The sequence below is a fragment of the Phascolarctos cinereus genome, unplaced genomic scaffold, assembly GCF_003287225.1.
Source record: "Phascolarctos cinereus isolate Bilbo 61053 unplaced genomic scaffold, phaCin_HiC Scaffold_5;HRSCAF=322, whole genome shotgun sequence".
NCBI classification, from domain to species: Eukaryota; Metazoa; Chordata; class Mammalia; order Diprotodontia; family Phascolarctidae; genus Phascolarctos; species Phascolarctos cinereus.
Genome location: NW_027555958.1, coordinates 325,925,889 through 326,214,246, shown reverse-complemented (window position 1 = coordinate 326,214,246; position 288,358 = coordinate 325,925,889). Strand labels below are relative to the sequence as shown.

The 288,358-nt window shown below is 39.2% G+C and overlaps 7 protein-coding genes, 1 long non-coding RNA gene and 1 other non-coding gene across 19 annotated transcripts; 4 read left to right on the top strand and 5 right to left on the bottom strand.

The window, feature by feature from the left end:
- Positions 1-8,922: 8,922 nt before the first annotated feature.
- Positions 8,923-28,452, bottom strand: LOC110211825 (uncharacterized). Its single transcript, XR_002325508.2, has 3 exons — positions 28,261-28,452; positions 12,806-13,170; positions 8,923-9,787 (listed from the first exon to the last, which is right to left on the bottom strand). It is a non-coding gene; the product is annotated as an uncharacterized LOC110211825 (long non-coding RNA).
- Positions 18,709-27,708, bottom strand: LOC110211849 (olfactory receptor 10R2-like). Its single transcript, XM_078156812.1, has 2 exons — positions 27,697-27,708; positions 18,709-19,674 (listed from the first exon to the last, which is right to left on the bottom strand). The coding sequence occupies exons 1-2, from the start codon at positions 27,706-27,708 to the stop codon at positions 18,709-18,711; spliced, it is 978 nt and encodes a 325-aa protein (XP_078012938.1).
- Positions 28,453-59,233: 30,781 nt separating the features above from the next.
- Positions 59,234-78,919, bottom strand: CD5L (CD5 molecule like). Its single transcript, XM_020991474.2, is given in 7 exon segments — positions 59,234-59,659; positions 61,277-61,597; positions 66,033-66,359; positions 70,546-70,872; positions 73,199-73,516; positions 77,572-77,598; positions 78,685-78,919. Coding segments are annotated over 7 exon segments (1,548 nt in total). The 5' UTR covers positions 78,905-78,919; the 3' UTR covers positions 59,234-59,651.
- A 13,024-nt stretch (positions 78,920-91,943) lies between these two features.
- Positions 91,944-149,382, top strand: LOC110211889 (Fc receptor-like protein 2). Of its 4 annotated transcripts, XR_013487275.1 has the most exons (16): positions 91,944-92,140; positions 92,277-92,401; positions 95,007-95,023; positions 106,474-106,713; positions 107,649-107,900; positions 108,078-108,362; positions 109,375-109,662; positions 111,224-111,502; positions 111,696-111,806; positions 118,727-118,754; positions 119,506-119,588; positions 120,402-120,470; positions 138,586-138,710; positions 145,101-145,213; positions 148,162-148,182; positions 149,321-149,382. XR_013487275.1 is itself a non-coding variant. In XM_078156186.1 (14 exons), the coding sequence occupies exons 2-14, from the start codon at positions 92,364-92,366 to the stop codon at positions 126,301-126,303; spliced, it is 1,848 nt and encodes a 615-aa protein (XP_078012312.1). In that variant the 5' UTR covers positions 91,947-92,140; positions 92,277-92,363; the 3' UTR covers positions 126,304-128,712. The 4 variants fall into 4 exon arrangements, 1 of the variants encoding a protein (XP_078012312.1); XM_078156186.1 differs by lacking the exons at positions 138,586-138,710; positions 145,101-145,213; positions 148,162-148,182; positions 149,321-149,382 and adding exons at positions 126,061-126,092; positions 126,178-128,712 and having other exon boundaries at positions 91,947-92,140; XR_013487277.1 differs by lacking the exons at positions 119,506-119,588; positions 145,101-145,213; positions 148,162-148,182; positions 149,321-149,382 and having other exon boundaries at positions 91,945-92,140; positions 138,586-138,690.
- On the top strand, positions 148,317-170,037 carry LOC110211892 (Fc receptor-like protein 2). Of its 2 annotated transcripts, XM_078156184.1 has the most exons (11): positions 148,317-149,566; positions 150,054-150,317; positions 150,563-150,847; positions 153,170-153,457; positions 158,271-158,549; positions 158,929-159,045; positions 164,345-164,372; positions 165,229-165,311; positions 166,281-166,349; positions 169,542-169,573; positions 169,656-170,037. In XM_078156184.1, exons 1-11 carry the CDS (start codon positions 149,221-149,223, stop codon positions 169,773-169,775), a joined length of 1,911 nt encoding a protein of 636 aa, XP_078012310.1. In that variant the 5' UTR covers positions 148,317-149,220; the 3' UTR covers positions 169,776-170,037. The 2 variants fall into 2 exon arrangements, with proteins under 2 accessions (XP_078012310.1, XP_078012311.1); XM_078156185.1 differs by lacking the exons at positions 148,317-149,566; positions 150,054-150,317 and adding an exon at positions 150,325-150,442.
- Positions 170,038-190,058: 20,021 nt separating this feature from the next.
- On the bottom strand, positions 190,059-213,904 carry FCRL4 (Fc receptor like 4). 3 transcript variants are annotated; one of them, XM_020991468.2, is made up of 12 exons: positions 213,710-213,904; positions 210,763-210,783; positions 206,327-206,578; positions 204,175-204,429; positions 203,591-203,875; positions 202,059-202,346; positions 200,666-200,773; positions 194,558-194,585; positions 193,697-193,779; positions 192,890-192,958; positions 191,394-191,425; positions 190,059-191,311 (listed from the first exon to the last, which is right to left on the bottom strand). In XM_020991468.2, exons 1-12 carry the CDS (start codon positions 213,735-213,737, stop codon positions 191,246-191,248), a joined length of 1,515 nt encoding a protein of 504 aa, XP_020847127.1. In that variant the 5' UTR covers positions 213,738-213,904; the 3' UTR covers positions 190,059-191,245. The 3 variants fall into 3 exon arrangements, with proteins under 3 accessions (XP_020847127.1, XP_020847128.1, XP_020847130.1); XM_020991469.2 differs by having other exon boundaries at positions 191,394-191,422; XM_020991471.2 differs by lacking the exons at positions 193,697-193,779; positions 194,558-194,585.
- A 3,672-nt stretch (positions 213,905-217,576) lies between these two features.
- LOC110211888 (Fc receptor-like protein 2) lies at positions 217,577-249,968 on the top strand. Of its 5 annotated transcripts, XM_020991464.2 has the most exons (15): positions 217,577-217,684; positions 218,812-218,910; positions 226,231-226,251; positions 227,635-227,874; positions 229,192-229,461; positions 229,794-230,078; positions 231,677-231,964; positions 232,718-232,996; positions 236,546-236,812; positions 237,423-237,539; positions 243,415-243,442; positions 244,593-244,657; positions 245,935-246,061; positions 249,238-249,269; positions 249,614-249,968. In XM_020991464.2, exons 2-15 carry the CDS (start codon positions 218,898-218,900, stop codon positions 249,634-249,636), a joined length of 2,055 nt encoding a protein of 684 aa, XP_020847123.1. In that variant the 5' UTR covers positions 217,577-217,684; positions 218,812-218,897; the 3' UTR covers positions 249,637-249,968. The 5 variants fall into 5 exon arrangements, with proteins under 5 accessions (XP_020847123.1, XP_020847117.1, XP_020847119.1 ...); XM_020991456.2 differs by lacking the exon at positions 217,577-217,684 and having other exon boundaries at positions 218,718-218,910; XM_020991463.2 differs by lacking the exons at positions 217,577-217,684; positions 236,546-236,812 and having other exon boundaries at positions 218,719-218,910.
- A 5,073-nt stretch (positions 249,969-255,041) lies between these two features.
- On the top strand, positions 255,042-272,890 carry LOC110212155 (SLAM family member 9-like). Its single transcript, XM_020992046.2, has 4 exons — positions 255,042-255,819; positions 267,392-267,730; positions 269,475-269,804; positions 270,879-272,890. Exons 1-4 carry the CDS (start codon positions 255,771-255,773, stop codon positions 271,082-271,084), a joined length of 924 nt encoding a protein of 307 aa, XP_020847705.1. The 5' UTR covers positions 255,042-255,770; the 3' UTR covers positions 271,085-272,890.
- Positions 272,891-277,650: 4,760 nt separating this feature from the next.
- Positions 277,651-277,758, bottom strand: LOC144458029 (U6 spliceosomal RNA). Its single transcript, XR_013487590.1, has one exon. It is a non-coding gene; the product is annotated as a U6 spliceosomal RNA (small nuclear RNA).
- Positions 277,759-288,358: the final 10,600 nt, after the last annotated feature.

The window sequence follows — 288,358 nt, the reverse complement described above, 5'->3', positions numbered from 1 at the left end:
TATCTGTTATGGTGATCTGTAATGAGTAATATTTGATGTTACTATTGTAATTGTTTTGGGATACCACAAACCATGCCATATAAGACAGTGAACTAAATTGATTAATGTTTTTCCGACTGCTCCACCAACTAGCCATTCCCTTGTCTCTCTCCTTCTCCTAAGGCCTCCCTATTCCCTGAGACACAACATTATTGAAATTAGGCCAATTAATAACCCTACAATGGGCTCTGAATGTTCAAGTGAAAGGAAGAGTTGAATGTCTCTCAATTTAAATCAAAGGCTAGAAATAATTAAGCTTAATGAGAAAGGCATGTCAAAAGCTGAGATAGGCTGAAGGCTAGGTCACTACCCTGATCAGTCAGCAGCCATCAGCATCAAGGCAAGACCCTTCACCAGAAAAAGATTACAGCTCACTGAAGACTTAGATGATGGTTCACATCTTTTAACAATAAATTATTTTATAATTAAGGGATGTACATTTTTTAGATATAATACTATACTATACTTAATAGACTATAGTATAGTATAAACATAACTTTTATATGCACTGAGAAACTGAAAAATGTGTGTGTCTTGCTTTATTGTGATAGTCACTTTATTGTGGTGGTCTGGACCAATATCTCCTAGGTGTGCTTGTATACACATGGAAGTACACACAAAACATACACAAAGTAAATACAAGGAAATTCAAAGTAGGGGAAAGCAATAGTAAATGGAATTGGAGGATGGGGACTGCAAAAAGCTTCATGGAGGAGGTGGCATGTGAGCTGAGCTTTGAATGAAGACAGGCGTGCTAGAAGATGGAGGTGAAATGAGTAATCAGGGACAGACAGATTGCTCCAAGGCAAGGAGACTGAACATAGCATGTGATGTCGAAAGAACAGCAAGAAGACTGAATGTAGAGTGTGTGAGATGGAAGAACATGTCAGAAGACAGAAAAGCCAGACTGGACTGAGTTGAAAAGGGCTTTCACTATTGCACACAGAAGTTTGCCTTTGATCCTGCCTCAGGAAGCTGATTGAGTAGGAGAGTGGCTTATTTAGACCTGTGCTGGAGGGACATCATTTTGGCAGCAGTAGGGAGGATAGGTTAGAAAAAGGAGGTACTCTAGGCAGAGCAACCAATCAAAAGGCTATTTTTATGGTCCAGGGAAGAGGTGATGAGGGCCTGAACAAGAGTGGAGGCTAAGAGAAAACAGAGAAGGGGATGAACAGGAGATATGTGTGAAGGTAGAACTGGCAATACTTACCAAGTGATCGGATTGAGTAGGTAAGGAAAAGCAAGGGGACAGTGTCTTGGAGACTGTAAACTTGATTGACTGGAAGGATAATCCTGATAAGCAGAGACTTATAACCCACTGAAATCCAAAGAGAACATGGTGGTTATCCAGAGTGTTTCCTGGTGCTGGGTACTGCATATGACAGGCATGTATAACTACATTGACAGCGGCTGGTCTTTACTGGTCCTTCCTAAGGAGAAGAGTTCACTGGGCATGGCTCCCCCCCTTTCCCCAGCTTCTACAGATAACTCAGGCAAGGTTAAAAAAAATAAACAATCACTGCCTGGGGGATTAAACAGGGATATGCTGGAGCCAGCTTGTCCTAGCTCAGAAGAGACAATTGTTAAATTTTCAGCATGACCATTTAAACCTTAAAATCTGCAAATACTACAGGTTCGATTTATTGTTTTGTTGATCATCTAGACTTAAGAAATTGATGGAGAAATGCTTAATAAGGCAGACTAAAATTGCAAGTGTGTCTTGCATACATTCCCCCACCCCAGACCTGGTTGTTATACATTTACAAGCAGGCCCCATAACTAAGAGATGTAGATTCTAGTCCTGGTTCTGTTGTGAGCCAGTTGTGTAACTTTCAAGTGTCTTTATCTCTTTAGCATTGTTTCCTCATCTGTTAATTGGGAGCATTGTTTTTGTTCTTGTTTTTACCTTTCTTTATCTCCCCAGCACTTAGCATAGTGCCTGACATATAGTAGGCAGTTAATAAATGCTAGTTGACTGGCTGACTTCCAGCTCTAGCACTGTATGACTTTATGATTCTAGGTACTGGGGGGGCTAGGTAGTTCTGTGCACTTTTGCTGGGTTATATGGATTCTTTGACTCCCAGTAGCAGCAGCCAGGGTTCAGGATTGAACTCAGTGCCTCCATTTTATTTTTCCCTTCCCTATGTTCAGTTTCTGACTGGTTCACAGAATCATAGACCACATTACCTCACAATTAGTAGGGGCCTCAGAGATTACCTAGTCACACCCATCTTTCACCAAGAATTCCTCCCGTCATTGACAGCCTCTTTCCTTGGAGATATCTAGAGTAGGGGAACCTACCACATCCTGAGCCAGCACATTCGGCCTTGGCAAGGCTCTAATCATTTTTTTTAATGGTGTTTTCTTTTTCCCAATTACAAGTCAAAACAATTTTTAGCATTCATTTTTACAAGATTTTGAGCTCCAAATTTTTCTCCCTTCCTTCCTCCCCTGTCCTCTTCTTAAAAAGGTAGGCAATTTTAAATAGGTTATACATGTGCTATCATGTAAAACATTTCCATACTAGTCACAATGGTGAAAGAAGAAACAGATCAAAAGGGGAAAAAAACACATAAAAGAATAAAGTAAAGGAATATACTTCAATCTGCATTCAGAGTCAATCAGTTCTTTGTCTGGATATGGATGGCATTTTTCTTTTTCTTTTGTTTTTTTTTAACATTTTTTTTGAGGGTTGGGCAATGGGGTTAAGTGACTTGCCCAGGGTCACATAGCTAGTAAGTGTTATGTGTCTGAGACTGGCTTTGAACTCAGGTCCTCCTGAATCCAGGGCCAGTGCTCTATCCACTGCACCACCTAGCTGCCCCAAAATGGCAGTTTTCTTTGTGAGTCCTTTGTATTTGTCTTGGATCATTGTGTTGCTGAGAGGTTGCCTGTTTCACTGGGGCTATGCTGAAGTATGTGGTGCTTCTCCGAACTGGAGTCTGATGTTTCCCCACCTATGCTGAGGCACTGGGGGGTCCTGGTGTTGGTACTTGCCTGCTCCACTACACTGGGGCTCCAGATCTACTGCTGATTTGCTGAGGTGGGGCTTGCAGGGATGCTTCCTGTGCTGGACTTCACTCCTCTTTTACCTGAGTGAGACAGACCTTCCCTTTCAATCTTCCAAGTTTCTTGAGTTCAATGATTATTTTACACTGTCTTTTTGCTGATTCTGGTGTTCCAGGATTTGTCTTGAGGCATTACTTTGTGGTTGTTTAGAGGTGACTATGGGAGAATTATGGAGATTTACTGCTTACTTCACCATTTTGGCTCTTACAAGTCCTGCAAGGCACTAACTGTTAAGAAGTTTTACCTCATATTGATCTGAAATCTGCTTCTCTCTGCAACTTTAGTTAATGACTGAAGGTTCTTTGGTCTACAATGAATAAAAAAATGATTTCCAGATGTCAGCACCCTGAATACCTTTTAGTGTGTTGAAACCTCTCATGGTATCTATTTCTTGGAAACAGATGTTGACACAGATGACACTATCCCAAACATTTCCTCTTTATGATTCTATTTGTTATGGTACTCTTATTACAACAGAGGGGAAAGGAAGTGACAGCAAATGATGGAGAAATTTGGGCAGAGTTCTTTAGCCTTGACTGGTTAGCAGGTTCCCTATTGTCATTTATGGATAGAGTCTGGGCCTCCTGGGGTGTCTGCCCCTTGGAAAGGTCACTATGGTCCCAGGGTTTGGTTCTCAGGTTTATAGCATTTTACGCATTCCCTCAGGGAAAAATTAGGTCTTAAGAGTTACAGTACTATTCACAAACTCATAGAAGGCTCATCTATAAACCAGAATAACAACATTTAAAATTACCATAGTTTTGTAAAGAAATACTCTAGGCTGAAGATGGGATAGTTCTCAAAGTTGTATCCTGGAGCTACCTGATGTTTCCCCATATTCACTAACAGACTTCCACCCTAGAATTTTCGGAGAGGCAGGCCCTTTGTCTCTATCACTGGAACCAGTCCCACCATTGCCTCTATAATAACCCGGTTTCCCCAGTTCTCCAGGTCTAGATGTGAATGTGTTAAGACCAGCTAACACATGCTATCTTTGTAGATAAAATAGAGATATGTTGGCTAGCCCAAATAGATAGGTGGATTTATAACAGACTGAGTAAGCCTAAGAGCAGTGATTAATGTATCAGTGCCAGTTTGGAGGGAGGTCTCTAGTATTATGTCCTTGGGATCTTTTTTTGGCTCTTGGTTGATCAGCATTTTTATCATTGAATTATAAGATGACCTCAAGGTTGTACTTACCACATGTGCAGATGACATGAAGCTGGGAATGATAGCTAATGCTTAAAATAAGTCTAGAAGAATCTAACGCAATGAGTAGATTCTAATGAAATGAAATTGAATAAGAATAAATGTAAAATCTGACACAGGCTGAAAAAGTCAGATCTACAAGTATAGCATAGGGCAGCTAGGTGGCACAGTGGATAGAGCACTGGGCCTAGAGTCAAGAGAACCTGAGTTCAAATTCAGCCTCAGACTCTTACTAGTGTCAAGTCACTTGACTCTGTTTGCCTCAGTTTCTTCATCTGTAAAATGAGCTGGAGAAGGAAATGACAAAACCACTCTAGTATCTTTGCCAAGAAAACCCTAGAGTGGGTCATGAAGAGTTGGATGTGCTAAAGCAAAAACAAGGGGAAAGAAGGAAGCACATAGAAGAGGAATTGTAAAGGTAGAAATTATAAGACTTAGAAAAAGATGATGTATGTGTTGAGAGTGAGAATGAGGAGTCAATGATTGCTGACACAAAGTTGTGAACTTATGGGATGGGAGGATGGTGGGATAGGTTTGGGGGGGAAATAATGAGTTCGGTTTTGACTGTGTTAAGTTTGAGATGTCAGCAGAACATCTAGTTGCACATGTTCAATAGGTAGTTGTGATGCTAGACTGGAAATCAAGAGAGAGGAGATTTTTAATAAGACACACACTATACTAAAAAACAATAATATATACAATAATTTAATACAGTATATGTTATATTAAAAACAACATGAGATAAAAATTAAAAATAGATCAGTGGAAGGGGTTAGACAATAAATAGAACCACAGTGGTGTGAAGTTCAACAAAAATGGGATCAGAAAATACTAGGGAATGCTAGGAAAATTATTTATTATTTGATAACTATTGCTGTTTTAAAAATGGATTACAGTCTGGTAAAATGGCAAATAAAAACCAACATTTCACTCTATACATAATAATAAATTTCAAATGTGTCCACATGCTAATTCTAAAAACAAACTAACTAAATGACATATGTTTTCTGTGTTTTTCACAACTTTCAAGCAGGGATAAATTTTTAAGTTGTAATTGGGAAATTTCTAAGAGGAAAAATAGATGGATTTGTTTGTTTTAAATTAAGGATCATTTTTCCAAAAAGACAAATGTGTCATAAAAAATCAATGCATCATAAAAATTAGTTTGGAATAAAAAGGATAGGGGCTTTTTTTGCATTAAACACTTCCAGCAAACATTGGATATCCAAAATGTATTAACATAAAAGTGTATGAGTTAAAGCCAGCTCCATAATAAATAAATGGTCAAAAGATATGAGCAATCACTTCTCCAAAGAAGAAATAGAAATTTTTCAATTTACTTTAATGCTTTGACAAGATCTATAATCTGAGGTTTCATAAAAGTGTCTACTACCCTCTGTCGATATAGATAAGACCCATTCAGGCTGGAGTGTTGGTAAATGTTTAACAACCTGCTCTCAGAAAAAAAAAGGTCTTACAAAATCCATTTAAATTTAATTTGCCTTATTAACATATTTTCCATCACTTTATTAAGTCCATTCAATCAGCAAAATAATAGATCAAGTCCTGATTGGTACTGTTTGCTGATTTCCAAGGTACAAATGTTCACACAAAACTTCACAATTGACTCTTACCAATCAGTGTGAGTTGGCTCCAGTACCCCCCTGCTTCATATTCTCTTATTATGTCAGACTTGTTCATATCCTCTCACATATTTATCACGGTGGATCCACTCACTATATTGGGACCTTCTTCTAGCTCTCTTGATATGATGTGTATATCACTGGTGCCCATGGGTTTATTCTTCCTCAGAATGCATTGCCACCCTACATTCTTTTTCCAGACATGCATTTTGGTGACAACTTTTACATCTCTTCCCTTGCACAATCCTTGTGTAAGGCATCTATAGTACCATTGCCCTTCCAGAGGCTAAGAAGGATCAGATCTAGCTTGACAGCTAGACAGAGACTAGAGGCTTTCAAATGGAGTATTTTCTGGTTCTCATTGGTTTGGGGAGTGATGGTGTCTTCTACTCCTCTAAGCACTGGTGTCGAGAATTTGATGTTGAAAACTAAGAAGAGGAGAGATTTGGAACTTTCTGGGGAACCCTAACTAGGATGCTTATGCTTAATAGCATTGGATTGAGTGACAGATAAATTATCTTTTATCAAATGAGATAATAATAGTAAAGTGCTTAGCTGGGTGCCTGGCATATAACGCTATATGCAAGTTAACAGTGGTAATCATTAGTATTACAATAATAATTATTGCCCTTCCCCAACTTTTGGATAAGCAAACACTAAAACAAAACAAAATAAAAATAAACCAGATACATGGAACGTAGAGAGACACTTCAGAGAATGCTATAGCCAACGTGTTATGAAATCATTATGTTATGAAATCTCATGGGTCTATCAGTAAGATTAGCTTTGGTGAAGGTTGGGGAGTGAATCTCTCTCTAGGAGTGGAAACCCACTCCTCCCCTTTATCTCGCATAATTCATGTTTTTTTTTAAAATCTGTATCAACTTAGAATAGAAAGAAGGGAGAGAAAGACCTTCCTAGCTGCATAATGAGCAGTTCACACTATACTTTTTTTAGACAATTTAAAAATATCAATACTACATTTTCATACACTCAATTACATACAGTTAGTTTTTTAGCATATTAGTTCTTAAAGGAAAATCTAATTGAACTACAGGAAGAAATAGGTAACAAGACAATAATTATCAAAGACTTCAATATATGCCTTTCAGAGCTAGATAAATTTGACAGAAGGATAACTAGAGAATAAGTTAAAGACTCAAATAGAATTATTAGAAAGTTGAATAGTTTAACATTCTGGTGATTATTGAATGGGAGTCATATAAAATATACATGTTTCTGTGCTTTGAATGACACTTTTACAAAAATCAACCTTATATGGTGTGCAAATCCCATAAATAACTGCAAAAAAGCAATTTGAAAAAAGAATTTAAAAACTATTGTTTTTCATACACATTCAATTGGGTATGGAAATCTGTCTTACCCTACAGGAAAATAGGGGGAGAAGGGGGCAAGACAGCAGGGGGATGATAGAGAGGAGGGCAGATTGGGAAAGGGGGTAATCAGAAGCAAATACTTCTGAGAACAGACAGGGTCAAAAGAAAGAATAGAATAAATGGGAGGGCAGGATAAGATTAAGGGAAATAGAGTTAGTTTTTCACAACATATCTAATATGGAAGTGTTTTGCATAACTGCACATATATAACCTATAATGAGTTGCTTGCCTTTTCAATGAAGGTGGGTGGGGAGGGAGGAAGGGAGAAAATTTGAAACCTAAACTTTTAAAAACATATGCTTAAAAAAATGTTTTCATGTGCTACTGGGGAATAAGAAATACAGGAAATGGGGTACAGAAGTCTATCCTGCCCTACAGGAAAATAGAAGGGGAAGGGAATAAGAGAAGCGGGGGGAGAGAGATAGAAGAGAGGGCAGACTAGGGGAAGGGATATTCAGGATGCATGCCATCTGGGGTGGGGGGAAGGGTGAGATGGGGTGAAAAATTGGAACTCAAAATCTTGTGGAAGTAAATGTTGAAAACTAAAAATAAATAAATTTATATTTCAAAAAAAAAAAGAAAGAAAATTCCAGAAGGGGAAAAAAAAATAAATCTATTGTTTTTAAATCACCTACATTTCCTGACATGTCCCTCCCTTACCAAGAGAGCCGTATCTTATAGTTTTGATTATTTGTTGTTATTCTGATTTATGCTCTTGTAGTAATTTGTTATTGTCTTTCTAATTCTCATTACTCAATTTTTTAAATCATCTGTATGTCTTCCCATGCTTCTCCACATTCATTATATTCATCATTTATTACAGCACAGTGATATTCCATTACATTCTGTGACCATTCCCTAATTACTGGGGAGCTAGGTAGAGCAGTAGATAGAGTGCCAGATTTGTGGTCAAGAAGAACCATCTTCCTAAGTTCAAATCTAGCTTCAAACACTTACTAGTTGTGTGACCATGGGCAAGTCACTTAACTCTGTTTGCCTCAATTTCCTCCCCTGTAAAGTGAGCTAGAAAAGGAAATGACAAACTACTCCAGCATCTTTGCCAAAAAATCCTAAATGGGTTCACAAAGCATCAGCCACAACTGAAACAACTGAACAACAACAAAAGTCACTGGGCATCCATTTCGTTTCCAGTTCTTTGTTACTAAAAATAAAAAAGTACCACTACAAATATTCTAGCATGTATGAGGTTCTTTCTCATTGAACATTGACTTCCTTTGACCTTATATTGCTGTTCCTAGGTCTATATTCCCAAAAGGTCAAAGATGAGGGAAAAGACTCATACATATAAATATACTTACAACAGAACATTTTGTTGTTGTAACAAAAAGAATACTTATCAGTTTGGTAGTGGCTGAACAAATTGTGGCATATGAATGTAATAGAATATTATTGTCCCATAAGAAGTGAGACATGAAAATTTCAGAGAAACCTGGGAGCACTTTTGTGATGAGGCAGAGTGAAATGAACACAAGCAGGAAAATAATCTATTCAATAGCTACCATTATATAAGGGAAATTAACTTTGATAGGCTAAAGAATTCTGATACGCTGTTACCAACCATGATTTCAGAGCACTGAGGATGAGGCACGCCACTCAACTCTTAGCAGAGAGGTGATGGACCAGACTTTTCCAATTGGACACACATTTTAAAATGTGGCCATTATCTAGAATTGTTTTGTTTAACTATACTTACATTTTACAATGGAAGGATTCTGGAGGTAGGGAAGCTCAAGAGATAGTGAGAGAAAGTCAGAAGAAAGGAACATCACTAAAACTTTTAAAATAAGTACAATATGGGGAAGGGGAGTTCATAAGGAGCACGGACAGGGAAGTTTTGTTCCAACTGTATTAAATGCAATATACTTTAAAAATGTACCTAACAGAAGCTCCCAGTTTCATTTTCAATCCCTTTTGTTCTTTGCATAATGGACTGTTCATGTTTGTTGATGATTACATGCATAATTTCGAGAAAATTAGAAGGGGAGAAGTAGTTGCAAGAAGACCTACTACCTCATCATGAAAGGTGATCCAGGCTCTGAAGACTCCTTCTGGCTTCCCCCAGCAACTTTGGGAGCATCCTTATTTCAGCCAATAATATAGACAATCTGTCTTCCTCATCCCACCACCCCCACTAATAGTTAAAGAGACACTTCAGCAAAGGAGAAGGTGGAGTGACATAACCAGCTGGTTGAAAGGCTGTCAAAAAAGAGAATATAGAACGGGTTCCACAGGGTGAGTTGAGGAGCCCCAGGAGTTGGGGCATGAAATTGAGGGGCTTCAGGAGGCTCACATTTGAGGTTCCTAGCTCCCACAGTCTGGCTACCATACAAACCTGAGGAGACTCCTCTTCTGGTTGATGATGCAACTGCACCAATAGTGCTTTCTTTCAGCCAGCTTTTACAAAATCACCTGGGAGAAGTGAAAACAAAAAATAATGATGTCAAGCTTGTTCTCCAAAGCAGTGACTCCAACCTGGAGGCCCAAGGTTTCTCAGAGGGGTAGTTCTTCACCATTTATACCAGACCTACATCACCTTCATCTTCCTTCCCTTGAGGCCCTGAATCAGGGCAAAGGCAAAGAAAAGGAAAACGATGATAAGAGCTCCAGGTCAATGCATATATCAGATGGGAAAGGAAGAGAATGAGAGAAGAGACAAAAACAAGTGAGATGGAGGAGAAGGGAAGATATTACTTCCTGTACACATAGTAAGCATTGAGTTGAATAAAATACAACTGAATGCTTTACAGAAAGAACCAGATGGAAGAGAAAACATTAATTTGTCCATTTCCTTTTTGAAAAAAATACATCCAGTTGGATGCCAAATAAGAAGGTTCATTGTTGGGACTTAAAGAGGGCTTCGCAGAAGAATTAAATGGAGAAGTGCTAAAAAAGGAGTAAGCTTTTTATTTACTATGTTTTGGAGAAGAATATGGTGACTTAACTGAAGATATCCAAGGTCATAGGGACAAGAATGCAACCTGGGTGCAGGGAGGTCAAGAAATCAATCAATCCAAAAGTAATATTAATTTTACACTGTGTGTTAGGTACTTGCTACTGTGGCAGAAACTGAGGGTACAAAAATGAAAATGATGCAAATAACAATTCCTGCTCTCCAGAAGCTTACAATCAACTGGGGAAATACATACACAAATAAGTGAAAAATAAAGTGATGGGGTTGGGAGGAGGAGGCTAAGAGCACCTGTGGTGGATCAGGAAAGGTCTGGTGTTAGAGGTGACATTTGATTTGAGCTCTGAAGGAAGTTAGGGATTCCAAAATGTGGAAGAATTCATTTTGGGTGTGGAGGTTACCTCCCAATAAAGGTGGGATGATAGAATTTTTTTTTTGTGGGAAATAGCAAGAAAGTCAATTTGTCTAGAGTCTGTGAATGAAAGTAATGGGAGTGATATTAATAAGTTCTGTATAGGATATATTGACTTTGAGATACCTACAGGAATGGAGCTTGAGAGAAATGAAAGCTTGATATGCAGATTAGGGAGTAATCTGTATAGACATGCTGTCTGAACCTTGGGGGTTGATGAGGTCACTGAACAGAGAGAGAATGTAGAGAAGAAGGCCCAGACAGAGCCATAACATATGCTCAGATACATCTGGATATGAAAAATGAGTCAGCAAAGGAAAAGAAGAAGCGGTAGCTTGACAGGTAGAAGGAAAACCAAGAGACATCAATGTAATCGCAGAAACTCTGTGAGGAGAGATTATTCAGAAGGAAAGGCTGCTCAGCAATGTAATGCTGCAGGAGGTTCAAGAATGACGTCCTTGGATTTGACAATTAGATGAAGTCTTTCTTAACTTTTAGAAAAGTTTTAGTTGAATCATCACTCAGAAGCTAAACTACAAGAAGGTGAGAAGAGAAGCAATGCGCACAGCTTCCCCTCCCCCAAAGGAGTTTTGGCTTATAAAATGGGTTAGTACATGACAAAACAGGAAAATGATCAATGTTGGAGAAAATGTGGGAAAATTGGAACACAAATGCATTGTTGGTGGAATTGTGAACTGATCCAATCATTTTGAAGAGCAATTTGGGGAATTTAAAGCCCAAAGGGCTATAAAAATATGCATACCCTTTGACTTAGCAATAGTACTTCTAGGACTATATCTCAAAGAGATCATACAAATGAGAAAAGTACCAACATATACAAAGATATTTATAGCAGCTCTTTCTGTGGTGGCAAAGAATTGGAAATTGATGCGTATCAATTGAGGAATGGCTGCACAAGTTGTGGCATATGAATGTAATGGAATACTATTGTGCTATAAGAAATGATGAGCAGGCTGATTTCAGAAAAACCTGGAAAGACTCATATGAACTCATGCTGAGTGAAGTGAGTAGAACCGGGAGAACATTGTACACAGTAACAGCCACACTGTGTGATGACTAAGTTTGATAGACTTAGCCCTTCTCAGCAATGCAAGGATCTCAGACATCTCCCAGGGTCTCATGGTGAAAAGTGCTATCCACATCCAGAGAGGGAACTGTGGAATCTAGGTGCAGATTGAAGTATACTATTTGCTCTTTTTTTTCCTTCTGTTTTGTTTTGTTTCTTCTTTCCTGTGGTTCCTCCTATTGGTTCTAATTCTTCTTTATAGCACAACTAATGTGAAAATATCTTTAATAGGAATGTATATGTAGAGCCTATATCAGATTGCATGCCGTCTTGGAGGGGGGAAAAAATTTGGAACTCGAAAGCTTATGGAGGTTAATATTGAAAACTAAAAATTAATTAATTAATTAAAAAAGGTTAGTAGATATAAAAAAAGCTATTCTACTGAAAGGGCATGAGGAGATGATGGTTTGGAAGAGGAACAACAGAGTTGTAAGTTAACATCTATTCCTGCTCTCTGTGCAGCATCGGGTCTCTAAGTTCTGGATAGAAGAACTTTTTTTGCCCTAGTTCACAAAAGCATGTCCCAGTTCAGGCCCTATGTTGGAAGACTGTGTGCAACATCCTCCCGCCTAAACCTTGCCCTCGGGTTTCACAAACATCTGTCTGTTTATCTATGCAGAGCCAGACTGTGGGAAAAATTATTCATTGTGATTTTCCCTTGGATTTCCCAATCAGAACTCATTCTGGTGCCTTTTTTAGGCCTAACCGCTTCTTCCTACTTCTGAGTTCAATTATTTAACATTATCTCGCATTGATCTATTTTCCAGATCAGTTGTTTTTTTGATATCAGATATCCAATCCATTAATCCAATCCAATACACATTTATTAAGTACTTACTATGTGCCAGGCACTATGCTAAGCACTGAGGATACAATTAATAAAAAGAAAGACTGTCCCTGCCCTCACGGAGCTTACAATCTAAAGGGGGAGACAACACACACACACCACACACACACACACACACACACACACAAAAGACAGGAAAGCAAGAGTAAGGGGAATGTGACACCAGGTGGTACCTGTTGCAGCAGCATCTTGTTCTGTGGAGCTGAAACCAGACTGAGCAGGAGATGCAAAGTGGAATGAGCTGAGAGTCCAGTTTGGGTCCTCTATAAAGGAAGGCATTGGGAAGAATTTAGTACTCTGACCTCCAGCCCTCCAATCAGAAGGGAGAGGAGGCTGGTATCAATCAAGGTCTACTTAGCAGCTTGGTAGTGAGTTTAGAAGTGATGAGGTTATCCTGAGATGGACATCTTGTTCCATGGAGTTGAAACCAGGTGGGGCAGCAGATGCAAAGTGCTAATCTCTTAAATTTTCCTCTCTTTTTTTTTTTCAGTCTTTTGAATCTTGCCAGCTGGATGGCTCAGTTGATAGAACACTGGATCTGGAATCAGAACAGAAAGAATTCCCTGGTCACCTCCAGAAAGAAATGCACAAAATAAGAACTCCCAGGACTCCCATATCCAAAATCAAGAGCTTTCAGGTCAATGAAAAAAATAAAACAAGCACCTAAGAAGGAATTTAAGTATCAAGGAGCTGTAATAAGAATCACATAAAATTTAGCAGTTGCCGTTAAAAAAAAGATAATTTAAGAATGCAATATTCTAGAAGACAAGATATGATGTTTTAGAAGCAAGGATAAGCTCTCTGGCAAAACATTTATATTTCTGGGGGCAGCTAGCTGGTGCAGTGGATAGAGTACCGGCCCTGGATTCAGGAGGACCTGAGTTCAAATCCAGCTTCAGACACATAACACTTACTAGCTGTGTGACCCTGGGCAAGTCACTTAACCCCATTGCCTAAAATAAGAACAAAAAAACCACATTTATATTTCTAAATACTTTTACTGACAAAGAGAGAAAAGAAGAATAAATGAATTAGGAATTAAATTTACAACAAAAACCTAAACAAAATCAAATTAAAAGTCTCCAACTAAATAATAAAGGAAACCTAATGAAAATTAAAGGAGAGATTGCAATTTTGAAAGTAAAAAGACTACCAAATTGATAAAGAAAACTAGGAGCTCAAAAAAATTATCAAATAAATGGGTAATCTGATATTTAAAAAAAGAGAAGAAAGCCAAAATTTAACAAAAAAGAAAAGGAAAACAAGAACTCACTACAATTGAAAAGGAAATAAATTATCACAAAACATTTTGCCCAAATAATACACTAACAAAACTAAAATTTTAGAAAAAAAATGAATACATACAAAAAATAAAATACGCAGATTAGCAAAAGAAGAAATAGATTATTTAAGTAGCCATATATCAGAAAAGTAAATTGAACAAGTCACAAATTGACTCCTAAAGAATAAAAACTTTAGTATCAGACAGATCAACAAGTGAATTACAGAAAACATACAAATAACAATTCATTTCAGTACTATATAAACTATTTTTAATAATAAGAAAAAAAGGTATTCTTCCAGCTTCTTTCTATGATACAAGCATGGTCTTCATAACTAAACCAAATAGAGACAAAGCCAAGAAGGAAAATTACAGACCAATATTCCTAGTGAACATTGATACAAAAAAATTTAATAAAATTTTAGCTAGTAAGTTACAATAATATACTAGACAGTTTACATGCCATGATCGTATTGGGTTTATACAAGGAATACAAATTTGGTTCAATATAAGGAAGACTACTAATGTAGTCTTCTAACTAATGTATTATTAACATAATACATTGTAATAATGTGATTATAAACAATAAAAGCCTATAATTGTATCAATAAATGCTGAAAATACTGTTGAGAAACCCAACACCTATTTCTATTAAAAACTCTAGAGATCATAAGAATAAATGGAATTTTCATTAATATAGCAAATAATATCTATCTAAATCTAAGAGAGAAAACATTTTATATAAAGGAAAAAAGCTTGAAATTTTTCCAATAAGATCATAAGTATGTTCTTTATTGCCATTGTTATTTAATGTATTATTAGAAATGCTAGCTATGGCAATAAAGCAAATAAAGAAATTAAGGAAATATACATAGACAAGAAAAAATTATTGCTTTTAGCAAATAGTATAATGGTATATTTAGAAAACCATAGATAGTCAATCAAAAATTAACTGAAACAGTAACTTCAATGCAGGATATAAAACAGATCCATATACATCATCAGCATGCCTGTATGTTAACAATAAAACCCAACAAAAAGAGTTAGAAAGAGAAATTTCAATCAAAATAACCACAGAAGTTGTTAAATATTTGGGGAGTGTATCTATGATGATTCATGCAGGAAATACATAAATCCAAATATTAAACATTCTTTGCAGAAATAAATATAGGCAAATAAAGAATAATTATTTGCTCATGGGTAGGCCAAGCCAATGTCATGAAAATTACATAACCACCTAAAATAATATACTTTATTTAGTACTGTACCAATCAAACTGCCAAAGTAACATTTTATGGAATTAGAAAAAAATAATAAAATTCACCTGGAGGAATCAGAGGTCAAAAATCTCAGGGATAATAATAAAGTAGAAAGGAAGGGAATCTGTCAGTACTAGATTTCAAACAGAGAAGTAATCATTAAAATTATTTGGTACTGGTTAAAAAAAAAAAGTAAAGATCATTAAGCAGAACAGATTACATACTCAATGTATAAAAGCAAAAAAACATAATATCCAATAAATCCAAAGACCGCAAATTACTTGGGCACAAGGATTCACTAACATAAACTTTTTGGAAAACCTTTCAAAAGTCTGGCATGAACGTGTTTTAAACCAACATGTTATATACAATGTGTCCATTTGGATATATGACCTACATATAAAAAGTTGCATTATAAAGAAATTAGAGAAATAAGGAAAAAAATACCTTTTGAATCTATGGATAGCGGAACTGTTTATGACTAAACATGCTTTAGAAAAGATCAGACATTAAAATTGACATTTTGGAATATACAATTTTTAAAGCTTTTGCACAAATTGAATGTAATTAAAACTGAAATGAAAACAGGTAACTGGGGAAAAATCTTCCTAGCAAGTTTCTCTGATAAAGTTCTCAGATATATAAGAAACCAATTCAAATTTCTAAAAACAAGAGCCATTCCCCAACAGAAAAAAAATGGTCAAAGGATATGACTAGGCAGTTTTCAAAGGAAGAAATGCAAACTAACAGCAGTGATACATAAAAAATTCTCCCAATCATTTATAATTAGAGAAATATAAATTAAAGCATACCTCACACTATCAGACAGGCAAAGATGACAAGAGAGAATAATGGTAAATATTGGAGGGGCTGTGGGAAACATGCCTACTGATGGTGGAGCTATGCATTATTTTAACATTCTCAAAAGCAATTTGGAACAATGCCTCAAAAGTTACTAAACTGTGTATACGCTTTGACCAGCTATTCCACTGCTAGGGCTATCCCTACAAGCAATGAAAGAAAGAGGGGAAGGACGTATATACACAAAAATACTTAAAGCAGCTTTTTTTATGGTAACCCAAAAGTGGAAACTAAGGAGGTATCTTCCTAATGGGGAATGGCTAAACAAATTGTGGTATATGAATGTAATGGAATATTATTGAATCACAGGAAACAATTTCAAATGGAACTAGGATAAATTGATGCAAAGGGATGTGAGCAGAAATAAGAGAGCAATTTATTTATCAGAAGGAAAAGGAGAACAATTTATACAATGAAAACCACATTATAGCAAAAAACTTTAGAACTGTAATCAACTCAATAAGAAATCATGAGTTTAAAAGGATGAAGATGAAACATACTACTCACCTATTGTCAGAGAGGCAATGAACTTAAAATGCAGAAGTAGCAATGTGGGAACTTATTTTGCTGGACTAGTACGTGTATACACACACACACACACACACACACACACACACACATATATATATATACACATATATAAATTTTTTGCTATTGAAAACCCTAATACATAAGGATAAATGAAACTTTCTGTAATATAGTAAGTACTATCTGTCTAAGTAGAAGCATGGTGGATAGAGCACTGAGCTTGAAGTCAAGAAGATCCCTTCCTGAGTTCAAATCTGGCCTCAGACACTTAGTAGATATGTGACCCTGGGCAATTCACTTAACCTCCTTTGCCACAGTTCCTCATCTGTAAAATGAGCTAGAGAAGGAAATGGCAAACCACTCCAGTATCTCTGCCAAGAAAACCCCAAATGGAGTCACAAAGAGTTGACAAGACTGAATAACAAAAACGACATCTGTCTAAACCAGCCAAAATTTCATTGTCATCAACACTAACTGACATAATGTTAGAAATTCTAGCTATAGCAATAAGAAAAGAAAAAAGAAAATGGAGAAATAAGCACAGGCAAAGAAAAACCATAATTATCACTTTTTGCAGAAGATGTGATGGTTTGCTTATAGAATCCTAGAGTCACCTAGAATTAGTTGAAATAATGAATAACTTTGGCAAAGTGTCAGGACATAAAATACATCCACATAGGTCATCAGCATTTCTGCATATTACTAACAAAATCCAGCAGGAAAAGAAAGAGAAATTCCATTTAAATTCACTATAGAATATATATAGTATTTGGTATTCTCCCTACCAAATTATACATAGGAACTATATGGATACAATGACGGAATATTAATTATCCATGGGTTGTTTGAGGCAACATCATAAAAATTGTAGTACCACCTAAATTAACTCACTTCACATACTACTGAAGAATTACTTTTAAAGCCATAAATAACTGTATGATCTGATAGCCATTCCCTTGAACTTTCTAGGATCCAGACCCAGATTTGGGTCTAGGTGAAACAACTGAACATTTGTCCTCTGAGTGGAGATACAGCACACAGTTGTTAATCCTGGTTCTTGTCAAGGAGTTAGAAGACTCTGTAAATTCAAAGTGACATCAGTTCTGGTCTGAGCCTGGAGACTAAATCTGAGAACTCAAGAAGCCACTCTGGGATTAGTTATAAAACAGTTGGCTTGGCCTTGGTCTGATGCCAAGATTTTAATCCTCACTTTCACTGTATCGTTAGAAGTACTGGCCCACTTTTGTTCCACAGTTCCATTGAACAAATAGCTTCTTTGTTTCCAGTTCTTTGCCTTACGTAAAGGTAGATATCGTTCTTATCAATCTTTAACCATGACTTATATGCCTGGGAGTGGTATCTCTGGGTCAAAATGTGTGGATATTTCAGTAACTTTTTTTTCACTATGATTCTAAATTGCCTTCCTGAATGGTTGGATCAATTCTTAAGCAATACTTTGGTTCACCTACCCTGTCACAGCTCTTCTAGCACTGACCATTTGTATGTTTTGTCACCTTTGCCAATTTATTGGGTATGAGGTCAACCTTCAAAATTATTTTGATGTTCATTTCTCTTATTATTAGTGATCTGGAGTATTCTTTAATATGATTATTAAAAGTTTATAGTTCTTTTAGAAACTGATTGTTCATATTTGATTATTCAGGATATTAGCTCTTGGTCTTTTACGTTTGAGTTAGTTCTCAATATACATTCAATATCAAACTTCCATTAGTGATATTTAATATGAAGATTTTTCCTCAACCAATAGTTTTGATTTTGTTTATTCAAAAATATTAAAATTTTAGCCAATCAAGATTACCTATTTTATCTTTTATGATTACTTCTATCCCTAATTAAGCTCAGAATTTTCTTCTAGATATAAATGTGAAAGGCTTCTGATCTGGTTCTCTTCGAGATCTTTTTTTTCATTGGCATGAGGATTAGATGGTTGGACACAATTCTTCCATAGTAGCTCTGAAAATACATAGTGAACTTTTCCATAGTATGTGATTCTCACTGCACTAGGAGGTCAGGAAAAAAAAAATCCTACACAGGTTTGATAGCACAAGATAATAGCACATGAACCATTGCTATATGTATTACCAGTAGCTTTTGGATATTTGTATGCAGTTCTTTAATATCTAAATTATATGTTTTTAGGAGGAAATCCTCCCCAGCTTATCACCTTCCTAATGGCCATCTGGACATCCTTGTTCCTGAGACTGTAAACCAAAGGATTTAATAGGGGAGTGATAATGGTATACGTCACTGTCACCAGCCGATCCTTGCCAGATGTGTACCTGGATGAAGGCCTCAAGTAGACAAAAGATGCACATCCATAGTGGACCACAACCACTGTGAGGTGGGAAGCACAGGTAGAAAAAGCTTTCTTTTTCCCTTCAGTTGATGGTATCCTTAAGATAGTTCTAACAATGAAGCCATAGGTGATACAGATGAAACTCAAGGGGACCATGAGTATCACAACCCCACCAATGAATATGATCACCTCATTGTTGTAGGGGTCCCCACAGGCAAGATGAATAACAGGCGCAATGTCACAGAAGTAGTGATTGACCCTGTTGGAGTTGCAAAAGGGTAGGCTGAAGACTAAAAAAGTACCCACCATTGAAATCAGAAAGCCACTCACACCACAAGTGGCTGCCATCAACTTGCATAACCACCAGCTCATGAGAACTGGGTAGCGCAGAGGGTGACAGATGGCAGTGAAGCAGTCATACCCCATCACACCCAACAACAGGCAGTTGGTGATTGCAAAACCAAGAAAGAAGAACATTTGGCTGGCACAACTGATGAATGATATTGTCCTGAGCACAGATAGGAGGTTGAGGAGCATCTTGGGTAAGATGACCAAGGTGTAGCAGGTCTCAGAGACAGAAAGGACACCCAAGAAGAAGTACATGGGGGTGTGGAGGCTGTGTTCTAGGCAGACTGTGTTGATAATGGTGATGTTTCCTCCCAGTATGACCATGTAGAGGCAGAGAATGACAGCAAAGAGAACAAACTGCATTTCCTGAAGGTCAGAAAAGCCCAGCAACAAGAACTCAGTGACCATAGTGAGGTTCTCTAAAGGAAGCTGCCTCCAGGGAATGACCTAGAGTGAGGAAGGGGAAAAAGAATCTCGATTCTATGCACTGAGGAAATTGGGGGTCATTCATTCATTCTGAATAGTCTAGGCAATTGTTTCTATCCCAGATTTCTTCAATGAATATTTTGTTAGAAGGTGAAGAAGGAGGAATGGTTAAGGGAGAGTGGCTCAGAGGTCAGGGTAACATAAACTGTATTTATGGCAGAAATTATTAGGGCTATCAGTCAGAAGGATTCTAGTAAACTTGTGGAGCATATTCACAAGAAATGGGCCAAGATTCTGAGAAAGCTTAAGCCATGCCATCAGAACATCAATTGAAGCAACCAAGGATGTTTTATCTTGAAAGGAGAAGGAGGCTTGTTTGTTATATAGCCTTTGAGGAGCTAATATGCATCTGGAACCATAGAGGGCATCTAATCTATGCTCTTACAACCCACAGGGATACTTCCTCTAGTATTTCTAACTGGCAGCTGTCCAATCTTTTCACAGTTCCAAAGATCAATATTTCAATACCTCCCTCAACCCCCAAGGTAGCCCATTCAATTTTTACACAGGTCTAAGTTTTAGGAAATTCAATCTTAACTATTCTAAAAAAAATTCTTCCCATAACCTCCAACTACTGGTAATAGTTCTCTCTATGTACTCTCTGGGCTGTGTTTTTTTCCTACCTTTCCTACCTTTGTCAAATGTTTTAGCATCTGACTTGTAAATCGAGTCCTTAAATCTCCTGCTTCATATGAAACACATCTGCCATTTTCCTTAGCACACCACAGATATATGAAGTTATTCTAGGAAAACACAGCCTACCTCAACTTGGAGATTTCAGTATATTTTCCTTCCAATCACTGATGAAAATATTCATTTACAACCATCTCTGTATGAATCCCTGTGGAGCCTCACTCTTCCTACCAGATAAGAGTCTGTTAAATCCTAACTACTGTTTCTTATTTTCAGTTAAGATATCTCCCCATCCTCAACAAAACATCCCTCTCATTTCCTTTGGAGTTTTTTCTTTTAATTATCTTTGACATAGAATCGTGTCAAATCATTTTCAAAAGTTCAAACAAATAATATTCATGAGCTCTCCCTAGAAATACGCTTACAAATTCCTAAGAACAATCATAGATTTTTTTTTCAGCTAGATGGTGCAATGCATAGAGTACTAGACCTGGAGTCGGGAAGGCCTAAATTCAAATCCAGCCTCAGATTCATAATAGCTGTGTGACCCTGAGTATGTCACTTAAATTCTGTTTGCCTCAGTTTCCTCAACAATAAAATAGAAATCATAACAGTATCTATCTCACAAGGTCTGTAAAACATTTAGCACAGTGCTTGACATATAGTAGGTGCTAAATGCTTGTTCTTTTCTCTTCCCCACGCATTAACCATGTTGACTTTTCCCCAACACATTATACTTCAGTATACAATGATCATATATGTTTATCAATTCCTGACTTGTATCATAGTTTACTACAGCCTATAATTCCCAAGGTCTCCACTGAATCTTTATCTTGGATGAGGGCAAGGAGAAGTCCTAGATGTTGTCTGAATGTCCTGCAATAAAATGGAGACTGGTAACAGCGGGTTACTCATTTTAGGCAGTGGTTTCACAGTTTTACCCTGACTTCATATTGATACCATCTTGTCCAGGGTAGTTTTCCACATCTGCCCTATGGTTGAAGTTTGGGATATTCTTTTGACTGTTGTGATTTCAAAAGGAATTTAGGACTCCTAAGAAGACAACAAAATTAAAGAAAAGGAATTAGGCTCCCATAACCAGTGCTAAAAAAATTAAAACAAAACCAAGAAAAATTACAAAAAGAAAGAAAATTGTGCCCAACATCACACAGGCAATAAGTGGCAGAGATGAAATTGAAACCTAAGACCTCTGACTCCAAATCCAGCAATCTTTCCTCTATACCAAGGCTTCTTAAACTTTTTCCATCATAACCTTTTTTGCATTTTCTCAGTGTTTCATTGGCATTGTGTGGCCTGAGGGCACACACAGTGCAAAGTGTGTATGTTGTGTATTCAGAACCAAGACTGCAGTAAAGTTGCAATATGCAACACAGATAAGTGCTCCCAGAAACACTTTGGATTCATTGTGCGTTTGATTTTGAATTAATTTTTGGTTGTTGCATATCCAGAAACCTTTCACGGTTGCCAAAATTTTTGCGACCCCATATGGGGTCATGGTCCACTGTTTAAGAAGCGCTGCTCCATACCATGCCAGCACCAAATTATTGAGGTTTAGAAAAATGTAAAATAGAAAAGAATTGAATGATCATATTTCAATTATTCAAGAAAACTTCCCAGGATATTATAAAAGTTAAACAACAAATATGCATCTTTCACTTAACTGCCAAAATTATTTTTCATAAAGTATAGGTATGTCCATGACCATTTACTTAGAATAAAATCTATGCTCCTCTATTGTGGGTGTGGTTTGTCCTTCATTCTAGAAGAAGACCATGACATCAGGGAGATCATGACACGACTTGCAATTTATTGCCTCTATTGCCTCCAAGATTAAACACAATGTCCTCTATTTGGCATTTAAAGCCCTTCATAACCTAGCCCCTTCCTACTTTTCAAGTCTCCTTATACATTCCTCTTCTTCATACATCTATAACCGGCTACAGTGGCCTCTTTGCTGTTCTTCAGACAAAACACTGCCTTAGCCCTGCTTTTCCTCATGGCTAGGATGTACTCCTTCTTCATCTCCACCTCACTTTTCTAACTTTCTTCAAGAGTCAACTCAAATCCTCTCTTTTGCAGGAGGCCTTTCCAGTGCTCCTCCCTGCTAGTGCCTTCCCCTCTGAGAATCTTTTTCATGTAACCTGTATACATCTTGTTATCCACCCAGTTATTTGCATGTTGCTTTCCCCATTAGAATATGAACTCTTTGAAGGCAAAGACTATTTTATTTTGTTTTCCTTTTACTTTCTTTGTATCTCCAGCATTTGGCACAGTGCCTAACATATAATAAACACTTAATGGATACTTGTTCACTGAAAAACAAATGCAATCCACAAAACTCTAACCACTGAACTTCACAGAAACTTAAAATTCAATTCACTGCAGTAAATCATCAGATTTCAGAACTATATGAACTACAACGAGAAAGAAAATTCTTAAAGCCACTATAAATAAGAGATTTTTATATATATATATATGTGTGTGTGTGTGTGTGTACACATAGATGCACATATATAATCTACATATCTTATATATCATTTATGTTATATATCTAATCTATGTTATATTGAGCAATTTTATTTGTATAGTACACATAGACACATATATAAGCTGTCTATATACTTAGATATAATCGATATATATTATATATCCAATCTATATATGTATATAGATCATATATAGTATATAGGTATTCTTGTTATATACTACCTATATACACACATAGGCATGTAAGCCATGTATATTATATATTTTCTATATCATCTATCTATATTACATATCTAATCTATCTATATAGATTGTATGTAATATATGTCTATAGATTATATATTAATATATGTATATAGAACATATATAATATATAGGTATTCTTATTTATATGCTATATATACACATAGGCATGTAAGCTATCTATATATTTTATATATCCTCTATCTATATTACATATCTAATCTATCTATATATAGATTATATGCAATATATGTGCATATATACATAGATTATATGTGATATATAGATTTTATTTACATACTACATATACACACATAGTCATGTACATATAAACTATCTATATATCTTACATATCATCTATCTATATTACATATCCAATCTATCTAAATTATATATATATACTATATGTAATATACAGAGAGATTATTATCTGTATACTATATATATACACATAGACACATTTATAATATATAAACTGTCTATGTGTCTTATATATCATCTGTGTTACATATCTAATCTATCTATAAATGCATATAGACTATATATAATATAAAAAGAAATTTTACTTATATACAATAAAAAATCAAATTTCAACAGACTTTTTTCTGAAAAAATAGAAATACCTGCTGATAACATAATATAAAATATATAAACATTTTAAATGTGGGTCCACTAAACCCACCCCTCTCTTAACCTTCCCTTTTCTGTCATGACCAGGTTTGTAACCATGGAACTGCTGCTCTCCTACACTCTTCATTCTCCTTCACTCCACATAACCAATCATTTGCCAAGTTCTGTCGATTGTAATCCACAGCCCCTCTCCCTGTCTTCCCTTTCTCTCTACTCACAGTCGTCACTGTAGTTTAGACCCTTATCACCTTTCATCTGGACTATTACAATAACCTCTTAATTGGTCTTCCTTCCTCAAGTATTTTCATGTTCAATCCATTCTCTCCATGGTTTTCCAATTGCTAATCCTAAAGCACGGCCCTGACTACATTGTTACCCTGCTCACAAAACCTCAGTGGTTTTGTATTGCCTTAACAATAAAATACATGCTTCTCTTTGGCAGTTAAAGCCCTTCACAATCTGATTCCAACTATCTTCTTACGTTGATGTCACATGTACTCTATACACCAAATATATATAGGAAATCAGTGTTTCATCAGCTAAAGATTATAAGGCTTTCAAAACAAAGGAATAAAAACTCTTGTAAAAGTTATATAGGCATTTGACAAAAAAAAATGGATTTAGAGCCACAACTCATAATATATGCTTCTGATAACATTAATAATATAAGCATAACACAAATTATTAAAATGGAAGAAAAATAATAGCTTTATTTCAATTGTGGAGAGTTAGAAAGCATTTTATCTTTCAACTGTATAAAAAATTGCTGGCAAAATATATGGATTTAATATATGTAAGAAAAAAAGATGTCATGCAGCAAAATAAATATAACAAATTTTTAAAAAAGAAACATGTTGGAAATTATTATAATAAAGTTATCTGATAAAAATCTGACAGCTTGGTTCTACAAAGATGATAAAAATTAAAAGAGTAATTTCACATTGGACACATGATCACGCAATATGAACATGTAATTTTTAAAAGTGGGAATATAAATTACAGTCATTTAAAATTATTTAAATTGTCTTAAAATCATAAATGTGAATTAAATCAACTCTGAAGCACTACCTTAAACACATCAAATTGTCCAAGCAAAAATTTAAAATGGCAATTATGAAAATTGGTGGGCAGTGGAGAAACAGGTGCTCTATCACATCACATATCATAGTAGAGAGGGGAGTAGGAATCAATGATTCTATTGGTATAGGGAACAGCCCAGTAAAGAAAGCTCCCTCTAGTGACACAGACTGGTATTTCCTCTGCAATTCATAATCTTGGAGAGTACTGAGAGATTAAGTTATTTGTCTAGGGTCATACAATCAGTTATGTGTCAAAGACAGGGCATGAACTTAGGTCTTTGTGGCTTCAAAGCAGCTCAATACCTGTAGCATAATAGGATTATAATCTTTTTGGGGGGCAATACAACTGTACAATAACATAAAATTGATTATACCTCTGCATGCAATGATCCTATTACTAGGACTACATTCTAAAGAAGTCAGTAAAACTCCAACATAGGATCTGGGTTTGCTACCGCTGTTGTTTTTGGTGGTAGTGGTGGTGCTGCTGTTGCTGCTGGGGTTATTAAAGGTGGTGGTATGGACATTCCCTTTCTTATTTCAAACCAAAATTCTTCTCTAGTTTAGAAGGTAATTTCAAAAGTTGCTGTACAGAAGGATCTGAGTTCAAATCCAGCCTCAGATACTTGACACTTACTAGCTGTGTGACCCTGGGCAAGTCACTTAATCCTGACTGCCTCACCCCCCAAAGAAAGTTGCTTTAGTCAAAATTTCTTTGTCCTATGGGCAGCCTTTTGATTAGAAAGGTTAGTCCTAAGATAACAAACATGCAGTCCTTCATTTAATTTGTACTTGAAGCAATTCTAACATCATACATTCTATCAGAGATTGTGAAACTTCTGAGAACAAAGGTCATTTCCAGGCTACAATGAGGTAAATGACAGGTATTTCATTGGAGGTGAAGTTAGGAAAGGAAGTTATTAAAAGGGGTGGAAAACTCTTATCTGTCCAAAAATGTACATGGCTGCTTTTTTTTAATAATAAAAAAAATTATCACTAGTTGACATGTTAAAAGACTGAACAATAGTGTTGCATCAAAATAATAGACCATGATCTACTATTAAAGTGACAAATATAGAGAATATAGATAAATATGTTAAGATTTATGCATCTGGACTATTGCAATAGCCTGCTGGTGGGTCTGCTTGGCTCAAGTCTTTCCACACTCTAATCCATCTTTCATTCAACCAAAAAGTGATTTTCCTAAAGCACAAATCCAACCATCTCAATCCCCCTATTCAATAAATTCCAGCAGCCCCTATTGCCTCCAAGAGCAAATACAAAACATTCTGTTTGGCATTCAAAATTCTTCCTATCTTGGCCCCCTCCTACCTTCCCAATCTACTAATACTCCTCTCCCCCAAATAATCTTTGATCAATGACTAGTCTCCTGGCTATTTTACAAATAAGACCCTTTATCTTTCTGCTCTGGGCACTTTCTCCGGCTGTCTTCCATGCCTTGAATGCTCTTTCTCCTCAACTCCTCCTACCAAGTGCCCTGGCTTCTTTTAAGTCTCAACTAAAATCTTATCTTTTACAGTAAATCCTTCCAACTCCTCTTAATTCTAGTGTTTTCCTTCTATTGATTGTTTCCTATTTATCCCATATATAGCTTGCTTTGTATATATTTGTTTGCACGTTGTCTCCACCATTAGTAGTAAGCTTCTTGAAGGCAGGGGCACTCTTTTTGCCTCTTTTTATATTCCAGCACTTAGCATAGTGCCTGACACATAATAAACGTATACTGATCAATTGATTCTCTACTAATTTATTTAAAGGGCTTCATGTTGTTGGCTTTGAGCTCCCTTAAAAGTTGTTTTTTGTTTTTTACTTTGGAGTCAGTGGGGGTTAAATGACTGGCCCAGGGTCACACAACTAGCTAATAAGTGTCTGAGGCCAGATTTGAACTCAGGTCCTCCTGACTCCAGGGCCAGTGCTCTATCCACTGTGCCACGTAACTACCCTTAAAAGTTGTTTTAAAATCAAAAGTTCTTTCTGCTTTCTAAGTTTCCCCCTGCTGTTTTGAGGCAACTTTCAGCAAAGTTTTAGAGTGGTGATCTTTATTTTTGGTCCCCACTTCATCTTTTTATGCCCTTATCCCTTTTTAATTTACAACATCAACGTACCATTTTGCAGTAGTGGATTTCCAGGTGTTTCTAGAATTTCAGAATGTTAGAATTGAATGAGATCTTAGAGATTTTCTAGGCCAATCTTTCCCTAAACTTTAAATTTCTTCTATTGCATCCCCAGGATGCAGACTCCATATGCACACTTTCAGTGACAAGAAGCTCTCAGTACCTCATGAAGCAGAACAATCCATGTTTACATAGTTTTCATAGTTAGGAACTTCTTCCTTATATTGAATTAAATTATGTCTACACCTTCTACCCCTTAGTTTAAATTGTACCTTCTAGGGTCAAGTTGTGAGAGTATAAACTCTCTTCCCTATAATAGCTCTTCGAATACTAGACTACAGTTATCACCACCCAGCCCTACCCCTAACACTGTTCTCTTCTCTAGGATAAACATCCCCAGTTCCTTCCATTTAATGCATAGAATAAAAAAAATATCTCATAACTGTATTGGACCAGAAACTGACCGAGAATCCTCACAATAACATCCTGTAAATGTAAGTTACCAACCTGTACTTAATGTCTTCCCGTGAGGGGGAGGTCATTACTTCCTGAGGAAGTCCATTGCACTATGATACAATCCTAATTGTTGGGAAAGTGTTTTTTAAATTACAGCAAGACTAAATCCGCCTCCTTGTAATTTTTATCCATTATGCATAGTTTTATCCTCTAGAATCAGTCAAGACAGGTCGAACCTGTCTTCCACCTTATAGCTCTGCTAATTATTGAAGAATATGATTCTAGCATGTTGGACTTACTTCATTATACATCTTAATCTGTTGTCTCCATAATGCTACCCTTTGACATCTGACAATTTTTCTCCTCATGGAAGATGTTCCTTCTCTATATCTCTCCTTGTGAAAATGCCACTGTTTTTCAAGACTCAGTTGTAATGCTGCCTCTTCCACAAGGCCATTACTCAACCCTCTAACAGAGAGTTCCTCCTCCAAACTCCTAAAATACTTTGTTAGCACATCTTTCATAGCATTTACTGCTAACTATTTCATATTGCATATAATCTCTCCTACTGAATTTTAAGCAGTGATTATGTTTTCTCTATCTTTGTATTCCCAATGGATAACACTCAGAAATATTGTTGAATGAATGAATGGATGTTCATATTTTGTAAAAAAGTATAAATACTACGACCCTGACCCCTGGATAGGTCAATACCTTGTCCAAAGCATAGAACAAAATGTTAGAGTTTTAGACCACATGGCATCTGACCACATGGTGAGGAGTCAGGTATTTTGGGGGAGTAGGGACCTTTCTAGGACTACTCAAAACCCACCACAAAAGACAGTTCCTATTTACATACTTACTGGAATTTCTGTTCTCACTTGAGCTGTCTTCTTTTTCCATCTTTCCTCAGCAATAACTTTTTCATACTTTGCCAATTGGACATGCAAGGCCTTTTCTCCTAATTTGGCCTTCTGATGCTTATAGACTCTCGTAGAGTATACTGTTTGCCCAGAATTGTGGTTTTATTGGCATAAGGAACTCCCAGTGAGGAAACTTCCTCTACCAAAGCAGATCAACAACTGTTCTGCTATTTCTTGTGTGTTGAGGAGTTGCCTAGAGGCACTGAGAAGGTAAGTGATTCGTCCCTACTCAAACATCCAGTATGTGTCAGTGGTAGGACTTGAATCCATCTCTTTTTGACTCAGAGGTTGGTCCTCTATTCATTGTGCAATGCCTTCTCAGTTGATTTGAATAAATAATGCTGCTCTCTTTTCATTGGCATCCATATTTTTCCTGTTACCTCTCTTGGATTTATTGAGAGAAAATCTGTTATAGTGGAATAGGTATTGGAATCATGAGATTTGGGGTTGAGTACCCACCCTGCCATTTATTAACTAGGTGACCAGTTTACTCATCTGTAAGATATGAGTGATGATGCTTACACTACATGCCTCACCAAAGTTTATATTTTTGGTAAGGAAAGGGAGAGAGACTGGAGCTATGATTTCATTGAAACATAGATGTACCAAAAGAAAAGTTATTATCTCTACCAATATGGATCAGCATCTTTTCTGTAATATATGTTTTTGGAAAGTTGCCAAGAGTGTTGAGAGATTAAGTGACTTGCCCAAGGGTGCCCCGCCAGTTAATGTGAGAGGCAGGACTTCATCCCAAGCATTCCAGAGTCAGAGCTCAGCTCTTCATCCACTATGCTATGAATGACTTTCAGGAAAACACTCTATAAATACTATGAATTGAACCTATTACTATTATTCTAGATTTTCCCTTTCTCACCAACATACAAAACTTAGTCCCATTGGGATGATTATTATAAAGTGGCTCACAATAATGAATTCCTTTACTAGATTCTATTCATTAATCAGGATGAAGAGTAGTGTGTATTTTTTCCTTGTGGGATCCATTCGTGATTATTCTAAGTAGCAGTCAGGCACTACATGAAGACTTGCTAAAAGGCAAGGAATGTAGTGAAAAGAATGCTGAATCTGGAGCAAACAGACGAATCTGAATCCCAGTTCTGCTTCGCACTAGCCATGTGACCTTGATCTGATCTCTTAGGCACTCTCTACCTCAGCTTCCCCGTTTACAAAATGAACTGGTTGCACTAGATGATCTTTATAGTATCTTCTATCTCTCTGGCTTATCTACTCTTTCCTTGTTTGGTATGCAAGGTGATGATGCCAATCTAGGTGGAGAGAACCAAAGACTCTCTTTCCTTGCCTTCTGAGATAACTTTATATGCTGCATGGCACATAGTAGATACTTAATAATTGCTTGTTTCTTTGCTTCCTCCCTTCTTTCATTTTTTCCTTCTTTCCTTCCTTCATTTTTCCTTCCTTCCTTTGATAACCAATTCCATATGTAGGAGATATATTTGTTCAAGTACATTATAAACGCTGTAGGCCTTCTATTTCCTTTGTTTCTCCCACCATTAACCCCAATACTGGGTAATAGGAATGCCTTCCATTTACAGATATAGTACTTGACAGATTTTTCAAAGCATTTTCAAATCCATTAACTGATTGGATTCTTGTAACAATCCTACTGGGTTTGCAGTACAAGTGTTATCTCCCCCAATGTACAGATAGGGAAATTGAAGCCCTAAGAGGCTCTTGCCTAAGTTACTTGCCTAAGCTTAGGTATCTGGGCAGTAGGTGATAGGCAGAAACAGTCTCTGGACTCCCAGTTCTATGCTCTTGCCACTTCTATCTCAAGCTGGGACCAGAGTTGTTTACTGAATCAGCATGACCCCACTGTGTTCTGTGCCCAAAGAGGATAAAATCCATGCTGCTGTTAGCTGAAGGACCAAATGACTGACTGAGACAGTTTGATGCATCAGGTACTGCCATGATTTTCCTCATCCCACTGGGCTCCCTTACCTCATCAGTGATCTGATTCTTCATTTCTGACATTGAGTCTGTGTAAATTCATTCCCAGATTTAGACAGGAAGGTAGAATCCAAGGACAACAAGGCTTTCTAGATCAAAACAGTCATGTTACAAACTTTCTTCACCATTATTTTCTTGGACCTTGTGCTTTTTTCAATTACACATTAGATTAAGGCCACTTCCCTTTGACACGAAAGAGCGGCAATGGTAGAAAATTACTGGGGAAAATGCATTTCACAGAAGACGCTTGAATAAGTTGTTGCTACTCACAGCATCCTAGGTAGCCTTACTAGAAGAGGCATGCTTTGGAAAGATGTTTAAAAGATTAGAGAGGAAGCATGGCATAGGAGGTAGAGGGCATGCCATGGAGTTACTAATGCCAAGTACCAACTAGCAACTATGAATGGCAACTAGCCATGCTCCAAGGACAAATTACTTAACCTCTCAGTGACCCAAGGGAATTGTCTGAGACTTTAATTTACAGACCTATTGCCAATTTGCTTCAATGGAGAGAGTTTCCACACCGGGGTTTCCCCAAACTCATGTCAGCAATACACACACACACACACACACACACACACACACACACACACACACACAAATTTAAGATTTAAAGAACAAGGAGATACAATCTTTGACTTAAAAGAGCAATGCAGATGTATGGAGGGATTGGGGAAAAGTTTTTTTGAAGAGAAGAGATTGAATATCTAGAAAAGAGGTTAATGAGGAATTTTGTAAGAGGTAGAGGGGGCAGGTAAGGTAGAGAGACTTAAAGTTCTCTTCAATACAAAGTTTTTGAGGGACTTACAAAGCCAGGAGTAATTAAAGATGGGTTGGAGCTAGTCCTCTTGGCCATAAAGACCTCAGTGTGCCCAGTTCAGCATCATCAGTTCTGCCCTCCTTCTAAGCTGCTTCCCTCCTGTCTCTCTCACTAAGACTCACCCCCATTATTTCTTTATCTCAGCCTCCTGCTTTCCATTAGCAGTTTGCTTCTCTCTCAGTAACTCACCTCCCACCATCTACTTAACTTATTGCCATCCCTCACTCACAACCCAACCAATGACTGAAGATACACAGGCACTGCCTCAGGGAAGAGCTGGGCCACCCATGAAATGAATAAAACACCTTTAAGTCAAGAAACTGATTTTTCTGTTAATGGTTGGCAAGTCCCAATGTGAGTTAAGGTCCTTAGAAACCTTAACAAACCAACACCTGCAACTTCATTCCCAGAGAAAGAACCCCAAGACTTCTAGGTAAGCGTGTCTCAAATGCCCACAAATATGAATACTTGGTTGCAATGGCTCCTCAAACCATCCCCACTCTCCAGCTCTTCTGCCATATTCAGAAAACCTATAGCTGAATGAAAGAGACCTAGCTTCTTCTAGCTGTTTCCCTGTTCTACGTTCTCACCTCACTCCCTTCCATAGTGTCCCTCCCCAATCAGCCTCCTCTCCAAGGGCATTTCTCTAAGCAGTGTCCCAATGAGTATCATCAATGTTGTCTTCTTTCGTCTTTTTTGTCAACAGTGATCCCCACACCACATTCAGTAATTGTCTTGCCATAACCCTTGGGAGCCATTACTACCCAGGTCCTCCCTTTCCCTAATTAATGACTAGGATTCAGTGGGGACAACCAAGACTAGAACAAAGATTTGTGGTCAAATTGGGAAAAGAAGACACTTAGATGGAGAATTTCTTGGCTTCCTCTCATAGATTTCTTTGGTTCTCATTGGGGAACTGTCTCTTTCTATGTGTAAAGACAACTAGTCTGTGCCAGTTCTCTCCATGAGATTTTCCTATCTCCTGGTTCCTACCTTCTAAGATTATGAGATCCCAGGTCGACCTGGGTAATCCTCATCTCCATTTCTGTGTTTCCCCTTAGAGTGGAAGCTGAGCATAGTGAGTAGGGCACTGAAGTTAGAATCAGGATGACCTAGGATTTAATCCCACTTCCAGCACTAACTAGCTGGATGACCCTCAGCAAGTCTCTTAACTCCTCTGTGTCTCAGTTTCCTTATCTGTAAAATTAGGAGGTTGGCTTCTATAGCATCAAAAGTCCTTTCCCACTCCAAATAAATGATACTATTGTTTTCAGAACTGTCTAAAACTAGCAGAATAGAGCCTGCAGAGATAACAGCTGCAGAGAGAAGTGGGATACATCTAAGATCAGTGTAAGAAGTGATATCAAAAGCTGTTCATTTTTTTTCCCCCAGATGTTGAAGGTGGGGAGGGGAAGGGGAAATCTTCTGTAGGAAATTAGGTAGATAGGTGGCAGCAGGCAGATTTCCAAAGGGGTCTCATACAGCCCTCCCAGCTAATTGGCCTCCACAGCCTCAGCCTCAGCCTCAGCTCATTTCAGAAGAGCTGCAGTGATGGGCAGGAGAGGCAGGGGCACTACATCTAGGGAGGCCAATCGAGGCCCACAGGTACACTCATGAAAGAAAGCTAAAGCCTGGCATTCAAGGGAAGGCTGTCTTCAGGAAGGGAGAGGTTTAGTATTGTGGGCCCTAATGATTTGGGCCAGAAAGGAACCTACCTTTCTACATCTGTAGAAAGTTCACTAACTCTGTACAACCAGAACCAGATGGTCTGTGCAGTTAGTTAGGGCACCATAGTGTGAGGGAAACACTACTAGCTTTGGAGTCAGAAAGCCTCAGGTAGAGTCCAAATTTTGACACTAACTAGCTTGCTTGACCCTAAGTTAGCCATCTAAACCTCTCTGGGCTTTAGATTTCTCATCCACAGAATGGGGATAATAATATGCTACTTGTCTCATAAGGTTGTTGTGATGAAAGCAATGTAGATATATTTTGTTTATCATTACATAAATGTGACTTATTATGAGCATTATCCTTATCATCAAGGATGTTTTATTTTTCTGTGTTGGTGTCCTCGGTATTCATCTGGACATGTATCCCTGATAGAGATGTGCATGCCCTCTGGTGTGGTATATTCATGGTTTACTTTTATTGTCAGATGCCAGGACAATAACCAGGTGCCTTGTGGCAGCCCAGATGCCATAGTCAGGCTTTCCTATCCAAATGACCATTGATTCACCTTCTGCACCTAGAATCTCAGAGTTAGAAGGTGCTTTAGAAGCCAGATAATCCAACCCATACCTTAACATGAATCTTCTCTACAATACCCCTGAAATACAGTCATCTAGCATGGACTCACAAAGACATATGAGGGTGGGGGGGGAGAAGAGGGAGAAGGTAAATCATTCTCTGTTAGGAAGACTTCCCCCTCCTCCTCCCCCACCCTCTTAAGGCAACTGTTGCTACCTTTGTAGCATGCTACCTCAAATTTGGGCAGCTAGGCAGTGCAGTGGATAGAGCACGGGGCCTAGAGTCAGGAGGATTCATCTTCATCTTAAGTTCGAATCTGGCCTCAGACACTTACTAGCTGTAAGTGGGCAAGTCACTTAACTCTGTTTGTCTTAGTTTCCTCATCTGTAAAATGAACTGGAGAAGGAAATAGCAAACCTCTCCAGCAACGTTGCTGAGAAAACCCCAAATGGTGTCTTGAAGGGTCAGACACAGCTGAACAAACAATCACCTCAAATTTATTTTTTGGCAAGGCAATTGGGATTAAGTGACTTGCCCAGCGTCACACAGCTAGTAAGTGTAACCATCTCAAATTTAATTCCCCTTTTTCATGAGGTCTGGGAACCAGAAAAGGGTAAGACCCTCTGCTATAGGATAAACATCCTCAGTTTCTTCAACTGGTCTTCATATGGAATGGTTCTGAGGCCTTCTATCAATCAGGTTGTTCTTTCAATGTCCTTCCTAAAACATGGTGTCCAGAGCTGAGCACATATAGTGTAGCCTGACTGGGTAATAACAAATGGGACAACCTCTCCCTAGTAATGTACAATATGTCTTTCTTAATATGCCCTAAGATCACATAAGATATTTTTGGGCTGCTGCATCATACTACTGATTCATGTAAAACTTGTAGGAGAGTAAAATGCATACATGTAGGTGTACATATAAACACATATGTATATGCACACACATGTGCAATAGATATATGTGTACATGTATACATGTAAACACATGTGTGTATTGTATCTGCATATGCCTATTTATGATATGGCTATATAAATATATACATCTGTAATACATGCATGCATACACAAGCACATATATATTTTACATGCTTATGAATAAGTGAATTTTGTGACATATATGGACTTAGCACACATATGTTATATGTATATGTGTGTTTAACAATTTTTTCTAAACAAACCACTATCTAGCTACTTTCCTCACATCTGAGATTTCTGAAGGGTTTTTTTAAGTAGAAGATTGTACATTTATATTAAATTTCAGAATCTTTAACTCAGTTCATCAATGCATCCTGTCAATATTTTTCTGGCTCATTGTGTTTATACTTTCTCTTGGCTTTGTGTGAGCTCTAAATTTGACGAATGTGCTATATATCTCTATCATAGTCACTGATAAAAATGTTAAAAGCACCAAGGAAAAAATCCTAGGGGCATTTTTTGGAGTCCTTTCAAGTTATCATCAATGCATTAATAAGTACTCTTCAGGTACAATCATTTGATAAATTTCTAGTTCATCTAACTGTACTATTATCCAGCCCACATGTTTTCATCTTTTTCACAAAAATAACATGATACTTTGTCAAATGCTTTCTTGAAAAATGTGTTAATTTAGCTCTAACGTACAGCAGTGTACCAGTCCAGTAACTCTGAAAAATAAAGTTAATTCTGGCCTAAATTGTTTTATATGTATATGCAATTATGTATGCATGTCATGCATATGTAATATACATGTATGTGTCATTTTGTATAAGCAAAATTGACACCCCAAACATCTTGAATTTTTGTTATAAATATACAATGTGGTCTTAAGGAAAAATCAATATATTTTTGTAGCTTCTTTGATAATATTTTTCTTAATATTTTGCATATGTTCATTACCTATTAGAAAGAGAACTTTAAGGCAAGGGTTCTCAGCCTTTTTATGTCATGTCTTCTCAGAATAAAGTTTTTAAATATATAATATAAAATGTATGTGATTCAAAGGGAAACTAATTATATTTAAATATAGTTATCAACATACATATTTAAAAATACAAGCCCCTCCCATGTTAAGAACCCCTGCTTTTAAAGCTATATTTTTCTCTGTCAAATCACATAATTTTTCATAATCAATAATTGAGAACATTCTCTATATCTTTCAGTCAGTTTAGTGATGTGGTCCATGGTAGAACATCACTTGTGAAAACCTGCCAGTTCCCTGACAATTCCCTCATTAAGGTCACCCTGATGCATGTGTAGATGGTTCAGATTATATACATATATATACATATATATGAAAATATAAATATAATGGATAGTGCTTGAGGTTTTGTAGGTTCACTTTAGAATTTTTTCTACGCCTTTGATATCTTTCCCTCCAACAGATGCTTTTTAAAAATTAATCTCTCAATACCTTCAAAACTATGTCACATCCAATATAGATTTCCTATATGATATATATGTGTATGTATATATATATATATACATATATACATATACGTATAAAATACAAAGTGCTTTTCTTATCTTTATCCTCTTTAATGTTATTTATGCCTTTTTTTAAAGACAATTTGGAACTATTGTGCTAGAGCTCAAGTGTAGCAGCTCTAATGGGGAAAAGAGCTAATATAAATCTCTTGCAGATCCTTCCCATCTTTCCTTTGCTTGTCCCCTATTCATTTTCATCCTTAAAGGTCCTTGAGATAACTTTGCTTGAAGGTTTTCTTCCAACAATATTTCCTTCATTCATATGACAAAATCATTCAAGATTACTTGAAAGATATAATGGAGAAGCCTCATTCAGCAAATCTTCTGATCATAATCACCAAGCAAAGCATAAAACTTGGGGGCTTACCCTTGTCATGGGGGAGACTTAGCACAGAGTTCAAGAAGGATTCCTTGTGGATATTGAATTCCCCAGATCCTCCTTTTTTTATTTTACCATCATGTTGGTAAATCAAGCCTTAGAAGACTTCCTGGAAGAGATAGATAATCATTCCAAAGACTTTGGTCTGATCACCCACAAAAGTAAGACCAAATGGATGAAGAAAATCTATTGCCTAGATTATGATACACATTTAGAAGGACAACTTAAAAGGCTTGTGCATCAGGTAAATTATATTCTTACATCATAAAATAACTGGCAGATATGATTGATGAGCCATTGCCAGTGATATTTGAAAGGTAAGTTTGGAAAAGGACAAATTGTCTAATTTTCCAAAAAGAGAAAAAAACAGATTCTAAAAACTGTACACCTGTTAGCTACACTTGGATTCCTTGGAAAATTCTAGAACATATTATTAGAGGTCACTGGCAAAGTGTTACAGAAAACTGGTTCAGAACAAAATAAGGAGACAGCTCTCCTATCAGAAACTGACTCCCCAGAGTCAGAGTCCAAGGTTCCGGTGGGTGGAAAGTGAGGATGATTGCCTGAGTTTAAGCAGCATGGTATGGAAATGACTCGGAGGTGGTGTGTAGACTTGGTTTGGGACAAGATTTAGCAAAAGTTCATTTTTGGAGCATGGCTTTTCAGGGTCAGAGTACAAGGTTCCAGAAGAAGGGGCATGAGTATAACGACCAAAACACAAGCAGTATGGCATGTAGATATGTGTATAATGTATACATATGTGTTTCTATATTAGAAAAATATACACAGATTTGTATGTGTGTATATATATATATGTATATATATGTATATATGCATCAGATGTATACATATGTATTTGTGTTCTAATATTCCAATGGATTTGTGAAGTTGTCACAGTTGATAATACTGCGGATACTCTTTACTCTAATACTATAGATCACTACCAATCCATGATTACTCATCCTATAAATCTGTCTTCTTAGAAGTCCCCCACAGGGAGTATACCCAATATATTGGGGCCTTTCCTTACTTCGTTTTGACATTGTATAGGATATTAATAGAGCACACAGGCTATCTTTCAATCTCATGATGAGACTGGTTCCTCTTTTTCAAAATGATCATATGTTCCTCCTATCACATCATTTATGCCATTTTGGATAATTTTTTGTTTGTGGTGCATTGTAGCCTTCTCACATTCACCGTATACCATAACGTTGTTCTTTGCATGATCCTTAACTTCATTTCTTTGGAGACTGTAATGTTCCATGACTTGAAATTGTTTGAGCTAGTAAACATTTAATAACTGGCTCTCCAAAAAAAGAAAAATATGAAAAACACTGTTTAGGGATGATCTACGTTATTAATATTTTTTCCAACAGTTTCTTATGTTCCAATACTCAACAAAACAATAAATAAAGCCCTGATTTGTAGTTTTTGCTAATTTGTGAAGTGTAAATGTTCACACTGAATATTTAACAATTTGTACTCAGGAGCCAAATGAAGCTGATTCCAGCATGATCTTGCTTATAGTTATACACTATCACCCAATGATTATTGGTGTTGAATAAATGATCCTCTATTTCAAGGAGAAGCTTGGTCATCCTTAAAAGAATTTTGTAATTTTCCAATGGCAATACAACCTGCTGTCTAGTCCTAGACAATTTGGGCTCCAGCTAATTGAATATCTACAGCAAATATGTTTATGGATAAGTTCTATGGGGTGTTCATCCAACTACATTCCATAATTGGGAAAACAGACACTCTTCATCCACTTGTTTTATCTTGTGTAGATAATTATTACAAAATTCTTTTTGAATGGCTATATATCTCATTTAGGAGGCTCTTCAAGGTTCCAAGGTTCATGTGTTGTGAGCCACAAATGGGAACACTTGGAGTATCTCATCAGTTATAGGGAAACCTTCAACTTGGTCTCAGCTGTTTCCTCTCAAAGACAGTGGTCAACATATTTAAGTCAGCACACATAGTCTTTTTATGTTTTATGCCCCACTTGATGTTAATAATCAAGGAGTCACTGAATAAGTCAATCTTTGTCATAGCTTTTAAAAGAATAATATCATTTTGATATGTATAACAGAAACCTTCTTGGTAGGGAGGCTTTCTTTCTGATGGTATTTTACTTTATTGAATCAAAAGTCTTCTAATAACCTGAAACAGTAAGTACAACGGAATGTTGCACTCAATGTTTTTCAGTTAATTGTGTGATGGTAAAAATATAGTCCACTATAAAATATTGCTTATAAAAATTGTCTTTTCCTTTTTAATATCCTTATGAAGTATGATTATATCTTTTTATATATAAATGAAAAAGTAGGCACATTGGTAAGTGGTTATTGATATTCTTTCATATGTCTTTTTTTCTAACTAAACATACATAAGTGTATTTATGCATCTGTACCATATATGAGAGTATGTAGCCTACATTTGAAGTGACAGAGAATGATTTTATTTTGGGTAGATACTGTTTAAATTAAAAATTAAAATATTATGTCAAAATTTTTAAAAAATAAATTAATAAACATATATTAAGAGCTACTTTATGCCAGCTATTGTGCTAAAACTTTATAAATATTATCTCATTTTATTATCAAAACACCCCTGGGAACTAGGTGCCACTATTGTCACCATCTTGTGGATAAGGAAATGGAGGCAGACAAAGGTTAACTGACTTTCCAAGAGTCACACAGCTAGTAAGAGCCTAAGGTCAGATTTGAATTCAGGTCTTCCTGACTCCAGGCCCAGTGGACACACTGTGCCATCTAGCTATTTCTAGCTATCTTAGGTAACCAAAATTCAGTATCCTTAATTTGGTATTAATATAACATATTTCTTGCTTTCCTCTATTTTTTCTGATCCACTTATGACTGATAAAATGAGTATCCCAATAAATAACTTGACTATTCTTACTTATGTTCTGATTTTAGACTGATTTTTTCATACTTTTTTTTTCTTTTATGTTATCTAACTCTCTATCAACATCATCTATATATGAATCTGCCATTTCTTCTAAGTCTCTTTCATTTTCCATCAGGTTGGAGATTCTCTGTGTAAAGACACTTCTAACACTTCTTTTCACAATCCAGATTAGCTATAGTTAAAGGAATACCATTACACACATGAAATATTGGTTTGGTTTATTCATTTAAAAAATAATTGTGATCATTTTCAAATGTTGTTTCTCTATAGGTTGAAGTTACATATAATCTACCCCAGTTACTTGATTGAAGTTCTAATAGTTTCAAAAGTATGTTTTTCAACTGCAGTTTGAATCTGGCATAACTATTAATTCTTGAATTGGTTCTTCAGCATTGGGATGAGTAAAAACAGACACAATGAGGAATGTTTGAAGGACTGCCCCTCCTCCTCCACAGCTCTAATTGCCCATTTCCCACTTGATGTTGAGTGTCCCTAAACCTCTGATGCTCACCGTTCTCCTATCCTTTTCTATTTCCCAAGATAACCACCAGCCCTATTCTGCTAAGACCCCTGGGACCACTAATGCATTTGCAATAGTCATCAGTCAAGGCAAAACCACTATCTCTGCTTGGATGAGCAGGAAACTACCAGCTACAATCCTTCCAAAAAGCTAAGAGACTGCCGAGCCTTGCCATCTACCCTGCTGATTTGCCCTCCTGATCCACTTCCAGGTTTTTCCATTTGTCCTTCATCTAAAACCTCCTATATTTGAGCTTCTTGAAGCTGAATCCATAATTAGAAAGTGACATCCTTAAGAACAGGGACTGTCTTGCTCTTCTATTTGTAACCCCTCCCATGAGTTCAGTGTTAGACACACAACAAGTGCTAAATGAACGTCTTTCCATTCCACAGCTGTCTTTTCTTTTTCTTTCTGAGCATTTTCCAGAACTGAACCTGGCTGCTTCAATGATCTTCCCACCTCGTTCCTTGACAGTATCTTAAGAGATTTTGTTGCACAGATCAAATTGTTTTCCATGTAATTATGAGGAAATCATGCATGTGAGAGGTGGAGAGTGGTGGAATTCAATTATTTCTCAGAAACTAAAGAATCTCTCCTCTTGCTTGACATGTGAAGAGAAAGGTAAAGAAAGGGGAAAGGATGATAAATTGAGATAATAGTGATTGATAAAGGGTCAGATGGTTATAGTAAGGGCTCAGTTTGAGTGAAATAGTGAGAGAGAATAAAAGATAGGAGACAGTGGTTAGAACAAGTAATTACAAAGTTTTGTGTCTGAAAGTTGGTATAATTCTGAGAGATGGTAATGTCTAAAATATTACCATGCTGGTACAAAGTAGACATGGGGCAGAGAAGGAAGTCACCAATATTAAGGAAGTTTAGGAATTTTATAGACTAGATGTAAGAGAGGTTGTTACCTAAACATTGAAGTCCATAATGATAGTGTCAAGGGGTGAGGTAGAGAAGAAAATCATGAGATAGGTACTAAAGTCAGTGGAAAAAGTTGGGAGAATTTCTTGTAAACTGGTAGATGATAGTAAAACAATAGCTACCTTGTGATACAAGCGGATTGCAAAGAAGAAAGGTTTTGAGTGATAGTGGTAGAGGAACAATTAGTGAGTGATACTTGTGAACAAGGAGCCAGTTCACCCCTCATCCTGGCCCAATGAGCTGGCTGTAATGGGAGGAGTAGCAACACTAATGATGGTTGTAAGGTGTGTTGTGTCCTTGGAGAAGAGCCAGGTGTCTGCTAAAGGAAAAAGGTGCAAAATTTGAAGTTCTTTTGAAAAGACCGAGGATGTAGGTGAATTTGTTGATAATAGATTAGGAGTTCCAAAGGGAATCATGTTATTGATTAGGTAATGGGTGAACCTTATTGGAGTCAGACTGGAGAAATGTACACATCATTCAAATATGAGTCAGTGTTTGGAATTAGGGAATATGCGAATATAACCTCCTGCTAAGAACATGTAACACAAACTCAGAAAGCATCTGATCTGGTATGATATGTGGTGATATTGGCTGTCCTCGAGATAAAACCAGATTTGCTGGTGAGATTATTAATTGTACAAACTCAGTTGCTAAAACATCTGAAGGAGACTATCTTTTTTTTTTTTGATTAGGCAATGGGGTTAAGTGACTTGCCCAGGGTCACACAGCTAGTAAGTGTTATGTATCTGAGGCCAGATTTGAACTGAGGTCTTTCTGAATCTTAAGGAAACTATCTTAACATTACAAAACAAATAACAAATAAGAAATAAAAAAGCAATTCAGTAGCCAAGTACAGGATTTGAAATCCTCAGATGTTAGTTGAACCCATGTCTGGTTGCTTATTGTTGTTGTTTAGCTGTTTCCAGTTGTGTCCAACCTTTCATGAGCCCTTCTAGGGTTTTCTTGGCAGAGATGCTGGAGTAGTTTGCCATTTCCTTCTCAAGCTCATTTTATAGATGAGGAAACTGAGGCAAAAAGGATTAAGTGACTTGCCCAGGGTCACACATCAAGTTAAGTGTCTGAGGCTAGATTTGAACTCAGGTCTTCTTAACTCCAGGTCTGGCACTGTGACATCCAGTTTTCTGCCTGGTGTGTTAAAGAAGAATATTCCATTTTTATACTTTTTCTTCACAGTGTGGGAGTGGGAGAGTTAATTGTAGCCTGAACTTTCTGGAGATGGATCCAGCTTGTCTCAAACAATTTTCCACACTGCTTTAGTTCTTTAGAGGCCTTTCCAACCCTGGCAGAGAGTTCCAGAGATTGTGTTCCAACCAATTGAAGAATTTTAATTCTATCCAGGTGCCCTAAATGGGTTCTACCAAAATTTCAGTTGGTTAATGTGCTAATGGAAGGAGTTAGATTGTCCCAGGTCTTCAAACTTCTATGGAGTAGGAATCAAAGAAGAATAGAATACAGATCTGAAAGGGATGCCATAACACTTAATAAAAGAGAGATGAGAGGAGCTTAGAAATAATTTATTTCAACCCTTTTATTTTACAAACAAAATAACTATGGTCCAGAAAGATATTGTTGTTTGGCCTTCGTCCTTAAAGAAGACCAATGACATCAAGAGGGTGATGTCTTGACTTGCAAGAGAATTAGATTTAAGTGAGGCAGAGGTGTATAAAGTCCTCAGCTTCACTCTCTTCTCCAGAGTCATCAGGGTCCAGGGGGCAAGACAGGTCAGGATGGCTGGTGATGGCCCCAGTTGCAGTGTAAGACATTGGCCTTTTTAAGCTAAGGTCTTTCCCAGGTCCCAGTTTGTCTGAGGCAACACCCACTCAGTGGTTAAAGGCTAGGTAAGGACTGAGACAAAAGATGGCCTATTTGCCTTCACAAAAGAATCCGTCTAAGAGAGGAAGACCTTCAGAATGGTGAATGACTTACATAGGGTCATATAGCTAGGAAGTGATAGGGTGCTCTCCCCATTGCACCATAATGCCTTTCAGTGAGTCAAGTAAAATATACAAATTAGCAAATGCTTATTGAGTACCTAATATATATCTGGCATATGGCCCCTAGAATAAGTGGGCTCAGGCCCTGAGAATACATTTCACTTAGTCGAAATTTCCCCCAGGGCCTTCAGAATTGAGTAGCTGAGGAAAACTGAATTGTCCCAGCCCTTAGGTTGATTCTGATTCTGAGTCTGTGATTTTGGAAACTAGGAGCCAGGAAGACCAGTGTGACGGCATTAATATCACCCAATACGGCAGCACTTACAAAGCGTTTTGGGTTAGTCTTGATCCAGGCACAGGAAGGGTTCATAACCCTAACATTCTTCAAAATCCCTTGTTTTGGAAAAACAATGATAAGAACAAGATCAGTCACTGGTGAAGACTGGAGTTAGGCACTGGAAATCAAAGTGTACAATCAGAGATTGGTTGACTGTTGGCCTTCATTCTTGAACCAGGACCAAAATGGCATTGTTATGTTAGAGTCGAGTTACAGTGTGTTCGACTATGGCTGGTCAGACCAACATGAGCTCAGAATGCTGTACCCCAGATTGGGCATAAATAGTCCATGTGAATATTTGGGATTGCATTCTTTAAATTTGTATATCTCACGTTTCCTTGGAGCTACTTCAATTCTGCTTTGCTCATAAAGCACAGCACCTTCTCTGATGAGGACATGCTATACTGGGTGGTCCTGTGCCCAGCATCTCCTATGTCATGCAATCAGTTCCAAAGTTCTTAAGAGAGACCTTGAGAGTGTCCTTGTATCACTTTTTCTAAGCACATGTGAGTGTTTGCCCTGTGTGAGTTCTCCATAAAATGGTCATTTCAGCAGTCTTTTTTTGGCATTTGAACAATGTGGCCAGCCCATTGGCATTGAGTTCTCTGCAGTAGAGTTTGAATGCTTGGCAGGTGAGTTCAATAAAGGACATCAGTGTCTGGTATCTTATCCTGCCAGGTGATCTTCAGAATCTTCCTAAGACAATTCAAATGGAAACCATTCAGTTTCCTGGCATAGTGCTGGTATACTGTCCAGGCTTCACAGGCATACAGCAATGAGGTCAGAACAACGGCTCTGAAGACCTTCAGTCTGGTCCTAGGTAAAACACCAGGCATCAGACAGGTCCAGACATTCCATCTCTCAGATGCCTGGTCTGGTTTGTTTGTTTGTTTGATTTTTTGCCAGCTATCCAGCCAACCCTCTTGGACTACAGAGATTTTTTTAAAATTAGTATTGAAGGAGACTCTGGACATCGTTTAGTACAACCCATTACATTTTTCTGATGATAAAAGTTAGACTGAAATAGGTTCAGTACCTCGTCTAATTCAGTAAGCAGCAGTGCTGGGCTTTAGAGTCAGATTCTCTAATTCCAAATCCAATTCCAGACTATGTAGTATCTTGTCAAACTTGAGAGAACTGTAACATGAGAATGTAAAAAAAAAAAGTTGGGAAATAGGAACAGGTAGGACAGAGGAAGTTGTGGTGAAGCAGAAACAGTGATTGCTAAAGCCATCTGCATTGGACTCCAGATTGTAATGTGGTACTGTCAGGTCTTTGGGCTTCAGCCATTAATAGTCAAAAAAGAAGAAACTGTCTGGACAATAGAGAAAAGCAGAGACAAAGGAAGAGAGGCTTTGTTTCATTGAAAAGAAGTGCTGGTCAAAATGGCAGAGAAAGCACTCAGTTGAGCTCCCCCAATATTCCTCTCCAAATGCCTCTAAAATAATGCCTCAAATCTAACTCTGGAGTGGCAGAGCCAACAAAATGTCAGAGTGAGACATTCTTCCAGCCTCAGACAACATAAGAGGTTAGAAAAAAAGAGATCTGTGACACAGGAGAGGAGGGTGTCCTAGAGCCTACATGGATGAAATGCCAGTGATAGGACTAGACAGAAGCAGCAGCAGCTTCAGGAACTCTAAAGCCAGAAACGGAAGGGGACCTGGCAACTGGTCAAAAAGAAATTACACAGTACCTTCGTGCTAGTGTTGGACACAGGACTAGATGCCGTTTGGCAATTCCATTCCCTATGCCAGGGGTGGGGAACCTGTGGCCTCAAGGCTACAGGTTCCCCACCCCTGGCCTATACCTAATTGGTGGTCTTAGTTCAAGGGTGGGGAGGAGCACTTTCAGGAACAAGGGAGTAGAAGCTCTGAGGGTCAGCATCACTTTCAGTCCCAAGGGATCAAGGACTCTGAGGAACAATATTGTTTCTAGTCCCAGTGGAGAAGAGGCCATAAGGAGCAGTATCAATTGCAATCTCAAGGAATCAGGGGCTCTTATTGAGTAAGGACCAGAGTACAAATCAAGAAAGCAGTGATCACCCTGATTACACCACCCTGGAAGCACTGAAAACTTCTAACCCCTCAGAACCAGCTCTGAAAACAGCAGCAAGAAAAAGCCTGAACCTTGCAACAATGCTCCTCCCCACCATGCCAGGAACAGAGCCCAACATCAACATAAAATTCCAAATCAAGAAGTAGCATGGGAAAAATGAGTAAACAACAAAGAAAAAACCTGACCATAAAAATCCAATGTGATGAGAATGAAGATCAAAGCACAAACTCAGAGGAAAACAATGAAGTCCAAACATCTACAAGCAAAGCCTCAAAGAAAAGATGGGAATTGGACACAAGTCCAACAAGAATTCCTGAAAGAACTACAAAGTTATTTTAAAAATCAAATAAAAGCAGTGGAGGAAAAATTGGGTAAAGAAATTGAAGCAAGGGCAGCTAGGTGGTGCAGTGGATAAAGCTCCATCCTTGGAGTCAAGAGGACCTGAGTTCAAATCTGGCCTCAGACACTTGACACTTACTAGCTGTGTTACCCTGGGCAAGTCACTTAACCCCAATTGCCTCACCAAAAAGCAAAAAACAAAAAATTAAAGAAAAGGAAGAAACTTATGAAAAGACAATTAACAGCCTGGTAAAGAGATGCATGAAAAAAAAATACTGAAGAAAAAACATTTTACAAAACAGAATTGGCCAAATAGAAAAGGAGGTACAAAAATTCACTGATAAAAATAACTTCTTAAAAAACAGTATTTGCCAAATGGAAAAGGAGGTACAAAAACTCAATGAAGAATTGGGCAAGTGGAAGTTAATGACTCCATGAGGTATCAAGAATCAGTAATACAGGGGCAGCTATGTAGCATAGTAGGTAGAGTCAAGGCCTTGGAGTCAGGAGAACCTAAGTTCAAATCTGACCTCAAATACTTAACACTCACTAGCTGTGTGACTCTGGGCAAGTCACTTAATCCCAATTGCCTCACCAAAAAGAGAGAGAGAGAGAGAGAGAGAGAGAGAGAGAGAGAGAGAGAGAGAGAGAGAGAGAGAATCAATAACGCAAAGTTAAAAGGATGAAAAAAAAACAGAATAAAATGTGAAATGTCTGATAGGAAAAACAACTCACCTGGAAAAATACATCAAGAAAAAATAATCTAAGAAATTTTGGATGACCTGAAAGCCATGAACAAAGAAAGAGCCTAGACATTATGTTTCAAGAAATTATCAAAGAAAACTGACCTGATATGCTAGAACCAGAGGGTAAAATAGAAATGGAAAGAATTCACCAATCACAACCTGGAAGAGATCCCAAAATGAAAACTCCCAGAAATATTATAGCCAAATTCCAGAGCTCCCAGGTCAAAGATAAAATGCTTCTAGCAGCCATAAAAAAACCATCCAATACCACAGAACCACGGTCAGGATTACACAATAGCTAGCAGATACCACATTAAAGGACTGGGCTTGGAGTAGGATATTCTGGAAGGCAAAAGAGCTGGGATTACAACCAACAGTAAGTACCCAGCAAAACTTAGTGTTAGCTTCAAGAGGAAAAAATGAATATTTAATGAAATAGAAAACTTTCAAGCATTCATGATGAAAATACTAAATAGAAAATTTGATGTTCAAATATGAGACTCAAGAAAAGGATAAAGAGGTAAACATGAAAGAGAAATCATAAGGGACTCAATAAGATTGAAATGTTTATCTTACTATATGGGAAGATGATACATGTATCTTCAAAGAACTTTATCATTTGGGGGGCATTTAGAAAGATTCTACATAAAAAGAAGGTGTAGGAGTAAGTTGATTACATTGTGATGATGTAAAAAAAAATGGATAGGTGAAAAAGAGGAATGCCCTTAAAGAAGGAGGAAGGGAGAGGAAGAATAAAGAAAATTATCTTACATAAAAGAAGTATGTATGAAAGAGCCTTTATAGTGGGAGGGAAAATGATAATGGGGTAATAGCACTTGAACATTTACACATACATATGCGTGTATATATACATACATACATGTACATGTGCATACTCAATTGACAGTAGAACTGTAACTTTCCAGAGAAGTAGGAGGGGAAAGAGATAAGAGAAAAGGGGATTATAAAAGGGAAGGCAAATAAAACAAGACAGTGGACAGAAGCAAAATAAATTTTAAAGGAGGGACAGGATAAAAAGAGAAAAAGAAAGAGAGAAGGACAAACAGAAGAAAATAGGATGGAGAGAAATGCAGAGTAATCATAACTGAGAATGTGAATGGGATGAACTCACTCATAAAATGGAAGTGCATGACAGAATAGATCAGAAGCAGAATCCAATGATGCATTTTTTTTGTAAGAAACACAGTTGAAAAAGGGAAACACACATAGAGTTAAAACAAAGATTAGATTAGAATCTAAAGCAGATGCCAAAAAAGGTGGAAGTAGCGATTATTATCTCAGACAAAGCAAAAGTACAAATAAATCGAATTAAAAAGGATAGCAGAGAAACTACATCTTGCCAAAAACCATAGGCAATAAAGTAATATCAGTACTAAATAAAATATATTATGTATTACACACACACACACACACACACACACACACACACACACACACACACACACACCCCAAATGGCATAGCATCCAAATTCTTATCAGAAAAGTTAACTGACTTACAGGAGGAAATGGATAGTAAAACCAGTGGAGGGCCTCAACTTCACCCTCTCAGAACTAGTAAAGCTATCCATAAAATAAATAAGAAAGAAATCAAGGAGGTAAAAAGAATCTCAGAAAAATTAGATAGATAAGGTTTAAAAAGATAGATTCTGGAGAAAATTAAATGGGAATAAAAGAGAGTATAACTTTTTTCCAGCTGTACAAGACACTGTCACAAGAATTGACCATGTATTAGGACATAAAAACCTCACAACCAAATGCAGAAAAGCAGAAATATTAAATGCACCTTTTTAGATCATAATGCAATAAAAGCTACAAGTTAATTGGAAATTTAAATAATCTTATCATGAGGAAGGAGTGGTTCAAAGAACAAATAGAATCAACAGTTGCATTAAAGAGAATGACAATAGTGAGACAACATTCCAAAATTTGTGGAACACAACCAAAGCAGTAGTTTATGTTTCTAAACACATGCATCAATAAAAGAGAGAAAGAACAGATCAATGAATTAGGTATGCAACTAAAAAAGAAACTAGAAAAAAAATTTTAAATCCTCAATTAAACACCAAAGTGGAAATTTGGAAAATCAAAAGAGAAATTAATGAAAGTGAAGGTAAAAATTGAACTAATAAATGAAACTAGCAGCTAGTTTTGTGGGGAAAAGCAATAAAATAGGTAAACCATTGGTTAATTTTATTTTTTAAAATTAGTTAATTTATTTTTAGTTTTCAACATTCACTTCCACAAGATTTTGAGTTCCAAATTCTCTCCCCATCTTGTCCCTGCCCCCACCCCGGGATGGCATGCATTCTGAATACCCCTTCCCCTAATCTGCCCTCCCTTCTATCTCTTCCCCTCTTCTTTTATCCCCCTCCCTTTCAATTTTCTTGTAGGGCAAGATAGATTTCTAAACCCCAATTTTGTATATCTTATCTCCCAGTTGCATATGAAAGCAATTTTTTAGCATTTGTTTTTAAAACTTTGGATTCCAAATTTTCTCCCTTCCTCCCTCCCCACCCACCCTCATTGAGAAGACAAGCAACTTGATACAGGTTATACATGTGTAGCCATGCAAAACACTCCCATAGTAGTCATGTTGTGAAAAACTAACTATGTTTCCCTTAATCCTATCCTGTCCTCCATTTATTCTCTTCTCTCTTGTGACCCTATCCCTCCTTAGAAGTATTTGCTTCTGATTGCCCCCTCCCCCAATCTGTCCTCCCCTCTATCATCTCCTTGCTCTCTTCTCCCCTTCCCCCCCCCCATTTTCCTGTAGGGTAGATTTCCATACCAAATTGAATGTGAATGTTATTCCCTCCTTAAGCCAAATCCAATGAGAATAAGATTCACTCATTCCTCTCACCTTCCCACTTCCTCTCCACTGTAAAAGCCTTTTCTTGTCTGTTTTTGTGGATAATTTACCCATTCTACTCTCCCTTTCTCCTTCTCCCAGTATAATCCTCTCTCACCCTTAATTTTATTCTCCAGATATCACCCTTCATCTTCAACTCACCCTGTGCCCTCTATCTATATCTATCTATCTATCTATCTATCTATCTATCTATCTATCTATCTATCTATCTACATACATACATACATACATACATTTTTCCTCTCCAACTACCTAATACTGACAAAGGTCTCATGAGTTACAAATATCATCTTTCCATGCAGGAATGTAAACAGTTCAACCTTAATAAGTTCTTATGATTTCTCTTTCCTGTTTACCTCTTCATGTTCTCTTGAGTCTTGTATTTGAAAGTCAAATTTTCTATTCAGCTCTGGTCTTTTCATCAAGAATGCTTGAAAGTCCTCTATTTCACTGAATGACCATTTTTTCCCCTGAAGGATTATACTCAGTTTTGCTGGGTAGGTGATTCTTGGTTGTAATCCTATCTCCTTTGCCCTCCAGAATATTATATTCCATGCCCTGCAGTCCTTAATGTAGAAGCTGCTAAATCTTGTGTTATCCTGATTGTGTTTCCACAATACTTGAATTGTTTCTTTCTGGCTGCTTGCAATATTTTCTCCTTGACCTGGGAACTCTGGAATTTGGCTACAATATTCCTAGGAGTTTTCCTTTGGGGATCTCTTTCAGGAGGTGATCAGTGGATTCTTTCAATTTCTATTTTGCCCTCTGGTTCTAAAATATCAGGGCAGTTTTCCTTGATAATTTCTTGAAAGATGATGTCTAGGTTTTTTTTGATCATGGCTTTCAGATAGTCCAATAATTTTTAAATTCTCTTCCTGGATTATTTCCAGGTCAGTTGTTTTTCCAATGAGATATTTCACATTGTTTCTATTTTTTCATTCTTTTGGATTTGTTTTACAATGTCTTGATTTCTCATAAAGTCACTAGCTTCCAATTGCTCCATTCTAATTTTTAAGGAAGTATTTTCTTCAGTAAGCTTTTGGACTTCCTTTTCCATTTGGCCAATTCTGCTTTTTAAGGCATTCTTCTCCTCATTGGCTTTTGGGACCTCTTTTGCCATTTGGGTTAGGCTATTTCTTAAGGTGTTAATTTCTTCAGTATTTTTTTGGGTCTTCTTTAGCAAGCTGTTGACCTGTTTTTCATGATTTTCTTGCATCACTTTCATTCTCTTCCCAGTTTTTCCTCTACTTCTCTTACTTGCTTCTCAAAATCCTTTTTGAGCTCTTCCATGCCCTGGGACTGATTCATATTTTTCTTGGAGGCTTTGGATGAAGGAGTTTTGACTTTGTTGTCTTCTGGTTGTATGTTTTGATCTTCTTTGTCACCAAAGTAAGATTCTATGGTCTGACTTTTTTGTGCTGTTTTCTCATTTTCCCAGGTAGGGGTCTGCTTCCAGTGTGGAGGGCTAACTGTCTCAAGCTTCAGGATTTTTGTGCAGCTGTTTTCAGAGATACTTCTAGGGAGCATTTTGCTTCTGTTTTCTTTTACAACATAGCTAGTATAAAAATATGTTTTGCATGGTTTCTTGTGTATAACTGCCATCAAATTGCTTTCTCAAGGAGGAGGAGGCACAGGAGGGAGGGTGAAAATTTGGAACTCGAAATTTAAAAAAAATATATTGTTAAAACATTTACATGTGATTGGGAAATATTTAATAAAGTAAAATAAAAATAATTCTTGAAATGTTTTCATAGAATAAGAAAAGGAGGATCCCCAAAGTCCTACTTCAGCTGTGAAAAGCCCACCTCCCCTGCAGATGCTGAGAAAACATGAGTTGTTCTTTGTAGAACTGATCAAGCATATCTCCTGTACAACTTCACATATTAGAAGGCATAGAGCACGTCTGGGTGTGTCAGCACACTTTAACCATGCTCTGTGCCCATCTGTAACTCCATGTATAACTTGCCTATTCAAATACATTCACTCATTTATGTAAAAAAAAACAGTGGAACTTGCACTCCATAATCAAGTGAAATGTTTCACTTCTATTTTCTGAGTGAGGCTTGTATAGAGAAAGGAACAGAAAGATGAGTCCTAGAAAAAGAAGAGAAGCAAAAAGAATTATGAAGGTGATTTGGAATCACGAGGGCTTCATAACTGCAAAAAGGGCCAAATAAGAACTTGGGTAGGAATTCAAGGTGGAGGAGGAAAAATAGAAGGACTTCAGTGGAAGGAGGAAGTTTCAGTTACTATGGAGAGCAGAGCAACTGTTGCAATGACTCAATGAGTGAGTGACATTTGTTTTTCTGACACACCCAACAACAGCTATCTATGTTCCAAGTGTAAACTGGTCTCTTTCTGAGAAGAGGGTTAGGTAAAACACCTCTCCATATGCTAGATTACCAAGGACAATGAAGTGTGTTCCTTACCCCCCAAAATGGAAGGAGTTCAATAGAAAACCAAAAATAGATGTAAAGTGACTCTTGTTAGGAGATCTGAGAATAGAAGAAGGTCAAACAGGTAAGGCTGGGCAGAAAAAGGACAAGTATAGTCTTGGAGATAAAAAATGAATTGAAGGTGTTTTCTAAAGAGGAGAAATGTGGGTACTCTGGGAAGCAGGCAGTGGAGTTACAGAAGCTATTTGGTGGGACATCATTCAGTAAGGGTCAGAAGGAAGAACCATAGGGTGAGGAGGAGTTGGTGATCTCACTCACTACTTAGGGGGACCAAGGTAGCTATTTGTCTATCTGAAGTACCATGGGTAATCCTCAGGTTGATTTGCTGAATTAAAGTACCTCCCATGTAGCTGAGCATTAACTAGATCCCTTGTTGAAGGACACAAGCTTGCTGGTAGGCAACAGGGAACTCCTAATTAGTCCCCACTGATTGGGAGTTGCTCAAAGATGATTAGTGACAGAATCAGGGAGACTAACTCTTGTTGACCCACTCTGTGGTCTATAAGAATGAGGAAGAATGAATCTACCTTACTCTTTTGGTGAGGAGATGGAGGCTCTTCACTCTTCCCTCATTCTCTCTTGGACTTCTGGGTGGGGTAGAGAATTTTATCCACAGATTACAAAGTTTTGAGTATGAAACAGAAGACTGTGGAACAACAGATTACATTTCCTTACGCTACTCATTGAAAATAAGGGAGAAAAATAGATGTGGAAAACTGAATAGCTAACTAAAAAGCTGGAGTCTGATCATGGGATTTGGAAATCAGGACCTAGTCTTAAAATACAAGCAAGCCAATTGGCTGACCAGACATGAAGTGCAGCCATGAAAGGATGGTGAGGACATATTTTCTGAGTGTTTTGCAAATCTTATCAAAAGCATTTTAAGCAAAAAAAGGAGGAGGAGGAGGAGAATGAAGAGGAGGAGGAGAGAAAAGACCCACCTATGTACACCCAACAACACTAAATATCATTGAGAATAGCTACAATGAAGGAAGAACATGCCATATGAGGAAATTGGTGGAATTGTTGTTGGAATTCTCAGTCCTGAATCTTCAATCCTGGCTTACTATAATATGTATAGGCCAAATATGTGCACTTCTTTCAATGAATATCAATGTGTCCTGTATGGTGTCATCTGATTTCATCTAACAATCAAAACATCTCATTCTTCAAAATTGATTAAGGAATTGTTCATACCTAGTTTATGCTTTTGATTGGTTTGCTTATTAGAGAAGTCTGGGCCTTTTGTGTTTAATTGGGGTAGAGTGGAGCAATCTGTTCATCTTTTGTTATTTTTCGTCAATGAAGTGAAACCTCAGAAGTTTTTTTCACATGTGTTTCTCTTAATAGTGCTTTGAAGCAATCATTCATATAACTTTATAGTTTGAAATTCTTTTTTGGATTGTTTGGTCATATCATTTGATGATTTAACCATTAAGGAATGACTCTGGGTCTTACTTATTTTGTGAGCTTTTTTTTTTCCCTGTATCTTGAGTACGAAATCCTTGAGAGAGATATTTGGTGCAAAGATTTTTTTTCCCCTCAAGTTATTTTCTCATTATCCTATTTGCATCAATTTGGTTTGTGCAAAAGCTTTTTAATTCCATGTAATCATAATTATCTATATTATCTATGCTTTGTTTTTTTGACTTCTCCCTTAGCCATAGCTGTGAAAGGCATATGATCTGATTCTCTTCTATTCTTTTCTATACCATTTTAAAGATGCAACCCTTAATGTTAAGTTGCCATACCCATTTTGAGATTATTGTGTTACATGGTATAATATGTTGGTCTAAACTTAATTCTTGCCATACTACATGCCAATTTTCCTGGTAATTCTTGTCAAATAGAAAGTTCTTTCCCAAGTAATGCATGTTATTTTATTTACTGAATTTTTCAGTTTTATCAGTTCTATGTCTTTTGTTTTTTAATTTCTCCTCTATTTTTAAAAATTTATTCTTTTTGTGGATTTTCTAATGTTTTACTTGCATATTCTTTTCACTAATTTTCCTTTTTCTATTTTATTGATGTATGTTGTAAGTGATATTGTTTACTTTTTAGTTAAATCTAAAATGTCAGAGAAACAAGCCTAAAAGTTTGTCTTCCTATAAACTGTTGAAGTTTTAAAAAGTAGGTTTCCTAGAGAGTCTTGTGCCAATAGACTTTTACATTTTTCCTATGAAATGTTTCAAAGCTAGAAAATGTTTTGTATTATATAAAGTACTGCCCCTTTAGGATTTGAAGAATGTTATTCATGGATAGGGGAACAAACACACAAAATCTTTGAGAGAGAAGTCCTCGGAGATAAATGCTTGGGAGAAACAGATAGCTCTGAGGACCTCAGAAGAAACAGGCCCTTAGACAAAAGTACTAAGAGGACCCAAGAGAAAACAGTTCCCCAGAGGCAAAAGTACTTACTGAACCAAAGATCGTTGAAAAGTCTTGTTCTCCAGCAGTTAATTTACATATGACTATTACTAGCCCTTGGAAGTTGAAAACTGGGAAACCCTGAAAATTAGAACTTTCCAATCACATAAAAATATGTATATATGTATACACATATATAATATTAAGGTGGAGTGTAAAATGTTTAGGGAAGACTAGTACCTCTGGCATGAGGACTGCCAAGCCCTTTTCACGCCTGCTTTCCAACTTTGATGTCCACCTGATTCACACAACTCTGACCTGTGGCTCCAAGAAGCTCTAGCATGCTCTGAGGCCCCACCCAGGTAAATCATTTTGGCAGAGGGGCTAAACCTGGTTGAGGGTAAATGAGGGGTCTCAAACCTGTCAGTGAATTGGGGGGGGTGTCTACCCCGAGTACGTGAAGACTCCCCTTGATGGAATGAGAGGATGACAACAATTTGTTCCAATGGTCATCAAGGTGGCAGAAGCAGTGCTATGGAGTGCTTAGAGCTAGGTCAGACATCAAAGATGCCAAGGTCATCTACTGCATCTTAAGCCATCACCAATCATCTTGACCTTTGTCTTGCCACTGGACTTCAATGACTCTGGGAGAATGAGGCCTACAACTTTGAGCAACTCTGCCTCACTTAAATACATTTAATGTCCAAGTCAAAAAACATTACCAATGCCATTTTAGCATCAAGACTAAAGTGGAGAGAGAGTTGGTGCATGACATTTTATTTGCAGACAATTGTACACTCAGTGCAGCCTCTGAGGCTGACATGCAACAAAGTATGGATCGACTGCCACTTGTGCTAATTTTGGCCCGATAATTAACACCAAGAAAACAGAAGTCCTCCACCAGCTAGCACCACACCATCCATATGTGGAAACCATCTGTTATAGCAAATGGAGAAATTTTTAATGCTGTGGATAATTTCACTTATGTTGGCAGTATGCTTTCCCAGGATATACACATAAATGATGAGGTTGATGCATACATTGCAGAGCTAGATCAATATTTGGGAGTCTCTGAAGGAAAGTGTGGAAGAGAAGTGGTATTAGGTTGCCAACCATACTGAGAGTCTTCAGAGCTGTTGTGCTGACCTCATTGTTGTATGCCTCTGAAACATGGACAATATACCAGTACCATGCCTGGAAACAGAATCCCTTCCATATGAATTGTCTTAGGAAGATTCTGAAGATCATCTAGCAAGATAAGGTACTGGATACTGAGGTCCTTTCTCAAGTTGAACTGCCAAGCATTCCAACTCTGCTTCAGAGAGTGCAATTCCAATGGGCTGGCCTTGTTCTTCAAATGCCAAAAGTGTATTTGTCTAAAAGACTGTTTTACAAAGAGCTCACACAAGGCAAGTGCTCACACAGAGGTCAGAAGAAGTGATACAAGGACACTCTCAAGATCTCTCTGAAGAACTTTGGAATGGATTGCTAGACATGGGAGACACCATCCAGCATGATATGCCCACACCAAAGAAGGTGCTGTACTCTATGAGCAAAGCAGAATTACAGCAGCTCAAAAGAAATGTGAGGTGCAAAACATCTCCACTGCAAATGTTCATGTGGGCTATTTGTGAATGACCTGTGGTAGAGCCTTTCAAGCTCAAATTGATCTGATCAGCTGTAGTCAACACACTACACCTTGACCCCAACATAGTGATGTCATTTTGGTCCTTTCTGAGCACAAAGAACAGCAACTAACCATAGATGTGGTAAGATATATGTATTTCCTTATGCCCTATTTCTATTAAAATGGTTCAGTAACTTTAGGGTTCATCATTTTTTTGGCCTTGCATTACTAAAATCCAAGGAATCCCTCCCTGTCCACTAGTTATAAGTCCATAGATAGAGAAGACATCTAAAAGGTTTTCCCTACTGCCTTGGGACGATGCATAGATAAAGGTATCACTACTCAAAGATCCCCAAACATAGACATGGAAACAGAGGCAACAGATGAAACCCTCTCTCTCCACTTTTGAAAGGGCTATGAAGTTCAAAGTGAGGTTGAGAAATAAGGAAAACCGTTAGTAATATCACAGCCCACGAGATAAGATAAGACTACCCTAAAATATACAGGAGTTCTAGAAGATCTTTGGGCTCCTACTTTATCTGTGGATTTCTATGCTAGTTGTTGGTGGATGGGACACACCCCTATTTGAAAACACTCTGGAGCCCCATAAGCAGCTATGTTTAAGTACTTTAACAGACTCAAAGACCAGCTGACTGCATCCCAAGATATTATTCCAATATGTTTGGCTTAAGATATATTAGTTTGGTTGGGGCTTTCTGATGTGGCTTTTGACTTGACACAAAATCACCTATTTGGGAAGTTTGCTACTAAATGATGAGAAGAACAAAAAGGAAAGCATAATCACCTCCTCTACCTCCAATAACTCTGCTTTTCCCAAAACCTAAAATATAAAAGGATTTCCCTTACATTGGTGGAGGAGCTTGCAAGCAGATATATATGGAGGACAGGATGGAAGGATGTCAAGAAGCAAAGTTAGATGTGACAATACCTGGGCTCCAGTGCTGTGCTGGAGCTGGTTCATACCAGTTTACAAAAGTGTATTGTTAAATTTTCAGAAATTTTGGGAGTCGGTTATTAAACAAGGCCATTATTAAAAATTAAACTATGCAAACTTATAATTAAATAAATTATATTAAAAACAAAAGTAACAAGTACTTTAAAATCATTACTTCTCAATTATTTTTGCTGCATTTTACTATTATCTATGTTCTTGAGGTTATTTACATGTATTGTATCCATATATTGGCAATACCATATAATGATATGGATCTCCTCTCAATTGTTGGTAGCTTGAAATTGGTCAAAGTGAAAGTATGTACTCTGTGGATATCAACAAATGCTACAAATTAGGGCTTGATTTGTTGTTTCATTGATTGTATAGACTTAAGAAAGTGAGAGAGAAAATATGAATAATGCAGATTAAACTTAAAAGTGTCGTGTATGTACCCATTGCATTGTGAATAGCACAAAAAATTGTGGAAATGTCCTTCCAATATTCAAAAACTATTTTGTAATTCATCAGAGAAGTCATATAATGGACATTCTTTATATCAGTAAAATTTGTAATACGTATACTTATGTATGTATACACATGTCAGGATATATAAACATATATATACCTTTTACGGGCCCACTGTGTGTATATGCATGTGTGTACATTCATACGTACATGCACATATGTACACAATATGCACATATATTTTATATGCAAGTACATATGTGTGTATACAAATACATGCACACAGATACAATATACTTATATACCTATATACATGAACCTACATGTGTATGTAGGTACATGAGTGTGTATACATATTTAGATATGTGTATTGAGAATGACTATTTTTTATTATATTAATAACCAATTTGAAATACAGGACCCAAAGATCCTCATTTTGATTATTAATAATCAATTATTGGTAGGCTCAGTTATTAGTAGGGTTTTTTTTTCTTGTTTTACTTCCTCATTTAAAGACTGGTCCAGTCAGCCTCTATAGGACAAGGCTGATGATGAGATTGAGTTAACATTCTTGTCAATCTCCAACAAGAACCCAGCCAGCTGTTAGAGTTTAGTTCTAATTAAAGGGTAAAGAGAATCTAATGTAGGTGAATTCCAGTCCATTGTTCTACTCAGGTAGGACTGGGTGGAGGCTAGATCCTTTTGGATAGATTCCTGGAGGCAAATGATCTGGGTGTGGAGATGAGTCTCTTTGTCTAAGAGTGATGACATGATCAATGTCAGGTCCCCTAGCCCTTCATTAGGATAAGCCTACCCCTCACAATAATATTCATTATATCATTAATTGTTAACCAATCAGAGTTGATTTCCACCTGTCAGAGACAACCCCTTTTCCAAAGGCATTTAACCATTTGAGCGGCTTTGTGATTCAGATTCTTTGGTTGCAGAGAGAAACCACTGACCTCAATTTATTATTCGCTATTTTTTATTATTTGCTATTATTTACTAACCATAATTAATAAGTTGATTATAAGTAAATTACCCAGAAATAATAAATAGTAAATAAATTACCCAAAAACTCCCTCTCAAAATTTTCATTCATTATAGTATATGCATAATATGCATAGTATAAATTTTCCTAACGTAAAGGATGTCAATGGTGTGAATTTACTTAATTAGATAATAGTATGTATGTTACATATACATATATGTATATGCAATATACATATACACACAGACTTTTTTCCCCCAAAGAGCCAACTGTTAAACATTTACTAGCTCTGCCTATGGTCATCAGAGAACAGAAGGTACGTGAATTCCTAGGTATCCTCTGGAATTTAGGGCGAATTATGGACATATTCCTTGCCCCCTGTCACAAAGTCTTGTCATGTGGGACAATAAAGTTTCTTAGATGCTTCTCTGAAAGCCTCAGTCTCCACATTCAAATGAGATGATGTTCATAAAGAGCTTTATAGACCTTAAGTTATTATCATTATATTACCTTATGGTACCAACCCTCTAAGCCTTAGTATGTGGTCAATAAAGGCTATTCGTGGAACTCAGGTGTGATTGTTAATACTGCCCACGGCTAACATCACTCTAATTCAGGTATCCCCAAAGATATTCTCTACTGACCCACCCCATATTGGGCCCTATTTTTCAGCTTCTTTCTCAGACAATAGCATCTACCTCCCAGGGTTTTTTGTGAGGATAAAATGAGATAATATTTGTAAAGTGGTTTTTAAACATTAAAGAGCTATATAAATACTAGCAATGTTAGTTATTCTTTAAAGAGGAAGAGCTGTCCTTGGGTCAAGTCTTCACATCCCCTGGATTCTCTCTGATTATTCCTCTTCTTACTCATCTCCCAGGGGTGATCAGTTATCCAGCGTTCCAATGTATATTTGTAGGGCAGCTATATTTACTTAAGATGCATTTCATCTACCTCTACATCAGGGGTTACTAACTTTTTTGTGTGTCATGGAATCCTTTGGCAATCTGGGGAAATCTATGGATTCCTTGAGATGTCTTTAAACACATAAAATATATAGGGTTCCAAAGAAAACCAATTATGTTGAAACACAGTTGTCAAACTATTTTTTAAAAGTTTGCAGAAACCTGCATTATTAAAAGTGGTTCAAAAGATACATACAAATTGGGGTAAGGATCATTCATTATAGCTGCAACAGCAATGCTTTTGAGAGTAAATAAGCCAGTCCTGGATCTCAGAAGATGATCTGTACCCACAGTAAATGTTTCACTCCAAGCCAGGGACTTTCCCTCTGACCAAGGATCTAAAACCTTAAGAACCCAGGGGAGGCAAGAGGCCCTGCTGTGATGAGATCGGAAGCACTGAGTAGAGCCAAACACTCTAAAACTGCTTCTAAGGAAATATTGTCAATGGCTTCTTATAGTTCATATGAAAGAGACTAATACCCAGTTTCCTTTGATGCTTTTATTAATTCACATACGCAAGTCTTGTTCTTACAACTCAGCAGGGAAAAGTACCAGGAAGTCAGAACTGGAGGATCCCAAGTGGGTTGAAAAGAGAGAAGGAAAGTTAGAGAGCCCATGCCAAGGGGTCTGCAGTCAGAGGGGGAGCCTAGAAAAGTCAGAAACTCGGCTCCCCAGAAGGTTTGTCCTTCCTCTGTCCTCACACATTATGACTTCAGGAAGAAATGAAAGGGTTAATCTCACAGTAGCAGATTATGTGGCTGAAAGACTCCTTGGTAGAAGTGAGGGAGAAGCAGATAAAGCCTTCTGGTCCATCAGAAGCCATGGGAGAGATTGGAATCCATGAGCCTGGCAGGAGACGTTCCTGGGATTGGGCCGGCTCTGGGTTCCAAAGAAGGGTCCTGTTATTTTTCTGTAAAGAAGATAAGCCAATAAGAGAGGGAGCTATGAGGAGAGGGAGTAGGGGGAAAGTCAGTCTAATGTAGTGAAAAGAGCACTCTATTTGGAGGCAGAGGGCATGGGTTCGAGTCTCCGGTAACCTAAACTCTTTGGGACTTTCTCATCTGTAACATATATCTCATCTATAACATGGAGGGAGGTGTGTTTTGGGGAAGAGGGAGACTAGTTTAATTCCAAATTCCTTTTAGCTTAAAATCCAATGAGTCCTTATGGATTGTTCTCTGGTAATCTATATTTTCTTTTTCTTTCTTTTTTTTTGTTTTTAGGCAATTGGGGTTAAGTGACTTGCCCAGGGTCACACAGCTAGTAAGTGTCAAGTGTTTGGTCTGAGGCCAGATTTGAACTCAGGTCCTCCTGACTCCAGGGCCAGTGCTGTATCCACTGCCCCACCTAGCTCCCACCTAGCTGCCCCCTTTCTCTGGTAATCTAAAGAGGACTAGATTATAGTACAGGAAAGAAGTGGCCATCCCTGAATTCACCACTCACTGTTCTCATTATGTTCATGCCATATCAAAAACAGATGGTACAGAGCCTATAGGATCCACTTGCCTGTCTCTTGAAATGATAATAAATTACGACCTGTACAACTGGGACAATTCACTTATTCTTTCTGAGCCTCAATTTTCTCATTTGTATTACACTGTCACTACTCACCCCACATAGTTTTTGTGAGGAAAAAGCTCTGTAGAGCTTTGAAGGACTATAGATACAGAAATGATGATTATTGGTATCACAGCATTGTCATTTCTAGCTCCCAGAATGTGATTCAGAGGCCCTAAGCACCTGCCAGTCCCCTGACCTGATCCTGAGAATAAGGAATATCATGGGGCAGGGAGTGTTTCTGATTGTCTCTTCCCCACCATTACACCTTCTGATCCCTATGCTTGCAATTCTATTCCTGTTGGAAAGCAGAGACTCAGAGAGACAGGGGATTGGGAGTACAGGACATTCTCACACAGGGCCTTTTCTTCAAATCGGCCAGTAGCCTTTGGAGGCTTTGGGGAATTGTGGTTAGGGCTTCCTACTTCATTGCTCTGGGAATTTCCATTCTACAGGAATGGGAACTAGGTTTTTCTAATACGATCCAAGGATCGTCCCCAGATATAGCCCATGGAAGTCCAGGGAGTGGGGGTAGGGTTGTAGCCCTTTCTCATGATCTTGATTGGAATTAATTAGGAAGAGAGAGAGCAAAGGGCAGTGGAAAAACAGTACTAGACAAGGAGGGAGGTAGACTTGGGTTCTAGTCTTAGCTCTGTAACTGTGTGATTTCAAGTTAGTCATTTCCTCTCTCTGTGCCTCAGTTTCTCCATTTGTAAAAAGAAGAGGATGCACTAGACTGCCTGTGTTGATTATGTGACCGTCATTTCCTCCCCGCCTCCAGTCTCCAACCACAACCATTAGTGGCGTTCAATTACAATGACTAGTCTGATGACAACAGGATAATGTGTTCATGGGGCTGAGCATTCTGGAGGTGAGGGAGTGGGTCAAGCTGAGCTTAAGAAGGTGATATCACCTCCTACTGTTAGAATCACCTCCCCCAACCTAGGCTCCCCTTGGGCCTCCGGCATACCAGAACATATTACAGACACATCCTCCCGGTGGGTGCAGTCATGGTAGCCCCAGAAACGGTGTTTACATTGTTCCAAGGACGTCTCCTTCCCCTTGCAGCGGACGTCATCCAACCAGATGTAGCCTTTCCCATGGCCAAAACGCACCCTGTCTCGGGGCTTCTGGAAGACAGCCTTGCCACAGTTCACCTCCTGGCAAACCACCTGATCCTCCTTTTCTCCCCAGCCATCATTGCAAACAGAGCCCCAAATGCCTTTGTGGAGCACCTCCAGGCGACCTGAACACTTGTGTCTTCCATCCACCAGCCTCAAGGCAAAGCGTTCTGGGGAGAAAAGAGAGATGAACAAGTCATGGACTGATGGTGTAAACCAGAAGGGCTGGACACTTATTGTGCCCATTTTTCTTTCCTCTACTAAATTCTCCTTTTCCTTAATAACATTAGGTTTCAATAACAACAGGTTTCGAGGATTTACAACTAAAAGAGATGTCAGAGATCACCCAGGCCATGAGGGTAGCTGATGTTTGTAGGCAAATTCATATTCATTACCCCATTTGATTCCGACACTTCGGTGGAGTAGCCACAAGTCAGAGACAGGATGGATAGCTGGAAGGAATGTTACAAATCATCTCTCCCCCCTACCCCATTTTATGGATGAGGAAACTGAGGCCCAAGAACTTTAAGGTGCATGTCCCAAATGACACAGGTAGTAACAGAACCAAGATTCCAAATCTGGTCTTGTGTTGCCAGACACAGAGCTGTTTCCCCTTTCAGACCCACAAGTCTTTCAAGCAATAAGCAGGGAAGATCTTCTTATCACCATTTTACAGAAGCTCAGAAAGAAAAATAGTAGTAGACTGTTGTGGGCAAACAATTGACTTTCTAGTTGAATCTAAAGCTCTACTCCTTGCTATGATCCTGGGCAAGTAACAATGCGTCTGAGGGCAACTAGGTAACAAGATCTCTTAGGGAAGCTAGGTAACATAGTGGATAGAGCGCTGAGTCTGGAATCAAGAAGACCTGAGTTCAGATGTGACCTTAGATACTTACTAGCTGCGTGCAAATCATTAAACCTTGTCAGCCTCAGTTTTCTCATCTGTGAAATAGGGATAATAATAGAACCTACCTCCCAGGGTTGTGGTGAGGATCAAATGAGATACTTGTAAAGCACTTAACACACTGCCTGACACATAGTAGGCGCTTAATAAATGCCTCTTCCCTTCTTCCTTCCCTGCCAGTGTCCATGGCTAGTGAGCATTTGAAACTCTGCTCAATCTACCATAGCATAGCTAGCTGGTTGTTGTGGGGATCAGATTTATAAAACATTTGGCTCTGAGTAGGTGCTTAATACATGTTCCTTCCCTCCCTCTAGGCCTCAGTTTCCTAATTAATAAAATGAAAAGAATGATTAGAATCAGAGTTTCTCAAAGTGTGTTCTGGAGAACCCACAACCCCATTCAAAGGGCCCATAAGGTCAAAACTATTCTCATAATAATACTAGGGTGGTTTTATTTCTATCGTGATAAGTATCACCCTTTAAGCTATTCTCATAATAATACTAAGATGCTTTAATTTCTGCTGTGATAAATATCAATGGATAAAATCTATATAAATAAAAATATATATTAAAATATTAAAACATATAACAATTTTATGTTTAAAAAACATAAAAAACATAAAACATATATTTTTAAAGCTCTTAAAGAAGAAGAATGTCCTTAATAATTTTTAAGAGTGTAAAGGCGTGGGGAAGGTAGGAGGCACAGGGGATAGAGCATCAGCCCTGAAGTCAGGAAGACCTGAGTTCAAATCCAGCCTCAGACCAAACATTTAACAATTACTATCTGTGTGACCCTGGGCAAGTCACTTAACCTCAATTATCAAAAAAAAAAGTGTGTAAAGGCATTCTGAGACCAGAAAGACTGAGAACTGCTGGCCTAGATTACCTCTTCCAGTCTAAATTTAATGAAACCCCTATGAAGTCGTTAACCAGAGAATGTTGACATCTCACACTAGGACAGGGGTGGGGAACCTGTGGCGTTGAGGTCAATATGACCTCATATGGACCTCAAGGCCGCAGTTTCCCCATCCCTTGACTGGAGGAAACTTAAAGCCAGGGAAATGTAGTGATTGGCCCAAGATCATGAGTAATAAGTGCAGGAGAGCCAGCAGTTCAACCAAGTTGCTCTGATACCTGCTGAAATGTTCTTTCTTCAGCACTAGTCTTTCTCTCCTCATAGTTCCATCAGCAGATTATTCACCCGTTCCTACAGTACTCAATTCAATTTAATCAAGGCACTGGAAAGCTATTCAAATAAGAGTCACTGAGCATTCAACTGGCGTGGGAAATTTCTTTTCTATGTAACCCATATAATACTCCCAGAGCTCAGAAAAAAAGGGGCCAGGTAGGGAATAGAGATTTCACACTTCTACCCTGACTGAGTTCTAGGTATTATTTTTTATTGCCTCTCCATTGCGTTTCTTTCAAGGTCCCATCTTCTCTCCAGACTCCCTTCCTGCCACCGCTACCTCCCATCCCCTCCATCTTTACTTCCCACCCCTCCATTCCAATTTGGTGTAATAAAAGATTTCTAAGACAGAAAGTTTCCCATGATGAGTCATTTAGTGGAAAAGCTCAATTAGTATGAAAACAATCAAGTTTTTTTTTTTGTTCAGTTGTGTCTGATTCTTCATATTTGGGGTTTTCTTGGTAAAAATACTTGAGTGGTTTGCCATTTCCTTCTCTAGCTTCTTTTACAGATGAGGAAACTGAGGCAAACAGGATTAAGTGACTTGCCCAGGGTCACACAGCTAGTAAGTATCTGAGGCCAGATCTGAGCTCATGAAGATGACTCTTCCTGATTCCAAGCCCAATGCTCTATCCATTGCACCACCTAGCTGCCCCTTCACTTCTGTTTTACCAAGGTTTATATGAAAAAGTCTCATTGTACAGGCCCTGGCTAGAGCAGCGATACACCACATCTAGGGGTTAAATTGTGCCACAAGATGATATATGGTAAAGTGTAATGGGCCACCTGGCTGTCTTGTTCTAGAGATGTTTAACATGAAGAAGAGAGGACTCAGTGGGGAAAGGATAACAGTCTTCAAGCATTTTAAAGGCTGTTATGTGAAAGAAGAATCCGACCTCTTTCACTTGGTCCCCATGGACAGAACTAGCAATGGGTAGAAGTTGCAAATAGGCAAATTTAGGTTTAATGTAACCAAATATTTCCTGATAATTAAAACTGTCTCAGAACATAATGGGCTGCCTGGAGAAGAAATGGGTTCCCACTCACAGGAGGTCTTCAAGCTAAGTGGACATTCACTTGCTGGTTTGTTGGGCATCTTGTATGTTGTTGAAGTATGAAGTCAACAAGATGGATGCCAAGAACTCTTTAAACAATATATTTTAGTGGTTCTGTGACCTAATTTCTGTCCTTTGTACATACCACATGTCAACACTTGCTGGAATCCCATCCTCCAACTCACGTGCTCTAGAAAGTCATCTCTAATTCACCTATAGCTTGGTCTTGATTATTGCAAATAATGAATTCCCTGAAGTCTTCACATGTATTTGGATTCATGCTATTTGAAGTTATAATTATGTAAAATATGGTGGTTGGTTCTAGCCCAGTGGAAATGTGCAGTGGGTATTTTTATAATGCACTACTTCAGAGCATTCGTTATTTTTACTAATTCGAGCCAGATTATAGCTAGTAATGATGTTCAGACTTCACATAGCATTTTCTATCTCTCTTAGGGCATTATTATTCCGTATCTTTTATTTAAGTTAGTGGTGTATGTGTCATATTTCTCCAATTTGATTATGATTTCATAAACCCCATGTCTGATTCCCCCTATAGCCAAGCATAGTGCTTTGAAGACAGTAAGCTTAGTAACAGTTCATCACGTTGAGCTTACTCTTATTCTCTTTCCTGACACAAGCCTTATCATGGCTTTCTATGATTTAAAAAAGCGTACCTTCCTAATAATAACAATCAGCTAGCATTTATATAGTGCTTTAACTTTTGTGACCATTATAACAACCTTGTGAAGTAATAATAAAAACGTAATAGCTAGCATTTATAGCACTTTAAGGCATGCTCTAGGGGTATGGGGACCATTAAAAAGAAAGTAATGAAGACGTCAGAGACAAATGACTCTATTCAGGCGTCAGCTAAGACAGGCTCTTCAACCTTTTTGTGTCACAGACCCCTTTGATATTCTGGTGAAATCTAGGGACCCCTTCTCAGAATGATGTTTTTAAATGCACAAAATAAAATACATAGGATGTAAAAAAATTTATCTTGAAATACAATCATCAAAACATTGAACAAACAAACACAAGACAAGTTCACAGATCCCATATTAAAAACCCCTGAGCTGGGAGAAAAGGCTCCCTGACTCCTTGCAAATGTTTCTGTAAAGAGACTGAAGAAACTTTTTGGCTGGCTGAGAGAAACTGGTCTTTCATGAACAATTTTGTACAAGAATACTTAAAATAGATAAGGCCCAAGCAGAGAATTCTGAGTTGACTATGGGTAAATATGTAACAAGTTTGGACTTCCATGCCATTTAGAAGCTACCATCAACTGATCACCACCACCACCGCTGCCGCCCCTGCCCCCTTCCTTCTAAAGGCAAAGTGTTCCATTCCTGATAAAAGGAATCAAGTCTCCATTCTTTTAAGGATCCTGATATATACTGGATTAATTGGACTGATTTAAACAGAGTTAGATCCTAGAATCCCAAGCATTACCTTCACAGTGGACCCAGGTATCATCCTGATGAGAACAGTTGTTCTTCTCCATTAGTACAACTGCACAGTGACTCAGGGATGGTTCTGACCCTTGGCATTCCACTTGACCTGGCCAGATGTCCCCTGTGCCCTGTTGATCCTTGGCACAAGAACCTTTCGTCAGAATGGATCTTCCACAGCCTAGCTCCTGACACAGCACCTTGGCATTCTGGAAGGTCCAGCCTGCATTGCACACGCTATCCCACTTCCCAGCATGCTTCACCTCCACTCGGCCAATGCAGTGACTAGGGCCATCAACCAGCCGGAAGTCATCCAAATTTAGAATTTCTTTAAAAATAAGACAGTGAAAAGAACTTAAGACGTGAGGTTTACAATCTTGGGTCATCTCTCCCCCCTCCCATTTTATTGATAAGGAAACTGAGGCCCAAGAACTTTAAGATGCGTGCCCCAAATGACACAGGTAGTAACAGAACCAAGATTCCAAATCTGGTCTTGTGTTGCCAGACACAGAGCTGTTTCCCCTTTCAGACCCACAAGTCTTTCAAGCAATAAGCAGGGAAGATCTTCTTATCACCATTTTACAGAAGCTCAGAAAGAAAAATAGTAGTAGACTGTTATGGGCAAACAATTGACTTTCTAGTTGAATCTAAAGCTCTACTCCTTGCTATGATCCTGGGCAAGTAACAATGCGTCTGAGGGCAACTAGGTAACAAGATCTCTTAGGGAAGCTAGGTAACATAGTGGATAGAGCACTGAGTCTGGAATCAAGAAGACCTGAGTTCAGATGTGACCTTAGATACTTACTAGCTGCGTGCAAATCATTAAACCTTTGTCAGCCTCAGTTTTCTCATCTGTGAAATAGGGATAATAATAGAACCTACCTCCCAGGGTTGTGGTGAGGATCAAATGAGATACTTGTAAAGCACTTAACACACTGCCTGACACATAGTAGGCGCTTAATAAATGCCTCTTCCCTTCTTCCTTCCCTGCCAGTGTCCATGGCTAGTGAGCATTTGAAACTCTGCTCAATCTACCATAGCATAGCTAGCTGGTTGTTGTGGGGATCAGATTTATAAAACATTTGGCTCTGAGTAGGTGCTTAATACATGTTCCTTCCCTCCCTCTAGGCCTCAGTTTCCTAATTAATAAAATGAAAAGAATGATTAGAATCAGAGTTTCTCAAAGTGTGTTCTGGAGAACCCACAACCCCATTCAAAGGGCCCATAAGGTCAAAACTATTCTCATAATAATACTAGGGTGGTTTTATTTCTATCGTGATAAGTATCACCCTTTAAGCTATTCTCATAATAATACTAAGATGCTTTAATTTCTGCTGTGATAAATATCAATGGATAAAATCTATATAAATAAAAATATATATTAAAATATTAAAACATATAACAATTTTATGTTTAAAAAACATAAAAAAACATAAAACATATATTTTTAAAGCTCTTAAAGAAGAAGAATGTCCTTAATAATTTTTAAGAGTGTAAAGGCGTGGGGAAGGTAGGAGGCACAGGGGATAGAGCATCAGCCCTGAAGTCAGGAAGACCTGAGTTCAAATCCAGCCTCAGACCAAACATTTAACAATTACTATCTGTGTGACCCTGGGCAAGTCACTTAACCTCAATTATCAAAAAAAAAAAGTGTGTAAAGGCATTCTGAGACCAGAAAGACTGAGAACTGCTGGCCTAGATTACCTCTTCCAGTCTAAATTTAATGAAACCCCTATGAAGTCGTTAACCAGAGAATGTTGACATCTCACACTAGGACAGGGGTGGGGAACCTGTGGCGTTGAGGTCAATATGACCTCATATGGACCTCAAGGCCGCAGTTTCCCCATCCCTTGACTGGAGGAAACTTAAAGCCAGGGAAATGTAGTGATTGGCCCAAGGTCATAAGTAATAAGTGCAGGAGAGCCAGCAGTTCAACCAAGTTGCTCTGATACCTGCTGAAATGTTCTTTCTTCAGCACTAGTCTTTCTCTCCTCATAGTTCCATCAGCAGATTATTCACCCATTCCTGCAGTACTCAATTCAATTTAATCAAGGCACTGGAAAGCTATTCAAATAAGAGTCACTGAGCATTCTACTGATGTGAGAAACTTCTTTTCTGTATAACCCATATAATACTCCCAGAGCTCAGAAAAAAAGGGGCCAGGTAGGGAATAGAGATTTCACACTTCTACCCTGACTGAGTTCTAGGTATTATTTTTTATTGCCTCTCCATTGCGTTTCTTTCAAGGTCCCATCTTCTCTCCAGACTCCCTTCCTGCCACCGCTACCTCCCATCCCCTCCATCTTTACTTCCCACCCCTCCATTCCAATTTGGTGTAATAAAAGATTTCTAAGACAGAAAGTTTCCCATGATGAGTCATTTAGTGGAAAAGCTCAATTAGTATGAAAACAATCAAGTTTTTTTTTTGTTCAGTTGTGTCTGATTCTTCATATTTGGGGTTTTCTTGGTAAAAATACTTGAGTGGTTTGCCATTTCCTTCTCTAGCTTCTTTTACAGATGAGGAAACTGAGGCAAACAGGATTAAGTGACTTGCCCAGGGTCACACAGCTAGTAAGTATCTGAGGCCAGATCTGAGCTCATGAAGATGACTCTTCCTGATTCCAAGCCCAATGCTCTATCCATTGCACCACCTAGCTGCCCCTTCACTTCTGTTTTACCAAGGTTTATATGAAAAAGTCTCATTGTACAGGCCCTGGCTAGAGCAGCGATACACCACATCTAGGGGTTAAATTGTGCCACAAGATGATATATGGTAAAGTGTAATGGGCCACCTGGCTGTCTTGTTCTAGAGATGTTTAACATGAAGAAGAGAGGACTCAGTGGGGAAAGGATAACAGTCTTCAAGCATTTTAAAGGCTGTTATGTGAAAGAAGAATCAGACCTCTTTCACTTGGTCCCCATGGACAGAACTAGCAATGGGTAGAAGTTGCAAATAGGCAAATTTAGGTTTAATGTAACCAAATATTTCCTGATAATTAAAACTGTCTCAGAACATAATGGGCTGCCTGGAGAAGAAATGGGTTCCCACTCACAGGAGGTCTTCAAGCTAAGTGGACATTCACTTGCTGGTTTGTTGGGCATCTTGTATGTTGTTGAAGTATGAAGTCAACAAGATGGATGCCAAGAACTCTTTAAACAATATATTTTAGTGGTTCTGTGACCTAATTTCTGTCCTTTGTACATACCACATGTCAACACTTGCTGGAATCCCATCCTCCAACTCACGTGCTCTAGAAAGTCATCTCTAATTCACCTATAGCTTGGTCTTGATTATTGCAAATAATGAATTCCCTGAAGTCTTCACATGTATTTGGATTCATGCTATTTGAAGTTATAATTATGTAAAATATGGTGGTTGGTTCTAGCCAGTGGAAATGTGCAGTGGGTATTTTTATAATGCACTACTTCAGAGCATTCGTTATTTTTACTAATTCGAGCCAGATTATAGCTAGTAATGATGTTCAGACTTCACATAGCATTTTCTATCTCTCTTAGGGCATTATTATTCGTATCTTTTATTTAAGTTAGTGGTGTATGTGTCATATTTCTCCAATTTGATTATGATTTCATAAACCCCATGTCTGATTCCCCCTATAGCCAAGCATAGTGCTTTGAAGACAGTAAGCTTAGTAACAGTTCATCACGTTGAGCTTACTCTTATTCTCTTTCCTGACACAAGCCTTATCATGGCTTTCTATGATTTAAAAAAGCGTACCTTCCTAATAATAACAATCAGCTAGCATTTATATAGTGCTTTAACTTTTGTGACCATTATAACAACCTTGTGAAGTAATAATAAAAACGTAATAGCTAGCATTTATAGCACTTTAAGGCATGCTCTAGGGGTATGGGGACCATTAAAAAGAAAGTAATGAAGACGTCAGAGACAAATGACTCTATTCAGGCGTCAGCTAAGACAGGCTCTTCAACCTTTTTGTGTCACAGACCCTTTGATATTCTGGTGAAATCTAGGGACCCCTTCTCAGAATGATGTTTTTAAATGCACAAAATAAAATACATAGGAATGTAAAAAAATTTATCTTGAAATACAATCATCAAAACATTGAACAAACAAACACAAGACAAGTTCACAGATCCCATATTAAAAACCCCTGAGCTGGGAGAAAAGGCTCCCTGACTCCTTGCAAATGTTTCTGTAAAGAGACTGAAGAAACTTTTTGGCTGGCTGAGAGAAACTGGTCTTTCATGAACAATTTTGTACAAGAATACTTAAAATAGATAAGGCCCAAGCAGAGAATTCTGAGTTGACTATGGGTAAATATGTAACAAGTTTGGACTTCCATGCCATTTAGAAGCTACCATCAACTGATCACCACCACCACCGCTGCCGCCCCTGCCCCCTTCCTTCTAAAGGCAAAGTGTTCCATTCCTGATAAAAGGAATCAAGTCTCCATTCTTTTAAGGATCCTGATATATACTGGATTAATTGGACTGATTTAAACAGAGTTAGATCCTAGAATCCCAAGCATTACCTTCACAGTGGACCCAGGTATCATCCTGATGAGAACAGTTGTTCTTCTCCATTAGTACAACTGCACAGTGACTCAGGGATGGTTCTGACCCTTGGCATTCCACTTGACCTGGCCAGATGTCACCTGTTCCTTGTTCATCCTTACTATAAGAACCTTTTGTCAGAATGGATCTTCCACAGCCTAGCTCCTGACACAGCACCTCGGCATCCTGGAAAGTCCAGCCTGCATTGCACACGGTATCCCACTTCCCAACATGCTTCACCTCCACTCGGCCAATGCAGTGACTAGGACCATCAACCAGCCGGAAGTCATCTAAATTTAGAATTTCTTTAAAAATAAGACAGTGAAAAGAACTTAAGATGTTAGATTTACAATCTTGGTTCTACTTTTTGGCAACAATTTATATATTTGCTTTGACTTTTCACAGCATTTTTACATCTATTATATCACTGGATTCCCCCAACAGTCCTATAATGTAGGTGTAGGTAATATTATCCTCATTTTGCAGATTGGAAAAATAGTCAGGACCTGGACACTGGTGACCCTCTAAGGATTTAAAATCAGTAGGTTTAAATCATAAAAATAGAAGTGGTAGAGTCACCTAGCTACATCATTGGATGAAGAACTGGAAGTAATCATAAAGTTAATTTAGTCTAGTCCCTTCATTTTACAGAAGGGTAAATTAAGGACTAGAGACTTTAATTAAATAGTCAATGGTCACAACAATCATAGGATTATAATCTTAAAGCTGGATGGTACCTTAGAGAGCTGATCCATCACTTATGAGAATTCCTCACTACAGAATTTAAGCAATTGGCCAAAGTAACACAGAGTAAATAGTAGACCTAGAATTTAAACTCAAGATCTCTAGTTCCAAAAGGTATCCTTCCTACTGCACTATGGCACCAAGTCTTTTTTTTTTTTCCATTCCACTAGAGTAACCTCTCAACCTTCCACAAGATGCTCACTTTATAGAGGCTTCATCTATATGGGAGCCACCCCTGTCTGGCCAGGTGGTACTAGCCTGCATTTCCTTCTCCTTATTTCCAGTCTCTGTTGACTTTGTACTCAGCCCACATGCCTATTTCTTCATTTCTTGACTTCTTTCCCCCTCTTCAGCTGAACTCCTTATGACTTGGTTTTGAGAGTCTGCTATTCTCATGCTCTGCAGGGATTTTGTTAGCTTGATGCTGCTTTATGTCAGAAAGAGGGTTCATGGACAGCTCTAAGGCAAGCCACAGTCATATTTGGGCACCCTCTGAAACTCAGAGATAATCTAGTCCATTCCTCTCACTTACAGAATGAGACCCAGAGAGAGGAAATGACTTGTCCAAAATCTGAGAGCTAGTAAGTGGCAGCCTTGGAATTGGTGGGACTTAAAAATGCCTACTGTGGAAATATGTTTTACATGATTGCATATGGATAGCCTAGATCAGATTGCTTACTGTCTCAGGGAAGGGAGAGGTAAGGGAGGGAGAAAGGAACTCAAAATTAAAAAAAATTAATAAAAACCTTAATGCTAAAAATTGTTTTTACATGTAATTAGAGGGAAAATAATTTTTTTTTAAAAAAAAGGAATTGGTGGGACTTGAATACAGGTCTTGTGGCCGGGACTCTACCCTTGACTTGCTTAAAACTATGTAGCATGGTTCTTGGAGAACAAAGACCAGACATAAAGACAGAAAGTCTTGATACTTATGAAACATACATTTACCCATGGGGAAATATATACAGTATATATTATGAATATGTGTTAAGTAGAAGTGAATTATTTTTTGACGTGTGTGTGTGTGTGTGTGTCTGTGTGTGTGTGTGTGCTGTTCTTCCTATCTAGACTGTGAGCACCTTGAGGACGGAAATGTCTTTCCCTTCCTTTTACTATCATTCACTGATTGATTGACACATGTGAAGTATCAAGCAGATAGGCACTCGTGTGTGTGTGTGTGTGTGTGTGTGTGTGTGTGTGTGTCTGTGTGTATACTGACTAAGGTTAGATTGGGTGGTTTAACTGATGAAAGCTCCCTTCAGGATGTGGGTATTGAATAGGGTTATTATGGGTGTGGGGACAGGTAGGTGGTGCAATGGATAGAGTACCTGGCCTGGAATGGGAAGAGTCGGGAGAATGAACTGGGTTAAAGTTCTAGTTGCTTCATGGAGCATTTTATAGGATACTAGAATAAAGATCTGGAAGGGAGCTCAGGTGTTATCACAACCCAGTCATTTTTCCAACAGGGAAAAAGCTTCAAAGACTCTAAAAGATTTGCCCAATGTCACACAGTGGATCTTGCCAAGAGTAGAAAATGGATAATAAAAATATAAGTAAACACAGAAGGGGATGAAACCTAGACAGTCAGCATGTTTTGGACAGAGTAAAAGACTTGCAGTCAGAAGACTTGTTTTCATGTTGCAACTCTGGTAACTCATCAGCTGTGTGCCCCTAGGCAAGTCTCTTACTCTCTCTGATCCTTTGTTTCCTCAACCATAAACTGAAGATAATAATTACTTGTACTAACTTATAAGATTGATCTGAGGAAAGCACTTTGTAAACCTTAAAAGCACCATTATAATTATTATAATAACTATTATTATTATGATTATATCCTTATTAAGTTCAGGGTCATCCCAAGCCCTCAGGTGACCACTAATAACTCACCTTCACAGATTACACCTACATCTTCATCATGATCATTGCATTCTACATATATATCTTCTTCACATTCTGCCAGTTTCGCTTCTGTCCCTTGGCAGTTCAGGTTCCAAATGGGCTGGTCTTCCTGGGCTTTTGGTGAATAGACTCTGCCAGCTGGTGATGCCACACCTGGTCCACATTGCAGCTCCTGGCACACTATAGCCATTGTTTTTTTCGTCCAATAGTCATCACATACAGTGCCCCATTGTCCATTCTTCCACAACTCCACCCGACCTTCACAAGGGTTAGGGCCTCCCACTAGGCGCATGCCATGAGGGAGGTCTGCAAATGACCAGATCATTGGGGAGAATGAAAGATCTCAAAAATGATCACACAAGGCAGATCTGGGGAGGTACTCAGTCAGAAGCATAGCTATGAAGTTTTACACCCCGGTCAAATGGCACAATTGGCAAAAAGCCCCCCTTAATTTCAGGGAGAAAAAGAAAACCACTCTGCAGGAGTTGGGGGGGGGGAACCTCAGGGTACATCAAGGCCATTGCTTGGAAGACTTCCCACCCCTGAGGAAACAGATCCTTGGGTAGTTACTTTTTTAAACTAATCATTCTTGACAGCTAGGTGCTAGGGTCAGTTAAGTTTTCATACTTGTCATCCAAGTCGACTGGTTACTTCTGGGATGGAGTTTTAAGCCTCATAGCAAATAGATACATGCCAACCTCACCTCCCCACAATCATCATATTAGTGATAAAAGGAACCTTATGGATCACTTAGAGTCATTCTTTCAAAGTTAACAGAGCAGGAAACTGAAATCCTTGAGCAAGAAGTCACAGAGGAAGGCTCATCTAACTCTTACTGAAGTTGAGGCTGACCTGAGGTGTAGTCAATGGAGCACCAAAACCAGGTAGATTTATAAACTTTTAGAGCTAGGGAGGACTTTGGAAACCACCTCGTCCTATGCCTTCATTGTAGAGGAGAGGGAACAGAGGAATGGAATTAGTGGTAGAGCTAGGTGCCCTGATTCCTACTTTTGAAATTTGATCTCCCTTGGAGAACCTGTCTTTTCCCTTCTCTGGCTCTCGTTTCCCGAGTTCCAGTTCTTCCAGGGCAGCGGCACCAGCTCTCACGATTCAGAAAAAGCAGCTGAGCAGGAAAGGTCTCCCTTTCCTTGATTTTGAGGTTCCTGAGATAGGAGGCTTCAAAAAAGCACACCCAGGAAGGCACAGCTCTCCAGCAGGGATGAAGGACTGGTGCCCTCTTCTGCCTTGCCCTTTGTGATCATCCTTCTTCCAGGACAGGGTCTCAGCCCAGAACTCTTTGACCTGGGGAAACATCTCCCTTTCCCTGAAGCAGCCCAGTCCCTATCTCCCACACTCCTAAACTACCTCCTCACTCCACAGGAAGATCCACCCTATTTTCAACTCAGGTTTCTTGTTCAATCCCTGCAGGAAAGTCTGAGAATATGGTGAAGGAAAAACTTAGAGGAAAAGAAAAGTTTGTAAACTCAGGGAGACAGAGTGAAATGACCTTCTAGCAAGGACTGAAATGCTGTCTCTCTATCCATCTTTCTCCACCTGATGTTCCAGCCAATCATAAGTGAGGATGGGAAGTTTCCTAGTCTGTCTCCAGCATTATGCCATAAGCCAGCACCTGAATGGCCATCCCCCATCATTATGGAGTAGGGTAGCCTTGCTCCTGCAGTCAGAGCTTGGATCCTGCTTTTTTCTCTCCCTTCTTATCCAACACACCCCACAAGACTGTGTTAAGCTGCTCTACTAGAGGCAGGCTGCTCCTGCTCCCGTTTTCACCATCGTCTAGCCCCCTCACTGCCCCAGGATACATTTGCATCCCAGCCCAAACACCAGGTTCAGCTGCTGGTCTTTTTCCTTAAAGGATCATAACCTCAGAGTTGAAGTGGACCTTAGAGTCCATTCTTTTCATTTCACAGATGAGGAACCTGAAACCCAGAGAACTGAATGGTTTGCCCAAGATTCTATAGTGACAAATGTCAAAGCCAGGATCCTACCCCAGGGGTTGCGGTGCCGTATTCAGGGCTCTCTCCTTCTACCTCATAACTTCTTTCAGACACCAAAAAAAGTCCTTTTGCCCCAGGGCTAATTTTCCATTCTTGAGGGGAATTCTCCATCCTGAGAAAAAACCCTGGTGGCCCCTATTTAAATCTACTAAACTTGATGGAGTCAGGAAGACCCAGGCTCAAGTCCTGTCTCAGATATATACCAACAGTATGACCCTGGGTGGATCACTTAACCTTTCAGTATCCCAGGCAACTCTCTGAGACTAGAAGTTGCTGAAAAATGCTGACCTACGTTGATGGAGAGAGTGTCCTCACCAGGAGTTTCCCATATCATTGAAATAGCAGGGACTTCTAAGCACATTATAACAGCTCCTGTTGTTGTTCAGTTATTTCAGTCATCTCCAACTCTTTGTGACCCTCTGTCCTATTTCTAATCCCACCCCACTCTTTCAACATCCCTTACTGCCCAATGCCCTCCAAAGCTCTACTAGTTTCAATTTGGGGGGGGAAGGGAAGCTCATATTTGATTCACACTGAAGCCAGGTTTGGTTCTGATGAACCCACAGGTTTCAGGCTTCTTGGCTGTAAGAAGAAATGGCCAGAGCCCCAGAATGCCAGTCTTTAGGGAAATTCACCAAGGGCAGATGGAAGCCATGGGCCTTTGTAACACTTTAGCTTCTCCCTGGACAGATAGAAAATGGTGGTATGGATGCTTTGAACCTAGGATTGTTATCAGGTTCCCACAGAGGTAACCTGGAAAGTGGAAGGAGTTTTGGAACTGGAGTCAGAAGAATTAGTTTTAAATTACGACTGGGTTTGAATCCTTTACTAGATTTTTGACGTTGGGCAAGTCACTTAAATGCTTTGACTCTTAGTGTGCTCATTGCAAAATGGAGATAAAAATTCTCATTATCCTACTACCTACCTCGCAGGGATGTCTGTAAGAAAGATCTTTGTAAACTGTAAAGTATTTTTAAAATGATCTGTTGTTATTCATTATGATTAAGAGTACACATGTTCAGGAGCTATGAAGAATTTGAGAAACAGATTGAGGATTAGGAGTAGGCTTGACATCAAGCTGATCATTAAATCTCTCCCTTGAATAAGGATGAAATAATAATAATTATATTAATAGCTTACATAATAATAATAAAAAGTACAAATGTATGACACTTCACAATTTAAAAAGAAAATTTTACCCTTTACTTCATCCAAACAATTCTTCAAAGTGAAGGAAGAGGACCATTCTGACACCCTAGCCTTCTAGCTCCTTGACCTTGTCAGCCTTTATCTTCACTCTACTTCTGTAACCCTAAAGCACAGGTGAATGTCATTGGGACAAGACCTTAAACACTTTCTGACTACTACCTGCATGTACCACGCTGTTCTTCCTGCTAGACCTGCTTTTACCCCTTCGGTCCCACAATGCTCCATATTCTTCCAGTCCGTCCACTTCCTTCTGTATTTGCTTGCCTCTGTAGCCAGCTTGGATAACACCTCAGATTCCCTTGTCCCCCCCTACTTTTGAGAAGGAGAAGTAGAGTGACTACTAGGACTAAATCCCAGGTCTCTCCTGCCTCTTAGACTCCTAGCTTCTTTCTACTACCTCAGTAAGGCCCTCAGTGCTCCTTGGGAGTCCTTTTTGTTATTTTTAGGAGATTCCCCATCATATTACTCACACGGGCTGACTCAAGCTTTTTATTTCATTCTGCTTAAGCCCTCCAATCCACTCCTAATTGCTGTGGCCTGGGGTAGACCTAGGATTCTAATAAGGAAGGGCTGAGTAACCCAGGGACTGGGGACACAAAAGTGTGCTGACTGGAAAAAAGGGTGCAGTCTGGGCTAAGAGTCAGAGCCTCAAGGCCTAAGCAGATTTGAGAAATCACCTAGTTTCATTCTCTCATTGTACTGAAATGGAAACAGAGCAAGAGAGAAGGAAGTAATTTGCCAAATGTCACCTAGTGAGTTAGTAAAAGAATCCCATATGAGGGCTAAAATGCATCAATAATAAGTAATGAGAGCCTGAGAATCCATAACCTAACCTGCACCTACAAACTCTCTAGAAATCCTGAACTCAAGCAGCCAAGTCATTGGTTTGTGGTGAAAGAACCCTGGGAAGAAGCAAAAGGAGAAGACCTGTGCTTTGTGGAAACCACTCTCTCCTTCCCCTGGTCTTGGAGGTGGAAATAGAAAGTCATTGGGCAGAGATTCTCCTCTCTGGTGGTTGAGGTGTGTTACCTCAAATGTCTCTCCAGAGCTCAAGAAGCTTCAAAACCTCCTCTCCTTTAGCAGGGTTGGGGGGGGATCAAGTTTTCAGGGGTTCCAAGGCTAAATAAAAGCTCTTACCTGACAAGCCAAGTCCAGTGCCTGTGGCTGGGGAAGGAAAGGAGGGGAAAAGATGAGTCAACAAGAAGCATTCATGAACCCTATTATGCAGCCCACCCAAACCTATGCACACTGAGGAGATCCAAAGAATCTCAAAAGAGGAGATCTACCCTTCAGGCACTTGTAGGCTAGTTAGGGAGGCAAGATGTGTACATCAAAACTCATAATGTCTGATATAAATGAGCAATACTGGACAAGCCATTCTATGGCTCCTCAGAGGAGGGGAAGATCCCTGGGCCCTGGAGTGCTTAGGGAAAGCCTCAAGGAAGAGGTGGGTCTCTTCTGTGTCTTGAAGGATTCGTATAGACAAAGAGGAAGGAGGTGGAAAAGGGAATTACAGGAAGCAAAAATAGCCTGGACAAAACCATGAAAAAGAAAATTAGATAAGATGACATAAAGACAGAGCATTTATTTCTTTTCTCTACTTCTCTTCACCTGTACCTCATATATATATGTGTGTGTATATATATACACATACACATACACATATACATATACATACACATACATACACATATACATATACATATACATATACATATACATATACATATACATATACATATACATATACATATATATATATACATATATACGTGTGTGTGTATACATATATATATATATATATATATATATATATATATATATATATATATATATATGTGCTTATTATGTGCCAGGCATTGTGCTAAGTGCTTCAGACCATCCCTTTGTGCTATAAATAGAGAATAGTCATGGGTGAATCCCTTTAGGATTAAAAAATAAAATGGCACAAACCCAAGCTGGGCAAGACTCTGAAACAAGATAGGAAAAGCTCTGGTGGTCATATTACATATTCATATTCAAGGTAAATAGGGACCAGGAGGTTAAAAAATGCAAAAGAGAAAAAAAAAAGGAAAAGGAAATCAAACACAGAGAAGTAAGAAGAGAAAAGTTTAGAGCTTTCTATGTGAACAGTCCCCCATATGTACAATATGGCCAAGAGTGAACTCCCTTGTACTCCCCCTGTACCAGGGTGTGTGCTGTGAGGACTGAAGAACCTAAGGCAGGAAAGAACAAACTAAGAGCACTTACCAAGTAACATGAAGAAGAGTAGAATCATGGTTTGGGTGGTGTGAGTGTGACCTAGGGTCAGAATAATGGCAGAAGGAGCCCTGGAGGCAAGTGGCTCTGGTCAGCTTTGACGAAGAGTGGGCAATAATGTCCCGAGATCCAGTCCTGGACTGAAGTATGTCAGATGATCAGGGGTCAGTGGGTGGAGCTGTATGGAGCCGAGGCTTGCTGAGTCCAGCATATATCAGAAGGAAGGAAAATGGTGGGGGCTGGTGCAAAGTATGTGAAACAGGACAGCTTGCTGCTAGGACTTCTTTCATCTTTCTGTTTAGATTGTTGCCCTGAAAAATGCTATCTGTCCCCAGAGAAAGAACTGATAGCATCTGAATACAGATTGAAGCATATTTTTTTTACTTCCTTTACTTTTCTTGAGTTTTTTTTTGTTTGGTCTATATTTTCCCTAACAACATGACTATTATGGAAATGTTTGGATGCCTTCACATGTATAACCTTTATCAAATTATTCGCCTTCTGAACTGGGGGAGGGGAGATGGGAAGGGAGAGAATTTGGAACTCAAAGTTTTAAAAACAAATGTTAGAAATTGTTTTTACATGTAACTGGGGAAAAAATAAAATATTGAATACTACTTTGTTCCCCTGAAAAGCACAGTGTTGCAACACTTCACAAGTTCTCCACTATGATCTAGGAGGGTATTCCTATCCAAGCATACAGATTACAGCCCATGCATGTTTATGCATCATGCATGATTATTGGCCATTCCCTCCCATCAATTCACCACAGGGATTTCTCAACATGGTGGGAGCCTTCTCTTCATGTATCAAAGATACTAATGGAGCATACAGGTTCTCCCTGAGCCATTTCCATCTTCCTCCTTCTATATGACCTGACCATCTTCTTTTTCACTCACATATCTCTTCAATGACTTTGTTTATAAAATCTCTTCCACATAATTCCTTGTTTGTAATGTGTTACCTACCACCTGGTCATGTGCACTATACACCAGTTCAATATCTTTTGGATGAAGCTAAACTTCAGTTTTTCAGATGATGCAGTGTTCCATGACTCAGACACAGAGCATCATCAGAACACTGATATTAAAAGAATGAGCCTTTGTTTCAAGTGAAGCTTAGGGCTATTAAAATCTTTTTGCTTTTTTCCAAAAGCAATCAGCCTGCTCTCTTCCAATTTAGTTCCAGGTCCAACTCACTGCCCAGTTGCAGTGCCCATCCAAGATAAAAATACAGATTGACAATCTCTCAACATTGTCCACCCAACTGAATAACATAGTTTGGGCAAAAGTTATTTTTGACCCATGTGTTTGTTTTTTCTGCGTGGATAGCTAGGTCCAACTTTTTTGCAATGACTATGGATCTCATCCAGGATGGTTTTCCATGCTCTGGAGCTTGATGTAACCAGCACAATATCATTTGTGGAGAGGAATATCTACAGACTTTGCCATCTATAGGAATCCTGTCCCCTTCAAATTCAGACTCTCCACCAGATCCCCTCCATGGTAAAGGCAAACACCTCTGGCAAATCTATTTCATACCTCCCTTTCTATGAATGATTAAAGGACTGTTGAACAAATTTATTTACTTTGTTTTTATCTTTTAAGGACTCTTAGAATTTTAATATATTAATGGAGACATTTCGTTGGATGGGAACCGTTAAGGTGACATTTTACTGTATAGAAGTTACATGACTTGCCCAGGATCACTCAACTAGTAAGTTTATGGAACTCTCATCTTCCTGACTCCAAACCTAGCATTCTATCTACTGTATCACCTAACTGTCTCTATCAAGGGTGCCCTCAATGCGTGTGCTGGTTATCCTCATAAATCGTTTACATAGATATGAAAGAAGGCATATAGGATTGGTAGCTATTGATGTTCACTTGGGCACCTTTTTTGGTAATAGTGTCTAAGGAGTTTTTTCTCCATGCTATTGTGTCTTTCCCTCTTTCAGATACCTTGAGAATTGATCTATCAGTGCCTTAAAGTATGTGTTGCCTCCAGCAAGGAACTTTTCTTCATATATTTGTTCTCGTCTAGTTGCTTTTCCCGTTTTGGTCTTCAATTCTATTTTCACTTCCTTTAGTGCAGAGGTTCTCAACCTGAAGTCCCCTAATAGGTCTATAGATAGATTTCATTCAGAGAATCTGAGAATTTGGATGGGGGAAAAAAATGATATCTTTGTTTTGCTTAAAGCCTTTGGCTTTCTTTGTAATCTTATGTATTTTATTTTATAGATTTAAAGCCATTATTCTGAAAAGGGATCCATAGGCTTCACCAAGATACCAAAGGCATCCATGAAACAAAAGAGGCTAAGAGTCTTTGTTCTAGAAGTATACCTGGGGCTGTCATGTTAGTTCTAAATATGGGGGGAAATACTTTGCTATAAAAATCTTTACAGATCTTCCCATTTGCCCTTCTTTTTTTCCCATTCCATCCATACCTAAATGCTCTCAGAATGACACTGTGCAGTTAATTCTCTCACCAAGTTTTCCTCAAAATTTCTTGGAGCTTTAAGAGGTCAAAATGCTTTTAATCTTTCACTATCTTTCTACAAAAGATTTAAAGTCAAATTTATATTAGAAAATGATATGGCATTGGTCTGCTACATCTCTCCACTTGGCAAAGTCTTTAGTCTCTTCTAGACTCCTTTTTATGGAAACTGAAGTACATCAGTGAAACTTCTATAAAAACTATAATAATTGACACTGATATGATTTCCTTTATCCAGTTCCCACTTTGGGGCATTAATAACTCATTTAATTAGGCTGCTTTAATTACATGCCATATATTGCCCACAATTTTATTCTTTCTTTCAGCATTGTGTTCCTTTTTCTCTTAGCTCTAACAAGTTGGTGGTCTGACTACATACCCAGGCAGCTGATTCAGAAATATTTCTGACATTACCAATGAATTTTGTCCTACCTTTTGAAATATAATCAGCTTCATTTTTATAATTTTGCTTGGTCCTTACCAGGTCTACTATCTTCTGATACTTTTCTCAAAAAAAGTTTTCATGATATATAGGTATAAGGTGCTTCTATGATGTTTAAAACCATATCACCTCTTTAACTTCTTGCCCTTGAGTGATATTTTGCTGGGCCCCCCTTTTCACTGAAGCCATCATATATGTCAACTTCATTTGTAGGACCTTATGCAATTTTATAGAATTTCTCCACTTCTTCATACTATACGATGGATATTGGGATAAAAGCTTCAATTATTTTTGTAGTCATCTTTTTGCATATACCTAACAGGAGCACTGCTATATTAGCTGACACCTAGTCTTTAGTCAAATCTTTCGAGTTTGATAAAATTTGCCACAACTGAATCTGTCATAGCCATTGGCTTCACTTTGGGGACCACAAGATCATTAGCATGCTAAGATATAGCATGTAGGACTTCAAGGGAGAAGGTATGGAGTAGCTGCTTGATGATCATTGCTAAATGAAGGAATGACTGAATCAGTGAATAAATAAATAAATAAATAAATATGAATTAATGTTATTATTAGAAGAGGAAATACAATGATTCATAAACTAATTAGCAAGACTTCATGGAGCTTACTGTTTATCAGGGGCAATGGACACATCCTGAAAATCTATAATAATTTCCATTCTAGATCTAAATTTATTGGGGAAGGAGGCCAATAAGAGTACAGAGACAGAACTTGTGGCTGAAAATATCATGGAAGGAAGACTTTGTGGATGAAGCAACTATTGTAGTGAATAACGGTCCAAACAAAGATGAAACATTTACATTCCAGTAAGGGGATATGATACAAGTGTCCCCTCAGAATCCCAACATTAGGGATCATAGAGCGGGTCTAATAAGATAGAAGGCCTGAGAGGGGATTTTGTTATGTTTTGAGGATCTGGAGATAAGAAAGGAAAGATAGAAGGGAAAAGGAATACACTAGGAAGTGGGGACAGAGAGGAAGAGTGGAAGAAATCTCACATAATTGGGGAACTCAGGTACAGACTAGTCAAACATGGAGGAAGGGGTTTGAAGAATGACACTTAAATCTCACTGTAATCTGGTTAAAAGAAGAATACAAACATATTTGGGTACAAAATATAGATAGATAGATAGATAGATAGATAGATAGATAGATAGATAGGCAGGTGGCTCTAGGAATCATCAATATAGAGATTATAACTGAACCAAGCTTTCATTGTCCTAATCAGGCTTCTTTGTGCTGACCTAACACTGCACTGTGAACCGTGGAAATATAGGCAAAAAGTGTTGGCCTCTATCTAGTGGAAGTGGGAGTTCTGGGAAACATTGGGCTTGTGTCCTTGGGGATGTGCTTAGAAAGAGCAGCCATCTGGTGGGGATAAGGATTGAGATGGGGATGCAAGTAGGGATAGGTAAAGGGATCAGGATGGGAATGAGAATAGAGATTAAGATGGTGGCCCCTCCGGGCACATGTTATTTATAACCCTTATTATTTTGCTCATGTGCTTAATGAGAAATTGATCTCTATCAAGGAGAAAGATTTTTCAGACTGGAATGTCAGACTAACGGTGGTTAACATGGAAATAAAACCTCAGAGAAAGGAGGAGATGGTAAGGAAATACCTAAGTCATCCTCAGTGAGTTCAAGTGGGCCAATCATTAAATTTACAATATGAGCATTGACACCTCAGAAATTAACAAATGCTACAAATCAGAGCTTGATTTATTGTGAAAGGGCTAGAGAAAATTATAATAATGTAGATTACACTTTAAAATGTCATGTATACATTTTTTTAGCAGAGCCACCAATACACCTCTGAATAGGTGCCAAAGAATTTGAGTAGGTAAGTGCAATTTTCAGACAAAGGAAGAAGATGTCTGTGTTCTGTAGGCTAATGAACTGATTTTGACTCCTACCAAAATTCTAGATGGATTTAAAACTGAGTGAATGACTGTAGTAAAAGAGAAATAATTAATGGATCAATGTTCTCCTGGAGGGAGATTTCCTTTGAAATACCTTGGCAATTTGTTCTTTAGCATTTATTTAACAAATATTTACTAAGCCTTCTTTATGCAGAGAACTGTGCTGGGTGCAAAATTATAGAGAATAAGATTAGCCCCAAAGAAGAAATATGAAAATATACTTCCCCCCCAGCTATTTGGCAGAGTTTGGGGTCCCTGGGTGTGGAACATTCTGTTTACCTATGTGTTAATCAGTTTTGCAAAATATTTTTCCTCCTCCTCTTTCTTCTCTTCCTCCTTCTCCTTCTTCTTTTCTTCCTCCTCCTCCTCCTTTTTCTTCTTCTTCTCCTTCTCCCCTTCCTCCTCCTCCTCCTCCTTCTTTTTCTTCTTCTTCTTCTTCTTCTTCTTCTTCTTCTTCTTCTTCTTCTTCTTCTTCTTCTTCTCCTTTTTTTTCTTCTTCTTCCTCTTCTTCCATTTCCTCTTCTTTTTTTCTCTTCTTCTTCCTCTTCTTCTTCAACTCGTTATAATAAATAGTTCTCTGGAAGACAGAGGGGGGATATGGGAGGAAATGTAGGCAATGTAAAAGTAAAAGATATCACTTATCTATTTTTTCAAGAGAAAAGGCAAATTGTGCTCAATATAATGTTTACAAGGGCAGGGAAGTATGGGATCTATTTTGTTCTTCATAATTTTGCAGCATTCAATTTTGATTCTTTTACAGTTGCTATTCTTTCCATTTACATTGTCATAGACATTGTCTATATTGTTTTTCTGGCTCTCTTTACTTCGCTTTGCATCATTTCATGTAAGTCTTTCCATGCCTGTATGTATTCCTCAAGCTCATCATTTCTAAAGACACAGTGAAATTCCATTACATTCATGTACCACAATGTGTTTAACCATTCCTCAAAAGATGGGTGTCTACTTTGTTTCTAGTTCTTTGCTGACAGAAGAAGCAGTGCTATACATATTTTGGTGCATATGTATCCTTTCCTTGTGTCAATGACCTCTTTAGAGTATATGCCTGGCAGCAGAATATCTGGGTCAAAGGCTATGGACATCTGAGTATTTTATTTGCATAATATCAAAGTTCTTTCCAGAGTGATTGTACAATTTCTCAACTCCAACAATGTATTATTTTGCCTGTTTTTCTACAATCCTTCCAACATTGGCTAATCCCATCTCTTGTCATTTTTGCCAATTTGCTGTGAAATCTCACAGTTGTTTGGATGTACATTTTTTCTTATTACTAGTAATTTAGAGTATTCTTTTATATGGTTGTTAATAGTTATCAATCCTTTGAGAAATGTTTGTTCATATCCTTTGGCCACTTCCCTATTAGAGGATGGAAATTTAACCTTTAAGTACTTAAGGTCATCACTATGAACATCAGTTATTCCACATCCCTTTTCTGAAATGCTATGGCATTTCCTATCCAGTACCACTCATTTAGCACATATCAGATTTTATGTGCTTATATGTGCACACCCTGCCTCCTTAACTAATCTTTATATGCCTGGAGGGTAAGGGTCCTGTCTTGAAATTCTTTGGATACCTTCATTATACATAACATAGTGTGGGCTCCATAGTATGGTTCAGTGAATGCTTCTTGAGTGAGTCATCTGTTTCCATTCTTTCCTTACTCAGACATATGAACTGGACCTGGGCCCATCAAGTAAGAGTTTTATTGAACCCTTCAGCTCCTGAGAAGTTGAGCTTGCTAAGGCTAAGGATGATGGGATTTTGAAATTTCCTGACCTCTAGAGAGACCTTTGAAGTACCACAGGCCAAGGACAACTCCCAGAGAGGAGAATCTCTGACCAATAGTTTTCCATTTATACCTCAGGAGAAAGAGGAAGGAGAGAGAGATTTCTCCTAATACCTCTTCCACAGAACTCAGTTCTTCCCCTTTCACTTTTCCCCAGGATTCTCTCACTAGAAATTGATGACTTGGCTGCTTGAATTTAGAATTACTAGTGGGTTTGGAGATTCCCAGGTTCTCATCACTGAATAATGCAATTTAACCCCATAATTAAATAGTCTATACTTCTGAAGAGTTTAAACTAGGAAGATACACTACATAAGTAAATAAGGAAATGTAACATATATACAGAGTAGCCCAAAATAATTTTAAGTGGGAGAGAGTGATATTTATTATAGGGATCAGTAAAAGCCTTTTGTAGGAGCTAGTATCTATCCTGTGCTTTAAAGGAAGCTACAGGACAGACATTGAGGAGGGAGTGAATCCCATATGTTGGAGACAACTTATGCAAAGACACTGAGGTGGGAAATGGAATATGGTGTATGGGAAATAACTAATAGGCCAGTTTAACAGGAAAAGAGAGCTGTGAAATAAGGTTGGAAAAATAGATGATATTGAGATTATGAAAGGCTTTAAATGCCAGGCTGAAGATTATATATTTTACCTTAAAAGCAATAGATAGCCATAGAAATAAAGAGCCAATCATAATTTTTATTATTATTATATAAATTTAATCTGCTAAGATTTTTTTTTATTGACCTATCAAGGGAGCAGTTCTCAGGTATTTCATACCCCAACACATTCCCAATTTTAATCATCATGAATAATGATAGCTCAAATTTATAAAGCACTTACAATTTACAAAGAACATTCCATCCCTAATCCAATGAGTTAGGTTATACCTGTGTTATCATCCCCAATCTACAGAGAACATCAAAGGTTCAAACATATTAAGTCATTTGCTAAAGGTCACACAACTAGTAAGTGTTGGAAGCTATGCTACAAACCCAGGTTTTCTGCCTCTAGATTCTAAGTTCCTTCTTTTGCACAGGTTGTTAAAATGTGATCTTAGACAACCTCACCCCAACTCAGTCACCCAGTGATTCTCTGTTCCGACTAATGCAGCAAAGTGACAAAGGCTAAAAGGTCCCACTGCATCCCACAGTCCTCCATGAATCTCTCTGAGGCCCAAGGATCTGGTCGTTCTTTCTCATATCCTGAAACTCCCAAGTATTTAGGTCCATCAAACCAAACCCTGTATTGGAATGGATCAAACAGGACTCATATTTTCCCAACTGCAATCTAGCAGAACTCTTGGCGGGGAGGGGGGGGCATGGGACAGTGAGAGGGGAACCTTACTGGGTGGTTAGATTAGGAATGGGATAGAGGTAGAACTTAGTTGCTCCTCTTCTCTCTCACTCACTGTAAAAGGTATGAGCCATTCAAGGTAATACATGAATTTTTAACTAGTCATATGGCTAGAGGTGCCCAGTACCTATGGGTTCCCAAACTTCGCAGCAACAAAGTGAATCTGGATAGAAAATATCCGCTTTATAGCTAAGAAACAGAGGCCTAAAGAGCGTAAATCAGAGAAATTTCCTACTTATTGCTCCTACTTATTATTCCTACTTATTATTATCCACCCCAATTCCTAAAACCTAAGATGGGGAGGACAAATAGCAGAAAAAAACAACCCATTTTTTTCTACCCCATTTCTCTGTTTCCCTATCAGAATCACTTAATTTTCTAGGAATATGGCCTCATCTTTCTTGCCCTAGTTGAAACAAATAATAGTAGTGGCTGAAAGAGGCTTCTAGTCTTGGTTCCTAACAGGTTCCTGGGCCCATTCGGGTCCAAAGATACCTCTTCCTCTCTCAATGCCTTGGTCATTTGCAAAGCTCTCTGCTGGTGTGGATATGGTGGGAAACATCTGCTACTGCAAAGAAGAGATGTGGAAATCCAGGCAGTAGGGAATCATATGATGACTTTGGAACCAGAAAGAGACAGCCATAGTATACAAGGAACTGGAATGATAATCACCTGAGGGGCACACACTAGTACATGTCATTGGTCCAGGTGAATCACTATACCCAAGATATCTCCTGCCAAGTAACAAAACAGGTATTGGCTGATTATCAGTGGGATGAAACCCACATCTGCATTCATGAAGGAAATTCAGGGGCTTGTCATGAAGGCGTGTGATGGTTAATTTAGCAGTTTGGACACCTTGAATTTTGGGGGATCATCATCACTTTAATAATCACTGATTTCTGTTGCAAGTTAAAGTTTGTAAAATGACTTCCCTAGAACAATCATTTAAGTTATGTACAATGACTTATTACACTTACTTTAAAGATGAAGAAACAGAGACTCAGAGATTATAACTGACTAATCTGTGCTCCTATGGTAAATAATATAAGTGAGATAAAAACCCAGATTTCCTGATTCCAAGTAAATTATCATATGATTCAAGGTTCCAACCATCATGTTCATTTTCATTTTTACTTCCCCTGTGGTTTTTCTACTCTGGCCAATGTTTCTTATGAGTTTTTTTTTTAAATCTAACCATTATGTGACTTCTGGGAAATCATTTAACCTCTCTGGGCTTCAGTTTCCTTCTCTACAAAATTAGATAATGCAACTAGAAGTGTTCTGAGGTTACTTCTTGTTTTAAATTTTATGAATTGGCTCCTTTGTCCTCTGTGCAAAAATTATCCCCACTAAACAGTGACTCAGTTCATTTTCCCTATCTGGAGCATCCTCCCAACTCTTGTCATTCAAAATACATCTCCCTCTTTCTTTCAAATTTTATTCAACACCTTTTAGAAATTTTTTTTTCCATTTAAACACCCACTCTAGCACTGCATTATTCAATCAATATTTGCATTAATGCACAAGGCGCCATGTATGTGGGGAATGTTATAAGGATATACTCTTAATAAACTCATAATAATAAGATTAGGAGTAGAGAGAAAGAAAAAAAGATAATAAGAAGAAGATAAATATGCAATTAATGATATTTATGAATGTTAATGGGATAAATTCACCCATAAATTTGAAGAGAAGAGCAAAATGAATTAGAAAGGACAATCCAACACTATGATTTTTACAAGAATATCTTCAAATAGAGATTCAAATATTCACAGAGAATTAAAATAAATGGCTAGAGTAAAATGTATTATGCTTCAGTTAAAATAAAACAAATAGGAGTGGCAATTATGCTCTCAGATTAAAAAATAGCAAAAAATAGACTTGACTAAAGAGATAAACAGGGAAACAATGTTTTTCTGAAAGTTACAATAGACAATGGTTAATTAATTTCAGTACTTAATATGTAAGCATTGAATGGCATAGTACCTAACTACTTAAAAGAAAAGTAAAATAAATTATGGAATAAGTATATAATAAAACTACAATAGTGAGGGTCTTCAATGTACCACTTTCAGAGCTAGGCAATCCAATCAAAAGAATAAAAATAAAAAATAAAAAGTTAAGGACCTAAATAGTATTTTAGAAAATTTAGAAATAGTAGACCTCAGATTTACTGACCTTGTATTAAGGCATAAAAATCTCTTAAACAAATACAGAAAAGCAGAAATATTAAACACACTCTTTACTGACAACAATGAAATAAAATTATATTCAATAAAAGGCCACTGAAGAAAAGTTTAAAAGTTAAATGGAGACTAAATAACTTAATGTTAAAGAATGGGTGAGTCAAAGAACAAATTGCAGAAATAATATATAATATCATCATAGAAAATGACAGTAATGAAACAATATACCCAAATTTTTTAGAGGTAGGTAAAGCAGTCCTTGGAGACAAGTTATATCTTTTATACCTCTAAACACTTTCATCAACAGAAAAAAGAGAAAGAAAAGATCAACAAATTGGCAACTAAAAAAACAACAAATTTTTAAAACCCAATTAAATGTCAAAATAGAAATCCTGAAAATTAAAGAAGAAATTAATAAAAAAAATGAAAGAAAAAACACATTGAATTAATAAATGAAACTAGGAACTTTTTGTGTGGGGGGGGAAATAGATAAATCATTAGGAAAGTATAGGAGGAGGAATAATACCCAATGCATCTGGAAAAATAGTTTGGGACCAAGTTGTATGTGGCTTTATCATCTTAACAGGATCAATTATATTTTATACTAAATGCAATAAGAAGTCATTGCAGTTGGTCAACTAAGGAAGTCATGTGGTCAGGTGTATATTTAAGGAAAATTACTTTGGCTGCATTGTATAAGATGGACTAGGTTGGTGAGATACTTGAGGCAGGTAAATTAATTATAAGGCTACTATAATAAGCTAGGCTAGAGACGGTGAAGGATAGCTAGGTGATACAGTGGATAAAGCAGATAAATTGCAAGTCCAATGGACTTGGAATCAGAAAGACTCATCTTTATGAGTTAAAATCTGGCTTCAGACACTTGCTAGTATGTGACCATGGGCGAGTCACGTGTCCCTGTTTGCCTCAGTTTCCTCATCTGTGAAATGAGCTGGAGAAGGAAATGGCAAACCACTCCAGGATCTTTGCCAAGAAAACCCCAATTAGGGTCATGGAGAGTCAGACACAATTGAAATGACAACAACAACAGAGGTGGTGAGGTCCGAAAACTGAGATGGTAGTTGTGTGAGTGGAGAGAGGAGGGCAGATGTGAGAGATGTGAAAATATGAACACCAAGATTTGCAACTGATTAGGTGTATGGGGTGAGAGACAATGAGGAGTCCAGGAAACCGGCAATTACATGAACATAAGTGACTGGAAGAAAGGTGGTGCCTTCAAAAGAAAGTAGTAATTTTGGAAGAGGAGGGGGTTTAGCGCAAAAAACAAGATCAAGAGAGCCAGAAAGAGACATGGACAAGCAGAAGAAAGTTGGTGACAACAGGTTAAATTTATTACATGCTCAATTTTTTTTTAAGTGACCCAAGGTAACACAGCTTGCTCTTGGCAGATTGAGGACTCCAACTCATTTCTTCTAGCTGATAATACAGGATTCTTCCCACTACCACACCTGGGTGGGTCATTGGAAACCCAACCTAGGTATTGTTGGTTGGTCAAAAACAAAACCCAGACCTGAGAAACATAGAAAGAATTTTAAGTCATTCAGCAGTGGGGAGAGCCAGAATAGATGGCCTATTCCCCAGATTCTCTGGAGTTTTTACTTTATACATAGTTTTTTAAAAAAGGAACAAGGAAATAACAGCCAACCTGCCAGTAGTTTTCAGATAAGACAAGTAAGTATCTTGAGATGTATAATGGGAGGAAACTCCTTACATTCCTTCTTGCATCAATCTTCAGTTCCCCTTGGAAGGTTTTTTGGAGGAGGATATCCTAAGTTAAGCACTAGACAAATCTGGTCTCTGAGCAATAAGTCTAGTTTCTCAACTATGCAGGGCTAGGTTCAAACACGCATTAAAATTTTCCATAGCATCAACATGAAAGCACAAAAGAGAACCCACACTTTAGAATGATTCAGGCTTCTCATTCACTCACAAAACAATTGACAGTTATGGAGGATGCAAAGCAGTATGTGTGAAACACAAAATATATATATATATTATATATATATATATATATATTATAAGTTTTCAGTTTTGTAGTTTGTTCTTATTCTAAGTATCCACATAAGGGACACTCTTTATTTGTTTTTTGGGTTTTTTTTAGGCAATTGGGGTTAAGTGACTTGCCCAGGGTCACACAGCTAGTAAGTGTGAAGTGTTTGGTCTGAGGCCAGATTTGAACTCAGGTCCTCCTGACTTCAGGGCAGGTGCTCTATCCACTGCACCACCTAGCTGCCCCCCATATGGGACATTCTTAAGCTTGTTTGGCCATCTCCTCTGTTCATTCAAATAGCTCCTGAAATTCCACATCCTTTAGGAAATCCTCTTGGATGGATCAGAGGAAAGTTCCCAGATGACTCAGACTTGTCTGACTGTAGAATCCTCTGCATGCATCTCTTCTGTTTCCCCATTGCAAATATACCCTCACCCTAACATTCATGTGATAGTAATACTATTCATTATCTACTTATATATATGTAAATGTTTCTAGGGGTTTTCCCTCCATATCTCCCTTCCATGAGTATCATTGTCAATGATAGATAATGTTTCCAGTGGGGAAGGACTAAATCTGTCTGAATCCTCCAGTACAACAGTTGTTTCGCATAAAATATTAGTACTAAAATAAGTTTTTGGATGAAAATGACCATGATAGTGATGTTAAGGATGACAAGATCCATCTTTGAGCTGCATTTAGATTTCGACCCTCTCTAGACTGTAGCACAGATGAGTGACAATGTGTGACTGCATGGTCAACTGAAAGTGAGCCTTGGAGTAGTAAAAGGAATGCCCCTTGAAAGGTGTAAAGCAGATGATTGGAATCTGAGCATTCTCTGAAATCAGAGACAGTTTCTTCTGATAAACAGGAACTAGAGAGAACTATTCTGTTATCGTAAGAGCTCAGAATCATCACAGGCTGAAGTAGAGGGGTATGCTTAAGCAATTCTATAAGGAACCACTTTTGGTTTCTCAGTGTTTACAGAAGAGGAAATGCTGGCTTACCATTGAATAATGACACCTCCCACTTCTCTTTTGTTCATTCTAACAGCTCTATTTTGAAAAGTCGCTTGGTACCACTATGGATGTATCCTGCTTCTGAGATTTGACTGATCTATCACTGAGAGAAGGTCTCTTCCCATTTAGCCTGTATCTGATCCTCATGCTTCTTTGGATATCACTATTGATTCTTGGTGAGTATGGTATATCCTGGGTGGGGCAGCTCAGATGTTCCCTGACCCCATATCTCTCTGACAGACTTGGGCAGCCTGGGACAAGCAGAGATTCTCCTCAAGGAGATTTGATGCTTCGCCTTTCTATATGAATCAGGTCTGCATGGACATGGCAAGGCAGGAAGCAGAAGAAACTGGGCAGATGTAGGGTACAAGGAAAACAAGAAGAAATTGAGCAACTTTAATGTTTCAGAAGAAACTCCAGTCAGTGCCTTTTGTTTGGTATGCATGCCTCCTTTTGAATTTAATAGCAAACTTTATAAGCCCATCAAAATGGACTTTTCTTATTTAACCAAGTAGCCTCTGACAGCCACTTACTTACTAAGGAATTCTCCTATCTTCCTCAATTTTTCAACCAGGTGATCTGAACACACCATGCTTGAGCAGAAATGCTGAATCAGTACTGTGCTAGTTATTGTTACCTTCTGAAAGCCATTGACATTTTAACCCCAAGCTCTGCTTTTCTATAAAGGATGGTGTTTTTTGTCTCAGGGAAAGGGAATAAGCATTTTCATAATATCTATTATGTGACAGGTGTTATGCTAAGAATTTTTTTAAACAAATATTATGTCATTTGATTCTCATAACAACCTGGAGAGATAGGTGCTATTATTATCCCCATTTCACAATTGAGGAAACTGAGGCAAACAGAAATAGCCACCTTGTTCAGTGTCACAGAGGTCGTAAGTCTGAGGTTAGATTTGAACTCAGGTCTTCCTGACTCCAGGCCTAGCACTCTCTATATCAAATGTATCTTGGGATATATTGTAATCAAAGAGTTTACCCAATCAAAATTATCTATGAGACTCTGCTCATTGACTAACTGACCTTTCTTTGACTGTATTCTATGTCAGAGAGCACTAGACCTGTGACCCTGACATAATGGAGATATTTATCCCAGGAAGAGAATACACATGTGGGAATAATGTCTGTAATGTTTTTACTCAGCCTACAATCAATAAAAAAAAAAAAGAAATACTACTTAAAAACACAAGGGGGGGGCAGCCAGGTGGTGCAGTGGATAGAGCAGTGGCCCCAGAGTCAGAAGAACCTGAGTTCAAATCTGGCTTCAGACATTTGATGCTTACTAGCTGTGTGACCCTGGGCAAATCACTTAACCCCACTGCCTAACAAAACACAAATACACAAATAAATAAATAAATGAAAATAAAAAAACAAGGAGCACAATTCATTAATAATACATACAAACATTACCAAGTAACTGAATTCTCTGTTCTTCCAGACCTGGGAAATTTCTGCCCCACTAGACAGAAGATTGATAGGGACTCAGGAGTTCTACTACATAAACAGTCCAAATCTTCCCTTGAGTAGACAAAAGAGTGTAATTTCCATCCACAAGATTCATACTTTCTGTATGACGAGTCAGCAGATGCAGACACAGAAGCTCATGAAATAGGGCCTCCAATCAGGCATGGCACCATCTCCAGTCCTCCTGATCTATCTCTTGCCACTGGACCCAAATGGCTGTAGAGGAGAAAGTGAGGCTGGTGACTTTGCACAGCCCTGTTTCGCTTAAATCCAAATCACTTGCATGTCATGGCATCATCTCCTTGATGTCATGTTCCTCTTCGAGAACAAAGGACAAACATCAATGGGTCAGGCACACCATGAGGCCCTGATCAGGGACCTGGTATGAACCAAAATTCAAGAAGTTTGGCACTTTGGTTGTTGGACAGAACCCCTGACCTTATCTGGCCAGGTCACCCACTAGTGGAGTTGATAAGAAAGGACTCTAAGTCCAGTTGACTTTGTGTCCCTCTCTGAATATGTCTGACACTTCCCCCTCTTCACTTTCTGCCACCACCCCCAGCCTCAATCACCACTGTTTCACTTTTCCTGTAGAGGAAGGCTAGACAAAGTGAAAGTGAGGAAGCATGACATTTAGTACGGAAAAGAAAAAGTTATTCAGAGAAAGCGATCTCCCTAGATACAAATCTTGATGATGCAGTGAGTTGAATGTCTTATAAAAAGATCACGTTCTAGTCACAAGCTGGGAAGTAGCTTATGGATGTGAGCTCCAGGTGGGACCTTGTTGTTTAGTCATTGTTCAGTCACGTCTGACTCTTCAAACCCCATTTGGGGTTGTCTTGTTAAAGACACTGGAGTGGCTTGCCATTTCCTTCTCCAGCTCATTTTACAGATGGGGAAACTGAGGCAAACTGGATTAAGTGACTTGCCTAAGATCACACAGCTAGTGTCTGAGATCAGATTTGAATTCAAGAAGAGGAGTCTTCATGACTCCAGGCCCAGCACTCTGTTCACTGCACCACCTAGCTGCCCTAAAGGGGATTTAGATTTGATGATTTCATTTTTCCACAGGAAGGAACTGAGGTCCTTAGAAATGAAACAACGTGCTTGATGTCACTTACTAGTTAGGCGCAGATCCAAGAACCGATCCGTGTACATCTCCATCCACTACAGTCCACTGTCCTTAGGTCAGGGCACCTACTAAGAGAAGAAATCCCCTTCCCAGGGCTGAGGCTGGGAGTAATGTGAGTAAAGAGAGCTTAGAACCAACCCCTCCTCCACTGTACTTTGCTGAATTTGTACTACTCAGTAAGAGGGTGTCTCTGATTTGATGACCAGAACCTTCGAGGGGAGTGTTTTCTACCAAGTTGATAAGTTCTAAACAGTAGCTTGGTATTTGCCAGGTACTATAAGCTTTTGTTTTGCCTGAATCAGAGGGGTGGGGTAGGAAGTAGCATGGTCAGGGGAGAAGCTGAGGATATTCTTAGAAGGCTAGATGCTAAGAAAAAGGGTGAGAATTTTTACTTTGTCTAACTTCTTGTTTTTCTCCTTTTTGCAGTATCTGTCGATGGACAGGCACGTGAGTTTCCTTTTTCTTTGTCCTTCTGGGTTTCTGGGCGACATGGACATTGTGACCCTCACAAGATCTTAATGAAGGCTTATCTGAGGGGGTCTTGTTTCTTCCAGCCCTTACTGGCTGAGGATCGCAGGGATATTTCTCATTGAACCCCTGGACCAAGATGGGGCTACTGTGTGCTCACAAGCACCGGTTCTCTGTTCATTATACTCATCGAACAGACTCCATCCTGAGCTTTTCAAAATCTTTGTGTATTGGTTTCTTTAAGGGGAAGTCTGATGACAAGGAAGGAGATAATTCTAAGTGCATGAAAGTATTTTGCAAACCTTAAAATACTATATAAATGATAGTTCTTGTTGCTGTTACTGCTATTTTTTAAAATAAGTTTTTATTGATATTTTCTGTCTCTTACATCATCACAGTATCCCACATATCCCTCTCCCTTGCCATATGACAATTAATATTTGTCAGAGGAGGGGGGAAGTCTGTATAAATGATGGGTAAATTTAGAAAGTCTGAAAATGTGTGCAATGTATAACACCTGTGGACCTCCCACCTCTACCAAGGGGTAGTAGAGGTTGGGGGTGTCTTCTCATATCTCATTTGATTTATCTTGGTGTATCATTGTTCTTTCCATTTACATTGTTATAGTTACTGTGCATGTTGTTTTCTTGGCTCTACTCACTTCACTGTCCATCAGTTCTTAGAGATATTTTCATGCTTCTTTGTACTCTCCATATTCATCATTTCTTGCCTCTTTTGTTTTGTTTGTTTGTTTGTTAGGCAATTGGGGTTAAGTGACTTGCCCAGGGTCACCCAGCTAGTAAGTGTCAAGTGTTTGGTCTGAAGGCGGATTTGAACTCAGGTCCTCCTGACTTCAGGGCTGGTGCTCTCTCCACTGCACCACCTAGCTGCCCCCATATTTCTCATTTCTTACAGCCAATTAGCACTCTGTTACATTCATGTACCGCAATCTGTTTAGCCACTCTCCAACTGATATCTACTGTGTTTCCAATTTTTCACTATCACAAAAATTGCTGCTATAAATATTTTGGACTATATGGGAACTTTTTTTCTTATTTTTCTTATTGATAGTTTCCATGGGGTGTGAGTCCAGCAATCAAGTTTTGGGGTTGAAATGGAATTTAGTCATTTTGCATAATTCCAAATTGCTTTCCTAAATGTTAATACCATTTCCCAGCTCCACCAACAAATTATTTATCTTCCAACAACCCCTCAAATACTGACTGTTGCCATTTGGGGGAGTCTTTTTTGTGTCAATTTGTAGGGTGTGAGGTGAAACCTCAGAGTCATTTCAACTTGCATCCACCTTATTATTAATGATTTGGAACTTTTTTTCATGTGGTTGTGAATGTTTTCTGGTCCTTCTTTTGAGAATTATTTAGTCATATCCTTTGACCACTAATCTAATTTTCCCACATCTTCTCCAGCATTTATAATTTTCTTGTTTTGTCATGTTAGTTAATTTGATAGGTGTGATGTGGTACCTAAGAGTTGTTTTGATTTACATTTCACTAATCAATAGTGATTTAGGGCATTTTTTCATATGATTATAGATGGCTTTAATTTCTTCTTCTGAGAACTGCCTATTCATATCCTTTGACCATTTATCAATTGGGGAATGACTTATATTCTTATAAATTCTATTCAGTTCTCTATGTATTTTAGATATAAGGGCTTTATCAGAGACACTGGTTGTAAAAATTATTTCCCAATCTGCTTTTCTTCTAATTTTAGTTGCATTGACTTTGTTTGTGCAAAACTTCTTCAATTTAATGTAACCAAAATTATCCATTTTGCATTTCATAAAGTTCTGTATCTCTTGTTTGGTCATAAATTCTTCTATTCTCCATAAATCTGACAGGTAACCTATCCCTTGCTCTCCCAGTTTGCTTATGATATCTATATCTAAATCATGTACCCATTTTGACTTTATTTTGGTATATGGTGTAAGATGTTGGCCTATGCCCAGTTTCTGCCATACCATTTTCCAATGCTCCCAGTAGTTTTTGTCAAATGGTGAGTTCTTATCCCAGAAGCTGGGGTCTTTGGGTTTATCAAATGGTAGATTACTATAGTCATCGACTACTGTGTCTTGTGTACCTGACCTATTCCACTGATCCATCACTCTATTTCTTATCCAGTGTCAAATAGTTTTGATGATTGCTGCTTTATAATACAATTTAAGACCTAGTACAGCTGGGCCACCTTCCCTAGCATTTCTTTTCATCAATTCCCTTCATATTCTGGACTTTTTCTTCTTCCAGATGAATTTTGTTATTATTTTTTCTAGCTCTATAAAATTGTTAGATTGGTATGGCACTAAATAAGTAAATTAATTTAGGTGGAATTGTCATTTTTATTTTATTAGTTCAGCCTACCCATGAGCAACTGATGTTTTCCCCATTATTTAGATATGACTTTATTTGTGTGAAAAGTGTTTTGTAATTTTGCTTATATAGTTCCTGGGTTTGTTTTGGCAGGGAGATTCCCAAATATTTTATAATGTCTACAATAACTTTAAGTGAAATTTCTCTTTCTACTTCTTGCTGTTGGGATTTATTAGTAATATATGTGGAAATGCCAGTGATTTATGTGGGTTTATTTTATTCCCTGCAATTTACTAAATTTGTTTATTATTTCAAATAATTTTCTTTTGCTCAAGTAAATTTTTACTTGATTCTCTAGGATTCTGTAAGTATACCATCATATCATTTACAAAGAGTGTTAGCTTTGTTTCTTCTTTACCTATTCTAATTCCTTCAATTTCTTTCTCTTCTCTTATTGCTAAACCTAATTTTTCTAGCACAATATTGAACAACAGTGGTGATAATGAACATTGTTGTTTCACCCCTAATCTTACTGGAATGCTTCTAACTTAGTACCCTCTCATATAATGCTTGCTGATGATTTTAGGTAGATGCTACTTATCATTTTAAGGAAGGCTCCATTTATTCCTATGTTCTCTGGTGTTTATAATAGGAATGGGTATTGTATTTTGTCAGAAGCTTTTTCTACATCTATTGAGATAATCACACAGTTACTGTTAGTTTTGTTGTTGATATGATCAATTATTCTAATAGTTTTCCTATAAACCAGCCCTGCATTCCTGGTATAAATCCTACCTGGTCATAGTGTACTATTCTCACAATAAATTTCTGTAATCTTTTTGCTAGTGTTTTATTTAAAATTTTCGTATATCTATTTGTTAGGGAAATTGGTCTATAATTTTCTTTCTCTATTTTGACTCTTCCTGGCTTAGGTATCAATACCATGTTTATATCATTAAAAGAATTTGGTAACACTCCTTCTTTGCCTATTTTCCCAAATAGTCTATATAGCACTAGAATTAATTTTTCTTTAAATGTTTGATAAAATTCACTTGTAAATCCATCTGGCCCTGGAGACTTTTTCTTAGGGAGTTCATTGACGGCTTGTTCAAATTCTTTTCTGAGATGGGGTTATTTAAGTATTTTACTTCCTCTTCTGTTAATCTGGGCAATTTACATTTTTGTAAATTAACCAGAGGTTTATCTATTTTATGTTTTTCTTTATAAAACTAGCCCTTAGTTTTATGTATTAGTTCAATAGTTTTCTTAATTTCAATTTTATTAATCTCTCCTTTGGTTTTCAGTATTTCTAATTTAATATTTAATTGGGGATTTTTAATTTGTTCTTTTTCTGGCTTTTTTAGTTGCATGCCCAATTCATTGATCTCCTCTTTCTCTATTTTATTCATGTGAGCATTTAGAGATATAAAACTTCCCCTAAGAACTGCTTTTGCTGCATCCCATAAGTTTTGGTATGTTGTCTAATTATTGTCATTCTCACTGTAATCTTTTGACAGGATTTTGTTTAAAATTTTGAGTTACTGTTCACTAACAATATTGAACTATAGTTTTCATCCCATGTTTTATCTTTCCCTGGTTTAGGTATTAGACTATATTTGTCTCACAAAAGGATTCTGATATGGTTCCTTTCTTTCTCAATTTTTGAGAATAATTTGCAAAGTATAAATAATAACCATTCTATAAAAGTTTGATGAAATAATTCTGTGAATCCATCAGGTCCAGGAGCCTTTTTTTTCCCCTTTGGTAGTTCCTTTACAACTAGATGTATTTCTTTTTCTGAGATCAAATTATTTAGGGTATTTATCTTGTCTTCTGATAATTTGGGTATTTTATATTTTGACGATATTCTTCTTCCTCTGGGATTCTCAATTTTATTAGCATATAACTGCATAATATATTCTGATTATTCTTTTTATTTTTTCTAGTTTTGCTATGGCTTCACCTTGTTTATTTGCTTTTTTATTTGATTTTCTGCTCTCTTCTTTTTCATCAGATTCATTTATTTAAATGTAACTGAATTTATCAATTTATCAATCAATGTTAAAAAACAACTTTTAGTTTTATCATTTCTATGTTTTCTTGTTCCCAATTTCTCTATTTTTAATCTAATTTTAATATCTCCTCTTTATGCTAATTTTTGTTTTGTTTATTTCTTGATTTTCTAAGTTTTTAAATGTGTATTTAGTTCATTAACCTTCTCTCTTTTTTTTGTTAATGTATGACTGTAAGAATGTCATTTTCCCTGTGAGAATTACTTTAGTTGCGTTCCAGAAATTTTGGAATGTTTTTTTTCTCCTAATTATACTTTTATATCATTATTGTTTCTATGATTTGTTCTTTCACTCATTACTTAAGATTACATTATTAACTCTCCCTGTGGGTTTATATCTTTTGTTTATGGGCCCTCAACCAATTTTTACTGTTATTGTCTTATGGTCTGGAAAGGATGTCTTCACAATTTCTGTGTTTCTACTTTTCTTTGCAATATCTCTATGCCATAGTACATGGTCAATTTTTGTAAAAGTTCCATGTGCTGCAGGGAAAAGTATGTATGTGAGGGTGTGTGTGTGTGTGTGTGTGTGTGTGTGTGTGTGTGTGTATGTATTCTTTTGCTGTTTCATTTAGAAGATTCTAGGAGTTTTTTAACTCTAATTTCTCAAGAAAAATTATTCAGTTCCATAATTTCTTTTTTTTATCTTTCTGTTTCACTTATTAAAAACTGATAGAGGGATGTTGAATTCTCCTGTCACTATCATGTTACTCTCTATGCTTTCCTGAAGCACAAGTAGTGTTTCCTTTATGAAATTGGATGCTAAGGCATTTGGAGTATACAAGTTTATTACTGATATTGGTTTGTGGTCTGTGGTTCCTTTCAGTTTAATATAGTTTCCATTTTTGTTCCTTTTAATTTTTTAGCATTTGTTTTTGCTTTTTCTAATAGCAAGATACTGCTTTTTTGGATTCAGTTAATGTACACTCATTTTTCTTTTATCCCCTCAGTTTTTTTTTATTTTGTGTATGTCTTTGGAGTTTTTTATATGTATTTTTTTTATGAGCAACAGATTGTAAGGTTCTGTTTTCTTGTTCAGTCTGTCATTTTTTTCATTTTATTGGAATTTAAATCCATCTACATTTAAAATTATGAGTTACATTTATATTTTCCTTCATCTGCTTCTTAAATATTTTAAAGTTATGATTTCCGTCTTCTGCTGTAAACACAGTATTATGTTCCTTAAGTTAATCTACTCTTTATTTCTAAGATGGTCTTATTCCCACTGGTTCTCTTCCCTTCACCCCTCCTTCTCATTTGTTACCCCTTTCCCTTTAGGGTTTTGCTTATTAGTTCCTTTCTCCTGCTTTTATCTAGTTATATATTTCTTTGCCCCCTTTTTTCCTCTCAGGTATATTTCCCCTTACTCTCTTTCCCTTCAGATTGTCTTGTTCATTAGGGGTTTTTTATTTCATTTTTTGCACCTCTTCCCAAAAAAGTTTTTTTCACTCTCTTCTTTTTATGCATCTTATCTTTCTGTTTATTCTATACCTTCATTCTCTGATTCATGATTCATATAATCACCTAGTATGTCTCTTTTCCCTGTGTTCTTCATAGAATCAAAGCTTCCAAGGTATCCAGTCTAGGCAGATGTTCATTCTAGGCACTTTCTGCCACATACTTGTAGGGCTTACCCCATGCCCCACTCTCAGAGCAATACCTATTATTATTACAGATGTCAGGTAGGCTGTGCTGTTCAGTCATTTCAATTGAGTCTGACTCTTTGTGACCCCATTTGAGGTTTTCTTGCTAAAGATAATGAAGTGGCTTGCCATTTCTTTCTCCAGCTCATTTTACAATGTGGAAACTAAGGCAAAGAGGGCTAAGGAATTTGTCCAGGGTCACACAACTGGTGTTTGATACCAAATTTGAACTCAGGTCTTCTTAATCCAGGCCCAGCATTCTATCCACTGTGCCATGAGATCATTGCCCCATTGTGGGGAACCTCTCCCCCACTACTAGATATGCCCAAAGCATATTTATACCCTCTCTTGTTGACCTTTTTCCCCTACATTTGCCTGGAAATCTCCTCCCTGTGTCCATACTCTTCCACTCCTCCAGGTTCTAGTTGCCCCCAGAGGTTTCAACTCTGCCCCTCTTCCCAGGACAAGTAGATTTCTCAGGCACCAAATTTCCCAGGCCACATCCAGTGTAAGTTCTTTGTCTCAACTCACCTAGAGGAGCATTCATTAGAACTCCCTCTCACTTACAAAGTAAGGCTTCCTTCCTTTCCTCCCCTTTTCAATCTTTTCCCCTTCCTCTTGGCCCACTGCCCTGTAGGTTTTTATCTTTCTGATGCCACAAAGGCCACCTTCCCCTCATTGCTAGCCCTTGATTTGACCCTAGCATGTCACTCTCTATCCTTCTGCTCTGTTCCTTCCCCCTCATACCCTTTCATATTGTAATAGGAGAAGCATTCACAAAGAAATATTCACCTGTAGGCAGAATGTCACAAGGTTCTGTCCATAATCCTCTCTCTGCCTCTTCATTCTTACCTCTTTTATTTTATGGTGTTCAGGTTTTTTGTCTTTTGATGTTCCCCAGGGAGACCTATGATCCTCATAGGATCTTTGAGATCAGTATGTTTGACATACAAACTATGTTTTGCTTTCATAACAAGTATATTTTCTTTTGCTGTTTTTGTTTTTTATTCCTCTTCTTCTAGATTGTCTTTCACTTCTATATATTTGCATTTCCAACCTATTGTTATTTTGTTTCTCTGGTGAGACTTTTCATTGCAAATTCAAGTTGTTGTTTTTTTCTATTCATTTACTAGACCTGGAGGCCATATTTCCTTCTGTTGTTAATGTTATCTCTCTTGATTTCATTTACTTATGTTCCAGGTCTTTGAGTTTTCTTTTTCCTGAGATCTTTGGTAATTTCTGTCTTCCCCCCCACCCCTTATTTTACTTTATTGCTCACTTTCTGACTCTCTCCCCTTTGGTAATGAAAAGATTAAGTGAATGAAGATTTCAACATGCATCTGAATGGATACTCCATAGAGCTTTTCAAACAGTATGCATGCATGCATGCATGTATGTATGAATGTATGTATACACATATGCATGCATGAACACATGTGTGTGTGTGTGTGTGTGACAGGCAATACAGATAGACAACAAACTGAGAGCAGAGTTAATCACTTCCAATTGAAGTTCACATAAAACTCAGTTGCACAGAAAAATGGATTTTGAAAACTAGAAATTTCTTATGTTCTTTTCAAAGTCTAAAACATGCTGCTGGAATTATAATTTGAGCTTGGAAAATATATCTGCTGCAAACTTGTGTGGAAATAGAGATCTCACTTCTTGTTTTAACTTTTGACAACACAAGAAGTATATAAAGCTATTTGACATTACTTTTTATTTAAACAAAGTTAGTTGTCTTTGAATTGACTTTGCTGCTATATAAATTTCATAAATAAGTATGGTTTTGCCTTGTAGTTTTAGGTTGAATTCATTAAGAAACATTATCAAGTCTGCAGCAAAAGCTAATTCCAAAGCTACTTATTCAGTGTTTGATAATAGCAGTTGTGGGCAGGTCTCCTCATTCAGAAAATGTTCAGTCTTGATCCTGTGCTTTAAAAAAATCATAATAATGTTTTTTCTCTTCCTTTCTTGCTTTGACATAGCAGATATGTACTGGTAATAAAAAATAAACAAACATCACACTATAATGATACATGTGACACTCAAAATGCTGTCAAGTTATAACTCAATCACTTTAATTTGTAGTGTGCTGATTAGCAACAGAAAGCAGTAAGAATTTCATATGTGGTCTCTGTTGCAACTACTCAGCTGCCATTGTAGCCAGAAAGCAGCCATAGAAAACATATAGATGAATGAGTATGTCTGTATTCCAATAAAACTTTATCTATAGGCTCTGAAACTTGAATTTCATGTAATTTTCAAGTGTCATGAACTATTATTCTTTCTTTCATTTTTTTCCCAACCATTTAAAAATAGGAAAATCTTTCCAAGCTTACTAACTGTACAAAAACAAGTAGCAGACCAGATTTGGCCTGCTGGCCATAGCTTGAGGACCCCATCCTAGAATATTCCTTTTCCTCTCCCTTTTCTTTCTTGTCAAAAATGTGAACACGTAGAAGAAAACCACACTCAGGTCCAGTGTTTACCTTTCCTTCTTTGATGACCCTTGAAGACAATTAGATTCTAAAGGAATATCTTTCTTTTTTCCCCATTAGAAAGTAAACACTTCTTGCTCAAATGGACTTAATTTTCTCAGATTCTCTTTACTTCTGTGTTTCCATTTCAAATATCATATTCAATTCTTGTTTGCATTTCAAAGTTTCTTTTCAGTTGTGTTTTATGCCTCCTCCCCAGGAATGTTGAAAGTTTTCTATTCTATTTAAAGTTACATTTTCCTTATAGTGCAAACACATTTTTTTCAAAGTAAGTTGTACTTGATTGAAAGTCTTTATCTTTTGCCTTTCAGTATAGCATATTCTAAAATTTCCTCTCTTTTAGAGAAAATACAGCATAATTATGTGCAATTTTTTTTTGCTTCCTTCTTAAAAAATTTAATTTATTTTTTTTGTTCCATTTTAGGTTCCAAACTGTTTCCCTCCCTCCCTTCCCAACCCACACTAGAGAAGGCCATCATTTAAGACAGACACATACATACATACATACATATGTAAAACCATACTGTGCATACTTCTATTTACCAGTTCTTTCTCTGGAGGTGGAGAGCATTTTCCTTCATAGGTCTTTTGTAGTTGATTTGAGTATTTATAGTACTTAGAATAACTTAGTCATTCACAGTTATTCTTTAAACAATATGTTGTTACTGTATACAATATTCTCTTGTTTCTGTTCATTTCACTCTTCATTATTTCATGCAAGTCTTTCCATGTTTTTTTTTCCTAAACTCAACCTGCTCATCATTTCTTACAGCACAGTAGTAGCCCATCACAATCATATACCACAAATTGTTTAGCCATTCCCCAATTGATGGGCATCCCTGAAATTTCCAGTTTTTTGTCACCACAAAAAGAACTGCTATAAATATTTTAGAACATATAGGTTCTTATCCTTTTTTCTGATCACTTTAGGAAACAGACCAACAGTAATATCAATGGGTCAAAGGGTATACACAATTTTATAACTCTTTGGGCATAATTCCAGATTGCTCTCCAAAATGGTTGGATTAGTTCACGGTTCTACCACTATTGTATTAGCATCCCAGTTTTTCCACATCCCCTCCAACATTTGTCATTTCCCCTTCAATCATTTTAGCCTTTCTGATGGGTGTGAAATGACAGCTCAAAGTCATTGTGTGCAATCTTGAATGTGGCTCCTTCATACTTGAACTTTCTAGCTACTCTACAGTATTTTTTTTTCTTTCACTTGGAAGCACTTGATTTTTGTTATTACATTCTTGGGTACTTTTTGATTGATGAATTCTATTTTCACATTTCTCTCTGATTCCAAAAGATGTAGAAGTTTATTTTGTGTTTCTTTTCTAAAATGTGGTGCCCAAAGTTTTCTGTTTGTTTGCTCATAGTTTTCAGGGAGTCTGATGATTCTTAAATGAGCTCTCCTAAACTAGTTGCTAGGTCAGTTGCTTTTGATAGTAGATACCTTATTATTTTCTTCCCCCCCCCAATCTTTTGACTATTCTAATATTTCTTGTTGTCCATGAAGTTTTTAATTTCTGTTTGCTCCAGTCTTTTTTTTTTTGCAAATACACTACTTGAGGGAGGATTCTGCCTTCTCTTCTAAATTATTTATTATTCTTTCACCTTTTTCCTCTAGACTCAAGAGTTTTAATTTATTATTTCATTTTTAATCTCTTAATTTTTTCCAGCTATTCTTATAGTTATTCTGGTTAAGTAATTTTCCCACCTTTGGGACTGAGCTCATAGTTATAGACTTCCTGTTTTCTAGTTTTAGTTTTTTCTAGTTTTCTAGTTTCACCTTTTGGATTTTTCTTAATCCATTATATTTCTTCACCATTTTCAGCATTTTCATCCATTTACTCATGTTTTCAGTATAATTTCTTGGCTCAGTTTCTTGGTTTCTTTTTATTTGGTTGGGTAGATCTTGTTTAGCTCTGTCTCTGGATGCCATTGTCATTACTGTTCTTCATGAAGTCAATGGTACTAGGTTCCACCCTCTGGCTCAACCCCCTGGTTTCTGTCTCAATTTCCTTTCATGGCCAACTGAGGGCACTGGTCTTAGCCAGTTCATCTCCTTTTCCTTTCCCAGTCCTCAATTCAGAATTGGTTTCATCCCCTTCAGTGTCCCACACAGGCCCAGGTCAGATGATAGATATTAGAGTAGACTCAGGTCCTTTATCTGGGTCCTTAGTGTGACACTTAGGCATGTAGTTGGTCTTCTATTCTGCTGTAGCTCCCAGTGCTTCAAGAAGTACTAACCTGGATCCCCTCTTCCTATACAATGGCTTACAGGGACTGTTTTTTTCTCCTACTTCTGTTCTGACAAACCAGGGCTAGGTTCCAAACCTGACACATAGTGCTTTTACTACCATCTTTTTTTGGGGGGGGGCGCTAGGCAATGGGGTTAAGTGACTTGCCCAGGGTCACACAGCTAGTAAGTGTCAAGTGTCTGAGGTCAGATTTGAACTCAGGTCCTGCTGACTCCAAAGCCAGTGCTCTATCCACTGCATCATTTAGGACCATCATCTTCATCAACAATGATAATAATGTTTATACAGTGGTTTAAGATTTGCTAAGTGCTATACATATGTTACCTCATTTGATCCTCATAATAACCCTGTGAAGAAGGTCTGCTGATCGATTGATCTGGCATTAGATGGTCCTTGACTTCTATGATGACACAGGTGTGGGAAGAGGAAAAGGGGTGAAAAGGGGAATAGAGGGAGAGAAGGGCATTTACGCCCATAATTAAACCACAAGCTGTTGGACTTAAGCTCAAAATGGGATGGGGCCAACACTCTTCTATTTCTTCCCCATCACATATTTCAAGAAGGGGGATTTGGACACTAAAATCTTAGACCCTCTTTCTTTCTCTTCTTTGTGCAGCTGCTGCAAAGAAAGTTGTGGTAATACCAAGTCCTCCATGGACCCCTGTTTTCAAAGGAGAGAAGGTGACTTTGACCTGCAATGGATCCCATCTGCTAGATCCAAAGCAATTGTGGTGGTTCTACGAGAAGGGATGGCAGAAGAGTTCAAACCCTCTTGAAGTTACCAAGGGTGGAGAGTACAGATGCGAAATGGAGTACTCATCCATTAGTGATCCTGTGTACCTGGTATTTTCTAATAGTGAGTAAACAATGGAGTACAGCCTAAGAAATCACATCCTTAGAAAAGAGCTTTGAAGTGCAACTTCCTACAGGGAGGGAGAAATGAAAAAGGTGGAGCTGACCTTAGGGATTTTAACATTGAACGCACCATGACATTAAGGGAGGAGTCAGAGCCAGAGAAGCATCAGAGCTGGGGAGCCATTCTGCTCTCCTCAGACCTTGTAGGTAATGGATATTCTCAGGTGACCAGGCAGATAAGGGCTAGTCCTAACCATAGATAGAAGTATAGTAGTGATAATAATAATAGCTAGCATTTGTATAGCACTTTAAGGCTTACAAAGTGTTTTATAACTTGTGTCCTTGGGAGCTGGGTCTCCAGGAGGATGCCAGAGACAGGAGATTTTAGGGATAGCAAGGGAAACCGGAATCACCTTGCACAGGACCAGGGCATGCAGACTTGATGAAAGAGTGACAACAGAGGAAATAAAGATGGCTATAGATTAGAACTGGAGAAAGGGAAAAATTCTGAATATATTCCTGGGAAGAGGTCAATAATACCTGAAGTCTATTCCTTATAACAACCCTGGGGGGTAGGTGTTATTAGTATTCCCATTTTGTAGATGAGGAAACTGAGGCAGACAAAGATAAGTGATTTTCCCAGGGCCACACAGGTAGTAAGTGTCTTAGGTTGGGTATGAACTTGGGTCAATGAAATTCCCTTTCTAGATACAAAAATGAGCAGGGGAATTTATCAAATATGATATCATCTGGAAAAAAGGTCATCCTAGAGTGAGAGAAACTGGTTATATAGATGGGTCATGTGAGGAAACAAAGAGGGTGAAACCAGAATCCTTTAATATATGACAGGTATCTATGGGCCTTTCCTTTTTAGAGATGGTCAGAAAGATTAAGGGCCAGTAAAAGGTAAACTGAGTCCTCTACTCTCTCTTACAGATGTGCTGATTCTTCAAACTCCATACTATGTGTTTGAAGGAGACAAATTGCTCCTGAGATGCCGAGAACGGAATGATATAAAACTCACACGTATTTCATATTTTAAAGATAAAAAGGTCTTTCATTATGTCAGTGAAAATTCAGTGCTCTCAATCCCTGATGTAAATTCAGATTACAGTGGTCTGTATTATTGCAAGGCCAAGAACAAACAGCATCAATACACATCAGAAGAGGTAAAGCTCCAAGTCCAAGGTAAGACCTTCAGTCTTGGGGGACAGGTGAGGGGAGCTCATGGCTGGAGCATAGAAGGTAAATGAGATGGATTCATCTGTGTGTCCCTTCATCTGTTCAGCTGACAACACAAGACATGTCACCCCAGGAGCTCTGACATTAACTGTCCTGGGCACTGTGTTTGCCTCCTCTCTCTAGAACTGTTTCCACCCCCAAAGCTGAAAACCACAACCTCCCAGCCCACTGAGGGGACCCCAGTGACCCTGAGCTGTGAGACCCAGCTCCCTCCACAGAGGTCAGACACCAAGCTGCACTTCTCCTTCTTCAGAGATGACAGAGTCATCGTATCAGACTGGAAGGAGTCTCAGGTGCTCCAGATCCCAGCCATCTGGAGGGAAGACTCAGGGTCATACTGGTGTGAGGCAAAAGCTGTGACTCAGAATATTCAGAAACAGAGCAACCACATGAAGATCAGTGTGAAAAGTGAGTGTCAGTGATGCAGGGCTGGAATTGAGAGGTGGAGGGAAGGGCAATGTCACCATTTGGGGTTTCATCGCTAATGTCCTTTCTTTGTCTCTCTGAGAATGGGAGTTGCATCAGAGAGAGCCAACCAGAGTTCCTAGGGTTCCACCCTTTCTCCAGTGGGGCATCAGTAAGATACAACTTGAGTTTCAGTGCTAACAATATTTCCACTTCTATGTAACTGCTTTTTTTTTTAAACCATCAAATCAACAACCCAACAGAAAGGGAGCAAGCATTTACAAAGCACCTACTATGTGCCAGGCACTTTGCTAAGCACTTTAGAAATATTATCTTATTTGAAATTCAAAACAATCCTGTGTGAGAGGTATTATTATGATACACATTTTACAGCTGAGGAAACTGAAAGAGAGAGGAGTTAAGCAACTTACCTAGGGCCATAGAAGTAGCATCTGGGTTCAAATTTGAACTCAGGTCTTCCTGATTCTAATCTCAGCTCTCTATCCACTGTACAGCCCAGCTGCCTGTAACAGAGAATATTTTATTAAACATTTACTAAGTGCCAGCACTATATTCTGTTCTGGGGTAATACAAAAGATTCAGACATATGCCCCACCTAAAAGCATCTGAGAGATACAGGCAACAATCATATAATTTAATCCTGAAATATATGACCTTGACTCAAAAAGAAGGGATGGGTCTGGGGAGGGGGTAGAGAGGGAGACAGAGGCAGTGACTGACAGAAACCAATCTGGTGGAGTCAATGAAGTCATTGTGGAGTGATTGGAGCTTGAATAAGGGAATAGACTGGATCTTACTGCCCTCTTTCCAGGAATATATTCAGAATTTTTCCCTTTCTCCATTCTAATCTATAGTGATATTTGCTTCCTCTCTTGTCACTCTGTTTCAACAAGTCCACATGCTCTGGTCCTATACAAGGTGATTCCAGTTTTCCTTGCTGTCCCTAAAGTCTCCTACATCCAGGATCTTCATGTGGCACCTTGTGTTCCCCCAGGAATCCCTGTCTCTGGCATCCTCCTGGAGATCCAGCCCCCAAAGACACAGGTGATTGAAGGAGAGAAGCTGGTCCTCACCTGCTCAGTAGCTAAAGGCACAGGAAATATCACGTTTTGCTGGCACAAAAATGCCACCAAAGATTGTCTAAGAAAGAAGACACAGTCTTCATTGAAGGAAGAGCTTATGTTCTCTACTATAAAGAAGAGTGATGAGGGGAGCTATCAGTGTGCCGCTGACAATAACATCAGCACCATATTCAGCAGGACAGTGGTTATCAGTGTGATGAGTGAGTTCTACTCCCCTACATCTCACCCAGCCAATGTCCATGTGGGAGAGTCCTCATGGGGTCTTAAGGAGGTTCCAAGGGGCTTGCAAAGACCAGAGCTCTAGAGGAGATAGGAGAGGTCACTCACAGAGAAAAGTTTTAGAATCAGGGCATGGATGTTGTTTTGTTGTTATTGTTGTTGTTCAGTCACTTAAGTTGTGTCTGACTATGACCCCATCTGGGGTTTGCTTGGCAAAGATACTGGAACGGTTTGCCATTTCCTCCTCTAGCTCATTTTACATAAGAAACTAAGGCAAACAGGATTAAGTGACCTGCCCAGGGTCACACAGCTAGTAAGTGTCTGAGGCCAGATTTGAATTCAGGAAGATGAGTCTTTTTGATTTCAAGCCCAGTGCTCTGTGCACTATACCACCTAGCTGCCCCTAGCATCTGGGTAGATATCCAGAAAAACATTAGCTAGGAATTAGAGAATCACAAAATCACAGAATCTCAGAGTTGGACAAGACCTCAGAGACCATCTGTTCCTACCAATATTGGAACAAGAAAAGCAGCTATAGCATTATTTGATAAATGTTCATCCAGACTGCTTGGAGGTTGTCAATGAAGAAGAAACTACTGCCTCCTAAGATAGCCCATTCCACTTTTGGATGACTTTCATTGGAATGTTCTCCCTTATATCAAGCCTAAATTTACCATGTTGCAACTTCCCCTTCCCTCTACCAAGTTTCCACCTTCTGGAGGCAACAAAACAAAATTAATGCAAATAATGTGTCTTCCAGAGACAGTCCTTTAAATGCTTAAACTATTATCATGTCAAGCGAAGCCTTCTCTTCTCTGGGTTAAGCATCCTTAGTTCCTTCAATTATTCCATACATAAGATCATCTTGAGGTCCTTCACCATCCTTCCTCTGGACTCTTTCCAGATTATCAAAGTCATATGTTTCGTGTCATGTGCAGAAATGAATCCAACACTCCAGATGTGGACTCATCATGGAGAGAACAGTAGAACTAGCATCTCTCTAGACTTATACACTATACTTTTCTTAATGCAGTCCAATATCAAATGAGCTCTCTTGCAGGCTATATCAAACTATTGATTCATATTGAGCCTGTGGTCCACTAAAATCCCTGGATTCTTTTCAGTTGAAATGATCCCTCACCATGCTTCCTCTGTCTTCTATTTCTGAAGCTGACTTTTTTTTAACCCAAGTGTAAAATTTAAATTCATCCCTGTTAAATTTCATCTCATTCAACCCAACATCCAAAGTTAGTGAAATTTTTTGGATCCTGACACTGTCATTGGGTTTAGCTAGCTCTCCTAGCTTTCAGTCACCTGCAGTTTTGATTAACATATCATCTATTCTTTTACTGAAGTCACTGATTTTTTTTTAATTATCAACATAACACTCTAGGAAATGTCCCAGCATAAGATCTAGAATTTGGGGACTATGGAAGTCAGAAATTTCTATAGAGAAATGTTTGTGATTGACATCCTTCAGCTATGGGGTTCATGGGCATATTTCAAGAACCACCCTCTGATATGTTTCATTCTCTCCCTCAGTTCCAGTGTCTCACCCTCTTCTCACCCTGAGTGCAGTTGGGATGCAAGCTGCTGTAGGGGAAGTGCTGGAGTTTCGATGTGAAGTCCTCGAAGGATCTGCTCCAATCTTTTATCAGTTTTATCATAAGGGTTTAGTTGTGAAGACCATCTTGGCCCTGTTTGGAGATGTAGCATCCTTTAACCTCTCTGTGACAACTGAGCATTCTGGGAATTATTACTGTGAGGCCAACAACAGCTTCAGTAGCCAGTTCAGTGAGATGCTGGAACTCTCCATCTCGGGTAAGTTAGAAGTTCTGGGATCCATTCCAACATCCCCACGAGATGGTAAAAAACAAAAAACAAAAATGCCATCTCCTGTCATGTTGGTGCACAAGTCAGTGCTTTCTGGGAGTGGATATTTAATAGTATTTGGAAGAAGTTTATGTCCTTACACTCTAGAACTCATGTTCAGATTGCTCTCATTCTTCCCTAGACCCTGCAGAAAGGAGCCTACTCATCATAGGAGGCACTGTGGCCTCGCTCAGCATCTCGGGTCTTGCTGCCGTTGCCCTTCTGGTTTACTTCAAGCTCAAGAGGAAATCAGGTTTGTAATCCCTGTGATTATTGTCTGTTAAGACAATGAAAACAGTTTAATTTCAAGGCCTATTCACTGGAACAGTTTTCTTTAAAGTAGAAACTGGGATCCACTGGAAGACTGGGTTTTGATCCAAGGGGATCCCAAGGGTTATGCGATTAACTAATTAGAGGGTGGGAAGATGAGTTGTATCCAACATTCTCTTCAATAGCTAATTGTGGGGCTTGTCTCCAATGTTATCACATCTATCTTCACTCTCCAACATTTTTTCATTCTGTTGCATCTTCCCCTGTACAAGTTACCTGATGAACTAAGTGTGTGCTCCATAGATGGAAAGGTAGAAAGATGACAGGCAGATAGGATAGATAGATAGATAGATAGATAGATAGATAGATAGATAGATAGATAGATAGATAGAAAATTTATTAAACCCTGGGAATGCAAACAAGCGAAAAAAAGGAAAAAGGAGGGGCAATCTCTACCCTTAAGGTATATACATTCTAATGAAGGAAGGTAACACACAAAAGACATCAGGAAAGAGGAGGGAAATGGTACCTGCACAGGAGCAAGGCAGGTGCTGGTGAGGAGGTCGAAAAGTTTGGAGAGTGAAGAGTGGAGCTGAGAATGAAGTGAATAAACATGGCTGGGACAACTTATTAAATGATGGTTGGGTCCAGGAATCCACCACTCAGAAGAGAGGGATCTCCAGGGTGAGAAGCATGCGGTTGAGAAGATGGAAAGTCTTCAGAGTGAGGAGAGGAACTGGATAGTTAGAATACAAACACTACCTGGGCACCCAAAACAGTATCGTGGAAGGTGCCATTGGTAAAATCCAACTTCCTCTCCCCAGAATGTCCACCCTTTCCTCCCAGATCATTTTATGGTATGGTAATGAAGAGGTTTGGGGGTGCTGAGACCCTGAGAATGCAAAGGCAGAATTGCCTGGAATGAATTCACACACTCAAGCCTTCTCTTTAGTCAAGAGGCAGTTTATTGTAATGCCAATAGTAGTGGGCTAAGTTCCTTTGGGGAAGTTGCAACTTAATGGGGGTGAATCTAAAGCTTATAGAGAAAAGGAGCAGGGAAAGGAGTGTTAAGGATGCTAATTAGGTAATTAAGGGATTCAGGTGCCTTTGGGAAAATGAAGAGAGGAGCAGCTAGGTGGTGCAGTGAATAGAGCACCAGCCCTGAAGTCAGGAGGACCCGAGTTCAAATCTGGCCTCAGACCAAACACTTGAAACTTACTAACTGCGTGACCCTGGGCAAGTCACTTAACCCCAATTGCTTAAAATTAAAAAAGGGGGAAAAAAGGAAAAAAAGAAAATGCAAGGAATTTGCAAAGAGGCTTGGACCTTAAGGATCCCTTAGGCCAGCTAGAAGGAAAAAAAATCCTTCCTTGTGTCTGTTCTGATAAGGGGATTACAGTGTCAGGCCTGCAACAAGGGGAAATTTTCTCATGGTGTGTGTGTGTGTGTGTGACATGGTCTTAGGGCTTTTTGGGATCCAGGTCCCACCATCCCATCAGTAGATGCACACTAGAGATCAGGCTATGCATTGTAAAGCAATAAGTGGAGAGTAAGAGACCTGCTTCCCCACACCCCAACTCCTTTTCAGTTTGAATAAGAATAAGTGCATTGCACAGGACCTAGATCAGTTAAGAAGTGCATTGCACAGGACCTAGATCAGTTAAGTGATTTGCCCAAAATTCCATAGATACTAAGTAGCAGAGCTGGAATTCAAATTCAGTTCCTTTGACTCCAAATTCATTATTCTTCCTACTGTACCATGCTTCATCATGGCATTTCAACAACATCTTAGAAACTACTTCACAGACTCAGTTTCTAAAACCTGCAAAATGGGCATAACAATGCCTATAGTATTAACCTCACAGAGTTTGCATAAGGGTCAAGATATACAATGTATGGTTCAAAGTACTTTGCAAATCTTAAATCTTTCTGTGAATATCAGTCATTTTGTTATTATAAATATAGTAAGTAATTAATACTTATGCAATAAGTAATTATCACAATTAGTAATTAACATTTTAAAAGATAGAATACCTGAAAACCATAGGGTAACGTAGTTAAAAGAGTCATTGTCCAAGGACTATGTGTTACTAATTTAATGTATTATTAATTAATTAATTTGTACAATATTGAATGATTTACTTAATCTCTTTGAGTCTCAGTTTCTCAGTTTCTTTCCTCTTTTGTTAAATTGGAAAGTAATACCTGCTCTGTCATGCCTGCCTCACAGCCTTGTTTGTTTTTGTTTTGTGGGTCAATAAATGAGGTGATGGATATGAACGCATTTTAAAAGTCTGAAACATGAAATCAAGGTTTTAAAAATTGTTTCTTAACTTACTCTGCCAGGAGAATGATTAAGGCTGGGAATTTTCCCCTAAAATATTTTCTAGCTTATTCTGAAACTAAAGATATGGTGGAGAAGGGCTAATGGATCAAGCTCATTAGCCAGGTCAATACTTCCAGGCTCAATCTCAGCCAATAAGAAAGTCCTCTGATTGCCATAGAAGGCTTGTGGGTGTAGCACTAATACTATAAAATCACACGACATTGGAGTTGGAAGAGACCTTCACAACCATCTGGTCCAACTCACTCTTGATGAAAAAACAAGAGATCCCTATCACAACATACTCAACAAATGACAACCAACCTTTGCTTAGGAAATCAGCTAGCTCCTGAGACAGCCCAAGGCACTTTGGTATAGGTTGGTTTATGAGAAAGATTTTCCTGACTTGAACCTAAATCTGCTTCTACCCATTGCTACTGATTCTTCCCTGTAGAGTCCAACAAAACAAGGCTAATCCCTCTTCCAGGTAATAGCTATTCAGTATTTGAAGGTGGCTATAATATCCTCCCCAAGATAAACATCTCTAGTCCCGTCAACTGATCTTCCTTTAGCTTGGTCTTGGCTTACTTCACCATTCTGGATGCTGTTCTCTGGACTACCTAGCTTATTGATGTTTTTCCTAAACTGTGGTGCCCCAAACTGGGCTATGGCTAACCCAAGGCAGAGGACAGAAGGAATGTTATCTCCTTTTCCCTAAAAATTATGCCCCTCTCTAATTCACCCCAAGATCACATTTATATCTTCAGCCTCTTTTTAACACTGTTGCCTCAGAATAAGCTTGAAATCCACAAAGACCCCCAAAACTTTTCCTAGATAAAACTGCTATGGAACAATACCTAGTACAGCTTGTATTTGTAAAATTAATTTCCTTTTTATTTTTTCTTTATTGTGAATGCAACAACTACTGACAAACATTCTGATAAGCAAAAAATAAAGAACAAAGAACAAAAAGCAAGTTATATTTGATCTTGGAGGCAATAGGGCACTACGAAGCTTTTTTTGTTTTGGGGGGGAGGTTTTGGCATTGGAAAAGGCATCAAAAAAATAAAAAAAAAGAAAAGAAAAGAAAAGGCATCAGTACTTCACTGAAAGAAAACAATAAATAATACTGTGATTAAAAATAAATCAAAAGAAGACTATATATATACTTTGTTGCATAATCAGAAAGTTCACAAAAGATTAATAGAAAAACAACAGTAACAGTAACTTGCACAAGTATATTAAAAGCAGAAATGAATAGGAAAAAGACAGGCTATATATACATATATACACACATATACATTTACATCTAGATACACACACACCACACACACAAGTTACATAATAAATAATGCACCATGGTCTACACTGGTTTCTTGCTAGCTTTTTAATATGCCATTTTAAAAAGTAAAAGGTACATTCTCTACAGTTTGAAATATAGTGGCTGTTCCACTAAAAATCTCAAAAATGTGTCTAGACATATACTTTAAACAAGTTAAGCAACAAATGCTGAAAGACCACTGACGTGAGAAGAGTAAGGCATGAATTAATGGCACTGCATCCTTTGGCAGAGTCCTGGGCCTGCAGACTGCAATGCACTTGGTAATCAGTCTTCTAAGAACAATTGCATTAGAGCCTCTCAATCGATTAGCAGAGGAATGACAGAGTCAGACTTGAGCTTTAGGAATTTCAATTTGGCAGTGAAAGTAGGAAAGACTGGAGAGGAGAGAAATTAGATGAAGGGGGGAGGACTAGGAGTTTATTTTAATAACCTAGGCAAGAAGTAATGAGTGCTTGAACCATGTTGGGTCTAATGTGAATGATGAAAAAGGAGTGAATGTGAGAGGTGTTGAGGATACAGAATCAACAAAATTTGGCAACTGCCTGTATATGAGGAGGAAAGGAGGGTGAAGAATCAAGTATGACTCCTTAGCTGTTACTCGAGTGAGGGGAAGAATAGTAGTACCCTCAATGAATGTAGGGAAATTAGGAGGAAGGAAGGAAGGATGCTGAGCTCTATTTTTCACATTTCAAATTTGAGGCGTATATGGGGAACCCAGGAGGACATATATAGCAGGCAATTGGACTTAAACTCAGGAGGACATATATAGCAGGACTTAAACAAACTCAGAAAAGAGATAAATTGGAAGTTATCTTCCAGAGATGTTAGTTGAATTTGTGGAAGTTAATGAAGTCATGAAGAAAAACAATGTAGTTAAAGACAAAGAGAGAGCTCAGGAAAGAGTTCACAGAGGTAGAGGTGGTGGAAATTGGCCATGATCCTACAGGCAGACTAGGAAGGATCCTTCAGACAGGCAAGAATGAACCTTGAAAGATTGGTGTCACAAATCCCCAGGGAGGACAGGGTATCCAGATGGATGGGTGATCAACACTGCCAAATGCTGCAGAAAGTTCAAATAGTATGAGGACTGGGGGTAAAAAAGGCCAGCGGGTTTAGCAATAAAAAGATCTTTGGGTGTCCTCGGAGAAAGAAATTTCAATTTCATGGTAAGAATGAAAGCCAAATAGCAAGACACTGAGAAATGAGTAGAAGGTAAAAAGGTGGGTACAAGAAGAATAGAGAGGTTGGTGTAGGAATCTGGCTGTGAAAGGAAGAAACAAAGGACTGTAGCTTGAAAAAAAAATGGTAGGGTAAAGTAAAGGTTTGGTTTGGTTTGGTTTTTAAGAAGGCGGAGCTATGGATATGTTTTTAGGCAATTAGGTAGGGGCCAGTGGATGTAAAGAGACTGTAATTTGGGCAGAGGGAGCGAGCAGAGACAAGCTTCTAGAAGAGACATGATGAGATCAGATCAAAGGCACAAGTAGAGGAGTTGGTGTTGGCAAGAAAGATCACTTATTTCTTTGAGACTGAAAAAAGGAAGAAATAATGAGGAATAATGTTGAAGTGATTTGATGTATTTAATCAAGGAAGAAAGCTTGTGACAGATGACCTACAGCATGTCTCTGTGCCAGCTAATGATATATTTTCTTAACTAATCTATCTTCTGTTTGTTTCCAAGTGGTCTGTAGTATATTCCAATCAGAATAGTCTGCTTCTGTTTGTTCCTTCATTTGGTCTTCATCCAAATGCTTTCCATCATTCTTTACCACTCAGACTCTTGGATTTCCTCTCATGATCGTACAGTGCAGCTCTCCAGATCTCACTTCTTCCACCTTATTCTCTCTTTTTTTCCCACTAGGCAATGGGATTAAGTGACTTGCCCAGGGTCACACAGCTAGTGTCAAGTGTCTGAGGGCAGATTTGAACTCAAGTCCTCCTGACTCCAGGGCCAGTGCTTTATACACTGTGCCACCTAGCTGCTCCCACATTATTCTTTTTGGAATCAGTCCTTGTTAGGTGGTGTTCACCCCTGGCTGTCCTTATTGCCCAACTCCTTTTAAAATCTCTCTCTTACTTGAAGGCTTAGCTAAGGTGCCACCTCCTCAAGGTAGCCTTAGCCGATTCCCTCCTGCTGTAAGTAAACCCTTCCTTCTCAGTTTTTCCTAGAGTACTCTATCTCTCCTTCATCACAGAATACTTTCTACTTTTTACATAGTTATCTACATTTACGTCCTATTTCCTTATCCCAAGTAGAATGTAAACTTATTGAGGGCAGGTACAAATAATTTTTTTACAGATATGGATCTTCAATGTGTAGTTATCAATGTTTGTCAAATGAAGTATGCATGAATGGATTTTGAATTCAACAAGTATGTACTGAGTGAGTGAATGCTATGTGGCCAGACTGTTGTAGGCACTAGGAGGGGTCCAGAATTTTTAAAAATTGAATTTTAGAACTAAAAGTGTTTTTAGAGATCATCTAGTTTTACCTAATTTATTTTTCAGGTAAAAGAACTGAGATGCAGAAAAGGGAAACAACGACTAAGATAACAGAATACATAGCCAATGGCAGAACCAAGATTAGACATCAGACCTTGGGAAGAATAATAGTCAATCTTTGCCCACTGGGAATTTGTAGAATTATTATAAAGATAAGATTAAAGCCTGTGAAACAATACAAAATTGTCATTCTAAACATAAGCTATTCATTTACACTACATCTTTGTGAAAGCACGGTGAATCAACAATAGGACATATTAGCTGCTGACTAAAGATTCATGGATTCTCAGAGGTGGAATAAGGGAAGGAAGGAGGAAAGGAAGGAAGGAAGGAAGGAAGGAAGGAAGGAAGGAAGGAAGGAAGGAAGGAAGGAAGGAAGGAAGGAAGGAAGGAATAGAGGAAAGGAGAGAGGGAAGGAGAGGAGAGACAGGAGAAAGGGAAAGAGGGAGGGAATTAAGAAGGGAAGAAGGAAGAAAGGAAGGAAAAAAGAAAAGAAAGGAAAGAGGGAGAGAGGGGGAGGGAAGGAAGGAAAGAAAGAAGGGAAAGAGGGAGGAGGGAGGAGGGAGGAAAAAAGGAAAGGAGAAAAGAAGGGAGTAAGGGAGAGAGGGATGGAATGAAGAAAGGAGGAAGGAAGAAAGGAAGGAAAGAAGAAAAGGAGGAAAAGAAGAAGGGAGGGAAAAGGGAGGAAGCTGCTGTTCCATTCCTCTGCTAATATGCTGTTCCTCTATTTTGCTTTTAGGAGGAAGTCTTGTCCCTGAGCTTTCCAGGTGAGATCTCGGCTTCTTCTGTTTTTCTCATTATCTGGGCATCCACACTACAAAGACATGGAACTGGGTCTAGTCTCTGTCATTTGTCATTTGGGATGGATGTGTCCAGGTTCTGTTTTACATGCATTGGGATAGGCAAAAATAATTCCCAGGACCCAGTCATTGCCCATGGCCCTGACTCGTTACCATGGCTATCCATTTACTGCTCTACGTAGACTTACCATTAATATCATGCTTGCTTAAATATCTAACTTACAGACTTGTTTGATGATGTACATTTGTCTATGTGTTCTCTGATTCTGTTCATGTCAGAGTCTTAGGCTGAGATTATTTATCAATCCTCAGGTGGCTTGCACCAAATTTGCCTAACTCATTCTACAGATTGTCCAGTCCAAGGACAAGAACATAAAAAAGTGTTCAATCGATGTTTTTTCCACATACTTATAAGGATAAGGATAGCTGATGGAGCCACCCAGGCAACCAGAGTGGCCACTGCATCAGTGACCAAGTACATTGTTTGGGGCCCGTCTCCAGGCCACCATACCTCATCTTCTAGTCTAGGCTCCACTTTGGGCTATTATTTCATGACTAGTGTTTCTCCTGGAAGGTCCCACATAAACCATCTCATAAGCTGTCCAGACCTCTTCTTCATATCCCATCCTCCTTCCTCCCAGGGTTCTCTTCCTGACAGTCACTCACATTCAGTGTTGAAATTGTCCCAAGGTATATCATGTATTTCTGTGTCTCACAGGGACCAACCTATCACAGACCCCCAAGAATCTGGCCACTCAAAGTCAATCCCCCCAGTGGAGCAGCAGCCAATATATGACAATGGTAAAGTCTTTTCCCATTGGAACAGGATTCTAGCGTAGGCACATGAAGTCAGGAAGGGGAAGAAAATAAACATATAGAGATACAGCTAGATATATACATATACACACATACTTATATAGTATGTGTGTATGTGTGTGTGTGTGTGTGTGTGTGTGTATACATATGCCAAATACTATTCTAAGGGCTTCTTACAAGCTCAACAACCTTGCAAGGTAGGGGCTGTTATCCCCATTTTACAATTGAGAAAATTGAAATAAGCAGAGGTTAAGTGACTTGGCCAGGGTCACACATCTAGTGAGTGTCTAAGTCCAGAACCGAACTAAAGCCTTTCTAACATTAGGTTCAGCACCCTATCCACTGAGCAACCTAGCTGCTTCCTAAGGAGAGAGGGGGAGAGAGGGACAGAGACAGAAAAGAAACAGAAATAAACAGAGAGAAGAGGTATGGAGTGGAGGAAGACAGAGAAAGAGAGAGACAGAGACAGAGGGAAACAGAGGCAGAGAGGCTCTGCTTAGGCCCGGTCGCTCACAATAAATCAATAGTGGAAAGATTATTAAATCTGGAACCAGAGGACCTACATTCAAATCTTGCCCCTGCCATTTTCTGTCTGTACCAAGGTCACAATCTCCTTGGACTTGGGTTTATTAAAGTGTAACATGAGGAAGCTGGTGTAACTGGCTTCTGAATTCCTCCTGGCTCTTCATCTTATGACTCCTCTAGAATTGTGAATTCGATAGGAGTTGGAGAGGAAGAAGATTCAGTGGTTTGAAACTACGGCCAGGACCTCCTATGAAACCTTTTCTTCTCTTCCAGTGACTCCATTCGTTGAAGATGTGGTCTATTCTGAAGTATGGGATATGAATCAAGGAAAAATAAACAGAGGTAAGACACTGGTCAGTAGTTATAATTCAGAATCACATTTTTGTTAAGGTTTATGGCGTGTATCCATAGATTGCAACATCTCAAAATAGACTGGTCTTTGCAAGGCAATAAATTCCCATCACTAGAGACATTTCAGCAAAGACTGGATGACCACTTATGGGTTGGGATGACTGATGGGATTCATGCATAAGAAAGTGGTTTGGATGAGATTAGATCTCTTTCATGATTCTAAGAGCCTGTGGTGTGAACTTTTGATCAAAATCTTCTGGCGAAGTTTGTATTCTCTGTTGTATCCTATCACTGGAAACAGATAATTCACAGTGTGGTCCATAGTGCAGAGAAACAAAAGTTCTATTCCACACTTATTTATTGAGTTTTATCTTGGGCAGCTAGGTAGTACAGTGGTTAGAACACTGGAGTTGGAACCAGGAAGACTCATCTCCCTAAGTTTAAATCTGGCCTCAGACACTTACGAGCCATGTGGCCCTGGGCAAGGCACTTAACCCTGTTTGCCTCAGTTTCCTCATCTAGAATATGAGCTAGAGAAGGAAATAGTAAACCTTTCCAATCTCTCTGCCAAGAAAACCCTGAATGGAGTTGCAAAGAGTCAGACACAACTGAAATGACTCAACAACAAAAATCTGTAAACTTTGTGCTCTGTGGTATAGAAAGACACATAGTTCTTTCCCTTAAGCAACTCACTATCTAGGAGGGAGATAAGACAACATCATTATAAATCAAGTTAGAACAGTGTAAGTGTTAGAAGAGAGGTAGAAAGGTAGTAAAGAGGTGTATAGAGGGGTCAAAGGAGGAAGTGTTCCAATCCAGCTAGGGGAGATAATGGAGGGTTTCATGGAGGGAGTGGCATTTGAGCAGTGGCCTTGAATAAGTCATGGATTTCACCAGTCAGCAACGGCAAGGATAAAATGAAAAGAAGAGGAAGGAGGGGATTTTTGAAATAGTGTACAAGCTGAACAAAGGTGCAAAACCAGGAATTTACTGAGCATATTATGGGCATAAATAATTGTCTTGTTTGATAGATGCACTGGGGAATAGTAGGAGATAAGTCTGAGAACATAAGTTGGGATCATAATGTGGCGAGTCCTGAATGCCATACTGAGAAGTTTGCATTGGACTATATAGGTAGTATGAGACCATGAAAAATTCTAAGTATGAAAGTAACATGATCAGAGCTATGCTTTAAAAAATTGATTTGGTAGCAGTGTACAATATGGAACAGGCATGAGAAAGACAAGTCAAGGAGACCAGTGATGAGGCTATTGAAACAGAATAGGCAAGAGGTGATGATGTGGTAAACTAGTATCATGGCTGAGAGAACAAGAACAGAGAATGAGCAAAGACTCAAGAGACACAGATAGTGGTTGAGGGGTAGAAATTAATAAAACTTGTCAAGTGATTCAGTTGGAAGGTGAGAGGAAAAGGCAATGAGGAAGAGAGGAGAATCAAAGGATACTCCAAAGATTCAAGTATGGACCAATAAGAAAGCTGTTGTACAATAAATGGATGAATGAATGAATGAAAAGCATTTATCAAGTGTTTGCTATATGCCAGGCACTGTGCTAATCATTGGGGATACAAATAAAAAACTAAGACAGTTCTTACTACAAAAGAGCCTACCTTCTGAAAGTGGGGTATATGATATAATAGGGAAACAGTGGCCAGAGAAGGGAGTTTTAGCCTGGGCAGGGCTAAAGGCAATCAATTGGCATACTCTTTCCAGAAGCAATGATAATATCAATTTGATGAACAGAAATAATAGTTAGAAATAGGGGGTGGTTGGGGTGGGGAGAATGGGAAAGGAGCATTTTAAGACAGATTGGGTTTAAAGTGTAGGGGGAACATCCAGATGGAGATTTCCAGTCAAGTAGTTGGAAATATGGAATTAGACTTTGGGGAGCTATAGGTATAAGTTGATAGATGAAGGCATAGGAATAATGGTACTACCAAGGAAAAAAGTACAGAGAAGAGGAGAGTCAAGATTCTGACTCTGGATCAATTCAATTCATCTCAATAAACATTAAGCACCTACCATGTAAAGATGTACCATGTGCTAGGAGAAAAAGAAAGTTTAAATAATACACAATCCTTGCCCTCATAAGGGGAAAGATGGTGAGAACAGGGAAGAGACACAAACAGGTAATTATAATCCAAAATATTATGTAGTGAGTGTACTAAAGAGAGGACATTTCTGAAGCTCAGCAGAGACAGCATGGTGTAGGGGGGAAAGGACTGGATTTGAAGTCAGAACACCTGAATTTGAATTAAGGGTTTACTTATTACCTGTGAGTTTGGATAAATCACTTTAACCCCAGGGGCCTCAGTGTCCTCATCTGTTAAATGACAGGGTTGTACTAGATTGTCTCTAAGGTCTCATTTGTCTCTAGAACCCACGATCCTTATGAGTAATGTCTGTTCAACAGATCTCCAAAAACAGATGCTGTCTTTGGGATTTAATGCTCCTTCTTTGATAGCCCCCTAGAATGGTGACCATTCCTGGGAGGACTGTCCTTTGGTCTGAATGTCACTTCTTTGTGGGCAGTTCAACTTCTTAATCAGTCAGTCCCTAGACCTTCCCAGACATTCCCCAATGCGTGGCACCATCTGAAAATGTATCCTTGGTCACTGTAGTGCTTCCTTTCCTTGCTGCGTGGAGTATGGTCATTAGAGCCAACTGACTATCCTGATACCATCTGTTCCTTATCTACGACCTAAACCACAGAACAGTATGAGCTGGGAGGCATAGTCACTGAAGAGGCATTTATTAAGCACTTACTAAGGGTCAGACACTTTGCTGAGTGTTGGAGATACAAATACAATGAGGGCCATTCCTTGGAACCTGCTCAGAGTTGCTTTCCTGGGTCCAGGTGACCATGTGGGAATTTTGTGGTCTATTCCCAGAAATCCAGTGATACAGCACTAAGAATAGCCATTTGTGTATAATATAACAAACCCTGAATGATCCCTTAGTTATTTCCTGCCCCCATAACAGTGGCAAGTGGGTGAGGAGTTGTCAGTCAAAAAAAAAAATCCAACTCTAACATGGGGCAAGTAATGAACCTTTTTCTCTATACTTCCTTCCATCTACATGTGAAACATTGACTTAACTAGGCAAGCTGCACCTGGGATCCTGGCAGCCTTTTTTGCTTTCTGTTTCCTTTCTTCAGTTGGTAATCAAAGACCATTCTCAAGTTGAATGTGTCTAGACTTGAATGTGACCTTGCGTGTTGGAGAGGTCTGGAGGTTCTAGGTCCAATGAGTAGAGCATCCTGGTGGCAGAGAAAGGCAAGCCCCCAACAAGAAGACTAGGCCAAGCTTAGCCATTCTACCAGCGTGCATGTACTAAGAGTTGTTTAGACAATACAGAACTGAGATAAAATACCTACTCAGAAATCCCACAAACTGCTTTATGTGCTTGTCTGGATATAGGCCAGAAAGTGGAAGTGAAGCCAAAAGGGAAAAGTATTCATTCCCTCAGGCCACCATCTTAAGAACATGAGTATTTCCAGCCAAATTAACCACACTTTTCCTCCATCCATCAAGCAGTTCCTTCTCTCTTGTCATTTCCTCAGACACCACCCCTGAAGAGAGCTTTCTCTGCACATGCATGGAGGGGAGAAGAATAGGAGAAAATGAGGCTACATGCCTCAAGAGCCCAACTTTGTCCCAGACAGCAAAATGGTGTCCCAACTAAATTTTTTTAGTCTAGAGCAAAGAAAGTAAAACCAGTTTAGTTCTGCCTTTTGTGAAGTTTATTTTTTTTGAGTTACTAAGAGATCAAAATCATAGGATTCTATCTCTTAATTGGACTCAGCCCTCAGCCAGAAGAAAGCCTGGAAGTTTTGGATAGAACAAAGCAATTAAGTCAAATTTATCCAACCCACAAAGGAAATTAAAACTATTTAAACAGATATTATAAATATAATTTTAGAGAACAGACTACACATTAAAACCAGTTTCTGCCCTACTGGGACAGAATGGAGACAGTCCTTCACTATCTGGTACCGATTCTCCCAAATGGGAAGTCAACAACCATTATTCCCATTCTGGCCACTAAAATCAGAGACAGATGGAGCCACAATGAGAGTTCAGACAGTGGATCCATAGGCTATCACAGCACCACATTGCTCAGCTCCCAGGCTTGTCTCTTGTTCCAGCTTCTATTGTATCCCGTGTTCATTTGAATTAAGTCAACAAACATTCATTAAGAGTCTACAACATGTCAGATGCTGCGTTAATCCCTGGGGATACAAAGAAAGGCAAACTACATACAAACAAGACATAAATAAGATAAATTGGAGAACTGCTAATCCTTCTGCTGCTGCAACTGCCCGCAAGCTCTCCAGCTATTGCCACAATCAATGGCTCAGCACCACTGAGGACACCCCTTCATCATTTCAAAACACCAAGTTCTTTTAACACTGAGTTACCACAAGGCGACAAATTTCTCACATGCTTAACCAGAATCAGGAAGGGTGACTCTGAGCATAGCCAATTGGATGGCCCTGGTTACACAAATTTTAAAAAGTGTCAGTCCCTGTCCTTAAGGGGTTTTCATGTTGAGAGAGAGGTAGAGGAGTGCAGTGGTCAGGGAAAGGCAAAGCTATAGAGATGATAAGCACAGTAATAGGATAATCTAAATCAGAAGCGATGGTAGTATTGATTTCATTAATGTTCCAAGCATGCGAAGTATAAAATGAGAAGAATGAAGTGGGGGACAATTGCTGTCCAGGAAGATGGTATTGTGGGGGTGGCTGTGGTCTTCCAGAGGTAGTAAGCTCTCACTAATTAGCACAACCCTAATCTAAGGGCTAGAGAGAAGCTGCAAGAGTGTCCCTAGGTAACGTGGCAGGAAGATGGTATTCTCATGTGGCTAGTGACTAGCTACTTTCCAGGTTCATATTATTGGACAGATTCTGAGAGGGAATAGTAGTAGAAGATTAACCTAACTTTCTCTCCCTCCTCACCTCCACTGGAGTCTTTTGGGAAGGGATATAGATGAATCTCTGAGTAACTTCTCTTCCTGATTCTGTCTCTGGAAAACTATTGTCACTTGAGATCTAGCTACTTCTCCTGAGTGTCCAATTTCTAATGCATAAAGTGAGAACACATTTCTCCCTTCCCTTCATTAAGGGACCCTCTCCAAGAGGAATCCATGGACAAGCTAAGAATCACAAGCCTTGTAGGCATCTGTTATAGAAAGTTGCTGACCATTAGAGATGATTACATTAAGACAGCAAGGACAGATATTCTTAGCAAGCAGGAGAAGCCTCTATCAAGTTCTCATGATCATAGAAACAAGAAGCAAATAGCAAAAGCAGCCACTCTTTAGACATTCCTTAGGTGAGGGCTGGGGAAAGAGATGGAAAAGGCAGTGTGAGTGGAATTTTAGAGGAAGTTGAAACAGAAAGCTGTCTGGGTTAGAACTTAGAAAGAGAAGGGAGAAAGGAAAAATAATGTAGAGGGAAGCAATGACAGCACAGTGGTTCTGGCACTAGGACATAGAATATGAGGTATGGGCTCTATGTGGGAAGATCTTGTGTACAACTCAGTGCTCCTTTTCTCTCCACAGAAGACACCTCAGAGACCCCTCCAGAGGACAAGGTGAATCATGTTCCCTGCATTTCCTTTCCTATGCCCCTTTTCTCTTTCTTCTCCATGCCCTTATCTATTTTTTTTCTTCTTCTAGGATGACTCAGTGATGTATTCTGAGGTGAAGACATATAGCCCTGATGACTCAACAGGGAAAGATAGGGCCATGGATAAGAACCATGAAGATGATATAGAAAATTATGAAAATGTCCTGACCTTATAATCCCAGACCTAGACTCATCAAATTCTTCAGGGACCTTCAGTTTACATCACCCATCTGCTTTCCTCTCTGGCACTCTTTCCTCAGTTACTCTGAGGTCAATCTAGCATGTACTTTATCCAGTGAGTGGACCTAACAAGAGAGACCAGGGCTATGGATAAGATATGGTTATGGGAAAACAAAGATAATCAAAAGATCAAACTAAAGCCAAATCCCTCTAAAACCCACCTCAAGAACAATAAGAAACTGTGTCAAATCAAACAACAAATCATCACCAAAAAAGATGGACCAAAAAGAATACATATTAACATACTCTTGTTGTTAGCACAATTAGACATATCAGACTCTTCATAACCCAATTTGGGGTTTTCTTGGCAAAGATATTGGAATGGTTTGTCATTTCCTTCTCCAGATCATTTTGCAGATGAGCAAACTGAGGCAAACTGACTTGTCTGGGGTCACACAGTTAAAAAGTATCTAAAGTCATATTTGATCTCAGGCCCTCCTGACTCCAGTCCCAATATTCTATCCACTTCACCATGTAGCTGCCCTTAAGATACTCTGCAGTGTAGGGTCTACACATTTTTTTAAATGAAGAAGTGAAGACAATGCAAAAAAAAAAAGAAAGAGAGAGAAATATGTTGCCTCTTTTAAAAATATAAAATTCATTTAGAGTTTAAATGAGAGGTTGAAGTAGAATCTATTATACTTCAGCTGAATACAAAAAAGCTGGAGATGGCAATCATGATCTTAAACAAGGCAAATATTAAAAATAAGCATGGTTAGAAGAGGTAAACAGGGAAACCACATTATGCTCAAGGACACCACAGGTAACAAAACAGTATCAGTGATAAATACATATGCACCAAAAAACAGTCTCTAAGTACTGAAAGGAAAAATCAACTGAACTATTGGAGAGACTAGAAAGAAAAACAGTAAGTGCTGGCAACTTTTAACATGCCCCCCTCAGATGTAAACAAATACAATAGAAAAGTAAATATGAATAATATTTGCCATATGAACAGAATATTTGAAAAATTAGATATAATAGATCTTTGGTGGTTACTGAATGAGCATTATAAGGAATATACATAATTTTCAGTTTTATTGCACCTTTAAAAATTACTGGCCATATTCTAGTGCATAAAAGACTCATCAATAAATTTAAAAGATATAAATACTAGATATATTCATAGCTTAATAAAAGATGTAATTAATCAAGAAAATTGGAAGAAAAAATTCAGACTCAAAAGGTGATAAAATAATGTAATCCTAACTACTTAGTGAGTCAAAAAACGAACTATAGAAGTAATAAATATTCATATCAAACAACATGATAACAATCAGAGAATATATCATACTGATTTATATGTAGCCAAAGTAGTCCTTAAAAGAAAAAAGTTTTCTATCTCTAAACACTTAAAAGAGAATAAAAGAGAGAATGAAGAGATCAATGAATTGAATAAGCAACTAAATAAACCTAAAGAAGCAACAAATAAATAATTCAAAATAAGCAAAAAAATGTAAATTCTTAAAATTAAAGAAAAACAAAATGGAAAATAAACAAAAACCCTACTGAGATAATTATATAGCTTGAAAAAAATGAACAAAATAGGCAACCATTAATGAGCCTAAAACAGTAAGAAGAAAGAAAAACCAAGTTACTAATATGAAAAATGAAGAGAAATTCAAAACAAATGAAAAGAAAATAAAAGATATTTTTAAGAAAACTATTTATCCAATTATGTGCCAACAAAAGTAAAAGCTTAGTTGAAATAGATGGATATTTTAAAAATTTAATTCAATAAATGTTTATTTAGCAACTGCTGTGTATGGGTGCTAAGAGAATACACACACACACACACACACACACACACACACACACACACAAGAAGCAGTCCCTTCCTTCAGGGAGCTTACATTCTACTAAGGGAAATATAAAATGCCAAACTCCAAACTAAGAGGACATAGAAAATTAAAACAACACCTTTAGAGATCTCAAAAATTGATCTCAAAAATAGAATTGAACAATCCATAAACTTTCAATGAAAAAAATAAAACCTGGACTCCAATAGACATGAATTATGTCAAATATTTAAAGAACAGTTAATCCCCCTATATTAAGTTCATTTATTGCAAGAACAGCTAGAAGGGGCCTTACCACCTCTGATCAATACATCGATTGTGAATAGACAGGACTTAAGAGGAAACACACCTCTCTCTCAGGAAACCATAGGTACAGAATGAGGTCTATGTTATCAGATATAGCCAATGCGTTGACCTTTTCCTTAAATTAAATATACTTTCTTATTACAAGGTAGCCTTCCATTTGTGAGGTGTAAATGAAAAGAAAGAGCTGTTGGGTGGTGATAACAATTTTCTTTAATTAAACATTTTTTCAATTAACAAGAATTAATTTTCTCTCTTCTCTCCCCATTTTCTCCTTGCCCACTCCATTGAGGAAAAAAAAAAAGAAAACCTTCATAACAAATATGCAGTCAAATACAACAAATTCTCACATTGGTCATGTCCAACAATGTACATCTCACTCTACACATTGAGTGTCACCTCTCTGCCAAGCATTGGGTAACATTCTTTGTCATTGGTCCTTCGGAATCATGGTTAGTCATTTTGTTGATCAAAGTTCTTAAGTAATTCATCCTCACAGTGTTGTCATTGTATAAATCATTCTTCTCACCTCACTGCTTCAGTTCATAGAAGTCTTTCCAGTGGCTTCTGAAACTGTTTGTTTTGTTATGTCTTATGGAACAATAATTCTCCATTACATTCAAGTATTGTTAATTTTTCAGTCATTCCCCAATTGATGGTCATTCCCCTAGTCTTCAGTTCTTTATTCCTAAAAAAGAGTTGCTATAAATATTTTTGTACGTATGATTCATTTTATTCTTTCTTTGACCTCTTTGGTATAGGCTTAGTATGTCTAGGTCAAAGGTTATTCACAGTTTACTGACTTGTGGGGAATATTTCCATATTGTTTTCTGGAACGGTCTAGACCAATTGACATTGATAGTAATATTGTTGTTGTTTTTTTAAACACCAATAAAGCATTTGTTTAAAAACCTGTGCCCAGGGCACCTAGGTGGCACAGTGGATAGAGCACTGACCCTACAATCAGGAGGACCTGAGTTCAAATGCAGCCTCAGACACTTGATGCTTATTAGCTGCGGGACCCCAGGCAAGTCCTTTCACCTCAATTGCCTCACCAAAAAAAAAAAAAACCCTGTGCCTGACTCATCATATCTTTTAGGAGTATTATCTCTAGAATTATAGGTATTAAGTATCAAAGTGGAATGTGAACCCAGGTTCTATGACTCCAGAGACAATGCTCTTTTTACTATACCACATTCTGCCTCTAATGGAGGTTACAAGCAGATACGTTCAGGGTGAAGGTCAAGGAATACTTCCTAAGAAATAGAGCTATCCCAAATCATGATGGTCTGTCTTGGGTGGTAAAGACAAGAGGTCTTTAGGCAAAAGACTGAATTACCACTTGTTGAGTATATTGTATATAGGATTCTTGTTTGGCTATGATTTGGACTTGACCTCTGAAGTTCCTGCCAAATCTGATATTCTGTGACTAAATGTCTCCTTCTACGTAGACAACTGGATGGTGCAGTGGACAGAGAGTTGGGCCTGGAGTCAGGAAGTCTTGAGTTCAAATGAAGCCTCAAGCACTTACTGGCTATGTGACACTGGGCAAGTCATTTCACCTCTGTTTGCCTCAGTTTTCTTAACTACAAAGTGGGGATAATAATAGCATTTACCTCAAAGGGTTATTGTGAAGATTAAATGAAATAATTTTTGTAAAGCACTTAGCAAAGTGCCTGGCATACAGTAGGCACTATTTAAATGCTTATTCCTTTTCCTTCCCCATTCTAGCCATAGAAATTGTATGCATAAATTGGCAAAAGTAGTATGGCAGTCTATATGGGGTATCAGAAAGCCAACTGGATTTGGAGTCAATGGACAGGAGCTCAAATTCTACCTCATATTTAATGTCTTTGTGACCTTTGACAAATCTCTCTCAGTCTCAGTTTCATCCTCTGTAACATGAGTTGGTTGCACAAAATTGTCTTGGCACTAGATGAAGGTCCCTTCCCAGCTCTAAGTACTATGGTGTGTGAAAAGTTTCCTGGTCTTCCGTATCTGAGTCATCCAGAGAGCAAAGTCTGTTTTCCTCTTATGGAATACCCTTTCCACTAATACCAGCCAGGCAGCATCTCCCTATTTCTTACATAGATCTCCTCAAGGCCTGCATCCTTTAGGGAAGTATTTCCTGATTAAAACACTGCTTCTCAAAATTAACCTTTCAACCAATACATGTTCATTGGGTGTCTACTATTTGCTACACACTATGTGTATATGTGTGTGGGGGTGGAGAAGCCATATATAAGAAATGACAAAACAGTTTCTGTTCTCATTTAGATAATTGTCTATTTTTAAAGACAGGATATATATAAGGGGTAGGGAAAATCCCTTCAACTACCTCAATGCATAACAGTGATGTGTATTATACTCCTTTTCCTCTGTGTATACATTTATTTTGTGAATGCTATGGCTTCTTCATGGGTTTGCTTATGTCTTTTCTTCCCAAAGACCCTACAGAAATTTGAAACAAAGAATTAAGGCAATTGAGATGGAGGGTATTCCCTGAAGCAGTGTCTCCACTCAAATGATTTTATTTTTGTCCTTTTCCATTTCCCATTCATTTTCATGGGAGACTAAAAAGAATATTAGAGTTGAAAAAAATTGAGGGAGGATATGAACAGGCAGTTCTCAGATGAATAAATTAAAGCCATCTATAGTCACATGAAAAAATATTCTAAATCACTATTGATTAGAGAAATGCAAATCAAAACAACTCTGAGGTACCACATCACACCTATCAGATTGGCCAAGATGACAAAACAGGGAAATGATAAATGTTGGAAAAGATGTAGGGAAAATTGGAACACTAATGCATTGTTGGTGGAGTTGTGAACTGATCCAACCATTTTGGAGAGCAGCTTGGAACTATGCCCAAAGGGCTATAAAAATGTGCATACCCTTCGACCGAGCAGTAGCACTTCTAAGACTGTATCCCAAACAGATCATACAAAGGAAAAGGCCCCACATGTACAAAAATATTTATAGCAGCTCTTTTTTTGGGGGGGGGCAAAGAGTTGGAAATTCAGGGAATGCCCATCAGTTGAGGAATGGCTGAACAAGTTGTGGCATATGAATGTAATGAAATACTATTGTGGTATAAGAAATGATGAGCAGGCAGATTTCAGAAAAACCTGGAAAGATTTGTGAGCAGAACCAGGAGAATGTTGCACACAGTAACAGCCATGTTGTACAATGACTAATGTTGATAGACTTAGCCCTTCTCAGCAATGCAAAACTCTAAGACATCTCCCAAAGTCTCGAGATGGAAAATGCTATCCACATCCAAAGAAAGAACTATGGAGTTTGAATGCAGATCAAAACATACTATTTGCTAATTTTTTCTTCTGTTCTGTTTTCTCTTTCTTGTGGTTCTTCCTATTGGTTCTAATTCTTCCTTACAGCATCACTAATGTGAAAATATGTTTACTGGGAAGGTATATGTATAGCCTATATCAGATTGTGCACCTTCTTGGGGTGGAAGGGTGAGAGGGAGGGGGAGAAAAAATTCAAACTCAAAAGCTTATGGAAGTGATTGTTGATAAATCAAAATAAACTAATAAAAAAAGAGAAAAAATGAGGGGAATCAGATCTAGACAGTCCTTGGTGGTTTTTTAAAAAGACAGCAAGATGATGACTGAGTACAACTGGACAATCAAACTTTAATCTGGCATTTCAAGAACTTCCTAACCTAAGTCAGATAAAGTCTAGACAGAGACGTAGCCCCTGATGAGAATGTGAAGTGGAGAGTTTGAAAATAGACAAATCATCAGTCGTGAATTCTTGTCATTCCTGCTACTAAGGAGGCTGAATCTGGTAGCTCTCAAGAGCTTGAGAGTTCTGGGCTACACTGAGTCATGCTAATTAGGTGCTAACACTAAGTTTGGCATTAATTGGGTCAGCCTCCAGAATTAGAATGCCATCAGGTTGCCTAAGGAGAGGTGACTTATTCTAGGTTAGAAATAGAGCAGATCAAAGCTCCCATACTAATAAGAACGGGATTAATCCCCTCTGTATCTCTTGTACTTCCAGTCTGGACAATATAGGGAGACATTCTTTAAAAAAAAAATTAAATTAAATTTTATAATGTGTACTTATCTGGGGGACTCTTCTGTGTTCAAAAAACATTGACTCTCTGGATGAGGGAGTTTTTAGGGGGGTAATACTTATTATAGACAAGGGTCTGAGAATTGAGAAACTCTTCTTTTCTGGAAGAAAAGCAACTAAGGATTTCCACTATCTAGGAGAGTGAGTCCCTTGCCTTCCTAAAATTATTGTGGCTTAAACCTCTGGGCTTCAAGATGTGAAACAAAGATATGGAGTAACATTCAGATAACAATTTATTTAGCAATGTATGTGGCTGCAGAAACAAATCAGGTGGCTTTTGTTTTTCTGTCAGCTCAAGGACCCAGAGGTTCATAGCTCTTTGGCTTTTTTACAATTTTTACATGGCATAAGAGGGGAACATGAATATATCAGCCAAGCTTTGAGTAGATCACAGCATGTGCTGATGTCTCATAAGTGAGGGAGGGGGTTCCTAGAAAGTATTTGAAGGACACAAAACTCAATGACATCAGTATTGAGAGTCAAAACTCATAAATGCAAAATGAAGGGCTAGTCATAAAATGAGATCACTTTGGTTTAACAATTATAATTCCCCCCTTCTCATCTACAGCTCAAAGAGCCCACCAGTTCTCCAGTTCCCTAGAAAAAAATTTGATCCAGGCAGAGACATTGAAGGAGGGAGCAATAAAATTACATTAGGTGAACAAAGAAACCCTATACAGCTGTAGTTTTAAGGGTGTTAAGTCCTTTGGTAGCATCCATGATCTTCAGGAGTCTAGCAAGCACCTCTTGTGCATCTCTCTAGCAGCTGTGTATGGATCAAGGAAGATTTGTGGAGGTACTTCTTTGACCATCTCCAGGTTACAGGTCACTTGTGGAGATTCTCTAGGTAATTTTGCTAAAGCCTGCCAGTGACAAGATTTGTTATAATTTTTTAAAACACAACAAAGTCTCATCAGATTGGCCTTCTAGTAATTAGTTCATGTCATAAAAAACACTTTATATCTTATGGATGTAATCCTATTAGCAAAGCTGTAAGAATAACTAGTTAGGAACTCAGAATTCACCTGGAACTTCAGGTAATTTCAGTTTTTACATAGCACTTGCTCTTTCTATCTCTTCCCAAATTTTGTATCTGATACGGACAATGCCATCAACAGGCTGAAGGAAGAATTTTTAAAAATCCATGCGAGCCTCACTTGAAAAAAATGAGTCATTCTTTCCTGTAATATTATCGGATGGTAACTTCAAAATAAGAAAATGATTTCAATTTCTTTACAACTATTAATGCAATTTTATATGGAAAATCTGTGATCCAATTTTGAGAACTTATTACTAAAACATACTCAAGGTTTGTATATCCCAGTGGAATCATTTAGATGCCAATCATATACTTTCTAGTTCTTAGACTTCTAACAGTCTTATCCTGTTGTTTCCTCAAAGTTTACTACTCCATTAATTTTTTTTAAACTTTACATCTTTATCCTCTTTGAGGATACATATTATCCTTATATCATCCTGAAATAATGAAATACTTCAAGGACCTAATCTTACACATGACTATATAACTATTAGCAAGAGAATGGCAAGCCTAAGAATTCATTTACTTAGTTTCCTAGGACATGGTGTTGACCACAAATTCAAATTAAAATAGTAAGATCTTCTATACTTGCATCCTATTATAGTAACTCAGAGATGTTATAGTATTGATTTATTAATAATAAATTTAGAATTTTAATGACGAAACTTTCACTGTTCACCTACCCTGATTATAGAAACTTGCTATTTAAGGAAACAGAGGGTCATGGTTATGACAATAACATGATGATCCTTTTAAGGGCCCAGACTTATCTGACATAAATCATAACAAGGGAAAACTCCCTCAGTTCTGTTTCATTCCAGGGATGAGTCATATTTAACAGCCAATCATACAGAAAAGTTCCACATTTTTCACAGGATGTCATAGACAAGCTCAGAATTTGCGAGATGGGAAAATTTCCTATTCAGAAAGGGAGTAGCACAATGAGAAAACTGAGTTAAGAGGATTCTACTTTCATCTATGGCAGTCTATAGCAATTGAATTCAGGACAAATACAGAGTACTTACATTTACTAACATTTATATAGTTATCCTTTTTACATCATGACTTTCCCCATCATGGTTTCAATATATTGTGGCTTGGCATAAGAAATTAAATGGGAATTTTTTGGGAGTTTTGTGGAAGCCACAGATGATACAGGAAGGCCAACAGACAACACAGAAGTTTAGAAACTCAGAAATGCATAAAATATATGTGTAGTATTATATACTATCAACATATTTTGTCTTTTAATACTGTAACAATTCTCTTTTTCTCTGGTACAATGGAAGGGCCAAAAAATTTTGTGCAAATTTTCCAGATTGGGGGTGGGGGGTGTGCATCGTGCCCCTTACTCCCTCTATGTGGAAGAGATAACTATAGTGCTTTTGGCTCTTTTAAAATCACCCATTGAGCCAAATCAATTCCAAAACAACCCTTCCTAGATACTTTAAGAGGATAGATAAAGTGCATGCCTCACCTTTTCCCCAGGCACCTATATTCTCTGCAGTTTTAATCCACAAGATTCTAAGGATTGGAGACACACCCTAATAGTCTTCCAAAGATAGAATGTTAGTGTATTACCCTAATAATTTCATGCTGCATGTTTTTAAAAGTTCAAACCACAGTATTTTTTTTGAAAAGCAATCTCAAAGCCTAAAGGTTTTGTGGTAATTGAGAATCCCTTCTTCAGGCCAAATTTGGGACCAGTCAGGATTCTTATATATCTTGGATCAATCTTTACATAATTTAAGAGCTCTATTTTTTAATCAACCCCTTTTGAACAGGAAGCTTCCTCTGGTCCCAGGCTAATAAGAATTTCCCTAAGGGGATATCCATAGTTACCACCTTCTGAACAGGAAGCTTTCCTTGAGCTAATAAGAACTTCCTTTAGGCTTACTAGAGCCTCCTCAGGGACTACTCACATCTAAGGAGATAGCCATCTGGATGTGATTCAGGAGAATGTGGAGGCCTGGGGACAGATGATCCTTCACCAAGGAAGTCTCATGGTAGAAATCTTACTGGAGTATAGCAAAGGTCCAGTTGTCATATGGAGACTCAGTCTCAGTCCCTCTGTGGTCACCAAAATAGTTATAGTGAAATAAAGACACAGGGTAACATTCAGACATTGATTTATTTAGCAAGGTTATAGTTGCAGAAGTAAATTGGGTCCAAGGCTCTCAGTCAGCTCAAAGACCTAAAGGCTCAGGGATCTTTGATTTTTATATGATTGCTACAGAACAGAAATGCATCAGCCAAGGAGTGATAGATCAGGATGTGTGCTGATGTCTCATGAATGTGTGTGTGTGTTGGGGTGGAGTGTTGAAACTCTCCAGCAAGCTTACTAATGTGATATAGTTATAATTCCACCTTCTTTATCCTAAGTCTCTCTGGTTAATTTTTAAAGACTCCTATTTTTCTACTGGTCCATGCTTTCTGGCCTCAATGTGGCAGATGTCATAGCAGACCCTTCGTCTGAAAATCCTGTGTAAACTCAGCCTTTCAGCAGCTCTGTGCCTTTGACCAGAGAGCACATCCCTGGACATTACTGGTCCAAGCCACTATCTGCAGTATGCTGCCCTTGAGGGAAGATGAGGGCAAGGAAGACTGCATGAGACTACTATCCCTGACTGCATCTGTCTACAGCCTCCCAGCTATACTTGGTTATACTTCTTTTCTAGTGTTGCTGGGTACCTTTCACCTGAACTCCACCTTAAATTTTCATAACAGCATGGGTACTTCTTTATAGATAGTTTAACACTCCATTAGCATATTAATAACTCATTACCTCAATTATATGCCTTTTGCTTTCTATGACTACATCAACTGGACGAGGGGGAATGGAAATCAATTAATCAAAAACCAACTAATTACCCTTACCACCCACAAGTATTAAAGACTTATTACCTGAAAGGTGTTTGGGTTTTTTGGGGCATACAAATCCTGTAGCCTCTATGCCTAAAAGATAATATTTAATAATGATGATAATGGCTAACATTTATTTAACACTTTAATGTTTGCAAAGCACTTTACATATATTATCTCATTTTACCCTCATAACAACCTAAGGAAGTAAGTGCTATTATTATGCCCATTTTACAAATGAGGAAACTGAGGGAAGCAGAAGTTAAGTGACTTGCACAGTTTGATAAATGTAAATCCAGCCCCCAGAGCCTAACTTCTTTCCAAGGGAGTAGATAAAATTGGATTCCTGAAGTTGTAAAGCAGACGACTAGGCTCTAGAAACATGATGAACCTTCTGAGGCACAGAATCTTAGTGAAGCCTTCTAAAATCTAAACTCTGCAAATCACATGTTATCAGTCCTGAAATGAACCTTAGAATCTAATACTCTGATTTTACAGATGAGGAAACTGAGGCCCAGAGAGGTTAAAGTCATGTGTTCAAGGTCTCATAGCTAGCTATTAGCACCTGACTCTCCATTTAGTATATTGCATACTACCCTACTTTAACTGTCATTGAAAACACCTTATGCATCAACATGAAACTGCATAAAAGGTACATACTCAGTCACTGTCAAAGCTGTCTCACCTACCTGTCAAACCAGTAACAAATAATTCCTGACCGTGGAAGAAACTGTGTCAGGCCTAATGTACTATCCCTTTAAGATATCCCTTCATCTATACAAAGCAGTTTGGTGCTAAAAATAACATATTAAATACTTTTACATAAAGAAAAAGATTGAACAACTAGTAAAAGATGCAAAGCATTATTCCTGTACTTACAGATTAACTTTTTGATGCCTAAGAAGAATGGAAAAAGATTTCATTTTAATAAAAACTGGTTTTAAAAAATGTGTATAAAGAAACAATGTTTTCAGATAGGATTCAAATAGTTTAGGACAGAAAATAAAATGTGGAACGAATTTTTAAAAGCTCAACTAATTTTATAAAGTATACAGGGTGAGATCTCATTTGTATATAAACAATTTGGTGTTTTAAATGAGTAAAGAAAGAACTTAATTTTTTTGAAAAATTAAAAAAAATGACAACAAAGAAACACAGTTCACAGACACAAAATGTTAGTTTAAGCATTGTGTTGAAGACACTAAATAATGGAGTGCATAATGATCCCTTAGCTCATTTGCATATAGGTGGCACAGTGGATAAAGTGCCGGGCCTGAAGTCAGCAAAACTTAGCTTTTTTAGTTTAAAACTGGCCTCAGATACTAACTGTGTGACCCTGGACAAGTCACTCAACCCTGTTTACCTCAGTTTCCTCATCTGCAAAACAAGCTGGAAAAGAAAATTGCAAACTGCTCTAGTATCTTTGCCAAGAAAACCCCAAATGGGGTCACAAAGGGTTGGACATGATTGAAATTATGACTAAAACTCACAAATTAAATGATGTCACTACTTGAATACTGAGGTATGATCTTAAAGAACTTCTGATTTTGTGAGGGAAATTTGATGGATTTTAAATGAAAGTGACACAACTGAATACCAGGAGGCTTTCATTTAAGCCAGTTAAATGATAAGAATTAGAGGACTAGGAACCTGACACTGGTGCCTGATGCTAAGAAGACACTCTGGGCAGCTAGATTGCACAGTGGATAGAGCACCGACCCTGGATTCAGGAGGACTTGAGTTCAAATCCAGCCTCAGACACATAACACTCACTACCTGTGTGACCCTGGGCAAGTCACTTAACCCCATTGCCTAACAAAAAAAAAAAAAGAAGAAGACTCTCTGGTAAAGACTGAACATACAATAGCTGGTAGAAAATTACTGGAATGGTGAGCATCTAGAAGTAGTTAGTTGATAGAAGGCTTCAGCTAAGTGATTCCTGATAGGTGGGAAAGGAAATTTCGTTCCCCATGTGTACTGGAGCTGTTCTACGTGTGCAACCTGTTCACATCCGGAGAATGTCTTGTGTTTTCTCAGTGTCTACAGGGAAGGAAATGTGGGTTAACGGCAGAGAGAGGTCTCTTTGACTTCCTTTTTTCTAATTTCACCAGCTCTGTTTTGAAGAACGTGTTGGAAACTCCCCAATACAGATCTTTTGAGTTGACATTTTTTATTGCTTGGAGAATCTCCCTCCTCCTACCCCTCATGCTGCTGTGGGCATTACTATTGCTCCTTGGTGAGTACAATGACTCAGAGGAGGACCTGGGGTGGGGCCAGATAGAATCCTGATTTTCTGAGAATGTATTTCCTCCTGGAACAAAAGTCCCTGTCCTGAGGAAGCTGGGATAGAGAGAGAAACTATCTCTTCAAGGAGATGGAAAATTCAGTCTCTTCTTTAAGCTCAGGGCTGCAAGACCAGGGCAAAGCTGGAGAGAGGGAGGGCAAGGCAAATCTGGGATGCTAGAAAAACAACAGGAAAATGGACAACCTCAATGTTACAGAAAAAATTGATGACATTAAATCATAGTCTCCAATATGCCTGTTTTTAATTTCACAAGCTCCAGAAAATGGGCTAGACCCAGATTTTTTTTAAATGGATTGATCTGAGTTTCTTTGCAAAGGAACAAATTCAATTCAAAAAATCTTTTTCCAAAACAAGGCACTAAATAAGGGGCATGGGGATGCAAAAGCAAAAATGAAGCAAGGCTATCTTCAAATTACACAGTTAACTAAATTCAAAATAATAGAGGGTATTTTCAAGAGAGTGAATCTGTAGACAACTGGCCTAAGGAAAGACCTGCTATAGGAAACAAAACTTGAGCTATGTCTTAAAAAGACTTGGAGATTCCAAGAGGAAAGGACCCATTATACATGGACAGGGCCATTTGTGCCAAGGTACTGAGACAGGAGATACAGAAATGGTGCATATTCTCTACAAATAGTGTGTATTTCTGTCTGCATTTCTATCCTGGTGCATCAACTATCACAACAGTTTTATTGAAATGTAAAGTACACCAAAGCTAGCAATAGGAAATAAAATCAGATTGGTAAGTGAGAGGCAAATTAGTAAGGGACTTAAATGCCAGGTGGAATATTTTTCATTTTATCCTAGAAGAGTAAGAGTGATTAAGAATTCTTGAGTTGGAAAGTGATGCGGTCTCATTTGTGTTTGAGGAAAATTAACTTGGTGCTATGGAATAGATGGATTAGAAAGGAGAGAGATTGAAAGAAGAGAAACTAAGTAGGAAAGCACTGCAATGATCTCTGCCAGGGGTAATTAGGGCCTGAAGTAGGGTAGTCAGCCAGTCATTAAACAGGTATTGTCTACTATGTTCCAGGCACTGTACTAGGTACCAGAGATACAAAGAAAGGCAAAAGACAGTCCCTGCTCTCAAGGAGCTCACAGTCTAATGGGGGAGACAATGTGCAAATGACTAGGTACAAGCAAGATAGGCAAGGCACTAGCATTGAGGGAGATCAGAACAGGCTCCCTGTAAGAGGAAGGATTTTAATTGGGACTTGAAGAAAGCCAGGGAAACCAAGAGGCGGTGATGAAGAGGGAGAGAACTCCACATATGGGGGACAGCGAGTGAAAGTGCCCAGGGTTGGGAGATGGAGTCCCTTGTGCAAGGAACAGCAAAGAGGTCAGTGAGACAAGATCGCAAAGTGTGTTTGGGAGGAGGGGAATGTAAGGGGTAGGAAGAATGAAAATCTGAGGGGTCAAGTTATGAAGGGCTTTGAATGATTGAAGTTTTGTATTTGATACCAGAAGTGATAAGGAGGCACTGCAGTTTATTGAGTGGGGGTATAATGTGGTCAGATCTGTACTTTTAGGCAGATCATTTTGTCAGCTGACTGGAGGATGGATGAGAGTGAAGAGAAACTTGTGGCAGGGAGACCAACCAGCAGGTTATTGCAATAGTCAAGGTGTGAGGCAATGAGGGCATGCACCACAGTGGTGATTTCATCAGGAGAGAGAAAGGGATATACATGAGAGATGTGAGGAAGGTAAAATTAACTGGCCTTGGCAACAGATCGATATGAGCAGTGAGAGAGGATGAGGAATTGAGGTTGACACTGGGTTGTGTTTTTCTCTCTCTGCACCTTTTGTCTGTCATATATGTCAGGAGTAGGTAGTATATTTCACTATTTCCTTCGGAGATATGGCTGGTCATTGAATTGGTCAGAATTCTTATGTCTTTCGATGCTGTTTTTCTTCACAATGTTTCTGTACTTGCATAATTTATGCCCTGTTTTTGCTCACTCCATTTTGTTTTAGTTCACGTTGTTGTTGAAAACCATTCCTACACACAAACACATACACATACACTCACATACATATATCCACATAACCAGTCTTCTTACCCTTTATGTGTCATATCCCACTTGATTCCAATACAGTGACTTTGGCTTTCTTGCTGTTCCTCAAATAAGACCCTACACCTCCCAATTCTGGGCATTTTCCCTGATTCCCATGAGTGGCATGCTCCTCCTCCTCATCTGTGCCTTCTGTGCTGCCTTTCCTGGCTTCCTAGCTACCTAAAATCCTGTCTTCTACAGGAAGCTGTCCTAATCCTTCTTAATTTTAGTGCCTTCCTTCCACTGATTATTTCCTATGGCTTTTGTCTGTAGCTTATCAGTACACAATTATTTACCTGTTGTCTTCTCCATTAGATTGTGAGCTCCTTGTCATCAGGAACCATCTTTTCCCCTTTTTTGTAACCCAGAACTCAGCATAATGCCTGATCTATAGCAAGCATTTCATAAAATTTTATTAACTGAAACAGGAATAATGTGTTTAGGTGTAAAGTATGTGAAGATGATACATGTATTCCTTCAGAATTCTCTCATCATCATAGAAGGCTTTTAATTAGACAGAGGGCATGGAAGTGATTCTGTTATATTTTGAGGATCTTGAAAGAATAGAAAAGTAAGAATACATTGGGAGAGGGGAAAAGAAGAAGAAGAAGGAAAATTATCTCACATAACCATGGTTTGAAAGTAGAAGTCTATTCAGCAAGGAGGATGGGGGTAGGAGGCAACATTTGAACCTCACTCTCAGCTATACTGGTCAAAGAAGGGAAGAATCTCCTTACATATGCATAGTTGGGCATAGAAACACATTGTGCCCAACAGGGAAACAAGAGGGGGAAAGGTCATAGGAAAAGGAAGAATAAGAGGCTGGGTAAATTAAGGGAGAAATTATTCAGAAGCAAAATAAATTCTTAAAGATGAGGCAGAAAATAAAGAGAAAGAAAAATATAAGAGAATAGGATGGAGGGAAGTCTGCAATTAACAATCATAACTATGAATGTGAATGGCATGAACTCATCCATAAAACAGAAGAGGACAGCAGAATGGATTGGAAACCAAAAATCTAAAAATATAGTGTTTACAAGAAATAGACTTGAAATAGAAAGATACACAGAGAGTTAAAATTAAGGGTATATAATAGATATAATAGATGTTTCATCTGAAGTAAAATAAAAGGCAAGGGTAGCAAACATCATCCCTGAAGTAACAGTAAATATAAAATAATTCAAAAGAGATAAACAGGAAACTATATTTTGCTAAAAGTGTCATACACAATGAGTTAATACCAATACCAAATATATCTACATGAAATAGCATAACGTCTGAATTCTTAAAGAAAAAGTTAAATAAGTTACGAGGAAAAATAGACAGAAAACAAAAAAAAAATTTAGTAAGTAAAAAAAAATTAGTAAATCTTAATTTACCCTCCAAGAGCTAGATAAATCTAAACTACTTCCCCAAATACATAAATTTTAAAGTTTGTCCACAAATAAAACCAGTGTTGGATTGGAGGAGAAAAAAATTGGTCAGAATCTTTGTAGTAAGTTTCTCTGACAAAGGTTTCATTTCTAAGATCTATAGGGAACTATTTCAAACTTAAAAGAAAAAAAGGCCATTCCTCAGTTGATAAATGGTCAAAGAATACAAATACGCGGTTTTTAGGGGGAAAATCCAAGCTATTGCTAGACATATGAAAAACTACTCTAAATGATTAATAATTAGAGAAATTAAAATTATAATGTGTACCACCTCACACCCATCAGATTAGAAATGTTGACCAAAAAAGAAAATCACAGATATTGGAGAGACTGTGGAAAAAGTAGCTACATTAATGCTCTGTAGATAGAGTTGTAAGCTGGTCTGGAAACTTTGAAAAGCAATTTGGAACTATGTCCAAAAAGTCATTAAGTGGTATATTCTTTTGGATTCAACAATACTGTCACTAGTTCCATGCTCCAAAAAGATTAAAGAAAGAGAAAAAAGAATCCCATCAACAAAAATATTTATAGTAGTCCTTTTTTGTGGTGGCAAAGAATTGGAAACTGAGGAAGTACACACAAATTGGAGAAGAGCTGAAGAAGTTATGACATGTGAATGTGATGGAATACTACTTCACTGTAAAAACTGATCAAAGAAATAGTTTCAAAAAAATCTGAGAAGACTTATCTGAACTAATGTGAAGTTAACTGAGCAAGGCCATGAGAACAATTTATATAATAACAACATTGTAAAGGCAAACAATTTTTAAAGAAGTAGAAACTCTGATCAATATAATGACCAACTACAATTCCAGAGAACTCATAATGAAAAAATTACACCCACCTCCAGATAGAAAGGTGATGGGTTCACAGTGTAGACTGAAGCATCTAAGTATGCGTCTATATACGTGGGAGGGGTGGTGTAAGAATTATTTTGTTTTCTATTTTAGATTTGCTGATTTCTAATTTTTTACCTACATAATCAATTCATTAATGCTCTTTTTTGGGGGGGGGCGTTAGGCAATAGGGTTAAGTGACTTGCCCAGGGTCACACAGCTGATAAATGTTATGTGCCTGAGGCCAGATTTGAACTCAGGTCCTCCTGAATCCAGGGCCGGTGCTCTATCCACCCCTAGCTGCCCCTCTTTTTTTTTTTTTATAAAAAAAATCCTTTGGATTATAATTTTTCCCCTGAGTATTGCTTTAGGTATATCCCCAAATTTTTTTTACATATTTTCTCATTCTTATTATTATCTTTTATGTACTTATTGTTTCAGTAATTTTTAATGGACTCATACTCAGAATGTTATTTTAAATCTCCATTTAGGTCCTGATCTGTAGCTTATGCTCCCTGTATTTATTGCTATTTTATCACATTATCTATATAAAAGCAGTGTTCAGTATTTCTGTTTTCTTATACCTATTTACTATTTATTTACTGGGACATGATCTGTTTTTATAAAGGCAACAGATAATACTAAATCTTTTTAATGTCATAAGTTTTTCAGCTCTAAATTCTCCAATGGTTTTTTGAGCTCTATATGTTTCCCTGTTGTTTATCTTTGTTTGATTTGTCTGAGAAAGAAGTATGACAGTCTCATCTAAGATAATTTTGGGAATTCAGTTAACTTTCCATTTACGTATTTTAGATACTATGCCATTTAAGGCATATATGTTTAGTAGTGATACTAACTCATTGTCTATGGTTCCTTTAAACAGAATATAGTTTCATCACTCATCTCTGTTGATACTGTGAATTCTATTTTTGCCAGGCACCACAGTTTAGGGAAATTGATAAAACTAGAGAATGCCCAGAGAAGACCAGCAGAATGCAGAAGTATCCACATCATATGAGGATCCAGGGGGGACTGCTGTCTTCAAATATTCAAAGGGATATCATTTGGATGAGGGAATATACTTATTCTCTTTAGTCTCACAGAACAAAAAAAGGAGCAATAGATGCAAGATACAAAGAAGCAAGTTAAGCCATGGTATCAGGAAAAATGTCCTAAAAATTTGAGCTGAGGGTGGATTCACCTGACTCAAGGATTAATGGATTTCCCCTCATTGTAAGTTCATTGGGCAAAAACCAGATGACCACATCGGGTATTTATAGAGAAAATTCCTCTTTACATAAGGACTAGACTACAGAAATGTGGCAGTTACATGAAACAAGAAAGAGTTAAGATATAGTTTCATTTTGTGGTAGCAGTGGTCATGTATAAGTGCTTCTACTGATACTAAGCTGACTCAGGTCTGTCTGACCTTGACAAGATAAAACCATACTGAAACTGCTTCCCAGATTCAGTTAGTTCTCTGTCAGCCGAGTGCTAGATTTCATGTCATATAAATGTCTTTCAAGAGCCAGATGTCTCTTTTGTTGTATTTTTGTTGTTTTTAATTTTGTGATTTTTGAGAATAGCTATTACTCCAAGAAAACACACAGAAGTTGTAGTTCACAAAGAGCACACTCCACTTACCATTAGAGTTATTGCAGTAGCTATTGGTGTGGAGAAGGCAAACATTTCAAGCCAACAATCAATCAGGATTAGTCACACCAAGGAAAAGGGAAGTCAAAAATGCAAAACAACACTAAGACAAATTATTGATGCAAGGGAAGATGACATTTGCAACTCTTGAGAACTGTTTTGTTATTACACCATGCTAAAGGAGTGTATAATACATAAAGGGGGTGGATATTAGTTGATTCTGATGTAATGATAAAAATATATATATAATCAAGTGGGTTAAATGGATCCAAGTAAGTGGATTAGTCTGATCTTAGAAAATGTACTGAGAAAGGAGGAGGCAGACAAGGGTAAATTACATTACAGGAAAAGACAGAAAATCCTATTAAAGCAGAGGGAAAGAAGGGAAGGAGGTGAGCATTGTTGGAACCTTGCTTTCATCAGATTTGGCTCAAGAAGGGAATAACATAATCAGTCAGGTATGGAAATCTAACTTGCCCCATGGGCAGCAGGAGGGAAAAGGGGAAAGAAAAGGGAGAGGGAATGGAAGGGAGGGAAGAAGCAGTGGGGGCAAAGGGGAAGAGGGGGGAGAGGGAAAATAGAAGGGAGGAGAGACTGAAGGAGGTGAGGGGGGGAAGGGAGAGAGGAGAAAGAAAAGCATAAATCGGGGGGAAAGGATGGAGAAAAAGACACATAGTAATCATAACTGTGAAAGTTGAATTGCTATTTTTTTTTCTCTTCTGTTGAGTTTTGTTTCCTCTTTCTGATGATTCCTCCTATTCATTTAATTTTTACTTACAACCTCACTAATGTGAAAATATGTTTAATAGGAATGTAAATGTATAGCCTATATTAGATTGTGCACAGTTTTGGGGAGGAAGGGGGAGAAAAATTTTAAACTCAAAAGCATATGGAAGTGATTGTTGATAAATCAAAATAAATTAATAAAATATGCAAAAAAAAGTTGGAAGAATACCAAAAGACTAGGGGGGGAAAAGAACAGCTATAAGCCTTTGCTTTGACGAGGAAAAACTTATGATACTTCTCATGTGCAATAAAATATGAAGACTAAGGTACTAAAAATATGAAAAGACTATATTTTTCTCACTGAAGAAACTCTTTTTTTTTTTTGAGGATATACCACAAGTGTTGAGAAGAATCCAAGTAAGCCTGTAAGATTGGGTTATCTTTATCAGACTGTAAAACATCATTTTGGTGGATCTTTTAAAAATTCCACTGAGCCTGAAGTTTTGTTCCCACTAACATAATGGTGGACTCTGAAATATGTATTGATAGAGTGAGAAGCAGAATTGCTCTGGAATTACAGAAATTTCCAATTAGAAATAGAATACTGCAACATGGTCCATGTCACACAACATTAAGAAATTTATCCAAGAAAAAGAAATCAAATGCTTCAAAGGTCTAAGACCTTCCCTAATTTAAACCCCATTAAAAACCCTAACTTTTAAAAATGAGTTATCCACCAAAGATTTGTCTAATCCAGTGCGGTTTGGTTTCATGATGAAAAATTAAAGAATATATGTCAAAATTTTGTGAACTTAATGCCATAAAATAAGTGACTATAGCAAAAAAGAGAAAATGTTGCACATTAAATTTTTTAAAGATATAACAAGCCATAAAGGTTTATTGTATAGCTCAAGAAATTTAATTATTTTACTTTGAACTAAATAATTTGCAGATACCTATAGATCAGGCTTGCACAACCTGCAGCACACCAAAGGATTTTCTCTATATTTTTCACAGGCTACCGAAATCCTTTGGCATGCTACAAGCTGTCAGAGGGCCATAAGCGGCCCATGGGCTGCAGGTTGTACAGGCCAGCTATAGATTATTGCTGAGTTCCCTTTCAACTTAAAATGTTGTGATTTTGTGATCTGTGATTCTATGATTTCTTTCAAGACAGGAGTCAGCAAGTATCTCTTGAGTATAAAAATTATAATGAACCTCAAGTGGCCTTATATTTCATCCTTTTCCTTTTAAAGAAAAGAAAAAATTGAGGACCACAGAGGTTAAGCATCTTGCCCAAGTCACTTAAATGGCAGAAGAATCAGGTCTAGAACCCGGGTCTCTTGACTCTTAGAGTGGAGTCCCTTCCATTCTGTATCATTGCCTGTAGGTCAGGACTCCTCTGTGTACAGGGAAAAAATAAATTATCCACTGCCCTTCCATGACACTGTGCTGTTTGAATCCATAGTTTATCAGACTAGACAGTCCAAACCTTTAAGGGGACAATCAGATGGCAAGATCCTTGAAGGCAGTAATTGTCTTTTACATCTTTTTGTATCCCCAACACCAAGCACAGTGACAGGCACACAGGAAATGTTTAAAAAATGTTTATTGAATTGACATAACAGTTGGAATTTTGAGTTGCAAACATCTTTTTAGTGTTTAAAGATGAATAAATTGATCAATCAACAAACATCTATTAAAGCTTTACCATGTGACAGGCACCAAGCTAGTCTTTGGGCATTACAAGTACAAAGAACGAAATAATTTCTACTCTCGAGAGCACTGCATGTTCTCTGGGGAGACAAAGTACACAGGCATAGAGACAGAATAAAAGCAAACTGTTAAAAAAGAAAATCAAGGTAATTTAGGAGACAAGGCACTAATATATGAGGGATCGGGAAAGGTGTCATAATGAAGGTGGGTACTTGACATGAATCCTTAGGAAAAGAGGGATTTTATTAGTGGATGTGAAGAGGACACGCATTGCAAGAATGGGAGACAGACAATGTAAAGGAGAGTCTAGAAATGAAGTGTCATGGGGAAAGAACACACAGGCTAACATCTTAGCAGGCTCAGGAAGCCCAGGAAATAGCATAACATATGGTGAGGCTGGAAAGAGAGGTTGGGGCCAGGTTGTGAAGGGCTTTTTGAAGAGTCATAATCCTTATGATGAAAAATGCTATCATCCAGAGAAAGAACTGATGGAGTCTGAATGAAGATCAAAGTATACAGTTTTTTTTTTAAAAAAAGCATACAGTTTTTACTTTCCTTATTTTTTTTCATGTTTTCCCCTCTCTGGGTCTGTTTCTTCTTTCACATCATGACTAATATGAAAATATGTCTTACACAATTGCACCTATATAATCTATATCAAATTGCTTGCTGCCTGAGGGAGGAGGGAGTAAGGGAGAGAGGGAGAAAATTTGGAACTCAAAAAAAAATTTTTTTAATGGATGTTACAAGTGAGGAATAGTCCTCACTTGTAACTGGAAAAAATAAAATATTATTTTTAAAAAGTCATGATATAGAAGATTTCTTTTAGGTCAAGTATTCCTAGGAAATTGAAGAAAATAGATAATATCTTAGAGGGATTTGAAGAATTTCTGAAAGTTGGAAAAGTTGAAAAGTTTTGGGAATCTCCACTCAGTTTAACCTCTGGCTTTTATCTCTTCCTCAGGTTTGGTCAGCACACAAGCTTGTGAGTTACCCTTTTCTTTGTTCTCTGGGGTCTCTGGGTAATACAGTCTCCTTCAGCACCACAGGATGCTCACAGAAGCCTGTCTGAGGTGGCCCTGCCTGCCCTGCACCTCTTGGCTGAGGTCTGAGGTGCCACAACTCTCTTCCCTGACTGATCCCATGGGTCAGGCTCAGGCTGCTCTGAGTCCCAAGATGGTTTTTGCTCAGGATTCTTCTGCCCACCAGATGTGAACACTGATAATTATTTGCTATTTTGAGGATTTGGGGGTTGACCCTGGGGCATCCGATGCACAAAGGACCATCCTTTGAATCACAAGCTCTCACATTTTAGAGCTGGAAAAAAACCTTGCAGATGATCTAATTTAACCTCATTTTATAGAAAAGGGAACTGAGGCCCAATTAGGTGAAATAGTGTGTCCAGAATCACACAGTTTTAAACCAAAATTCAAACTTAGGTCCTCTGACAATGGTGCAATGGAAAGAGTATGGATCAAGAGACTTGGGCTCAAGTCTAGGCTCTGATACTACCTACCAGTGTGACCTTAGACCTGTCACTTCATTTCTGAGCCAAATTTTCTCATCTGTAAAATGGTGATAATAACAATTATACTGCCTCTTTCACATAGGTGAGGATAAAATGTGCTAATATGTACAGATAGCATCGCAAACACTCAAGTGGAAATAAACTACGTCTTGAGTGTCTAATTTGATTGGATGTCAGTTTCCAAGGAGGCTTCAGAACCAACCCAGTCTCCTGGGGACCTGGCCTGCCATTTAAGCAACACAAGTCCTGATCTCCTGGGTTCATTTTAGGGCTTTTGATTTCTCTCCCCCCCCCAACCAATCTTTATTCAATATCTAACCTCTCCTGTCAGTTTGGACTGGAATCAGATGGAGGCTCAGCATTTTAGGAAGCCAAAATGCTAGTCTCTGTTTTTTATTAGATTTCAAGTTGGTAAGTGGATTGTGTATGTGTTGGGAGCCAGAGACAGGGGACCTAAATCTGGAAGCCTAAGCTTCAGGGTTTCACCCCTGGGTAATGTGGGGGCAGGACTCCCCTGCTTCTCTCCTACCTCTCCCCTACTCCAGGAATTGTGTACAGACACCTTCATCTTATGCTGTTCTTTCTCTCCCACCAGCCATTGCAAAGAAAGCCGTAGTGCATCTGAGCCCTCCATGGACCACTATCTTCAAAGGGGAGAAAGTGACTCTGACTTGCCATGGATTCAACTCCTCCAAACCAAGGACCACACGGTGGTATCAAAACCAACAATTGCAAGAAAGTTGGTCTACAATCAGCATTGAGACTAATCAAGATGGAGAATACAGATGCCAGACCCAGGACTCAGCCCTCAGTGACCCTGTGAACCTGGTAGTTTCTTCTGGTGAGGACAGAGAGCCTCATCAAGCCTCAGGGCAGAGTTTCTAAATGTAGTCTCCCACAGGGAGGGAGGGACAAGAGGAGAGGCACTGGGAGCTCTAGAATGCCACATGATATCACTGGGGCAGCAGCAGAGCTGGGGGTAACAACCTTCACTAATCTCCAATAAGTCATTCAGAAAGCAGTTGGGTACCCTGAGATCCCCTGGCAGCTAGGAGCTAACCCTGCCCACTGAGAGTAGTACAGTAAAGGATGGGACTCCCTTCCCCAAGCAGATATGTTGGGATTTATCTGAGAGGCCATCATCTAGGAAAGCTCCTTGTTCCAGGGAGAGGAGACATCTGGGTCAAGTGGGAAGCATATGGGGAACCTGGTTACCCCATCACACACCAGATATTCTCCAGGTGCATGTCCCTTTAGAGACAATTGGAAGGAGGACAGGGCACAAAGCCGGGAGTTGAGTCTCCAAGGTCTTCTGGGTTCTCTTACAGATCCACTGATCCTGCAGACTCCATATTCTGTATTTGAAGGAGATACATTGGTCCTGAGATGCCAAGAACAGCATAAGACAATGAAAAACATGGCATACTATAAAGATGAAAAGAAATTGTATTATTTCCTTGAAAACTCTGATCTCTCCATCTCCATCCCACAAGTTGGCTTAAATTACACTGGCAACTATCACTGCACAGTTTTTAAGGTTTTCATATTTTCTTGGGAAAAAAAGTCAAGAAAAGTAGAGCTCCGAGTCCAAGGTATGAGCTTGAATTCTGGGGCAGCAGAAAGAAGAAGGGGAAGGGCTATTCAAGGCCAGGGTCTATGCGTGGAGGGCTGGATAGGCACATAACAGGAGGGAGAGCTCATGGCTGGAGCATAGAAGGTAAATGAGATGGATTCATCTGTGTGTCCCTTCATCTGTTCAGCTGAGAACACAAGACATGTCACCCCAGGAGCTCTGACATTAACTGTCCTGGGCACTGTGTTTGCCTCCTCTCTCTAGAACTGTTTCCACCTCCAAAGCTGAAAACCACAACCTCCCAGCCCACCGAGGGGACCCCAGTGACCCTGAGCTGTGAGACCCAGCTCCCTCCACAGAGGTCAGACACCCAGCTGCAATTCTCCTTCTTCAGAGATGACAGAGTCATCGTATCAGACTGGAAGGAGTCTCAGGTGCTCCAGATCCCAGCCATCTGGAGGGAAGACTCAGGGTCATACTGGTGTGAGGCAAAAGCTGTGACTCAGAATATTCAGAAACAGAGCAACCATGTGAAGATTAGTGTGAAAAGTGAGTGTCAGTGATGCAGGGCTGGGAGTGAGAGGTGGAGGGAACGGTGCTGGCATGAATTTAGATGTTGGGATACTTTGTAATGTGATGTTCTTCTTCCTCTGGGAATGGGAGTGGTTTTGGAGACAGCCAACTAGCTTTCTTGTGGGTCTTCTCTTGCATTAAGACAGCAATAGAGTTATAAGTAAATAACTTGCTGGGGGCAAGCAACAGAAATTTGTCCTAAGCAAGCAGTGTGAATTCCATCCTGAGCATGCACCTTAAAATCAATTTTAACGTTATATTTTTAAATTTTGAGTTCCAAATTTTCTCCCTCCTTCTAGCCCCTTCTACCCATTGAGAAGGCATTATATGATATCATTTATAAACATGAAATCATGGAAGATATGTTTCCATGTGAGCCATGTTGCAGGGGGGAAAAGCAAGAAAAATAAAAGAGTGAAAATAGGTGCTTCAACTTGCACTCAGATTTCATCTGTTCTCTCTTTGGAGGTGGATAGCAGTTTTCATCATATATCCTTTGCAATTGTGTGGATTACTGTATTGATCAGAGTAGCTCACTCTTTCACAGATGATCATCATTACAATATTGCTGTACTTTATACAATGTTCTCCTGGTTCTGCTCACTGCCATTTGTATCAGTTCATACATCTTTCCAGGTTTTTCTGAACCCATCCCTCTTGTCATTTCTTACAGCACAATAGTATTCCATCATAACCACATAGCATGACCTGTTTAGCCATTCCCCAAGTGACAAGCATCCCCTGAATTTCCAATTCTTAGCCACCACAAAAAGAGCTACTATAACATTTTTGATATATGGGTCCTTTCCCTTTTTCTTTTATATCTTTGGGATACAGACCTAGTAGTGATATTGCTGGGTAAAAGGGTATGCACAGTTTTATAACCCTTTGAGCATAGTTCCAAATTGTTCTCCAGAATGGTTAGACCAGTTCACAACTGTACCAACAGTACATTAGGGTCCTTATTTTTCCACATCCCCTCTAGCACATTATTTTCCTTTTCTGTCATGCTAGCCAATATGATAGGTGTTGGGTAGTTTTTGAAATTTGAATTTCCCTAATTCTTAGTAATTTAGAGCATTTTTATGTGATTGTTGATCATTTTTTCCCCTCTGAAAACTGTCTATGCATATCCTTTGATCATTAATCAGTTGAGGAATGTATTTCATTTTTTATAAATTTGCTCAGCCCCCCTCAAATCAATTTTTAAAATTTGCAATGCAATGACATTACAAAAAATAAATGAGATAAACTCATTAAAGGATGGAGGTTAAGGAGGATTCATTAATACAGTGACTGCTATGCTCTGAAGAAATACAAGATTATGTTTCAAGCTATCTAAAGCCCCCTTACCCCGGCCAAGTTATAGCTGTGGTCATCAAGACTAAATGAACAAAAGAGTCCCAAAATCTCAGGATTAGTCAATAATATTTTTGCAGGCCTTACCATTGTTCTTCATGCCAATCCAGCCACTTCCAAAAAAGTATTTATTGAGTATTTGCTTCATGCCCAATACCATTCTCAGTGGGGCAGAACGGTAAGATACCAAGAAGCTTCAGGCATGGCTTCTGAATGCAAGAAGCTGACAATGGCATTAGGAGACACAAGACATTCCCAAGAAACAATCAGAGAACGGATTAATGGTGAACGTGCTCAACATCTAACTCTAGAAGAGGAGGTGATAGAAGAGAGACAGTTGTGGGCTGGAGGAGTAAAAGGTTTTCATCTGGGCCTTAAAGGCAAATGTGGTCAGAGTAACTTAAACAATGCCACTTTAGGATAGAGCTGACACTTCTCAGTAGCCTCTCTATGCTATCTGACAAAAAGGTCTACCCGGTGAGGCATCACTCAACTGTCTCAATTTCCCTCTAGGTCCTGCCTTGGAATTGCCCAAAGCCAAAGTTGTGGTCCAGAAGCTTATGGGTGGGGAATCAATGCTGTCTTATAAACAAAGTAGATGCCCCTCAATTAAGGGGACAGTTAAATAACCAATGAGTAAATCAACAAGTACATATTAAATACTTACTATGTGCCAGGCACTGATAACACATGAAAAAATGCTCTGCATTTTTATATAGAAATTAAGGAGGGGTAGGTACCCCTCCCCACTAATACATTCAGGATTATTCTCCATGTCCAGTCTTTATATACCAATGACCCATTTCCTCCTTCCTTACTATATGTTTTCCTAAGTTCCCATTGTACAGACACGTACAAGTTGGGTGCAGCTTTCTCTGCCACCTTTGACATCCCCCAAAGTCAGGGAGGGCCCTCATATATCACTTTGTGTTCACCCAGGAATCCCCATCTCTGGCATCCTCATGGAGACCCAGCCCTCTGGGGGGCAGGTGACTGAAGGAGAGAAGCTGGTCCTCATCTGCTCAGTAGCTCAGGGCACAGGGAACATCACATTCTCCTGGCACAGAGAGGACATTAAGGCAAGTCTGGGAGAGAAGACTCAGAGTTCTCTGAAGGAGAAGTTTGTGCTCTCTGCTGTGAATGAGACTGATTCAGGGAAGTATTACTGTACCGCTAACAATGGCATCAACACCACCAGCAGCCTGAGGGTGAATGTCACCGTGAAAAGTGAGTCCTACCCCAATTCATCTCAGCCTCTGTTCACCTGAGGGGGCCTCTACAGAGTCATGAGGAAGCTTTTTCATAGTATTTTATTGATACTTCTATTGTTGCTGTTGTTTTTATGCCTCTGTCATTTCCCATTGATTCTCTCCACAACCACTGCCTCTGTTCATGGAACAGTGCTTTGTACAAAAACTTATGGTCAAGAAAAACAAATCAATGCATAAGCTATTTCTGAAAACAGATGTCTGATTCTGCACCTCTAGCCCACCACCTCACTGTCTGCTTAACCATCAGTCTTTTGAGGTCATAATAGGTCCCTGCATTAATCAGAGCTCTGAAATCTTTCAGTATTGTTCTCCTTTACATTTGTGATCATTTATGTACATTTTTCTCTTTGCTCTGCTTTGCTCTCCATCAACCCATTTCTTCCCAAGTTTCCCTGAATTCTCCATCTTTGTCATTTCTCATAACCTAATAACATTCCATTCTATTCATATGCCATTTTATATTTATTCTGCATGTGTGTGTATATGTGTGAGTAGTGACTGTTTAATTGTTTGTGTTATCAGTGCCTGGCACATAGTAGGTATTTAATATGTACTTGTGGATTGATTCATTGGTTATTTAACTATCCCCTTAATTGAGGGGCATCTACTTTGTTTATAAGAGAAAAAAAGTGCTACTATAATTATTAGTGTACAAATGAGACCTTGGACCTTCTTAGGGTATATGCCTAGTAATGAGTTAAGAAGCATGAATAGTTTAGTGACTTTTTTGGCATAACTCCAGATTGTTTTCCAGAATAGTTAGACCAATCCATAGCTCCAGTAACATTGCATTAATGGACTTGTCTTACCATAGCCCCTTAAGCATTTATCTTTTTTGTCTTTATTAGGAACATTTCCACATGTGTAGCAGAACATAAAAAAAGAGTATTGTACATAAAAACATATCTCTGCTATTTCAGCTTGCTTTTCTTTTAAGTAATGATAAATTCAACATAGAGCTTTGGAAACTGTTCTGCTTACCTATGATTCTTTCTGATCCTCTTCTTCTGTATGTTTATTAAAAATGCTTCAAACATCCTCTTTTCTTTCTTTTCTTTCTATTTTTGTTGTTGGTGGCAACCCTGGTCTGCACTCCATTTCATGTGTCCTGACCCTACTAAAAAAGAAAAAAGAAGAAAAAAACCCTTATAGCTAATATGCTTAGTCAAGTAAAACAAATTCTCTCATTTCTGAAAATGTATGTTTTATTCTGCCTCTTGAATCCATCCCCTCTCTGGAAGTGGGTGTGTAGCATGCTTCATCATTTATCCCCTGGAATCATGGTTGATCATTACGTTGATCGGAGTTCTTAAGTCTTTCACATTTGTTTTCTTCATAGTATTATTGTATACATTGTTCTATTGATTCTGCCCACTTCACTTTGCATCAGTTCATGCAGATCTTCAAAAGTTTCTCTGAGAACATTTCTTTTGTCATTTTTATGATGCAATAATATTCCATTATATTCATATACACAATTTGTTCAGACCTTCCTTTGATGGGTACCTACCCCTCCTTAATTTCTATATAAAAATGCAGAGCATTTTTTCATGTGGTTGTTGTTTGCTTGCATTTGTTTTAACTCTGTCCTCAACAAAATAGTTACTATCTATTGAGGACTGACTGAAAAAAATGATAGTGTGCAAATGTACTCAAGTAATTAACAAACATTTATTAAGGGCCTATTGTGTGCCAGGCTATATTAAGGGCTAAAATTAAAAGACAGTCCCTGCTCTCAAGGATCTCACAGTGTAATAGGGAAGAAAATAGGCAAACATTTACATACAAACAAACTATCTATAAGCTAATTTGGAAATAATTAATAGAGGGAAGGCACCAGAAGTAAGGAGGGGGGAGGTCAGGGAAGACTCTCTGTAGAGGATGGGATTTGAGCTAGGACTTGACAGAAGCCAGGGAAGCCAGAAGGCAGAAATGAGGAAGGAGAGAGCTCCAAATATGGGGAGACAATCAATGAAAATGCCTGGAGTCAGGAGATGGAGTGTCTTGTTTAAGAAACAAAAAGGATGGGGCAACTGGGTGGTATAGTGGATAGAGCCCTGGAGTCAAGAGGACCTGAGTTCAAATCCAGCCTCGAACACATAATACTTACCAGCTGTATGACACTGGGCAAGTCACTTAACCCTGCTTGCCTCACAAAAAGAGAGAGAGAGAGAGAGAGAGAGAGAGAGAGAGAGAGAGAGAGAGAGAGAGAGACTGAATCATAGAATACATATAGGAGTAAAAGTCATAAGAAGATTAGAAAAGCGGGAGAGAGGGGAATAGGGAGATATAAGTTATGAAAGGCTAAACATAAAAAAAATGCTAAACAGAGGCTTTTATATTTGATCCTGTCTGTAATAGGGAACCAATAGAGTTTGCTGAATGGGTGTAAGGGGAATAAATAAATGAAGGAGAGGAGTGATGACATGGTTAGACCCAAGCTTTAGGAGGATCACTTTGACAGGATTGGAAGATGGCCTGGAGTAAGGACAGACTTGTGGCAGGGAGATTAACCAGTATGCTCTTGCAATAGTCCAGATGTGAAGCAATAGAGCCTGCAAAAGGATGGTGTCAGTGTCAGAAGAGTATCAGAAGAGGGAGTACATACCAGAGATGTTAGGGAAGGAAAATTGGCAGGCCTTGGCAACAGATTCGATAAAGAAAGTGAGAAAGAGTGAGAAGTTGAGGATGACACCTAGATTTTGAGCCTAGGTGATTGGGAGGATGATGGTACCTCAAAAGTAATAGGAAAGTTTGAAAGGGGAGAAAGCTTGGGGGTAAAGACAATGAGTTCAGTTTGGAACATGTGAAATTTAAGATGTCTGTAAGACATTGAGTTAGAGGTGTCCAAAGGCAATTGGAGATTCAAGACTGGAGGTCAGCAACAAAGTTAGGGCTGGATAAGTAAATATGAAAATCATCAGCATAAGGATGATAATTAAATCCATGAGAGCTGATGAGATCACCAAGCAAAATAGTATATTATTTGCCCTTAAGAAATGATGAAAGGTTTCTTGCCTTCTCAATGGATAGAGAAGGGTCAGAGAGGAGGGAGAGAGTTCAGAACTGAAAATAAGATTTTTTAAAAAGAAAGTAATTATGAAAGGGATGGATTCAGAGGACTTGTGGGTGCTCATATGAAATGACCCATAGTGAAATAAGCAGAGCCAACAGAAAAAAAATATGCAATGATTACAATATCATAGAAGAAAAGAAAACAACCAATCAGAACTCTAGATCCTCCTCTGGGCAGAGAGGTGATGAGCTAAAGATGCAAAATGGCACATGCATTTTTAGGCACTGCCAAAGTATATGGATGTGTTTTGAGTGACTATACTTATTTGGTACAATTGAGTACTTTTATTTTGGTGAGGAGACAGGGTAGAGGAGGGAGGAGATTGTGGTTTAGTAATACAATACCAAAATTTTTTATGAAGGAGGAAAACTCCCTTCTCAACTCAGCTGCTGAGAATCCCCAGCACCGTTTACAGTTTAATTCGAATGCCTTTGTCTGCAGAAGACTCAACCTCATCCCTCCAGTTACTAGTACTCACCCCCTCAAAATTTCTTTCTATGTATTTTGTATTTAATTTTCTATGCACACATTGTTTTGCTCAATACAATTTAAATTCCTCAAAGGCAGTAACTATTTCATTTTAGTCTTTGTATCTCCAAACCATAGCACAGTGCCTGGCACATCATAGGTGTTTAACAAATGCTTATTGAATTAATGATTGAATAAATTGCCTATTCATATACTCTAGCCATTTTTCTATCAGGGAATGGTTCTTGTTCTGATACTATTTTCATCAATCCCCTGTATAACATGGAAATCAGATCTTTATGAGAGATATTGCTGCAAAAAAATGTTTCCCAATTAAGTGCTTCTTTCTAATTCTGGCTGCCTTGAGGGAAGAGAAGAGAAGGGAAAGGAATAACCACTTATTATGTGCTGAGTACTTTTACAAATATTTTTGTAAGCATTTTTACAAATATTATCTCATTTGATTCTCACAGTAACCTTGTGATGTAGGTCTATTATCATCCTCATCTTACAACTGAGGAAACTTTGTGTTCATATAAAGGATTTTCAATTTTTTTGTGATTGCAATTGTCTGTTCTGTCTTCTCTGATCACTTCTATCCTTTGTTTATTTGAGAATTTGACCAAACATTGAAGAATTCTCCTTCAAGTCAGAGTTGTACAAGACAGCTCCTTTCAATTCCCTTAATATTTTGTTTGTAATTTTATATTTGAAGTGTATATCCATCTGGAGCTTCTTGTGGCATTGGTGTAAATGACAGTCTGAACATAATCCCTGCCAGATTGCTTTACGATGTTTTAAAAATTGTCAAATGAAGGGGCAGTTAGGCAGTGCAGTGGACAGAGCACTGGCCCTGAAGTCAGGAGGACCTGAGTTCAAATTCAACTTCAGACCAAACACTTCATATTTACTAGCTGTGTGACCCTGGGCAAGTCACTTAACCCCAATTGCCTAAAAAAAAATCATCAAATGAGCAGTCATTTCTGAGTTTAATGAAGATGAGAATTGTGTGTTTGATCAATTCGGAGGACAACTCTGATGGGAAAAAATTGTAAAATCTAGAAAGTATCTGGGGATAAAACTCAATATTAAATATAGAACATATGGCCTATTGGGCCCAGAAAAACCACTGAAACATCTCTCTGTTTCACATATCTTAGGTAAAGAATTCATGAGTCTCTTCCAAGAGGAGAAAACTTCTCTGATATGTCTGTTTCTCTGTCAGTTCCAGTGTCTCAGCCCCTCTTCAACATCAGTGCACTCAGGGCACAGGCCACTGTGGGGGATGTGGTGGAGTTTCACTGTCAAGTCCTCAGAGGTTCTTTTCCAATTCAGTATCAACTTTATCATGAGATGGCAATCCTTGAGAACAAGATGGCCCCTTCTGGAGGTGCAGCTTCCTTCAACCTCACCATGACAACTAGGCATTCTGGGAAGTACTTCTGTAGGGCCAACAACAGTTTCAGTTACCAGCTCAGTGAAATTCTGATACTGTCCATCTCAGGTAGGTAAGACGCTCTGTGATTGACGCTGACATCTAAAAATGATGAGGAAACTTTGATGATGGTGGATTATAGGGCAATACTTTCTGAAACTGGCTCATGCAAGATTCTAACTGTGTCTTGAGTCATGAAGGAAGGGGATGAAGTGAAGTCAGAGTTCAACAAATACTTATCACCCTCTGCCCTAAATTGGTCTGTAACTGGCAAACTATAATTCAAGTTACTAGGTAAATACCTCTGTGATCATCCAACCCTACCTACAACTGTTGCTAAGAGAAAAACCCACAGATCTCTATTTTCCACCCATGTTCCGATATCTGGAGATGCTTTGGGCCCCAGGGATGTCTCCTCCAGATCTCATCCATAGCTGTTTCCTCGCAGTTCCTATAGGAAGTCAGAAGAACATGGCCACTGTGGGAATCACTGTTTCCCTGATCAGCATCTTTATCTTCATTATTGTTGTTCCTGTGGTTTACTTCAAACTCCTGAGAAAATCAGGTTTGTAGCTCACCTTGGTTACCCTTTGTTAAGCCTATATATTTGTGAAATCAGTTTGATATATTAGACTTGTGTTTAGGCTTTTCCCACTTAGACTCTATTGTAGTTCTAATAGCCCATGATCAGAGATGCCAGGCTGAGAGTTTAACTGAACTCAATTCAACAAACATCCATTAAAGACCAACTATATGCCAGGCTTGGGGAGGAAACAAAAGGACAAAACCAAAGCAGCCCATGACCTCAAGAAGCTTGCAGTCAAATAGAGGGAAAGCCACGCACACAATTGTCATATAAGGAAGAGTGAAACAAATGCAAAAGAGTGATCCACATAAATGTTAGTATAAGTTTGAGGAAAGAAATATGATTTTTTCTTATGGAGTGGGAAGAGGCAGGCTTCGTGGAATAAGTGATATTGGCATTAGACATTGAATAAAGAGGCAGATAGTATGAGGTTGTAGGTGGGGCCCACCTATGGAGAATGGGATGAAAGGGGACAAAATCAGAGTAGGGGGGTAGAGAGTAGTCCACTTTGCCTAGCAAATGGTGCATATAAAAGGGATAAGATTGGAAAGCTAACTTGGAGCCATGATGGGAAGTCCCTTCCTAAGGCATTCAGCTGGGACTCAGAATTTAGCATTTACTTTTTTAGACACTCAGAAGGGAACTTAGAGATCATTTCAGAATTGATGAAATAAAGCCCAGATAGGTAAAATTCCACTAAGGAGGCGTTTGTTCTGGCATTTGCAACTTCTTATATAAGATATAAAATGTTTGATTATCATTTAATGCCAGTGATTCCCAGAACGATACAAGAGATCCTATTCAGTGCAATTTTAAGCTTTAATAACCACTAAAACTTGTGAGATCTCTGTGTATCCAGCCCTCCATCTCTCTTCTGAGCTCCAATCCCCTATCTCCAACTGCCTATTAGACATTTAGAACTGAATGCCCCACAGTCATTTCAAATTAAGTATGTCTAAAGCAGGCTTGCCAGATAGTAAGTATGGGAGGCTTGATTCAAACTCAAGGTATTCATGACCCCTGGCCTGGTAATCCATCCCAACGTCTCTCATATATGCCTCCTTCTTCTCATTCACAAAATCACCACTCAATTCAGGTTGGCATCATCTCCAGTTGGACTACTGCTATAGCACTGATCTTTTTTGCTTTAAATCTCTCTCCACTCAGATGCCAATAGGATCTTCCTAAAAGCTCATGTCTGTCCATGTTACTCAATAAACGCTACTGGCTTCCTATTACCTCCAGGATCAAATATAAATCCTTGATTTGGCATTTAAAGCTCTTCACAGCTTGGCCTTTTCCTACCTTCCCAGTGTTATGACATGTTACTGCCTGCTACATATTCTGTAATCCAATATACTGGCTTACTTACTGTTTCTTTCTTTTTTTTTTTTACAATGTTAAAAAAAAAAACTTATATAGCCTGACAAAAACTTAAAATCATACAAATGAGTCCTAAATGCTTGCTCGCACCTCAATAGTCATAGGATGTCTCAGCTGTCAGAGACCTTAGACTTTATCTGAGCTAGTGCCTCATTTTACAGAAGAGGCAAGTGAGATTCCAAAATATTGAAGCAGCCCTGATTATAATGCTTGGCCGCAACTTCTTGCCTTCCAATCCCGTGTTTTTTACACCAAGCTGCCATGTGAGTTCTATATGGTTTTTATGTTCTAGTTAAACACTGCATCACAAAAACAAGAGACCTTTTTACTTGCAGCAAACACTCCATCTGCCATCTGTATGCATTTGTACTGGCTGTCCTGCCCACGCCTGGGGGACTCTCCCTTGGGACCTCCACTTGTTAGTGTTCCTTGCTTCCTTCAAGTGTCAACTCAAATCCTCCTTTCTGCAAGAAGCCTTGGCAAGTCCCCTTAGCTGCTTCCTCATTGAGATTTTCTTCCCTGTGTTCTGTATAGACTGTAAATGTACCTAGTAATTTACATGTTGTCTCCTCTATTAGAATGGGAACTCCTTGAGGGCAAGGATGATTTTTATCCTTTGTTTGGACCCTCAGCACTTTGGACAGTGCCAGGTACCCAGTAAGTGTTAAAGAATTGCTTTCAAGGGCAACTAGATGGCGCAGTGGATAGAGCACCAGCTCTGGAGTCAGTAGGACCCGAGTTCAAATCCGACCTCAGATACTTGACACTTTCTAGCTGTGTGACCTGGGCAAGTCATTTAAATCTGATTGCCTCACAAATAATAGTAATAACAATTGGTTGTTATTATTGCGATGGTATTATTATAATAATAACAATTGCCTGTTGATTGACTAATTGACCAACTCTAATAAAGCCTTCATTGTCATCACCAGATGATGATGAGTTCTAGCTTGATGCTGTCTCCTTTACTATGTGGAGAAAATCCCTAGACATGGTTAACTCCTTGATAAGGTGTGAGTTCCTTGCCTTATTGTCCCCACTGACATTATAATTGACCTGACTAAGGGATTCATTACCAGTTCAGAAACCTCATCTGCTCTGCCAGGGCTTAGAGATCTGTAGAAAGAAGGAAAGGAAATCTGGGGGTTCCATTGGAGAGAAAGAAGTAGAGGCACACAAGGACTCATTTATTTGGGGGTGGGGGAGAACCTGTACAACCAGTTAGCCCATTCATCCAACTGTGGGTGTGTCCTCCTCAGGAAGACTTTCTACTCTGCAGAGGAGTTTCATGACTCATTAAAGAAACTGCATCAATGCCAGAACATAGGCTACATCCCTAGGAGAAGAATAAATCCAGGACAATATCTTGGCATACCCATTTCACTTGTTTTGCCTCGTATCCCAGAATTTTACCTGGGAAGTTTTCCACCAATGAGAGGAAAGACCTTGGCCTCTTAGGTTGTGCTGAGGTTCAATCAAGCACTTCTTGAGTAACTACTATGTGCCAGGAAGTATACTAGGTTCTGAGAATACAAAACCAAAAATAAAACATCCTTTCCCTCAATGAGCTTATAACGTAGGAGATAAAATATCTATAAATAAGTGCAAAACACTTTTTAAAATACAAAGTAAAATGAGGGACAGGGTAGAGAAGAGAAGAATCATAACAATAGCTAATATTTATATAGATCCTATTAGGTGCAGGCACTGTGCTAAGCACTTTACCATTATTATGTCATGTGATCCTCACAACCACCTTTGGAAGTAGGCGCTGCTATTAACTCCATTTTATAGATGAGGAAACTGAGGCAAACAGAGATAAGTGACTTGCCCAGAGTCACATAGTTAGTAAGTGTCTGATTTGAACTCAGGACTTCCTGACCCCAGGCCTGGAGGATATACGTTTTATGATTATGCAAGCAGTTTCTACACAGCTATAATTTCAGGGTTTGTTTTTGTTTTGTTTTGTTTTGTTTTAGGCAATTGGGGTTAAGTGACTTGCCCAGGGTCACACAGCTAGTAAGTGTCAAGTGCTGGATTTGAAAACAGGTCCTTCTGACTTAAGGGCCACTATGCCACCTAACTGCCCTAATTTCAGTTTTATGACTTGGTTTTGCTGACTGAGCTGATTCCTTATACAGATTTTTTTTAATTTTTATTGATCACTTTTGTTAGTGAGACATCCTTCTAAACAAAAAGAAGGAGGAAGAAGAACAGGAGAGTAGAGGAGGAGGAGAAAGTCTTTCAGCAAAACTGTCAAACCTATCAACAGAGACTGACATTATATGTAGTATTCCATATCCCTTGTTTCCCCACCTATCAAATCAAGTTGGACAAAGCTGAGGGAGGCACATTTTCTCACTCCTTATTCAGGGTTAATTTTAGTGATTAAATTATAAATAAATGGAGTTCAGGGGTTTTTGTTTTGTTTTGTTTTTTCAACCTGTTTCTTAACACAGTTTGTTTTCTAAGGGTCCAAACCCTTCTCCCCTCTATAATACGTTTTGAAAGTGCAGAACAGGACACTTCTGGAGCATAGTCACAGTGGTGATTTCTCAAAGCAACTAGGGAATCTCCCATCTTCCCTACCGTTAACCCTGCCTAGTGTTTGGGGAGCTGGTGCCCTATGAGTCACCTCTCTCCTTTCTGGCCTCAGAAAGATTTATCCTTCCATGGGAAAGCCTCATAAACAGTGACTGACCCAACTGAACTCTAACTTTAGGAGAACAAAGATCGTAGAATTGAAAGCTGAAAAGAAACTTGGAAACTCAAACCCTTCTTTTTTACACAGAACAGAACTAAGGCACTAAGAGATAGAGTGATTTTCCTAATGTCCCACAAGTAGTCACTAGGAGAGTTAGGAAACCAGTGTTTTGCCATTGTGCTATATAATGACATTGGCTATTGCTTGAAATTGCCAGAAATTACACAGAATAATGAGGTACAATCCTTGATTCTAGTACCAAATGATTGAGGGTTAATCCTCATATGAAACTATACCCAATGCCAAGATTGCTGTTCAGTCTTCTCCCAGAGGTATCACAGACTTGATGTTAGAAGGGACATTAGAAACTATCTAGTCCAACCCACCCATTTTACAGATGGGAAGACTAAGGCCCAGAAAAGTTAAGTAACTAACTTGCCCGTGGTCACATAGAGAGTAAATGGGAAAGGAAGGATTTGAACAGAGGTCCTTTAAATCCAGTGATCATTCCACTGTACTATGTTGCTTTTCAAAGGTCTTTCCTAACTAGAGATTGAACCATGGCGGTGGTGGTAAGAAGGCTGAATTCTAATTCAAATTCTAAATCTGGTTTGTATTAGAATCTATGCAAGGAAAGCATTCTTGGTAGCCTGTGTCTAATACTTGTTATCAGTTCAGTGAAACATAGATAAGCAGAGGGCAAATGCAAGTGGGGGTATGGATTTTTAATAGTATTTTTTCGCCAATTATATGTCAACACAATTTTTAGCATTCTTTTTTACAAGATTTTGAATTCCAAATTTTTCTCTTCCCTTCCCTCCCTCCCCTCCCTTCTTTCTAAAATGATAGACAATTTGATATGAGGGTATGGATTTTGATAAGTCTATGTGAAATTAGTGCATTCAAAAAGAATTTTATAATTCACTGATTTAAGAAAACTGCTCTTTGGAATTCTATCTTCCAACATTTCTTGATGTGGTAGAACAAAACCTGTTCCAGGCCTATAATTTTTTTACTCTCTTCTTTAAAATTCCCACTTGTTAGGAAGGAAGGAAGGAAGGAAGGAAGGAAGGAAGGAAGGAAGGGAGGAAGGGAGGGAGGGAGGAAAGAAGGGGAGGGGAAGGGAGGGAAGGGGAGAGGAAGGGAGGGGAGGGGAGAGAAGATCTAACACCCTGTTCTTGTGCTTTTTAGGAAGAAGCTCTGTCCCCAGCCCACACAGGTGAGGCTCTGCCTCTTCAACCCTCTTCATGTTTTCTGCCCTCTCCACCCCCATTGCACTGCCCCACCTACCCACCCATGCAGAAGCTCAAAAGTGGACTAGTTACTGCCTTTTGTCCCTGGGGATGCACCTGTTTCACACTTTTTGGAATGTACAGAGGATTTCACAGGACAATGCCCTCACTGCTATCCCCAAAGCATCCCCTTCACTATCTAGTTACTGATCTGCTTATGCTTAATATTAATATGGTTATTTAACTCACAGTCTTGACCAATGCTCTTCATTTCCTTATATTTCTCTAATCCTTCCTGTGTCAGGATCTTAGCCTTAGGTTATGAGATTCCAAGTGGTATGGGCTGTGTTTTTCTAACTGTTATATATATATATATATATATATATATATATATATATATCTTAATCCAGACAAAGACAAATAAAAGTGCTGAATTAATTCCTTTTGAGAATTATTATGACAATAAAAAGGATAAATATTTTAGCCATTCAGAGTGGTCACTCCGTCAAGTAAGAAATTCTTATCCACAGACTGACCTTGTTCCTAAGTCATCCCTCTTTGACAATGCCATCACATTGTTTCTCTCTTAAAAGAACCCACATTAGTTGCCTGTGTAATTGAAGCCTAGGCTCCTAAGGAATAAATATTACCTCACAGAATAGCCAAATTCTCAGTGACCTTTTGGCTTCTGATTTCCCTAAAATTCAATACTATCCCTGTTTTGGGGGGGTTTTATTTTTTTGTTTTGTTCTGTTTTGTTTTGCTTCCAGAGCTCTGCCCATGACTTACTTGCATTTGATTGTGTTTCTGTTCCAAGCTATAGCTTGTGTCTCTTTCCCCCAGGGCCTCTCCCATCTTGAACCTTCAGGAACCTGTCTACTCAAATTCATCTGCCCAAATGGAACTGGTGCCAATATATGGTAATGGTAAGGACCTCACCTTTGGGTAAGGGTTGAAGCACTTGGCCCTGTGAGTAGAATGAGGCAGAGGAAAGGGAACAAGAGGTAAACAGGGCTAAATCCTTGTAGATGCCCAAGGCACCAAAATCAATGAATGGCATACCTAGAATCATGAATAAATGAATGAATGAAAAATCATTTATTAAATAGTTAATATAAACAAAGTACTATGTTAAGTTCTGGGGATACAAATAAAAAAGTAAGAGTCCCTGCTCTCAAGAAATTCACAGTCTAATGGTGATAGACAACACACAAAGGTTTTAGCTGCAAGTCAGATGGAAAGGTCCCATGGTACAGCTGGCAAAGCAGGTGCAAATGAATTTTTAGGTAATTTCCAGTGATATAAAAAGGTTGGACCATCTGATAGGGATGGACTTTGCTCACCAGAATTTTCTTTTCTGGGTCTTGAGTAGTTATTGCAGAAATTACAGAAGGCTCTACCAGTCTACACATCCCCTAGGATTGCTTCCTGGAGTGCTGACCATGGGGACTAGGTTGGAAGTAGGAAGGATAGTCTGGGAGTGCTGTCCTATATGTCCTAGAACTCTTGGGTTTATCTGACCATCAATGGCAGTTGGTCAACAACTTTTGTTGGTATTTGGAGAAAAAACTGCATATTATTCAATTCAAATCCTCCACCATGATTGTTCCCAAAATTGGAAGCAGAGCCATTAGTTTGTGGGATAGGGCTTTTCCCAAGGCTCTTAGATTCAGAGTCCTAGCTTGTATCTCTCTGGATTTGAAGGGAGGTAATGATTAAGACAGTGGTGGTGGTTTGATTCACTCGGCACATGCTACCTCCCTTTACTGCTTCAGTCTGGCTGGCTTGCCCGTCTCATCATCAAGTAAAAAGGATTCTGAGGGAAATGGTTAGGAAGAGCTAGTAGTCCAAGCTCTCAGCCAGGGCACCTTGATCAATTTTGTCTTCTTTTGCAGTGAATCCTGTAATTAAGGACACAGTCTATTCTGAGCTCTGGAGCACTGAGCAGGGAAAAACACGTAAAGGTGAGTCAATGGGAAGTGATTGTGACTCTAAATTATATCTTACTGGATCTTAGAGTATTGCTCTAAATAGTGAATATCAATGTCTAAAAATGTAATACGATTCATTGTAAACAGTAAGTTCCCCAACAGTGGAGGTGTTCCAGCAAGGGCTTGATGATCACCTGTATAGGATACTTGTAGAAAGGATTCATGCATTGGGAAGGGGCTCAGATTAGATGACTTCTGAAATCTGCTAAGAGTCTATCATGTTAGCCCTTGGCCAATATGTTCTGGAAAACTTTGTCTTCTCTTTCAGTAAATCCTGTAGTTGGAGATGTGGTTTATTCTGAGGTCTCTTCCAAAGAACATGGAAAGGAAGATAAGATCCCTCAGTGGTTTAACCCAACATGTTTATCAAGTGACTCCTGTTTGTAAGCTCTGCACCTGGTAGTGCAGAAAGATGCAAAAAGAATTCAGCATAGATCTTGTCCCCACCCTCCAATCTCAAAATCTAGTAAGGAGATAGGGCAGGAATACCACTAACTATAATACAAACCAGATTGTGAGAATTACAAAGTATTATAGAGAAAGAAATGATCACATACAATTGGAGAGGCTTATGAAAGGCTTCATGATGTAGGTGACATTTGAGATGGGTCCTGAATGATGTAGGAGATTTCAATGGGGACTAGAAATATAAGTGTAGGAAAGGAAATTATTTCAGGCACAAAGAGAAAAAAAAATAGACCATGTCCAGTATAATAGCTAATAATAATTATATGGCACAGTGGATAGATAGACCTAGAGTGAGGAAGACTCATTTTCCTGAGTTCGCATCCAACCTCAGACACTTAATAGTTGTGCGACCCTGGGCAAGTCACTTAACCCTGTTTTCCTGAGTTTCCTCATTTGTAAAATGAGCTGGAGAAGGAAATGGCCAACTCCAATATCTTTGCCAAGAAAACCCAAACAGGGGCACAAAGAGTCTGAAAGATGATAAGTAAAGTCATGAAAATGATGAGATTAGCAAGGGAGAAGGTATAGGGAGAAAAAGGATTAGGAATAAGGTTTTGTGTCTCAGTTCAATTCAATTCACTATAATTTAATTCATAGTGTTTTACTATATTGATTCCAGAGGAAAGAGAAAATTTTTAGATAAGATACAGTCCCTATTCTCATGGAGCTTTTAATCTAGTAAGTTAAGAAGATACAAATGTGAATAACTATAATATGAAATATCATAGAATAAGTGAATTAAAGAGAGATATTGTTAATGCTTGAAGAAATCTAAAGCTTAATAAGATTGCTGGATTTGTAGCCAGAAGATTTAGTTGCAAATCTTGACTGTTACTACCTGTGTCACTGTGGGTGAGTCATTGTCCATCTCCGTGCATCATCTATAAAAAGAAAAGGTTAGACTAGATTATATATCTGTCAGATTTCTTTTAACTCTCTGTCCTATGATGTGTAGGATCATTGACTGGCGAACAGACATTTGCAAAACCACATCCTTGGGATTTAATTCTTCTCTTCATGCCAGGGTTAATCTCTAGTTTGACAATCACTTTTGATGATACATAGATAGGAGAAAGGAATAAGCATTTATTAAGCATGTGTTATATGCCAGGCACCTTAATAAGCATTTTACAGGTGTTATGTCATCTGATCCTTCACAACCTGTGAAGTAGGTACTAGTATGATCCCCATTTTACAGTTGAGGAAACTGAGGCAGAGGTTTCGTGACTTGTATAAGGCCATATAGCTAGTAAGTGTGTGAGACTGAATTTGAGCTCAGGTGTAATGACTCAAGGCCCAATGTGTGACCTAGCTGCTGAGCTTGGGGAAGAAGAAGAAGAAGAAGAAGAAGAAGAAGAAGAAGAAGAAGAAGAAGAAGAAGAAGAAGAAGAAGAAGAGAAGAAAGGAAGAAGAAGAAAGAAGAAGAAGAAGGAGGAGGAGGAGGAGGAGGAGGAGGAGGAGGAGGAGGAGGAGGAGGAGGAGGGAGGAGGAGGAGGAAGGGAGGAGGGAAGGGGAGGGAAAGGGGGAGGGAAGGAGAGAAGGGGGAAGGAAGGGGGAGGGCAAGGGGGAAGGAAGGAGGGAAGGAAGGAAGACATGGGACCCTTCCCAAAATGATGAAGGATTCCCCAATTGGGAGAGAGGAGCTCACTCATATCAGAAGTCCCTCCAGGGTTGTTGCACTGGGGCAGGTAAATAGAAGGAGGAAGAATCTAGGAAAAGAATCAAGGAGTAAGTGAGATCCTCTTACTGTGAGTGACTCAGATTTCTCTGGCCCTCCTTCTGTGGTGTCTTTCCTAGATATTCACAGACTTTCAGGGAAACCCTTACAGACTTTTCTCTGCCCACTCTACACGAGATAGATTTTCCAGTGAATTTTTTTACAAGTTTATATTTTTGTACAAGAGTACAAAATAGGGGTTGGTCATCACTATATTCTGAGTGAACTGGTGGCATTCTAGGCCCTAATTGTTAGAGACTTGGAGTACTAGAGTGGGGTTGGAAAGGAGATCTTAAGCACCTGAGGTTCCTCTGGATAAAGGACAGGGAAACATTGAGGCATCTCTGAGTGACTCTTCTTTCCTCTCTGTCTCTGTGTGTAATTGCCATGTGACTTGTGGCCTGTCTTCTCTCTTCTGATAATTCAAATTTTCATGTGCATAGTGAAAGGAATCACTTGGCCCCTCCCTCTCACCACAGATCCCCATCTAGAACACTGGAGAAGGAAGGACAGACAGCAGAGGACTAAGAGTTGGCTCAGAGAAATAAATGAAAGAATAAAAACTAATGAGAAAGCATTTATTAAACACTATTTGCCAAGCACTGGGCTAAGTACTCACTATTCAAATCACAAGCAAAGACAGTCTGTGCTTTCAAGGACCGAACAGAGATAGCTTTTGTCAGGAAATTGCCATGATCACACGAACTAGAAATTGTAGCCTCTGAGCATCTTTGTCCTTCTGACGCTGGGGAAGACTACAGATCAATGGAACTCTTTAGAAACTTAGCAAAAGGCAGGATTAAGGGATGGACAAAGCAAAATGGTGAGTCCAACTGAATAAGGACCAGCATGGGAGAAAGGAACAGAGCTGTAGAGAAAGAGATGAGTGACCAAAGGGAAGAGTACAGTTAGAGAGCAAACCATGGGCTCTAGGTGGGAAAGTCATTACCCATAACTCAAAACTTCCCTTACTTCCGCAGCAAACAACACAAAGAACCCTCCCGAGGAGAAGGTGAGTCGTGTTTCCTGGCTATTCTCTCCCTTGCCCCTTCTCTCCCTCCCCCACATCCTCACCCCAGTCTTTTCCCTTCCAGGACTCCTCAACTGTCTATGCTAAGGTGAAGAAAGATCAACCTGGAGATTCAGAAAAAGCCAAGGCTGAAGATAGAAGTCAAGATGGTGCCAGCAATTATGAAAATGTGAAGTTCTCCTGACCCCTCAGTGACAACTGGACCCACACCCAACTTGTTCTTCCATATAGGTCCATAAGGCAGTTCTTTCCCTAAGTTCAAAACTTCACCTTAAGCATACACAAAAGTGAAGCCATCTAATTACTCATTTAGGTTTTCATTATGAAAGGAAGTTGAGTCACCTACACTGGGCCTTTCCCTTCTGGCCCAGCACATTCACCCAGGAAACCAAATAACAAAACAAAAAGTTGTTTAATAAATGCAAAAATAAATCAGAGGATCTGAATATGTTTAATAACTTTTTTATTAAGGTTTGCTAATTTAATGAAATATCCTTCTCCACTCAAGGAATATTGCTGTTTAAAAACAAAACAAAACAAAACCAGGACCCTGCATCTGAAGTCAGAGAACCTAGAAAGCACTGGAAATATATTAATAACTTCTGATTATACCTTTCTCCTTTTTCAATATTCCTTACAAGCCACGTCTCAGTTTCTTCATCTCTAAAATGAATTAGATGGATTAAGTGATAATTAAAATCATTCCAATCCTAAACATTATGTGAAGCTATTGACAGTGTTCCTATACTGAGAGACATGTTGGGGCAAGGGAGAGAGCACTGGATTTTTTTTTCCTTCCAGAAGTTCTGGGTTCAAGTTCTGGCACTTCTACCTTCTCTTTATGCAGCAGTGTGCTTGTAAATATTTAACTGATTTTCTAGGGTGGAAAAAGTGTACATATGGGGGCAGCTAGGTGTCACAGTGGATAGAGCACCAGCCCTGGAGTCAGGGGGACCTGAGTTAAAATCCAGCCTCAGACACATAACACTTACTAGCTGTGTGACTTTGGGCAGGTCACTTAACCCCAATTGCCTCACCAAAAAAAAAAAGGTGTACATATGACACACCTTTACATTTAATCTGCATTATTAACATTTTATTCATCACTTTCTTAAGTCTAGGTAATCAACAAAACAATAAACAAAGCCTTTTTTTCCAATTTCCAAGGTATAAATAATGCTCACACTGAAAATTTAACAATCACCTCTCCAGAACTGGTTCAATCCGGCTCAAGCACTTCTGAAATAGTCATATTACATCTCTCAGTCTTCATTTCCTTATTTATAAATAAGAAAGGGCTGAACTCTGTAAGGTCCAATGATCTTATTGGAGATTTCTATCTGTTCTTGTCATTACAATATTTCCCTTCTTCCTCAACATGCTTTCACAACATGCTAAAAATACCGCCTTAGATGCTCATCCTACATCGATTACATTTTAGAGTGAGTTCGTTCTGGTAGCACCTTGCTCTCCTAATTACACGCCTGCCAATTACCCTTCAGGATCATTCATTTTGGAGAACGTTAATCTCAACTGGACCATTCCTTTCTTGACCATTGCTCATAAGGAGGGTGAGAAGGCCAGAGTCAGTGATGACTCACCCCATAGCTCCAAGCCTAGTCTAATGGAGGAGCTGGTGTACAATGATTAAAAATAGGGTAGCCAGGAGGAAAAGCGGGGGCAGGGGGTTGAGTTCAATTTTGGTCATGTTGAATATGAGGCAAAGCAAGAACATACAGGTGGAGATGTATAAGAGAAAGATGGAAATGTGGTCATTTCTAATGCCCATCCTGGAATAGGGCTAACTTTTGGGCTTCTAGTCCCCACAGAGCCCTCAGTCTCCTTCACTTACCATTATTTTTCTACCTCCATATCCCGACAGGCTAGCACAGGGCCTTTTACACACAAGGTATTTAATAAAGATCTGTTCAATTTTATTGAAATCAGAGCCATAAATATAATTTTTCATACGTGGGACAAATCTCACAAAATATAAGTTCTGAAAGATTCACAAAACCTACACAAATCAAATAGTATGAAAAATGCTCTTAAATAAACTTTTAAAAGACAAATGATGTTGGGGCACAGCCAGGGGAGCTGTTAGGGGGAGAGGAGGCTTGAAAATAGTCATATGACAGACTGATAAACAACAAGGCAGTGAGGGGATGGGGAAAAGAAAGAAGAATAAGCATTTATTAAGTACCTACTATGTGACAAACAACTATGGGGGTAGATAGGTGGTGAAATTAATAGAGCACCAGGCCTGGAGTCAGGAAGACTCATCCTTCTGAGTTCAAATCTGGCCTCAGACACTTACTAGCTGTGTGACCCTGGGCAAGTCATTTACCCCTATTTGCCTCAGTTTCCTCTTCTGTAAACTGAGCTGGAAAAGGAAATGACAAACTATTCCAGTATCTTTGCCAAAAAACATCCCAAAATTGGGTCATGGAGAGACACAGACACAACTGAACAACAGCAAAATTTCATGACTCTGAGATTAACTCACTTAGCCTCCCATGCCAATGGCCAGTTTTATTATTATGACTATTTTATACTGTCATTAAGCTGTACCACAGAAAGAAAGGCAGAAAGGTATAGTTGACAGATCACTGGACTTGGAGGAAGGAAGACCTGGGTTTGAATCCTGCTTTAAATATTTACTGCACAGGTCACTTATCTCTCTGGGCTTCAGTTTTCTCATTCAGTAAAATGTGGGAGTTGGAAATACGCTTTAAATGTAAACTTAGTTCTTGCAATCACTTTCTTCACTAATTACTAAGGCAGGAACCAAAGTTTACATGAATTCACTTTAATCAGAACAGGAATTAGCGTGGAGTGACCAGGACTTTGCCCTAGATCTGGGTTCAAGTCCTATCTCTGACATACATTGACTGGGCAACCTGGGCAAGTCGCTTAACCTCTCAAGGCCCCAGACAATTTTCCAAGGCCATAAGATGAGGAGCCATTGCCAGGCTCCATCAGTTGAGGGAATTTTTTCACCAAGAGCTTCCTTCAGTTACGTGAACAAGAACAATAAAAAAGATAAATATTCACAGAGCACTTTATGTTACCTCCTTTGAGAGGTGAGGGGCTAATTTGGCGGCTGGGGCATGAGATGGATTTGTAAGCCAGAACATTCATGGTTTTTGTTTTTATTTTTTGCCTACAATGGGATGTGTAGCCAACATGAGAATCATTCCTTGTTACCTGCATGGGGCAGTCTCTACTCAGGCTTCAGTCTACCTAGAAGGCAAAACTGAAGGGTCAGGAGGCTGCATGGTAAATTCAGAATCACAAAATCTGAGATTCAAAAGGCATTTAAGCATCCATCCAGTCCAATTCATACACGAAAGGACTCTCCACTATAATATACCTGGCTATGGTCATCCAGCTTCCTCTGCTTACAGACCTCTAAGGATGGGAAATCCTCTCATAGCAAAGGGAGCAGCTGAAAGTGTAAAAGGGGGAAATGGTCATCACACTTGATGAATTGGTTTGGGTGATGGTGGGGCAGGAGGGTTGGTAAGAACAAGCTTTGATTATCCACTTACTATGTGTCAGGCACTTTGCTAAGTGCTTTACAGTTATTATCTCATTAGATCTGTGAGAAATGATTATTTCTCTCTTGTATTAATAATTATTTGGTCAGAACCAAGGTTTTTCCCCTTTTTTACTTCCTCATCCAGAAATCAACTAGTGTGGGAAACCTCTCTCAAAGATTTAATCAGATTGTAAAAGAAATTCTATGTTTAGGCTAATGGGTGCATTTCTGTTCATTGTGTTTAATCAGACAGGTCTGAGAAACTGTTAATTCCTCCTTTGGTCAAACAGGAGATATGGAAATTGTTAAGTCTCTTTGACCAAAATTTAAGTGATCCAAGTCACATACTCCAAGAACCTTACGGTAGTATAGCCCGCCCTCTCATTGTAATATTCATTTTCTCTATAATTATTGTGAGAGATGGCCTAAAGTGCAGTTTCCTCAGGCCTAAGCCCTGAGTTGAGTTTCACCTTTCTCAAAAATCCACTTCAGCACAGGTACTTTCTGGTGGCTCCCGCATCCTGGCACATGCATACATCTACTTCCCAAATATGGGCATGTTTGCTTCTATAGGGTATTAGTTTCCGCCTTTAGATTGTACACCTTGAGTACTCAGACAGTGGGGGAAAGAGGTAAGAGAGTGGGAGGGGGCATGTGTTAGGGCTATAAAACTTTGCTTCTCACAGCCAGCTGTGCACTACTTGGCTGTCATTGGAAAGAATAAAGACCTTTTCTGATCTCTGATTCAAACTCCAAACTCTTGATGTCGGTGGTCACTGTCCCACACATTATTAACCAGAGTTAAATGCTGTCTTCAGGAAGACTTACTCTTCCAAGGACATATAAACTGTGAGCCCTCTGTCTTTGGTCCAGGAGAGACAGCCAAATGATCACCCTTTTATTAATAAACATGCTGGCCTCATTAATAAAATGTTTAAATTACCCAGAAACTGTCTCTCAAACTTAAACACTGCAGTTTCACTCTGTAGATGTTTCTAGGTAAAGAATTACTATCTGTCATCTCAAAACAGAGCAGCCTTTCCAGGTGAAGGGAGGTCTCATAATTAGTAGACAGACCACTGGACTTGGAATCAGGAAGACCTACCTTTGAACCTCTCCTCAGACACTCAGAACAGCTGTCTCTTCTTGGTAAGTAACAGGTTAAGTTACTTACCAGAGGTTAACTCTGCCCTCAGTTTTCTTATCTATAAAAAGAAGGGGTTGGCCTTAAAAAACTCACAGGTCCCTTTCAGCCCTAAATCTATGGTCCTGAGATTAAATACAGACAAATTCTTCATCTTTAGCTCTATTTATAAAATTCTGTCATTACAACACTTCCTTCCTCATGGGGGACATTAAATTTCTGCCCATACAGCTCAGCTTGCACTAATTTCATTTTAGGTTGATCTCTTCCCCTTTTGTGTTTCATCCTTGGGTTTCACACACATATTCTTCTGGCAAACCAATGACTCATGTATTTTCTTATCAGAGTAACGCTGTCTCCTCAGTCACCCAGGTTCAAACCTCAGACTTTATGGTGACCTATTCCCTTTTGCTCCTATCTCCCTCTCCCTGCCCCAAAGCAATTAGTTGTTGTAGAGTCATTTCAGTGTCCAACTCTTCATGACCCCGTTTGGGGTTTTCCTGGCAAATATATTAAAGTGTGGCTTTACGCAAATCACTTCATCCTGTTTGCCTCAGTTTTCTCATCTGTAAAATGAGCTAGAGAAGGAAACGGCAAAGCACTCTGGTATCTCTGCCAAGAAAACCCCAAATGGGGTCACAAAGAGTCAGACACAACTGAACAACAACAGAAAAACAAAGGTGTGGCAGTGATGCAGGCCAATAGAGGGGTGGTAGCTGTGTCAGAGGAGAGAAGGGGATATTTGTGAGAAATGTTGTAAAGGTAGAAATGACAAGATTTGGTGACATAGTGGATGTGTAAGATGACTACAAGTGAAGATTGATTTAAGGATGACACTGAGATTGTGAGTTTGGAAAAGTAGGAGGATGGTAATACCCTAGGCAGTAATAAGGGAGTTGGGAAGAGAAAAGACAATGAATGAGTTTCGTTTTGGATGTGATGTCTTTGGGACATCCAGCTTGAGATACCTAAAAGAGAATTGGTGATTTGGGACTGGAGCTCAGAAGAGAGATTAAGGCTGGACTGTATAGATTTGGGGATCATTTGCATAGAGATGAAAACTGATCCCATGGGAGCTGAAGAGATCACCAAATGAGCTCTCTCTTCAGAGGGAGAAGAGAAGGGAGTCCAGGACAGAACCTTGGTGGATACTCATGGTTATTGGGTGTGATGCAGCTGAAGAGCCAGCAAAGTGGATTGGAAAAGTGGTCAGATAGGTAGAAAAAGAATCTGGAGAAAACAGTGTCACAGAAGCCTAGAGAGAAGTGCTGCAGATAAGTCAAAAAGGATGAGAATTGAAAGAAGACCATTAAGTTGACAATTAGCTATTCAGTCAACAAATATTAAGCTCCTACTGTGTGCCAGGCACTGCACTGAGGATACAAATGCAAATATGAAAAAGAAAGACAATCCCTACCCTCAAGGAGCTTACTACTCAATGGGGGAAGACAATACACAAAAGGAAGTTGAAAGGAGAAGGGAAGTACAGAAGGCACTCAACGCTGGGACATGATGGAGAACTCCAAAAGATTGCAGCTAGGTAAGGAGTGAAGAGATGGCTGACCTGGGCCCCCTCCTCAAATGGAGGTTTTAGACTTCATGGATCCCCTCTCCAAATCAGAGGAGCAGAGGATACTGATAAGTATGAGTACCAAGGCTGGTTGATCCTGAAGGATGATGAGATTTCCCAATGATGAGGTACCTGGGGCGTGATAGTGTAATATAACCAGGTGAAAAATGACTAGACACTTTCTCCAATCTTCACAACTGCTCAGATAGAAAAGCTAGTAAGAGATGTGTGGGACAGAGACCACTTACTCAAAATAAAAACAAAGACTTAGATACCTTGAAAGCAGAAAGGTGCTTATTGCTTTCTCATGAGAAAGAACACACCCGTGTCGCTTAAGATAGCACCAGCAAGGGAGTGTGTGTCTGGCTGTGAGAAGCAAAATTGTGTACCCCTAAACCGTACCCCCTCCCACTCTCTTACCTCTTTCCCCCATTGGCTGGGGACTCAAGGCATACAATCTAAACACAGCAGCTAATACCCAATAGAAGCAAAAATACCCATATTTGGGAACTAGATGTATGTGTGTGTCAATAAGTGGGAGCAACCAGGAACTGCCTGTGCTGATGTGGATTTTCAAGAAAGGTGAAACTCAACTCAGGGCTTAGGCCTGAAGAAACTGCACTTTAGGCCATCTCTCACAATCTCCCCTATACTTTTATCATTACTTTGCAGTTTCCTCACAACACTGCTGATATACTTCTATTAAGCTTTCCTTATTATGGTCTTCAGGTTCAACTCTATCCACTGTCTCTAGAGGAACCCACCCCTGAGCTTTCATCACCATGATTTTGATCTCCCCCCTGACATATGTAGCATCTTTTCTACTGAGTTTTGTACTATTCGGGTACTATTTGCATCATAGAAGGCAAGCAGACAGGAAGAAGTACTATCCCACTTAACCATAGTACTTGTTTCCACCAGGAGCCCCATTTAAATGCTGAGATTTTCCCATGCCCACTTGTCCTTATGGGCATCGCCTGGCCTATTTAGTTTATCTTCAACAAACTTCCCCCCTGGCTGAAAGAACTGGGCTGAACTCCTTCAGGTGGGATCCTTGTTTTGTGATCTTGGGGTCCCAGCACCCCCGAACCTTCAGACCTCATCATAACCATTATGAGAAATTAAAGGATACTGACTTTTACAGGAATATAATAGTAACAGATGTCAAGACTGAATACTTAATTCCAAAATTCTAGGCCAAATAACTCAATCTTATACTTGCATCTTACTATAATATCCTCAGATGCTCCCCCATCAATCTATTTTATTATTTTTTAATAGATGCAGTATTTATGCTCACAAAACTTATGATTATACGAATTTGCCATGAAAGAACTAAAATAAGTGAACAATTCTTCCCTAGATTCATGTCAATTCCAGACAGAAGTTATATAATGACCAACTGCATTGAGCCAGGTTTAAAGTCTTCCGGGTGTCATAGTGGGGAAATTGAGGCAAGAGAATCCTACCTCAGCCACGCAGAAAAGTTGTTCTCCTGACCTTCCCATGAGAACACTCCCTTGCTGGTGCCACCTGAAACAACAGAGGGTGTGTCATTTCTCATGAGAAAACAATAAACACCTTTCTGCTTTCAAGGTATCTAAGTCTTTGTTTTTATTTTGAGTCAGTGGTCTCTGTACCACACAGAGACAAAGCAATTTCATCTGTGCCCTTAGACAAGGATACCAGGAACCCTAACAAGATAATAATTCAATAAACTCACAGCAGAGAAGGATAATCCTCAACTCTTCTTCTTTTTTCTTTTTTTTTTGTGAGGCAATTGGGGTTAAGTGACTTGCCCAGAGTCACACAGCTAGTGAGTGTTATGTGTCTGAGGCCAGATTTGAGTTCTGGTTCCTCCTTATTCCAGGGCCAGTGCTCTATTTACTGCTCCAGCTAGCTGCCCCTGTATTTTGTTCTTCTGTGTGTGTGTGTGTGTGTGTGTGTGTGTGTGTGTGTGTAAAAGAAAGGTGGTATTCTATTATATTTTTCTTTTTTTTTATTTTTAGGCAATTGGGGTTAAGTGACTTGCCTAGGGTCACACGGCTAGTATCAAGTGTTTGGTCTGAGGCAGGATTTGAACTCAGGTCCTCCTGGCGTCAGGGCCAGTGCTCTATTCACTGCACCACTTAGCTGCCCCAATAATCTTTAACTCTTAACTAGCTCACTCAATACCCTCTCCCCACCACCTACCATACTTGCAACTGAGAGAAATTATTATTAATAACAAATGATTTGGGAAAATTCAGAGTTCTCCCTTTCTTCTAAAGTCCTTTCCAAACCTCAATGTCTGGAGGTTGAATTAACTTTCTCCTCAGTCTGGGCAGACCCCACCCAGCCTTACAAGGAATTTAATCTAAGATAGGGAAGCCATTGTGCTCTACACAGGTTTGGGTGGGGATAAATTCTTTTGATAGATTGCCCAAGGTTGGGCAATTTAGAAGTAAATAACATAATCAAAGTTAGAATAGGTCTAGCCTCTCATTGTAATATTCACTAATTGTTAACCAATTAGAGTTGATTGCCACTCTCAGGAACACCTACTTTTCCAAAGGCATATAAGCTGTAAGCTTGGTGCCATGATAGTCTTTGTCATTCAAGAGTACCACTGAGCTCTTTTATTAATAATATGTTAGCATTATTAATAAAATGATTAGTTACCCAGAAATTATGCCTCTCAAACTTTTTAAACATCATGCAACAGAACAGAACACTACCACTCTTTCCTCCTAGTGACAGGAAAAACCAAAAGTCAGAACCTTGCTCTGGCTGCGACAACAGGGTGTTAGCACTTGGTTCTGTTAACAGGGCTCAGTTAGAGAACTGAGGAATAGAGGGAACTCGGGCAGTTTGGCCCTCCATTTAAGCCTGAGGAAAAGGGCTGGGCAACTAGCTGGGGTCAGTTCTGTCCCCCTAGAAGTCACTTGGAATAGAGACTGAGGCTAGTGAAATATGAAATGCTAGCATGCAAATGGGCTGAGACAGGTTAGAGGTCCAGCCCCCAGGAAAACCACAGTCAGAGGGGAAGGAAACAGAAGGTTAGCAATAGAGGAAAATAAGAAGAAAAGACTGAAATTGCCAACAATTCCAGGAAGAAGAAAATTCATGTCTTAAAGACCTTGGGCATGAGTAAATGAGCGAACAAGGAAAATATTAATAACAGACTGGAATATGACCTTCAGATCATCATCAGCTAAAGGACCCCAGGCATTTATGAATAAATATTACAGGAGAATCAACACCTAATAAGGCAAAGGAAATTGTGGATTACCAAGAGAGCATGAAACTGCAGCGGGTGTTTCTTAACAGTTTAAAAGAAAATAAGAATTGTGAAAATAGAATTTATGACCTGCACAGCAGAAATAATTGGCAAAATAAAAAAAGCAAAACAAAGCTTGAATCCATGGTGGCAAGCCTCAACAAAGGAACAAAAGAGAAAATAACTGATTGGGAGCACAAATATACAGCCTCTAGAAGAAAAAATGTTAAAAAAGAATATGTGACTTCCATCAGGCAAAACATGTTGATCTTGAAGACAGAATACATAGGTAGAACTTAAGGATTATAGGCTTTTCAGAAGAACATGACAAGTCAAAAAACCTGAGCACCATAATACAAGAAATAATAGAAGAAAAGTGCCCAGCACATCTGAACCCAGAAAACAGGACACCCCAATCAAAATAATCCAAGGTTGTTCCCAGGGAAAAAAAAAAGCAATCTTTGCTGCAACACCAAGACACATAGTCAGAGGTGTATTGGTAAATATTTAGCAACCATCTCAATAAAAAAACAAAAATGTACAGGGCATAGTTTTAAGTTTAATCAGAATTATTAACACTTTCTTGAACTGACAATTCAAAAAATAAAAAAAATAATAAGCCCTGATTTGTAGCCTTTGCTATTTCCAAAGTGCAAGTAATCACCCTGAACATTTAATAATCAGCTCTCTGGAGCCAGTTCAGGCTGATTCCAGCTTGCTTCTGCACATAGTACTTTGTACTTAACAATTCCAATAACAAAGAGATCATTGGTAATTTTGGAGAGAGCAGTTTCAGTTGAATGGTGAAATCAGAAGCTAGATTTTAGAGGGTTTAGAACTGAGTGAGAGGAGAGGAAGCGGAGGCCCCTTGGGCTGACCACCTCCTCCATCCCTCTTCGCTCCCTATTCATCTCATGTCTGGGCTATTGCAGTGGTCTTCTAGTTGGTCTCCCTGCCTCCAGTCTTTCCTTGTTCCACTTCATCCTTAACTCACTGGCTACCCCTCATAGCAGGAATGCTCTTCTTCCTCACCTAGCCTCTCAGCTTCCCTGTCTTTTTCTGAAAGTCTTTCCCTTAAAGACTCAAACTGTAGAAGACCTTTCTTGGTCCTCTTTAGCTGCTAGTGCCTTCCCCCAGAGATTACCTTCTATCTATTCTGTAGATATAGATTATAGCTTTCCCAGAGTAAGACCTTTTTATGGGCTGGCACTCATTCTGTTTCTTTGCTTAACTTTTCTTGTACCAGCAGCACTTGGCATGATGCCTGGCACACAGTAAACCCTTAATAAATGTTTATTAGTTGACTCCTCCTAATTTGTCTCCCTGCCTTCAGTCTACCCCTTCTCCAATCCATTCTTTCTTTTTTTTTAGTTAAATCTTTTTAATTTATCTTGCTTTTAATTAATTTTTCAATTAACGAGCAAATTTTCTCTTCCTCCTACTTTCCTCCCTTCACAATGAAAAAAGAAAAGAAAAAGAAAACCCTATATTTATACAGTAACAACATTTTTAAAATGAACTACTCTGAAAGATTCTTTGAAAAATTCTGATAGGGACAGTAACCCATCATGATTCCAAAGGATTTGTGATGAAGCATGGTATCCACCTCCTGACAATGAATAGTCTCGATATACAGAATAAGAAACCAGTTTTTGGAGATGACAATGAAGGAATTTATCTCATTCTGAATCTTGAATTTGCATCTCTCTGTCAGGAGATGAGCAGCACAATTCCTCATGGGTCTTCTTGAATCATAGTCAAGCATTGCGTTGATCAGAGGTCTTATGTCTTTCCAAGTTGTTCAGTTTGACAATGCTGTTGCAGTACAAATTATTCTGGTTATGCTCCCTCTGTATTAGTTCATACTAGGTTTTTCTGAAACTGTTACCATGTTCATTTTTTACAGCACAGTAGGATTCCATTATATTCCTTCTCCAAACCATTGTTCACACAACAGCCGATAGAATCTCTCTGAGGCACAACTGTGACCATGTGATTCTCCTACTCAAAAACCTACGGAGAGGTTCCCAATTATTTTGGGGGCAAAATACAACCTCCTCAACCTGTCACTTAGCATCCCTCACCATCTGGTTACCTCCTACCTTTCCAGTCTTCTTTGTTATTCCCCTCCACGGATTCTACCTTCAAGCCAAAACAATATGATAAAGCAAACATACTAGTTGAAAGGCAGTGTGCTAGCCGGAGTCCATTACTTCGTTGTACTGCCAAACAAAGGCCCTTATTTTGCCTAAGACAGTTTACACTTTGGTGATGTGGAGAGGTCCAGCAGAGTAGGAGAAAGAATGCTAGGTCTGAAGTTAGATGACCTTGAAACTCACCTTACCTCTGCTACTAATTAGCTATGTGACCTTTAGCAAGTCACCTCCCCTTTGGAGGCATCAATTTCTTTACCTTGAGACTGGAGGGGGGAGGAAGGTGTGAAGGAGAGAAAATGGTGCTTATATTACCTACCTCACAGAATTGCTTTGAGGAAAGTGCTTTACAAAGATCAAAGTGCCAAATTAAGGGGAGCTATTTTTTTTTAAGTTTGAAAACCAACCTAGTTAATTTAGGAGATGCTCATCATCACAAATTTACCTATTTCTATCATAAAAATAGCCAGGTGATGAGTATTTTTTTCAACCATGGAAATTTATAAAATCGGTCTACAAGGCAAAGGAGAATGAGATCTGATCAAGTGGAGGGAGTATCCCCAGGGATAAAATCATGGAACTTTGAAATACTAAAGGACTGATTTCTGCAGAAATGTGTTAAGGGTATTCTTTGATTCTGTGGCCTGCCCTGGAACACAGTCTCTATTTCTCTTTACATAAATGAGTTTCAGAAAGGGCTTTTCTCCGCCCTCTGGAATCAGACAGAAACTTGTACTTTACTCGAACTTTTGACTAATTCAATCTTTCCAAAATATCCTCCCTTGTACCATTTAAATGCCTAGAAAGGAGGGAAGGCAGGAAGGCAGCCTGCTGTAATGGACAAAACTACCATACTAAGAATCAGGAAGCAAGTAAGTTACCTATTATGGAATCTAGAAAATCAGGACTCAAAGAGACTTTAGAAGTCTCTAATCCAACTTTCACTGCGTTCCACCTACTGTGAGTGTTAGAAAGACAACGCATAAAATAGAGGTATGTTTCTAGAAACTAGAAACTGAAACTTGTCTCTCTTCAGCCTAGGTCAAGAGCAGTCATCAGGCCATATATTCACAGGGTCTCCGTGTGACTAAACTAGCATTCACAAGGACATCCGTGAAGTATAGCTTGCTTTGAGTCCCATGTCAAGGTGTTATGGGACCTATTTTTTTTCTCAGTCCTTTCATCTCTCTAACTTTGTAAGGGAGGATCTCATTTTGGGGATTCTTCCTGGTCCAGATATTACAAAAGCATCTCTTCAGTAAATTTCCAGTGGCATTCTCCTTCTGCTGCTGCCATATTCTGTTCCCATATCATATGTTCTCCACCAAAATCCCACTCCACTGTGTGCTATGGAATTGACCATTGGATTTTGAAGACCATGCCAATAGAGTTCTGACACATCTTACAGATCAGGAGGTAAAAATAGGAAGTAAAAAAGTAGACCCAAGTTAATGAATGGCTGGATGAATGAGAAAGCCTAGTAATGTCCTGAGGCTGTCATATGAAAGACACATGAGAAGAAATAATAATTTAAAGAATTTTTTCAGGGTGACTGGAGCTATTTCTCAGGATACCAAAATTTAGTATAGAAACAATTAAGCATAGCACCTAGCTAATAAGAGTAATTAGTTAAAATGGAAAGTTACCATATGTACCTATCTGGGATCACTATAGTAATTAATTACCTTTCTCACTCAACTGAATTAGTCTAAATTACTTATCATATTATTTTTACCTCATGAATTGTAAAGATGATTTGAAGACACATTCCTCACTGTTTGACCCAATATGAAAATTGCTAATTATGTCTAGTGATGAGCAATGTATCTTTCACCACTCAAAAAACAGCCTAAATGCAGAGAAGCCCAATGCCAGAAAATTATCTACTAAATGGTGAAATTTTTTTGGCCACAATACATTGATATTATACAATACTACACATATTTTTTTATGCATCACTGAGTTTCTAAACTTTTTCTGCGTCAACTGCTGGCCTTTGAGTGTCATGTGGGGCTTCTGAAAAACTCCCCCAAAATTCCCATTTAATTTTTTATACCAACCCTTGATATATGGAAACCACAATGGGAGAAAGTCACAATGTGAAAGGGATAACTATATTCCAACTTTCCTAGCAGGACCAGTGATTCAGGGTACATGGGAAAAGGTGTAGCCAGTACTAGAAAGGATGGCCAGGGATGAATTGTCACTGGAGGAAACCAAGTCTCAGTAAGCTCCAGAAGATAAAAGGAAAGATAAGAGGAAGAAATCTAAAATGGAAAGAAGTTTGTCAGTATAGAACAGGAGTCCCATGGAAACAGTGAGCAGTCTGGAATGGGACATTGGGACTGAGAGCAAAGTCTATGTGAATACTGATGAGAGAGGAAACAATAAGGCTTGGGAGGGAGAGGTTGGCATTTGGACATTTAGCATCACTGAGATGGAGAGAGAGAAAGAAAAGACAGAAATGTGCCAGCCGTTGAACAATGAGTCCAAGCAGAGCATCTGTGAATGCAAGGAGCTCCGATGATAAAGGAAGGGAATTAGCAGCTTCAAAGGCCCTGCACAGTCCTCAAAGTCTTGCAGAGGTCTTTCAAGCCTTGTTACTTTTGTGACTGGGACTCAAGTACAAATGGGTCAGGTAGTGCACATGTGCACACTTATAAATATGCACATACATGTATGCACATTGTGAGCCCCCCAAAAACAAACCCCAATTTTGAAAAAGTCAGCTCTAAGAGACAATGAAATTGGGGTGCATGTGTCCACAGTTTAATTTCTCTTAAGCTGGCTTGACATGCATTGTATGGAAGTTCAGTCCAAAACTGGGCCCCCCTTAAGGGCGCTGGTTCACAACTGGCTTGAATTGGGATTTTTGGTGTACAGCCTTATATGCCCTTTGAAGAATAAATGTTCCCAAGAAATGCCAATCAGCTCTGGGAGATGGTCCATATCAAAATGAGAGTCTTTCAATACATGACTGGGGTCACTCAATCCTGGTCAAAGAGATATTAACTTCCTTATCACCTGCCTTGACAATAGGGAGGAATCAGCATTCTCCCAGACCTGTTTAGGCAACATAATAAGCAGGAAAAGACCCTTTTAGATTATACCTTTATGTCCTTCTGAAGAAGAATTGAACTTAGAAAGAAAGGGGGATGGGGAAGCTCTGAGTTTCCAAGATAATGATTACTAAGAAAAATCATTTTTCGCAACAAACACACACACAAACTAAAGAGCCATTAAGACTCTTCATGGTCTAAATACATAACAATTCTTACCCCTCCTGAGCCAATGTGCAAATGTTAAAGCATGCTATATAGATACAAAATTAACATTCAGTGCAAGGTTTTGTTCTAAACTTTACTTATTAGGGTGTTTTGTTTCTATGATTTGTATCAACAGGCAACTATTGGGGGGGAAGTTTCAAAAGACTATTATTACACCAATACAATTATCTCAATATTGGGGGCCCCTAAATTCTTCTCTTAAGTTAAGGAATTATAAAGACAGTGACTACTCAACCAAAATTCTTAAAATCACTGTCTATTTTCATGTGCCTATCATGTATCAGTATTTTAGAGGTTCTCCTAATTCATTCATTCATTCACTTTGCTCGCTTATTTGCTCCCTCTTTTCACTTCTTAGCATTCCTTCCAAATTACCCTATCCTTAGAAAGTTCACATGGTCCCACCAAACTACATCCTCATCATTCCAGCTCCCCTAGAAAACTTTCCAGATTCACTAGAAAAGAAGTGACAGCTCCCCCAAGTCCTACCTCACCAGCATGAAACCTCCCTCCCGCTCATGATGTCTTTCCCCATAGTACACTTCAGTTATTTGTTTTTTCGGCAAGTCATTAACAATAAACATTTTTAAAACTCATTCAGCTGCTGGAGGAAAAAATTGGTTTTGATCATCTAGGGTTGCTCCGCTATGTAGCTTAGTTGGGAGCTATAATACAATATTACAAAATAAGTACCTTGAAGTACATTCCATTGTATCTATAAGAAAGGTCTTGTATGGAATATACTTGCACTTGTCACCTCACATAACTTTAACTGAGAGGAATGATTATTTCTCTCTTGTATTTAATAAACTAACTTTTGAATTAAGACCAAAGTTTTTCTCTTTTCTACTTCCTCATCCAGAAATCAACTAGTGTGAGAAATCCCTCTCAAAGATTTACCTACACTAAATTCTAAGTTTAGGTGAATGGATGGATTGCTGCTCATTGTGTTCACTTGGGCAGGTCTCAGGAAATGTGGATTCTCCCTTTTGTCAGATAGGTGAAATGGAAATTGATAAGTCTCTTTGGGTGATCCATATCCCAACACCTTTGTTGGAATATAGCCCAGTCCCTCACTGTAATATTCATTATTTCATTAATTGCTAACCAGTCAGAGTTGATTGCTAGCTACCCTCAGGAACACCTCCTCTTTCAAGGGCATATAAACTGTGAGCTCACCACCACGAGGGGTCTTTGGTATTCAAGAGTGCCACTGACCTCTTTTATTAATAAAATGCTTAATTACCCAGAAACCATATCTATAGAACTTTTTAAATGTCACATTGAATCATACATACTTGAAATTTTTTGCTATAATTCTGGTTTAGGATTAATATTTTAACTATGCAATCTTTTTGCCTTGAAATAATATATTATATTTGCTATGTGGGCAGCTAGATGAGGCAGTGGATAAAGTGCTGTGCCTGGAGTCAGGAAGACTCATCTTCCTGAGTTCAGATCTGGCCTCAGATACTTACTAATGTGGGCCAATCGCTTCACCCTATGTGCCCTAGTTTCCTCATCTGTAAAATGATCTGGAGAAAGAAATGACAAAGCACTCCAGTATTTTTGCCAAGAAAACCCCAAATGTGGAAACAAAGAATAGGACATGACTGAAACAGTTGAACAATAACATTTGCTACTGCAATATTTTTCCATTTTTTCAAAACGTTTTCCCATCTTATTTGACCTCACAACAACCCTGTGAGGGAGATAGAATAGATAATATTAATTATGTTTCCTGTTATAGTTCCTCACTTTCTTCTTCACAAAAACTTGGGCAACGGCAACTGCTTTGAAATGCTCCCCCTGGTGGCCACGAATGAACTTTACACTTTAGCCACTCTCCATTCGTGTGTGTGTGTGTGTGTGTGTGTGTGTGTGTGTGTGTGTGTGTGTGTGTGTGTATCAATTGCAAGTCATGTCATCATCATTCTGATGTCATGGTCCTCTTCAAGAACGAAGGACAAACCAAACAACCACATGTATATGTATATGTATATGTATATGTATATGTATATGTATATGTATATGTATATGTATATGTATATGTATATGTATATGTATATGTATATGTATATGTATATGTATATGTATATGTATATGTATATGTATATGTATATGTATATGTATATGTATATGTATATGTATATGTATATGTATATGTATATGTATATGTATATGTATATGTATATACACATACATACATAGTTATGTATTTTAATTGTCAGCAGCTGATAACAATTGTTTACCTTTAGAGAGATTTGAAGTTTTTGAAATGCTTTAGTGTTATACTTTTATTTCACAATAATATTACCATAATATAATTTCTGGTGATCAGAAAATCTGGTGCAGGTTCTAGCTGTGGCAACTGTGCTATAGTAGATTCAGAGTCAGAAAGCCTGGGTTTGCATTTCTCTCCACTGGTTTGTGAAATTGAACCTAATAGGAGCTAATAGGAGCTCATAGTCTAGTCTAGCTATGGGCAGCAAATGAATGAACAGACATATTATGAAACTATTCTGGATCTTTGATATACTCATATACCTTATCCTCCAGTTTTGTAATTAAGTTAATCTCTTTCTCAGTGGCATCCTAGGAAAAATTTAATTCTAAAGGCAAATGTTCTCTAAACTACAGTGTTGAGGTGTCTTAAAATATTTATAAAATGGTCTTACATAACCTAAAAGAATTTAGCTGCATTCTATCCTACCAGTTTTTGCATATATGAACACAAGAAGTCTAGGATTAAAAGTGTTAACACATATAAAAAATGTTAATTGATAAAAGACAGGACCCACTGGATATGGTGCTGGCTTAGCTTACAGATGGATCATATGGACAGCAATTGTCCATTACAGCTCTTCAATGTGGTATTGACATACATATTTTGGAATATAAGTGTAATGGAGTATTAGTGTACCATAATAAATATTCTTTGTAAAGAATCCAGAAAAATATGGAAAGATATGTATGAAGAAAACAAAACTAAGATATACAAAATGACCACCATCATGTAAGTAATAACATTTCTATAAGGAAGCTAAACACTAATGAATTGGAATGAATAATTTTAAATCTTGAGAACTGATAATGAAACAAATGATGTTTTCAGTAGAAAGGTAAGGGATTATGCCTGTGGAATGTCACCCACTGTCAGTCACAGTTTGTTTGTGTTTGGCTGGGTTGGCAAAAAAAAGTAGTTTTCTTTGTCACAAGGAAGGATTCATAAGTTCAAGGGGAAATTATTTTGGGGTGAAATAAAAGACAAAAATAATTTTAAAAATATGATATTATTCATTAAAGGCTGCCTTGGGAACTCTGATCAATGCAATGACTGATTATCATTCCAGAGGAGTTATGATGAAACTTGCCATCAACTGACAGAGAGGTAATAGAGACTTTTGGGAGGGGCAGTGCCAATGAGGGAATTTGTTTTCCTTTACTGTGCATATTTGTGACAAGAGTTTTGTTTTTCTTTCTTTTTCAAGGAGGGAACAGTGGGAAGGTGGAAGGTAAAGAAGGTAGGTTTATATTCATTGAAAATATTTAACTAGATTTTTTAAATGCCAGAACAAAAGATGCTTTGACAGTTAGCAAATCTTATTCCCAAGTAGGATAATTGCTCTCTCACCCTAATATTTTGCTGTATAGTAGGCAAAAAGTCGCAACAAACTGGTCCAAGCTAAAGCACAGACATTATTATTATTATTTCTGAGGCATTACTTCCAACCACAAGAGGATATTGTAGTAGGAAGTGGTGGTCAGGAGAGGGGGAAGAGGAGTATAGTAACAATGAACTTCCTTTTTAGCTCCTAGAATGCCTCTCAGCAAATCATTTCATATATGTGCACTACTCTGTGTGTGTGTGTGTGTGTGTGTGTGTGCCCGAGAGCACATACATACACACACACACACACACACAAACACACACACACACACACTCCCTTTTCCTTTCCTGCTCTGTAAATCGGGTGTAATAATATTCACACTTTTGCCTCAAAGGCATATTTTGAGAAAAGCACTTTGTAAATTTTAAGACCTACGGAAATGTGATTTATTGTTATCTGGACCCTGGAATGTCTTGGTGGTCATAGGATTATAGGATGTTTACAGATGGAAGGAAACTTCCAGGCCATCTTGCCCAACCCTCTCATTTCACGGATGAGGAATTGAGGCCCAAAGAGAAGTAACTACCCCAAGATCACATAATAACAGAGCTGGGATACAACTAGATTCCAATCAGTAATATTTCCATTGAATCATGCTTCCTCCTATGGGAGGGGTTCCATGGACTAAGCCGGTCTTCATTTCTAGCCCTATGTTTCTTTCATAGCACCTGTCCTAAATTTAGAAGGTTAATTCCACAAGTGGCATCAGGCTCTCCCTCCTATCCCCCAATAATTAGTAGCAAATGCTCTCTAAATGGATAACCATTACTTCCACCGCACAAAAAGATGAAAACAAAACACAGCATATATCTCACATATATTCCAATGGAGTTGATTGAATGATAGGAAATATCTCAAGAAATAAGTTATGGCTGACTTGATCTCAGGCAGCTAGGTGGCACAGTGGGTAGAGTGCTGGTGCTGAAGTCAGGAAGATCTGAGTTCAAATCCTGCCCCAAACACTTGCTAGCTGTGTGACCCTAGGCAAGTCACTTAACCCTGTTTGCCTCAGCCTTCTCATCTGTAAAATGAGCTGGAGAAGGAAACGGCAAACCATTCCAGCATCTTTGCCAAGAACACCCCAAAAGGGGTCAGGAAGAGACAGGCACAATTGAAAAACTACTAAACAACAACAAAAGCTTAATTCTGGATGAACAGCAAATGCAGAGAGCATGAATACTCCAAGCTCCCCTCAGCAAGTGCTTCCAAATGAGGGACATGGTCCTTTTGAGCCTATAAAGTTTCTGTTCCTCCATCAGATTTCTCTAGACCAAATATATGCACCAGCATCTGTGGGAGGGTCAAAGGAACAGTCTTTGGCAACAGTGCAACTTGAGGTTGGATTGCTCTTGTTTATGTAGAGAAAATGCTCCATGATTGAAGTTATTTGTTTTTCATTTGCAAGGAACTTGATCAAGTGTTCTAAAAAATTTACAAATGCTAATTGGCCGTGGTGCACCAGCCTGAACTAACAGACATTCTTTTTGAAGCATCAATTGCCCAGGGCACTTACAGACTCAAGGATGGTCTTTTTTTCCACAATCCTAATTGGTCTTTGGGGCAACTCAGTCTTGACATACATTCAGGATGCTCAGTGGCCTCTGATGCAGGCACTTGCTTTCTGGTCAGAAAATTTAGAGACCTGCTTCCCATTATTAACCTACAGATGATATGCAGTCAGTGACTTTGGGAGGTAATGATCATCTCAGGATTGTCAGTCTGCTCTGCTCCAGCACTAATAAATTACCTGAGAACAACCTTGACAAAGAACTAGTGTTAGCTTAAGAGTGGGGGTGGGTCAGGAACTTTTACATAAATCATGAGAAAAGAACGAAACACCAGTTACACTTTTAGGAAACAAATTTATGAGGCTACAAGTGGCTGTACTTCAAAGAAAACTATTAGCTCAACATGCAAACAAAAAAATACAATAAACCATAAAAAAAAATTTAAAGATTATGATAAACTATACTTAATACAAATATTTCTTCTGCTTAAAAAGGAGGCTCCCAAAATGAGGGGGTAGGGTTATACTTTCAATTTATTTCAGAATACAATAAGGAATCATGATGATACAATGACAATAATAATGATGACCATGATATAGACTTGAGTGCTACTTTTATGGGTAACAATTCATACGTTAGTAGTATTGTAAAGATGATCACCACAGTCAAAAGAAGGTAATGGCTGATGGAAAAAAAATACCCAAAACGGTACCAATGAACAGGAGGGAAAATCTGAAAGTATTTATGTATCTATCTATACATATAAATATAGATCTGCATATATATGCAGAGAAAGAACTGATTTGAAGCAGTAGGAGGAATTACCTCATCTGGGAGTTCCCTATGTCAATGAAAACTCAGATCCAAGTTCTATACTATCCTATGGTATTTATTATGTGCTTATTATTATTATCATGTGTGTGTGTGTGTGTGTGTGTGTGTGTCTCTCTCTCTCTCTCTCTCTCTATATATATATATATATATATATATATATTATGTGTGTATTATTGTGCATGTGCTTCTTATTATTATATGCGTACACATATTTTTTCTTGTTCATTCATTTCAGTCATGTCCAACTCTTCATGACATGGAGTTTTCTTGGCAAAGATACTGAAGTAGTTTGCCATTTCCCTCTCCAGTATATACATATACACACATACAAATATATGTGTGCATATGTGTATATATGTGCATGCCTTTATATCAGTTTTCCCAATGAGGCACCTCTGCTTCAATGTCTTCAGCCCTTCAGGAACACAACTGATCAGACACGGGTCAGAAAAGCATGAAATGAAAAGTCATGGGTTCTCTCTGGAGTCCTGGACTTCCTGCCTACATTTTCTCATAGCTGTGCCAGCTTCTCCAAGGAACAGATGAAAGAGGAATCCTGAAAGGACAGGTGAAGTAATAGACTCAAAGATCTTTAAAGAATATGCTAAGTGTGAACCCACGGCTCATGGTTTGGTCATGAGAGTAGGACATTTTAAAAGCCATCGGTAGTATCTCCATTGCTCTCATTCACAGGCTGGGAATTCCCAGTTGAGCTTCTTCCTTCTTCACGACAGAGTAGATGATTGAGTTGTCCTGGGAAACAAAATACAAATGTAAAGCCCTAGAGAAGGGACAGAAAGGGAATGGGGTTGGGAAACCAGGGAATTTGACTCACATTGTCATCTGGAGGCTTCCCTGAAGCATCTACTGTGGAGAAAAGAGGGGAGTTAAGTGAAGGTAATAGTGTTCCAGCTTAGAGCTTACATTCTATCCTCCTAGAGCCCAGGATACACTGGACCTTTTCCACTGGTCACTGTCCTCTCTCTTTAAAAGGCTATTCCATTCTCCTACTTCTACTCTGTTCCAATAGTCTCAGCTTTCTGTTTTAGCCATCCTTTAACCCACCTTTTGCTAAGTCCTTGTCAAGACTCCATAGACACAGAAAATTGTCTCCCGATATTCCATTAACAAAGTTTTTTCTTCTTCTAATCTCTGATTCTTGCCTTCACATTTTAGCATCTTGTTTATGTGAGCGTGAGAATTTCCTAACCAGTGCCACCTTAGTTGATGCCTGTTTGTGTTCTCCATTAATTGTAAAAAAGAAAAAACCTCACCCGTGATCAGAAACTTACCCTGACGCAAACTCAAAAACAGCTTGTAGCTCTTAATTTGCCCATTAGTACTATTCTATGGAAAGGGACTACAGTGAGAGAAAGGGGGCAAGTTTGATTCTCTTCAGTTTACACCCTAGAAACCGGAGGCCAAACAGGGGGTCAGATAGGCCTCCAAGTTCCTTAACAGTTTTCCAGTAAGACAGTAACAAAGATAGAGAAATCTATGTGTCTCCTTAACTTGCTACCGAAGGGACCTGGAGGGAGCTCCTTGCCTAGGTCCTGAGAGAAGACCAAAAGCAAAAATTGCGTATAATGTAGTCAGTCTGGCTAATACAGAAATATGTTTTGCAAGACTTCACATGTATAATTGATATCACATTGCTTGCCTTCTCAATGGATGGGGGAGGGGCTAAAGAGAGGGAGAGAATTTGGAACTCAATATTTTATTTATTTTTATTTTCAGGCAATTGGGGTTAAGTGACCTGCCCAGGGTCACACAGCTAGTAAGTGTCAAGTCCTTGGTCTGAGGCCAGATTTGACCTCAGGTCCTTCTGACTTCAGCACTGGTGCTCTATCCACTAACTGCCCCAGAACTCAATATTTTAGAAAATGAATGTTAAAATAAAGCATAGAGAATGCAGCTAGACCCTCCAGCATAGAAGAGTCGGTGGGTACATTCTCTGTTTGCACAGTTCTGCTGCTCAGGCCATGAGGGAATGATGAACTTCAGTAGCCTAGGAAAACAGCTCTGTGGCTACGCTACTGTAAGCTAAGCTCATGTAGGACAGGCGGGGATATGTTACATGTACCAAGTGACAGATTCCCAGTCTGTGCTACCACACATAGGGATGGAGGAGTGGCTGAAGAAGCAGAGGCAGGCAGAAGGTGAGGCATCAAAAAAGGGAGGTAGATAGTCCCTCTCACAGCAGAGCAGAGGACAGTTCTCACATCTACCACCTTGACAAACAACTGAAGGATGTCAATATCTACTGATACAAGCCTGTACTCTAAGCTCTAACAAAATACTCTTCAGTCATAACTACTCCTAGTTTCTCACCTGTACCTTCTTTTCCCTGCTGTGTACTCCAGACCTCTGAATAGACCACATCTCCAATAACAGGCGTCTCTGGAATAGAAAATGATGCCGTCTAGGAGGCTGCTGGGTATTTTTCCAGCCAACTCCCTGACTATTCAAACTTGAGGTGGTTATAAAGACCTTACAGGACTTACCTCACATTCATAGAATCTTAGGGTTGGACATCAGAAGTGTATTCTTCTCCAACCCTTTACCTGAATGAAATATACCAAACAATGCTGGAACACTGAGCCAAAACTAATAAGAGGAAATTTAATGGGGAAGGAAGTCCCAGACTTTCCTTTTCTGTTCAAATATGGAATGGCCTGCATCAGGAAGTAGTAGGATAGTGGGTTCTACCTTGGAGTTCTGCAAATAAAATCTAATGATCATTTATTGAGTGTGTTATAGAGAGATTTCTAGTCCAAATAAACATTAGATTCAATGCCCTCTGACATCCTTTCCAATTCTGAGATTTTGTGATGATCTCCAATGATGAGAATCTCACTACCCTTCAAGGCAATGCATTTTACTTTCTTTATACCTCTCTAACTAACATGTTATGCTGAATAAAAACTATCCACAGTATGATTTCTACCCATTGTGCTGGTTCTGTACTCTGAGACCAGTGTACAATTGGTCAATACCATATAAAAGTCTTTTTAAAGGATAATATTCATTGATCTCCACCCCCTTCTCAACAAGGCTCCTCAGTTTCCATTTCCTTCTCCCCTCCTTCTACTCTCTGAGCCCACCTTGGGAAGACCTCGCTGATGGTATTAGCCTTACCATCACTATGTATTTCTTGCAGCTCCAAACAAGTAGGTGCATTTGATTCCATGATTTCTTGGGAGATTTGGATGGGAGGGCTCCTATGAGGCACAGAAAGACATACTATTTTGGGAGACAATGACAGAACTAAATGTGAATGATGTGGTCATGGGAAAAATCCTGAGAGAAAGGAGAATTGTAGTGACACTGGGCTTTAGGGAAACCAGCAGCCAAGAGGGCACAGAGAATTCTGGGTGATTTATAGGGTGATAACACCAAGCAGATTTTTCCCCTTTCAGGTTCCCACTTAATGGTAGAATTGGTTGGAGTAGATCAGGCAGCTTAGGGCCAGGGGCCAGATAGTAAGGTCCCTTTAGTCACATTGCAGCTCCTCGTCTGCTTGAGAGGGTAGGGAAGTAGATGACATTATTCTCAAAAGACATGAGCTCAGCATATGCCTAGACTTGATCTTGGACTGTGCCATGCTTAGAGTGACTTAGATAAATACAGATCATGCTATGAGTGGTGAGAGGTCCAGTGGGATTGCAACCCATAACCTGAGTTACTGACATGGACAGAAGATATATAGATAAATGGATAGCATTGAATAGGGCAGTGAGTCAAAGAAATAAATACTATATTAACACCAGCTGCAAGCAGAGTACAGAAAATATATACCTCAGGGACTGAGTGGGAGTGGGAGAAGGTGGGAGGAGGATGGTATCCAAGAAATGGATTTTACACACCCAGAGGGGTTTAAGACAGGAACAAGACATGTCCAGTCGCTGAGATAAATAGGAGTTACCGGACTAAATTCCGTATTTCTGCACTGTGAACAACCTTAAATAAAACAGTAGCAGGAAAAGGTAGAGGCCTCACCTGGCCAGGTCTGTGGAAGAATTTTCCCCTGAAAAGCCAAGTAGAAAAATGTGTCAATAGATGTTGTCTCTCTGGCAGATCTGCCACTACTTCAGTTCAACTGGGGCTTTCCCTCAAGGCACCAAAACTTAGGGGGCACTGAAAAAACTGAAATTCTTTTAGAAACAACTGAGTTTAGCACCCAGTTAGCAAAAATAATTAGTTGGGGGAGGGAGGGAAGCAAACATTTATTAAGGGTCTATGGTGTTCCAAGCACTTAATAAATATTATTGCTTTGTAGTGATTACACATACACACACACACACACACACACACGTATATATACATGTATATCATTTCATTTAATAAAATAGTAAACTACTAAATGATTCAGTGTCTCCACAACACAGAACCTTGTATCTTGAAGTTTAATAATAACTTGCATTTATATAAGACTTTGAGGTTTGCAAAGTACTTCACAAATGTTATCTCATTTGATCTGCACAACAACCTTGGGAGGCAGGTGCTATTGTTATCCTCATTTTACCAAGGAAGAAACTGAGTCAGACAAGGGTTAAGTGACTTGCCCAGGATCACATAGCTAGCATATGTCTGAAGCTAGATTTGAATTCAGGTCTTCCTGTCTCCAGGCCTGCTCTATCCAACTTCTACAATTCACTTCTAGTCATAATAATAGCTAGCATTTATATAGCACTTTATAAAGTTTACAAAGATATATATATATATATATATATATATATATATGTGTGTGTGTGTGTGTGTATGTATGTGTGTGTATATATATGTATATACATATATATACACACACATATATATGTATATACATATATATATATGTATATGTATATACACATATATATATATATGTATGCTATCTCTCTCATTCTATTCCCCTGAGCCAAACCAACTGAATTTGTAAAAAGTTGATTTAAGGGTGAGTTTTATGCTGGTTCCTCAAGCTATATTTTGTCAAGGCTGTGCTGGGTGCTAAAATGTCTATGTGTACATGTACATATATATATATATATATATATATACACACACACACACATATGCATATGTAAATACATATATGTATGTATATGTGTGTATGTATACAATATGACTGGAAGGCTCAAGCACTTGCAATCAGCTGGCCATGTGTTACTTTGTCAGTTCACTGGATCCTGAGATTAGAAGCTAAATTAAGTTTTTACACTGCAAATTATTATATTGTTCTCTAATTGTTTCATAAGCCTGAATCTTGTCTCCTCAATAAGACTTTAAGCTCCCAAAGGCCATGGGCTGGTTGCTACATGTGCCAACAAGCTGGACATTTATGAAGGACCTACTATGTGCAGGGCCCTGCCCTACGGGAGATGCCAAGTTTAGATAAGTCACTGTCCCTGCCCTCATGGAGTTCGAAGTCTATTAGGTGGATATGGCACATGCCTATAGTACGAAACAATCCATATTGGTTACATGAGAAAGATGCATAGTATTACATGGGACCCAAAGATTGAAAAGTCATTACTGAGTGAAGAAATATGGGAATACTTCTGGAGGAGGTACCATTTGAGATAGGTTTTTAAGGATGAAGAGGAATTCAGCAGCCAGGGAAGAGGGTATCCCCAGCATAAGTAGTAGCATGAACAAAGGCAGAGACAAGAAGGCATAAGGAGTGGTTTGAAATGGTAAGCAGTCCAGCTTGACTGAGTGTAGAATTCATGGAGGGAATTAGTGTAAACTAATGTCCAAGCCTGTGGCCTTCTTGGTCCAGCTAAGTCAGGAGGCAGCATCGAGGACCCTGCTTTTAATCACGCTATCGTATCAGAACCCATTGGAGGCAGAAGATTCACATAGATGCCATGAAAGGGCCAAAGCTTTGGGGAGACATATCAGGTATCACCATCAGCTCCCCACGTTCTAGCCTCCAGAGATAGCGTTAACTAACCCACTCATGGATCTCCACTTCTTCTACTGGTTTCTAGCTCTTATCTCAGGCCCTCAGATTTTGGTGCCCTGAAGAAACCCTGCCGCCAACATTTCATGACCTTTTCATTTGCATTTACTTATATCCTGATTTAGATGCTGCCCCTCTTAACCCCAGAAGAGAGTTCCATTTCTTAATTCTAGTGATGAATAGAAGGTTAGGATGGGACCAGATTGAGGACGACCCTCAACGTCAGTCAAAAAGCATTTGAATTTTACCTAATAAGGAGCCATTGAAAGATTTCAAGCTGAAAGTTTTGAGTTTGTGTATATGTGTGTGTGTATAACATACATATATATATATATATACATATATATGTATGTATGTATATATATATATATAGGTATAGGTATAGGTATATGTATATGTATATAATGGTAGAGCCTGAACTCAAACCCAGATCCTTGTACTCAGATGTCATGGTTATTCCCATCATACTACCTGTCTACACAAAGCAGGCACTTAGTGTATGTGCATAGACTTGAAAATGAGAAATGTCAATTTCACTATTTGCAAATTTCTAGGCATGGGCACTGGACCCACTGATTTCACTGGTATAGGGTCAACTCATATTCTTGGAGAACTGTCTAGACTCAGTGGTGTTGAAAGCAAATATAAATGGATCCTTGCTGCCCACATATTAACTTAGAAAATCACAAATTAACATTATCTGTTGTATTGTCTTTTTATTTATTTCATTAAACATTTCCCAATTACATTTTAATATGATTAGGCCTGTTCTTGGGAGTTTTGTGGGCTTCCCAGAGCTTGACACCCCTGGCCCTAAAGCACTGAAAGGTTAAGTGGGTTACAATAGGTCACACAGCCAATATGTGTCTGACACCATGTTTTCCTGGCTTGGGCTCATCCTCTGTCACTGTCCCCAGCTTTCCTGACTTACTCTTGAGCTAGTTCCACCACTAGGTGGGAAACTGAAGGGGAAAAAAATCTATTTGGTGTTATTACCCCATAAATCATCCAGAATTCTCTGTGCCCTCTTGGCTACTGGCTCCCTAAAGCCCTGTGTCACTATAATCCTCCTTTCTCCTAGGGTTTTTTTCCCCTGACCACATCATTCACATTCAGTTCTGTCATTGTCCCCAAAAATAGAATATCTTTCTGTGTCTCATAGCACTCTTTCATCCAAAGCTCTCAAGAATCCATTGAATCAAATGGTCCCACTCAGTTGGAGTTGCAAAAAATATATGGTGATGGTAAGGCTCACACCATCAGCAAGGTCTTCCCAGGCTGGGTCAGGGAGTAAAGGTAAGGGACAAAGAAAGTGAAACTGAGGAGCCTTGTTGAGGAGTGGCAGGAAGGGATAAATTAATATCTTTTGAAAGATTTTTATGTAGTTTTTATTGACCAATTTTCTATTGGTTTTAGAGTTTAGAACTGGGAACAATGAACAGAAATCATACTACAGATGATTTTTATTCAACATAAGGAAAAACTTCTTTTTTTTAAGGCAATTGGGGTTAAGTGACTTGCCCAGGGTCACACAGCTAGTAAATGTCATGTGTTTGGTCTGAGGCCGGATTTGAACACGGATCCTCCTGACTTCAGGGCTGGTGCTCTATCCACTGTGACACACAGAAAAACTTCTTGTCAGTTACAGAGATGTAAAAAGAGGAAAAGTCCTGCCTTGAAAAGTAATGAGTTCCCTACCATTGAAAGTCATCACAAAATCTCAGACTCAGAAGGGATAGCAGAAAGCGTCTAATCTAATGGATGTCTTGACTAGAAATCTCTCTACTTTGGGCTCATTTTGAGACTGTAGTCTGCTTAAAAACCCAGAGCTCTTTCAGCTCTAGCTATGCCTACTCCATCCTCTATTTGTAAAGTTGATTACTTGATCACAAATGAAGACTTTAACATTTATCACCATTAAATTCAACCTAATTAGATCTGGTCTATCATATAGCCTGTCATGAGCTCTAACATCCATCATGTTAGGTACCCCACCTTCCCATCTTGTCATCTACAATTTGACAAGCTTGCTATCTATGACTTCATTGAGGCATGAAATGTCAACAGCAGATGACCAAGGAGAGATCTTCTCAATTACATTATCATATTTTGTCCCATAATTTGCAGTTTCATCCTTCCTCACAAAATTTCACTAAATTGTCTATATTTCTCATTTGACTATAGTTCCCAAAGTTGACCCTCATTTCTCAGAAATGCTTGGAAAAATATACTCATATTGAGGAAGTGAAATTAACCCTGAAGAGCAAACAGAAGTTCCCTCAGAAATGACTCAGTAATTTTAATACTTTCTTTTAAGATGCAAAAATATCTTCTCACACCCTGGGGCAGAAGTCACTACATTCCCCAGCTATCAAGGTATCTTCTGTACCTCTGAAAATGGCTCCTGGGCTGAGGCTCAGAATAACCAGTATTACCCCTCTTCCCTTTGAGAAAATTCTTGCTAGTTGACTGACCACTGGTGCTGAAATTGATTCTCTACTCTATTACCAGTATTCAAAAACAACAATCAATTCCCTAGTTTAATTAGTATTTTTAATAATTTGCATTTAAAATTTATCAAAAATTTCTCCCTAGAAAAGTATATTATTTAGCTTGTAATCTTGAAGTCTATGTTGAGATTTTTTTCTAGCATAGAGTATCAGAAATGGAGCTAGCTGGACTTTAAGTCAGAAGACTCAGCTTCAGTACTGACTGTGATCTTGGGCAAATAACTTTTCTGGACTTCAGTTTCCCCATTTGTCAAATGAAGGAGGGGGTATTGGACCAGGTGCCTTCTAGTCCTAATATTCTTTTAAATGATCACATTACAAGAAGGGGAAGGCTCAAGCTCAGTTTGGTTAATAATTAGGGGAACTGATGGTGAGGTCTTCAAAGAGGAACATGTGGTAATTACCACTAAAACCCCAAAGGACTAAGAGGCAGCTAGGTACATGGTGAAGAGAGTGCCTGGTCTAGAGTCAGAAAGACCTGAGTCCAATAAGACCTCAGGCATTTACTAGGTGTGTTATCCTGGGCAAGTCACTTAACTGTTTGCCTTTCCTCAACTGTAAAATGAGGACAATAACAGCACCTACCTTTTGGGGTTGTGAAGATCAAATGAGGTATTTGTAAAGCACTTAACACAGAGCCTATCACATAGTAGGTACTAGATAGCTGCTTATTCTCCTTCCCTTCCCCTCTGCTCAGAGGCAAAAACAACCCCAAAATAAACCTTCCTAAGGAAGGTTTTTTTAAAAACTTCTAAGGAAACACCTCACATGGAGGGAGAACAAAGAACTCAAAACTGAAACTTGGGCTACCCTCCTTGAGGTTTCCATCATTCCTCCACAGACTGTCCTCTCTGGTCTTCAGTGGCTTCCCATTACCTACCAAATAAAGCAGAATCTTCATATCCTGGCATGGAAGGCCCCACATAATTGGGCTCCAGCCTGGGTTTCCATCACATTGTTCCTTTCATGTACCTACATTCCAGCCAAAAGACTCCCCATCCCCAGTCCTTGTTTATCCATCTCCCACCTCTGTGTCTTTGCCCAAGCTACTCCACATGCCAGAATGACCTCTTCCCCATCTCAGCCTTTTGAAAGGTCTCCCCTTTGCTGCCCAGGCCATGAAGTCTTCCCATGAAGCCTCATTCCCTCTTCAAGCTAAAAAAAGATCCCTCCCTCCTGACATTTCCCATAGTGCCTTGGGAAGGTTCTCTCTTTTGTACTTATCCCCTCCTTCTCAAGGAATCTACTATGGGTGAGGTACCATGCCAAGTGCTTTACAAATATTACTTGTGTATGTAACTTGCCCAGGTCACAGTTAAGTATCTGAAGCTGGTTTTGAACTCAGGTCTTCCTGACTCCAGACCCAGCAGTCTAACCACTGTGATAAGTTGTTAGACGGTAAGCAAGTTAGGAGCAGGGACTACATTGCAGAGAGTCAGCACAGTATAGTGTAAAGAGTGAAGGATTTGGAGTCAGGATAGCTCTCTGCACCTCACTTCCTTCAGCTCTAGGCTGAGGACTCATCCAGTGCTTTCACTGGTATAGGGAACTTCTGAGTGTCAGAGCTGGGCCTTAAACCCAGGGCTGCTGACTTCTAGTACAACGTGTACCACACTGTCTCTGGCTGTGACAAAGGGAAAACAGAGGGCGACAAACCTGATTTCCTTCGGAGCTTGAAGTAAACTAGAAGAGCAATAGCAGTAAGCCCGAGAGCACTGACCAGAGGCGTGGTGATTCCTGCCACAAGTGGGCCCCTTCCATTCCCTGCAGGCACAGAGGACAGTATGAGCCTTAAAGAAGAGAAACACGGGGCCTGGAATCTCCTGGGGCAAAAAACCTATTGCCTCATCTGGACTGGGACCCTGTGGCATAAAAAGTGGAAAAGAAGTCTGAGAGGAAGGGCACATGAGGGGCTCTGGGGCTTAGCAGAAGACATTGGGGAAGGGATAAGGTCTAGTTATCTCTGTTGTCCTGATTGCCATTGGAAGCGTCCCAAAGATGCCTTCAATGAGTCTACAGGAGGTAAAAATGTCAGCTTGGGGCCTTCAGCAGATCATAAATCTAAGGGCAACCCAGGTAATCCAGGGAGTCAGAGCATTGTTGGAGAAAAGGAGAATGTCAGTTCATTTTGCTGCCACCACCCTCCTTCCCATCAGAGTTCAAAATCTGCTTTTAGTAAACACCAAGGCTTCTTTCCTGGGCTACCTCCAATGCTCTCTCTACGCCTGATGAATGTGGCACTCTCAATGCTTCCTGCCTCTGTCCTCCCATTGCATAGTCCTTAAAGTACTATGTGGACTCTAGAGATGGTGATTCTTAGAAAAACATTATCCTATCTGTATCTCTTTTCTTGGAATCTTTTCATTTTCAGCTTATGCCTGGGAACAAAGAAATTCAGAAAACTGGAGGAACAATTCAATCTGGACTGAAAGAAGAGGGACCTAGAAAAGAGAAGTTGGACAGGGGAGTTCAATGGGAACCCAGCTTGGGCTGGGAGTAGAAGCAGGGAGAAACTAGAATAAAATGGAAACTTTCTGAAGTGCCAAGAAAGGATCCGGGCCAAGAATGGGTTTGACTGAGGGACTGCTAAGCAAACTTTTTCTCCCATAAGCTGAATTTTTACAGTTATATTTTGTATCTGTAATTACCAAACTCCATAGCTTGTATCCTAAGGAATCTTCATAAATCTAGTAAAGGAATAGATGGTCTAAATACCAACACATCCCCTAGGACTCTTTCATGTCTATTTAAGAAACAATGACTGAAGGCCAGGTATAGTGGCATGAATCTACAATTCCTGCTACTGGGGAAGCCAGTAGATCATTGGAGCTCAGGAGTTCTGAGCTGCTAGGTAAGTTAAATTGAACAGGTGTCCACACTAATATGACGAGTCCCTGGGAAAGAGGGGACCACCAGGAAGGAAGGAAGGAAGGAAGGAAGGAAGGAAGGAAGGAAGGAAGGAAGGAAGGAAGGAAGGAAGGAAGGAGGAAAAGGGATAGGGAAGAAGAGAGGGAAGAAGAAAAGAGAGGAGCGGAATGGAGATACTCACTTCTCACAGTGATGCTCACAGAATGGCTGGGAATAAGGCTACTGTTGTGGTCAGCTGTGCAGTAGTATTTCCCAGCATCACTCTCCTTCACAGCAGAAAATACAAACTCTGCTACCATTGAGCGCAGGGTCTTCTTCCCCAGAATGGCTTCTGTGCCCTCTCTGTGCCAGGAGAATGTGATGGCCCCTGAGCCTTCAACTACTGAGCAAAGAAGGACCAGCTTCTGCCCTTCCATCACATGCCCTCCATGAGGTTGCACCTCCATGTGGACTCCAGAGATGGGGATTCCTAGATGAACACATAATAATTTGTGAGGTCCTCTACTATGGGGGACTTGAGGGTTGGGGAAGAGGCTAAAACAAGCATTTGAGGTACTGAAATGGATGGGCAGGGTGGAGGAAATACAAAATGTTGCAGGATCGGATGTTGAGGGACGAGGGTAAAGAACACTTCCAAAACCACTCCTGGGGAGGAAATAGTACCCTCACTCCTCTTAACCCAAGCCTTATGAACTTTCTAATCCTAGCTAACTTTCTAACCCCGTGCCAATGGCATCAATTATCCAAGATTAAATAGGGTTGGACCTCTCTATGGGAGGCTAGTTCTCCTGACAGATTTGCCTCTGCTATTTTTTTTTTTGGCTAGGCAATGGGGTTAAGTGACTTTCCCAGAGTCACATAGCTAGTAAGCGTTATGTGTCTGAGGCCAGATTTGAACTCAGGTCCTCCTGAATCCAAATCTGGTGCTCTACCCACTGCACCACCTAGCTGCCCCTGTGCTATTTTTGAAGGACAGAGATTGGCCATATATCAAGCCAAGCTTCTCTACCCCACTTCTAGCTCCATCTCCCAGCAATATCTTGATAGGGAGAGATGTTTAATAAATGCTTATTGAATATTGAACCCATTTATTTCCATATTATCTTGGCCCTTAGCATATGCTCCCTTATTTCCTCTTTTTATAACTCCCCAACTAGATTGTAGACACCTTGATGGAAAGGAACTTACACTGTATTCCTCTTTGTATCCCCAGTGCCTATCATGACGTGTTACATGTGGTAGATTCTCAGATTGTTTATTGTCATAATGGATCCCCTTTCCCAAAGGTCCTACTCCATTGTCCTACTATCCTGAAATTTTGCTCATCTGAGTCAACAGGGGCAATCTCAGTTTAGAGTACATCTCTCTCCCTCTCAACACAGAGAGAGAGAGAGAGACAGAGAGACAAAGAGAAAGATATATACATATGAATGTTGGGGAAGAGTTTGTCTGTGAGACATTGAAAATAGTGGGGACCTGGAGGTGGAAGCAAAATATTGTCTATATCTCTTGCCTTGGATTCTTGTGGTTCTCAACCCATTCCTGATGTTTCACTTAAGAAGAGGAGCCCCCCCTCTCTAGTAAGGATCCCATTCCTATGCTAGGGACAGGAAAAGTCACATAGAATAGGATTTAATGCCAAGATGATAACCATTTACCCAGCCTCCCTTTTCTTAACTCCAGACCTATTAGACTTCTCTCCCTCACACTTACTCCTTGCACTCATCATTATTCGTTGACTCTGTTTGCAGACCCGAGAAGACACAGTTTCTACCTCACACCAGTAAGGTCCTGAGTCTTCCCTCCAGAATTTTGAGATTTGGAGCTCTTGGGCTCTGGCTTGGCCCAATAGGATGACCCCGGGATCTCTGAAGAAGGAGAAGAGAAGTTGGATGCTTGACTTCTCTGGAGGGATCCAGATCTCACACCTTAGAGTCACCAGACTCCCCTCTATGGGCTGGGAGTCTGTTGTTTTCAGCACCGGACGTGAAAACAGCTCTAGAGAAAAGAGTCCAACAAAGAAGTGAGCCTTGGTTTTTCAACACTTGCAGATGCTTAGCGAGACAAAGAGACACATCCATGTGCAGCACCCTCCCCAACCCAGTTTCTCTTCTCCTGGTTGCTTTAACTCCTGCTTTCCCAGCTCCTTAAAGAAGGAATATTACCCACCCAGTCTGAGTTTCCATCAATGGTCAATCCATAAGATATCTCTTTGTCATGTTCATCCCTCTCTACCAAATCAGTGACCCTGCCACTGAGTGTCCTTATCCCTTTCCCCATAGGAACGGCAGTCATACCACGGATGTGCAGATTCACTGGACTTGATACAATCTTCCATGATATATGTTTGAATGCAGTACAGTAAAACAGACCGCTGTTACTTAAATTTGCTTGTGGGATAAAGACATCTGAGCTTTGGTTAAAAGCAGAGAAGGGTTTTCCATTCTTGTAGTATGTCACACGGGTCAAAGTTTTGTTATCTTTTTCCTGGCACCGAAGAAGCAGACTATCTCCTTCAAATACAAGGTAGGGAATCCTCAGGATCAAAGAAACTGTAAGACACACCCACATTCATTAGTTACTTAGCCATATAATCTCCAAACCTTTTGAGGTTTAATATATTCATTCCTTTGTAACAAAGCTCATCCTGAAGAACCTATGTGGAGATGGGCTTCTCTATACATTCAAGAGACCGTTATCAAGTGCCTACTGTGTGGAATGCTGAAGGAAGGAAGACCAGGGAGCCCTTTGCCTGAAGCTTCATCAGGATATTCAGGACTTTCCTGTGACCTCTGCTTAACATTAGACTTAATCCCCTGATCCAAATTCCCCTCTCTCCAAATACTCTTCTCCCAAATACTGCTTGTCAACCCATCTGTAGAGCTTCTGGAGATTAGACTCAAAATTTTGGATTTGTGGGGAAAGAGAAAAAGCATTGTACTTGGAATCAGAGGGGCCTAGTGAATGTGTCACGGAACTTGGAGTTAGGAAGAATTGGATTCAAATTCTGCTTCAGATACTAGCTGTGTGACTCTGGGAAATTCACTTAGTTTCTCTGAGCCTCAGTTTCCTTATCTGTAAAACAAAGATGAAAATAATACCCATTTCACTGGGTTTATATGAGGATCAAATGAGATAATATATGTAAGGTTGGAGATAGGGAATATACTTCTAATTTTCATTGGTATAAGAATGCCCTGGTGAGGAAATCCCTCTACCAAGGGTGAGCACTTTTTCTAAAGTTATCATCTTAGAGAGTTGCCTAAGCACTGAAAGGTTAAATGATTTGCCCATGGTCACACAGCCAGTTTTTATACAAGGGGAAACTTGAATCCAATCAAGCCTCCTGGCTTGGAGGCTAACTCTAAAAAACTATATAAATGGGAACTGCCATCATTGACATTACCATCATCGTCATCATCATTAATATCACTGTAATCTCATAATTCCTAGCTTTTTTGATTGAGTTCAAATGAAAATGATCTGGTGATATCTGATATTTAATAATGTACCTACTACAGGTATACCTCAGAGATATTGGTTTGAAACCATTTCAATAAAGTGAATATCGCAATAAAACAAATCACAATTTTTTTTGTTTCTCAGTGCATATGAAAGTTATATTTGCACTAAACTATAATCTATTAAATATTACTCTCCCCTCCCAAAAATCCCATAGAGATACACTCAGGATTCTCCAGACAATGGGTTGCCCCTTCTCCTGGGCAAAGCTAGAAACTTGATTCTACTGTCCCCTGTGCCCTGACTGCTACCTCTGTATACCCTGACTTTTCCCCAGGCGAAAAAATTCAGCTCATGCTCAACATGTCCAAAATAGAACCAATTATCTTTCCCACCCCAAACACTCCTCTCTTCTCAGCTTCTCTTTTCTTGTCAAAGGTGACACTATCTAAGACAATTCCAGGATGGAAAATGCTATCCACATCCAGAAAAAAAAAGTATGGAGTCTGAATGCAGATCAAAGTATACTATTTTCCCTCTTTGTTTGGTTTTTTTCTTGTGGTTTTTCCCTTTGGTTCTGATTCTTCTTTATAACAGGACTAATGTGGAAATATGTTTAATATGATTGTACCTGTATAGCCTATATCAGATTGCATGCCATTTTGGGAAAGGGGAAAAATTTGGAACTCAAAATCTTATAAAATGAAACTAAATGAAACTAAATGAAAACTAAAAATTAATTAATTTTTTTTAAAAGGTTATCCTATCTTCACAGTCACTCTGGCTATTAGCCCATTTACATTTCCAGTCCCTAGTAGGAGAAATTCTGAGGCAGTAGAATGAAAGCTGGAACTGGAGGTAACAGAGTCTTAGCTCCTAGGCCTGGAGGAGAATTGAGTTATGGGATCTAAATCCTGGGGTTTCCAGGGAGAGAAAGATAAACTGAAACCACTTTTAATGTTTTAATTAATTTACTTCTTTTCTTACCTGTACAAAAGATAAAGTCTACAGAGTCACTAAGGGGTGAATTGCTGGTCTTGCACTTATATGGCCCAGAATTATTAACTATTATGTTGTTTCCAGGGGTTTCTTGGAGCATTCTCCCTTTATGGTACCATTTTGTTTTCCCTGGTGCATAGAACTGTAATCCATTGCATGTCAGAAGCACTCTTTCCCCTTTGAAGAAAGCGGTCCATGGAGGATCGATATAAATCACTGGTCTTGGTTTTAGTGAAAAAGCTGAGTATGAGAAAAGGAAAAAATGAAAAATATGTGCAGCCCCAACATTGGAAATTAATATATGAATGATAGAAAAGGGATTGCTTCCATGACCTAGAAACAGCTTCCTTCCAACCAAGCTCAGTTACCACCTCCTACAGGAAGTTTATTCTGGTACACAAACACACACACACACACACACACACACACACAGAGGAAGCTTATTCTGATCACATACACACACACACAGTTGTTAGTGCCTTCCCCTCAAAAAAATTACTTTGCCTATATTTCATGTTTCATTTTCTATGTACATGTTGTTTAGAAGCACCTTTAAGGTGGACACTTTTTCAGTTTTGTCTTTGTGCCTCCAGCACCTCGTACAGGGGCTGACATACACTGTCGTTGCTGTTTTTGCTCAGTGGGGTCCAACTCTATGTGATCCCGTGGACATTGTCCATGGGGTTTTCTTGGCAAAGATACTGGAATGGTTTTCCATTTCCTTCTCAGATGTGTCCCCATTTTACAAGTGAGAAACTGAGGCAAAGAGGGGTTAAGTGACTAGCTCAGGATCACACAGGTAGCAAGTGTCTGAGGCCAGATTTGAACTCAGATCTTCCTGATGCCAAGCCCAGCATTCTATCCACTGTACCACCTAGTTTCCTGACTATAAAACTCTTGTTAATTTGAATTAAATTGACGCAATGGTTGGGATAGAAGAAAAGAGTAGGGGAACACGGAGCACAGACAGCTTGCAACTCACCATAAACCCTTCTCATTACTATATCCAGGGCTAGCACTGATTAAAATTGCTGGAAGATGAAGTTGTCTTTTGTCCCCTTGACCCTCCCTTTCTTCTGTAAACATGCCTTCTGAGGGCATTCCTCTTTCCTGTCTTTGCACAAGTTCTCTTTGCAGTCACTAAAGCCATCCCCTATTCTCAGTCACTGCCAATCAAAATCCTACGGGCCCTCCAAGACCCAGAAAAATGCTGCTTCTGAAATAAAACCATCCTCATCATCTCACGTGGAAGTCCTGTCTCCTTCCTCAGAGGTCCCATAGTCTGTGTTACAGAATTCCCTGTGTTGCCTTGCATCAGAGTTACTGTATTCTCATACCTAGAGGTAGAGGCTATATGTTACTTATCTTTGTATTCCCCCTCAGTACTTAACATCGTATCTTTCACAAAGGATGGGAAATAAATAAACAGATAAGCCAAGTGTCTCTATGCTCTCTCACTTCTTAACACCTACTCAGCCCTAATATTAGAAGGAATAGGATAAATTAATGCACAAAAAAAAATTACTGAAACGTCCATCCCCTTTGACCCAGCAATACCACTAACTAGGCCTATACCTAAAAGAGATCAAAGAAAGAGAAGGACTCATACGTGCAAAAAAATATTTAGAGCAGCTCTTTTGTAGTAGCAAAAAAAACCACCCAAACCAATAGGGCACCCACCTATTGGGAAATGGCTAAACAATAATGATTGAGATAAATAGATAGATAGATAGACAGATAGATAGATACATAGATAGATAGATACATAGATAGATAGACAGACAGACATAGATAGATATATACACATACATGCATACATACATATATGTGTGTGTGTGTATATATATATACAGAATGCAACTTTGCCATAAGAAGTATTGAAATGGATAGTTTCAGAAGGAAAACTGGGAAGGCCTCTATGAGCTAACCCTAATTCCTCTTAATTCTGATGCCTTCTCTCTGTTAATTATTTCCTATTTATTCTGTATATAACTTACTTTGCATGTGTTGGTATATATGTTGTCTCCTCCATTAGATTGTAAGGTCCCTGAGGTCAGAGACTAACTGTCTTTTGCCTTTTTTTTGTATCCTCAATGCTTAGCATTAGTGTCTGGGATATCATAGGTGCCTAATAAATGTTTATTGATTGATTGGTTGATGCAGAATGAAATGAACAGCACTAGGAAAATAATGTGTACAATGGCAAACATTATAAAGAAAAATGATTTGAAAAGATTTCAGAATTAAAATCAATGCAATGATAAACCATGATGCTAGAGGATGAAAAATAAAACAAGCTACCCACATCCTATCTTGGAAATGATAGACTTAAAATATATAATAGGTATACGTTTTTGAACATGGCTAATGTTAGATTTTCTTTTACTGTGTCATGCATATTTGTTTTGAATATTTTGGTTGTTTTTTTAATTGTCCACTTGAGGGAAGGGAATAAGAAGGAGAGATATAGAAAGAGACAGATACATAGAAAGATGAATAAGGATGAAGTCAATAGTGAATGAAAAATTAAACTAATGAGCAATTAATTAGTAATTACCAGTAACCAAGTAAAATACTGATTCAGTATAATATATTGCTATTTACATTGGTAGCAGCTAGAACTTTTACCCCCTCCTCCCACTCCAAACGAAAGGCTTTCTGCCCTAAAGGTAGACATGGAGATGGCTAATGGTAGTAATTTCTGGATCCCAAAGACATAAAGAAAGGGAGAATTGATTGGTGGCAGCAATGGTAACTAGGGAAGAAGAGAATTCTGGAAGTGCTATCCCCATCTTGCACCAAATAAAACTGAAGGACCATCTAACACTAAAGAATTCTCCTTGCCTGACCTGTAAAATTGGTGAATATGGTAGCTATGCTACCATGAGGAATGGCAAGAAGTGGAGAAACAGACAGACAGACAGACAGAAACAGGGAGACAGAAAAAGAGAGACAAAGGCAGAGACAGAGACAGAGTCAGACAGAAATCAATTTGTCAGGACTAAAACATATTGGGGTGGCTGGGAGGGGTTTCTCACTGAGGAACCTTCATATCTGGAGCTCTAAGTCACTTTAGAGATCTATATGACTATCTCTATCTATTAACCTTCTATATCTTTCTGTATGTCTCTATCTCTAGATAGATAGATATCTTTGGGATTTTGGGGACTAATGGTCATTAGGTTCAAAAGCCTCTGCTTTGTTGTCCTCCTTGTATTATTTTATTGTTATAAGTTTTATTGATGATTTGTATTAAATAAAAATTGTTAAATTGCTAAAGAAAGTAAGCAAAAGCAGCCACTACTGTGCTGTCCCCTGATAATATATGCTGTGTCCTGAACCTGTATTCCCACACCTCTGTACTGAGAAGAAACAAGGGCATTTTAGCTTCTGTTCTCTGAAGAGAACCAAGAGGCCCCAAGTAGCCAGAGTTCAGTTGTCTTTTAGTGTTCTTTTCATTTCCATTCCTACAGTCCTCAGATCTATTGTTCCCTTGATTCAGCTTCCATTATTTTGAATGTAGAATGATGCAGTGGGAAGCATTTGCAGTCAGAGGACCTTGGGGATCATCTAATCCAATTCCTTTATTTCATAAATTAGAAAACAAAAACATAATGGGTCCCAGAGAATTTAAGTGACTTTTCCCAAGGTCACACAAGCAATAAGAGACAGAGCTCTGTCGTGACCCCATGTTTTTCTAATCAGCCCTGAATTCTTTCACTATGCCATAGTGTTTTCCATTTGCCTTCTGAGAATGTGAGTGTGTGTGTGTGAATGCTAGTTCCTTAAAGACAGGGACCGTTTCTTTTTGGGCCTTTGTATACCCAGTGCCTACACAGCGCCTGGCAAACAGCAAGCACTTTATAAATCTTTGTTGTTTAGTTGTTGTCTCAATGATCCAAGGTAAATAGCCGGGACTGTCTGTATTATGTCAGCTCCTGCTTATTACACCAGAGATTTCCGCTATGAGGTCCTAAAGTGGTCAAAGATGGCAAGGAAGGGTGGAGCTGTCACCTTTAACACCACGAAAAATGCATATATTCCTTGGTTTTTATCTGCTAGTACTTCTTTGAGAAAAATCTGCCCTCCCCCCAAGTCCTGAGTATCCATTACGCCGTTCAGAGGTTTCTCTCCTTCCAGTATGGGACCACTCTGTGATGGGTGCCAAGAGCTAATGCGTGGGGAGCATAAAGGATTTTTGCATACCAGTTGGCCAGAGACAAAGGGTATGACCACAAAGCATTTCTGACTTTTTGGCCTTAGCATCATTAAGAGCAGATGTCGCTTTCACATCCCTTGAACTTTCACAAAAAGGTGCTAAGGCAGACAAGGCTTCTTCCCACAAGAAAAAACAGATCTCCCATGGTTGCAGAAATGACACGGTTACGTAAAGACCATGAAGAGCAAAGAAAAGAGGAACTCACCAGCTTGTCCACTGACCAAAGCTGCAAAAGAGAGTCAAGACCAGGAGTTAGTTAGGGCAGGATTTATTTTAATGCTTTGAAGAATCCATAGGTATTCTTCCAAAGTAGCTAACAACCCTTCCACCCTTTAGGAAAGAAGGGAAGAAACAAGCATTTATTAAGTACCTACTATGTATCAGACACTGTATAAATGTTATTTTATTTGATCCTAACAACTCTGAGAAGTAGGCACTGTTATTAGCCCCATTTTATAGTTGTGAAAATTGAGGCATACAGAGGTTAAGCAACTTGTCCAGGATCACACAGCTACTAAGTACATGAGGCTGGATATGAATTCTGGTCTTTCTGTCTCCAGACCCAGCCAGCATTCTGCCACAGTGCCACCTCGCTGCCTCAGCTGATGTAAGCACAAGTTCTTCATGAGCTAGATCACGCAATCATAGATTTAGGGCAGCAAAGGGGCCTTTGGGTTCATCTGCCCCAGTGATCTCATTTTACGAGTTAGGAAACTGAGTTTCATAGAAGCTAAATAGTATTAAGTAAAAGAGCTGGAATTTAAGCAGAAGTCCTCTGGTTCTAAATCTAGTGCTATTTCCATTTTACCCCACTGTTAGTGAGGGTTAGGAGTTTGCTCCTGGTAATGACCATCTAGTATGGCTCTTGTCACATCCACACAATGCCCACATATACTGAAGCTGCCTTGCTATGAAAGGTGAGAGGTGAGGAACAAGAGTATATGTCCAGTTGTCTTCCACTAGATCAGGGCAGTCCCTTCACCATTCACCGGAAGGGTCTATCCATCATAGCTTTTATAATTACTGCATTATAATATAATTTGAGATCTTGAGGTGCTATTCTCCATTCTTTCCTATTTTTTCATTATTTCCCTTGATTTTCAAGATCTTTTGCTCCTCCAAGTAAATATTATTTTGTCTACCTCTATAAAATACTTTCCCTTAGCATTGATATAATGATGTGTGTGTGTGTGTGTATATATATATATATATAATTGATATATTGATATATCACTAAATCTATAAACTAGTTGCTATATCACTAAATCTGTAAATTAATTTAGGTACAATTACCATTTTTTAAATATTATTGTGGCCTAACCATGATAACTGAATGGCCCTAATTATCTGTCATTGCTTATTTTTCTTTTTTCTTTTTTTTTTTTTTGCTTTTTAGGCAATTGGGGTTAAGTGACTTGCCCAGGGTCACACAGCTAGTAAGTGCCAAGTGTTTGGTCTGAGGCCGGATTTGAACTCAGGTCCTCCTGACTTCAGGGCCGGTGCTCTAACCACTACGCCACCTAGCTGCCCCACTGTTTATTTCTTTAAAGTCTGATGCTCATATTTGTCCTCCATCCATAATTCTGTCCAGGGCTTTCTTCTCCTCTCTTTGTCCTCTCTCATTGATGATCTAATTATCCCCCCAAGGGCTCCATTATCATCTCTATGAAGATGGCTTCCAAAACTGCATATCCAGCCTGACTTTTGAGCCCATTTAAGGCTTTAAATGTATCCCTGTTATCCCTAATTAGGGCTGTCTCTAACATCCCTATTTCCTAAAGGAGATGCATCATGGGGAGACAAAGAACAGGGAGCACCAAACAATTGCCACCGGGTTAAAACCGTTAGTGGGGAAGGGGAGTACCTAAACAGGGGTGGATTTGGACCTGGAGCTGGAGTTTGCCACCCCTGACATATAGACCAGGATAGAGATGAGGCATTGTGTTCGGTAAGACTCTAATATTCCTGATTCATGTCCTGACACATAGCAGCTTTTTACAATGCCGGCAAGCTAGGCAACCTTTCAATGCCTCGGGCAACTCGCTAAAACTTAAAATGCAGAACAGGTGCAGATGGAAAGCAATTTCCAAACTGGGAGATCCCCTGCCAATTCATTCACAGATCCAATTCTATCTCCTCCCTGCCCCTCCCCACCTTCATCTTATTTAATTTAACCCAGTGTTATAAACCGTTGACCTAGTTTTGGATCCCAGCTTAGTCATCCAGGGAGTAAATTACCCCACCTCCCTCCCTGCTTTGGGGGCATCTACAAATTCAATGAGCATTCCACATATGTCTGTATCTAATTCACTGACAGAAATATCAACAGCTCAAGAGCGGAAATGACCCCCAGGCACTCTACTAGACTTTGCAATCCAGGGTTATATTGAACCATTAATGATTATTCTTTAAGACTTGCTACTCGACCAGTTCTGAATCCACCTGAGTGTATTATCATCTAGACCACATCCCCCGATCTTTTCTTCAAGAATAGCGCAGCGTTGCATTAGAGAGAGTAGTACATAAGTAATCAGGAAGACTTGAGCTCAAATCTAGCCTCAGACCCTTGCTAGCTGTGTGGCTTTAGGTGACTCACTTAACCTCTCTGTCCCTCAGTTTACTCATCTGTAAAATGAGGATAATAATAGCACCTCCCTCCCAGGGTTGTTGTGCAGATAAAATGAGATAATATTTATAAAGTGCTATGTAAATGTCAATTAATATGATTTTGTCAAATCATTTGCTAAAATCTAGGTACATAATATCTTCAACACCCCCTTTATCTACCAGCATGATCACCCTGCCAAAAAAGGAAACGAGTTTAGACTGGCAAGACCAGGTCTTAATGAAATCATACTGACTTTTTGTGATCCCTTTGATAACAAGGTTTAGAATTTTGCCAGGAAGAGGGCAAGCATTATTGTCTGGTCTATAGTTTGTGGATTCTGTTCTCTTCCTTTCTTTTTGAGATCATAATATTTGTCCTCCTCGAGTCCTAGTATATCTCTCCTGCTCACCATGGTCTTTCCAAAATGAAACACGCCAAAATGATTATTTCAAACAGCCCATCCAGGGACCCCATTTCTGGGAAGTCAGCAGGGCGACATCTGCATCTTATCCCCAAGGGCTTGTTTTTAAGCCATCCTACTCACCAAGGGCCAGCATGAAGAGTGGATCCATGGGGGATAAGAGAAGAGATCAGACAAATTCAAAGTAGGGGCTGCCCACACCAGCACCAGAAAGCAAGTAAGGGGACCTGCATCCCCAAATAAAGTGAATTAGAAAAAGAGAAGTAGAGGAGACCTGCTTCTCTACTAAGCATGTTAATGATCATGCTGATCAGTACTTCCTCAAGGCTGGGACAGACTCTCTTTTCTCAACTCAACCTTTTTAATAAAAAAAAAAAGCTATTTGAATAAATCTGGTCTATGTGGTCCCTAAAGACCTCAGTGCCATATCTGAGCTGTCTTGGATCCTTCAGCTTCTCTCTCCAAGGAGTTTTCCCAGTCCACTATTTCTGGGTCTAGGCACAGGACCAGCCTAGGGTCCATATAGGTGTCACATCATAAGTCCTGTACCACTCAATTAGAATCCCAGGGTCTTAGAGAAGGAAGGAACTCTAGAGGCCATTTAGTACAACACTCCACACTCCATGTCAGAATCCCTCTTATAGAGTCCTTGAAAAGTGGTCACCTGGCTTCTGCTTAAATCATTTCAGTTCTCTTTCACACAAATTCTTTCAGAGGTAGCAAAGAACTGAAAACTGAGGGGAGCACTCATTAATTGAGAAAGGACTGAATAAATGATATAGAAAAACAATGGAATACCTTTGTGCTCTAAAGAATGATGAGGGGTATAGTTTCAGAGAAACCTGGGAAGACCTACATGGCCTGATGCAGAGTGAAGTGAGCACAATTTACACAATAGCAACAACTTTGAAAGACTTAAAAACTCTGATCAGCACAATGGCCAACCATGATTTCAGGGGACTGAAAATAAAGAATGCTATCAACCTCCCAAGAGAGGTGATAAACTTGGGATGCAGAATGAGAGAGAGATGAAGATAATTACAGATATATAGCTATATATCTATATCTGTGTGTGTATACATATATATATGGAGAGAGAGAGAGAGAGAGAGAGAGAGAGAGAGAGAGAGAGAGAGAGAGAGAATACCAGTCCTCTGGCATAAAGGAGTCTCTCTTGGGAGGATGTAGGGCTCCCCTATTGACCCCTACTTTCTACAAGTGGACTCCCATATACTTCCCCAATGTATGTGTAGCTGCTAATAGGTTAAGTCCTTGGCTGAGTATCCAGTTTATGTCCAAGGAGAGGCTCATGGGCCAGCCAGAGATGTTGGGGAAAACAACCCCTTAATGAGTTTAGGTGCTGACAGAAGCATGTTTTATAATGAGTGTCTTTTCAATGCAAAGCTTTATTGGGAGCAATAGAGGAGATGGGGGAAAGTGAGAGAAAAGAAAATGGAGCCCACATACAACTCAGCAAACACACTGACATAGAGCATGTAACTCATGCAAGGGCAGTGCTGTGTTGGGGTGCACAGAGACAGAGATCCACTCAGCAGGAAGGGGGTGCTCCAACAGGGAAGTGTGCCCCAGGAGGGGAGGTGATGCTCCCAGTAGCGGGGAGTATATGCTCCAAAGTATCCTTAGGAGTGTGGGGTTCTCATACTCTGGTTTTGAGTGGCTCCCCTAAAGCTGGTGAAGTTGCATATCAGGGGTTAGGGCAAAATAATGTTTTGGAGCGTTTGTCATCAGGGAAAAAAAACAAGCTGACGCCAGATAATATATTATTTGGATGATACAGCTGTACTAATCTTTGAAAACTATTATTATCAGTATTTTCCCGTGAGTAAGTTCTATAAGCTTACAGCCTCCCTTAAGGGCAGACTGCCATGGTAGCCTCGAAACCATCGGGCCTAATATCAAGACTACCAGATCTAATCTTATAACAGATAAAGACAGACAGAGACGAAGAGAAGATCTAGATATAGGTATACATTTAGGTATAGATTTGGGGGCATGGCCAATGCAAGAATTTGTTTTGTTTGGCTATGTGTGTTACATCATATAGTAATTTTATGTCTATAGAACGATATGTAGTGTTTAGCACCAACTGTTTTCAGGTCCCGTTATGGATCAGTTAGTGTCTAATATACCACATCACATGTAAATAGCTCCAATTTATCCCATTGTCTCAAAAGTAAAGTACCTTCTAGGGGATGGAATTTGAGTCCTTTAGCTTCACTATTTCAGCTTGTATTGCTTCCCAAAGTCCTTCATCAACCATCTGCTCTCACTTTCAGTCACCTGAAGCAAAGAGAGTTGGTTGGTACATTAAAACAAGTTTTACATACCCTGCTAGCATCCTATCCAATAGAAAACCCAAACTCTAAGCCTCACTTCCATTTTGTTGTGGCCCAGCTCCTTCAGTATCATTTATGACCTTCACTACATTCTTAAGTTTCACCATAGCTTCAGTGATCCTTGGGATAGAGTATCTGCATCCACATTAGGCTTTCTTGGCTGTCTCTACGTGATGAATTCATAGCTTGCTAGTGATACTCCCTACCTCTGGCAAGCAGTTTTGAACTTGGGAGTGGCCAAAATGTGACAACGGCGTATTCTTAAAAATGGAACTACAGCCCTAGCAAGAAATATATTGAAATGGTTGGCTCAATATGGCAGCAGACGTCATTAAGAAGGGTGAAATTGGTTCAGTGTGTTCAAAGAAAACTACTACCAACTCATGACACACATTTGGAAAATATAAGCACTAGCAAACCTTGGATACTTTTTGTCATTGACATTTTGACTCTTAAAAAAAATGTGGTAAAATATAGTCTCTCTCAACTATGTGTCATCTTCAAATTTGATGAGCATGTCATCTATCCAAGTCATTGACAAAAATGTCAGACAGCAAAAGGTCAAAACATCCCTGGAGAACTCTACTGGAGACCATCTAATTTTATTTAGTTATTATTTATTTATTAATATTTGTCCCTCTTCACCACAAGAATAATGTGAGATACTTTAATAAATACTTTGCTCAAACATTTAGTAAATTGTATCTAAATGTACCCCCAAAGAGATAGAAATAAAGGGAGAAGAACATATTTGTACAAAAATATTTATAGCAGCTCTTTTTGTGGTGGCTAAGAATTGGAAATTGAGGGGATGCCCATCAATTGGGGAATGGCTGAACAAGTTTTGGTGTATGATTTTAATGGCATATCATTAAGCTATAAGAAATGACAAGCAAGGTAATTTCAGAAAAACCTGGAAAGACTTACATGAATTGTTAGAAAGTGAACTGAGCAGAACCAGGAGAACATTATATATAGTAACAGCAATATTATATGATGAAGAACTGTGAATAATTTAGCTATTCTCAGCAATACAACTATCCAAGACAATTCCAAAAGATTTATGATGAAAAATGCTATCTGCCTCCAGAGGAAGAACTGATATTGTTTGAATATAGACTGAAGCATGCTATTTTTTACTTTCTTTTTCTTTCTTTCTTTCTTTCTTTCTTTCTTTCTTTCTTTCTGATGGAGTCTTCTTGCACAAAATGACTAACATGGAAATGTTTAACATGATTGCATATGTATAATCTATATCAGATTGCTTACCATCTCTGAGAGGGAAGAGGAAAGAGAGGGAGGAATAGACTTTGGAACTCAAAACTTAAAAAACAAAAATTGTTTTACATGTAATTGAAGGGAAATAAAATATTATTTAAAAATAATAAATTATATCTAGAATATTCCACATCACAATTTAATAACCCTGTAGTGATGCTAAGGGGTGTGGTTGGATATATAGTTGAGGGTAGAGTTTAGGGCTTCTTTCCTTTGAGTCAACGTTTCTGCCACCCTATGTTGTCTGTCTCTCTGGGAAAATATTGTTACTTTCAGTTATCTGATTTCTTAGGCCTTTTGCATAAAATAAACATATGGGACTCCACTTCCCCAGACCAGTAGCAGCTGCTTTCTTGACAACATTGTGTGAAACTGTCCCCATTTTCAACTCTGCCTGTGTCAGACATAGCAGGAACAGAACAGAGGGAACAGAATTCTTGCATACAACAAGGGCTTAATGAAGGTTTGTTGAGTTAAATCAATGGCACTTGCTCTGAATTCCATCTTGTTTCTTTTCTTCCCTAGCCGTTTCCTTGGAAGAAAGCATTGTTTTTTGGTTTTTTGGTTTTTGGTTTTTGGTTTTTGTTTTTACCTCTGCCTTGCCCTGCCCTGCTCTGCTCCCAAATTCATTGCATCTCTCTTATTTTTGATACAACTTCTGGTTCTCCACAAAGTTGCAGATGCGTCAGAGTAGAGTTTTTCAAACTGTGGGGACCTAAGTGGTAGAAAGGAAACTCCAACCCAGGTCTCTTGGGAGTTGATAATCTATCCACTACACCACCTGTGGCTGGACGGATATACTGTCTCTGTGGTTCCTTTAGGGGCTAGTAGTTTTTGACCTTATGAAAATGAAGAGTGCTGCCTTCTGAGACCTTAAACAAAGGTTTCAGACTAGGACTCTTTAATTAACTAAAGAAAATTTTCTGCCTTTGCCAGTGCCCAACTCTCTATCCTCCATCTTCCTTGACCAGGCAAGGGTTAAGCTGTCCTTACCCCTTTGCGTGCTTCCTGTGTAGGACTAGAAGGCCTGATTTGCCGAGAGCAGGGATGGGCAACCTGTGGCCTTCAGCCATAGTGTCCTTCTAGGTCCTGAAGTGCATCCTTTTAACCAAATCCAAATTTTACAGAACAAATATTTGTTCTCCACCACTGGCCTAGAGGTGCATAAATGATTTTCGTGTATCAGGACAGATGTGAGTTGTTTTAAGGTGTGGGAGAGGGGATTATACACTAAAGGCATCAAGCATTTGCATATGTGAAGGTGAAGATGACTTTAGTAATACAAATAAATTATACAGAATATAACTGAACCCCAGTCTGGTACCAGGGAGAGTTGGAACAACGTTTTTGAGAGACAGACCAAAGCTAGGAGAATATGACAAATAATGAGACAAAGAGATTATGGAAATCAAACTGTTTCCTTTTAGAGAAAGGAAGAGGAAAGAAAAGGGAAGTCAATCAGAAGGGAGGAAATGCTAATTAGCACCAAAGAAGTATTGTCTTACTTCCCTTTTTTAACTAAGATAGCCACCTCTCCTCTGAGAAACTGTTTCCAAACCTTTGTCCTCATGTACACATTTCTGTTTCAAGGATCAGGGGTGAACCTGTTTGCTACTGAAAGAACATTTCCCTCCCAGTCTCTCTTGGACCTTCTCCTCACGCTCCTGTGGGCATCGATGCTGGTAATTGGTAAGTTGGATTTTCAGAGTGGGATCTGGGCTATGGCAGAAACAAAGCCCTCTGCAACCTGAGACCTCTGAGTCAATCTCAGAGAAGAAATTCTTGCCCTGGACAGCCTGGGATAGTAAAATAATAGTTCATATTTCTTTCTTTTTGTTTTTTATTCAAACAAGTTTAACAACCATTGGCTTTACATTACAAGGAATTTTTTTAGGAAAACTTTCAATTCCCCACTCTCCCCTGCTCTAGATTGAACTCTTTTTTGTTTAAAAAAAAATTAAGCAACAAGTGATGAAAGACAAAATTTGACAATATATTCAACATTCTGCCCTAGTTGTCCCCTGTATCTCATCATAAGGAGGGTGGTATGTTTTATGATCTATCCTCTAGGATAATTATTAAGTTTTTTTGGTTATGCAGGTCTCAGCTTCCTGGTAGTAATATTTTGGTTTGTTTTTTTTTTCAGGCAATTGGGGTTAGGTGACTTGCCCAGGACTTGCTCAGGTCCTCCTGATTTCAGGGCTGGTGCTGTATCCACCGCGCCACCTAGCTGCCCCCTGCTAGTAATATTTTGAACAAACAAGGTGTATCAGTCTTTGGGTTCAGCATATTTCACTCTGCATAAATTCATGCAAATTTTCCTATGTTTCTCTAACAATAATAACAGCTAACATTTATATAGTACCTACTATATGCCAGGTATAGGACATATAGTAGGTATATATAGGTTAGGTATAATAGGGCAGGTAGGTGGCACAGTGATAGAGTGCCAGGCATCAGGATGACTCACCTTCATGAGTTCAAATGTGGTCTCAGATACTTCCTAGCTGTGTGACCCTGGGCAAGTCATTTAACCCTGTTTGTCTCAGTTTCCTCATCTCAAAAATGAGCTTAAGAAGGAAATGGAAAATCACCTGGGTATCTTTGCCAAGAAAACCCCCAAATGAGATCATGAAGGGTAGGACACAACTGAAATGACTGAACAACAACACTAAATTGCAGGTACTCTGCTAAGCACTTTACAATTATTATCTCATTTGACTTTTACAACCGTAGGAGGTAGGTGCTGTTATTATCCCTATTTTACAGTAGAGAACACTGAGGAAAGGACTGATTAAGTGACTTGACTAGGGTGACACAACTGTGTGTGTGTGTGAAGCCAGATTTGAACCCAAATCTTGTTGACTCCAGGCCTAGTGCTCTATCCATTGTACCACCTTGCTCTAAACTCATATTCATCATTTCTTTTTTTATTTCTTTTTCTGTTACATTTTAAGTTCCAAATCATCTCCCTCACTCACTCACCACCCTGCACTAGAGAAGGCCTCCATTTAACACAGATATATATATAAAAATATGTAAAACCATAATATACATACTTCTATTTATCAGTTCTTTCTCTGGAGGTGGGTAACATCTTCATTTAAAATAGATCCTTTGTAGAAATCAATCATTTCTTATTGAATCATAATATTCCATCATATTCATATCTTGGACCTAAGCTGAATGGACTCTCAGAGACCACCTCGTCCCACCTCCTCATTTTTTACATGCAAAAACTGAGGCCCATCAAAGTGACTTGCCCAAGATTACCCAGGTAATAAGTATCAGATATAGGATTTGAATCCAAGACCTCTGACTCCAGAGCCTGTGCTCTTTCCACTAAACCATTCTCCCTTATGGCATAGTTTATTTCATCCTTCCTTAATCAATGGACATTCACTTTGTTTCTTGTTCTTGGCCGTGATTATTTTGGAATATATTTAGGGTGTTTGTTTCTGGATTTTTTCCATCTTTAGAAAACATACCTCTAGTGAGATTACTGGGCAAAAAAGTATAAATAATGTAGTAACTTTTTTGATATAATTTCCAAACCAATGACCAGAATGGTTGTACAAAGTCATAGCTCCACCCACAGGCATGTGATCCTTTCTTCCCACCGCTCTGCCAAAATTAACTATTCATTTTTGTTACCTTTGCTACTCTGATGGGTGAAATGAAACCTCAGATAATTTTCCTTACTATTAGAGATTTAAAGCATGTTTTGCTTTGTAATATTTATCACTTATCATTTGCATTTCTTCTTTAGAGACCTTTTGGCCACTTATATATTGGGGAGTGACTTGATCTAATATACTTCTGCCGATTCCCTACATAGTTTTGAGATCAGACTATAATGAGTGATAGTTGATACATATATTTTCCTACCTGACAGTTCGTCTTATTATATTTTTATTTTATTTTTGTAAAAGTTTTTAAATTTCATGTAATCAAAACTATCTTTTTCATCTTTTGTGGTCACCTCCATCCCTTATTTGGTTGAGAAATATGCCTTTAATCATTGATATGAGAGGTAACTCATCCTGTTAGCCATTGTAACTTATGATATCACATTTTATATTCAGACCACATATTCATTTGGAGCTTATTATGTTTTGTGACATGAGATGATAATCTAAATCTCTCTTTTTTTGGGGGGCGACCCTATTTGGGTTTTTGTTTTTGTTTTGGGGTTTTATTGGGGGAGGGGGCAAAGATCCTAGAGTGGTTTGCCATTTTCTTCTCCAGCTCATTTTACAGATGAGGAAACTGAGGCAAACAGTGTTAAATGCCTTGCCCAGGGTCACACAGCTAGAAAGTGTCTGAGGCTGGATTTGAACACATGAAGTGTCTTCCTGACTACAAAGCCTGGCACTTTATCTACTGTGCCTTGTCTAAATCTAATTTTTGCATGTGTTTCAGCTCAAAAAAGGAATCCTTCCACCAGTAATTTCTATACTTGGGTATATAAAAAACAGGCTACTGTTATCAATTGTTTCTGGTTTTTATCGAATCTATCCCACTAATCTAGTTCTCTGGTTTTTTTTCACTTAAGATAAATAGTTTTAATGATTATTACCTGATAATATAGCTTGAAGTCTGATAAACGTCCTCTTCCTCCATGTTTTTTATCACCATTTCTAGACTCTAGACCTTTTGTTCGTCCAAAGAACTTTGTTATTATTTTGTTTAATTCAACAAAATATATTCTTGGTAGTTTGAAAAGTATAAATATTGATGCTGTAAATTCATTTAGTATATTATAATTTCCATTATATTGACCCTAGTTTGGAGAAAAAAACTGTTCTCCTGAGTATATAATATCCTGCATCCTCAACAGAGTTCATTACAAGGCCCTGTGTCTCAGCCCCTTCCCAATTCTATGGCAACAGTTCTTTATGCCGCTCCTTTCTGTTGATGGGACCAAATACCCACTCCTCCCTCTGTGACATTCCTCTTCCTTCCTCAGTATTGTATCCCTACTTTCCTACCTCCTCAAAAGTAGGGAGAGAAATCTAAAACTTCCCACTTAACTACCCACTAGAATCCTGATAAATCAGGCCCACACAACATACAACCCGCAGACCATTTGCAGCCTGCCAAAGGATTTCAGGCAGCCCACGAAAAATGCAGAGGATGTAAAAGAAAGTAAAGATGTGATGAGTGCTTTGCTTATGCCCTGCTTAATCTGCCTTCCACTAGTCACTAGTGTGCCCTTCATGTAACTTGGCAGGTGGGCTGCCACCGCGCATTCTCTCCTGTTTGTCACTTGACCCGTGACAACCAACCATTGTCAGTCTGTCTCTAGTCTAAGAAAAGCAAGAGTTGTATCTCTTCACTGTGTTTTTGGTCGTTACTAAATGTAAACAGTAAGAAAACCTGAAAAATGTGTTAAACTTTGTACCACTTAGCAAAGTAATTTTTTTAACATTAATGTGATTTCATGATAAATAAAAATCTTAATTCATAAGTGTAATTATTTTATATTAATTGAAATTTCCCTTTTTTAATATGATTTATTTGCAAAATAAATTAATCATTAATTATACTTTTACTTGGAAAATGAGCTGCTAAAAACTTATCTTGAAGCCTGAAGAAGTTTAGCCTATTTTAATTTTGGCCCCTACCTACTGCCAAGTTGTGCAGGTCTGTCATAAGTCTTTTTCTAAATGCTTCTGCCCCAACCTCCTCCTCTGATACTCAAGAAAAATCTTTCTCTTGTTCAACCACCACTAATGAAGAGTGAGATGTTTGTGTCCCTGAAATATTTGTCTACCTTTCTCCTACTCTCTTCCTGATCATTCCTTATTCTCATTCTTTCCCAAGATTCTTTGGTCTTCATACTCTTTGCTTTTTCAATATCTCTTAGATATGGTGAAAGATTTTTTTTAAAGAAATCAAAAAACAACCAAAACATTCCTCCATTTCTATACCCATTGCCTTAATTGGGCCTAGTCACATGAAAATAGGCATTTCTTTTTTGGCAGTCCTTAATCACTATCTAAATTGTTTAAGCTTTAGTTTCTGTTTGGTCTGTTTGCACATAAAATTCTTTGCTCACCTCTGGTTTTTGGTCTGTTTGTCTTTTTTTAAATAATGACTCAGATGTTTCCTTTTTGCTAAAAATCCATATATTTGTATGTGTGTATGTATATATGTATGTGCGTAATTATACAGCTCAGCTTTTAAAGATGTTATTATTTGGGGGGTATAAAACAATCTTATTTGCTCTTTGTAACATCATATTCCAAAATATTCTCTCTTTTGGTTTGGTTTTGTGTTTTTGTTTTTGTTTTTGTTACTCAGGATCAACTGTGTGCTATTCTAATTGATTAGCCTTGAAATATAAAAGGGCTTTTTTTTTCTTTTTCTGGAAGCCTGTAAAATTTATTGCTTAGTGTTGTACTTCTAAAAGTTGACTACAAAGTTTCTTGGTGGATTTAAATTGTGATTTCTTTTTGTTGGCATTCTGGAAATTCTCTCCGATGGTACTTTGCCATTTGCATTCTGAATTTCTGGAAAATCTTCCTATGTGAGTTTCTTGGTTTTCTTTTTCATCACTTTCCCAAAAGACTTCCAGTCTTCTGATGAGTTGTTTATATCCTATCTTCAAATTCGATATTCCTATTTTGTATAACACTCGCATATTCTTTCAATCTAGTGTCTTTTAGGAAGTTTTTTCAACTCAGTTTCCTTATATCTCTGAATGTTGCATTCCCATTGTCATTTTCCTTTTTGAGAAAATTTAATGATTTAGAGAGTCGCCTCTGTCTTTTATTCTAAATTCTCTATTTTCTTGTTAAACTGGTTGATTTCTCCATTGAGAACTCTAATGTCTTTCCTTATTTCTTTGACTTTTTTTTTTACTTAATTCTTTGCTTTTCTGAGCCATTTTGGAGATTACTGAATTAAAGAGCAAGCGATTAATGGCCAATGAGATGGTCATCAGTTATTTCTCGTGTGTGACTAACACAGTAGAAATTTCCTTATTTTCTCTCTTCCCATCATTTGGTTTTTTGTTATATCATTGGGCATTTTTCTTGTGTATCTGAAGTAGTAAGGTAGGAGCTGAGACCAAGTTTATCTCTTACTCCACATCTATATAAGATTCTTCAATAGTTAACATTTCTATATAGTTAATATTTAAATTAAATATAATTTCATAATTAGTTGATTAAATACTAATTTGAAATTTATTAAATAACAATCATTTCTATAGAGTTAATATGTGTGCAGGTCCTACAAGCATTATTATCCTCATCAGGATCAGGAAATCGAGGCTCAGACAAGTAAAGTGATTTGTCCCAAGTCACACAGCTAGTACATATCAGAGGCAGGATGTGTACCCAGATGTTCTGCCTCCTTAAGTCAGAACTTCTTTCATTCCACTATGTGGACACTCACAGATGTGGGATACTTTAATCTAGGAGTATATTAGATCCAATTTGAACTGGCTTTCTAGAACCAACTGTTAAAATTTTTGTGTGAGCATTTCTACCTAAGAGTTTGGCAAATATCACAAATCAGGGATTGATTTTTTTTTTGCTTCATTGATTGTCTGGACTTAAGAAAGTGGTGGAGAAAATGTTAATGATGCAAATTACACTTAAAAGTTTGTGAGTAGCATTTTTTTCCAGAGAGCCATTTGTTAAATATTTATCAGAATGTCCCTACTTTGACCTCTTATTTCGATTCAAGACCCATGTTTTAATACACTATTGGTGAAGTACTCAGTTGATCCAACAATTCTATAAAACCATTTGGAATTATGCTAGAAAAATGACTAAACTGTGCATACTCTTCAACCTAGCAGTACCACTACCGTGCACATACTCCAAGGTGATCAAAGACACAAGTGCCATATGTACCAAAACATTAACAATAAAATATTTTCATAGTAGCAAAAAAAACCCTGGAAATAATTTGGGAAATGTCTATAACTTCAAAAATTATAGTATATGATGTAATAAACTATTACTATGTGTTACAGAAATGGTATTTTGTTTATGTTGACTGTGTTGGTTTCCTTTTTTTGGGGGGGGGGGCCACATTCCAAGGATTTGATTGATCCAGAAAACAAAGACTTGAATGAATGGCAGGATTTCATTGCCACCTGAAGCATGAAGAGCCATATTTTATAGCAAAGAACAGTTAAGCAAAAGATAACATAGTGTGATTTCATCTGCCTTCTCTCAGAATTTCAAACCAAGAATGAATGGAAGCCAAAATTTTTTTGGCCACCTACCAAGGATAAGGGGCTGTGCTCCCTCCATGCCATAGGGAGTAAAAAACTTAATGAAGCGATCCCAAACACAGCACTGACACAAAAGTCAGCCTAAGGCTGTGTAGGCTAAGTGTCACACTCTTGGTACAGGTAATAAATGCAATAAGACTGGAGAAAGGTTATCTTCCATTTGGTTTATAATAGAGAAGACTTTCTGGGTAAAGCAAGCCTTGAACAGTTCATTGTAGAATGAGTTGGAATGGTCTAGGGGGCAAGAGGAGGACAAGCATTCTAGCAATGTCACTTGGAGGCAACCAGGTGGCACAATGTATAGACTGCTGGACTGGGAGTCAGGAGTCCTGCCTCAGGCACCTACTAGGTCTATGACCCTAGGTAAATCACTTAATATCTTTCAGCCTCTGTAAAATGGGGATAATAATAGCTCCTACCTCCAAGGATAGTTGTGAGAATCAAACAGGTTAACATATATAAAGTGCGTTGCAAACCATAAAGTGTTATAAAATGCTAGCTATGACAATGATGATGATAATGAAGACGATGATGAAGAGGAAACTGTGAACAATGGTCTTATGATTGAAATGTACAAGGAAGAACATCCTCTTTCCCCTCCTTGAGCTTCCTGTCATCCTTGTCTTCCTTCTTCTCCCCTTTTTCTTCCTCCTCTTTTTCTTCTTCTTTTTCTTTGCCAGAACATGAGACTTATTAAATGAAAAGTTTTGAGAATTCCTACCCTGGATAATCTTTGTCTCTTGACTCTCTTACAGCTCCTGTCTGTGGACAATCTGGTGAGTTACATTTTATTTTTCATGGTCTCCAAATAACTGTTCATTGGCAAGTTCAGGATCATAGAACCAGAAACCACGACATTAATTCTTTTCTTCAGATCAACATTTCCAGGGATGTTGCAACTATCCAGTTTCCTCCCTGCTTTCCTGAAAGAGAGGTATACTGAAAGATACATTGGGCATGAGAGATATTAGACTTGGGTTCTAAACCCAGCTCTGCTACTAACAACATGCCAAGGATAGATAGACAGATAGATACACAGATACGTAGATACATAGATAGATATGTATTTGGCATAGTACCTGGCACACAGTAGATGTTATTGATTGTGTACAGGCATATGTGTGTGCTTCCAAATATATACACATAAGTATACCCATCACCTAAAATACAATAATTAAAGAGTATAGTATTTGGAGTCAGGAAACCTGGATTCAAATCCCAGTTCTGTCACCTGCAACTGCAACCTTGAGCAAATCACAATTTGGGGGCTCTTTAGTGTCCTCATCTATAAAATGGGGAGCTTGGACTGGAAAACCTCATTTCCAGTACTAACATTCTGTATCTCTTTTCCTGGAAATGGTGGCATTTGAGCCCCCTTCATAGCAAGGTGGCCACACATTTTTTTTTTTTGCGAGACAATGGGGTGAAGTGACTTGCCCAGATTCACACAGCTGGTAAGCATCAAGTGTCTGAAATCACATTTGAACTCAGGTCTTCCTGAATCCAGGTCTCGTGCTCTGTGCAGTACCATCTAGCTGTCCCCCAAAGGCCATACACTTTTATTGTGGAGTCAGAGAACCTTCATTCAAATCTAATACTTAACAACTATGTGACCTTTGACAAGTCACTTAAACTCTCTGTGTCTCAGTTCCCTCATCTGTAAAGTGAAGGGTTAGATGACTCCTAGGGTCACTTACTGCTCAAAACCTATGATGCTGTGATACAATATTGGATGAGAAGAATCTATCATTGTGAAACAGATGAGAGAGAGGTGAGGAAAAAATGTATTCCTGACATCCTTCCTGAAAAGCCAATTCCAAAAAAAGAGTTAATTCAGCCTTTTCCCTTCCTGATGACCTTAGTTGATCCTATAGATGTCCTTTTTAAAATGCTCTTTCATTGTCTGAAATACATTGACAGACTTCTCCCAGTTGGTGAGCTGATGTCTGCAGTCTGGGAGGCAGCCTTTAAAAAGCAAGGACATCTTGGGTGGGAGTGGGGGGCTAGGTGAGGCGGGGGGAATAGTGTAGGGATTCCCTCTATGAGCCCAAAATACATTGAGAAAAAAGGACGATCATCCTTCTGTATATTATATGCTAACTACCATACTGTGGTTGCGAGTTCTTTCAACTTTGCCCCTTTTTTCTTCTTCACATCAGCCACACTGAAGCCAATGATTTCCCTCGAGCCTCCATGGACCACTCACTTCAAAGGGGAAGCAGTGTCCCTGAAATGCGCTAGATTTCACTCTGATGTAACAGGGGAGATCCAGTGGTACTTCAACAAGAAGCTACTTGAAAAAACCTCTAGCTACATTAAGGCTGAAAAGTCTGGACAGTATCAATGTAGGATCCAGGATTCACCCCTCAGTAACCCTGTATCCTTGTATTTTTTAAGAGGTAAGGGAGCAAGTTTGAGCCCCCACAAAGAGATATGAGAAAGTGCTTTCTTCTACTTCTTTGCAGAAATTGTAGTTCGTAGGTATTGAAATATTACAAGTAACATCAAACTTTTTCAACATGTTGATTAGTTTTGCTGAATTTGTTTTTTCTTCCTCTTTTAAAATTCTTTAAATGTAGGTAATGTTGAAATAGAAAACACCAATAATTTAGTCTTTGAATTTTGGTTTCAGTTCATCTAAGGACTCAGTTCCCTCATCTCAGTCTTGCTCCAGGCTAAGGGCTAAATCTCCATGACTTCCAGGTTTAGGTTTTGCATATTAATGTTTCCTGGACTGGGGACTAGTGATCAGCTAGAAGTCTTATAGGACAGTAATGGGGTATCCCCATTTTCAGGACCGTCTTTTCCCATACCTGGTCAGTCAAGCATCTATCTTCTTCTCCACTCCTTGCACTGGGCTTCAGGGTGTTAATATTCACTTCCAGCTGGTTGTGGGGTAACATTTGGGTCCTCTACTATGAACAAACATGCATAAAGAAAATCAGAACCTCTGTGCACTAAAAGACATTCCCTTAAGTAACATAGTGGTATGGGATGGGGTTCATTTCTTGATTAAAAGTATAAAAATTGGGACAGCTAAGTGGCACAGTGAATAAAGCATCAGTCCTGGATTTAGGAGGACCTGAGTTCAAATCTGGACTCAGACACATGATACTCACTAGCTGTGTGACCCTGGGCAAGTCACTTAACCCTGATTGCCTCACCAAAAAAAAAAGAGAGAGAGAGAGAGAGAGTATGAAAATTATAATTATATACTGTACTGGACCCTCAGTTCCCTGGCAGCATCATTGTGATACTTTTAGAATGGGATGGTTTTTCCTCCATCACCACAAGCTCAAATGATCACAAATATATCCTGCAAGCATTCTAATTTTTCTTGGAAATAAAATTATGGCTCTATTGCCCTAAACCTTCTCAAAATATTTAACAACAAGGGGTCCCATCCATCTCTACAGCTATGCACTTAGTTCCTACACTTACAGAACCAGGTAGTCCTCAGATTTTAAATCACTCCACAGATGATTCTACAGGTGTTTGTAAGAGGGCAGTCACTCCAACCTGGAGAGGGAAGAAGTCTGAACCTTATGGGAAACATAAAAGACATTTAAAAAACTGGCACCATTACAGATTAATCCTCAGGCCATTCTCAGAGGTATGCCCAAGCTATTCTTTCCAGTAGATGAAAAATCAAAAGACCCAAGGGAGAGGTGTCAGGAGTAGGCTAAGTGACTGATGTCTCCTTCTGTCTCCTACAGATGAACTCATTCTACAAGCTTCATATCCTGTGTTTGAAGGAGACTCGTTGGTTCTAAGATGCCTGGAAAAAGAGAGAGCAAAACTTACTGAAGTGACATTTTATAAGAATCAAATGCCTCTTACTAGTTCTAAAAAAGGATCCGATCTCTCTATCACAAAAGCAACTTTAAGTAACAGTGGCCAGTATCACTGCAGTGCAAAGAGGTCATCATTTTGGTCATTTGTGTTGAGCAAAATAGAAGCAGAAACAGTAGCAGTCCGAGTCCAAGGTAAAGACTTTCAGCCCCATAGGGTTGGGTTGGAGCAGAGTCTATGAAAGGGTAAGAGGGAGGGATTGGCAGTGGGGTGAAATGGGTAGTCTTTGGATCTCATGGGCTGACCAAGGATTGGAATTCTGGGGCATCACAGGGTTGACTCAGTGGGGATCAGGTTAAGTGTTACTTGGATAGAAGAAACTAAGGGAAAAAATATGACAAAAGAAGAATTGTGTCCTTTAGCCTAACATCGGGTTTGCCATTTGTTATGCTGAAAATCCAAGGCTTGCCTCCCCAGGATCTCTGAAGTTCACTTCCCTGGAAACTGTCTTATCTTTTCTCTCTAGAGTTGTTTTCACTTCCCATACTGAGAAGTACAACTTTGCAGCCCTCAGAGGGAACCCCCGTGATTCTAAGCTGTGAGACCCAGCTTCCTCCAGAGAAAGCAAATATCCAGCTGCATTTCTTCTTCTTTAGAGACAGTAGAATCATCTTGTCAGGCCAGAAGAGAGACTCAACACTCCAGCTCACCAAAGTCTGGAAGGAAGACTCCGGGTCTTATTTCTGTGAGGCAAAAGCAGTGACATCCAGGATCTGGAAAATGAGTCATCCAGTTAGGATCGAAGTGAGGAGTATGTGTCAAAGAGAGATCTAGTAGGTCTAGGGTTAAGAAGAGGGAGGTTGGGTAAATGACATCATGCATTTTGAGACGTCTTCTGTGTTATTCCCATTAATGATAATAATGATAATAATGATAGTTAACATTTTTATTGTACCTACTATATGCCAGGCACTGTGCTAAGCACTTAGAAATATTATCTCAGTTGTTCCCCTCAACAACCATGAGAGGTAGGTTTTATTCTTATCTCTGTTTTACAGATGAGGAAACTGAGGCAAACAAGTCAAGTGACTTGCCCAAGGTCACACAGCTAATAAGCGTCTAAATCCAGATTTGAACTCAGGTCTTCCTGACTCCAGATCCTGCACACTTCCACTCAGACCATTTAGCTACTCCATTATCCCTGTGGTAATGGGTAATGACAGCTCTACCAAAGAGATGGGCTACCTGTTGGTTGGGGCACAAGGAGTGAAGTGAAAATTAAGAGATTCTTTTCAAAAAAAAAAGAGCTGCGGGCAGCATTTCCCTTACCACCTCAAGATCTCCAAGGCTTATGCTGTCCTATAGGCTCACCCTTTCCTGGCACATGATTGCCTTGGCTAGGACAGAGAGGTAAGGCTGAGGGAAGAGGAAGGTGAGAGCTTGGCTAGAGATTTAGGTGGTGACTTCTACTCAGAAGTATAGTCAAATCCCCAAAGCACAAGGTCACTGACCCCTTAGAGTGGGACATCTAGAAAGTCTGGCATCTGGAAATGGGGAGGTCTATCATATAATTAATCATAAAGAGATGGAACTTTGAGAACAGATGAACTTGGTTTGCATTTGCTACTGTTCTTCCCTATCCCTTTAAAACAGAATGAGCTGGGGGCAGCTAGGTAGTGCAGTGGATAGAGCACTGGCCCTGAATTCAGGAGGACCTGAGTTCAAATCCAGCCTCAGATACATAATACTTACTAGCTGTGTGACCCTGGGCAAGTCACTTTAACCCCATTGCCTAGCCAAAAAAAAAAAAAACCACTACTCTAAAACAGAATGAGCTGCCCATTAGGACTTCCAGAGTAATGCCCCCAAAGCTGCCCAAGAAACAATCTGCTTCTCTATTCCTGGGGGTGGTAAAGAGGTCAGAAACAGCTGAGCCCCTAAAATGGGACACTGTTAGACTAGATAAAATTTAAAAGTTCATGGGTCAGAAATATACATTCACCTGGGTCAACAAAAAGTCAGTGTCTCAGGAGTTAGAATTTTTAAAAGGCCCTAGAGGTTATCCAGTCTAACCCTCTCATTTTACAGATAAGGGAACTGAGGTCCAGATTGGAGAAGGGACTTGGCCCAAGCATATACAAGTAGTAAACTGCAAAGCTAGGATTTCCACCCAGATACTCTGATTTCAAATTCAATGCTGTTACATCTAAACCAGACTTTTTTCCCTTCATTTTTTTTTAACTATTGACCTACATCACCTGCAATGATCTATATTCACTAACTTGAATTCAAACATCATTTGTTTTACAATCATACAAGTAGCCACCATTAGCCTCACCTTCCACAGCCTCCTCAGACCTGAAGTCTCCGAGGATCAGGCTCTTTATACTTTACTTCGTTTTCACCCAGGAGTCCCTGTCTCTGGAATCCAACTGGAGACCCAGCCCCCTGGAGGGCAAGTGACAGAAGGGCAAACGCTGGTCCTTCTCTGTTCAGTAGCTGGGGGCACAGGTGACATCACATTCTCTTGGCACAAGGAAGGCTCTGAAGCAATCCTGAAGAAGAAAACTCAGAGGTCACTAGTGGCAGAGTTTGAAATATCGACCATGAGAGAGAGTGAAGCTGGGAAATATTACTGTGCAGCTGACAACACTGACAATCCGCTACGTAGTAGACCAGTGAGCATCTCCATGAATAGTAAGTGTTATATCCCTTTCTTCAGCTCCTTAGTAATAATACACACTTACCTCAGGCTCTGAGGTTTGCAAAGTGCTTTCCTCACTAGAGCCCTGAGACATAAGCAGAAGTGTTATTATCTTTATCTTACAGGTTGTTTATAAACCTCATTTTACAGATGAGGAAATCGAGATTTAGAGGAGCAGGGTAAATTGTTGATGGGCACAAGAGAATAAATATTGGCAATGAGATTTGAACCCAGGTCCCCCGATGCTAAGGATAGGGCTTTTTCTGTTAATTACATACCATGCTATTCATTGTCAGCTAATGTTTTCTGAATTGATTTCTTGGATTCCCTTCAGAGACGAATCAGAGGTATATGGACTGGTGTTCAAAGATTTCACAAAAATCAGACTTTTAGAGAAAAAAAAACTGTAATTAAAGGTGTCAGTAACAAATTGTAGTTTGTTGTGGAAGGACAGAGGATATGGCGCAAAGCAGGATCATGGGAACTCTTGGGGTAGAAGGGATAGTAAGAAAAAATAGTAGGATGCAGATTGAGAAGGGTTCTGGGCTGATGTCCAGGGGATTAATATTTGGAAATTCTCTTCTTAGATTTTGGAGAGAGGCCTCTGAGAGAGCTAGGTGCAGAGCAAAGGAGACAGAAATCAGGACTGATGAGTGGGCTCCTTCCCTGCCCCAGATGCCTGGGGTCGGAGGGTCATGAGTCATAGCTGCAGAAGCTCACCTGACTCTTGTCCTTTTCTCCCTCAGTTCCAGTCTCTCCTCCTCTCCTCACCTTCAGCGTCCCTGAGACACAGATGTTTGTGGGGAAGGTTGTGGAGCTTCAATGTGACTCCCAGAGAGGATCGGCTCCAATCCTATATCGGTTTTATCATGAGGGTAAAATCATGAAAAACAGCTCAGCCCCTTTTGGAGGTGCAGCATCCTTCAACCTATCCCTGACCGAACAACATGCTGGGAGTTACTTCTGTGAGGCTGACAATGGTGTAGGCGTGCAGTTCAGTAAGGTGCTGACGCTCTCAGTCAAAGGTACGTTGGCCCTTCCTGGTGGGAAGCTACATCCAGGTTAGATGATACATTCCCAGTATTGAACATCCCAACTATGGGGATCCAGGCTGTCCCCTGGTAGGGTGCTATAGCATCATGACAGGCTCCCTGGCTTCTCTACCCCTCCTGAGGAACTCAGACCCTGCTCCTATAGGTCCCCTCATAGTAAGAGGGGTGTTGGAAATGGGGAGAGTTAATCGTTTGATGGCATTATGACTTCATGAACTAGTTCCTACTTGAAGCTCATTGTAGGTTAGTCTGGGGGGTCAATTTGACCCACAGGAAGGCATATTAATCCTTGGAAGCCACTTCATTACTGTTGTAAGCACAAGGGTCAACTAGTAAGTGAACGCAATAACCATTCAAAACAACCAGTGCTTCATTGTTGTTATTCCTGTTGTTCAGTTGTTTTCAGTCATGTCTGACTCTTTGAGACCCCATCTGGGGTTTTCTTGGCAGCAATACTGGAGTGGTTTGACATTTCTTTCTCCAGTTAATTTTACAGGTGAGGAAACTGAGGCAAACATGTTCTGGAATGCAACAAGAATTGCTTTATACCACAAGTATGGTATAAACATTCCTCATAATACAAATAGGGGCAGATAGACAAACTTTCCAAACACCATCTGAATAGGCCAGTGTATGGGGCCTAATCTGTAACAATAAAACAAAACAAAGCAAAACAAAACAAAAACGACCTTGTAACACTCAGGAAGATATTTTATTTATTTATTAACAATTTATTAATTGGTTTTAACAATGATAGTTTTAGCATTTCCTTTGCTTACAAAGATCTATGGATTATTAGACCTAAAAGGAATTTTTAGAGATAATTTAACTCACCACTTTCTTTTCACAGAGGAAAAAAATGAGTCTCAAAGCAATCAAGTGACTTGTCTAAGGTCTCACAGCTGGTTAGTGACAGAATGGGGACTAGAATACAGGACTTGCAACTCCTAGTACCTACACAATAGGTACAAGGATAAAATAGACTCTAGCTTAGATAATGAGTCTCACATACGTATCCTTTCATTCCGGATGCCTCTGACCAGCCATATACACTCATCCCATTCCCAGCCCTGGTTCTTCTCTCCCTGGCTTCCCAAGAAATTTTTGCTTTCTCCTTCCTTGCCACTCTTTCTACCTATAGTCCAGGCTGAAGCTCTCCTGATCTCCCCACCCAAACAGTAATCTCTCTTCTGGGCCTCTATTCCTGTTCATAGCAAACCCCTAACTATATATAGAACAAATCACTTCTGTTTCTCCTGTTTCTATCAAACAAACTGAGTCAGTGATTTCATTCCTTCCTCTAACCACTCAATGATGCTTGGAATAACTGGGCTCCCTTCCCATTGATGCACTTTATCCCCACCCTCCTCCTCATCTATATCTCCTAGAGTGTGCCTGCACAACATTCAGCCCGCCAAAGGATTTTGGTGGCTGTCACGTGACCCATGGTAACCAACCATCACCAGTCTGTCTAAAGACAGAAATCCTTTGGTGGCACACGGGCCGTATGTTGTGCAGGCCTGTCCTAGAGCATCTAGTTACATGGTGAGGACCAGCACAGCATCACTGAGAGAATGCTGGACTGAGATAGGGAACATGAGCTCAGCTCCTGGATCTGTCCCTTCTTTATCAAGGTGCCATTCTCTATATCTGTCACTTCAATTTTAAAAGGGGTGGGAGGAGGGGCAGCTAGATGGCATAGTGGATAGAGCACCAGCCCTGAAGTCAGGAGGACCTGAGTTCAAATCCAGACTCAGATACGTAACACGTATTAGCTGTGTGACCCTCGGCAAGTCACTTAACCCCAATTGCCTCACGCAGACAAAAAAAAGGAGTGGGAGGGTGGCCTCTAACAGGAGATGACATTTCTGTAGTGCTTTACATATATCATCTCAGTTAAACCTAACAACAAAACTGTGAGGTAAATATTATACTATAGCAGCTACTATATCACCACCACCAGTACTACTACTACTATTACTACTACCACTACTACCACTTACCGCCACCACTACTACTGCTATACCACCATCACTATTACTACTACTAACACTACCAGTACTACCGCTACCACTACTGCCACCACCACTACCACCTCTACTATTAATACTATACCACTACCACCACCATCACCACCATTACTACTACTCCTACTCCTACTGCTGCTGCTGCTGCTACTACTGCTATTATTACTACTTCAGAGGTGAAAAACTAATTGGTAGTAGTTTTATGCAGCCCACAAGACTCCCTAGTGTAGCCAAGCCAAATTAAAATGTAATTGGGAAATGTTTAACAAAATAAATAAAAATATGATGCAACACAGATGGTGTTAATTGGTGGTTTTCCACTATTTGGGGTTTGACACCTCTGCAGCATACCATGTTATCTGGAGAGGAGGATCACTAAGCCCCTGCTATAACATTAATTTAGGGCTGCTAGATGGCGCCATAGAGCCTAGAGTCAAGAAGACTCATCTTTCTGAGTTTAAATCTGACTTCAGACACATTAGCTGTCTGACCCTGGGCAAGTCACTTAACGCTGTTCACCTCAGTTTCTTCATCTGTCAAATGAGCTAGAGAAGAAAATGGCAAACCACTCCAGTATCTTTGCCAAGAAAACCCCAAATGGGCTCCATGAAGAGTCAGACATAACTGAAATGACTAACCAATACCATAATAACAATAATGGAATAATTGGAAGAGGAAGAGAAGAGATAGTGGAGAAAAGCTGCTTGGGGAAGAGAGGAGCCCATAGGAATATGGGATGACATTCATGCCACAGAACAATAAGATCTCAGAGGTGGAAGGGAGCTCAGAGGCCATCTAGCCTACCCTGTATATGAGCAGGAAACGTCCTCAACATAGAGTCATCTAGCCTCTGAGACAGAGATCTCACAGCTTTGAAAAACATAAAGCATCAGGCTGATATAAAATAGTCTCATCGTTGTGATACCTGGAATTTTTCCCTCAGATCTTTGTGGATAGGTTCTGAAATCTAGGTCTGCATCCTAGGCAATTGGAGAACTAGGAATGGCCTTGGAGAGTATCTCCTTGCTTTTGTGGGGCAGATAGTGGTGCAGTGGATAGAGTGCTGGGCCTAGAGTCAGGAAAACTTGAGTTAAAATCCAGCCTCAGACACCGTATTTGCCTCAGTTGCCTCATCTGTAAAATGAGCTGGAGAAGGAAATGGCAAACCACTCCAGTATCTGCCAAGAAAACACCAAATGGGGCCATGAAGAGTCTGAAATGACTGAACAACAACCTTAGTTCTATTGATTATGTTTGTTCTTCCCTTTTTCTTTTAAAAAATGTTCTTTGTTATATAAGATGGCTCTCTGGGAGGGGGAAGGATATGGAAGAGATTTGAGTAATTTAGGGGGAAAAAAGGTGTTTTTTGTTTTGTTTCATTTTAAATTTTGTTAAGTTTGTTAAGTTAATTAAGGGTGTACCCCTAATAGAAGTTCATGAAATAAAGGGCTCGTGTTTCTGAAGCTGAGATGCTGATTTCTGTTATCTCCCTCAGTTCCAGTGTCCCGTCCTTTCCTTACCATCAGGAAGGCCACCATAGGGGACATGGTAGAGCTTCGATGTGAAGCTGAGACAGGCACAACACCGATCCTCTATAGGTTTTTTCACCAAGGTATAATCCTGGGGAGTGGTTGGGCCCACTTAGGAGAAGCTGCCTTTCTCAACCTGTCTCTGACAGCCGAGGATTCTGGGATCTACTCTTGTGACGCTGACAATGGCATTGGTCCCCAGCTCAGTGAAGGGGTGAAATTCCCTGTCACAGGTATACAAGGAAGACTGGACCTGAAATCTAGAGGATGAACATTTGACCTCCTCCCAAGAGGGTGGGGCATTTCTCACGATGCCAGATCATGGTTCACTGTTTCTGAGGATGGGCCATCTGGGGACATGCAAGGTTGAGTCCTTGGGGATCAGTGTTGTCATGGGTGATGTCACTAGGTAGATACTGAGGAAGAAATGGCTCAGTAACTGGCTACATCTCCTCTCCCTGAGTCCCAAGGTCCCTTACCCCCACAAGGTGATCACTTCACTAAACTCTGGGCAAATATGCAAATATTGCTGGGTCACAATAATGAGAAAATCTATAATAATCTTGGTCACATTCCATCCTCAGCTTCACAATAAATCATCCCTCCTCAAACCCAATCTCAGGACTCAGTTGCTCAAAAGCAGAAGGGATATTTCTTGTATTACTGAATATGAACTGAATCAGGTGTCCACCTGCCTAGCTCTAAGCCCAATTCAAAAAGTCCTCCCATGTTCCTGACCCTTAGGTCTCTCTTCTCGAGTTCTGAGCCATCAGGACTACTAGTTCAAGAATTCTCAGGCCTGCTCTCCTCACCCCTGCCTCATGCCAGACTCTCTTCTCTCAGTCCCTACAGGGAAACGAAGGGGCCTGCTTGCTGGAGGTGTCAGCTTGGGCCTGCTCGGATTCCTGGGTCTCACTGGTGTAGCTCTTCTGTTGTACTTCAGGACCCGGAGGAGATCAGGTTTGTAGGCCCTGATCATTAACCTGTACAGAATCCCTGTCCCCATCCTGCCTCATGCCCAGAGTGACTGTCACCTTGAGGCTTCAGACCCTCACTGAGCAATCAGTGCGGCACCAAGTGAAGAACAGAACAGATCAGAGGTATGCTGATAAATATTTAGCAACCAGATCTCTGAAAATTTTTTCTAAAAGCATGCAGGACACACTTTTAAATTTTTTTTTATTTTTTTTTTTTGGCTAGGCAAGGGGGTTAAGTGACTTGCCCAGGGTCACACAGCTAGTAAGTGTTATGTGTCTGAGGTCAGATCTGATCTCAGGTCCTCCTGAATCCAGGGCCAGTGCTCTATCTACTGTGCCACCTAGCTGCCCCCACACTTTTAAAATTTAATCCACATTTTTAACATTTTCTCCATTATTTTCTTGCCCAGACAATTAACAAAACAATAAATCAAGCTCTGATTTACAATTGATTTATAATGTTTGCAGATTTCTAAAGCATAAATATTTACACAAAAAAAAAATTAACCATAGCCCTCATTAAGAGCTGGCTCCAGCAAATCAGTAGAAATGACATTTATCCAGCTTTTTTGTAGGCAATCAGGGTTAAGGTGACTTGCCCAGGGTTACATAGCTAATAAATGTCTGAAGTCAAATTTGAACTCAGGTCTTTCTGACTTCAGGGCCCATGCTCCATGCACTGTGCTACATGGTGCTCCCTGCTTTCTTACTCTATGAAGACAGCTGAACCTTATCACCCAGGCTTTTAACTCACTGGAAATCCAGGCTTTTTTTTTTTTAAATATACAGGCCACCCTCCAGGTTCACAAGGATCACAGGAGCTCAAAGAAGCTTCTAAATGCCCTTGTACAATACAATACAATCCTACTTTCTTTCCCTCCACCCTGTCACCAATCAATCAAAAAAACTGATTGGTCTCAGAGAGCAGAATGAAGACCAGTGCACAGAAAATGCAAAGAGGTAGATTCCCACTTTTTATAAAGAAAATTTCCAAAACAATTAGAATTGGCCAAAAGTGGAATAGGAAGTTGTGACTTCCCCATCAACAGTCAAAGTCAATAAACATTTATTAAGAACTTAATATGCACCAGGTATTGTGCTAAGTACTAGAGGTACAGATAAGAAAAGCCAACACAGTACCCACCCCTTCAGATCACTTGAAATCTTTGAGGAGAGGTTAGGTGAGTATTTGTTGGGTATTTTGGAGATTGAATTCTTGCTCAGGTATGAATTAGGCTAGCTGGAGTAATGGATAGAGCTCTGGACTCAGAGCAGGGAAGACCTAAGTTCCAATCCAACATTGGACACTTAGTAGGTGTGTGACCCTGGGCAAATCACTCAACCTCTGCCTGCCTTAGTTTCCTCATCTATAAATGGGGATAATAATAGTACCAACCTCCCAGAATTGTTATAAGGATAAAATGAGGTATTTCTAAAGTGTTTTATGAACTTTAAAAAGCTATACAAATGTTAGCTATTATTATGGTCTCTAGGTCCCTTCAAATTCTGATGCTGTATGAATCTGTGAAATATTTAGAGTATTTATCGTAAGGTTCTATGAACACTTACCAGCTTACTTACTATGGCCCTGTGTCTCTAGTCCGTCACTGCCTGTCTCATCAGCTGACTTCCAGCCCCTCTCATCGACCAATTCTCAATGAACTTCAGCGTCTCCCTATCACCTTACGCATCAAATGTCGTACGTCTGGTATTTAACCCTCTTCCCAACTCGGCTCCTTCCTACCTTCCAGGCTTTCTTATACCTTACTCCCCTCCTCACACTCTGTGATTCTGCTGTACTCAGCTAGTTGCTGTTCCTCACACATGGCATTCCTTCCATCTCCTGTCTTCAAGCTTCTGTATCGGCTGTTTTTCCCCAGCTCTGGAATGCTGGCCCTCCTCACCTTGTCTTAGAATCCCTGAGTTTTTTCAAAACTCAGCTTAAGTCCCACCTACCCTGGTTCCCTCAGCTACTAGTGCCTTTCCCTGTGATACTACCTTCCATCGACTCTGTAAATATCTCACATGTACCTAATTGTCTCTTCTATGAGACCCTTAAGGACACAGTCTTGTTTTTGTTTTTGTTTTTGCATTTCTTTTTATCCTCAGGGCATAACCCAATGTGCAAACTTTTATTGAACACTTACTTGGCCTTGGCCCATGGTAGGTGCTTAATAAACGCTTGTGGACTGAACTGACTTCTCTGTTAGTGGGTATATAGCTTATTCCTCAGCTTAAGAATATGCCATGAGATGGTTCTGACCCATACGCTGACATCCTCCTTCCCCCAACATCATCCTTAGCTTAGGTAGAGAATCCTCTTTTGACCCATTTTCTCCCAAAACCTTTCCACTCAGAATCCAGTACAGAGAGCTGACCTTGGGTTGGCCCTGGATCTCTGAGCATAATTCCTCAAGGTCACTTATGTCGATTGCCCACTGATCTCCACTCTGAGGCAGTGACTCCCTTGCTCTTGACCTTACAGGAAACTAATCAGGGAAGAAATGGATCCTTGGTGGAAGTAGCACCGAAGGGCAGTTAGGAGGTGCAGTGGATAGAGTGCTAGGCCTGAAGTCAGGAAGACTCACCAAATCTGGCCTCAGACACTTACTATGTGACCCCAGGGCAAGTCACTTAACTTATTTGCTTCAGTTTCCTTATCTATAAAATGTGCTGGAGAAGGAAATGGCAACCACTCCAGGATCTTTGCCTAGAAATCCCGAATGGGGTCACAAAAAGTCTGAAAATTACTAAATAAAAAGCACCAAGGATCAAGCCACAGTCCCTGGACCTAGTCTCAAATGCCCCAGATTTTATCCCTGCCCCCAACAAGAGGAAAACAAGCATCTACTCCGTTCTTTTCTGGTGCATGACAATCCGTAGAGAATATATTTGTGTTCTCTAGTCCCGCTAAAAGAGGGAGTGGAACAAGGAAGAGGGGACAAGTATAGGGAACCATAGATGTGAGCAACATAAACTTTCCAAGCCAAATGCCAGTTTTATATCATTACGTAGTTTGAAAATCACCATGTAATCCATGGTTCAGAACTGAGAACTGACACTCTGGTTATGCTTGGACTGGGTTCAATCTGTGGAGTTCTCTGTAAACATTCCCTTCACCTGAAATTATCTGGCTTGTGTTTAAGGTTTCACAACAAAAGTTCTTAATTGTAGTATTGGCTAACACATTTCTGTGTGAAGTACACAACAATAGCATAATCACAGCTAATAATAAAAATAATGGCTAACCTTTTAATATAGCACTTTAAGATTTACAAAATTTTATGTAGCTAGATTAGATAGGTAAATAGATGTTGTTCAGTTATTTCAGTTGTGTCCAACTCTCCATGACCTCATTTTGGAGTTTTTTTGTTCTTTTTCCTTTTTTTTTTTTTTTGGCTAGGCAAGGGGGTTAAGTGACTTGCCCAGGGTCACACAGCTAGTAAGTGTTATTGTGTGTCTGAGGTCGGATTTGAACTCAGGTCCTCCTGAATCCAGGGCCGGTGCTCTATCCACTGCACCACCTAGCTGCCCCCATTTTGGAGGTTTTTTTGGGAAAAAATACTGGAGTAGTTTGTCATTTCCTTCTCCAGCTCATTTGACAGATAAGGAAATTGAGGCTTGCCCAGGATCACACAGCTAGTAAGTATTTGAGGCCAGACTTGAACTCAAGAAGATAAAAGTCTTCCTGATTCTAAGCATAGTGCTCTATCCATTCAGTCACTTAGCTGCCCCGAGATTTTATATACATACATACATACACACATATATATATATATACATGTATGTACACCCACATACACATATATAAAATCATTATATATACATACATACACAGACACACACACACACAGACACACACAGACACACACACACACACACACACACACACACACATGTTTGATCCTCACAATACCCTTATGGGAAAGTGCTATTGTTATCCCCATTTTTACAGGTGAGGAAACAGGCTAAAAGAAGTTAAGTAATTTACTCAGGGTCTCACAGCTGGCAAGTATCTGAGGCCAGATTTGAACTCAGGTCTATTCCTGACTCGAAGTCCAGTACACCATCCACTGTGCCAACCAGCCTCATGGATATCATGTGCTTCGTTGAATTCACTGAAAATAGCATCAATAGCATTGTTCCCTTCTACAAATCAGGTGGCCACATCAGCAAAGAAAATAAGCTTGCTCAAGAATGGTATCTTCTGGATGAAACTGTACTGCCTCATGCAGCATGTGATCCCTGCTTCTTTTCCTTAGATTTCCACTAACTACAACACCTTCAGTAACATATTCTAGAATGTTGCTGAGAATAGGGGTTAGGGTCCATTGTCTTTGATTTTCAAACATCATTCCCATCCCTTTTTAAAAAAAAAAATAGATGCCCCCAAAAAACTGCTAGAGTCTTCTTCCCATTCTCCAACTTTCAAAAATCACTGATGGTGGTTCAGAGTTCACATCTGCCAATTCTTTCACTAACCAAAGATGTAGTTCATCTGGTCTACAACCCAGACATACGAACTGGCTGTGAATCAATCATTTTAATTGTGCCATTAGAGGGGCAGGGATGATATCCAGGGCCAGACAAGTTCTTACCTTATCAAAGAGTTAATTTTGTCAAGGAATTTAACATGTCATTAAGGAGAAACAGCATAGATTCAAGAGAGATATACCAGGCATTTCTTGGGTACATCCTTCAGAGCAGAGAGAACTAGGAAGGTATAACGAAAAGGAGCTCGGTTCCGAGGTTAAAGGACCAGTGCTCAGATGTTGCTTCTGTAACTATTTGTATGACCTTGCAGAAGATATTTGATGACAATAATAATGATAATAATAGCTAACATTTATAAAGTACTTACTATGTGCCAGGCACCACACTAAGTGCTTTACGATTATTATCTCATATGATCCTCACAACCACTCTGGGAGGTCAGTGCTATCATTATTCCCATTTTACAGGTAAGAAAACTGAGGCAAACAGAAGTTAAGTGACTTGCCCAGGGTCAAACAGCTAGGAAGTGTCTGTATCTGGATTTCAGTCCAGGTCTTTATGACTCCAGACCCAGGACTCTATCTACTTTGCCATCATCATCATCATCATCAATAGTATAAATAGTAAAATAAATAAATAGTATTTCTATATCAGTTTAAGGATTTCAAAGAGCTTTACATATATTATCTCATTTGCTAATAGGTGCCATTATTATATCTCTACCAAGAAGTTAAGCGATTTGCATGGGGCCACATAGCCCCTTGGGTATCTGTAGCAGGATTCTAGCTCAGGTCTTCTTGATTCCAAGGCCAGTGCTTTTCTCATCTGAAAGTCTAGGGAACTGGTCTAGTTGGCCTCCAGGGTCCCTTCCAGATCTAATCTGTAAATCCACAATGCTATGAACTTCATGAGCTCCTAGAGTACTGAGACCACCTTTGCATTTCCTGGCAGAGCTTAGCACAGGGCTTTGTGGATGGCGAGTGCTTAAAACTTTGTTTGAATCTGAATTTGTGTCTGTCGGAACAGTCAACAATCACAGGGCATGGTGGTGAAGTCCCCAAACACATCTAAGGGCCTCATTTAAATTCCAAGCTTCTAGCAGGTGAGAATCATGCCTTTCCCTTACTCCGTGTCATCTTGGTTTAACCTAGCACACAAAAAAAAAGATACAGGGCTCCATTTCCACGCTACATTGCTTCACTCCCTACACTGACATCACCCAATAGAATGCAGGCCCCTTGAGGGCAAGGTATCTGGACTCTTATTTTTGTCTTCACATAAGCAGTATCAAAAATAATGTCTGAGTTATAGTAGATACTTACTGCTTTCTAACTGATTAACATTAATCTTCCTTTTCTTTGCAGGACAAAGTTTTGCTCTTGTACTCCCCAGGCAAGTCCTTAGTCCTTTCAGTGTCTGACTTCTTGTCATTTGCTAAAAGTCTATAATCCAGGAACATGGAAAATGCCATTTATTCCTAAGGCTACACCTATCCATTTCTTGATTTCACATGCTTTGGGATTTGCTGTTGCTGTTCAGTTGTTACTGTCATGTCTGACTCTTTGTAACCCCGTTTGGGGTTTTCTTGGCAAAGATATTGGAGTGGTTTTGCCACTTCTTTCTCCAGCTCATTTGACAAATGAGGAAACTGAGGTAAACAGAATTAAGTGACTTGCCCAGGGTCACACAGGCTAGGAAGTGTCCAAGACCAGATTTGAACTCAGGAAGAGGAGTCTTCCTGACTCCAGACCCAGTGCTCTATTCACTGTACCACCTACCTGCCCTCTATGTTTTGGGATAGCTAAAGAAAAGTCACTCACCAGCTAAGATATGCAGTAACCCTTCTGCTTATCACCAAAACAGATTTGTTATTGATTTTCTTACTCAGCTAAAATGTTCAGTATTTGTCCACTTGATTAAATATTTGCATAGCAGCATCTCATCCACTGGGGCAGATACTACATTCATTTATCAGAGTCTTTACATTGCAACCCTAAGCATTATGTCTTTCACAGAGGAGGAGGGGGAGGAGGAAGAGGTGGGAGAAAGAGGATGAGGGGGAGGAAGAGGAGGGAAGAGGGAGGAAGAGGAACAGGAAGGAGGAGGGGGAATAGGAAGGGGGGGAGGAGGGGGAGAAGGAGGAGGAGGAGGACAACAACATTGCCTAGTGAAGTGGTCAACTAAAGTGGCCACCATGTCAATAGGACAAAGCAGTATTTTGTGACTAAATGACCATCACCCTCTGGTTCTGTCCTCAGGCTGCCTACTTTGCTTCCCCAGCTCTGGCCACCATTGGTCCATCCCACTACTCAATTGCTTCTCCTAAAAAGCCCCTTACTAACCACCAGCAGCACAGATTCGTGGGAGGTAAAACCCCTTGAATCACACCAAGTTCTCTATGCCTTTCTGGTTGCTAATTTCCTGAAGTTCTGTGTCACCACACTTACCATTTCCTACAGGGCTCTCTCCTTGATGATCTCATTAATGTATAATTAGTGTTGTTACTATGCCAGGAAATATGATGTCTGTGTGTATCTCACAGGAGCCCCGCCATCCCAGGATCCCAAGAACGTTCCCAAGTGGAGCTAGAGCCAACATATTTCAATGGTAAAGACCTCTCCATTGGACAAGGGCTCCAGACCTAATCCCAGGCAATTAGGAGGTGCATAGGAGAAGGGAACACAAACTATCTCGTTTGTTCAGCCTACCAGCTACCCTAGGTTTTACCTCAGAGAACAGGACCTCTTGAGCACAGTTTTGCGAAGCAGTCAGGTTTAATGGAAAGAGTGATACATTAGGAATCAGGAGAGACTTTTGTTTGAATTCCACCTCTGACACTTGCTAGTATGTGACCATAGACAAATTAGTTAACCTCTCTGAGCCTCAGTTTCCTCCTATATGAAATGGGTTTATTAATATCTATAATACTTACCTTACAGGATTATAAAGATCAAAAGAAATAATGTATATAAAGCAATTTTAACTTTAAAGCACCATATTAATGTCAGCTATCATTATTACTTTGGGGGGGCTAGGCAATGGGGTTAAGTGACTTGCCCAGGGTCACATGGCTAGTAAGCATCAAATGTCTGAGGCTGGATTTGAACACAGGTCCTCGTGACCCCAGGGCCAATGCTCTATCCACTGCACCACCTAGCTGCCCCTATCATTATTACTTTATCATGATTTCAATGATAAATCATATTTATCTAGTACTTTACGTTCCTTATCTAAAAAATTGGTTGATCACATCTGCACCACCTACTTCCCACGGTTGTTGTAGGAAAGTAGTTAATCAGCATCTTGGCCACTAGGTGGCAGATACTACATTCATCTAACCCTATGAGTTATCATAGCTCCCTTTGGCATTTCTTTACCGCACCATATAAACGTGAAATGTTCTTATATGAGCTCACAACCCTAATATAAAGTGAACAGTATGACTTTTTAGAGACTGTAGAGCAGGAAGGGTCCTCATGGTTCACATAGTGTAATCTTATTGCGTATTAATAAGAACATATAATATTATTATTATCTATTGGATATTATCCTATTGCATAAGAATAAGGATATTAAAGGTCAAACTTTAAAGGTCTTTGTGTCCATAGCCACACAGCTAATAAGTGTCAATGCCAGGATTTCAGCCCAGGTCTTCTGACAGCAAGTCTAGTACTCTTTGTGCTGCCTCTCAATAAATATGGAAATTTCCTGAAATGCCGACATCATGCTGGAGATGGAAGATATTCCTGGAAAGAGGAGTCGGGGTGGGCATGTGGGAGGATTTCATCTTCTGCTATGCCATAATAAATATAAATATTTAACTTCTGGCACATTCATCTGACCCTGCCTATAAAGTCCTATTCTCACCTCTGGCCAATCTACAGACCCAGGCCAGCAGTCCAGAATACACAGCCCAGCATTTGCAGACCTGGGACTTACAGTGAATCCTGTCATCAGGGATGTGGTGTATGCTGAGGTCCAGAATTCGCAGCAAAAAAAAAGAAGATACAGGTGAGAAAATGGGATCTGGTTCTTACATTGAGTTGTGTCCCATCCTATTGCATCTGGCATCCAAATCATGTTAGCCCCCTCCAGCATGGCCCCAGAGTTTCTTGGCCATCCTACTATTGTCTGTTCTCTGCAGACAACCTGCTTGGCAGAATTGCCCAAGTGTTCTTGAGAAAACATTCTTTTTTTTTGTCTTTGCATCCTCAGCCCTTAGCAAAATTCTTGACACATAGTAAATACTTAATACATGCTTGCTGACTAATTGATATCCCTATTTACGGACTAGTGGATCACCCACATGATAACTTCTCATTGCTGTTGACCTGTGACAAAATGTCCGGAACAATGAGGAAAATGTCTTACAGATGAATGGCAGAGCTTTTGCCCTGAAAGGGTGCTCTCTTTATTTAATCTATGGATGCAACCAACAAGATGCAGCCATTCTGCTAGCTTTCTGGGTCATGTGTTAGCAAATCCTCCCCTTAATACAAATAAAACAAGGTGGGTTAAAAAAATATCTGTACTGGGAGAGAGTTGAAGGCTGAAAAGGATGCGAAGAAAATCCAATTGTTGTTTTTTTCCAAATTCTGTTTCCATTCCAAGTTTTTTACCAATCTAGGATCAAATAGTGGTTGACCTCTCACCAAGACTCAAATTGGGGCAGGACTTTTAGAGCCTCTGAGGTACAGTACCCTTCACAGGGGACAAGGGATTTACAGTTGGATGGGACTTTAAAGGTCACCTAGAGAAACCCCCCTCCTCATTTTTTGGATGAAGAAAATAAGGTCAAGTTAAGTACTTCACCCAAGGTCATACAGGTAATAAATAGAAGAGACTGACTGTGAACCTAGGCTTTTTGCCTCTAAATCAAGATGTCTCTTTACCATGCTATGAAAACGAACCCAAAAAAAATTGTTGAGTTGGGCATCATGAGGTCAAGGAAAATTTGGTCCCTTTTTCACTCCTCATGAGCACCTTAATTAGGGCCTAGGAAATAATCATATCAATCACAGAACTAGAGTGCTGAAGCCAGAAGGGACCTTAGAGGGCATCTATTCCAACCACTTTGTTTTAGAGACAAGGAAACTAAGGCCAGGCAAGGTCAAGTGACCTGTCCAAGACCATACAATTAGTTCATATCAGAGCTAGGAGAGAAATTAATTCTCAGCTAAGCATCTGGATGTTTCAGTGCTTAGGGAGCAAATGGTACTACTCTACCCTGGACTTTTTAGTTACTGTTTCACTGTCTTCCTTTTCTTCCTGAGTTGAAGAAACAATGAGTTATGTCAATGACCCAAGGAAACCTTCCCTAAGGGACACTTACTAGCTGTGTGACCCTCAACAAGTCACTTAGCCTCTGTCTGTCTCAGTTTCCACATCTGTTGCTGTGACGATCAAATGATATATTTTTAAAGCACTTAGCACAGTGCCAGGCACATAAATGTTTGTTCACTTCCTCTTTTCTCCAGGACAAGGGTTCTTAATATAGGATCCATGAGCTCCCAAGGGGTCCATGGCAAGATTACAGGTGTCTGTGAAATTTTTAACATATATTTTGATATGTTCATTTCAATGTGATAGGTTTCCTTTGTAATCCTACCTATTTCATTTTATCCATTTAAAAACATTATTCTGAGAAGGGGTCCATAAGCTTCACCAGATTCTGACAAAGGGGCAAACTAAAGATTAAGAACCCCAGCTCTAGGAGGCTTGGTCCAGGAACTGGATATTGTCCAAGAACTCCTCCACTGCATCCAATGTTCTTGACTTGTTCTCCCCTCCTCCCTCTTGCTGCGCTATTGCTTGGACATATTCCTGTAACTCCCAGACTAGACCAGGAATTCCTAGCCCATCAACCATTGCCACTTCTGGGGCCATGTGGTTCACTTCTCTCAAGACCATGTGACTCCTTGGAGGTGCTTTGAAGAAGGTTCACTCCAATGAACCAAGTCTGAGCCTCAGGATTTAGCCCTTCTCCCATCTGTGCTTCTCATCTCTGGTTCTTCCCAGCTCTCTAGCTCCCCTTTTAAAAAAACTTAATCCAAGGGTGTAGCCCATGTCCTCTGAAAATGGTTGGGAATCAGTTAACCATTTGTAATATAGCATCAAAGGGCCAGTACATATCAAGGCAAGGGAAGTTCACTGCCCATCAAGAGGCAACAAGGTGGATAGAGTGTTGAACCTGGAGTCAAGAAAACCTGAGTTTAAATCCTGCCTCAAACACTTATTAGCTGTGTGACTCTGGGCAAGTCACTTAACTGCTATCTGCCTCAGAATATGGGGATAATAATAGCAACCACCTCCCAGGGTGGTTGTGAAGATCAAAAGCAGTAACGTGTACAATACTTTGTTGTTGTTATTCAGTAGTGTCCAGCTCTTCATGGCCCCATTTAGGATTTTCTTGGCAGATACTGGAGTGGTTTGCCATTTCCTTCTCCAAGTCATTTTACAGATGAGGAAACTGAGGAAAACAGGGTTAATGACTTGCCTAGGGTCATATATCTAGTAAGTGTCTGAGACTAGATTTTAACTCAAGAACACATCTTCCTAACTCCAGGCTCAGTGCTCTATCCACTGTGCAACCTAGCTGCTCAGTACAACACTTAATAAACTCTGAAGTAGTATGTAAATGCTAACAATGAGTAAGAAAGTATCATAGATAAGAGAACAAATACCTAAGTTAAAAAGGAGGTAACCTTGACCCAGGTACTCTTGAACACATCCTCTCTAACAATAACGAGCATTTATTGAGAACCAAATGTGTGCAAAGAAGTGTGTTAGGATGTTGCAGAGACATTGTGACACTTTAGTATCCTTTAAAATATAACCTTCTTGACAGCAGGAACTTTTTCATTTTTTTTTTAAGGTCCAGCACCTAGCATAGTTTTTCATAAAAGTTGAATTGAATTGAATTGAACTTCAAGCATACAAGGTAGTGAGTTCTCCATTACTAGAAGCTTTCAAGCAAAGGCTTGATGAACAACCATTAAGAGGTCATAGAAAGAACTCCTGTTCAGGGACAGCTTGGACCAATTGACTTCAACTCAGATTATTTGGAACATCATTAAGATAGAAATGAACTAATGATTCAGGGTTCTGGGGTTTATAGCTCAGGGAAGTGGGCTTTAAATAGAATAATTACCTAGACCTTTACCTAAACATTTGCTTTTCCCCCACAGACAACCTCACATCGATGCTACCACCCACCCAGGTGAATCAATCAATTTCCTCAGCTGCTCTTTGTCTTCCCTCCTCAACCTCTACCTTTCTCTTTCTGTCTCCTCCTGCTCTTTTTCTCCTCTTCTTTTCTCTTCTCTCTCTCTCTCTCTCTCTCTCTCTCTCTCTCTCTCTCTCTCTCTCTCTCTCTCTCTCTCTCTCTCTCTCTCTCTCTCTCTCTCTCTCTCTCTCTCTCTCTCTCTCTCTCTCTCTCTCTCTCTCTCTCCCCCCCCCCTTGCTCTCGCTCTCACTCTTGCTCTAACTCTCTCTCTTTCTCTCCCAAACCCACTCTTCCTCCTAGACCTTTATCCATCTTCATCCAAGTACTTTCTCTCTCAGGATTTCTCTGTTGTGTACTCTGAAGTGAAGGCAGAACAACCTCTGGAGGAGAGAGTCAGGATGACTGAGGCTACAGATGGGACACAGAAAGACGACATAGACAACTATGAGAATGTCCAGCTTCATTCCTGAGCCTGACAGTGTGTACTCCCTAGGGAAGCCAAGAGCTTCTCATCACTCTGTACAGATGTGGAAATGGAAGGAAAGACAGTAGGGCAAGGAGACTCTTGGACTCCTGAAAAATGAGGGCCCAAGTTAGAGTTTTTCCTCCCAGGTCTCTGCTGCCATTTAGACAACACAGAGACAACACTGAGCTTCCTTCTCTCACTTTGATGAAATAAATCTTCTCTCTCTCTCTTTGTATTTATTTCATTTTATTATTTATCACCAAAAATAATCATTCACATTTTTATAGAACTTAAAGATTTTATAAGGTACTCTCCTCAAAATAGTCATGAGTTAGGTTGTACATTCGTTATTATCCCTATTTTTCAGAGAGCTCAGAACTAGGATTCAGACCCAGATCTCCAGGTACTATTTTCTTTTTCTTTTTCCCCCCCAATAATAACTAGTATTTATACAGTTTTTTAAGATTTTCATAGTGCTTTAAATATGTCATCACCTTTGGTCCTCATAACAACCCTGGGAAGTAGGTACTATTATTGTCCCCATCTTGCAGATGAAGAAACTGAGGCTAGGAGAGACTAAGTGATCTACCTAGAGTCCCATAGCTAGTGTCTAAGGCAGAGTTTGAACTCAGGTGTCCCTGACTCCAAGTCCAGCAATCTACCTACTATACCACCTAGCTACTTAGGCATATTACTAATGCTTTTTATTTTTGTCTTTTGCACCAGCTAGGCAGCTGGGTGGCAAAGTGGATAGAGTGCTAGGCATGAAGTCAGGAAGATCTGAGTTCAAATATGGCATCAGACATTTACTAGCTGTGTGACCCTGGGCAAGTCACTTAACCTCTGTTTGCCTCAGTTTCCTCAACTCTAAAATGGGGATAATAAAATGGGGTACCCACCTTGCAGGGTCATTGTGAGCATCTAGTGAGATAATATTCGCAAAGCGCTTAGCACAGTGCCCAGTGCTATATAAATGTTTATTTCCTTCCCTTCCCTCTACCTTTTGTTGTTGTTCAGTCATGTCCAACTCTTTGTGATCCCATGGACTTATCCATGGATTTTCTTGACAAAGATACTGGAGTGGTTTGCAATTTCCTTCTCCAATGTGTCCCTATTTTATAGATAAGGAACTAAGGCAAAAAGAGGTTGAATGACTTGTCCTGGGTCACACAGCTAGAGTCTGAGCTCATATTTGAAATCACATCTTGGAAATTCTAAGCCAAGTCAGTGCTCTATCCACTCCACCACCTAGTTCCATATGCAAAGATCTAAGGCCTTACTAATGAATACAGCTATGTATAAATTGCATATGCATATATGGAATAGACAGCAATCAGTACTGTTTCATCCACACTCCTCAGGGCAATGAAAGCTAGCATTTGCAGGTACAAAATGCTAAGAAGCAAAACCAGGTATATACAGATAACAAAACAAGGTATAGAACTACAGAGATCAGACATTGTAAAAAGCATTTCAACAGTTAAAGATCTGATACCCCTGCCACAACTGATTAGATACAAGAAGTGATGGAGGGGAAGATTTTTTTTTAAGTTTCAAACATGGAAGAGTAAGTGAGCAGTAATGCCGTAGAGAGAAACAGTGAAAGAAGGAAAGGGAAACTTTATAAGGAAATAATATTTCAAATCTCTTTTTAAGGTTTTAAGCTTTTAAGGTTTGTAAAGTACATTTCACACTAAAATCTTGTAAAAGTATTATTATCCCCATTTTACTCATGAAGACTGTGAGACTCCTAGAAGGGAAATGATTGTTGTGTGAAAGCTAAGATCCAGCTCAGGTGTCTAGACCCCAAGTCCACTTCTCTTTCCATGACACAACTCTCAATCAGTAAGCTCAGTTCTGAACATGTGAGCAAGTTGAGTCTGAGATGCTGATAGGGAGATGTTCTGTAAGCAGGTGGAGATACAGGCCTGGAACATCAAGAGTGGCAGCACTGGCCATAAGGATATGAAAGTTCTGTGGAGGAGTATGACTTCAAGTCATGAAAGTGAATGAGATTCCCAGGAGAGGATGGAACCTTGGGGGATATGCCATCTTAAAAGGGGAAGGAAAGATGATGAAATAGGGAAGGAGCAATAAGAAAAAGAGAGAATTCACAATATCCCATAAAAAATCAATAAAATTCTCCTACCTTTTGGTGATCGTGACTTTCTCTCATGCTCCAAAAGTCGTCCAGATTCCATGCCATCCTAGGGTTTCCCTTTAGAAAGGAACTATATTTAGACCTATTAGACAGACAATATTCCATCATTCCAATGACACTTTGTTTCACCACCATCCCCTTGAGATAATAATAATAGTGCTTACTCTGAACCAAACACTGTGCTAAGTGGCTTCGATTTATGTCTCATTTGATCCTCACAATAACCCTGAGACATAGGTGCTATTATTATCCCCATTTTAAAGTGAGGAAACTGATTCAAACAAAGGTCAAGTGATTTGTTCAGAGGCATATGGCTAGTAAGTCTCTGAGCCCAGATTTGAACTTAGGTCTTCCTAATCCCAAGCCCAGCATTCTATCCATTACACCACCTACCTGCTTTTATGAAACTACTCTAAAGGCTTAGAATCCCCTAGAGAGGAAATGCACTTGGGCAAACTCACTCGGAGTTGCTAGACAATCTACTCTTCTTCCTGTTGCATGCCTACTGTCTGAATAACTCATAAAAGCATACTTTAAAATCCAGGTCTTTTACACCATCACATTTTGGCTTTAGTACCAGAGTACCCCTCAACACTAAGGGTACATGATGCTCCTGTCACCAAGGGACATGTAGGTAGATAGCTAGATAAATAGAGTATTTATTAAAGCATTTGCTAGCCAGGCTCTGTGCTAAGAGCTAGGAATACAAGTACAAGCAGAAAGAAAAACAAAGAGCTTAGATTCTAATATGGAAGACTACACATAAAAGGGAGCTGAAAAGCAGGGTGAGGAGAGAACTTAGCAGTGTGAGAGCAAGGCAGAGAAGCCTGAAGAGTCAAGAACAGAGCAGAAAGAGAAATGGGCATGACTAGCTCAGTCATTTCCTCAAAGCAGGCTCTGGGGAGGAACTCAACAACCAAAGGAGAGGGTAGAGGGATGGAGGGGTGGAGGGGTCAAGGCTGCTGGAGTAAAGATAGAGAAGTTACATGGCTCTGAATTTTAGACCTAATTCCTGATCCAAAGCTGAGTCACTTCTGAGAGACACCTTACTTCTGGCTCATAGTGATTAACCAAATTCTGATTTCATCTAGCTAAGTCATAACCAGGCCAACAACCCAACCCATTTGTCCAACAATCCAAAATAGTTCTGGAATTCAGCATTCTTCAGCTTCCTTTTCCAAGCTTATCTGTTGGTCATATGAAAATCAGATACTGGAAAATGGGACACTAACTAAAAATACAGCTGTCTTTAATCTTATTATTTTGTTTTGTGGCTTTTTCTTTTTTTGGCTAGGTAATCAGGGTTAAGTGACTTGCCAAGGGTCACATAGCTAGTAAGTGTCTAAGGCTAGATTTGAACTCAGGTCCTCCTGACTCCAGGGACAGTGCTCTATCCATTGCACCACCTAGTTGCCCCCAATTGCCTGCTTTCTTAGTGCTTCTTATATATGCAAGTCTCACTTTTCTTTTTGACTCTGCAATTAACAAAAGTGTGAAAATATGATTAGAGCACCCCCCCTTTACATATAGATTAGCACAAAAGAGTGGCTATTCCTATGAGTCCATCCACATTTGGCACACTCATCAAATTTACAGATAAAACAAAACTGAGAGAAAGAGCTAACACACTGGATGATAGAATCAGCAACCAACAATAACTTCATAGGTTGACATTGGACTGTATCTACTAAAATGAAATTCATTAGGTAATACATGTAAAGTCTTAACTTAGATAATCATTCAGTCAGTAATTTGATCATCCTGATCTGTATCTTGCCACTGGACCCAGATGGCTCTGGAGGAGAAAGTGAGGCTGGTGACTTTGCACAGCCCTCCCTCACTTACATGCAATTTTCTTGCATGTCACAGCATCACCTTCCTGATGTCAAGGACCTCTTCAAGAACAAAGGGACAAACAACAACCTATAAGTAGTAGGAGCTGCCCCACTGGGGACCCAACTGGACAGTTCGAGTTGGGCAATGTACTCCCTCCCTCCTTCCTCTTTCTCTCCCTCCTCCTTTCCCTCCCTCTTTCCACATAAGAAACCTTTCCCTGCAAGTGCTCTGCCCAAAGGAATATAAATTTTGATTGCTGAAACCTCTCAAAATATCTTGAGGTTTACTGGCTAGACTTCTTTTTTAAGGACCATGCCTTAAACCCAAATCTCTCTGGCTCTCATTGATTGGCCAATAACAGGTCCCAGCCCAAGCTTCGCTTGAGTATTGTTTGGGCTATGATGGCTCAAAATGAGTGTAAATAGCAATTGTTTCTGCTTTGGCCAGAAACTATGAGCGTCTTTCCCACCCAGATCGATTTTGGTTTTGTTTTTTTGACTAGGTAAAAGAGGCCATTCTTTGCCTCATTTCTTATCTAGCCTTAATTACTGAATGGGCACTGCCTCAGTCAAACTGAGACCTGGGGGAAAAGTTTAAAAAGGCCAAGGTCTCCCACTGCAACTGGGGCCATCTCCAGTGGTCCTGATCTATACCTTGCCACTGGACCCGGATAGTTCCAGAGGAGAGAGTGAGGCTGGTAACTTTGCACAGCCCTCCCTCACTCAAATCCAATTCACTTGCATATCATGGTATCACCTTCCTGATGTCATGGTCCTCTTGGAGAACAAAGGACAAACCACCTTCCTTAGGGAGATGCTTTTTTAAGTGCCAAAACCACCACTTGCAAATTTCATCAAACTGATCTAGCAATTCACAAGATCAAAACCTAGGTGATTAGTGACCAAAGCTCAAACTGGCTTTTCCTGGTGAAAAAGAAATATTCGGTAAGGGGAGGAATATCGCGACAAACTTAAAAACCTGGAGCAAAAGAGAAACATGAGAATAACCATGATCAGAGAAGCATCTATATACCTTGTCATTTTGCAACCTAAACTCTGTTTAATTTTGTCTTATTTTTCTACTTTTTCCACCATTTTAGCTAAAGGTCATATTCTATTGTAATTTGCCCCATACGATTAGATCAGAGGAGGTGGAAGTGGTGATCTGCTCCATGCCATTAGAGTCTGGGGAAGTCCCAGATACCTCAGGTCTGAGCTTGTAGCAGCCCAAGTGTGATTCTGACCCTTTAGAATTTAGGGGATTCTATATCCATCTGGAAACAATTGCTCCATAGTGGGAAAAGGTCTCACAGTTGGTGATATGGTTCCCCTTGGTGGGCAGATAGGGATGAGAAAGGATCAGGGAGGAAAGAGAAAATATAATTGTTTAGAGCTATAACTCACTTTTATTTTACACAGAAAAATCTCAACAAAGGCAAGTCAGTCCCTTACAATATGCCAACCTACCAATCTGATTACAATGCAATTTCCTTAAAATGAACCAATATTATAAGTATAATGGTCTCTCTTCTACAGAGAATTCTATTTTATGGAGAGTTCAAGTATTTGTCCTTCCCTGGTGAGTAGGTTAGCCCATAGAAAGAGGATTTCTCTCTAGTCATGGAGGTCTGAAAGGGCCCAGTCATAAGTAAAAGTGTTCCCAAAATGTCCAAATATAGAATAGAATGATTTGGTAGGTAGGAAGTTCCCATTATCTAAATATGTTTGAGCAACATCGAGATGAGCCCCTATTGGATATATCACTGAGGATATTTTTGTTCAAGCATGAGAAGGGTCCTTTCTAGTTTATGAGATTCTATGAAATTGGAGGAAGTGGTCACAGAAACACATCTCACATTTTCTGTAGGTCTGGGCATAAGTGACATTTCCTTCTACCCTGAAATGACCAACAAAACTCTCGCATTTCCTGTCTTGATCATCCATTTCCCCGCTTAGCCTGTGTACCCAATCAGCCCCATGTTGATTATACTCTCCTGATTATACAGAGTTGGAAGAAGTGCTCAGGGCTCAGGATGAGGAGAATTCTCCAGCTTTTTCTCCTGTTTCTTCAATCCCAAAAAGGTGAGTGAATCAGCCAAATCTGGTCCCAGGTCCTTAGTCCCCAAATGTCTCATCTTCTTGTGTCCTGTTCTGATTTAGAACAATGGGCAGAGGAAAAAGAGAATTCAAAAAACAATGGTTGAATCTGACAAACATTCTGAACCTGACTTTAAAGAGGCAAGGTGTGTCAAGCGGTAGAAAAAAAATCTGGACTGCAAAAAAAGAAAAATTAAAAAAAAAAAAGCTGGACTGCAAGGCATTGTGGAAGAGAGGGAACTAGTGGGGAACTAGTAGAAGACAGATGTTACATAAAGGCAACATTTTATTGACGTTTGGCAAAGAAGGAGATGACTGAGATGGGACAGGAAATAGAGAGGATAGAAAGATCAAATGAAAGCTTTTTTAAGAATTGAAAAGACCTAGGGGCAGCTAGGTGTCGCAGTGGATAGAGCACCAGCCCTGGCTTCAGGAGGACCTGAATTCAAATCCAGCCTCAGACACATAATACTTACTAGCTGTGTGACCCTGGGCAAGTCACTTAACCCCATTGCCCAACCAAAAACTATTAAAAAAAAAGAAGAAGAAGAAGAAGAATTGAAAAGACCTGAGTATGAGGTACTGTGGACTCCAGGCCAGGCCTGGACTCAAAAAGACTCATCTTCCTGAGTTCAAATCTCACCTAAGACACTCACTAGCTGTGTGACCATGAGAAAGTTATTTGACCTGTTTGCCTCAGTATTCTCATCTGTATAATGAGCTGGAGAAGGACATGGCAAACTCCCCCAGTATCTTTGCCAAGAAAATCCCAAGTAGGGTTACAAAGAGTCTGACTGGACTGAAAAATTGTTGAACAAGAAGAAGAAGAAAAGGGAGAGTCTGAATATATGCATGTGTGTGTGTGTGTACATACATACATACAGATATACATATCTGTATGTATGTATATATGACAAAGAAGATAATCTATAAGATCATAGAATTTGGAGTTAGAAGGTCTTTAAAGCCTCCTCTACTCTAGTCTCCTCAATGAGGAAATCAAGTTGACAAGAGAATAAATGACTTACTCAGGGTCGCCCTGAAGCCATTGGGATGCAAATTCAGGTCCTCCCACTCCAAATCCTGTGCTTTTCATCACACTGTACCAACTTCAATGACCTATGTGCTTCTCTAGCCAGATAGAACAGCATCTCTCACCTTTCCTGGGTATAGAAATTCTTCCCTATTCTCCCTTCCTCTTTCTCCCTTATTCCTTTTCCCTTCTGCCTTTTTTTCCTTTTTCTTTCTTCCCCCTTCACCCTTCCTTCTTCTTCCTTCCCTTTCTTTCTTCCCCTCTTCCATGGAGCATTCTCTTCACTTTTCAATGTATCCTGGGATTTGGGGGACAGAAAGAGCTACTTAAGAGAGCTCTGAATTCTCAGGCCTTCAATGTATCTTACCTTTCCTAGAAGTCTACCTCTTCTGACTCCACTGCTGGGACTGTGGGGTTGGCAGTAAGCAAGGTGGGACAGGCTAGGTAGATGAGCACATGGCATCTCTGATGGGCCCCAGCACCCAGGACCAGCTTGTAGGGCTGCTATCCCAAAAGGTCTGATTTTTCCACTTTTACTGGGATATACTGGGGAGGAAATGACTGTAACATATACTATACAGCATCAACTGTGTATAAACCCATGTTAGAGCTATTGTTGTTGTGGTTCATTTCTATCCAACTCTTCATGACCTCATGGACCATAGTTCCTCAATACCATCCTTGGGGTTTTCTTGGCAAAGATACTGGAGTGCCATTTCCTTTTCCAATGGATTAAGGCAAACAGAGGTTAAGTGACTTGCCCAGAGTCACATAGCTAGCAAATATCTGAGAAGGGATCTGAACTCAGGTCTTCCTGATTCCAGGCCCAGTGCTCTATTCACTGAGCCACCTAGTAAATCACTTATGATAATCAACACAGCAGACTGGCCCTTTCTGGGCTGAACTCTTTGCTAGATATAAAAATGGCTAAAAAGGAAAAAAAAGGTTTATAGTAACTTTACTAAGATTAATCATATATTAGGGCATAAAAATTTTATAGTTAAAAGCAGAAATATTGAAAGCATCCTTTTCAGATCACAATACAATAAAAATTACATTTAATAAGGTACCACAGAAACATAGAATAAAAGCTAATTGGAAACTAACCAATCTAATCTTAAAGAATGAATGGCTAAAGAACAAATCATAGAAGCAATCAATAATTTCATTAAAGAGAATGACAATATTGAGACAACATATTAAAACCTATAGGATACAGCAAAAGCAGTAATCAGAGAAAAATGTATATTTCTAAATGCTTACATCAATAAAATAGAGAAACAGCAGACTGATGAATTGGGTATGCAATTTAAAAAAAAAACTAGAAAAAGAACAAACTGAAAATCCCCAATTAAACATTTAGTTGGAAATTCTAAAAAGTAAAGGTGAAATTAACAAAATTGAGAAAACCATTGAATTAATAAGTAAAAACTAGGAGTTGGTTTTCTGGAAAAAAAACCAATAAAATAAACCATCAGTTAATATGATTTTTAAAAAAGAGAAAACCAAATCACTAGTATTAAAAATGAAAAGGGTGAATATATCACTAATGAAAATGAAATCAAAGCAATCATAAGGAGTTATTTTGCCAAGATATATGCCAATAAGTTTAACAATTTAAGTGATATGGAAGAATGTTTACAAAAATATATACTGCCTAGGTTAGCAAAAGATGACATAGAATATCCAAATAGAACTGTTTCAGAAAAAGAAATTGAACAGGCCACAAATGAGATTCCTAAGAAAAAAGCACCAGGACCAAACAGATTCATAAGTAAATTCTATCAAATATTTAAATACCAACTAATTCTAATATTAAATAAATTATTTGGAATAATGGTCAAAGAAGGGGTCCTACCAAATTCCTTTTATGAAACAAATACTATACTGATACCTAAACCAGGAAGAGTAAAAAGAGTAAAAACAGAGAAAGAAAATTATAGACCAATTTCATTAATGAATATGGATTCAAAAGTCCTAAATAAGACACTAGCTAGGAGATTACAACAATATATTACAAAGATTATACATTATGAATGAGTAGAATTTATACTAGGAATGCAGGGATGGTTTAACATAAGGAAAACTATTAACATAATTGCCTATATCAACAATACAAGCAACAAAAATCATATGATTCCATCAATAGATTCACAAAAGCTTCTGATAAAGTACAACACTCATTTCTATTAAAAACACTTAAAAGTATAAGAATAAAGGGATTTTTCCTTAAATTGATTTTTTAAAAAACATTTACCTAAAACCATCACCAACCGTTATTGTTATGAGGATAAGCTAGAAGCCTTCCTAGTAAGATCAGGCACGAAACAAGTACACCCACTGTCACCAATATTATTCGATATTGTGTTGGAAATCCTAGCAATAGCAGTAAGAGAAGGAAAAAGAAATCGAAGGAACCAGAATGGGAAATGAGATAATAAAGCTATTTCTTTTTGCAGATGATATGATGATACACCTAGGAAATCCCAATGACTCAACTAAAAAGTTAAGTGAAACAATAATTTTAGTTAAGTAGCAGGATATAAAGTAAATCCACATCAATCATCAGCATTCCTATATATCACCAACAAAACCTTGCAAAAAGAGATGTTAAGAGATACTCCATTTAAAATAACTCTAGACAGTATAAAATCCCTGGGAGTATACCTGCCAAAACAGACCAAAATGAACAAAATTATAAAAAAAACCTTTTTAGACAAATAAAATCATACTTAAATAATTGGAGAAATATTAACTGTTCATGGATAAGAAGGGCCAGTATAATAAAAATGCCAATTTTACCTAAACTAATTTATATATTCAATGCCATCCAATTAAATTAACAAAAAATTATTTTACTGAGTTAGAAAAATAATAACAAAATTCCTTTGGAAAAACAAAAAGTTCAAGAATATCAAAGGAACAATAAAAAAAATAAAGGAAGGCAGTTTAGCAGTACCAAATCTTAAGCTATATTATAGGGGCAGCTAGGTGGTGCAGTGGATAGAGTACTGGCCCTGGAGTCAGGAGGGCCTGAGTTCAAATCTGGCCTCAGACCAAACACTTGATACTTACTAACTGTGTGACCCTGGGCAAGGCACTTAACTCCAATTGCCTAAAACAAACAAACAAAAAAAAAACTAAAGAAACTAAAAATTAAAAAAAAAATAAACTGTATTATAAAGTAGTAATTATCAAAATTATCTGATACTGACTAAGAAATAGAAAGGAATATCAATGGAACAGAGCAGACATACAATTTACAGCAGCAAACGACTATAGTAACCTCATGTTTGACAAGTGTAAAAATTTGGGTTTTGGGGATAAGAATTCATTATTTGGTAAAAATTGTTGGGAAATCTAGAAAGAAATTTGGCAGAAATTGGGCATAGACAAAAATCTTACACCATTTGCCAATTTAAGGTCAAATATATGACATAGATATAAAAAAGATATTACAAGAAAATTTGAAGAACATGGAACATATTACCTATTAGACTTATGGAAGGGCAAACAATTTATAAATAAACAAGAGATAGAGAGCAGCGAGAAGCATAAAATGGATAATTTTGATTACATTGAATTAAAAAGGTTTTGTACAAATAAAAGCAATATAGGCAAGATTAAAAAGTAAGCAGAAAATGGGAGGGGTGGACTTTTATGGACAGTTCCTCAAATAAAGGTCTCATATCTCAAATATAGAAAGAATTTTGTCAAATCATAAGAATATAAGTCATTCTCAAATTGATAAATGGTCAAAGGATATGAGCAGGCAGTTTTCTGATGAAGCAATCAAAATAAATTATAGTCATAAATCATTATTGATTAGAGAATTGCAAATTAAAATTACCTTGAGCCATCAGATTAGCTAAAATGATTGAAGAAGAAAATGACAAATGTTAGAGGGGATGTGGAAAAATTGGGACCCTAATTTACTGTTGGTGAAACTGTGAACTAATCCAACCATTTTGGAAAGCAGTCTGGAATTATGAACAAAGACTTGTTAAACTTTGACCCAACAATATCACAAAAAGACTGTTTCCAAAGATGATTAGGGAAAAAGGAAAAGAATCTATATGTTCTAAAATGTTTATAGCAGCTCTCTTTGTGGCGACAAAGAACTAAAAATTGTGGACATACCTGTCAGTTGTGGAATGACTAAGCAAGTAGCGGTATATGATTGTGGTGAAATACTACTGTGCTATGAGAAATTATTGATGATCTTAGAAAAACATGGATAGACTTGCATGAAATAACAGAGGAAAATGAGCAGAACCAAGAGAATACTATATACTGTAACTGCAATATTGTTTCAAGAACAACTTTGAGGACTAAATCATTTTGACTATTATAAATATCCATTATAAAGGACATATGAAGAAAGATGCTATCTGCAGCTAGAGGAAGAACTGCTAAATAGAAGTATATGTAGAATGGTTTTACATATATATACAATGTGTTATACGTGTGTTATATATAACATATATGACATGTGTTACATATACACATAGTTGTGTGAAGGGTAGCCAACTCTAGGGTGAAAGGAAGGAAGAGGAAGAAAAAAAGAAAGTTACATGATAACTTTATTATATATTTCAAAGGAATAGCAAGTGCATAATAGATTTGCAGTTTCATGTGCAATCATCTTTTTTTCTATTATATTATAGAAATGCTTGTTCTATTTTTTAAATTCAAAATTAAAAAAAGAAAAGAAAAAAAGATGAAGTGAGGAAAGAAGACGGTGAGAAGGCTAATCCTCTATTTAGAAATTAAACAATACTGGTAAAAATTCCAACTCTAACTTAATAGCTATATAACTAAGACAAATCTCTTAACGTGTCTAAACCACTGTTTCCTTATCTGTAAAATGGTCTCCTGCTGCATCCTGGGCCATCTCCAGTCATGCTCATCTATGTCTGGCTGCTGGACTCAGATGGCTCTGGAGGAGAAAGTGAGGCTGGTGACTTTGCACAGCCCTCCCTCCTTAAATCCAAGTCAATTGCAAGTCATGGCATCATCTTCCTAATGTTATGGTCCTTTTTGAGAAAAAAGGACAAATCACACAAAATGGAGATTTAGAAAATAATTCCTGATGGGTATCAGCGAAACCTAAGAGTTGTTTTCATTTTAATTTCTTTTGGAAATTAATTTCTGTTTGGAAATTTTGGTTTGGAACATTCGTATATGTGGATATTGATAACTTGCATTTCTTCTTTTGAAAACTACTCATACATCCTTTGACCACTTATCTATAGGAAAATGGATCTTATTCATATAAAAGTATATTAATTGCTTATATGTGCTCCAAATCAAACCTCTATCAGATATAGGACTCGCACTTTCTACTATATCACTACACATACCACTTCCTATACTAATGCAACATGCTGTGGGAAAGACAAGAAGTGTGGACAAGTGGGGATGAATGAATGATTCTGCAGCCCCTCAGGCAGGGGTAGAAAGAGATGAGAATTTAAAAGGGAGTAGTATTAGCAGTAAGGCTGAGGGCAAGAAGGTGCCCTGGTGTGGAAAAGGGGAGGTATTACTGCAAATTGGCACTAACTCTATCAAGGTCCTTCCAGGTGCTGCATGGTCTCGGGTCCTGGGGTGGGAGGGGAGAGTGCAGCCCCTTCCTTGGCACCAGCTCTGAGTTTCAGTAGCAAGTGGTATTTTAGGAATATTAGCCTGAAGATGGAAGACCTGAGTCCAGATGTATAGCAAAGTATTAAGCACAGTGCTGACACATAATAATATTTAATAAATGCATGTGCCTTTCTCTTCTTATGGTTTACAAAACATTTTACAAATATCTCATTTTATTCTTACAACAACCCTGGGAGATAAGTGCTGTTATTGTTCCCATTTTACAGATGAGGAAACTAAGGCAGAGAGGTGTTAAGTGACTTACCCAGGGCCACAGGCCAGATTTTAACTCAGGACTTCCTGACTCCAATCCAAGGTTCTATCCACTCTGCCACCTAGCTACATATAACAGCCCTGAGGTTTCACTTCACACTCAGCAAATTGAGAAAAATGATAACAAATGTGACTAGTCAATGCTGACGGGATTTGAGAAGATAGACTCATTAACGCATGGTTGGTGGAGCTGCAAATTAGTACAACCATTTTCGAAAGTAATTTGGAATTATGCAAATAAAGTGACTGAAATGCCCATACACATTTGACCCAGAGAGGCTTCTACCCCATGGAGGTATAAGAAAAGTTCTTATCTACCAAAATATTTATAGCAGCACCTTTTGTAATACCCCCCCAAAAAAAAAAGTGGAAGCAAAGTAGATAACCATTGATTGGGGAATGGCTAAACAAATTATGATGGTGGTGGTTGTTAGTGTTACTGCTATTGTTAAGGAGTAACTAGGTGGCACATTGTATAGAGTGCCAGGCCTCAAATCAGGAAGACTCATCTTCCCAAGTTCTAATTTGGCCTCAGACACTTACTAGGTCTAGTCAAGTCATTTAATCCTTTTTGCCTCAGTTTCCTCATCTGTAAATGAGAAGGAAACGGCAAACCACTCCAGTCTCAGAGTCAGACACAGCTGAAGTGACTGAACAAATTATGGTACATGAATTTATTAGAATATTATTGTGCTGTAAGAAAGACAAATGTGATGAATACAGGGAATCATGGAAAGTTCTACAATGTGAGTTGATATAGTGTGAAGTAAACAGAGCAGAGAAAACAGTACGTGAAATATGTTTAATATATATGAAATAATATATTTGAAATATGAAAGAAAACCGTCCATGAAACAACAATGTAAACAATTAACAACCACCAAAAAATATCAAATGAATGTAGTAAAACTACAAAGAACAAGGCTGTCTTAAAAGGAAAAGGGAGAAGACAGCCCCATCCCACCTCTGTGCAGAGATAGGAGGTCCACAAGCATTGTACATTTCACTTACTGTGAGACTTTTTCAATGCATTGGTCATTTATGCTGATTTTTTTCTTCTTTTCCCTTTTTTGTCTTTAAAAGTACTGGTTGTTATATGAGAAGATTCTCTGGGACAGGGAGAGGAAAAGATACTGGAGAAATTATGATGATGTGAAAAACAAAAGTCATCAACTTTTTTAAAAAGTAAAATCTGTTGAAATTGCTTTGAGATGATGGGGCAATCTCACTTTCACTGGTGGGCTTGACATTCTCAATTCTATTTGTCTTGCCACAAAGTCTGTCTTATTGGGTAAGACTTCCTGGACCCTTGGGTCACCACAGAGATGAAAAAAGATCATTTAGAAGCAAGGGCTACATTAAGAAGTTCACTGCAACCCTCACAATGCTATGTAAATGCCAGCTACTGAGAGACAGCTTGGTAGAGTGGCTAGGAAGCCATCCATGGAGTCAGGAAGATCTCTGCAATTTCTGAATCTGATACCTACTGGCTATAACACGAGGCAAGACACACACTCTCTCAATGCCCCAAGTAACTCTTTGAGATTGCACAGTAGGTAATAATCACTGGTAATTCCCTATACCAAGGAAATCACAGGTCCAAAGACTAAACTTAGTCCATGCATAATCAGAGCTTCAGTTCTGAGCAATTGATTACATGGTGATTTTCAAAATATGTGATGGTATAAAACTGGTATTTGGTTGGAAAGTTTGCATCATTCACGCCTAGGGCTTCCTAAACTTGTCCCCTCTTCCTTGTCCCACTCCCACTTTTAGTGGGTCCAAAGAACACAGGTATATTCTCTACAGATTGTCATCCAAGAAGGGAATAGATATTTGTTATATTCTTGTTGGGGACAAGGATAAAATCTTAGGCATTTGAGACTAGATCCAGGCACTGTGGCTTTTCATTCTATCATTTTCAGACTTTTTCTGATCTCTTTTGGTGTTTTTTTGCCAAAGATACTGGAGTAGTTTGCCATTTCCTTCTCCAGTTCATTTGACAGATGAGGAAACTGAGGCAAAGGAGGTTAAGTGCCTTGCCCAGGGTCACACAGCTAGTATTTGAAGGTGGATTTGAAATCAGGAAGATGAGTCTTCCTGATTCTAGGCCCATCACTCTGTGCCCTATGGCGCCACTTAGCTGCCCCTAATCTGTTCTCTAGTTGTATTTATTAGCTAAGAGAACACAATTTATCTACTCCCTAGGTTTCCACCAGTCCTTTTTTATCTCTTTTTTTTGGTGAAGAAATTGGTGTTAAGTGACTTGCTCAGGGTCACACAGACAGTAAGTGTCAAGTGTCTGGTCTGAGGCTAGATTTGAACTCAAGTCTTCCTGACTACAGAGCTGGTGTTCTATCCACTTTGCCACCTAGCGGCACCCCACCATTTTTGTTTTTTTTAATTTAATAAGACCAGTGATTTTATAAGTGTAAGGGGTTACCAGGGAGGAACTTCCTCTACCACAAAAAAAAAAGGTGATCACCCCTGCAACTTATAGTCTAAGAGAGTTGTCTGGGGCACTTAGCAATTAAGTGACTGCTCAAAGCCAAATGGCCAGCATATGTCTGAGGCAGGACATAAACTTTCTGACTACAAGGTTACCTAGTGACTTCAGCAAACTGCCTCAGTTTCTCCTTGGTTGTTGCAGAAAAGCCTCATGAGATTTATGAGCTGAGAGATCAGTGGAGTTCTGAAGTGTGGCATAAGAGGCATGAAAGAAGAGACATGTTTTATCAACAATACAGCAGGTCCCAAAAGTCTTAGACAAGCTTTATGCTATACAGCGTCCCAAAAGCCTTAATTCAGTTTTAAACTATTGAAGATTAAATTGATTTTTATTTATTTCTTTTTTATTATTGCTTTGTTATTGTTTTATAGGGTTTAGCTATTAAAGCTTAAAATGGCCCTAAGTCCACTTCTCAGTAATACAATGATCTAAGCCAATTCCAAAAGACTCATGATGGAAAATGCTATCCACATCCAGAGAAAGAACTATGGAGTCTATAAATCGAAGCATACTATTTGCTCTTTTTTTTCTGTTGTGATTATTCCCTTTTGTTCTGATCCTTCTTTTCATAACATGACTAATGTAGAAATATGTTTAATATGATTATATATGGATAGCCTATGTCAGACTGCATGCCACCTTGGGGAAGGAAAAGGGAAAGGGGGGGGGAAATTGGAATTCAAATTCTTATAAAAGTGAATAATGAAAACTAAAAATTAATTCATTAAGTTTTTTAAACTGCCTTAAGTCTTTTGGAACACCTATATATCTACAGCTATGACTTGGGTATCAAAAAAGTGGAATAAAAGAAGTTGAACAGCAAGGAAAAGAGGTGGCTCAGGCATCTGTCAAAAGTAATTCTGAGGGGTAGCTAGGTGGTGTAGTGGATAGAGCACTGACAATGGAGTCAGGATGACCTGAGCTCAAATCCGGCCTCAGGCACTTGACTCTTACTAGTTGTGACCTTGGGCAAGTTACTTAACCTCATTGCCTAGCCCCAAAAAAAAAAAAAAAGTAATTCTGAGGCTGCACAGATAATCACAGATCAAAAGCTCTACAAAATGGCCTTGGGTATGATGATTAAGTCTTCTGTGGAGGATTTACGGGAGGACATAGTCAAAAAATCAGGCAGCTAGGTGGCACAGTGGATAGAGTGTCAGCCTTGGAATCAGGGAGACTCATCTTCCTGAGTTCAAATCTGGCCTCAGACACCAGTTGTGTGACCCTGGGCAAGTCACTTGATCTACAGTTTCCCCATCTGTAAAATGAGCTGGAGAAGGAAATGACAAACTGCTCTAGTATCTCTGCCAAGAAAACCTCAAATGGAGTCACAATGAGTCGGATATGTGAAAAACAACTTAACAAACAGACAAGAATCTCCCAGGATGAGAAGGGGAGGACCTGTGATCTGATGGAGACCTATACAAGAATGCCTATGTCCTTGAGGTCATTCAGTTACTGAAGTCTTAAGCTTTGAGAGGCAGCTGGTTTGTAGAGGAGGAGAGCTCCAGGACCTGGGTTCAGTTCTCAGCTTTGGTAACTACTCTGTGACTTGAGGCAAGTTAGTTCTCCCCTGCCGATCTGTGTCCTCACATGTAAAATAAGAGGATTCACTAAGTCTCCTTCTAGCTCTTATCTGATCTTATGATACCACAATAAAAACAAATTGCATTCTGGTCTATGTGTTATATCCTCCAGGCATCTAGATGGTTCAGTGCACAGAGTGCTGAAGTCAGGAAATCTCGCTTCAGTTAAAATCCTGCTTCTGACACTCACTAGCTGTGTGAAGCTGGACAAGTCACCTCATCTCTCTGTGACTCAGTTTCCTCAGCTACAAAATGGGGAGAATAATTGCACCTACCTCCCAGGGTTGTTGTGAGGATAAAACGAGATAATGTGTGTAAAGTCCTTTGTGAACCTTAAAGCTATACATGATAGCTATCTTCTAAGTGATAAGCTCCATGAGGCCAGGAACCACATTTTGTTTATCTTTGTAGATTCCCTAGTGCCAAGCACCTGCTTTGCACATAGTAAGAGCTTTATTAAATGGTTGTTGAATGAATGAAGCCTTTGAATGACTCTCTGGTCTTCCAACACAGGCACTCAGAAGAAAGGAGCCAGGAACTCTTGCCACACCGTGGATGGGATTGTTAAGGGAGACATCCTGCTCGCACTGAATGTCTCCCAAGGGACAGAAATCCAAGAGATTGAATGGAGGTTTAATTCTGAGAAGCTTCAGCTGCTCTCCCTTCAGCCTGGGAGCCACTCTTTTCTTTGGTACAGCCCCTTGGACAGATACAAAAAGAGGCTGGATGCCATGGATGATGGCTCCCTCATCATTAGGAATGTGACTCTCAAGGACAGTGGATTGTATGAGGCTCGGGTCTTACTCATTTCTGGAGTGTTCAATGTTCATTCCTTTGCCCTCTCCATCTATGGTAAATATGGCTCCAAAGGCTAGGGAGCCTAGAATCAGAGCACCCCAGAGTTGAAAGGGACCTCAGTGGTCATCTAGTCCAGGGCTTCTCAAACTTTTTTCACTCGTGACCCCTTTTCAAGATTCAGCTGCTTTTGTTGATGTTGTGTGGCCTGAGAGTCTACACAGTGCAAAGTGCCCATGCTTTGTGTTCAGAACCAAGGCTGCAGTGAAATCATATCATGCAACACGGGAAAGAACTGCCAGAAACACATCAGATTCATTACACAATTGATTATTAAATAATTTCTGGCATTCAGAATTTTTGGCATTCAGAAACCTTTTACTTTTGCCAAATCTGGGGGTCACAACCCACAGTTTAAGAAGCACTGATTCTAATCCAACCTGTAACCTCAGGGAAATCCTTCTGCAGCATCCCAGGCAAGCAATCATTTCACCTCGATGGAAGACTTCCCTCACCACAGAACTCATGACTATGTCCTGACTCACCCAAGGTAGCCCATGCTATGTTCAGACAGCTCCACTGGGAAGTTCCTTACAGGCTATCTAGTCCAACCTCTCCCTCATTTTACTACTGAGGCAACTGAGGGCTAGGGAAATTCAGTGACTTGCTCAAGGTCAGATGGGTGGTAAAAACAAACATGTTTGGGGTTTTTCTTGTTGTTGCTCGGTTCTGTTTTGTTTTAAGTAGCTAGGTGGATAGAATCCTGGACTTGGGAGTCAGACTCAAATTCAAATCTGGCCTCAGATACTTCTTACGTGTGTGACTCTGCTGATGCTGCCAAAACTAATTTTTCTTCTATACTCCTGTCTTTATTCTCCTCCTCTTCTCCTTTTTATTCTGCTTCTCTTCCTTCTGCTGCCTCTGCTACTGCTTCTCCCCTACCCCCTTCACTCCTCAAGGCAGAGCTTACTGCAGCCAAGACACAGATGCCTTCTTCACCCATAGACAGGCTGTTCTTTGTACCTCTTTCCCTCCAAAGTCCGATATGAAAGCCAAAGTCTGCGGAAGGGGATTCAGAGACAGTAGAGAAGGACTCATTCTGGAACACAGCACCCAAGTTCCTCCAAATCATAGGATCCTTCCTCTTTCAAAGTTAACTCAGTCACCTATAGACCTCTCTCTCTCCACCTCCATTTACCCTAATTCTATTCCTTAAATCCCAAAACAATTACAAAAAAAAACCCACTCAGTTCCTAACTAGATATTTTCACCCAGTCTTCAGTACCAAAAGAGAGAAAGCAGGAACTAAGAGACAGAATTTTTAGGCTACTTGGCCAGTAGAATGAACCTCTTCTCTTCTCTGGTCCTCATTTTCTCCTTTGGAAAATGGAAGAGTGCTTATCAGAGCTCTAACTAGGATCGAGCACCCAGGGATTGGCTTCACAGCACCAAAATTGAGAGGAAGCAAAAACTGGGCTGTTTCAGAAGCACAGGAGCCGATTTAATAACTAAATCTACCATCATACATTCAACTAAATTTCCCTCAGTTAGTTGTATTTTTTCACACCATGAATTATAATTTTGATTGGAAGATCCAGGCGGTGCTTCTTTACCCTGGAGCCAAATTTCCCTAACACGTTCTGGTGGTGATTGTTCTATATCTATTGAGTACTATAAAGGACTCCCTTTTGTGAAGCTTAGCATTCTGTGAAAGATAGCTGATGGCATCTTATGTTTGAGTGAAGACTTCTGATATTCCATGTACCTGGCCCTAATTTCTCTCCTTTTCCTTTGACCCCAGAACCCATCCCTGACCCTCAGATCCATATCCAGTCCCAGTGTCTCACACCACTCTGGTGCAACATCACTCTGGATTGCCAAGTCTCAGGGCCTGGGAAATCTGTAACAATAACCTGGAGAAGTAGGAACCTCCTGAGTGGGCTGAACCAAGCAGAACTGTCAGAGGAATCTACCAACTCCAGAACTGTGAGTCTGTCCTTACCCGTGGGTCCATCAAACTCCTCACTTACCTGCTTGGCCAGTAATCCTGTGGATCAGAGAAATATCACCATAGACCTGAAGGATATCTGTGCTCTGAAGGACATCTATGCTTCAGACAAAGCCCCACAGGGTAGGTGTGATGGATCTCAGAAGTGGGAGGTAGGTGTGGGGAGAGTGAGTTCCAGGGTTAAATGGGAAAGCTGGGTAATTCATATCACATACCAATTACACAGGTAGGAGTTTAGCAAAGCTGCTCAGTCATACTCTTTCATTGGAACTAGGGCAGTGCTACTTAACTTTTTCCTCTTGTGACCCTTTTTCGCCCAAGAAATTTTTATACAACCCCAGGTATACAGGCATATAAAATAGGTATACAAATCAAACATTTACTGATAATAAATCATAAACGAATTTGTTTTAAAAGAATTCTTTGGTGTACATATAATTTTACCACAGACAATAGTCTTGAATCTAAGCAAAGGGGTTTCTGGCAGTGTTTGTTAGTGTAGCGTGGTGTGAGGGTGTGCACAGTGCAAAGTGCACATGTTTAGTGTTCAGAACCAAGGCTTCGGCAAAGTTGCTGAAGGCAAGTGCTGCCAGAAACACCTCGGATTCATTACACTTTTAATTATTAATTAATTTTTAATCACGTTCAGAAATCTTTTACTGTTCCCAAATTTTTCATGATCCCCACATTCACTGACACGTCCCCATATGGGTCTGACCCACAGTTTAAGAAATGCTGAACTGGAGGTGCAATGCTTTTGTCCCACATCCTTGTCCCCTCTTCTCGCGATGATTTGGGAGGCCACTCCAGTGAAATGGGAGCAATCTGAACCTTCTGTGCTTTCCTAGGAGTGGAGGGTGAGGGATGGGGTTTGGGGAACAGCAAGGGATAACCTTGATGTCAAGGGGAATATTTCTGACCTACTTTGGAATGGGCTCACCCACAGACCTCACCTTTCACCATTGAAAGCAGTACAGAGAAGGCAGCATGGTTTTACCATAACCCTGGTCCTGCCCCTCAAGTGACATCAATAATCTGACTATCTATACCTAAAAGCTCTACTGAGCGGTCTGGCATCCTGGGAATCTGCCCAACCTCTTGGGAGTAAATTGCCCAGATGAATTCCCACCCATCATCCCAACCAACCCGAACTGTCTCCTATTCCACGTGGCCAATTCTCTGTTTCTGATCCAATAGAGCCTGTGAATGTGTACTCCTGCCCCTTGAAGTGGATTCTCCTGTGGAAGGGGCTTCTCCTCCTTGGAATCCTCTTGTGGACACTGGGCAGCAGGTTCACCCTGGACAAGGGGCAAACTGAAGAGGGCCCAGCTAAGAAGCGCCAGGTCACAGAGCCCCAGCCACGTCGACTAGGAAAAAACATGTCATTAGTCAACAAACAATGATGGAAGCCCCCATCCCCTCCCTCAGGTTCCTCAGCTACCGTTAAAAAAGAAATCAACATACTGAAGCCAACCAGGACCCTCCAGCCACAGTTTGCATGCTTGGCCAATGGATAGAGCTACCGTTTGGCCTCCCTCTACTCATGCCAAGGCTAACAAGAAAGGCTGAGAGGTCTTCCTCCCCCTGATGTGGCAGATTACAGAATTAATAGTGTTAGAATCATTGATGTATTATCCTCCAGGCTGCTGGGACCTCAGGGTCAGTGAGGGAGGTGTCTCTGCCCACAAGAAGAAGCTGGTCAGAAGAGTAAAGTCATACCTGACTTTGTTCTCCACCAAGGCATAGTCCTAAACAGACACGAACCTTCTATTTTATTCACGATTTCCCTTCTGCCTTTATGTCACAGGGCCTTTTCTATATGCCCAAGTCACCAAATTATATTTTAGGTCTTGATAATGATGGCATAATTCCATCCACCTGCATGTTTCATTCTCCTAGAACTGCCCAGCAGTCACCTCACAGAGCTCTGTGTCCCTGGGCAAGAATGAGATTCATAGGAATGACTTCCATGAAGTCTTCCTAGCAGCCTTCCATTATGAAGCTATTAGCTCCATGGTGGCAGGAACCCTGTATTATCTAATATTTCTGTATTACCAAGTACCCACCACAGTGCTTTGCACATAGTAGGAGATTAAAAGTTCACTGCTTAACCTATCCGGATGTATTCTCTCACAGCCTATAATAGGTACAAGCTTTTTGTTGTCGCTGCTGTTCATTCAGTCACATCCAACTCTTTGTGACCTCATTTGGGGTTTTCTTGGCAAAGATACTGCAGTGGTTTGCCATTTCCTTCTCCAGCTCATTTTACAGAACAGGATCTGAGGTGAACAGGGTTAAGTTCCTTGCCCAAGGTCTCACAGCTAGTAAGTGTTCAAGACCAGATCTGAGCTCAGAAAGATGAATCTTCCTGACTTCAGGCCTGGCACTCTATCCACTATGCTACCAGGCTACCCCTACTGGCTCACTACTCAGTTATGGCCAGAGTAATTTTGAGGCGGGACCCCAAATCAATCAAACCATCCTACTCCATTGAATGAAAATGCTAAGCCCTGTTATATTTATCAGATGAGAATATATCCTAATTATCCTCTAGGTGTGAACAAGGCCTAGGTTTAACACAAAGTCTGTTTGGATTGGTGGTGGCACTTGGTTACAACTTCTGGGACCTGTATAAGATGCCAGAACTAGTTGGAATCAAGGATTAAAATGTCTAGCAGCAGAGAGACTAGAGAAGCATTGCTGAGTAAGAATTGCTCGGGGGTCACCCCTAAACCTCAGCCTAGGTATACCTTCTGCCTTGTTCAGAGAAGGATCCTTTGGAGTTCTAGGATTTTAGACGACCCATCTTCTCATGATTTTCCATCTTCCCATCAGCATCCTAGCAGGGTCCTCAGAACAGCAGGTGGCAATGTCTGAAAAGGGAGACAAGGACAGACTCCATACAAATTCAAGGCTCTTTAAAGAGCACAGAAGGAAAACACACACACACACACACACACACACAAACACACACACACACACACACACACACACACATACCTAAGAGAACCATCTGGAGGAGTATAGCATAAGCATTTGCAAGAGCTGTGAGTTACCTCTTTGTTGCATGTGCTCTCTAGGCTTGAATCCACTTTCCTCTGCACTCAATGTATTTGTGAGAGAGCACCCCAAAGATACTTGGGGGGATATTTGTACCAACTGTTTTTTTTATCATATTACCTTAATAAAAACCCTTTTCTAAAAACTAATTGAGTCTGGCAGACTAATTAATAACAATTAATATGCATAGTGAAAAGCACTCGGGTGGAGGCTCACGAGAAGTCATTTTAAAACAGACAGCCCCATAGTCCCATCAGGGGTAAGCCTAGAACCCTAAGGGAAAGATATAATCAGCTTTACTCCGTGGGACCCAACTTGTCAGTGTAAATGGAGGTTGGAGGAGGACCCAAGCAAGTATATATAAAGCCTACACATGCATTACAAACTATATTGTATTATAGTGAATTCTGTATTTCTCCTGTATCCTGTGGAAGCTTTGTGAAGTCAAGGATCTTATCTTATTCAAAGTTGCATCACACAAAGCACCTAGTATAGTGACTGGCATATGGCTAATGTTCAATAAATTTTTATTAGATAAATTCTTTTATTTTATCTGGGAAGAGTCACAATAAAGCAATATTGGACAGAGGAAAAAATGTTGAGTTTGGTATCAAGGGATAAGGGTTCAGATCCTAGCTCAGGTACTTACTATTTATGTGACCTTAGGTAAGTCACAACCATCCTAGCCCTGTTTCCTAAAATGAGAGGAATAGACTAAATGACCTATGAGCTATCTCTACATCTATTTTCTTCTTTTCTCTTTCTTTTTTTAATTTTTTATATTAAACATTTATTAATACATTTATTTTTAGTTTTCAACATTCACTCCACAAGATTTTGAGTTCCAAATTTTCTCCCCATCTTGCCCCTCCCCCCATCCCAAGATGGCATGGATTCTGAATACCCCTTCCCCTAATCTGCCCTACCTTCTATCACCCCCCCCTTCTCTTATCCCCTTCCCTTTCTATTTTCTTCTAGGGCAGGATAGATTTCTATGCCCCATTGCCTGTATATCTTATTTCCCAGTTGCATGTAAAAACAATTTTTTACATTTGTTTTTAATACTTTGGGTTCCAAATTTTCTCCCTTCCTCCCTTCCCACCCACCCTCTTTGAGAAGGCAAGCAACCTGATACAGGTTATACATGTGTAGTCATGCAAAACACTTCCATAGTAGTCATGTTGTGAAAAACTAACTATATTTCCCTTCATCCCGTCTCGTTCCACTCCTTTATTCTATTCTCTCTTTTAACCTTGTCCCTCCTCAGAAGTATTGCTTCTCATTACCCCTCCCCCAATCCGACCTACCTTCTATCATTCCACCCCTCTTATTCCCTTTCTCACAATTTTCCTGTAGGGTAAGATAGCATTCCATACCCAATTGAGTGTGTATGTTATTCCCTTATTAAGCCAAATTCAATGAGCACAAGATTCATTCATTCCTTCTCACCTTTCCCCACTTCCCTTCCACTGTAAAAGCCTTTTCTTGCCTGTTTCATGTGAAATAATTTACCTCATTCTACCTCTCCCTTTCTCCTCCCAATATAATCCTCTCTCATCCCTTAATTTTACTTTTTAGATAATCACCCCTTCATCTTCAACTCACCCTGTGCCCTCTATTTACCTATCATTTATCTATCTATCTATCTATCTATCTACACATATAATTTTTTCCCTCCAACTACCCTAATACTGACAAAGGTCTCATGAGTTACAAATAGAATAGAGTAGAATAGAATAGAATAGAATAGAATAGAATAGAATAGAATAGAATAGAATAGAATAGAATAGAATAGAATAGAATAGAATAGAATAGTCCCTTATGATTTCTCTTTCCTGTTTACTTTTTCCTACTTCTCTTTTGTATTTGAAAGTCAGATTTTCTATTCAACTCTGCTCTTTTCATCAAGAATGCTTGAAAGTCCTCTATTTCACTGAATATCCATTTTTTCCCTGAAGAATTATATTCAGTTTTGCTGGGTAGGTGATTCTTGGTTGTAATCCTATCTCCTTTGCCCTCCGGAATATTATGTTCCAAGCCCTCTGCTCTCTTAATGTAGAAGTTGCTAAATTTTGTGTTATCCTGATTGTTTTTCCATAATACTTGAATTGTTTCTTTCCGGCTGCTTGCAATATTTTCTCCTTGACCTGGGAACTGTAGAATTTGGCTAAAGAATATATTCCTAGAGGTTTTCCTTTGGGGATCTTTCAGGAGGTAATCAGGGAATTCTTTCCATTTCTAGTTTACCTTCTGGTTCTAAAATATCAAGGCAGTTTTCACTGATAATTTCTTGAAACATGATGTCTAGGCTCTTTTTTTCATCATGACTTTCAGGCAGTGCAATAATTTTTAAATTCTCTCTCCTGGGTCTATTTTCAAGGTCAGTTGTTGGTCCAATGAGATATTTCACATTGTCTTCTATTTTTTCATTCTTTTGGTTTCCTTTTATAATTTCTTGATTGCTCAAGAAGTCATTAGCTTCCATTTGCTCCATTCTGATTTTTAAGGAAGTATTTTCTTCAGTGAGCTTTTGGACTTTCTTTTCCACTTGGCCAATTCTACTTTTTAAGGCATTCCACTCTTCATTGGCTTTTTGGACCTCTTTTGCCATTTTTCTTCAGTATTTTTGGCGTCTCCTTTAGAGAATTGTTGACTTGTTTTTCATGATTTTTTTGCATCACTCTCATTTCTCTTCCTAGTTTTTCCTCTACTTCTCTTACTTCCTTGCTTCTAAAAATCCTTTTTGAGCTCTTCCATGGCCTGGGATTGATTCGTATTTTTCTTGGAGGCTTTGAATATAGGAGCTTTGACTTTCTTATCTTCTTCTGGCTGTGTGTTTTGATTTTCTTTGTCACCAAAGTAAGATTCTATGGTCCGAGTCTTTTTGTGCTGTTTGGTCATGTTCCCAGCTAATTACTCGAGTTTTAAACTCTTTGTTAAGCTGAGGGTCTGCTTCCAGTGTGGAGAACGTACTGTCCCAAGCTTTGTGGTTTTGTGCAACTGTTTTCAGAGATACTTCTAGGGACCTGTAAATTTTCAGTTCTCCCAAGGTGGTATGATCAAGGGCAGGGTGTTTACTCCTTTCCTGGCCTGTGCTCTGGTCTATGAGTGACCTCTTTTCTGCCTTGGAACTGTGAGGAAGATTCGCTCTCCACTACCACCACAAGCTCCACCAAGCTCCAGGACTGCCACCCAGATCCAGCACTGGCAAAGCAAAAAAATTCTGCCTCAGTACCAGCAAAGAGATCCCTGCAATCCCCCTCTGATCAGCCACTCCATTGCCCCTCAGGCTGTGGGCCAAGAGCTCTGGAAGCAGCTGCTGCCTCAGGGCTGTGCTGGGACTGGGGCTGGACCAAGCTCCTCTCTCACTGTGGTCTGACAAACCTTTCCTACTAACCTTCTAAGTTTTCTTTGGTGTTTGTGGGCTGAGTAGTCTGTAAACCACCACAGCTCTCCTTAATTCAATCCCCTCAGGACCGACCCAGGTTCCCTAAGGCCTGGGCTTTGCCTGTTTGGTCCACACTGAACTGCACTCTCCTCCAAGTCCACTGCAATAGACCTTTCTAATCAACCATTCAGGTTGTCTTGGGCTAGAAATTTGTCTCACTGTGTTTTTGTGGATTCTGCTGCTCTAGAATTTGATTAGAGCTGTTTTTTTACAGGGATTTGGGGGAGAGCTGAAGGAAGTCACTGCTTTTATTCTGCCATCTTGGCTCTGCCCCTCCCTAGCTCCACATCTATGACCCAAAAAAGGATTATTCTGTGCTCAGTCTCATTTAGTTCTCATTTTTCCTCCCATACAGTCACCACCTTGATGCAGGTCTTCATCACTTCACGCCTAAACCATCAACAGAGCCTTCTGGTTGGATTCTCTGCTTCGGGTCTTTCTCATTATTCCAGTCCATCCACCACATAGTTGCCAGTGATTTTCCTAAAGTCTGACTATGCCATCCCTCTACTCAGTAAACTGCAGCGGTCTTGTATGACCACCAAAGTTACACATCAGTGTCTCTGTTTGGCATTTAAAGACTTTCACAACCTGACCCCCTTTCTAGTCTTCTTATGCTTCACTCCCCTCTGATTACTCCAGGACCCAGCTTCACTGGCCTTGTTGTTCCTTGTACACAAAGCTCTCTCCTGGCTCTGTTCCATTTCAGGTGGTCTGCCATGCCTGGAATGTTTTCCCTCTTCACCTCTACCTCTTTGCTTCTCTGACTTCCTTCAAATCTCAGATTAAATGCCACCTTCTGCATGCATACACTCACTACTTCAAGACGCTTCCCTCTGAGATCACCTTTCATTTCTACAGTATCTTTCCTATGTTCATACAGAGTACCCTCTTGGATCACTATCCCAGACAGCTGTATCAACTCCTTAGGGTTCTAGAGGGTATCCTTCAAAGGTTAGGGCTACGAACCCTTGGGCTCTATCTACTACACCAGCTAGCTGTCCTCAAGCCCAGCTTGTAACCTCTCTACTCCATAAACTCCATTAGACGCCCTATTACATCTAGAATTAAATATAAACTCCTTCGTTCAGCATTTAAAACCCTTGACAACCTCATCTCAACCTATCTGTCCAGGTTCATTATACATCCCTACCCTTCCACACACACACTCTGGAGTCCAGTCTAACCAACTTTCTTACTGCTGCTCATGCACAATATCCCCTATGTCTCCATGCCATTACAATGGCTATTCTCCATATTTGGAATACTCTCTGTCTTCACTTCTACCTCCTTGAATTCCTAGTATCCTTCAAGACTATGCTTAAATGTCACCTTCTACGTTATCTCCCACCCTTCTACCTCCTGGAGCTTTCCCTACCCAAACTACCTTATATTTGTTTTGTGTGCCTTTTGTATACACATACAGGGCACACAAAACAACTTGCACTTTATCTCATACGACAAAATAGAAACTTCTTAACGAATTTGCGTGTTATCCTCGGGGCAGGGGCCATGCTATTCTTCTCTGTGTCCTTCCGAGTTTAGTATAGGTGCTGCCGAAGCGAGCACTAGAAACTTCTTAAGGGTAGGAACTTGCGCTCGCCCACACAGCCCCTCTCCCTCTTCTTCTCCCCTTCGCCCACTGGAGGGGGACCCGGCTATCCTGTCCACTGGGGGGGAGGGCCGGCGCAGGGGACTAAGGGCCCGCCGGGCCGGGGGTGGCCGGAGCAGCCCAGGGGAAGCTTCCCCCGAGGCCCTCACGGGCTCCCGGCTACCTAGCGGAAGCGGCGGCGGCGAGAGCTCGGCCCGGACAATTGGGAAACTGCCTGGGAACATCGGAGGCTGCGGGCTTTTTCCTTTCCCCCGGTCATACCTGCCCCCTGCCGCAGAGCGGGGCAGGATCCCCAGAGAAGTGGAGGGGGATTTCCCGCCTCTGGGCCGCCGGCCCTTCCACTCTGAGCGGCGAGTCTGGGGCTCTGGGGGCCCTGGGGGGCCCGGGGGCCCCGGGGACCCCGGAGCACTGCTAGGGAACTTCGGTAGAAGATGGAGGGGGCGGGGAAGTCCTCCCAGGGCTTTACAGGAGTTCCTCTTATGTGATCTGTATAACAACCCTGTGAGTTGGGTGCTATTATGATCTGTGTTCCACAAATGAGGAAATCTGAAGATTTACACTCTAATGCTCCTCACTCCAGACTGGGTACTCCATTCCATGCCCCTAGCAATTGGGATAGGGGTGGAGGTAAGGAGGAGGGTTACTAGTGTGGCTACGGGGGAGATGGCAAGATGCCAGGGTAGGTGCTGGTTGGTGGCTGGAATGTGAAGCAGGGGACTGGCTAGATAGAGCTAGAGAGATAGAGGGTGAGGGTGAGTTTGCTCTCACTCATCCATCCACCCATCTTGAAGGTTCAGGCACAAGGCTGAGTTCTAAAACTGAGCAGATGAACTGGGGGGAAGAGGGAGGTTAGAAACAAGGTCTCTGGGAAAAGGGGAAGAGTTCCAGGGGGAGGGAGGAAGAGGAAAAGCCCATTGTCAGGACAGTTAATAAGATGTCCCTGCCTCCTAGTGGATTCCAGGGGTGGGTGTAAAGAGCAGGCTGGTCTCAGAGGAGATAGCATTCTCACTATTTAATTTGGAGTATGACTGAATGAGTGGGAATTCATGTAAAATCTTTATGCAAATGCAGGGAGCACCAGTGCAGAAAGGCTGTACCTGTTCTAGGCAGGCACATAGGTTGTCAAGGCTCCCTTTTGGACCTCATCATGCTATCACACCTTGTACACTTTTAAAAGCTTCCTTCCACTCTCTCACCTTCAGACCTTTCCAAAACCTGTCTTCCCCTTCAGCTTTGCCCCTTTGAAAGGGAAGGAGGGGCAGAGGTGCTTTTTCCTTATGGAAGGAAAAAGTAGAGGACAGAAAACTGAGGTTGGAAGGCCTGTCTCAAGGTCACACACTCATGAGCCAGCCCAAAGGAATTAATAGGACTGACTGAATTACAGAACTACCTTCCCTGGAAAACCATATGAAAGTTACTGAGCTACTCAGTCACTCAGTCCTTCCTCAGCCTTCCCCCTGGGAATTCCTCTGGATTGAAGAGCAGTCCCTGAAGGCTGAATGTGCCCCTGAAATAGTGAAACGGGCAATGCCTCCCTCTGGGTGTGTCCATTCTGATGAGAGAGAGGAGATGTGATATTGGGAGGAAGGAGGTGTACTAGAGAAAGATAATAGTGCTCACTAGGAGAAAAGGAAGGATTTCTAGTAAGAAAATGGGGGAGAATTGAAGGAATTTAGTAAATACTGGCATTCTAGAAGAGAGACACTCCAGATACTGCCTATTGTCATGTTTTATTCATAACTTATCTGGTCATCTGTGTAACTCTGCCCTCTGTTCAAACAATGTAGGCCCTTTTCTCTCTTCATTACCCTTCTTTCCATACTTCCACACCCCCACTTTCCTGCTCCTTTTTTACCCAAATGTCAAAAAGTTCTGTAAGGAGTAGAATCTCTGCTATTCCCCCTTTCCTATTCCTTTCTTCTTCCCGCTCCCTTTTGCTTCCTTCATATATTCCCCTTTCTAAGCCTCTGTCCCACTTCTCAGTGACACATTGATGGTGAGTGATCCTGACTTAATGTTTTAGGGTTTGTGAGTACAGAGTCTAACATGAACTGATGGATTGGGTTAGCCATTGTTGTCAGCGTAGTCCTAATTGGTGTGATGGTGGTCCTGACAGCAGTATGTGTCTTCTATCCACAAAAATGACAGAATTGACCTAACAAAATAAAAGATAACCTGAAAACAAGAGAGATTATGACTGGGCTGGGGCAATAGGGCTTGGGCAGAGAATTGAACTGGTTTTCCTTTTTGGAGAAGGGGGCAAAGAGATGGGCCCTGAGCCCTGTATATTCTCATCAGTAGCCTAGCTTCAGGAGAGGGATATGATGAGCCTGTTCTTGGACACCTCTCTACTCAAACGTAACACCAGTACCAAGCTATAGGGAGGAGAGAAGTCTAGAGCAGGGATGTACACTTCTCCGGATGACTTCCCTTTCAGATCAAGAAACACAGACAAGGACACATGAGTAAGAGAGCTCCTTGCTAGCCATTCATAGATATCCGTAAGGATATGGATATAGATACAGCTGTAGCAAAGGCAAGAATGAAGACTGTCAGGGGTAGGCAGAGAGAAGAAGATGATCTTGCCTCTTGGTCTCCATTTTATTCCTTTGATTTTTCATCTTCTAATGCATTTGCATAAGTTTAGGGCTTAAAAAGCTAAGGGTGCCCTAAAGCTGAGAGACCTTGCCAGTTTCCTGGAAGGGCATCCTCTAAATGGACAGTGATAGGTGCACATGAGCCATCAAAAAGTAAATAGCAAGCCCCAAGAAATTCTGATCCTAAATAAGAGATGCCTCTGACAAAGATCTTACCCCCAGTGACCAAGAAATCAAAGTAAGAGAACAAAAGCAAGTCTAAAATAACTAGGCATACAGGGTAATTCTGTTTCAAAGTGATTGGCACCTGGGTCAAGAAATCTCCTTGTGGACAGGAAACGCCCATTCTAGCCAAGGCTGGTAAAATAGATGGATTCCACCTTATTGGGGGAAATCTAGGGTTTCTTCCTCTACTATCATCATTATGTGTCTGATGGCTCTCTTGCCTTTTAAAAGAGCTGTGCTGTAGGAAAAGGTCTCTGGGTTGTAAGCTAAAAGAACAATAGTTGCAGAATCCAGTCCTCCTATGAGAAAGAGAAAGCAGCTGAGCTGAAGCTTGAGCCTGGAACTGAAAGCAAATGGGAGCCTCAGATCCCAAAGCACCACTTCTGGTAAAAATGCAGAAAGAAAAGGCAGTGCCCTTGAGATCTTTTAAAGCAAAGATCGTGGTTTTCTAACAGGTGTATGATTTTTGATTAATGGCTTGACAATATGAAGGTCATTTATATAGAACTTTCTGTCCATTAGGACCTTGCCAGCTACAACCACAGAAGACCATGAAGGAGTGATGCTGGCCAGAGTCTGCACAGGAGAGCAGCTGAGAGCAGCCCAGGCAGCAGCAGCCCAACAACATGGACTAAAGACATTTCCCCTGCACTGTTGGAAGCCTGAGCACAGATGTCCTCTACGTGTGTGCTTCTCCTTAAGTGTCCATGCTTCCCATTTATGGTATATACTGGTGGCAAGCTCTGCCTCAGATTTCTAGGAGAAATGTCTTTATTTCTCTCTTTACTAACCTCTTGGATGGTATTCTGCCCATTATCCTTATTTTCCCCTCTCTCTTACCACAACTGTATCCTCTCAATGCTGATCCCTGATGAGTGAGCTTTCCCTTTTTCTTATCCAGAAACAGGGCTCTAGGCCATTTCTGACCATCTCTGCATTAGGCCAAAGAGCACTTCCTCAACCCCATTCCAATTCTTCTTCATGTATTGTCTTCGGCCATTCACATGTAAGTTCCTTGAGGACAACGTGAATGCAAAGATAGACCAAGGTATCCCAAAGATCTCAGCTCAGATTCTGCCTTAGCACTTAATAGCTGTGTGACCCTGGGCAAGTCACTTAGCCTCAGTCTGCCTCAGTTTCCTCATCTGTAAAATGGGATTAATAATAGCACCTGCACTTGGAGAAAATGAGATAATATTTGTTTATTTTTATAAATAATATTTTCCCTTCAATTACATGTAAAAACAAATTTTTAGCATTTGGTTTTTTAAATTTTGAGTTCTAAATTCTATCCTTCCCTCCCTCCTCTCCCCCTCCCTGAGACAGTAAACAATTTGGTATAGGTTATACATGTGTAATCAAGTAAAATATATTTCCATATTAGTCATTTTATGGAAGAAAACTCAAACCAAAAAAAGAGAGGGAAAGAAAGTGAAAAAATAGTATACTTTGGTCTGTATTCAGACACCATCAGTTCTTTCTCTGGAGGCAGCTAGCATTTTTCATCCTGAGTCCTTTGGGATTATTTTGGATCATTGTGAATATGAGATAATACTTGTAAAGCACTTTGCAAACCTTAAAGCACAACTAAATGTTAGCTACTGTTACTATTAATATTGTTATTTGTATCTCAAACACCTTGCACAGCACCTGCTACAAAATGAGCACTTAAATTCACTGTCTACCTAACTTTCTTTGAACGATTTTTTTTGCTTTGAACTTTGCTTTGAACGATTGTGTGTCTACATGCCTAGAAAAACTCAACACATCGATGGGGGCTGGTGATTTGGAGTGAATATGGACCAATAATGTCACCTAAACTTCAAGTAGCCCACTTTGGATCACTCTGTATGAGTCTTTGGGTGGGGTGGCAGATACTCTCAGGTGCTACATATTAAAGGGCAAGATGGAAAATACAGACAGCCCACTGACTTCTCTCATGGGTCACCACCATCTGTATCTAATAACAGGACCAACCACACTATAATGAATACATTTATATACAGGCTCAGTTAGTAGCAGTAGTAAAAATAAATAAATAAATAAAGACCTTCTAATTCTCTCTATTACCTCAATCAGTGCCTGGCTTTGTCTGTGGCCTTTTCCTCATGAAACTAGTGCCACCAGCAGCCCCTCTTTGGGTTCTTAGGATCACAGGCTTAGAGTTCCTCATCAGAACTGAAAAGGACCTCAGGACATAGTGACTAAGTCTCTCATTTGGCAGAGAAGGAAACAGGTCTATGGAGATCAAGTAAGTTTCTTAAGGGCACACATAGTATTCATCTAGGCCAATTTGAACCTAGATTCTTTGCCTTTAACTGAACTCTTCATGAATTCACTTGTGGCCTCAGACACTTACTAGCTGTGTGACCCTGGGTAAGTCACTTAACCCTGTTTGCCTCAGTTTCCTCATCTGTAAAATGAGCTGGAGAAGGAAATGGCAAACCATTCCAGTATCTTTGCCAAGAAAACCCCCAAATGAGGTCATAAAGAGTCTGACACAACTGAAACAGCTGAATAACAACAACCTCTGACTCCAGAACTAGTGCTCTTTCCATTGGACTACACACTGGTATGGTGACCTTAGAAATCATCCAAAGCTAGACTCCAAGTTTTTTAGTTTTTTGAGAATGAGTCTCCCTGTCTTTCTTAGGTTGGAACTCAAGCAGCCAGTCATGGGGGGAGGGAGCGGGGAATCTCATACTGATCAGCATGGGAGCATTAGCATACTCCATTTTTCTAATGTGAGCTGGTTTGCCCCTCCTTAGTCAACCTGGTGGCTCTCCACTCCCAGGGCTCATTATATTAGTGCCAGATTTAGTGTGGATACCTGAAGACCTTAGCCCTACTGCACTTCAGAATTCCTGATCTCAAGCAATCCACTAGCTCAGCCCCCTCAGTAGCAGGGATTATGAGCATGCACCAGCACACTTGGTCAGATCCCATTTTTGATAGAAGAGGAAACAGAGAACAAAAAACCTTGCAACATTCACACAATCGTAAGTGATGGAACCAGGATTCCAGTCTAGGTTTTCTGCCAAAAAATCTAGTTTTCTTCACGTAGTACCATGCAACCTCCCACCAGGTCTATCCTGACTGGTGAACAGTGGGGTGGAAGAAGATCAGATTGTTGGATTTCTGCCTTTGTTAGTACTTAGAGCCCTTGGTAAGGCCTTTCTGATTCTGGAAAGTAGGTAGTTCAAAACACTAGAGAAATGAAGACACTTAAATAAATGGAAAGACCATGGCAGTGGAATAAATGCTAATAGTGACTAGTTTTTCAAGGCTGTACCAAAGAACCAAATGATCATTTTATAAAGTTAGAGAAAAAAGTAATACCCAAATTCCTCTAGAGCAGGTGTCTGACATGGGGCCAACAACCCTCCTGAGTAAATAAAAATACTATCAAACACAGGTAATGTTAATATGTTGTTTTCTAAGTCAATATTGTGATTCTTATGTAGTTTAGTGGGCCCATTTCTATTTGAGTTTGGTACCTCTGACTTAGAAGAACAAAAGCTCAGGAACATCAAGGGTAAAAATGAAAGAAAGTCAAGATGAAGGAGCCTCTACTAGTACTATCTCACACTATACTATAGAGCAGTAATCATCAAAATGCTGTGGTATTGCTTAAAAAATAGAGATCGGTCAATCAGTGGAACAGATTAAGTGCGTGACATACAGAAGGAAACAGCAGCATGGTGTTTGATAAACTCAAATGCTCCAGCTACTATTAGACAAAACACTTCTGGGAAAACTGGAAAGCAGTTTGGCAAAAGTTAGGTAGAGACATTTTACACAATACGAAAAGGTAAACTCCAAACTTATACATGACATAGACATTATAAGCCACATCATATACAAATTAGAGGAGAAAATATGAACATAACTTTTACAATTATGGCTAAAGGAATAATGCTTGACTAGACCATAGACTGAGTAAAAATGCACATTTTTAATATATAAAAATTCTTTTTTTTTTGCACAAAAACCATGCAGATAAAATTAGAAGGGAAGCATACAACTAGGGGAAATCTTTACATCATGTTCTCTCTCTGATAAAGATATAATTTCTAACATATATAGGAAACTGATTCATTTATTTATTTATAAAAATAAGAATCATTCTCCAACATAGAAATGAGCAAAGAATATAAGTAGGCATAAATCCAAACTACGAATACTCATATGAAAAGATGCTCCAAATCACTAACAATTTGAGAAATGAAAATTAAAGGAACTTTGAGGTACCACCTCACACCTATCAGATTAGAAGGACTGCCCAGACAAGGAAAATGACAAATATTGGAGGGACTGTGGTAAAAGAGTATACTACACAAATTAGTTACTATAGATGGATCTGGTTTAGTCTTTTTGGAATGCGATTTAGAACTATGCCCTAAAAGTTCTTAAACCGCACATAAGCTTTGACCAAGTGATGTCACTACTAGATCTGTAGTTCATTTTATGATGACAATGACCTGGAAGTTAAGGTGGTGCTCATCAATTGGGAAATGGTTGAACAAAGTATGGAATGTGGGTGTAATGGAATATTATTATGGAATGAGAAATGATGAAGAGAAGAATTTAAACTGATACAGGGAGCAATTTCTACAATCACAACACTGTGGGGAGAAAAACAACTTTGAAAAACTTAAGAACTCTGATTAATGCCACCACCAAGAACAACTCCAGAGGACTGATGAAGAAGCATAAGGGATGATGGAATCAATTTGAAAAATAAGACACACATTTTCAGTTATAGTCATTCTGTAAATGTGTTTTGCTTGACTATATTTGTTAGAAAGGTTTTATTTTAAGGTAGAGGAGATCTAGGGATAGAGAAGAAAAAAGGGAGGGAAGGAAAGAAAGAAGGAAGGAAGAAAGAGAGAGAAGGAAAGTAAGGAAGGAAAAAAGGAAGGAAGGAAGGAAGAGAAGAAGAGAGGGAGGGAAGAAGGAAGGAAGAGAGGGAGGGAAGGAGGAAGGAAGAGAGAGCAGGACAGTTTTTAAAGTTACATTTTGAATTTAATTATATGTAAAACAAGAAAAACAAGCAGTACGTAACAGAAACTCACAATTTCATGAAAAACCTTTGATGTTTATAGAAATTGTTTTGTGAATTGATTTTTATTAAGAATTTCTTAAAGTCAGAAAATGACAGTTCTTGGAGGGGCTATGGAAAAAACTGATATTTTTCTGGTCACAGCCAATGTGGGAATCTTTTTTATTTTAATGTGCTTTTGTGTTACAAGGGTTCTAATTTGCTTTTTTTTTTTAGTGAAAGAGAATGGAGGTGGGAGTGAGAGGCAAGGTAGATAGGAATGCCACACAAGAAAGAAAGAAACAAAGAAGGAAGGAAGGAAGGAAGGAAGGAAGGAAGGAAGGAAGGAAGGAAGGAAGGAAGGAAGGAAGGAAGGAAGGAAGAAGGAAGGAAGGAAGGAAGGAAGGAAGGAAGGAAGGAAGGAAGGAAGAAATTAAAAACAAGAAGGTCATTGAAATGTTTTGTTTTGTTTAATACAAAGAAGAGTATAGAAAGAGGGAATTGCAGACAAGCAGACACTTGAAAGTTAGATGTTGAAATTATTACATATGTACTTAAAAAGAAAGACAAACTACACATAATAGTTTCTCTGTTTTATGTACAATCTTCTTTACTGTTAATAAATAAATAACATTTTTTAAAGCAGAAAAAACAAAAAAATAGGAAGTATGTACTTGATGCCTAGTCTTGGTACATCTCTTGATTGTACTACACAGCTCATTGTCTGGGGCTAATTGCCAGGCCTAGTTGTGGTTATTAGTTACATTCTCTCTTTTTTCTCCCCACTTAATAGTATTTTATTTTTTCTAATTACATGTAAAAAAAATTTTCAACATTCACTTTTGTAAGATTTTGAGTTCCAAGTTTTTTTCTCCCTTTCTTCCCACCACCCCAAGACAGCAAGCAATCTGATACAAGTGATATATGTACAATCATATTGAACATATTTCCACATTAGTCATGTTGTGAAAGAAGAATCAAAAGAAAAGAGGAAAATAACAAGAGAAAAAAAGAGAGAGAAAATAGTATGCTTCAATATGCATTCAGACTTCATGGTTCTTTCTCTGGATGTGGATTATTAGCTACATTCTCAAAGAATATTCCAGAATCATCCCACATGACCTTGAATCTTGCATGTTGTTGTCAAAAAGTTTATCGCCTACTATGGTGGGGATACAATATGTACATAGATGACATGAAGCACACACATAGTTCCACAAAGTTATTTCATGTAATAGAGAACAGTAGTAATTGTGGAAAACAGGAAAGGCCTAACACAGGAGGTGACCCCCGAGTTGTGCTTTGAAAGCCACTAGGGATTCTAAGAGGCCAAGGCTAGGAGTGTTGGTATTCCAGTTTTGCGGGCCAACCTGGGTGACTACACAGATATAATATCATGTATGGGGAATATCTAGCAGGTCCATTAGAGAGAATGCATGAAAAGGAATAATAGCTGGAAAGTTGTGGGAGCCAGACTGTGAAAGGTCTTAAATACCAGGCTAGGATTCTATCTTTTTCTCAGAGGCAATAAGGAACCATTAACATTTTTGAGTAGGAAGCTGTAGGGGCACAGGAAAAGTCCCACCATAAGAGGAAGGCATTCAGATTCCAAAGAAAGAAGCTGACCACGCCACACACATATATGTGTGTGTGTGTGTGTGTGTGTGTGTGTGTGTGTGTGTGTGTGTGTGTGTGTGCCTGTGTGTAGCAATGATGGGTACCAACCCTAGGCCAGGTCAGATATTGTATAGAAACAAACAAAAAAAAAAGTTTAGTGTCAGGGATGGCCCAGAGTCACTTGCAAGTCTTTCCACAGGATAGTTGGATCTCATTTTGCTATTTACCTTGACTTAAGGTAGTTTACATTCTCTGTGAGATGCGAGGTCACGTTCCTGGGCTCTGTCTACCAACACACTCCACCTTTCATGACCTGCTCATACATTTTTTCAGATATAATCTTCTACAAAGTTCCCTAAGGAGTGCACAAGTGGTTTTCTTAGCATGAAGGTGACAGAGGACCCCAACACCGAATTACATTGAAGACATAATCCATAGTAGCAATACAAGCATGGGCAAGAAAATAATATAACCGATAGGAAAATTACCACAATTGTTACAGTTTTCTTCCATTGCACCTCTAGGGAGGAGATGAAAGAATCTATGGCATCTGGTGGTTTTTCTAGGGCATTAATTTGGGTTTTCATATGTTTCAGTAATTTGGTGGTGCTATTTGATTCATTAAGGATAAGGGCACAGCAGGAGGTTTGTATTACAGCACAGGTTCTGCCTTGGGCAGTGGTCAAGATGTCTAGTGCCATTCTATTTTGTAATACCACTTTATGCATTTGTATCACTTATAATGTTAACAACCCCTGTGCCTCAATAGTATAATTAAGGGCACTTTGTATAAAATGTGTAAAGACTTCTGCATGGATCTTTATAATTCTAATCCAATACCAGGTGTAACGACATTTAAAAGGTGATTGTACCAAAAGAAAATAGCATGTGTCCAGAAGGCTTTGATAAGGGGTAGATTAGCTATAGGCTTGGTAGGCAGGGGTTGGGAGTCCCTTGGGAGACTGGAGGAAAGAAGAGAAGGTCTGAAAGAGCCACTATGATGGGTGGCAGATAAAAAGAACTGATGAGGAAGGAGTAAAAGTATTGACTTGCTGCAGTATTAAATTTGTAGTAGTC

Coding starts and splice junctions, on each gene's coding strand:
- LOC110211892 (XM_078156184.1), top strand. CDS start 149,221: ATGTGGGGGCAGGACTCCCCTGCTTCTCTCCTACCTCTCCCCTACTCC. Junction 149,567..150,053: donor GAACCTGGTAGTTTCTTCTG/GTGAGGACAGAG, acceptor GTTCTCTTACAG/ATCCACTGATCCTGCAGACT. Junction 165,312..166,280: donor GGTGCCAATATATGGTAATG/GTAAGGACCTCA, acceptor CTTCTTTTGCAG/TGAATCCTGTAATTAAGGAC.
- FCRL4 (XM_020991468.2), bottom strand. CDS start 213,737: ATGGATCCACTCTTCATGCTGGCCCTTG. Junction 194,586..200,665: donor CAAGCTCCGAAGGAAATCAG/GTTTGTCGCCCT, acceptor TTGGCTTTTCAG/GGGAAAATTCTTCCACAGAC. Junction 191,312..191,393: donor GGAAGCCTCCAGATGACAAT/GTGAGTCAAATT, acceptor TTTGTTTCCCAG/GACAACTCAATCATCTACTC.
- LOC110211889 (XM_078156186.1), top strand. CDS start 92,364: ATGTTTCAGAAGAAACTCCAGTCAGTGCCTTTTGTTTG. Junction 106,714..107,648: donor GTACCTGGTATTTTCTAATA/GTGAGTAAACAA, acceptor TCTCTCTTACAG/ATGTGCTGATTCTTCAAACT. Junction 111,503..111,695: donor GCTGGAACTCTCCATCTCGG/GTAAGTTAGAAG, acceptor ATTCTTCCCTAG/ACCCTGCAGAAAGGAGCCTA.
- LOC110211888 (XM_020991456.2), top strand. CDS start 218,790: ATGTACACATTTCTGTTTCAAGGATCAGGGGTGAACCTGTTTGCTACT. Junction 237,540..243,414: donor CAGGACCCGGAGGAGATCAG/GTTTGTAGGCCC, acceptor TTTTCTTTGCAG/GACAAAGTTTTGCTCTTGTA. Junction 246,062..249,237: donor CAAAAAAAAAGAAGATACAG/GTGAGAAAATGG, acceptor TTTCCCCCACAG/ACAACCTCACATCGATGCTA.
- LOC110212155 (XM_020992046.2), top strand. CDS start 255,771: ATGAGGAGAATTCTCCAGCTTTTTCTCCTGTTTCTTCAATCCCAAAAA. Junction 255,820..267,391: donor GTTTCTTCAATCCCAAAAAG/GTGAGTGAATCA, acceptor CTTCCAACACAG/GCACTCAGAAGAAAGGAGCC. Junction 269,805..270,878: donor TTCAGACAAAGCCCCACAGG/GTAGGTGTGATG, acceptor CTGATCCAATAG/AGCCTGTGAATGTGTACTCC.